This window comes from Colius striatus, chromosome 10 (assembly GCF_028858725.1).
Source record: "Colius striatus isolate bColStr4 chromosome 10, bColStr4.1.hap1, whole genome shotgun sequence".
Lineage (NCBI taxonomy): Eukaryota > Metazoa > Chordata > Aves > Coliiformes > Coliidae > Colius > Colius striatus.
The window spans coordinates 31,877,428-32,158,430 of record NC_084768.1 but is presented as its reverse complement, the minus strand read 5'-3'; the positions used below and the strand labels follow the sequence as shown (position 1 = coordinate 32,158,430).

The 281,003-nt window shown below is 39.9% G+C and overlaps 1 protein-coding gene across 2 annotated transcripts; it reads right to left on the bottom strand.

Annotated features, from left to right (window-relative positions):
• Positions 1–150,386: 150,386 nt before the first annotated feature.
• Positions 150,387–270,243, bottom strand: COL11A1 (collagen type XI alpha 1 chain). 2 transcript variants are annotated; one of them, XM_062003161.1, is made up of 67 exons: positions 270,129–270,243; positions 256,835–257,002; positions 254,509–254,722; positions 251,920–252,082; positions 241,690–241,818; positions 231,283–231,399; positions 230,579–230,674; positions 228,031–228,276; positions 225,523–225,585; positions 223,933–223,974; positions 223,503–223,565; positions 221,571–221,645; positions 219,652–219,735; positions 219,343–219,399; positions 217,504–217,557; positions 216,061–216,114; positions 215,893–215,946; positions 215,277–215,330; positions 210,838–210,891; positions 210,684–210,728; positions 209,325–209,378; positions 209,192–209,236; positions 208,695–208,748; positions 208,183–208,227; positions 206,820–206,873; positions 204,221–204,265; positions 202,906–202,959; positions 202,780–202,824; positions 201,206–201,259; positions 200,227–200,334; positions 199,482–199,535; positions 196,590–196,643; positions 194,437–194,481; positions 194,253–194,306; positions 194,113–194,157; positions 190,812–190,865; positions 189,946–189,999; positions 186,951–187,004; positions 186,071–186,178; positions 185,781–185,870; positions 185,461–185,514; positions 181,412–181,519; positions 180,853–180,960; positions 179,772–179,825; positions 175,710–175,763; positions 175,279–175,386; positions 174,206–174,259; positions 173,228–173,281; positions 173,090–173,143; positions 169,383–169,436; positions 168,820–168,927; positions 168,578–168,631; positions 168,335–168,388; positions 167,119–167,172; positions 163,087–163,140; positions 162,581–162,688; positions 162,440–162,493; positions 158,827–158,880; positions 157,796–157,903; positions 157,208–157,261; positions 157,083–157,118; positions 156,920–156,973; positions 155,882–156,131; positions 153,953–154,065; positions 153,089–153,157; positions 152,192–152,425; positions 150,387–150,533 (listed from the first exon to the last, which is right to left on the bottom strand). In XM_062003161.1, the coding sequence occupies exons 1-67, from the start codon at positions 270,241–270,243 to the stop codon at positions 150,387–150,389; spliced, it is 5,424 nt and encodes a 1,807-aa protein (XP_061859145.1). The 2 variants fall into 2 exon arrangements, with proteins under 2 accessions (XP_061859145.1, XP_061859146.1); XM_062003162.1 differs by lacking the exons at positions 228,031–228,276; positions 230,579–230,674 and having other exon boundaries at positions 270,129–270,237.
• Between the last annotated feature and the right edge of the window lie 10,760 nt (positions 270,244–281,003).

Sequence of the window (281,003 nt, the reverse complement as noted above, 5' to 3'; positions counted from 1 at the left end):
TCTCCTTCCTGTCTTTAGTTTGTTGTAGATAAGAGGGACAGGGAACTGCTGGAGAGAGGCCAGCACAGGGTCACCAAGATGATCAGGGGACTGGAGCATCTTTCATGTGAGGAAAGGCTGCGGGAACTGGGGCTGTTTAGTCTGGAGAAGAGGAGACTGAGGGGAGATCTTATTAACATTTACAAATATCTAAAGGGTGGGTCTCAGGAGGTTGGGACATCCCTCTTTTCTATAGTAGCCAGCAACAGGACAAGGGGTAATGGGATGAAGCTGGAACACAAAAAATTCCACCTAAATATAAGAAACAACTCTTTCCCTGTTGAGGTGAGGGAGCCCTGGCACAGGCTGCCCAGAGGGGTTGTGGAGGCTCCTTCCTTGGAGGGCTTCAAGACCCACCTGGACATGTTCCTATGTGACCTGATCTAGGTGACCCTGCTTCTGCAGGGGCGTTGGACTGGATGATCTCTAAAGGTCTCTTCCAATCCTACTATTGTAGGATTCTGTGATTCCCCTCACATGACTTATAACTACAAATGGCCAAATCTATCCAAACAGAAGCAAATTTCATAAATTACAGTCTTCTTGGATTTTGTCCCATTGCAATATCTCTGTATTTGATTTTACATCTACACACTCTTTACTGCCTACCTTCAGTGAATCACTACTGCACTGATTTTTCTCTTCCCCTGACTTAACAACACTTTAAGCATTCGATTCTTTCACATTTCTTACAAACATAATCAAATATATAGCACCTATCATAAAAGTTTAGCTTCTATATCACTGATAGCTTAATTTGGTTTTTATATCTTCTTCTCTTTAGTCTCACTGAAATATCACAATCTCTACTGTAATGAAAGACACGTTTATGCTTTCCAAGGACATTTCAGCTCTGTTAAAGTCAACAAGGGTCAATATTCAAATCCTCTTTCCAATTTCCTGATAATATACATGGAGAAAGCCTACAATTCCAAATCTAGACCACCTCCCTAACTCAGCAGAAAACTGAGCATCCATAAAACATTCAGTGTAAGTATAAAACTGATTTCATGAAGAAATTTCTTGTTTAGAAAAAATACTTGATAGCACTCCAATGAAAAACAGCTTCAGATGTGACCTACTATAAATAACTCGAAGATTATCTTTTTTACAGATGCATATGTATGTTGTCTTTTATCATAAGTCCCATCAGTACTTCTGAGCTGTCAAATTCAGACTGCAGAACTTGGAACTTCTTTATATATAATTCAGTACCTACATCCAATTTATCAACTTCAGTTTCCAGTGTACCCAAGTGAACAAGTATCTGCCTTATTCCAACTGCTAGCAATACATCTGGCAATATGGTTTGAAAAAGAAGTTGTTACAACTTTAGCCACACACTGAGAATATCCTTCACTATCTAGACAAGCTGGATTTAGTGTGCCTCCATTTTGCTCATACTCTGTCGCTAGCACCAGGAGGAAAGCTTTTCATGTCTCTCTTCTTCTCTCTCACCATAGAGTATTTTACACTGACTGCAGCCACCTCCATGCAAAGAATTCAAGAAGAAATGTAATTCTCACACAATTTCACAGGTTTTAAAGATAACTAAAACCTCTGTTAAAGATCTTCAAAATCACATATTCCCTCCCCACTTCAAGGCATACAGGAGAAATCAAAACTTCTCATATGGACCCGAATTTTGTTTAATTTTTCAGGTACATTTTAACAAAGCCAATTATTTCAAGTACTAATTGTCGTTGGTTCTCTACACTCTGCAGGCAGAAATGACAGAAAATGACTTGTCAGGTTACTAGAGAGTAGAGGGATAAGTCTATTACACAGTTTCCTTTTCATCCTAATGGACTGTTAAAATCAAACAGAACAGAATCAGGTCACTTTATGCCAGCCTTTTAGAAACACATTTTGGTACCTTTTCATATATCAAACAAATTATCAGTTTGTAACATAAAAGTACCTGAAGAGCTCAGGAGATCTGAAGTCTCACTTTTTTCAGGGGTCTGGGGAATCATTTGTTTTATTTTTAACTTTTACTGTTTGGCATTTTACCAGTTTCAAAGACAGACACTCCAAGCAGCATCGGGAAGTCGTCAAATGGATCACATCACTGAAGCTCCTCCAAAAGTTTGCATTAACAGTTCATACATTTTGGCAATTTTATCATAGAATCATAGAATGGTAGGGGTTGGAAGGGACCTTTAGAGATCATCTAGTCCAACCCCCCTGCAAAAGCAGGGTCACCTAGATCAGGTCACATAGGAACATGTCCAGGTGGGTCTTGAAGCCCTCCAAGGAAGGAGCCTCCACAACCCCTCTGGGCAGCCTGTGCCAGGGCTCCCTCACCTCAACAGGGAAAGAGTTGTTTCTTATATTTAGGTGGAATTTTGGTGTTCCAGCTTCATCCCATCACCCCTTGTCCTGTTGCTGGCTACTATAGAAAAAAGGGATGTCCCAACCTCCTGACACCCATCATGTAGATATTTATAAATGTTAATAAGATCTCCCCTCAGTCTCCTCTTCTCCAGACTAAACAGCCCCAGGTCCCGCAGCCTTTCCTTGTATGAAAGATGTTCCATTCCCCTGATCATCTTGGTGGCCCTGTGCTGGCCTCTCTCCAGCACTTCCCTGTCCCTCTTGATTTTCATCTTGTTTGAGATCATCTTGTTTTTTGGAATCTGTCAGTACTACAACCACAGTTCCCAGTCCACATTGCTGTATTAGTTAAAATACTGATATAAAGTTTTAGAAGGCTGTTTTATCAGTGGAACTTTCCTAGTAGTGATTAGTTTACTAAATAGAATTCTACAATTAGGGTGACACTGAGTATTTTTTGGAATCCTGCTGCTATCTGAAAAGCGTATTTGTTTTACCTTGTACTCTAAATTGAAAGATCATTAAATAAGAAAACGTAGCAGTGAATGATTTGCCTACCTCTTGCTCCCTTCAAGTGAGTCTTTTATAAGAATTTTTGTTACTTAGAGGGTTTTGGTACTTAAAAGGTTGTTACTTAGAGGAGTTTTTCTTTTCTGTGAAAATGACCTTCCTTGCTATGTATCTCTGCATGAGTGCACTGAAAATAGTTACAATTCTAGTCAAAGTGTACAAAGCAGCACATAAGAGATGCACAAAGTATTTAGGTACTGGATGAAGTGGACAGGTTTAATAGAGACCCCAAGAGTTACAAACCTCTTTCAGGTCTCCAACTCTCTTTCTGAAACTGATCCGTATTCAGAATTTACTTTTGTTGAAGTTTGACCTTAATTTTAACTGGGGAAGAAATTGATGAAGTACTTCCAGGTATTGAGTGTCCTATGAAATACAACAAAGACAACTGTGTGGAAATGCAAATTCTCTTGTGAGAAGCATTTGTGAAGAATGCTTATCTTTTCCTAGAAATGGACCTCCATTTACAGGCTTAGTGATATTTTCCTCTGCCAATATGGACAAGTACAATAGGATATATCCCACCAGAGTAGCCTTTAAGTGTATTTTTGTTTATGTGTGACTTTTATAATTGTAAATACTAGAAGATTTAAGGATTAAGATTCTCTTTGAAAGTATTACAAGGACAGCAGATGCATTCTTGATGAACTGTCTGATGTTAAAACTGTGTGATCCCACAGAACGTGAACCTTGGAGAACTAAGTTTGAAATATATGTTATTTCAGAATTCTAGTGCAGACAGTAAAATGTACCCAGTTGTTGAAAAGGAATTCAATTTGGCTGACAGATTTTGAAAATAAAGAAGACAATTACTCAATATGAATAGGAATAATATAATTTTTAAACAGTAAAACACTCAGTTGGCATAATTTAAAATGGAATATTACCTCTTAAAATAGATAATTTGCAGCCTGTCAAGTCACAGGTAAAGTTGAGCTAATTGCTTGGTGATCAGAAAATTAATTCCCCAGCCAAGTCTTTAGGAATCTGTAAAATGTTTTAATATTAAATATTGCTTCAAAGTTAGAGCATGATGTGCTTTGCAAATTCACACTGCAGAACTGCCAAAGACAGAGCAGTATGCTGTGTGGTATATTGGTGAGTTTGTTTGGATAGTAAATCTCGTTTTCTGAATGTGTATGTGCAAGCAAAACTAGTTTGTGTCTCACAGCATATATATGGATATTTATTGACCAACGTGTCATAGTAAAGAGGCTGCTTGCAACATCTCCTCTGTGACAACGTGATGTTTGTGGGGATGGAAAGGACCCAAGTAGTGATCACTGGGGAGTTTTGGGGCTCAGAATCCCACAGGAGTGTGTCTCAAAAGAATACAAATAACAACAAGGAATTAATACTAAAAGTTCAATGGGAGTAACAGTCTTTGTCACAATCACTTAAAGGCACAAGTACTTGGAAGAAATGTTAGGTCATGATTATAAGTTAGTCATGATTATAAATCATGGTGCAAACATTCTGATGCATTTTACATTCTGTTCTCTTTCAAGATTGAGAGCATTACCTTCATACCTGATATTTCCTCAAATGAAGAACCAGCAGAGCTGGTATCTCCTGTCTGTCTTCTGTGCACAAATTTCTACTGGAATAAAGGAAGAAAAGTTTGCCAAAGAACTTGCCGGAACGACAAATGAGCTTAAGAGGTGGGTGTTTTCTGTAATACAGTAGTTCATTGCTTTGATGTTTAATCAGTTTCAGATTTTAAAAGAACCTATGAGTATGGTGCTATTTGTGGTACTGTTGCAACATTCATAGTTCTGTCCCATATAGCCAAGAAGGATGCTTGTTATAGCTGACAGCATCAACTCAGGCACTGTAATGATATTTTTCTCTTAGTTGACACGTATCTGATGTTTTAATTCTAAATGGGTGCCAGAATCTAACTCATCTGAACAAAAGTAATTGTTTAAGGTGATGCTTACTGGCATTTCCGTGGTGCTTCTGTAGGATTAGGTTTTGAACACTAATGCAAGATTATGGCTGTGAGAGGTACGTGTCAGTATTGTCTCTGGTAGCAATTTAAGTAGGGAGACTAAAGGCAAATGCTAGGAAGAGAAATATTTTGAAAAGGCATTTTGGTTTACTCTATAAACCAGTCATTAGGTTCTAAAGTATTTCTAACAAGTAAGTTGAAGCGCTTCTTGACACTCATTGAATGGTGTCTGCTGCTCTTCATCTGTAAGGAGGTTATCCAGGTTATGCCCTGTCATGAGACTTCCAAACTAGCTCCATCCAAGTCTCAAAGCAGTGGAGGTGATCACTGGGTAGACCTAACAGCTCAGCACATTTTGAATTCCACAATGGAGTGTTTTCTATTTCGTACTGTTTCCTATTTTCTTGTTACAATATCAAATTTAGGAGACTGTAACTTGTGTGTGGGACATAGTATCCTTTTTTATTATATTCCATTTTCCCAATGTTTTCCCAAATTCTCAAGAGTTGGCTCTAGTTTTGTTTTGGTTTTACTCCTGCACAGCAGCAACAGAGGGACAGATGAAATGATTCCTTTCATTCTAGTCCCAGTCATTCATAGCTTCAACCATGATATTCGGTCACAGTAAACATGGTATTTCTTCTTTAGAGAGGAAAATTCATACAGAGTTTCTTTAGTTTTCTGTAGTATCTCAGCCTCTTTGTAAATTGGAGAGCAATGAAAAAAACATAGATTTGAGCAGCACTTTGGACTGGAGACCCCCTGAGGTCTCTTCCAGCCTCAATTATCCTCTCATCCTGTATCAGTGTGAAGAGTAGTGATCTACATGACTGGCTTGCTGCTTCTGCTGTGTGTGGGACCTGGAGCTGCCTGTCATATCCCTCAGCAGGTCTGAGGGAAAATGGGTGCTGTAGTTCATAGAATCATTTAAGTTGCAAAAAACCCCTTTAAGATCATCAAGTTTTGGACCAATGTGATAAGTATTGTATAATTTTGTGTGTGTATAAATCTGTATATATTTTTATGTATATGTATAGTTTTAGACCAGTTTGATGTAGGTTTTTATTTACAGGGATAGAACTGTACAAATTACTCAGTTTTCTAATTTGATGCAGTTTTGTTGAGAATGACAAAGAAAAAAATGTCTTTTCTTATTTCAGAAGACAAGTGTAGTCTTTGTAGGAACAGTATCAAGCTTTCTCATAATTAATTTGTTTTTAAAAGTCACTCCTCTGTGCCAGCCCCTGACTATTGTTTTGCAGGAACTTCAGTTTATACTTTCTTGGCTACTTTTTTTATTAATCTCAAGCCTGAGCAGAGCTCTTTAAATCAGGGTAACACTGAGTTTTGGCAGTGAGGGAGATCAACTCTGAACTCCGATGCTCACATCTGCCCTGCATGAGTGTTCACATCAATCTCCTGATCTTTTTGCCTATACTGTGGCTCCAGCTGTTCAGCAGTGGGCTGAACCCAAAGCTTTAATGAATTCACTGAGATCAAAGAAATGTAAGATACTACCAATTCTCTTACAGAACCTGAGCAGTCTTTGTTGGACTGGTGAAATAGGCTGTGAACGGGGGGTTTAGTAACACATTACTTTCAGAGTAGTACCAATCCCTTGCTGTCACGTTCAGCAGATGGCAGCACCCATGTTAACTGGCTGGCTGTCTACTCCAGCCTTTAAGCTACCATACCATATTGACTAGCAAAGTAATTAATTAGTCAGTGTCTTCAAGGTCAATCAGAGGAAGCTTTCAGTGCGTTAATGTAAAAAATCATCTTTACCCTGAGGGGGCATGGTCACAGCAGGTAGGAATTAATTGTGGAATTATATCACTTTCTTCCTAGAGTATTGCTTAAAAGATGGAAAACAGATAAAACCAGTAGAGTGCACTTCAGGACCCTGCTGTTTAAAACATTAAAGCACAGGTTTAACATTTCAACACATGCATGTCTGAGTGGTACTAGGATTAGGGTTTGGGGATAAGGTCATGACCAAGCAACTGTTTGTGTGACTTTTCAGTAGCAATACTCACGTCCTTGGGATGTGGCCATTTCTTTCTGAGTAATCCCAGAACAAGTGTGGTACAGCTACCATATTTTGATTGGTTATTTCAGTCAAGTTGTGACATATTTTACTTAAAAATTCTGTTAAGTCACATTTTTAACCCCAACAAAACAACATCAAAAAAGTACCCTCCAAACATATTTCAACAGTTGAAATTACTGAAGAAAAAAGAAAAACCCAAATGATTCATCTGAAGATGCATTTTAAAATGCACATGATTATTCCTAAACACACTGAGTTTAGTTTACACTTTAGTTTACTATTTGTAAAGTGGGATAACACTGTAGTACCTTACAGCACTTAGAGTCATTGCAGAGCCCTAAGCACTGCAGTTCAGATAATGATACAATATTGGGATTTCTTAGTATTACAAAAAAGATGTAGGGTCTGGATTTTGATTTGAGTCAGGACAATGATTTCTGTCATCAGCTGCCAGCATCTTTGTGTTGCAGATTCTTTATGTTAAGTATGTGTGCATAAGATGCTTGTGACTATAATCAGCAACGATGCCTTGTCAGTGTATCTCACTACAGTTAAGGCATGTTGCATGGGACCCTTTTGCAAGGTGGTTAAGCTCTGTCCTGAAAGCAACTGGAGGATTTATAAAGGTAGATGTCTTAGAGCTTCATAGCTCATCAGTGAAGCACATCTTTGATGTAACCTGAGCAGACAGGTGAAGCATTCAAGGCAAATGACCAAGAGGGTGCACGTGGAGGTGGGAAGTGCTTTTCACAGCAGGAGTACTGTAAGTCACAGTGGCTGGGTAGGTCAGCTGCAATGGTGTAATAAACAAGCACTTAAGCTAGTGGCCTGAACATTTTACGAGGGCTGACTCTGCTTCTGCTGTTACTTCATTTTGCAGCTCTCAAATGTAGTTTCTGATGACTTCATATTCCCCACATTGTAAAGGAAGCATTGCTAATTGTTTATTGAATATTTTGGAAATGGAAATAGAAATACTGAATTTCAGATAGTTTCAGTAGTTCAAGTACTCTTTTCCATAGTCCCAAGAGGAGAAAAAACAAACCCAACCCACACATCAGGAATAGGAGCATTCTACGATTCCCTCTGTTAACCTGGGTGATGGACACATTCAAAAGCTCAGTGGCAAGGCTTCTGGCATCCTGTTTTTTAATACCTTGCTGGATTAAAGCCTTCAGCTTGAACCCAAAGAAAGCCTGATGTTACTGTCATCCTCCAGTAAAACCAACAGTCTTAAAGGAATCATACTGTGTTTCTATTCTGTGTTCCTATGTTTTGTGTTCTAGAGGCTTCTGCACATATCCTTTGAGAACTTAACTCCTTTAATGTAGGATATGAAGTGTTTTTTTCACAGCAAATTGAATGCTGCCATTAATTTGGAGTGTGGGTTCAGGTGGATCTTCTGGAAAAGTCAAGAACAAACTATTATGATGTATTTGACAGGATTTAGGTAATAAAATACACAAATTGGTGTTCCTGTCTTTCTCAAGTGTATTAGTTTCTTAACTGATTAAAGAAGACTGGAGAGAAAAGAAGCCTATAAACATAATAAATTCTTTTATTTGTATTTAAAGGCAAACATTTGCTTTCTCATGTTTGAGTTTGTTACAAAATAAATGCCAATGTGAAACCACAGCTCAGAATATTAATGTAACGTAAGGAGAATAATTTGAAGAAGGAAAACCTAGTACCTGTAGACTAGGAAGTTTTAAAGTCTTTTCACAGACAGAATTTAAACATTTGTTTTGGCTAATTCATGCAGCCAGGCAAACCAACAATTTGGACCACTGTAAGCTTTCAATTTGATTCCATTATAGCTGTCACTCAGCTGTGCTGAGATGCTTACAATTAAATTATAGGTTATTGGCACTGTTCAGGGCCGTAGTACTGAATATTTTTGTGTATAAATCCATTGCAGTAGAAATTATTCACTTTATAGAAATAGTAAAAACTGTTCAAATGATTGTAGCCAGTTTTTGTGCACAGACATTTCATACTTTAGTGCAGTTGGGCACAGTATGAAAAAGAAGGGAAATTTCTGGTTGGGCAGAAGTGTAAGATTAACCAGGGGGAAATGAGAAAAGCTTTTGAATCTGTAACAGCTTACAAATTCTGTATGTGAATTTATTATTTGGCAAGTTACTGGAGTCCTTACTGTGTTAATGAAATATTTACTGTGGGCATGTATTGTTTTAATTTAATAACTGGATACCAGAAATCACAGAGAGGGCATAGAGTGGCTCCAGACAAGTTTTGACAGAGGTTAGAATAAACCCCAACTCATTAATTGAGAAGATGTTTCCGTCTGCTGAGGAACACACGTAGAACTTCTGTTGCTAAGGTGTAAGGCTGAAGTTCAACAAAACATTAAATACTTGAAAATAACTGTCCAGGAGAAACCCCCACATCAGGCTTTTTGGAGAACTGTTTCGACAGACAGATAGGAGATGAACTGTGTTGGAAAGTCTTTGGGTTGCCTGGCATGTTTGTTTTGATCCCATTTCTTACAAGAGGAAAAAGACATTGGTTTTTTGCTCCCTCCAATTAGTTGAAATGAGATGTTGGCTAATTTAATCTAAATTTAGGAGAGGGATAAACGTGTCAGAGAAATTAATTTCATACTTGCTTTGGGGAAGAAACTGTTAATGTGGTGCAGAGGACAGATCTACATTAGCACTGCCCTCAGACAAAAGGACTTCTATTTTACTGCTCTGTTTAACTTTCTAGCAAGATGATCAGCATATCGTTACTTCTCTACCAGTCTTGGGCCAAAGGAAGCTCTTACATATCTAATGATGAAAAGTCCTTGGACAAGGTGATCATACCTTGGAAGAGAAGGGTTCTTAATCTTTTATTATGCTGTCTCCAGCTAGAAAAATCTTCATTTGGAGTTGATGACATCAGTTTGATGGTTCCTTGTTAAGTAATCCAGTTGCCTTGTACAAGTGTTTGGAAAAGAGTATTGATCAGTTTTCAAGTAAATAAATACCCCTATGTATACCATGTAGGTCTGTGACAAAGTATATTAGAATACAGTACTAAATGATATTTCCCTGGAGACCTGTGGGTATCATTTTTGTTCAAACACTTTTGAGTTATGCTTCAGATAAACGAGTAACATCACCGAGTAACATCACCTTTGAAACAGCAGCCTGACTGAGCTGGCATATGGACATCATTCCCTTACTCTGTTAGATTCTATAGGAATGTGGGTGGCTACATTCAAAATGTAATTTCAAATTAATTGTCTTCCCCTAAATGAAATTAGCAGGCATTCATTGTATTTTGATTGTTTGAGAACACTCATCTAGAAGGTTTGGATTTCATTAGTCAACCTTCTGAAGTGACAAATTGTTTTTCCTAAATAAACTTAGAAAATGAATTATTTAAAATCATTTGACTTTAAAAATGAAGACCTACCTCTTTCAATCAAAGCTCCACAGAAATATTGCTAAAAGTTTTTTAACAGTCTTGCTTTTCCTCGAGTATTAAATGATAGCTTTTAAAAACATGGTGAGGATTTTAACATGACTTGGGTCTCTCATTCTGGGAGACTGACTGAAATGAGAAGATCAAAGCAGGATCAAAGCCACTCATATAAGACAAAAATCAGATATAAGCAGTAGGTGCATTCTAAAGAAGCTTTGCATAAGACAAAAATGATTTGTAAAGAGTGCACAGCTATCTAAGCAAGTAGAGGGAGGTATTAGAAGTAAAATTTTGCTGTTTGTATTTCAGAGCTTCAAACTGTAGTCTTCACAATAATACCCAGTGAGGCTGGTAGAAAAGTTCCATATAAAACTGTTTGTTAGTTTATTTTTGTATGTATGTGAACTTCTGTACACTCAGAGAAGACCAAATGGAATGGTTTTCGTGGTTTCGGTCAGCAGTTTTCAATCTGGGTGAGGAGAAATGCAGTTTGTGTGGTAATTAGGAGAACATCAGTCAGAAGGAAATCTTTCCTGTTGGTCCTGATATTTTCTGACCTGCTCAGTTATAGATTTTGGGTTTTGAAGTTTGGAATGGTAACTTAGAAAATGTTTCCACTGCACTTATTTATTATAGATGTAGCAGTAGAAGGGGAATGAAGGTAAGGGAGGGGAAAGGACTGAACAAAGGTATTAAAAGAGGGAAAGTGACTGAAACAAAAGTGCTGAGTGCCAAACAAAAATCCAAAAGAACTACTTACATTTTTCTTAACTTCTTATTACCTGCTTAGGCTGAAAAAAACCCCAACCTTAAGCACATCCTAAAAACACATGCCTTGCTAAATTTATATGTTTTGAATGATGTTGTGCATTTTGAGTTTCTACTAAACCTGAAATGCAAAAATGTTCCTATAGCATTGGATTTATAATATTTCCAGTCAGCTCTTGATTAGCAAGGACTTGCTGTATTGTGATAGAAACCTGTTGCAGAGATGTAGTTCTGTTCCACAGATAAGGTGTTTAATAATTACAGATGGAGAGCTGACTTGAAATTTAGGAACCTTTTAACAGTTACCTGTCATTAATTTGTAGTACTCTGCTCCCCAGACTCTCATTTTCATAAAATGCTTGCAGGCATACACCTATTGCTGACATTTAAGTCACTATAATTCAGTGTAAATGACATAAATGGCTAAGGGAGCTCTATCTACTGTTTAAGTAACACAGAGCCTTGGAAATATTTAATGTTACTTAACTTTGAGGCATAAGAAAACAATCCCTTAGGATATGTTGTTGCTTTTTTGGGGTTTTTTTTGCCTTGCATAATCTGCGTGATCTTAAAAGCTAGTTTAATTGCTCACATGATGATTAAGTATCCCTTCTGCTGGAAAACATTCCAGTGTCGATGTTTTTATTGTCCCTGTTATGTCTCAGTGTCTGATTCATAGTCAGAATTGAACAAAGACTGTCTCTTTGTGTATAAATGCTGTTTGAGATGATGTCTTGGGGACGCTTTGGTCCTCAAGAAAAAAAGCAAACGTGAAAGCTGTCATAAACTAGTGCCAGAAAATATGCATGAGCTAAAGTGCATGGAACCTCAGTTAGGTGGCAAAAAGTAAGTACAACCAGATGGAATTTATGCCCACTTGGAGAAGGCAAAGTTTACTCAATACTTACTTTTCACCCATGGTGCCAAGCTGATGATTGTACCTCTCTGTTTTCAATTATATGTAGTGCAGTTTTGTCTTCTGGCTTCTTGCTTGGGCTCAGACTAACAGCTGTCAAGCTAATACTGTGGGAACATTGAAATTGAGTCTAACTGTTCATAAGAACTTGGGGATAGTTTTGCTGGTTAAAATCAGTGAGGTGCACAGATCCTGGGTATCATTTTGTTTCTTCTATTCATTAATTTCCTGTGATGCCTTAAGTAAGCCACCCATATCGTATCCAGTCATAGTTTGTACGTGGGTGAGGTCAGGCACAATGTAGTTGATGTATTAGGTGTTGTGTTTCTGATTTTAGATGTTGCTGTTGGTGTGGTACCCCAGATTGCAGCGGTCCAGGTCACTGCAAATTAAATAAGAGATTAAATGAAAGCTCCTTATTTGTAAGAGTTCTGTGCTCTAAGTGTGGCATATGGTCTTGTGCAGACTAGGAGTAGTTTCTGTGTCAGATTAAATACCCTAAATACAGACAGCATATGCAAGCTAAGCAAAAAGAAGCATCACAAGCAGAATGGAGAGTTACAGGGTGTCCATAATCTTAAGCACATAGCATTAGTCTTTTCCTTAACAGACGTGTGAAGTTTCATATAGTTTTTCACTCTCTTGTATATGTTTCATGGATCTAGGGTAGCCTAGAGGGATTCCTGTGGGATTCCTCGTCAGCTTCAAGTGTGTTAGGGAATGGGAAACTTCTTCTCACATCCAGTTTAGTGGGGGTTGGCAGCTTCACACCAAACAAAACACCTTGGCTGGTGAGAAGATAGTTCAGAATTCCACAGTTCATTAGGTAACAAATGGTTGACAGTTTGGTCAGAAGGAATCTGGAGCCTTAATAAGGCAGCAGAGCACAGTGGCATTAAAGAAGATGCTAAGCAGCATCAGTACACTGAGTTAGGTATTGAGTGAAAAGTTGTAAGGGGACTGATGACAATTCTTTAGCCAGGAGAAATAAGTAATAAGCCATGATCTATGTCACATGAGGCAGTGCTGAGTAGTTCTCTGATGAATTAGTAATGTTTCTGCTGAGCTAAACCATATCCCTTGCATGTTGTCCTTTTTTCCTCATGCGTGGTTAACAATTTAACCCCAACTACTCTTTCTTTAAACCAGAGCTCACTGAAGATTAAAGTAGCACAGCTATGGAAATAGCTATGAAATTAATTCTGATGTTATTTGAAGTTGGGAAGAGTACTTCAGAAGCTCCATCAGACATTTGAGACATAAAAGTACCACAGCCAAGACATGTACCACAATGTGACAGAAATTGTGTCTTTATAGTTTAACCAGAACACAATTTTATCTTTGTTGTTATTTATATCTGTGCTTGAATGTGTATGAAAGCAGGAGTACAGGCATTTATTTCTCCTAAACTTAAATGTTGCAAGCAATTATTTAGTACTCCAAGTGGACATGGTGGAGTAGGAAGTCAATACAGAGACCTTTGGTCAGAAGACATGTGCTGACACACAGTTGAGTTCACCAGCAGAACATGTTGGATAAAGTAGGACTTTATAAACATATATATATTTCATACTGAACTGAGAGACCCAAGTTTTACTATTAAGTATGGCAGGACCTGATGAACCATCTGATCCTGCACTATGCATGTTAGCTTTTTAAGGCTAAGCAGAAAATGACCATTTAATTTGTCTTGACCCTTAATGGACCAAATGTTTTCACCATTTCTTGTTTGTGGAATACACTCAATCTCTGTCTTGCTGCTAAGAAAAACAGACAACAGTGATGAAAAGACTGTGCACATATTTCACTGACAGCATTTACATGTGTAAATCTGGTGAGGAATGTTTTATTACAATGAAAAAAAATCTGTGGTCATGGAATCATAGAATGGTAGAGTTGGAAGGGATCTTTAGAGATCATCCAGTCCAACCCCCCTGCAGAAGCAGGGTCACCTAGATCAGGTCACAGGGAACATGTCCAGGTGGGTCTTGAAGCCCTCCAAGGAAGGAGCCTCCACAACCCCTCTGGGCAGCCTGTGCCAGGGCTCCCTCACCTGAACAGGGAAAGAGTAGTTTCTTATATTTAAGTGGAACTTTTTGTGTTGCAGCTTCATCCCATCACCCCTTGTCCTGTTGCTGGCTACTATAGAAAAAAGGGATGTCCCAACCTCCTTTAGATATTTGTCAATGTTAATAAGATCTCCCCTCAGTCTCCTCTTCTCCAGACTAAACAGCCCCAGTTCCCGCAGCCTTTCCTCATATGAAAGATGCTCCAGTGCCCTGATCATCTTGGTGGCCCTGTGCTGGACTCTCTTCAGCACTTCCCTGTCCCTCTTGAGCTGAGGAGGCCAGAACTGGACACAGGACTCCAGATGAGGCCTCAGCAGGGCAGAGTAGAGAGGGAGAAGAACCTCCCTTGACCTGCTGCCCACACTCTTCTTGATGCATCCCAGGCTGCCATTGGCTTCTTGGCCACGAGGGCACATTGCTGGCTCATGGTCAGTTTATTATCAGGACTCCCAGGTCTAGTTAGTTAAAGCCAGAAAACCATTGAAATGGGATGTAAAAGTATTTCTGGTCTAAACCCAGTAAAACCAGTGCCTACTGAGAAAAGTCTGCAATTTTGATCAATAGTTTCATTATTGATGTTCTTTAGTTTCATTCACATTTATACAATGTTATTGAAAATCATACAAATGAACTCCAAGCTCATTGTTTGGATGAACATGAAGGATGGTACCTAATATTCAGTTTGGTAGTAACCCTCCAGAAGTACGAGCAGACTAGGAATCCTGGCCAATGTCTAATTATTGTACATTCCAGATGATGATGGGGATTTGGAGAGAGTCAGAAAGAAAACTACACAATAGCCTAAAAATAAGCTTGGTTTTGTATTTATTGACTGCTCATCTTAACAGCTTCATAACCACAAAGGAAATAGCTTTCATTTAAGCCACCATAGAGAGAGTACAATCCTTATCCTTCAGGTGTCTTTTTAATGAAATATGCATAAAAGTCATTTTAGATATGTGACCTACATAATCATACCCATCCTGAGAGGCTAGGGTAGAAAATTATTCTATTCAGAATCATTAAACTCCCCCTTTGTATTACTTCTCATTAATTCAATATTCTTCTAAAAAGCAAAGCTCCCACAACAGTTTCAGTAATCAGCCTTTCAGAGCTATTTTTGTGCTAGTATTGTTCTACAAGACAAGGCTCCTTGATCATTTGCCAGGTCACTGTTTCAGTCTTTTCCCAACACTCTCTTAATCCAGCACATTAACTTCTTTTTAATTTAGTAACTTCATTATTCAAAATAATCCCCTTTGTCAGACTTCCATAAACACCAACAGTGTTTTATACAAACAATTATTTAGGTATAATCGTGTTACTCCCTTCATCCCCATCTCCCTAAAAAAAAGTTCCCAGGCAAAGAAGGAGCATACTGGAAAAATTAAAGCAGCTTATCATCATTAAAATTATTCCCCAAAGTGCAAAAGACTAATTTTAATTGGAGGTCCAGATAGAAGAGAGCTCTAAGATCAATTCTTGAGAAGCTTAAAAGTGATTTCAATATAGTTTTATGAAAAAAGATTCACAGTTGTTCTGCTTTTCTGCAAGGAAGTGTTTCATCTGAAGCATATCATAAGCACACATACAATGGGAATACAGAAAGAATAAACAGAAGTGATTTAGTAACACTCTTAGGTTGAAATAGGGAAGGGATTATAGTGACAATTTGCTTCAAAGCACTATGTTTTATGTTACCCAAAATTATGTAATCATTGAAATGAATTCTTAGTTACCTGGTTACTGTGGACCAGCTGCCTCCTTTTCAACTAAAAGAATGGCTTTTGAGTTCAGGTGCTCTTCTCTCAACACTTAATTATTCCAGCAGCAATCACAACAATGCCTCTCCTAACAAAAAGAACCCCAAGCAATTGAATAGTATCTCTGAAAGGCTCAAGAGGCCCTGAGTGAGGCAGGTGGTGTGATTACCATGCTAGCTGCCTTTCCACAGGATAGCTTCTCATAATGGCTCTGACCTGCTTGACACTTATGACAGAGAAAGGAAACCACAGAGAAGAAGTCTTTCATTGCCCTCTGGAATGACAACTGTGAGTTTCTGAGTCATTGTAAGAATCCTTCAACAACAACAATATTATTTTTTGCCAAGGATGAGAAGGAGGTGTTCACCTCATCAGGCAGATATGTATTCAAAGTGTGTTCCCTTGGTTAAAACTTGGAGATCAGGAGCTTGCAGCACTGTGTAATGTGACTTATGCAGACATACCCCAGAAATTACATCAAAAGAAGACTAAAACTGCAACTATTTAGTATTCAGAAGTTGGGAAATGTGAGTATTGCTACCTGATAAACTTAACAAAAGTGATATAACCTGTACTATATATATAGAGAGATATATATATAGAGATATATATATACACACACACACACACTCCCACACCCCCCTAAAGATACCTGCCCATTATGCTCCTTTATCCAGCTGTTCAACCTTCCATTGAAGGTGCAAGATGGACAGCACTCACTAAGCATCTATAATGTTTCCTCTAATATTTCTAGCATCTCTTTTTCCCTGAAATACATACATGAAACTACTTAAACACGGCATTTTTCATTAGTAATTTATTTATGAACTTATAAATGACGTTCATAACTAAAAGATGAGTGCTTTAAAAAATACATCCATTTCCACAGTGTGCTTGCAGAGGGGGGTAGCACTGTTAACCTCATTTCTGTAGAAACACAAAGACAGAATACAGAAATGTGAAAGCAAAAAAATTTGCAGTCGCTGTAGGTGCCTAATTTGAATGTCTGGAGTCTTGTTTTTCACAGCTCTTATGTGACAGCTTAGTATGCTTAAAGCATAATTCCCATTAATTTCAGTTACAGCTGTGGGTATTTGGCATTTCTGCAGATCTCAAGACAAGGCATTTAGATCCCCAGAATATACAAATATGCAATTAGCCATGTGACAGTGTTGTAAGTGGCTTGCATGTTCTCACATTTGTGCCCTATCCACACGTGTAATCCACTGTAACATAGGGTAGAACCATAGAAGATAGATAGGATAAAATCACCCATCACTGTTTTTTGCTTGTATTTAGTCATTTCTTTGTACTTCATAGGAACACGTTCTTGAGGGACCATCAATTCCAGTGCTCCACATTGTAGACATAGGCATGCTTTGAGAGCCAGTTTAAAAAGACTTGAAGGATGCTCATAGCAACTTCAGTATGTCAGAAGACAGTAAATTAATTAAAACATTGCTAGTTGTTCTCGGTCTTCACCATATATAGGATGATGAGGAAAAGTTGCTAATCTGATGTGGAGAGAATCCCAAAACCTTTGACTCTGAAGTTAGCAACTAGCATGCAAATGGAGCTCCTGGAAGGTGTTAATGAAAGCAGGAACAGGGCACACTGGGTTGCTTCCCTAGAAGAACTAGTTTTGCCTCCCTGGAGAACTAGTGCCAACGTTCCGTGGCTCCTTGTTGTCGTTTTGTAGCTTTCCTGCTTTTCTAGGAAACTGGAGAGTTGAGGTAAAGACATTGATCCAGAGCTGTCAAGTTTGGTATTTTGCTAAAGAAGACTTGGAATTTATAGAAAGTAAAGTTTATGAAGGAGACAAAAGACTCAATTTGGTGGATTTGACCTTGTGTTTGAAAATCCAGGAGAGATTGCCATTAGCTAGTCGTTAAAGCTTTGGAATCTTTGTGCTTGATGAGACAATTTTATTCCTTCCCTTGTGTGCCTTTCTGAAGAACATACAGTAGGGTTTTACAATACAGCAAGACCATACTTTGCTTTACAGTATTGATTGATTGTTAATTGTGTTAGAGCCAACTCTGAATACAGATCTTTCTACATACTCTCCTGTTACCAACTATTAAATGAAAGATGATGTGAAAGTGCACTTTTGAACTGTCCTTTTTCAGAGGCAGAAGCCATGTGATAAATTCTCATCCCCTCACCTCTTTTCTCTCAAATACATTTCTCTTGATGTACATACATGCTCCTGCTGCATGTGGTGGAGGAATAAGACTTGCCTATTCTTGCATAAGTCTCCTTTTTTTGCAGATATTAGAGTGTGTTTGTCCATTTGGCACAGAGCATGATTATACAGCTAATTATTCATCCTGGATCATGAAAATTCTTTTCAAAATCACTGCTTTCCAGAATAAGTCGTTCCTCTAATTACCTGGCATTTATTCAGTGATTTCTAGATGTAGGACCTTTTGTTTGTGATGCAGATATTTCGTATTGATTAACCCCTGTCTTTGTTGTTTACAGTTTTTCTAATGATTGTGTCATCATCCAGCTTTCCCAGTGATGATTTCTTGCAATCTATTTTGGATCTGAGATATATCCTAAAGTGTGCTGCTCCAATTAGGGCACAGCACCCCAGTTCAGACCTTGGGTTATCACATGCTTGGCACATTTCTTCATTTTGACAGCTCATTTGACTATGGTATCCTGACAGTTTTTGTACTGATTTTGTTCTGTATTGCCACTGTTTCCTGGCCTTAAATCATATCATTTGAACCACTCAGTATTTGAAGTGTCCGTGGTATTTTGAAGATGTACTTTCTTCCACTCTTATCCTTCAGCTTTGTTGAGCAATGGAGTTGAATGACCTCAGAGTGAATAGTATGGCGTTTAAAGCTGTGCTGAAATAGATACACTGAGCTGCTCTTCCTTTCTCATGTGGTTCCAAAGAAAGTTATTTCTAGAAGCTAATATTACTTGGTCTTGGAATGGTTATCAATTGGAATGCTCGAGAAGAACCAGAGAGATTTCATTTATGTTAGAGGTTTCTCATTGTTTATAGAAGAGTCTCCTACAAATGATGTCCTGTAATTGTGTGAGCAGTTGAGAGCTATCTAGCATAGTCCATCTTATTCCCTTTCCATTACCTACCATTTTTACCTCTGGTTCAGCTCCAGTGAAACTGCTGAACAAGCACAGCAGCTGTGGTGAATTTGAGAGAAGGGAATACCTGGTAAAGATAAGGTCATTTTCTCTAAAATCCATTTGGAAGAAATAGTCTTCAGTCTGATAAGAAGTAAAACTGCTTTATTAGAGTTGTTTAATCTTCCACAGCCTTGTTGGAGTCTAATGAGGGGCCTGTTGAAATTTACTTTTCTTGTAGTGTCATCAGTAGGAATGGCCAACAGGAAAAGCTTCCTACAAACCTTACAATAACAGAAACTATGGCTCACAAACCAAATACTTCAGGATCCATGAAAAGAGAAAAGAAACAGCTTGGTTACAGATTCCAAGACCAGCAATTTAAGAACTGTTGTTTTTTTTTTTTTCTAGGGCTTTTTAAGTAAGATTTTCTAATATGTTTGTCCTTATAAAGACATTGATTCATCTCTCTTTGAGCATTGTTTTTGACATCTATTTCACCTCAGCATTCTGCCATATCGTTTGGAAGCTGATCAGCAGGCTCCAAGTAATGTGTCTGCCTGTATTTGAATTCAACAGCTATCAACTCAATTTATTATGTCTAATAGATTATTTATTAAAAGATATTCTTTTCTCCTCTCCCCTGCCTCTTGTCTCCTGCCTTCTTTCCTCTTTCATTAACAAAGACTGCAAAGGTAGTTTAACATTTCTTCCATTTCCATTCTAAATACATTCCATTTGCTTATGAAACTCCAGATAAAAAAGGAAAAAAAGAGAAAAAGTCCCTTCCAATTATATTTACAGGTTTATGGTAGTGTGGGAGTGCTTTTCTTCATCAATCACAGAAGCTTTAAAAAGCTTTAGTATTGTAATTCCTTGTGTATTTATGGATGTAATAACATGAATTATTAATAATGTCATGATTACATTATGTAATAATGTCTCTTCCATTTGCAAAACATAGTTCCTCACTGTAAGCATTTGTTCCTTTTCCTTCTCTCCACATGACTTTAAAAGCTTATAATGTGTCACTTATAGATGAAGTTCACGCTCTTGCATTGCAGCTGTATATCTCCTAAGTAAGCAGGCCTAAATGTATCAGGACATGAATGGTTTCAACACTAAGGGGGCTAAAGCTATGCTAATAGAGGACAGGAGCTGATAACTGGCTGTTATAGTATTTTGGGGTTTTAGGCTAGGACTCATGTCTAGTATATTTTCTGTAATCACTGTGGTTTAGTTTGCTCCTTGAGTTTCCTCTTTGTTTCCTGCATCTAGAATGATATGACTATTTGATGACAAGCTCAGTGAGGAAATCTCCAAACCACAGTTTTCTGCTGTTGACAGAGGAATGAAGGCTGAGGAAACCATTAGGCTCAGAGTATGACAATGGCCAGATTATGCCCACTAGACTCCCCTGTTTGCATGCCTCTGAAGACATGGACTTCTGGCTTCCTGAAGCTCTTCACTTTCTTGGTAGTCTTACAGTAATGCAATTGTTGTGCTGGGTATGAAGTCATTTGCTATTTTACTAAACCAGCTAAAGATGCTCCAGAATCCAAAACGCTATGCCTTAGAAGACTGTAATTTACTGAGGGATCCTTAAGCCATATATATGTCTTTGAACTACTTTGTGCTACCTCCATCTTCTAGCATTAGCTATATGGAGTATTGAAAACAGCTACTTGGTAACAATTCTGATGAAAGCCTTATGGAAGCTCACATTTTGCATAACAAAAGATCATAGCAGCTGAGAAGAGAAAGCTGGGCTATGATCATAAAATACTCCATGATGAATATTTAACAAATTTCTTCAATCTAAATTTAAGTACATGTTGTTGTTTAATTCATTTCTTCTTTCTTTGCCTGATTTTTACCTGGATGGTTCTATTTTAAACAGACACTATAAAGACATTAGCAGTGACTGAATGTTACCTTGCCTCAGCTTAAAAACAGTGCCAAAAGGTAATCAAACGTTAATGTAGGTCAACATCATTCCACTAGTCAGCACTGACACAAAGCACTTCTTTTTTTAATGTGATCAAGGTCAGCATCCAGTCCTCCTATTAATATTGTTCACAGTACTCAGTGAGGTATTGGCTTTGCTCCTTGTGTTTGTAGCAAGATTTTTTGTTTTTATTCCAGAAGCAGACCAAAAGCCTTCTAAGCTGAAGTATCATTTCAGTTAAATATGTGTTTAACCACTTGCAACCTCAATAAAACCACTTTATAATATAGCTCCTCCTCAAACATAGATTTTTCCCCCCCTAAAGCATCTTGATGATTATTACTTTCTCAGAGAATGGTTGTGAAATAGAAGGCAGCAAAGCAGTTCAGGAGTGCATGCATTTAAGTGTTCCACATAAAATCTGTCTTCTTCTAAGTGATGGTTCCCAAAGAGTTGTTTTAACACTCCACTATACAAAAGAATTATCTAATATTACATTTTAAGGTACACCTTGAAAACCTTTAAGTTTGTAATTAGTAAAACAAAAAAACACCTGTCTGTTAAATGAATGGAACAGCTTGCATTCCTACTCCAGATCTTTGCATTAAACCCCAAGCACTGAAAACATTTGTAACATCAAACATAAATGATCACCCTGAATTGCTTCTGAAGAGTCAGTTTCCTGTGATTTCTATGTGAGGAAAAAACCTGCCAGTTGGTATCTTTAGGTTTGTGGGATTGAGGATTCCGATTGATCATAAATATACCATTAAATAGCATATGGGAAAGTAATCAAATCCCAGAGTGCTAGGAGAGATGTTCAAAAGTGGTTAAAACATCATCACCCTGTTGGAATTTATCGTTGAAATATGGAATGCAGAGCACATGCACATATAACCACTTGAAAAGACAGCTTGTCATCCTCTGGATGTATCTGAGAAAATAACACGTTTCAATGAAATGCCATGGAAGATTAACCAATTAATTATGTATAAGCTGACCTCCTACATCCTTGGGCTCTCGGTGCTATCTCACTTTCTGTCAACGCCACTCTGATACAATTTTAATTGGAACCACACTTAATGCCTGTTTGAGTTCTGTTTTATTGCTGCTGCCTTGCATGGGGAGCACTGCCTCTGAAGGCAGGGAGCCTGCATTCTCTTTAACAGTTTTCCTTCTGCTTCAAATAGAAAACCTAATTCTAAAGGAATATGGAATGCAGAAACTGCTGAACTCTGTATTGGCGTTGGGATTAAACAGAATTTCATTGCAGGTTGATCAAAAACAACAACGAAGAAAAGCTTTCTGTAGACAGAATTGAGTACATTAAATGCAAGAGACGTTTTAGTGGAGAGCAGGTGCAAGAAATAAATATCATCTGTTCAGCTAGTCCACTGTAATGCTTTTCTGCATGTTTTTCTTCAGTGGTTTGGGGGACCTTTAAAAATGCATCAAGTGATGCAGCAACTCCCCATAACTGCAAGAGAAAAGCCTCAGTAAGCAAAGATCTGTTTTTTTGTCTCCACTGAAATTCTCACTTGCCTGTGTTTTGTCATTATTTTATTCATTTATCCTTTCTGCTCGTAGTGACTCTCACTATTCATAACATCATTCAAATATCACTTGGGAAAAAGAGAAAACTCAGGCCTTGGGAACCCCTGGCTGCTTCTAACTGGAATTCTGCATCTTCTTGTTCGTTAGCTTGCAGAAAAGAATGGCCATTGTGTCTTCCTGGCTATTTCTTACATTTCATGATCTCATTCAAGTATAAACTTTTACTTTCTATGGACTTGTGCTACTTAGTGCCTTACAGTGCTGAAGTTTTGGAGTCTATGGGGCCTTTGACTTGCTGGTGTATGGCTGGCTGGGCACCTGAGGCACTATGATTTCACCATAGGCGAGAACTAGTAGCTGCTTTACACCCTGTTCTAGGATATGATTCACAGCTAGGAAAAGCCTTGCCTGGATGGCTTCCCGTGGTACATACGTAGGGGATATGGAAACAAAATCCAGAGCCAGGTGGTTGTTTGACCTCTCTGTATATTCCTCACACAGATATATCAAAACATCATCTCTAACAGAATACTTGAATTCTCGGAGTTGTTATTGTGTGGTTTCTCTTACTGCTTGTTTCATTGGATTTCCCATGTAGTGCTCTTATTAAATGAATGCCAATTACTAGCCTTAGGCTCATCACTCATTTTACTTAATTGTGTTGTACACTGGCAAGATTGTAACAGTTGGGACTCTGGTTTGTTTTAATTATCATCTTTCCTGAAGCCCATTTTAAAGATATGTACATAGAAAGGTGTGGTAAAGACATGAGGAAGGGGCTGTTCCACAAAGGAAGAGCAATATTCCCTACTTAGGCATCTTCATCTGTATCCAACTGAAGGCTCCTTTAAGCCACAGAGTGTCCTGGACTGTGTCACATTTTGAAATGAGATCATTTTCTATTCCTTTTGCTTGATGATTGCTAAATGAGATTGAGAGCAAACAGCTTCGATATCACCTTCAGACACAAATTTTGTGTCAAAGCACAGCAAAGGTATTTTTAGCTCTCCACCTCAGTACTTCCTGTGACTAATCCCTGTAGCATGACTTTTCCCTCCCAGGTTTCATTTTCCTCCCTTGTCCCCATACTGACTGGTCATTTTGTGTCTCTCAACTGGGCTCTCGTGCTGGGGTTTATGTTGGTGCCCTTTGAATAGCAACTTTCTGAAGTGTTTTGTTTCTCTTTTTTTGTTGTTTAAAATAATGCTTATTTTAGCCTAAAAAAATAACAAATACCTCAGTCTTACCAACCAAAAGCTAACAACAACAAAACTCTAAAGAGGCAACAAGGTCCCTATTGCCAGGTTAAAGTCTGTGTCTGTGGATGTTTGTAGCCTTCTGGTTGTCCAATTAGTGTGACCTCGAATATTCCTGCTGGAAGACAGTGAGGGAGCACATGTCCATGTGAGCTCATTGCTTACCTGACAGTGAGCTTTCCTGCAGGCAAATCTGACAATCAGGCTGAATAGTATTCTTTCTTTCCCAGGGGTAATATGTCAAAGCACGGAACCAACTCATTTAGTTGCAAACACAAACAGATATTGTTGTTATGTTCTGATTGTGAGTTTCCATACTTTACAGTCTGACTGTAAATCTCTCCAAATTTCTGTTGTCTCCAAGAATAAGAGCATTTTAGCAAGAAGTGAAATATGTCAAAATATGAAAGGTGTTTCATATTTTTTCAATATCTACCTTATTTTTCCCATTTTGTGAGGGCTGACATTACTGAAGTCGGTAATCTGCTCACTTGAAACACCTTTGACAGTCACAGCTTTATTCCTTTTAGAGGAGTGATGGTGTCAATAAGGAATATGAGTTGTTAAATGCCTTGAAATAGCAAGTAATTTGGGGTGGTAACTAACAGAGCATCAGGGCCAAGAGTGTCAGCTTATGATACAATATTTCTGACAAGTGTATTTCCCACTGTGTTATGTTGTATTGTGTGTGTGTGTTGTTTTTTGTTTGTTTTAGAGTACTGAGACACTGTTAGTGGAGTCAGTGATGCATTTTGAAATCGTTTTTGTAAATGAGCCCCTTTAATTGCAAATAGTGAAATCATATGAATCAAGGAGGGCCAGTTGTAGTACATCATGCTGAAATTTGTTATGTTTTATGAAGTGGTTTATTGCATGTAAGTGAAGTATTTATTTAGACTTCCAACTGGTCTGAAGTTGGAATCCCAGAAAAGCAAAGCTGATTTTGTTGTTATAACTAGAAATTTGCTTTAGAATCAAATAGAAATTCTAGGGAACACAGGGTATTAGTTTGGAGTCAGATGAATGTGTGGCATAATACTGATATCTAGTTTATTATGATTAGTGCTGTCCTCAGAAATTGATGCTAGAATTCCTGGACATGTTCCTATGCAACCTGATCTAGGTAAACCTGCTTCTGCAGAGTGGTTGGGTATTTCTGGAGGTCCCTTCCAACCCTACCATTCTATGATTCTATGAATGCAAAGGTGATGTCTTCACCATCTCCTGGGTGATTCTGGTGCATGAGAGCCAGTGAGCTTGTAATAAAACTAGAATGATATCGTGTATCCAAGAAGGCTTTAAAAATCATTATGGTAGGGGGAAAAAAAATCAAAGCTGCCAGTAAAATCTTCCCACATTTAAGTGTGTTTCTCTAAACCTAGCATATGTCTTTACAGATTATTTGGTGATTTAATGCCTGAAGAGTAAAATCAGTGCAAAGTTAATTATGAGGTATGTAAAAAACCACTAGAAAGCAACCTAATGGAAAATTTAGTGGTGGGAGTACACTTGTAATCAAAGTTTTATGTTGTTTTAAAACTTAAAATATGCAACTAGCATATTTCCCAGGAAAAAGTTCAGAATTGCTAATATCAGGTAGCAGAAAACACTTAATGCTACAAAGTCTAAAGTGTCTCATTAATCTTGTGCTCTTCCTACGAAGCGGAAAGCTTTCCTATACCATCTCTAAATCAGTCCTGGAGGAATTAATCTAGTACTATGTTCTGTAAAATTACATTTAACAGAAGTTCAGCCTGAAGAAAAAGACATGAGGTAGCTTGAGTGGAGAACATGGTTTATTTTCCTTGCTCCTTTCTGTTGTTGTGCTGTCTCGTTAGTTTGCTGAGAGGCAGCTCGTGTGACAATCCCAGAAACCTCTCAGTAAAAGTCCCTTCTGCTATAGTCTCCAGAATGCTTTGTAATTCTTTTGTCGTGCTTCAGCCTTCCATTGAAACCTCCAATTACCTGAAATGGCATCAGAGTCTGTGCTAAATGTGCTGGTTAAACCATGTAAAGGTCTCTGTCCTCCTTTATGCTTTGTAATTTCTTAAAGAAGTACTGAAAAGATACTTTAACAAAATGCATTCATATTAGAAGTGAGGGAATTGGAACATTTCCTGTTCCATCTGTCTTATGTAATTGATCATCAAAATAGCTGTTGAAAGCAGCTTTCTCTTGTTATTTCTCATCACAGTGAAACTATGCTAGAAAATGATGGTAATTGGTTCCTTTGGTAGCAGAATCCTCACTCTTGGAACTGCCAGTGAGATCAGGTTATCCTTTCACCCCGAAGGATTTTCCCTTTAACTTAAAGTTTTGATGTGTTGTCAGGTAAAGAAAATTGTATTCCTGGTAGCTGTGGCAGAAAGTGAGACTTGCAAAAAACAGGGAGAGGCAGATCAGATGCTCCTGCTTAGGTGAACCCAGAGAAACATATGCATAAATCTAAACTGAGAGAATAAGGAAAGAGTGCTTGAGGTTAGAATCAGCCCTACAATAGCAAAAGACATTGAAGAAGGAAATCTGATACAAGTGGATTAAAGTATAAATAAACATATATAAGCATGTTGTGAGGTTACAGTGAATAGATCTTGATTTATAACTGATAGTTCTTGTTCTTAACTGCCTGGGGCTGGTAGAAAATACAAGCAGTAACCCCTATCAGTCAGATCAACCCACTAAATCCCCCTGTCACTCATGGATTGTTATTGAGTACCTATTCAAACTAAACACAGAACTAGGCTTCAAAAGTAACTTGAGGCTTTGAGATTGATGCAGAGAACAGCTCATGGTTTTGTATTTTCTCATCCCCTAAATATATGTCATCTTTTTCCATTACTGCACGGTAGGGCACGGGCTGACCTTGCTGAATGACTGCAGCAAGATGTGAATAATGTATGAAATATAAAGCTCCTGCCCAGTGCACAAAGAATGTAGATAGTGTTGGGCAATCAGCGCTGTTCTGAACTGTGTTCTCACGCTCGCAGTGTTCAGTACTGTCCTAAAAGCTGTCTCTGTGTCAGACCAAGGGCAAAATACACAGAAAGTCACATTATTTTGAAATGGAAGTAATTGTATTTTATTTCCATTTTTCAAAAGCACAGTGAGAATAATGTGACAATGCCCAGGGAAAAATGGTTCAATGACCATCCCTGGAGGGGTTAAAAAGATGTGTAGACGTGGTGCTTAGGGTCACAGTTTAGTGGTGGATGTGGCAGTGCTGGCTCAAGGGTTGAATTCCATGATCTTAAAGTTTTTTTCCAACCTAAACAATTCTGTGATTCAGTGATTTACTTAATTTTCTAACAGATGGTCCTCTATAAGCTCATAAAATCGAGGGATTGCTTTTGAGATGCACGGAGCGTTCATAACTTCTATTGATTTCGGATGCAAGTGCTCAGCACTTCTGAAAGGAGAGGATGCCATGTGAAAATCCATGATAAAATGGGAATTTTCATGATAAAACTAATGGTAAAATGAGATGAATCTTGTTAATTAACACTAATTTGTTTTAAAATATCTAGATGTGTAATAGAGAAGAGCTTCAGAACAGCACAGGTACAACACTGGCACTCAGATCGAATCAGATTTACCTCATACTTAGAGCTTTAATGTGTAACATTCTCAGAGTATCAAAATGGAATGGAAGCTTATAAATTAACATCTTCCTGACAAGTTTCAGCACACAAGAAGAATGTTATAGCAACCAGTATTCAAACTATATGTGCTGTAGTCTCAAAGGAATGTTTACACTTCTCATTATTATATTGTGTAATAAGATACTTAATGTGACTTTCAAGTGAGAAAAAGATTGTGAAGTTACTAAGGCTTAGCAAAGTCCTCATTTTTAGAGAGAAACTATGTAGAGCAGGCTTTCAGCTCCACAGAGAACAGCATTTTGGAAGGAAGAGCAGCTCAGTGGTAGCTTTCTCATCTTAATTTATGGACTTGAAGATAAAGTAGCCAGAGTAAACTATACTTAGAATAAAATGAAAGATACTGCAACAAGAAGTTTAAACCGAGATTTCCAGCTAATAAGAGAAGCAATAGCATTATGGCAGGAATTAATAACTGAGTGTATTTCTGAAGAGAAAGGGTGGGTTTAAATCTTGCTTCCATAGAGAGGCATTATTTTGTATCTGTTTTACATTCTGTTCATTGGGAAGTTGACAGGCATTTTGTTGTACAGGCAGTCTAATGACAGACTGTGTCTGTAGCTTCAGTGGGGCTGCTTTTGCATTTACTGGGACAACAAGCTGTCAGAAGTCTGTAGCAACACGTGTTCCAGCAGTGTAACTGAGCTGAAGCAGCCCTCTGCAGATGGGATATATTTTTTGGAGTATCATATTTTAACCAGAATTCCAATTAAGTCCCAAGGATCCACTTTGCACATATTCTTTTGATTGCTAATAATCTAGATATTTACAGGTGAATATAACCAGTCTCATTGTGTTTCTGTACTCCTGTGCCATCAATCCAGTTGTCCTTTCTATCCTGTCTTTATTTCTGTCACAGCAGCAGGAATGGCTCTCTGCAGAAATTTGTGTTCAGTGGAAGATCAGCCTTTGTGCTCTCTAGAGCAAGGCTAGAAATTACTCTTGCATTGAATAGGACTAGTAAAAGAAGGATAAATGTTGACTTCAGAAAGAGGTAAAACCCTGTAATCACGTGATGCACGTATTCCAGAGTATGAGAACAAAAGCAGAGATTGCTACAGTGCTTTACTGGCTGGGAGGAAAGCAGCACCTGAAAACTTCGTGGCAGTGCCCAGCCTTTTCCTGCAAAGTCCTGCTTTCCTTTCCTTCATCTCCTAATTTGGTCAGAGCTTTGAGAGTTCCTCAGAGTTAGATCTGGTCAGATCCTTGCAATCCTTACCTGAGCACAGAAAATGAGGAATCTTGTAATGATTTTGAATTACAAAAAATGCATCAGATATGTTATACATATTGTGAGTCTGTATTGTGCCCTCAGCAGAAATAGTCAAAGGGAAGGTGAAAACAGTGACATTTGAATGGCTTTTACTTATGGCCATATGTTTCTAATATATGTTAGGCTATTGTAAATTTAATGTTCTCAGAATTCAAAAGTCTGTGGCACATGTTTAGGTTCCTGCAGTAGAAATAAACTGTTCCCTAGAGAACCCTCAGTGACAACCCAGAAATCATCTGTGCTCATTCAAACAATGTGTTATGAAGCAAAGATTGTGGGAGATGATGTGAATCACAGTTCATAACCCCACCATAAAAAATGCAATTATATTGGCAAAATATTGAGTCAGGTACATCTTGTGAGAGGTGTTCTGTTCTCACGCTCTGCAGCAAATCACTGACCGCTTTAAAGATCCACTAACTTATAATTAATCTCAATGTCCTAAAAGTGAGCTGACAATTTGTCCTGAGAGAAGTTTTGCCCTCCAAGGTAGCCTGGTAACAACACTGACACGGGAAATTACTGAGTCAGACTGACAGTCATGCCTGGAAGGGTCGCTCGGGTTCCTAACGACTAAATGCTTTATTCATAGGAAAATGTTTATCTTCTTTCATGCATTAGTAGGTCAAAGTCCTTGTTTCTGGTGTAACTCCATGGGCATGGAATTGACACTGAGGATGAGTTTGTTTCCCATAAACTTACTTGAATAGTAAATGTTTTATCTAAATGAATCTTGCTTGGTAGGTGTTTAATAATCATTGCAGGAGCAGTTTAATAATCATTGCAGGAGCATCTCACAAGGGGTTCCAATTTATTTACTGGTTCTCAGAAAAAATTGTCTAACACTTAATCTTCCTCAGAAGGCAATGTCACATTTTCTATACATATGGTACTAAGCAAGAGGCTGTTTCAACTGGAATACTGCAGTCAAAATGTTCCTAAGACAAATACAGGAACTGAAAAAGAGAATGGATTTATGGCAGTAATGTTGGTTAGTGGCACCACTTTGCAGGAAAGGAGCACATCTGAGGCTGAAAGAATTCCAAATCTAGATAATGGTCTGTGCAACAGAATGCAAGTCCCAGAGGTGGAATGATGCTGCTTTTTAGTTCAAGTAGTGACTATGGTATTAACAAAGACACCATAAATAAGGGGCTTAAGGAAGTGTTAGGTAACTGAGGGTTAGCTTGCCATAACGTTCTGGGTTATCATTAAAGTACTTTTTAATGTACTGAAATGAGCTTTTAGGCACAAAATATCAAAATCAATGTCTTTTCACTTACCTTATTGGATCTTTTCTGTTAAGGTGTCAGTTTATGAATAACATGGTGCTCGGTGTTTGTGTTGCATTTCTCCTTAGTAGATCTGAAGGGAGGTAAGTATTGCCATTTTCCCTTGGTGTGTGAGAAAAACGATGGTTTTCTTTATGTGACTCATCAGCAGAATGGAGACAAGAACCAGTCTGTTAAGTTGCCTCCAGTAGACAATCCAATAGACCACTTGTTCAACTAAGTTCCTTAGGTTATTAACATGATTCAATTCAATTATGAAGTTTTCTTTAATATTCATGAGGAAAGCTGCAGGCTGTCCATCAGAAGCATTTATGCAACAGCTGTTAGAACACATAAACACTTTTTATATTGCTTGATGTAAAAGCTCAGCACTCTTCATGATCTCCTCTCATATACTGTGCTGTGGGACATTGAGTATGCTGCACTCTGATTTGCAGATGATTCATTTAACTACCTCAATACTTCTTGAAGTGTTTCTCTCTTGCTTCATACTGTCTTGATTTATTTTGTATTGGTGGCTGCAAAATGAGTGCCACTGAAGGAGCCATCCATGCAAATATAAATGGTCAAAGTGTAATGGGATCTGCTTTAAACCAGGCAAAAATGAAATCAAACAAACGGAACGATCTGCTCATAATTTGATTAATTAATTTTTAGGTTAAAATCATTGATGCAGTTTCTCATCTCGGTTATGCTTATTTTAGCTCATGAGAAAGTGTCCAAATGAGGAAGGAGTTTATAGCTCTCCATTATTTACATGCAGTTTTTATTGACTGTGGCAGTAACTTTGTTTCTCTCTTACTTTTCCATCCATCTGCTTGCTTATCCCATTGTGGGAGTTTTCTTTCTTTCTCTGTGATACTTTCTTGTTGTGAGTTCTGGGTTTTGTACTTTACACAAGATTTTGCTCAACACTTGAGTGGCATTTTTGCATTTCTTAGAGCATACTAGAGGCTCAGCAGGGAAAAGTTTGAACTGAGATGCTAGTTACAGGAATCTAGAAGTCTCCAGAGAGGATACTTTAAACTTAGTTTAAACAAGTAGACAAACTCCTAACAGCAATATTTCACACTGTTGTCTTAAGCCAATAGAACTGTTCTTTGGTGGAGAGAGCACAAAGAATCGGTACCTCTTCCCAACTTAACCTCTAGAGAAGAATAACTTTCCATCTTTGGTTTCTCAGATTTGATTAACAGAGAAAATAAGAGGTTCTTTGATGTAAATGATGATACTCATCATATGATTATGAAAGAACAGATTTCTCCATGTGAACAATAGAGAATAGATACAGACTTGAGCACATTAACCGTGAAATTGTCTTGGTGTCATGTGTCTTTGGCAGTTGAATAGATATTCTTTCCAGAGCTGCCAAATCACTTTATGTATGCAAGAATGATGTGTTTTAGTGTTAGCTTTTTGGCTGTCATCACATCTCTCAGCAGCTATCTTTTATTACCACTGTTACCACTGAGTTTTCCAAGGATAAATAGATCTAGATTGCATAGAAGAGCAAATGCTAATGCTAAGTAGATACTTTTAATTTTCTCTTCCCAGAAATGCTCAGTCTTGTCAGAGCTCCAGAACAGATGGCTGCAATGATACTGCATTTCCAAGATATGTCGTGTCTTCAAATATTGTTTTCCTAACCATGTGTGATAAGCTGTGTTTGAGACCTAAACTGTGTGCACTTGGTGAAACAGGTACCTTTGTAACCAGTGAGTAGTTTCATGTTTCTCCAAATGCATTTGTCTCTGCCCAAGAATGAAAGGGGGTTGGAAGGGGAAATGGAAAAAGCAGGTAGGGAAGATGACCACACAGTCTTCTACCTGGCTGTATATATTTAAAGTAAAAGTCAGAATCTAGCCCAAACTGGTACTGAAATCAAATACACATCTGATGTTACATTCTCAGACTCCAAACTTACCAAAGCCACTCACTTTTCAAACATAAGTTGTAAAAAAAATCAGATAGAATATTGTGGGGTGTTTGTGTTTGAAATGTGTGAGGGTAAACTTTTCCCCCTAGATGCAGGAATTAAGTCCATCTGCCATCAGATTTAACACTGGACTGTTACGTGAAAACTGATGTTCACTGTCTTAGGGAAATTAATGAAGGATTTGATGGTAGTCTTGATTATTAGTTGCATTTAACTTTATCATTGCTGGCCATGCAGTGGAGTTAACATGCTAACCTGGAGTCAGTTATGCATGATTGCATTCCTTCCTTTCTGAGGTCAGATCACAGTGCAGTGTGGTAAGAAGTGAAGTCAGGAGCTATCAGCTGTATCTACGCCACAAAAGTTTATCTTGCTCAGTTTATCCCAGTGCAATTCTGAGCTAATAAAACAAACCAGCTTTTGAGTTCTTAATATTTTGCTCAGGTCACTGGAAACTGGGTGCTGGGTTGACTAGAAGTTAATAGGCTGCAGTTGCACTTGGAATAAAGCAGCACCAAGTTCTAGGAAAACGTGCTTTTTGATACCTTGCTCTTAGATTACTTTGATTAAGGGAATCTCTTCACCATCAGTACTAAATTATCTTTGATCTGAGGGTCTAAGGGGATTAATGATTGCTTGCAGAGGCCAGCTGATGGCTGCTGACCTTTCGGTTCTTTCAGTTGCGACTAGCAAGTAGACAGGTCCCCTTTTGCTCTCTGTAGTAGCATGGATTGATTGCTCACACATGATTCAGTCATCAGATGGAGTTTTAGAAGGACTTTTTAGTTAATATTTGTATAGCAGGGTAAGTGTGTTATATCTGTAGCATGTATTCCACGAGTAGCATCTCACTGCTGATATCTGCTTTTTAGCTGGGTCAGTCACTGCAGCACATGGACAAAAATGGCCTGTAGTGTTGAATTATTCCGGGTATTTTTCATTGAGACAGCAGCTGTGGTGCATGTAGCAAGTGTCATACTCAGCCTTAGTGCTTGGCTGTGGTAAGAGATGAATAGGTGCACTGCAGCTATAAACAGAGGAAGGACAGTCTCGTCAACTAGAAATGCTTATAAAATATCTATGCTCCTGGTATTAGTGTCAGGTATTTACAAGGCACTAAAGCATCCTCTGGCCATTTCCAGCTTCATGCACAGAAATCTCTCCAGGAACTTGAAAGTGGCAGGCTCTCTAAATTAAGTTTAAAATGAGTGTGAACTTTCTTTTGTTTTCCATGAAACCAGTGATCTGCTTCATGGTTTGTACTGAAGCAGGTTTTAGGTGCTTTGCCCTCTGAGACCCTGTGTGCATGAAGCAGGATTTCAAATTGGAGGAACTGCTTGTGCAAGAACATTAGGCATCTCTCCTCTTGAGTGTATGGTGAGAAGTATTCAAATGGTTGGAATAAATTAGGAATATTTGATTCTCCATCAGCCCTGGATAACTGTGATGAAAGTTGTTGTTATGATTGTCTGAACCAGTATAGGAGTTACTATTGGCATCCAAGAGTGTATAATTGAGAGGTACTCTGTTAGGTTCAGTGGATAAAGCAGAAATCCTTGTCAGTTTTTTGTTTAAAATTTATATGTTTAACATTTGGACAAACTTGGAAGTAAGTGGCACAATTTCCATTTGGTTAGCATCCTCCTCCCCACAGTCACTGAAATATTGAGACTACATTCCAGCAAGCACATGTGGACAAAGTTCTGTCATAGGATGATTTGGTTGCACAGTATTCAGCTTAAGGACAGGAAAGCATGCAGAATGGTACTTGTGGCATCTAATGGGATAGAAGCTAGCCAGCTTTGCTGCAGTTGGGCTCCAGTGCTGCCTCTGAATATCAGGTCTGTACAGTTGCTTTTGCCAGGAAGAAATTGTTGCATAGCCTGTTAGCAGAGGTTGGAGCTTATGTGTCTGGTCTCTCCCTGTGCTGCCACACACAAAGCTTGAGGGTCTCTGTTGCCACGCTGCATTAGGCTGAGTCAGTGGAAACTAGGGGCAGAAGAGTATAGAAATTTTTTAGGAAGGGAGAAAGATATGTGCCTGTAATAACATGTATGTTATCTAGGTCATGTTAAGTTACAGTTATACACATATGTTACCTGCTATTTTGGGGTGACAGTAGAACAACTCTGACAGACCAGCCAAGAGCTCCATATGCAGAATATAGCTCCTAGATAACTAGATACAACCATAATCCAGATGCTTAAGTACCACACAGAGCTGACAATCTTTATTGGTCACATTTAGGTGAAGTACCTTTTGTATGCTATTTATTTGTGCAGTCACTGAGTGGAATATCTTAAATTCCAGGTGATATGAGCCGGTTTCTAAGCAATTTGGTTTCTATATCAGGCTGATTAGGATGACAAAGGTGTTGTCAAAGTAACCCTGGGTTTAGAATCTGTGTTTCTTCTTTTTTAAAAGAAATAAGGGAAAACAAGAGAATTCTGTGTGTTGCTCCTTAACTGGGAATGTTCTCATGGGATATAAAAGATGCTTTTCTAGCTAACCAATAAACCCCCACATGGAAGCAGGGTGGTGGCGTGGATGAGAAAAAACACACATTAAAAAGATTCCCAAGCATTTCCTGAACGTAGGCACTGCTTTTCAGTGCATTAACCTTTTCATCTTGGAAGACTCGAGCTCTGAAGGTCCTGTTTTATCTGAAGAAGCAGCACATTACTTGGTGTAACTGATATACTCTTGAAGAAAGATGCAGGCATGGAAAGCAGCTTATGTGCAGACTGAGGTGATGTGCATTTGAGGATTTGATGAGAAGTTTGTACTGCTTTCATGCTGTATGCTGTAGGCAAATGCAATCAGTTTGTCTCCCTAGCCTATGTTCACTTTTTGTAAAGTTGAACAATTCATTATGTAATTTAGCAAATCTATATGATTGCAAATATTGCATTTACATATCTGCTGTATTTTCACCTAAGACTTTAGTTCTCCATCAACAGATTATTTCATGGACCTCATCAGTGTAGTTCTGTCTGCATTTTGTATTGAGAACCATTAAGCATTTTGAAAGGAAACCAGAATTGTAGTCCAATATCATTGAAACACTGAAAATACTGGACAATCTCTACTTTATTGCCATTATATGTAACACACTATGAATTCAGCATGAAATACATAGAATGGTATTAACTCAGGTTAATTTCTTGCAGAGGCACTTGTCAAGATTTTGGATTCCAGCATTAAAGTTTGATAAGGGATAAGTGGAACAAGTTAGTAGAAAAATAGTAGATCTGTGAATAATTTACAGTCTTATTTATTTTAGCAAATCCATCTGGGACAAACAGATTGATGCTAGAATATTTAGAAAGCAAGCCCTGTGAAATGTAGCACTTTCCAAACACAACCAGTACGACTGAAAATCCCATGCAGAAAACAGCACATTAGTGACAGAATGACTGCTGAAACAGTAAATTGTGTGAGACGTTGTGTGTTAATCTTCTCACTTTTTGACATGTATTTTTAATCTTATGCCAACTATTAGCTCACCTGACTTTTCTACCAGTTGAGCTGGAGTGGATATTGTCCTTGCTTCCAGGTTGGTGGGACATACCAGCTATGGTGATGGCAGATTCAGCTACCAGAAGTTTTGCTTTGGGATGGTTAAGTGGTGTACTGATTAGTTACAAAATATGTTGATCAAAGCTGACACAATCATAGAATCATAGAATGGTAGAGGTTGGAAGGGACCTTTAGAGATCATCTCATCCAACTCCCCTGCAGAACCAGGTTCACCTAGGTCAGGTCACATAGGAAAATGTCCAGGCAGGTCTTGAAGACCAGTGCAAATGTTATTCATCTATAGACAATCAGTTATTGAATCATGAAGCAGTAAAGACAGGGATAAATATTGATTGCTTATATTCAGAGATACAAAGTGACATTTTTCTAATGTAAGGGTTTTTTTATAGTACAATTGCAAACTTTATTTAGGGAAGACTATAAGTACACTATATGTGTTAACTTTTACAGTGTTCGTTTTTCATAGGCATGGGAAAAGTCAAGTGTTGATGAATGGTAAATCCAAGCAAAGCATTTGATGCAGAAAATGGCACAGGCTGCCCAGAGGGGTTGTGGAGGCTCCTTGCTTGGAGGGCTTCAAGACCCACCTGGACATGTTCCAATGCAACCTGATCTAGGTGACCCTGCTTCTGCAGGGGCGTTGGACTGGATGATCTCTAAAGGTCCCTTCCAACCCCTACCATTCTATGATCCTATGACTGGGAAGAAGAGGCAGAACACTTGATTTAGAAAAAGTGGCCAAATTTGGACTACTAAAGCAGGGAAGGGTCAAAAATGAGGAAGGAGTTGAAGATTATAGGTGTGAAATTGTAGCCAGGTAAACATCTGTTTGTGCAGGCTGATTCAGAGAGAGCAGAACATCCTGTTTGTGCTCAGAACTGCAGAGTACCATATTTCTGCCTACCTGTGGGGATGGGAGCACACAAAGCAAACTCTCTCTTCCTATGGATATGATGACCCTTTGGGATTCAGCAGTACATAACAGCAGCCAATCTGGTTTAGGATTTTTGCTCTAGTGGCACCTAGACTTTGGCTACATGGCTGTTACATTTTTCTCAAAACCTTTCCAGGCAATTAAAACATTTTCAGTAACATTTTGTTCCAAAGGAATGTTTTTAGGAGTGGAATGTATGGCATTTTTCGTTTTCTGCTGCAAGGCCAAGTTCTTGCAAAAACATTGATTGCAGTAGGACTAATTATCAGCTTAAATTGATGTGTGTGACCTACTGTGGTGCTGCAGCACTGCCAAATTGATGTAAAGAGCATTTTCAGGTGAAGGAAGTTGGTTTTCATTTACATGAGATCAATTGGCTATAGAATATGAAAGTTGCTTCCTTTCTGTTGTATGGTATCCATCCCACTGAGGAACACTCCAGTGAATATCAGTAGTCCTGACATTGTCTTTATTTGGAGTGATGGCCCAGTGGACAGTCACTAACTCCTTTTCCTTTGTTAGTGTAAGTTAGAATAAAAGTGTGGTATGTGGCTTGATTGCTTTTTAAAGAAAAGAAGGAGCTATTACAACTTGATATTTTCCCATGTAAATAGCAACTTGAAACCAAATTGTATACCTTTAATTCATTGAAACATGTTTTTGAATTAAATCATGGACAGCTTATTCTAATCAATTCACATTGTGCTAATTTGTATCTGCTAGGTACTCATTATTTCCCATGGATATGTTAAATATGGGATATTTAGATTTTGAACACTGAATTTCAGTGTTTAAATGATTCTACTATGGGAATTAAAGGCTAGACTTAACAACTGTGGTCTTGATCCTGTAAGATATACAGAAGTAATATGTGGTAGTGCTCTTGTGTCCCTAATGACTCCCAGAGTATCCTTATTCGGTTAAACAATGAAACATATGGAGAGTAGTTTTGATGATGGAATATGAGTCATTCTGAATTTAAGAAGGAAATGATTCTCTGCTTTCTGAATGTCTTTACTTTGTGGAACTGGTGTTGGGGGGATTTTTCTTCCCCCACTGCTCATCTCCTTAGGTGTCAGTGTTATAATGAAAGTTCCAACACTGACTCACACTTGCTTCAACAACTCTGGTACGAAAAATTCTCACCTCAGTGTTTCTCTGAGGTAATATCAAAGTGGAAAAAGAGACACTGTATTATTCAGTTAAAAGTCTGAAAAGTGTTTGTTCCTTAAGGCTACCTTTTAAGAGTAAGGCTACCTTTTAAGACGAGACATTAATCCTAGTCAAACAGTTGTTTTATGTCAAATAAACAATGATGAATACATATTTTTCCTGGGAAGCGCCTGCTGTGAGGTGTATCCAGAGAAACCCCACAGTAAGACTGGGAGAAACAATTATGGGACTGTATTTATTCAAAGTTCAATAAATGCCTGAACCTAAAGAATTGCTTTGGTTCAGCTGTGTCATGATCACAAGCAAATTGATCATTTCTACTTGAGGTTTGTTAGACCCCAGTATAACTGCACAGAGAGTGGGTTGCAGTTGATTGTGGATGGGAAGGCTGCAGTGACAAAGAAGCATTCATGCATGTATTGTGTCAAGATTGCAGTGTAAAATCTGCCAGAAAAAGAAAGAAAGTGCAGTTGATGGTGCATTGTTTCATGGTCACATTGCTTCCTACAGACACACCTATCTTACGTAGTGTTCTGGAGATTTTTTGATTAGTGTAGCTTTCAGAACTCAGGGAAAATAGTCAGATTCATTGTTGTCATCTCCCCTCGTGCCATGGCAAAGCAATGTGAAAGTAGTCTTTCCTTCTGGTTTGCAGCTGTGACTATAAACTCTTCTAGACTCTTTGGAAATAGTCCATGGGTCACTCAGGAGTGGCCTGCTGGTCATTAAAGGTTTTATAGGATTTTAAATTGATTCTCTGAGTTTGCATGTAGTAAAAGTTGGGATTAGTTATCCATGTTTACCAGACCTTTAATTATAAATATGCTTAGCTACTAACCCAAGCCCTCTCACATTTTGATTGTGCATCAAGAAGTGTACTTCTGGTGTTGTGGGGTCCTTCTCAGGCACTATGAAACTGCACTGTAATAGCTTTCTGAAGTCTATGGAGCTGTGCTTCTTTATGCCATGTGAAGATCTGGCCATAAATCACTATGGCTAAAATACTTTAAAAAAAATCACTTAAAAGCTTAACTCCCCCTCCCCTTCAGTTAATGATGGGCTTGCCCACATCACAGTCACTTGGAAAGAAGTGACTTGAATATCTCAGATCATTTAGAAGACTCTTAAAAATCCAGTTTTCCTGCTTTAATACACTGGACAATAATAGAAAATAGTGAGTAGTGCTTTGTGTTGCTGTTTGAGGGTACATAAATTCCTGTGTTTGTGCTGCCAGGTACTGTATGGATTGAATCACTGCAGGATGGGCCTTCAAATGACATGTCAGAAAGTTATATGATACTCAGGATCTTGATGAGGGGAAATGTCAGAAGGTGAAAAACAATACACCATCTTTTCTCAATTTATTTCTCATTTTGACTGCCACAGTCTAGAACTCAATAAAATAGCACTGAATGATTTCATGGGCACCAGGCACAATGGTAATTTTACTTTCTGAGATGCAGTGAATGTACTTAGTGCAGCACACAGTAATGGGAAATTTTGCATGAGGATAATTATAATGTTCAGGTAGCAAGCAGAATACAGGCTGTTATCTGAGCTGCTCACACTGTATAAATCAGGAGCAGCCTCAGAGAAAAGGCACCAGTTTGTGAGAGGTGGCTGTGAAATGGTTCATTGGATGGGTGAGGGAAGTACACGGAACCTTCCCATGGTGAAAGCTCAGTTCAAGATGTGGATACAGTTTGGCAGGGAAGAGGTGAGACAGGGACAGGACACAGGGAGCGTTCAGTCACTGTGGTCTGGCACAGATACAGAATTACTGGCACACGGAGGATGGGCGTTTTATCATCTTTACCTCATTGTTTACCCAACCTCTTTCCTACTTCTGAAAGGCAGAGGAATAGCAACAGACATGATGTCCTGTGCATGAGTTAGAGGTGGCAGATGTGTGGCATATTGGGAACCACTGTCTAGACTGTCTAGTAAGTCAAGGAAAGTAATTTCATTTTTGTCCTACTAAGCCCACTCTTTGCCTTTTTCATATTGGCCACTGGGTACTTCAGAAAGTAACAGGAGTATCAGATGAATCAAGCTGCATTGCCCAGATGGACTATTCAATTTTGGAAGCAAAGAATCGGCCTCTTTTCTGCTCCATTAGCTTCACTGGTAGCACAAAGACAAGGTAATTATTTACACAGCTCAGTGGAAAAGATTAGCTGTACTCAGTTTTACACTGTCTCTGTTTCATATGTGCAAGGAACAAGAATTTATCATTATCATATACAGGAGACTGCCCAAAGACTAACAATCTAGTAATTTATCCTGGAGTCAGATTGTTTATCCTTTCCAGATTGAGACTGGCTCCTTGGTAAGTGTATGCTCCTGTAGATAACAGCATTGCATTGCAGTGAAATGGTATGTAAACCTTAATTCCTACTGTATTGCTAAGTTAGTGCAATAATATGTAGAGCTTCAAGTACCTAGTGGTGTCTAATCTTCAAGTTTAATCATGGAAAAGAAGGTGAAATTTGTTTCCCAACCCCTTTTCCCCCTCAACCATACAGCACCCTCGTCTGCTCAATTAATAAAAGAACACTGGATTTTCATAGTAGGCTTCAGATGATGTTTGCATGGCATGGAAGATGCTGTAAAATGTTTGCACATGATATAAAGAGTTTGATGGGAGAGAGGAAGTTGGTCTCTTTTCATTTTTTTTAAGAAGATGACTGCTTTGAAACTTTATGCTTGTTTATAATCCGTGTGTTCAGCAGCCCAGTGGAACTTTACAACTCTGATGACATCTGTCTGTTATGAGAGAAACGTTACTAAATGGTGCTCTGCTGTCCCTGCCAGGTCCTATATGGCCTCATGTGTCTTTTTGCTGAAGGTGTAATGCTTTCTCTGATGGGCTCTGAGAGAAGCAGACCTATTGTGATTCCAAAATAGGAATCCATAATGTTGATTTAATTTAAGAAGCTGTTTTTTAAACTGTACATTTGTCTGCTTAAGGACTTTTCACTGAGCATTTTCAGAATGAGAACAGTACTCGTCCTGTAGAATTCTCAAGTATTTAATTCACTGGTCACTCATATCCCCACAGACCCTCCTGATGAGGCCATTCACACCCCTGTCTTTTGAGTATTGTTTTCTGTTAAACTGGAATGTGTCAGCACTGTGATTTTGTCCACTTGTTTCTTTCATATTCATTTCATTCTGCATTTCCTACTGTTTGCAGAGTGGGAAGATGTAGTCCAGCCACCTTAGCTTTCTTAATAGAATTTGCATATTTTGTAGTGAATGCCTCTCCCATGTAAAGAAGTTTTGCTGCAGCTGCATAGGAAACAAAGAACTGGAATATGATGTTTCTGTTCTAAGATAATGGAAAGGATGATACTTGGAAAACTAAAATGGAGAGAGCATGGAAGTGTAAGAACATATTGCAATGTCTGTTAAAATCTGGAACCTGTACTGAACACTGGAAGAGAAAAGAGAAAACATTAAATTTTTACGATAAAAACTTTGGTAGTAGGATCCCAAATAGAGTCATAGAATCATAGAATGGTAGGGATTGGAAGGGACCTTTAGAGATCATCCAGTCCAACCCCCTGCAGAAGCAGGTTCACCTAGATCAGGTCACAGGGAACATGTCCAGGTGGGTCTTGAAGAGCTCCAAGGAAGGAGCCTCCACAGCCCCTCTGGGCAGCCTGTGCCAGGGCTCCCTCACCTCAACAGGGAAAGAGTTTCTTCTTATGTTTAAGTGGAACTTTTTGTGTTGCAGCTTCATCCCATCACCCCTTGTCCTGTTGCTGGCTACTATAGAAAAAAGTGATGTCCCAACCTCCTGACACCCACCCTTTAGATATTTATAAATGTTAATAAGATCTCCCCTCAGTCTCCTCCAGACTAAACAGCCCCAGGTCCTGCAGCCTTTCCTCATAGGGAAGATGTTCCAGTCCCCTGATCATCTTGATGGCCCTGTGCTGGACTCTCTCCAGCAGTTCCCTGTCCCTCTTGAGCTGAGGAGCCCAGAACTGGACACAGGACTCCAGATGAGGCCTCAGCAGGGCAGAGTAGAGGGGGAGAAGAACCTCCCTTGACCTGCTGCCCACACTCTTCTTGATGCACCCCAGGCTGCCATTGGCTTCTTGCCCACGAGGGCACATTGCTGGCTCATTAACATCTCTACACAATAGCACTGTGTAGAGATGTTAACAGCATGGACATAACAGAATTGACTTCAAACCTTTCTCAAAGAGTTTCTATAAACTATACTATGTTTGAAAGAAGCAGAAACTCTGTTTGCTTTGAGAGAAGGAAAGAAAGAGTATGGATCAGCCTTCTCACGTTAAAGGAGGATGAGAATTCTGGCAGTGAAAGGGCAGTGAGTAGCAGTAGAGCTGGGGGAAAATCAGGAACACAAGATGACTTTATGCAAGGCAGATTGTGCTTCACAAGGAATGTCTGCACTTTAAAGTGCCTGAATGGTTAACTCTGGAAACTACTGACTCCCAGGACTAGATCCTTAGTATGCAAAACCAGCTTCTTTTTACCTCTGCCTTATACATTTGGTACCTCCCTAAGTATCCAGCTGTCTGTTTCACATGATTTTAAGCTGTAAGCTCCTGATATTCAGCTTTTCCTACTTTCCTTGGGCAACAATTTAAGGTTTGGAATTTCTTTCCTCTGTAGGCCATCAGCCAGGAAAGAATAAACCTATCCAGCAGCCCGAGTGGTGCCAGACCACCAGCTCCCACTTGGTAAATAGCTCAGGCCAGTGTTATTTTAACTACTTTGAAGCTGTCTACTATAAATATCTTATTTCTTTCGTGGTGCTCTTTGCTATTGATTTTCACCTTAGCAGCCTTGCTTGATTTAACTCCTGTCAGTCAGATGAACTGCTATTGAACTGATAACCTGAGCAGCATATGCCATTTATAAAAGCCATGCATAGCTACCTAACTCTTCACAGAAGACTTCTGTGATATTCTTATGTAAGAGAAATTTAGAAAGCTGTGATGGAGACCTGTTGTTTATGTATGAAATGTGTTCAGTAGTATGAACCAATCCCAGTCCTGCAACTGTACAGGGTTTGCATTAATGTGTTCTTATGACATGCTGTTGTTAAACTAAACACAGTCTTGACAGTGTATTTTAATACTGTAGCCTAATGAATAGTTCTAGAAGGTGCTTTTTATAAGGTAGAAGTATTTAAATGCAAATGCATTTCTTCAGACAAGCATCCTTTCTAGGGTTTGGACAAGGAAACAAAGCAGTGCTTATTAGTGATTCACTGCAAGGGTGTCATTTTGCACAGTGCAGCCTGCCTGACATAAATCTGAAGAACAAAAACAAATAAGTGATTTGGTCATTATGGAAGGGTACTAAGCTTAGCAGTATATTCCACAGTGGCTGTAACACATAATGGGCTATAGCTCTGTCATGTGCAGTACTGAATGCACGAGGAAAATAAGCACAAGAAGCCATTTTATAATGACACACATCAGTCTGATTTGAATACATTGACCCATTTTCACTTCTGTTGCTGTTCACTGGAAATCTTTCCTTAACTGATCCTTATTCTGTTACTGCATCTTACCATATAATCCTGCAGAGTCTGAACTGCTGGAATACAGGCTTGATTAAAAAGATAAATTCCTGTATATTTCAGTAAACTGTAATGCAAATGTTGTGAATGTTTAATTTCTCTTATATTGCTTCTCTTCTGCTTTTAGAGTCACTCTGATAATTTAGGTTTCATGCTCAGTCCTCCATTAAATATAAACTATTAATGGAATCTTTTATTGTTTATAAAATGTATCTGGAGTTTAATCACACATTGCATTGGGAGCATTTCCTCGAGTAAGATCTGGAACTTGAGCCATTCATAGCACTTCCAATCTTCACTGCTTTTAGCAGTCCTTGTTCTTCATTTGCTCTCTACTCAAAATTCTATTCAGAGTAAAATGGAAGTGTCAGTGCTATCCACCAAACAGATCTTGCAGCTTTATTTTCCTATCCCTGGTAAATGGTAGTTGTAGAACTCTTAAAAAGTACAGATATATGTGTGTGGAACTCTAGAGAGGCTTATCTGAACCCCAGAGAGTGAAGAAAGAAAAGCATAGAACACAGAGCTTGGATTTTTTTGTGACAACTAGTAGTTAAGACCAAATTCAAAGCCTGTTGGAAGCAACAAGAGTTGCAAGGTTTCGGTGACCACTGTTCTGGGGTCTCCAGTGCCAAGCGAATAGACCACTGAAAGATGTTGGGCAGAACATAACTCTGAAGGAAAATTAACAGAGGACTTTGGTTTGTTTTCTTTCCTGGTGCAGATTTTTCTGGCATGAGACTTGGGGGTCTTGACAGACAGGAGGCTGAACGTGAACCAGCAGTATGCCCTGGCAGCAAAGAAGGCTGACAGCATCCTGGGCTGTATTAACAGGACTGTAGCCAGTACACCTAGGGAAGTGTTTATCTCCCTCTGCTCAGCATTTGTTACTAGACCAAATCTAGAAAACTACATCCAGTCTTGGGCCTCTCAATACAGAAGGATGTCAATAGGACCGAGTTTAGCAGAGACCTAGGAGGACAGTTGGAAGCTGCAGCAATTGCCTGTGAGGAGAAGCTGAAGGAGCAGAAGGCTGTGGAAAGCTTCAGGGGAACGTAATAGCTGCATTCCAATGTGTGTGTTGAAGTGATCAAGAAGATGGAGCCAGGCTTTTCACAAGGATGTATGATGGGATGGCAAGAGCTAATGGGGGTAAGCTGAAGCAACACAGATTTAGAATGGATTTAGGAAAGTCTTTTTTACCACCAGGACAGTCAAACAGCAGAGCAGGTTCCCCAGAGAAGCTGTACAGCCATCAGCCCTGGATATTTTCAAGACCAGATGAGATAAAGCCCTGAGCAGCCTGATTTGATCTAACAGCTGGACATGTTCTGGTACTGTATGTGGTTTCTAGCATTAATTCGTGAAAATTAACTAAGCATTAATTGATTAACATTCTCTAAATTACTGGTTGATCACAACATTATACAATTCTGAAGACCTTAACTGGACAAAGCCTGGCTCATTAGGTATCCCAGATGTGCTCTGTTGATATCCATTGACTGTTATAGCACAAAGGTTCTTATGACCGTGATGACACCCTGAAGAAACTTGTCATCTGACTGCACAGAAATGAACAGCAAGTGAGGAATCAACACAAAGTGATCACAACATGCCATTGCTATTTCCTCATATGATAGCGGTGATCCCACAGTAAGGTACCTCCTGCCCAGCGATGGTAATTTGACCACAGACTGTAGCAACGATTCACGTGTCTAGACAGGAGAGCAAATGCTTCAGTTGAACAACAAGCATACGAGAACAAATTCTAAGCATGGGTATCTGTGAGGTATGATCATGGATCATTTGCCTGAGAAGCACAACATCTGCTTATCTCAAGGTACCCAAGATCAAGCCACATCCTATTGCGTGCTACATCTAGTCTTGCACAGGCAGTGGGCCTCCTCTCTGCCACTGTGTGTTCCAGCTGCTGTGACATCTCACCATCTAGATCTCTGTAATTATTTTCATTTGCCAAAGGCCAGAAGGACTTTCCCCCTCAGCAATCTTTTTCCCTGTCAACATCAATCATTAATTGCTATTCCAGAAGGAAAACCAGAAAAATAAGCATATGATGACTAAGGCCTGCTGTTTTAAAAAAGGGCAGAGTGGGACATATTTATACCCAAATCCCCAGAATTTCTGTTTTGTGCAAAACTGTGATTCCAAGTTCTATGGAAACAGGTAACAAAGATTAGAGAGCACCAGCCACTGTCATTCAGTGCCTTTGACTTGGCTCTTTTTCTCTCCCAGGGGGTTCATGTCAGACTGCATTGAGAAGAGTTCTTTCTTTCAGGAAGCTGATGCCCCTTCTCATGTCAAGCACTGTCTTTGATACGAAAAATCCTTTCTTTGTACTTTTCCTTCCTCCTTGTAACAATGCTTTTCTACTGACACATAGTTTAAAGCATGTTTCTCATGCATATTTTCAATCAACTCTCTTTTTCCCTTGGTGTGTCTACTTGTGCAGAAAACTTGTTCCTTATGAAAATGGCCTTAAGTCAAATTCAACTAGAGTATTCTAGTAATGTCTAATAATCTACATCTATCTGATATGTATCTGCTTTTATCAACTGGACTTCTGTACAATTGGGAAAGGAAAGCTGTTTCTAAGGTATTCTATTTATTGTTCTTTTTACCATTTCCTGTCTTTTACATTTCATCTTGCTGAGGAAATGTAACGTTACAATCTTAAGCGTTCCGTGTTCTGCGTTTGCTTTGTCCTTGTTAATCATAAGCTCTTCAGTTTCAATAGCACAAGTATGATCAGTCTGAGAGGGGAAAACTACATTGATTTAAATTTGATTGAATGATGAAAAATAATAGGGTTGTACATGGTTTCACTTCTCTAAAGACTAACCAAGGAAATCTTATCTCCCAGGGGTCAGATTGCCAGAAAATTCAATGGCTTATAGGAACAGATTGCTTATTTCTTCATTCTTTCTCTAGTTCGATTGAGGTCAGAATTTGCACATACAATTTGAATGTGATTACAGATCAGACTAACTGCATCTGTACTGAAATAATAACCTGTAACAGACACGGTGTTGAGAATCCTTTCTTTGTATCCTTTTGCAGCCAGAGTTGGTTTTTTGCCAACACAGTGTGCATGCTTGAATTTTAGGAGTATGCATGTATTTAGGAGTTTCCATGCATACTGAAGATAAGCCTTTTGGGAAACTTTGAATCTTTGGAAAGCTTTCTCTTAGCATACACATGAGAGCTGGGACTCTGGTCTCTCTGGAGAAAAGGTCTTAGCCATCAGTGCCACTTTAATACTTCTCTGAAATGACCATCTTCTGTTCAGAGAGGTTCTTGCAGTAAATATCAGGTGTATTTGTCCAGATCTGTATGGTTTTAAGCACGTGACTGATGACTCATTTTCCTGCCCTTTAACAAACACTTAGACCAGCAAGTCTACCTGCATGAATAAAAAACTTATGGCAGTCACTGAGCTGAAATAACTTTCACCTTGAAAAACTCTTTCAGAATGACAAAAATGAAGCCTTTGAATTCTGTGACAGGATGTAGGGGCCCATAGTCTGCTTCTCTGGGATGTCTAAGATAGATTAATGGCAGTATGGTAGCTTTTCAAGTCCAGTTTGACCTATTTTCTGTACTAAGTCACTCAAAATCTAGGACTTGCCCTTGTGTGATAATTAGGATGGGGCAGATTGAACTAATTTCTCGGTTGCCATGACAGTTCATTTTTTATCCCCTTTCCCTGCTTTTTGCTCCTCCTTTCTTTTAAAATCATCACTTTATTCTTCAGAAGGAGCTTTTGACTAGTTAAGCTGGATTGGAGCAAAAGTTTGTAAGGACTTTTTTCTGTCATCTGTCATGAAATAGTGGCAAGGACTTATATATATATATATATAGTTTCTAAATCCAGCAAGCTGAAACTTTTAAATGTTACATGGGTTGATTTCAAAGGCTTCTAGTGAAAGAAAAAGGAGGCTAATGCTTCTGACTAAATCTGCTTGACTTTTATCAATGACCAGACTGCAACACATTTTCATCAGTTCCATCAAAACCATTTCTAAAAACCGTTTTCTATTATTCTCTAGAGTCAGAGGGAATAATACTGATTCAGAAAGCTGCAATGCCAAAATAGACCTGCTTTGGATGCACACAACCATGTAGTTCCTTATAAAATAGACCTGCTTTGCATGCACACAACCATGTAGTTCCTTATAAAACATATATACCAAATGAATCCTGGGTTAGATAAACCCCTTTGGAGATCTTTATGAATGGAAAACCCCTGTCTATGTGCATGTATATGACTTTCAGATGTGTTTACTCAATTTTTTGAACAAGAGCTTGCCAGAGAACCAGAGAGCACTGAACAAATGTTGTTGTGTACCTTATCATTGATAGATATCTGGATCCATAAATCTGTATTTTTGCTGTTCTATTCCAGCACCTAAATTCATGTTCACTTTATGCTGGGATTTTGTTTAGGGGAAAAAAGTGTTGAAACATTTCCTGAAACAGAAATCCTCATGAGAACCTGCAGGGTTGGAGAACCTCACGTTCCTAATTGTGAGACAAATATCCATAGGATTTATGTTTTGCCCTCACCAGCCCAAGTTACTTTATTCAGATCCACCACCTGTTTTCCAAATGCTTTGAAAACCAGTTGTTGGAGATTCTCGGGGGAAAGACAGGCTCTTTATTTAATTTGTCAACTCTGGCATAAATCATAACCCCGTTGCAGTTGATGTTGTGTGAACAGAGTTAATAAATGATCCTTGCCCCAGGTGCTTAGGAATTAAGTCCAAGATGTAAGACGGTGGATAGATATGACAAATAGAAGAGTAAAGAAACCCAATAAATAATGCCAGTTAGAAAGACAGATTGCTTCCTGGTACATCAGCACAAGGGTTTTGTAGACTTCCCAGAAAGGCAGGGTTTTTATAAAGGATTTAAAAGGAGACAGAAAGTACCTTTACAGTATTTTTGATTTATGTTACTATTGTTAGATCAGGTTAGTTATCAGGGCCAAAATTCTGTCAGGGAGTTTTGAGAATGTTGCCTTCTGGTGTCCTTGAAAAATACCTGTTGATTTCAATTAATGCTGCCTGCTGTGAATTCTGTAATTACTTTTGAGTCACTGGCAGCTCTCTCCTGTAGCATATAGCTGATGCTGAAAGGTTCCTAATGATTTCCTGACTTCCCCTTCCAATATTGTACATGAGAGTGAACATTTCCTTTTTTAATAGTACACAATGCTCATAACAATAAGTGTAATTTTGAGTAGAATCAACATCTTTCATATTTAAGGTCTGACTCATCAAAAGAGTGGATGAGAATGAAGAGCCCGATTCAGGTTACTGCATGTGAAACTTCTTGTTGGTAAGTCAGCTAGCTCATTAGTAGGAGGACATGGCTGCATGACTCACCATTTCCTCTTCTAAGAGTTTCCTCCTCTAAAAGTTCTAAGCAGTTACTATTTATATGGGGTATTGTGTGGATGGATGGGGGACTCATTTCACAATAACATTCTTATTTCTCATTTCTACTACCAAATAGTCCTAAGAATAATTTATAGCTAAGTAACCTATAGTAATGTAACCTCCTTCCTCCCTCTTGCTGTTCCCTCTCCTGTACACAACAAAAGCTGCACTGGCTTTTTAAGCTTTAATTAATTTGGAGATGTTCTGTAGTTAAAGCTTGTTATCCTGGGGGCCTTTTTTGACCGATGCTCCGTGTTAGAATCATGTAGGCAGGAGGTATGGCACTTGAACCTCACTTTCTTGTTTCTGAGTTTCTTACATTTCACAGTCTCGAGAGTTATTTTGGTTTTATCATTATGATTTTTTTGGTAGTGTTTGTACTACTGTAACTCGACTCACCTGAAGTTTTAAAGGGCAAAAGATCTCAAAAACCAAATACTGATTACCTGCTGTGTATTAAATGATTGAAGTAATAATTAAACTGTAATCAACAGAAATAGTTGGTAACATTTAGCATTGTATAATGGTGACCTCACAGTCTGCCAACGATTTTCACAAGCCATTGCTTCCACAGTAACAGTAGCAATTAGAAGTATCAAATGACACCAATGAAAAGCAACCATTTATAATGCATTTGAATATATATTTTATGTTTAGGCATTCCCAGGGAATATTCAGTAATGTCAGATGAACATGAGAAAAAAATCTTAATTAAAGTTGCAAACATCAATATTTACCTACAGTGAAGTGCAGCAACTACATGTCTATCCATACACATCTCACTGCTCTGCAGAGGCTGCATGTGAGACTGCATGTGTATATCTGAACAGATATTGCTGCTTTCTGTTACTTACACTAATCTGGTGTAACTGTTGTTTTCAGTGACAGAATAAATGCCATTCTAAATAGACATTGGTGAATTAGAAACCATAGTTTGTCCATCTTGAAGAAGAGGGTGATTTTCTTGTGACAGTTGAGGAGGGGCTTCCTTGAGAGCCCTGAGTGGATGGTTTTACTTTCTTTTTCTTTCTATTGAAATGACTTGAACAGGCTGAAGTAATTATGCTCTCAGTATTGTGGTTCTGTGATGGAACACACAGTGTAATAATCGCATCCTTTTTTGGGTATAATTACAAGTGACAGACGTCTGAGGCTCACAGTCATTTTAGCTTGACATTTACAATTATTGCAGCAATATTGATGGAAGAGGATTAAGGAGCTCTCAGATGCCAAACCCCATTATTTCAACCTTATATAGAACTGTCAAGTCCTAATAATTCCAAAGGGATTTGGCCATCGCAGTGTAAAACGGCATGCAAAAGGTCTTCGTAGCAATCTTAAAACTATTATGGACTGTCAGAATGTAAATGATGCTAATTTAATGAATAGCTGATTTTATAATTTCCACTTAGCAATTTTAAAATGATGCCCTATTCTTTCAGTGGCACAGTGGTCAACAGTCATATCATAGAATCATGGAATGGTAGGGTTGGAAGGGACCTTTAGAGATCATCCAGTCCAACCCCCTGCAGAAGCAGGGTCACCTAGATCAGGTCACATAGGAACATGTCCAGGTGGGGGCTTGAAGCCCTCCAAGGAAGGAGACTCCACTTAAAAATGTCTAATTAGTTACACAGACAACAAAGAATTGTGACTCAGGAGAGTGCACAGCCTAGACCAATGGAAATATATCCAACAGGCAATAAAATAGATTGGATAATTTTTCTTTTCATCTGACATCTTCATGTCAACAGCTTACAGGCTGGTCTTTCAAGTCTTTTCAAAGGGAGATAATTCATAAAGAGCTTCCCTACTTTATTGTTAAGACACTTTCATGAGAAAGGAGACATACTCTGTCCATTGCTGACCTCTTTTATGTTACTGTAGGATATCTGAAAATAAAATTATTCCACGAATAATTGATTTGAGTCTTTACGCCCTTCTTTAGGACATTTGGAATAGCCACCTGTTACATTTTCTTCCTTTAATCTGAGCGTGTTCAGGAATCTAACTCCAAGGTTTAAAACCTCAGATGAAAGAAGCACATCCTTTGTACCTGAGCCTAGCAGTTCTTCTTTAGTGGCCCTTTTTTAATGTGACCTCTGTTACGTGACTTCTGCAAAACCAGATAGTGGTTTGTGCATTGAAGATAACCCTTCCTGTCGCTTGGCAGAGCAATTCATCCCAAGACTTTTCCCTAATGAAGATTTCATTTCTTTAGTTGCTTAAAGTTCCACAAGAAGTCTACATAAAATTTACCACTTTGATGAGCCCAGTTATTTCATCTTTATGGATAAAAGAAGCAGATGTTTTGAAGGATAATGAACAGGAGCTGAAAATTTGTCCAGAGATGGAGTAGCTTCTTATGGAACACTGATGTGATCCATTCAGTCATATTTGTTTGTTAAAGATTGGATTGACTGTGTTGTGGCTTTGATTCACAGATGTTGCTCTCGTTCACCATTAGTAACAAGGAGTTACAACAGTCTAACAAAGAAAGTGAAAAATATGGCACTTGCAGAGAGAGAGAGAGTGCAATATTTCTATTTGACTAAAACAAACTAAAACACTACCATGATAATGTGTTTGCCCAACAAGAGCAACAGTGCCAGCAGGATTTCCAGTCTGCTTAGAATTCTGAAGAGAAAATGCATGTAAAATGTAAGGAGACCTTTGTTCAGTTTCTGGAGGTGTTTTTGCTTTTCAGCCACAGCTGGTAACAATCTCATAGTCCGATGAAGATGCTGAAATAAAGTTTCCAGTTTGTCCACTGATTTGCTGAGACCTATTCATACCCTTGACAGCATCTCATGATACCTTTGTCTGTGTCAAGACAGAAGATCTTGAACCTCAACCTCATTCAAAGCATAGATCTTTCTTCTTCACAATGCCATGGGATTGTGAGAGTAGGGCCTTATATCAGTAAACCCAAAAGAATCCTTTGTGAGATGCAAGACTCAAAAAGAGAAAGAAGAATAGGAGAAATAAGCAAAAAAGGGTTTATAAGTAAGGCAAAATGGATAGAAAACTCTGTGGTGAAATCCTGAGCCCAGCTCATTCCGTTATTCTCATGTAGATGTTGTGTAATTCCACTGAGCAGGGATCTACAATTTAAATAACAAAGCACCACATCTATTGAGGTGCAGACAGCAAATGGTAAGAGGACAGTTTTGTGCAAATTAAAATGAAGAGCAAATCTCTCTACTTACCAGTGATTGCACTCTAAGAAATTATGTGACTAGGGAAACCGTGGAAAAACTTTCCTGAGTCCGTTTTGGTGAGCAGTGGAGTTAGGTGCCTGCTAAAGTCAGGGAAGTGCAGCAGGCATGCTTGAGGGGAGGAGGCACATAGCATCACTGACATGGAAGTGCTGCTGTAGAAAACTGTGTTCTAGCTGTGTCAAGCTTTTCCTTAGCGAGGATTTTATTCCGATCCCTGACTGCAGTGCTTGCCTATTGCATGTACTTTGGTCTGATTTTTAATAAGCATAATTCTTTCCTCTGTTGGTCACTGAGACATGGTAGCATTTTGGTATATTTCTTCTTGACAGTTCAAAGGCCATCAAGAATCAAGCTGTTTGACTTCTGGATTGCTGTGAGTGATTGCTACATGTCTTAGGCTCACTCTTTTACTTTCCCACTTCAATTTGTAGTTGGCTACTTTGCCTGGATCTCAGTAATTTGTTGCTATGTCTGTTGGATGCTGTCCCTTGCTTTGTGTCTTCTAATGAGCTCAATAGTTCGTCTTGAGCTTCTGCATCTGGTAAAGATAATAAGCATGACATCTCTGTTAGTCACAGCCGTGCCTGCAGTGAAGGGCACACTGGGTTTTGAGTTTAAAATAGATTTTTCTTCTATAGTCTGTGTGCTCAAGCCCACAATAATTACTGAACAAAATGTTCTTAGACATTTGCCTGAATAGCATCAATCAATGGTGCTGCTTATGAAGGAGAAAGCTATTTTTGAGACATAAAGAGGCTATGCATATAATCTGGCTTTTACTTCCCTTCAGTACCAAACTCTAGACCTGATATTTTTGTTTTCATTTTCATGTAATCAATAGCTACACTTTCATCACACTGCTAAAGTCTGTGTGATGAAGAACAAAGGAACAGAACGGAAGGACCACTCCTTTTTGTCTTGAAATTGTATACCCTCAGTTCAAGGAGAGTTATGCAGTCTCACACCAGCAGCCATGGCTTTAAGGAAAACTCATTATCTGTGTGCAGTACATGCACTGAAGAGGTATGGTTTATCCAGGGAATAGGGATTGTCTCTTCACTTCTTAAAATGGAATTAATCTCTCATTTTGTAGGAATTATCTGAGATTCATTTAGCCTGTTCTGTAAGTTATTCTACTCAGTAGTCCTCCTCAACAGGTAGAGCCTTAGATCAAGCAGCTTCTATGGAGATTCAGATGTTAGCCTCTTCCAGAAAAGCATCTTCTGGGACCAGCTGATGCCTCTTTTGCATTTTTAGTAGCCACAGGATGAACTGGCAGAATATTTCTTTTGAGATACATGAATTTGTTTTAAATGCTGTAGAAGATCTTGTATCTGGGACCTGGCTGTGCTCCATAGATTAACAAATCATGAAGTCATGTGGTCATCTGAACAGAAAAGATCAGTAATTAGAGCACAGTCACAGAAACAATTTGCTTTGGAGTGACAGGTTAGGACCGTCTGCTGATCCGAAGGAAGTGCCACGAGGCACACTCTTAGTTGCAGATGCAATTAGCATTAGCTGAGTACTGGGAGTTGTCCAGGCGTGTGAGCCATTGCTTAACACAATATTGTTTCTGATTCATGAGAAAGACAAGGGAGCAGCTGTAACTTTGACCACAGGGTACAATTAGCTTTTTGGAAAATGGCAGTTTGGAGGAAACTGCAGTGCTATCCCTGAAACAAGGTGTCCTGGTGTTCAAACAAGGTGTCCTGGTGTTCAAACAAGGTGTCCTGGTGTTCAAACAAGGTGTACTGGTGTTCAAACAAAGTGTACCAGTGCAAGTGTTTGTTTCACAAGAATCCCAGTTCTCTGATAAAACACAAGCAGGAGAGTATAAAAAGTATTTAAAAGATGGACAAGAATGAAAAAATGCAGCAAGTGAATGTAGCATTTCCAGTCCTTTCCTCCCGACACGATGAGCACCTGGGTCCATGGAGGTTTGGAGACAGTGGCAGAGTTTCATGATTTCTTCCATCAGGTGAAAGAAGTGGACAAAGCATCATGGCAGTTCTGTTCAGTAAGTTACTGCCTGTGACTTCCAAAGGGATCAAAGTTAATGAACTGCAGACTGGTTACACCAGCTCTTAGACATTTGATTTTTTTTTCCACTCAAAAATGAGAAGCAAAGTAAGCATACAAAGAGAGCAACAAGAGCAGAGAGTATGAGAGTACTGATTTAGAATCTGGATCTACAAAGGCTAAAGCTTTCCCTTTAAATAACATGAAAGGTGGAATGTTTTTTATACCAGCACTGTCTGAAGAACCTTACACAACAGACACGAATTGTTAAAAGTGATGCAAATAGGAATCCCAAGAAATCCAGTAATGATATTTAAAATCAAATATGTAGCTTTAAAGTACTTAGAAGATGTTGCTGCCATTTCAAAAATGTTAGTTCATGTTTGTTCTTGTTTTGCTACTGCTGAGGTAAGACAAATAGCCAGTAAGCAGTTTATGGTTATAGAGAACCAAATCAGTGTCATCCTGACAGGTGAGATACAGTTTGATTGCCTCATTCTAAGGAGTGTAGTCTTGTCTAGTAACTTTAAAAGTCAGTTAATTGAAAATGAGTTTTTAATGTGAAGAAACACCTCCATCATTCAGTATCTTTCTGAATTAGGATCTAAGCATGGGAAAATGTTTTCTCAGAAGATCAAAGTGTATTTCATTGTCAGCTACTGTAGACTTATAAATGTAAAACTGCCTATATTCCACTGACATCACTATTAATAGACCTAGCAGGTGTGTACAGGAGCTGGGCCTTGCATGTTCACTAGGTTAAGTGCTTTGATTTATGGATCATATACAGAGAAAATTGAGTCCAATTTAGAGCCTGAGGAAGTTCTCTCCCATTACCACCATCTCCACACAAACCCAACACACCATGTTGCCTGCCTCTGTTCCCTTGGGAATCTTCAGGGAAAGAACCTTGACTTTAAATCAAATATCTGATATGGAAACAAAAGCTTACTACCATTAAATGTTGCTACCCATATTAAAGCTCTACAGAAATGGCAAATACCTCAAGTCTTGCTTCTAACTCCAAATAGTAAATGTAAAGTTAAACATGACATTTAAGTTCTTGCTTCTGTTTGGCAAGTTTTGCCACTTCAGGTGTTGAACTGGGAATACACAGAACTGTGTGATTTAATACCATCAATGTATCTCCAACTCAAGTGAGACAGGCTTCATGCCAGGCATTTTGCTGGGTTATGGACTTCTGAATGAGATTGTATTGTCCAAGAATTTTGAAGGTGTATGAGCAGACTTCAGGAGCACCCTCCTTTCTCTAGTGTTCTCTTAACTCTTGCACAAACAGAGTTTCCAGAGCTTAGCAACTTGTACACGTTGTTCTTTCCTAAACCAAAGTTTTATAAGGGTAGGAAGGGAAGTGAAGTTCGATGAGCACTGAAGTAAATCTGCAGTGGGAGAAGACCTCTGCACACACTATATTTACTTAATTCTGAAGAATGATGATACCATAGATATTTCTCCATGTTTCCTTATTTATTTGTGCTGGAAGACGCAGGGAATATATAACCAGTATGTTTTTCTTGTCCCATAAATTCTCCTTAGAGCAGTTTCTTAAAAAACCTGGAGGTAAATCTCTAAGAATGTCAGTGCTCTTAAAGACACTTCTTTACAGATTAATATATTGCATTAAACAATATAATTAATGTTTCAAGTTAGGAAGGTCTTATAATTCTAAAAAAGTATTACTGTTTGAAAGTAAAACTTGGTAAATTCTCTAGTGTTCCCATAGAAGCCATTCTGTAGTTTGGCAGCACAGGAAGAAGCAATTGTGTTATTTTAAGTGCTTCCAAGATACATATAAAGTCGTTGCGTACTTCAATCAAAACTCTGTCGTGAAGTCCTTCTATCAGCTATGACTGAATTCTCAGAAGTTCTAAAGCTCACATGTCAGCATAGCTGGAAAGACAACACATGGATTTAATATCATTTGCCAGTGGGAGTTCCTGGAGCTCAAAGTAATAATGTCTTCTACATTAATGTGCAGTGAAGTGAGTGTAGCATTAATCTTCATAGAAAGTTCAGTTCTCCTGAGAATTTGGAAGGATAATATAAAACACATTAATAGAGGGAAGGAGCCAGGTAGCATTGGGTTACTTTTATATAATTTAAATCTGATTAAATAAAGTCTTAATGTTTTTCCTCTCTGCAATTTGTCAGAATCAAGCATTCAGGTGGAGAGGTAACAAGTGTCTCAGTGCTGTGAGCATGTGTATATACACTCAGACATCTTGGTTTAGTTGGAAATTTTAATACCCAATTCATAGAAAAAAACCACATAGAAATCACTGTCCCATCCCCATTTCTGCTGTTGTACCTGAGAACCTGTCCATTATAAATGCTCTGTCTCCTGGAGGCCACCTTTCTGCTACTGAGAATGTGTCTTCAGATGAATCCTGATTCACACCGTTGCCACCTGAGAATCGGTTCTTTTACAGCACTACACAAGTTGGTTTGATCGTGTATGGGGAAAGGGATGGAGAGTCAGGTGACTTCAGACTGGGGCTTATTTGGCAGTACAAAAGTGTGCAAATGGAAATTTACTGCTGGGCTTTGTTTTTTCCTTTGTAGACAGAAAATCTTTGTGGTTTTGAAAGTAGTTCATTGCTCTTCCTTTAATTAAAAGGAATTTAACAGTGACTTTAACTTTCTCCTTTCTTTGCTATTGGTGATTAGAATGCCATCAACTTGATTTTAAGCATGACTTCACTTCAGGATCAGAGGGATGGGGAGTAAGAAGAAACAGACACCCTTGACAGCCTTTGAACTTGATCTTGCAGTGGAAGATGCGTGCGTGAGAGAAAGTGTGCTGAACTACAAGCAGGGGATTTGATAAAGAGGCCAAAAGAAGCAGGAGGCACAGTCTGGTGATCTGGTAGGAGAGCTGTGCCCTGCATTCATGATGACATTTTGTGCAGGAGCAGCAAGAGCTTTGTTTCAGATCTGTCAGAAGAGGGTTTCTGTCTCCATGACTAATCCATGTGACAGCCTCAGCTCACACTTTTTGTTAAGGTCAGCTCTTCCAAATACTCCAGGGAGGCAGAAGGGCTAAAATGATGATGGGACTCTAAACTTCGTGTGTGTTCACTGGATTGTACCTAAACCAGTATGACCTTGCCTTGCCTCGTCTTTTCCCTGCAGCATAACTCCTGTCTCAGTGTGGATCAGGCACAGGAGTTTACTTGCACTACTGAATGCTAGGCACAATTTTCCACATCCAAGTTTTCTTACAAGTCCTTTATCATTTAGCAACCACTTGCTGAATCAGTTCCATTCATTTTTGTAGCTGAGGAGCTACAAGTCACATTGTGCTTCTTTGCAAACAGAAACCTCAATGGCATCAGAGGAATAGGGCTATTTAATGTCTCCAGAAACCTCAATGGCATCAGAGCAATAGGGCTATTTAATGTCCCCAGAAACCTCAATGGCATCAGAGGAATAGGGCTATTTCATATCCCCAGAGAACTCAATGGCATCAGAGGAATAGGGCTATTTAATGTCCCCAGAAACCTCAATGGCTTCAGAGGAATAGGGCTATTTAATATCCCAGCATACAAATGGGAAAATGTTGGGATTCTGACTATAGTGGCCTGGCAACATCTAATTTATGGATGTTTATGCAGCACTGTGAAATTCCTGGACGTATGTATCACTCTGCAAGAAATACAGTCCTTGCTAAGGTATTTTATTGCACGCAGGAGCAACCCAGTCTCTTGCCAGCTGTCCATGAAGACAGTAAAGCTAGTCAGATGAAGGCAGTTTTGGTGGGTGAGTAGCTTAATTATCCTGGATGACAATAAATGATTACCAAACCACATTGCCACTCAAATTCTACCCAATTTTTCTGTAGGAAAATAAAAGTTTGAGTTAAAACCTTTATATCCTGAAAAATGCAAAGATGATTATCACTTTGGTATCAAACTGGCTGAAAAGTTTGGCCAAAATCTTGAGTGACAGGGGAAAATTAAGAAAAAAAACCTGAAAAATTTGGGTTTTTCTCCTGAAAGTCACTTTCTGAACAAAGTCATTTATTTTGAATAAGATAGAGCCTGAAATTTTTTCTTTTTTCCTGCTCTTTTTCCTCATGATTTGTAAGGAAATCTGATGCTTTTTTTGCATCAGTATCGTCTTTCCTCAGAGAAAGAAATTATCTCAGAAGTGGCACTGTAACTATATGTGGAAAAGAACTGCTATGGATTTACATATACATATAGATGCAGAAATGTTCTTGGACATGTTACCACCGTGGTGATTTCCCCAGGTCATTATTCTGCAGTAATTCCTGGATATTTGGTTTAAAGCGGTTATCTGGGAAGTATCGTTGCTTTGTTTCAGTGATGAGTAGATCTCTAGGTACAAGTTGTTGATACATTGGCTAGATATTAAATTCTTTTGTCAACTTTGTTAGGGTTTTTTTCCAAGCATGTAAGCTTTTCTGAGTACTTTCTTTTACTATCAGCCTAATAAGTGGTATCTGGATTTCCTTGTTTTCCCAAGCACACAAATGGCTTTTATACCTAAGATACTTTGAAGAGTTAATATGACTGTTAATGCCCAAGAGACTGTTAATGCCCAAGAACTATCAAGACAAAAGGTGCTTTATGTCACGTTTTAAGTTTGTACTCCAAAGCCCCTCAGAAACCAAGGACAAGGAAAATGCAGTGTCATGGTGGGAAAAAATTACACCAACAGTGCTGTTCAGTAACTTTTGTTCACTTGATTCATTCAGACAATAAGGGAAGCTTTAGTTAGCTTTACAAAGAGGTTTTTTTTCACCTACCTAGTTAACGGAAACAAACATCACAAATCTTAGGCTGCTGCAGTTTTCATCTATCAGCACCGAAGTGGAATGGTCAGCACACATTCATCGAGTTCTCCAGACTGCTCTTGGCACGTTCTGTCAGCTGAACCTTACACACATGTGACAGAACCCACTGCTGAATTTCTCTCAGGTCTTTCCTAATGTTTCCTCCTTGCTCCTAGGGAGCAAGAGTACAACTTTGGTGTGCTTAGTGAGGAGGGTGTGGAGATTTCTCCTTTATGTAGGGATACAGGTGTTCTGAGATGCAAAGGCAAAACACCAGCTCTGTTGGGACTCAGAACAGTGTCAAGCAGGAATGTTGTGGTGCAAAGAGTTCCACCGGCAGTGCCAGCAATGGTAGGCACACTCAGGCAAAACCAGACCAGACATTTCAATACATTCCTCAGTTACCTCATGGAGATTGAAGCATCTTTTGTAAACTGTTATTTGAGACTGCTTTTTAAGGTTGAATCAAGGAGTTGTGGGGCTTCCTCTGGCATCTCGAATGTCATTATTAGTTTGTTTTTCTACCCAAGACTGGAAGCTCAGCAAATGGACCATGATAGTGTTTCTTTGTAACCTGTATTCAAGTAGCATTTTGGTCCTTTGCTGCAGTACTTTTATGATTAAGTCTTTCATCATCTTAAGTTAGGTGAACAAGGATTACATTTAGTACAGGTACTACATCTCTTCCTTACCTAGTACCACTGATAGAAAAGATCACTTCAAGATGTGTCCTGTGATAGATACCTGCTCAATGTAGAGGAGGGGAAGGGCAAGGGAAAAGAACCTTCTTTGAAAGAAGGAGATTTAAGCTATTGTAGCCTCAGGCAGCAGTGATTTGTATTCAGCAGTTTCTGAATGCTTTCCTGACTTCTTCATTATTCAGTAGGAAAAAAAAATCCATACTTAGTTTTGCAAGTGCTCCATTGACATGTTGTGCAGGTATTTCTAGGGCATGTCAATACAGTGTTTCACATTCAATTCATGCCCTTTTTAATACATATTACTACCAAAAAAGTTCCGGATGAGGCTCCTTCAGTGGTGTAGATACAGTATGTATCTCTTCAATCTGTTTCTCTAATCAAGCTTTGAACTCAAAGGGTATATGTCAAGGTTAGTGGAAGAACAAGCTGGTAGGGCACTAGTACTATAATACTTTGCAATATAAAGGACATTAAAGTAATTTCTTTCAAGTCATTCTGCTAAAGTAAAATAAGAGAGGATAGAACTGCTGTTTTCTCAGTCCAGGAAGGACTAGCTCCCACATTCAGATCTGGTTCAGACTGTTGGCTTAAGTTTATAGACATATTGTATGATCATTCACATAAAAGTCTTGAGTGCCAATCTCCCTACCCGTGATGGAAGGTCCCAGCAATGAACTTGTCCACTGGCCTTTCTCCTTAATCTGGTATTTTGTATGTTATCAGTCACAAAAGCAATGTCCTTTTGATGCTTTGTAAGTGGACTTTCAGCAGTTGCTCACGGGAAACACAATTATTTCCTGGTTTCACCTTGTAAATTACTTCAGATTCCTGTTCTTAGACCTCTTGCTGTTTAAAGGGGCATATCACTAATCTATAGGAGTTTAGTTAAAACCATGGATTAATGCATTTTAAGTGCTGCAAGTTTGTCTAAAGTCTCACTGTAGGTTTTATTTGCCAGTAAGATGAACCAAATGAACATCTACTGTGACCCCACAGTCTTTCCTTTATAAAAAAGGGCACATTAGTAATTTGGCCCATGGTGTAACTTTGCAATATTTTTGGTCTGATTTGGCAGAATGATTCAAGTTTCTGCTTTGCAGTGAAGCTGCCTTTAGAATAGAGATTTAATATCTTTGGTCTGGTTTCAATGGAATTGAATCACAGTTTTGGAGCTAAGCCTCCTTTGAATTTTTTTGCTGAGCAGTGAAAGATGGACACAGTTCCAGTAAGTCTCATCGTAGAATCATTGTCAGAGAAAGATGTTTTGAGTGCACCTCCTGTTTGTTGTTATCTGATGCCTTTCTAAAGGCTGTTCTTTAGAAGTACAATTATGGAACAACAGTAACAGTCTGATGGAGTTTGTGGGATTGTGTTTAACTTCAAATGAAACAAAGCTTGATACCAGATGTTTGAAACTCAGTTGCATTTCTCTTGGGCTGCTACTGGTCAGTGACAGTATCTATGCCAGGAGCAGTGCTTGCTGTTTAGAAACTACATCTCTGAATGAAGTGTTTCCTGCTGCTTATGTCAAGTATGCCTGCAGGGGCCCTGATGATGCTTCCATCAATAAAATTTGAGTACTGTAACATTTATTAAAAGCTAGTCACAGTTCAGAATAGCACAGTTAGTATGTTCTTGCTACTTGTACCTCTTCTGCTACGTGTCCAAGATAGCTCCTGTCACCTGCACCTTGATGGGTCTATTTGAATCCAGAGGCAGAAAGCTCCTATTTGGTATCATCATTCTTTGTTCTGTAACTCTTTCGTGGAGGTGAAACCACATAAAATACTTCTCTCCTCTTAGACTGTCTGTGACTGTTAAGTAAATTTAATCTTTAAATACGTTTTTCCTTTCCCTGTATGTTTACTTTGCCAAGGATCTGATCTTTCCCCTCTTCCTTCCCTGGGAGCTTTCCCAATGGCTTCACAGAGGAGTCTGGTCTGTGTATTGCCTTAGGATTGGTGTAGAGCAAAAAGCAAACAAAATTGTTGAATTGAGATTATTTAATGTGATTTCAGATAAATAATAATTGTATTTCACCTTCCATGAGCTTATTATTATTTGAATAAGGATCAGGGTTATTGATTTTAAAATCCAGTTTATTTTAAAGGTAACAATTGAAATTCAGTGTTTCAATTATCTGGGTTAATGATAAAATATCCTCTATGGCCACTAACATAGTTCACTCTTGTTCACTTACAGTAGCTAGAATCAAACTAAGAAATTCCAAAAATAAAAACCCTTCATGGTTTTGCTCCTGTTCCCCACTATTTGAGCATGTTAGTGTTTTATAGAGTGGAGTTTGTATAGAATTTGAGTAGTGACATGGGCTTCTTTGAAATTGCTATTCCTCGACCACTGTAGGAGAAAAACTTGATGGCCTAATTATTTGTGTAAGGCAAATAAAAAAAGGATGGAGGAAAATGATTACTGAAGATTTCATGTGGATACATTGCATGTAATTTGATCATACTATTCTTGACTGCTTTTTTTTTTGAGAACTAGGAAGAGGGAAAAAGCAGGTCCTAGGAATAACTGCTATAGCAGGAATTGCAACACACGAGGAATATGATGTTCTGAGAAATCTTTCAGCATTTCAGAATACACAGCCACTGCTTTGCTAAGCAGTACAAAACAGCAGCATCCTAGAAAATGCAAGTCACTGGAATGTACTCAGAACAAAATGAACCAAATGAGAAACCATGCTGCTTTAGTAATAGATATATGTATATTACATAAAGATGTAAACATATAAACAGTTCTTAACTAAGAGCTACAGTAACTAGAGGAGAATACTAACAACTGAAATGATACCTCCCTCCTTTTCTCTGTCTCTGCTCTTGGCAAATCATTGTTACACAGAAGGACTGCTAGGATTGTGTTTTAAATACCCAGAGAGCCTTCCAGGGCCAATGTGGTTAGATGAGATTGAATTAATTATGGCTAATTGTTTCACCAGATAACAAAAAGTTGTGGTTCATTTTCATATGCTGTGGAGTTGGGAGTGTTTTAAGTGAGCTTGGGAAACAGGTAGGTTGACCTACAAGTTAGTTACAGCATTAATCCAGCTAGAAACCTCCTGTAAAGATTTAGGGCATCAGGATTATGTAAGGACAAGTTTTCCATTAAAGTCTGACCCTTTTATAGCTTTTGTCTTCAGTTTCCCAGATGTCTTTAATGCACAATATTCATTAATAAAAAATTGCCTTTTAAATTATTATTTCAAATCATTTCCCATTAAAATAAATTCTGAGGCTACAAGTGTTTTACAAGGGAACCCATGAGAAATTCAAAAGAGCTTCTCTTGTATTACCTCTGATGGGCTTTTCATTGTTTAATAATTTATAGCTGATACAATAGTGATAAATTTACTTTGATCTTTCCATGATTTCTATGTGAAAAAGTACAGAAACAGAGTTAACAGGAAAGTATAAGGAAATATGAAAGGAGTTAACATGCAGCATTCAGACCTGCATCTTCTTATGGGACCAGTGATTAAATGGTTATCTTGCAGAGTAAGAGTGTTCTCTTACAGTATGAGTGTGCTTTCTGGGTTTCTATCTGATCTACGTAGTAATGGCAATATGACTTTCTATAAAGCAGTATGGGTTTCTTTTCACTGACACTATTTTTTGTTAGAGGTGAAGTGCTAAGGAACCCATTGTTATACTGCTTCTCTTCACAGTTTTATTCTGTGTGAAAACCTTTCATTTAATTTTTAGATTGATCCTTGCCCCGGTTTTTCTTGATCTACCTCTGTCTGATAGAATTATTTATATTCCCTTTATATTCCTTTTGTAGGTATTTAAGAACAGGGCATGATGAAGTAATTCTTGACCTTTCCTAAGATAAAAGGATGGAACCCCAGTTATCTTCAGGGGTGAAAAGTGATGGATATATTAATACCCTGTAACTATTAGGAAAGCTTTCAAAGAACATGGTGTGAATTTGCCTTAAGCATGGGTGTTTTCTGAGTTTACATGGGATGTCTTCACATTTCATGTGGTGTTTTAATACAAAATACTAGCAAAATTAAGTATGTAAATCCCAACATGTGTAACAAAAATGTCAGATATTAGCACTCACATCTAATAAAGATGAAAGGAAGTTTTAGTTTGGGAATTCTGGGGCAATTCAATATATAATCATGTTAGTTCTCATAATGATGTTTAAAATCTGAATACACATATTAAAAGAAAAACTATTGTTTGTAGATGTATTTATCAAAGGTGCTCTGTCTTCTTGTTTCAAATGTGTGTGAGTCTGTTTGAAGGCATGGGATTGTTGCCTTTTATTTAGCTGAGGTTTCCTTGCAGGTCAGAGGAATTTTCAAGCTCTGTCTATGTGGCCATAAACCTGGGAGACTGAGAAGTCATTCTTTTCCCCTGAAGGCTGTAGGATATTGTAGATTTCCTAAGTATTAACATCAGGAATATATGAGACTTCTTTCCCTCTGTTCTTACCAGTTTACACATACATGCACTTGAGCTGACTTTGTATCCTATGTGTGTTTTTCTGACCTTTTGTTGTCATAGATTGTTGGTGTTTCTGGGTATTATTTTAGGTGGTCTTGTAAGTCATCAGAATAAGTAATTTGAACATCAGGAAGTTTACAGCACATTTGCATAGTCAGTGTTTGTTTGCACAGTAGAATAAAAGAGCATATAAACTATCTGTGGTTCTGTCTACTGGGATTTGTTTTGTGGGGAAATAACAAATTAAAGTTAGTGAATTGATTGCTTCTGTCATTAAATGTAGTTCCTCGATTCAATAGACTTGGAGCTCTCAGGAGAGATTGAAAGAAAAGGATTTGTTATCTTAACAGAGAGATTTAGATTAATATGGACTTTAGCAAAGCCAGTTATGTACTTATCTGCATCTAAAAGGGAAAGGAAAGGTAAAAAGGGTGTTAAACTTTCTGTAAAATCACATTTTGACCCCCAGCATAAAGTCCTAAACAGAACAGAAAAGACTTAATTCTCATTACCCAAATATCAGTGTGAAAGATAAAAATTCCAGTGGAGTCATTGGAATTACAACTGTAAACCTGTATAATTGCTTGTTTAAATCCCAGCTTATCATCAGTGGCAAGAGAATGAGTGTGCCTACTTTATCCTAATGCTCTTCCTTCACAATGGAGAACCAGAACATAGTGGTAAGTGATATTGACAGTCAGTGCAGGAATGCAGTAGCAATGAGATGAGGGAAGTTGGATGGATCTTTGAGCAGGTGAGTCTACCTTGCACAAATAGTCATGGAAATTGCAGATTAATGAGCACAATTATTTGTAGAGGCTGGAACTGAAATTGAAATTTGTATGTATTAGTGATAGATGTATTTGCACATGAAATCCTTCATGCAACTGCAGTTTCTCTGACTGCTTCAGACTAAGCAATGCACCATAGGTTTAAAAAAATCCTTCTGAAAAGTTCAGAATTACAACAAATACATCTTCTTCTAAAGATTTTGAAGAGCAATCATATTTGAGAACACTAAAGTGAGTGATCAGTCACTGGAGTTTTTTACAGGCTGAAAACTAGATAATTTTCTTGTAGATAATTTATTTTGCAGTATTTTAGCTCATTCCTAATGCTTTCCCTTATGATTTCTCTTAGATTATTTGCTTTTGCAATGACTCATTTCTTTACTGTTTGGTGCTCTGTTAGGGAAAGCTTTGCATAATTCTTTAAGGATCAGAAATCAAAATGGGGCTTTTGCAGAGTTTTCTGGTGCTATTGACTACTATATAATCTTTCCTGTGTTAGGTACTGTCTTGCAATTTACTATTTTTAAATTATTAGTTTGGAGTTTTGGGAGGAAAGAACAAACCTGGGAGAAGACACTTAATGGAACCTTGTGGAACGTTTTTTTTAGAGATATCTTTGCTGATCTGACATACATTTTGTGTCTCTTGGTGTGTTTTGCTTAAAAAACAACCTAGAAAATCATGGGGGATTTGAAATATTTTGTTTTCAAAGCTGGAAGCCATTTCTGTAGAGCAGGCACACACTGCAGCAGAGATTTCATCGGGTTTATATATAACTGACTGTGAGACACCGATAAGGAAAGGTGAATCAATTTTGCCAGTCTGTTGCAGATTACATATTCATGAATTCAGAAAAATGCAAAGTTATCCTACTGAAATTATCTTAGAGTAGGCCCAGTGAGACTTACTGAGTAATTAATTTTTCCTGCTAGAAGCTTTTATTGTAGCTTTATCTTGTGCAGCTGGTTCTTCGATGCGTTACTGCTTTGATTCCATTTTCTTTCCTGAATTTTCAAATTCTGTGTCCTAGATCTCATGATAAGTCCTTAAAAATGCCTGAATATGTGGGCAGCAGGCAGCATCAGTGAAGCACTTGGTCAGCCTCCTGCCCTTAGGCAGATTTGACGGGAAACTTGTAACCAGTGGTCACTAATAAACATTTCATAGAATCATAGAATGGTAGGGTTGGAAGGGACCTTTAAAGATCATCCAGTTCAACCCCCCTGCAGAAGCAGGGTCACCTAGATCAGGTCACACAGGAACATGTCCAGGTGGGTCTTGAAGCCCTCCAAGAAAGGAGCCTCCACAACCCCTCTGGGCAGCCTGTGCCAGGGCTCCCTCACCTCAACAGGGAAAGAGTTTCTTCTTATATTGAAGTGGAACTTTTTGTGTTGCAACTTCATCCCATCACCCCTTGTCCTGTTGCTGGCTACTATAGAAAAAAGGGATGTCCCAACCTCCTGACACCCACTCTTTGGATATTTATAAATGTTAACAAGATCTCCCCTCAATCTCTTCTCCAGACTAAACAGCCCAAACATTTGGGGTACTTTGGTTGTCTTTAAGAGAATATTAGCTTGGAAGATGCCACAGGGATGCCAAAACCCAGAATTTTCCTGAGTGACGAGGGAAGTAAGATCTCTAAAGAAAAATGACCACTTAGAGGAATGAATTGGAGAATAAGAGTTTTATGTAATATGAAACTATTTATACAGCTGCTTTCTTGATGGTGATCTGTCAAAGTTTGAAGTTTTCTGCTTAGAGTTTTATCTTTTAACATTTTTGTTCAGTTAGAAGGTTTTATGAAGGCTGTCTGGGAATTTTTGATGTGTCTTGGGTTTTTGGTTGTTTTGTTTAGGTTGTTTCTTTAATGAAGAAATCTGTACCAGAAAGCTTTGCAAAACCACCACGATGTTCTGTAAAAAGTGGTGCAGGGATTACTGTACCACAAAACTTTAGGCAGCAGTCTTTATGTCCCAAACGCAATCAAGCCAATCCATGAGGTGCTTGTCATAAGAACTGATTGAGACAAATAGAATTCTCCAGGGTACAAGTCAGAACGTTTTAAATGAGACTCCTGCTTATGGTCTTTTGGGGGAGACAGTTTTTTCCTTTGAGTTAGAGCCAAGGAAGGTCATTCTTTTACCTTGAGAACCTAAACTCACTTTCCTGGATAGTGTGTTATAAATTCTGTTGCAGACAAAACAGCCCCAGGAAATTAAAGCAGTCACCAGTTCCCTTTGTGAGTGACAAAACTGTGAAGATGTACAGGTCCAGGCTTTTCTGTGACATCAGAAGACAACTATGTCCTGAAGACAAGGAAACCTGTAGGAATACCCATTGTACATGCAGTATCATACATCAGAGTGGTACTTAAAGCTTCAGCTTTGATTGCAAGAAACTTAAGTCTTGGAAGAAATAAAGCTTCCCATTGATATACACTTTTCTTCACATTCAAGCTGAAACATTTAATAGAGAGCAATTTTCCTCTCTTTTATCTTTTCTGAGTGAAATAGATTGAGGATTATTTAAAGCTCACTCACTCGCTACAGAATGGAAAGTGAATGTGACGCTGCAGCAACACTTGTGATAGTTTTGTATCCCCATGCTTGGCATCTTATCAAGTTATATTTGTTAAAAAGGTTTCCATCTGCACTGGAGTAGCAATACACATTGTACAGGACTAAAAACCAAATCCTTGCATCTTTCTATTTAGTACTGAAATTAAATTGTGTCTTTAATGAATCAAATATAAGAGATTACTAGAAGCAAATGGTAATACAGATGTATTAATTGTTTGAACTGATAGCATTTTTTTTCACAAAGCCATGATTTGAGGCTGCAGTAATGGAAAGGCATTCAGTGTTCTGGAACACTCAAGGAAATTTTATATGTCAACTTGACAATTCTCTTGCCTAAAGGTTGTAATGCACAGACATTATAAAGAGGGTTATTCTTTTTGTTTTTAAAAGGGCACGAAAGAGGAAAATATTACCTGACTAACTGCAAGCTAGAGCCTGGAGTCATATAGTTATGTTGCTTTCCATCAAGTCAAACTGCAAGCAAGGTAACAGAAAGGCTGGAAATCATTTAGGGATGGAGAGAAAGCTTATATATTTTATAGACAACTTCTTCTTATATGTCTTTCTGTAGCTATCATTAGGGGAAACCCATATTGCAGAGGCTTCTTCGCTGCAAACTGATGAATGACAAATGCTTTTTGTCTTTTTCTGAATTTAGTTTTAAGCATAACAAGCTGCTGGAGGAAGAGAAGAATGTCATAACCATAAAGCACACGAGTGAGAGTTTGCAAATGGAGAGGTTCTTTTCAAACAAAAAAGGGGAAATGGACGGAAATGATGTTGATTACTGTTTTCCTTCCTTGTAACTAGGTCTCACAGCACCTTCATACTGTGCTTAATTAACATCATTCATCCATTAACAATGCTGTTTATTATTGGTTAGAAAACTTTCTACTTCACTGGGGGCACGTTAATGCAAAATTATAACATTGCAGAATCTGCAGATGCAGACTCTTGGCTTTTTAGTGTAAAACTAGGGACAGTATCTCATGCTAAATCTTTTTTTTCAAGGCAATGACAACTCTTTGTTTCAAAGTTTTACTATAAAATGCACAGTCCTGTGGAGGACCTCAGAGTTTCTGAGCTCTCTCTAAGCAGGTTCTAAAATATTGGTTCAGAAAACTTGGTTAATTTGCCATTAAAAGAGGAATGATCCTCTGATTTTTATTTTAGTCTCACAGGAATCAGGTAGGAGATTGTTGTGGGAAGTTTCATTACCTGTGCAATGAAGGTGACTCAACATGCCTTTACAGCTGGAGTGGGATGTTACGTGGGTAAAATCAGGAGTGGGTCTATCGATAAGGATGGAGGCTGTGTGATGAGAAAGTGGCTGTGTGCCCGTGCAGCCCTGAAGCTAGATAACACCTGGCTCCTCTTCTCCAAGTATGTGCTGCTTTCTTAACTACTTGAATTTTCTTCAGTTCCACCTAAGTCCAGCGTATGATGTGTGGAGACGTTCAAATCCGTTTGGTTCCATCGCTGTGGTTGCCCTGCAGGCTCCCAATTAGATGAGTCTTCATCTTGTAATTATTTCTTTGTCCCAATGTGTGAGTAATAACAACAAATCTTGATCTCTTTAATGGTAGCAGATTTTTGTTTATGGAAAGTTATTCGCTACTTACTGTTTCTATATTCGGTCTAATTGAGATGAAAGACTTTGTAACTGTAATTACCATTCCCCTGAGATTATTCAGGCTAATGGTTTATAGGTAATTTAAGCATTAGATTTGTAGCTTAAACAAGAAATTATTTCATGTGATCTGCACAGTGTGGCAGTCTTTGTTGGAGCTTTGATGCAAGCTGTTTTTACAAATGCATGCTGATGATCGACACCTGCAAATGTCTTTCAAGGCTGCACCGTCCAATTAATTTGCTGTTATTTCAGCCTCTATCTCAGTGAGTTTGAGTTGCTTTAGAAAATGGGACCTATTGCAATGATTATTGATGAAAAATAGTTGCAGACTATAATCTACCAGTCAGTAAGGCCACAGCAGGCTGATTTCATAGAGCTGTTGCAAAAGGCCACTGCAGAAGTGCTTTGCATTTTGCTTTACTCAGGAAGCTGTGCTTTTCAAACAGTTTAATGTGTGATGACTAGGTTTTTTCTGCTAGACACTGTCTAAAGTGTCATTAAAATCATACTTGTGATGTAATTCTCTCCAAACTGTGTCTAGTTTGTTCCTGTAGAGGCAATAACATCTTACTGAACACCTCTCTTAGCTTCAGACATCCCTCAGTACTTAAGTCACTCTTAAATTGTCTCTGTCTGGGCTGTGGGGCTCTTTCAAGATGAAATAGATTGTGTCTGATATCACAAGTGACATTTTATGTGTCTGGAATATTGTCAAAGACCCATCTATATAAAAATAATGAATCTGTAATGTTGGCATGACAAGACTGGAACAAAGCTTGTTTCAACAGCATAGTTGCCTGACAGTTGTTGAAACAAGTGCAACAGTGCACGATGACAGCTTCTGATTAAAAATATTGATTAATCTCATTTCTCCCTTCCTGCTGTGGACAGTCACAGGAATTTACTGACACCCCTTACTTTGCTTATTTCTGGTTTTTCTAGAGGGGAACTGTGCCATGAAATACAGTTGGTTAATGTAACTGCATTTACAAAAATGACTGAAATTCCTTGGAACTGGATTAACCAAAGATAAAACTAAATCATTTTTATGTCACTTTTGCACATCTACATGACTGTTCAGCAGAAAAACCCCTCTATGCTGTTAACTCCATTTTTTTTTCCCTAACCTGAGAACACTATCTTCCATGTTAGGAATAATAACACAGAAATGAAAGAAATTACTTAACATTTACCTAAGGTGTTGTGTTTATGACATACAAGATCCTCTTTTCTATTAATTGCACTTTTTTCTATCCTCTCCCTCTTACTCCCCCAAAGGGGGATTAATGCATCTCCCTATGTCTACATATGAATCAGATGGGCTCTGCTTTACAGTGAAATCTGTCCTGCAGAGTGGTGTTCACATCAGTCTAAATGATTTAATGAACTGTTTTAACAATTCCTAGTGTAGTAATGCATTTTTCACACAGCAACACACTCATACTAAATATTGTTTTATAGTTTCTTTCACTGCAGTATTGTCTGAGCAAGGGGATTTGCTTCTTGATGTCCCTCGCCTCTACATTGCCTGTATTTTTAGTGCTTTCCTTTTTGCTAATGGATGTGTAAACAGTCCTAGTTTAAGTCTATGAATTCATTCTGAGGCCAAAAAGTAGCTGAGGGAAATTGAGTGACAGGGAGGGATAGGAATTAGAATCATAGAGTCATAGAATGGCAGGGTTGGAAGGGACCTTTAGAGATCATGTACTCAACCCCACTGCAGAAGCAGGGTCACCTAGATCAAGTCACATAGGAACATGTCCAGGTGGGTCTTGAAGACCTCCAAGGAAGGAGCCTCCACAACCCCTCTGGGCAGCCTGTGCCAGGGCTCCCTCACCTCAACAGGGAAAGAGATTTTTATATTTAAGTGGAACTTTTTGTATTACAGTTTCATCCCATCACCCCTTGTCCTGTTGATAGCTATTGTAGAAAAAAGGGATGTCCCAACCTCCTGACACCCACCATTGAGATATTCATAAATGTTAACAAGATCTCCCCTCAGTCTCCTCCAGACTAAACAGCCCCAGGTCCTGCAGCCTTTCCTCGTGTGAAAGATGTTCCATTCCCCTGATCATCTTGGTGTCCCTGCACTGGGCTCTCTCCAGCACTTCCCTGTCCCTCTGGAGCTGAGGAGGCCAGAACTGGACACAGGACTCCAGATGAGGCCTCAGCAGGGCAGAGTAGAGGTGAAGAAGAACCTCCCTTGACCTGCTGCCCACACTCTTCTTGATGCTCCCAGGCTGCCATTGGCTTCTTGGCCACGAGGGCACATTGCTGGCTCATGGGTAGTTTATCATCAACCAAGATTCCCAGATCTCTCTGTGCAGAGCTGCTCTTCAGCAGTTCGACCCCCAGGCTTTGAATTGAAGGCTCCTGGGCTCTACCCACAACCTAGCATGCTTTCCTTTTAATTTCCTAAAATGTTTCAGATGAGATATGGGGGAAAAGAATCATTTTAAACACTCAGATCTTATAGTACATTTAATATCTTTTCTGTGATAGCTTTATTTCTTAAGATTGCCCTCTCTATTTCTTTATCTCCTAGCCTAGGGTATGTGTACAGTGATTCTTGCCTTCAGATAAAAGGTTGGTAAAAAGTGCTTTATGCTTGCTGGATGTAGAGAGGAGGAGAGACATTATGGCTCGATGAGGAAGACTTTTATGTATTGGAAAGAGCGTAGTGCAGCCAGAGCTGTCTGGGGAGAGCATACAGGGTCCTCAGGCACCATCCAGTAACTCTACTACTCCTGTAAAAAACTCAAGCAGCACTGTTGCTCTGGCTTTTAATGAGTCATTCAGATAGCCTGCCTCTGGGAATTTTATCTCTGCAGAGCAGGTTTCTGGTCTCTGTATGGCAGTAAGTAGCGTATTTCACACTTAGATACCTATCTAGGTGCTTTCATGTACTTAGAGGTTTAAACTGGTGGTGGCCATTGTTGCTTGAAAAATTATGCATTATTATTTCTATTAGGTTTAGTGAAGTACTTGATAAAAGGTTTCCTCAAGAGACTATGTGCATGGCTGCAATTTTCTTTTAAGCTAAAGAAGCTGTGCCACTGGGAAAAAAAGAACCTTTTTTAAGAAGGTACAAAAGCTGATGATGACTGTTTTACCAGCTGTTGTTGATCAGGTTATGGTTAGTATTAACAGTAAATTGGTTCTTCATAAAGCCTTGTTGACAAATAAGTGACTACTGAGGACAAGGAATGAAAATGGTTATATGAGCTGAACAACGAAATGAATCCGTTTCATTCCTTTTGTCATCTTGGTTGAGCATGTGCAAGCTCCCTGTGAAACTTCTGCAATCTTGTGTTTTGTTCTTATTTAGTATTAATTAATGTAGGATTATTGACTTTGCTACTGTCTTGACAAGGTTTAAAGAAGAAAATCAGAACGTGAGCTGACTAAAACAAGGGAGAATTTGCACTTGTATAAATGATCATAGAATCATAGAATGGTAGGGTTGGAAGGGACCTCTAGAGATCATCCAGTCCAACCCCCTGCAGAAGCAGGATCACCTAGATCAGGTCACATAGGAACATGTCCAGGCGGGTCTTGAAGCCCTCCAAGGAAGGAGCCTCCACAACCCCTCTGGGCAGCCTGTGCCAGGGCTCCCTCACCTCAACAGGGAAAGAGTTGTTTCTTATGTTTAAGTGGAACTTTTTGTGTTCCAGCTTCATCCCATCACCCCTTGTCCTGTTGCTGGCTACTATAGAAAAAAGGGATGTTCCAACCTGATGATATTAAAAGTGATACTGTAAAAAGAATAAAAAACCTTCCACTTTTCTTCAAAAAGCTTTTTCTCTCTATTAGTAAAGTGATCCTTAAGAATATAACACTAGAAATGGTTAAAGGAATAAAAAAACACAACTACTCACCCTTAAGCAAAAACAAGCAGAGATATGACCTGCACAGCTTTCCCTGTTTTAAGTCCCTCTCCTTAGAGCCTGCATCTTGCAAAGAACACGTGTCTGTTGCCCTCACTGCTGAGGAGCAATGATTTTGTGGTTAAGATTTGGATTCGAGCTCACAATGCTATACAATGGAGACCTTACTTTTCCTGCTGTATTTCCCGTGGTCCTCCAGCTTTTCAGTTACATTCATTGTGGGGTTGTGCTGAGACAGAAAAGTTTTGGTTGTTTTTATTTTTCTTCTTTTCCTCTGCATGGCTCTATTTTACTTTTTGTTCATGATAATACATTTGCTAGTGTTACAAGTAGGTTGGGAAAAGGCAGGCACACTAATGACAGGGTCATTGGCCTTTTTATTTGGTAGAACTCAGAGCTAAAATCAGACCTGTCACTGATCTCAGCACTTTAAGTAAAGCCTTCCTCGCTTCTTCACCACTGTCTTCATCCTCAGAATTGTAAATCAATACCCTTTGATCTAAACATAAAAGCTTGGGAGGCTTATGTGGTGGATATCTTCCCCTGTGCCTTCCTTCATTCAGTCCTATTGCTACATCTGGTCTATGGAAATTAAATGCGGTGCTGAACTGACAATTAATAGCTCTGCTCAAGGCCAGAAAGTTATTTCTAAGAGAGTCTGAAACAAACTTTGCATTGTAGTGGCCTCCAGAATTTGGTATCTTAAGCCATTTTCAATGTGAAGGGTGCTGAATGTCTTTAAATGGGTGGCAGGGAGCAATTACCTGGAGTAATGTGGACCTGGGGTTATCTGGAACGGTTTTTTTTCTCCTTTAAAGGGATAAAATCAACTTGAGTAAAGTCAGCCTTAAATGGTTTTGTCGATGCTAAAATCATGAGTATTTCCCAGGATACAAAAGGCAAGGGAAAAAAAGGAGTTTGTGAAATCTTTTCATGGCTGTAGGTATCTTGAAGTAACAAATAACACAGAAAGACTGTAACTTTTATGCTGCAACAAGAGGCATGTTTGTTCGGGGCAATAGGTCATACAAATGTTGCAGCTTTCCAAAGAGGAGGCAAGAATGGCTTTGCAAAAAACTGTAAAAGAAAACCTGACTGCTTGGGATATGTTTTGGAGAAGTAAAGAGAGAGGCTGATGGTTAGATGTGTTTGGAGGCTTGAGAAATAACCTTCACCCATCTCGGATTAATGTGTTACGTGGAAGACGATGCTGTAGTGGGTGAGAGAATCATTTTGACCCTTCTGTTGTTGTTGATAATTTGTCATTTTTCCTTTTTTTCTCGTTTTTGAAGTCTGAATTTTATTAAAAGCAAGAGAAAATTCAAACTGCTATGTATTTTTTTTCCCTGAGGAGTTAAAAATGTGGGTTTGGAACATTTTTGGCTTGCGTAACACTGCAGTATCTAACCAGCACTGTATAGCTGCAGGATGAAAATCTTGCACATGGTAGCTTCTCAAACTGCAGGATGACAGCATATGTATACCTGCACACAAGCACACATGTATGTATTTCTACAAGTTCAGCTGAAAAAGGGTAATTTTAAGCTATTCAGAAATACAGTGACAGGACAGAATTTTGACTGTGTCAGCAGAGCCACCCTGGCTGAAACTGCAAAATCCACCAAGCTCACAGATTTTTTGAAGGAAACACCTCCTATCTTTCTTTCCCTCCCACCTGCTTCCCTAGAAAAGCACAGTATTCTCTCCAGGATAAGCAGGAGTAGCTGACTCTGCATCTTCCCAAAGATGTTGGCACCCCTGACTGCTCCATGGCCTCAGAAACCCAGGCTTCCAAAACCCAGTTTTGTCTTCTCTTGAACAGTGCCCTGAAGTCTTTGCTCAGATGCAGTCTTCTGACATGTAATGACCTTTTCATTTTCCCACGAGTGAAATGAAACTATTAAGATGATTCTTCCTATTGCCAGGGAGATTTTAATATTATTTGTATTATTTATGCTCTTGTCTGAACCAGCTCTACATTGTTTGGAGAAATTGCTCTTTATCAGGTATTTGATGTTTATACTTTTGGATTCATTCCAAGAAAGAATGACACTAAGCTATATAAGTTTAAAAAGGAGCTGCAGTCCTGCTTATGGCACAGAAATCTAGTGCTGTCAGTGAAATTCTGACAGAGGGTCTGTGAGTGGGAATTAGTGGAGCTGAAATGTTCAATGAAGCAAATAGCACAGTGCAAATCTCAAGGGCCTCTGAAATACAGATTATGTAATCAAGACTTTGAAAATGTGCCTGGCACTTCTTCCTGACACACCATCCACCAGACCTCTTCTTCCTCTCTTCCACTTCTAAAAATCAAAGCCCACCTCTGGTTTGAACGTAGCGTGGCTCCCAGAAGTGCAGAACTCATCCGTGATACAGGGAAAATCTCTCTGTGGAAAAGGCCCTCGTGGGAAAGCTGATGGAGGCAAATATTCCCTGAGGAAAGCTGCCACTTTAGACTGTTGCTACAGGAGGGAAAGTGAACTGCAATATTCCATGTATAAAATGTATGTGTGCATGTGAATGGTGACATGACACAATGCTTTGTGACAGCTCATTTTATTCTGGGTCCTTCACATGACAGAAAAAATTATTTCTCTAGTTATTCTTAGGTATAAGACCCAAAGTCAGTTCTCTTAATGCATGTACTTGGACTGTTTGGCATAAAATACATTTAGGTATCTCATTTAAACACCCCTCTGGAAAAGAAACTCTGGAAATCAGAAGTGATTGAGTGGATGAGCTGCAAGTGTATTGCTTCTAGGCTCAGGAAAAAGGCAAGTATAACTGGCTGATTTTCATTTCAAATGTTTCATTTGCAGGGAAATTTCATCCCAAGGCTTACACAACCAGACTTGCTTTTCTTGTATCTAAATTATCTCTTGTTTACCTTCTAAGTTAAATTGAGATTACTGCCATTTTATGCTAAGGAATAGGAGGAAATTTAAATGTATGCTTGCTTTAAAACAGAAATGTACTGTAACCATACCAGTGATAAAATACTACTTGTTGTTACAAGTCTGTGTCACTGCTTGTGATTAGAAAGAGATGAATGATACAATTAGACTTTCTACTGAGGAAATTGTTGCATATATATCTATGCATTGTTTAAAAAGAATTGTTAGGGGTATAATTTGGTGGGAATGTAGAGTATTTAAAATAACCATTGAGTTAGCAAATTAAGTAAGACAAAGCATATGGAGTCTTGTAAAGCTTGGAGATTCTTTGTGGTGTCTGTATTTGCTGTGTAGCAATAATGCAGCTTTTATTATCCATTTAGAGAAAATTCTGTCCAACTTTGGTGCAATCTTGTTTCTCTTTCTGAACATTCAGTGTGACTTTTGTGCATTTTTAGGTTTCCAGCTGAGCTGGTTTGGTTTCATTCCGTGATTGAAGTGATGTGTTCCAGGATTACTGAATGGTTGCACCTACCTCAGTGATAAATAGGGTCTACAGAGAAACTCATTTGCAAGTTGTCCTTAAGAGAGAGGGAATATGTCAAAATAAAATTCACTAAGTCATCTACCAGAGGTGCCAGTGCAGCCAGTGGCTTTATTTCTCAGGAAAACAGAGAGAGATGGAAGTGCATGAGGAGAGAGATTTTTGTTTTTATTGCTTTCTGGGAAAGTTATTTGATGAGTTACTTTTGCAAAGAATGTAATTTGCCTGAGAGTGCAGCAGGAATAGTGTGAATAGCACTGAGAGAAATGTGTTCCTGGTTTAGTTTGGTATAAGATGATGCAGTTCTATCAGAATTAGCACTCAATCAGGAGCTCCACAAGTATCACTAGAGAGGGATGTGGCTTGGTGTGTTTGCTAATATTACAGGTAATTCTTGAATGTTTTACTGGAAGGAAAAGCTGGAAATTAGGAGGCAGAAAGTTTTTTCCTACTCAATGAACTGCTCACGTGATAACAAAGAGGTTGTCACTTTTGCACTGGCCTGTCTCTGCTCAGACATATCTTGTACCAGCTTGACAGAATGATGGGCAGCATCAGACATAGTCCTCATGCTTGAGACTAAAAGAATCAAGAAGCTTAGACTCAGCACAGGTGTTGCACAAATCTGGATCCTTCAAAAGAACTAGATATATTTCCTTATCATTGTCATCGAGGGGAACTCCTGAGAGCCTTAAGAGATGCCAAGCTTTTGTAGTTCTATCTGCCTGGTTTATGCTATGTGACACTCCTGAGCCCTGTGTTTGTCCATCTGAACACTTGTGCATACACTGGCTTTGAAAAATTCAAACAAGCTGAAAGCTTACAAAGGTAAGGCAGAGGTCAGGGCAAATCCAGGTGAGACTGAACACTCAGGGAGAGTTCTAGAGGTATCAATAGTATAGTTAATCAAGAGAATACTTCTGCTTAGTATACTAATAGTCTACTTAGTATACTATTGCACATCTTATGATTTCCTTAAGCTGTACCACAGTGTTGCCTAATCTAAGATCTGATGCCAAAAGCAGTATCTTCCTTAAACTTGAAACTAGGAGCTGGTCAACTTTATTAGGTTTTCCACATCAAATTATCTGGATATGGGTCTCAACTCCTTCTATCTGTGATTCAGGTACAGGCTCATCTCTTGCAAGTTAAAGCAGCTTCATCTGTTTATACATTGTTCTGTTTTTTGCTATGGAGTTGTCTAATCATTCCCAATGTTCACTGTTATAAAAAATCTGATCCAGTGAGTTGATAACTGAAGTTGATATAAAAGTTTTGTGGAGAATTTGTTTATGTTCAAGGAAGTAAAAACAATTTACTGTTCCTGCATGTGACAGGTGAAAGGCCTAAAATCAGCTGAAGTGAGATGTCGCTCTCAGTTACCATCAGTGCTCGATGCCACGCTGCACAAGAGCACAGCTTTCTGAATTGGAGTCTTGCTGAACAGCCACACACTGACATTTCACACTGCGTTAATGTACAGTATTTGCAAACCAGTGCTTCAGCAAAGTGATGGGACTCCTCTTCTGAATTCAATGTTGATGCACTGTGTGCTTTCTTAAATTAATTGCAGCCTGTAGATATATTTTTGTGCTCAAACTTCATGAATATATTTACAAAAGGTCAATCGTTTAAGAAGAGAACCGTATCATTTGGAGTTCACAAAGACAGCAATCAACAAGCCAGTACAATAATAGATTAAAAATCCTTCTGTGGTGAGTAAATTGAGGCTTTCACACGTTGAGCTTATGTGAAGATTCTGGGGCACATTCCTTCATGTAAGTGGAAGTTACAAAGTTGCAGGAATTGAATGAAAACTTGAAGAATTCATCTTAAAAACATAGTATGAAAACTGAAATATTTATTAGTGTCACTCCTTTAGCTAACCTATTCCATTCTAGTACAGATCTGGGTGTTTTTTTCTGATTTGATCAACATTCTTACATTTTTACTGTCACTTTGACATCTCATCCTGTAGTTGTATCATCAAATAATACCGTGAAGCACTTTGGCTGGCTAAGAAATCTCTTTTCCTTGGCAAGTTTGTATCTGAATATTTCACTGCTGCTGTATTTGCAATTATATACTGTTGAGTGGCACTTTAGGCATTGACTGTGTAGGGACCTGACTGTCTTCCTCTATTCCAGTCACATTCTGCAAAGGGGTAAAGGCCATTCTTGCTGAAATGAGACTGTAATATGGCTGGCAGTGAGGATGCCCCTTGATGCAGCCCAAGGAGCTGAGAATTGCTGCAGATGGAACAGAGTTCTTCCCCCAGGGCTCAGTCTCTCAGTGACAGCTGGTAATGCAAGGTGCTTCCTAAACTGACTGTAGGGATTCTAACCACTGCTCCTTTGCTCTCTGAGATGCATACTCACTAGGACTTTTCTACAAAAGCCAAACCTGAGCATCCATAAGTGAGTGTGAAAATACCAATCCTTATTCCTATGAACTTAGTGGTTTTTTTAGGCAAACTGTGCAGAGGAAGAATAATACTGAGGAACTTTTTGGCTGTCATAGACTGCTTTCCTGAGGCCCTGTGCCTGTCTCCATTCAGCACAATGAGATAACCTGAAGTTCTAAGAGAGAAACTGATGGTAGGGCTTTCAGTTCTTGCAGGAATAAATATAACTTTTCTGCTAACATGCTTTACAGTGAGAGCTCTAAAATTAAGCAGTGTGCCCTGATTGCAGGAGGGCATGTATCCTGAAGTAGGAGTACATTGCTTTGGGTTATCTGCTGGGTGCACTGCCAGGAAGAAGTAGTGGGGGCAAGTGTGGGTGTGGGGGATGGAGCAGCAGTAAGCAGATTCTAGTGAGACAGTAAGGAGCTGCATAGCTGCCATTCAGTCCTTCACCATCATTCCCTTCCCTGACAGCCAGGCAGGTGTTTCCTGCCACCCTGGGGACTGTCTCCCATTGAGTGTACTCTGGTCATTCACTTGACCATTGTCACCTCCAACATCAATCCTGAATCAGGTTTCTGTGCAGGCTAAAGTTCAGGAGGTAACTAGGCTGAGTTTGCTCAGTGAAATGAAGGGAAGTGCATTCATCTGAACATTACTTGGCATGCCTCATAATAGGGTTTAGAGCTGATAAAATATTTTAAGGCTCTCTTGATACTTGCATAGAATGAACACAAAATCCAGGGGGATCTCCTTGCTTAATTCTGAAGTAATGTAGCAAGAAAAAGAAAACAATATTGTGTTCTATGTGCCACTTTCAGACTAGTCCAGCATGTGCCAGTTAAGTCTCTAGAGATTTTATTGGAACATGGGTTGAGGAGAAGTAAGGATTAAGACAATTTTACTTATAGTAGTCACAAGGAACAATTTATCACATCAGAGGAAAGTTAAAAAGAACAAGAGGAAAAACATCAAAACAGCACCACAAATGTCCTTACTGACTGGAAGGATTTTGTGTTCTGTTTAATGCCAATACACACTATTTATTTGGCCATAGTATTCCCTTTTTTTTCATTGGATTCAAATCTGATAAAACAGTCCACTCTCCCTGCATGGCTTAATTTTAGGACTTCAGTGAGAACCCTGGGCACCTTAGAAGAACTTTATCTGTGTCCACATTGTGCATAAAATTGCCCCAAAATAATACATCTGAAGCACAAATGAGGATGCTCTGTCACTAAAGAGTGCAAAAGAGGAGAGATATCTAGGGCAAGCTATAAATACCATGTAGGATAATCCCCTTAAGAGGAATCCCCATTTTCTGGTGAGCATTTTCAAGCTGTGGGTAATAATGGCTCGAGAAATTGTTGCCCAGGTGAAGATCTATTCCTAATTCTCCTTGAAGAAAGGCTCAAGGTTGGAGCTGCAATGATTTTCTAGAACACACAGAACTTGTCTGAATGGATTTTGCTCTTATGAAGAGCCATACTGGTGTGTGTGGCTTTTTAACTGTGCTTTTTTAACTTTTAACTGTGCAGGAAAATGTGTTTTGGGCATTGAGCAGCTACCTTCCCCTCCTGGCAAGTAAAAAACAAGAGGGAACTGTATAGCAGAGTAGGTTTTGCTCCTTAGTAATTGTAGTGGACCTCGGAGGGCTTGTCAATAACAAGTTTGCATATTTGGTATGCATCTTGTTGTTGAATGTGTGTATAATATATATCTGTGCTATGTCCATACATAGTGCATGCATGTGTATATTGTATGTAGTTCAGAGGTATGTATCTGCACGTGTGAGAGAGGAGTTGGATGTTTTCTAAACTCTGTGGAGAAATCCAAGGCAGTCCTGTTATTTCCAGTGTGTATCCCTTGGGAAGTATTGTGAAACGTTGTTGTGGAGTAGTAATGACCCTTTTCTATGTTTGCTCACTTCTTCATGCAAACACGTTGACACTTGTCAGTTATCGAGTCCTTTCCTTTGTTCTCTGTTTCCTCCACGATGTGGTGTTCCATCCAGACAGCTTTTAACTGGTACTTTCTGAAAGCAGTCACATTGTCAGTTCAAAGTGGTTTTAGTTCTCTGTCAATGATGCCAAATGAAAGGAATGAAGCACCTTGTGATTGCACATGCTGCCAACATAACAGATGGATGTGATTGTTGGCAACCAAGGAGCCTTATGAAACATTGGTGTCCAATGGTTAGAGACAGCATTTTTAATGCAAAAAAAATATATGTTGGATGCTCTGGGTTTAGGCACATGATGCAGCACAATCTAATCAGGTTGAATGACTTATTTAAAATGTTAAAGTCTAATTCTTGAGTACGTCGTTTGTTACTTGCATAACCCTGAGCTGTTTTATTTCTGTCTTCAAGATTTAGATTTAGTTTTCCCTGAAAAAAAATGCATCTTAGGGAATAAGGTCAAAGGACTAACACCTGTCCTGGCTTCTTAGACCACTGTGTATGGTATGGTATCAATATCATGTCATATCCCCTGATCCTTTTCATGCTTGTGGGCGGTTGTGGGATTCACTGCAGGGATTTATTTACTCTGGTACTTTAATGACATATATATTGTTGTATTCTTTATTGTTACAGCTGATTTAACATGACATTTTTGAGATACAACAGTCTTACTATTCTTTTCTCCTCTTTTTCTACCCCTCATAGACAGAAAATATTTACACGTAGAAAACGGTATTTAGAAGATCTCACTGGATGCTTACCTGTCTCTCTTAGCTCATAATTACCTTTGAAAACAAGACACTGAATAACTCTGTTAAACAATACTGATGTTCATTAGGGCTTTGTGATCCCAAATCAGATGAATGCTTGAAAATATTCACCCTCAGAAATGAACAGTAAACTTCCTTTTCTGAAAATGATTGGTTGCCCATCTCATTGAATACAACATGACAAAACAGGTGAGATCCTCTGGTTCATTATACCCGATCAGCATCATCCCACAAAACCAACGTCCTGCCTTTTTTATTAACATCTTGTGCTCCTTTTGTTAGTTTAGAACTAAAAGAGCTTGTTGTATCAGGAGGTGGGGAATGTGACGCTGTGTGGAAACTTGTGGTGTGTCATTTACCTTCACGTAACATTCACCTCCAGATAAGGGAAAGAAGAAATGTGTTCTTTGACAAATAGAAGCAGGGTGTTCTGGAATAAAAAAATAACAGCTTATAAAGTCACTGTGATGTGTGAAATTAGCACATTACCTACCATCCTATTAATCATTTTAAACTAAAACCAAATAGTTCTACTCCATATTCAAAATCAGTGTTTAAGAATCATCCTTTTAATCCTGAGACAGTTTCATTTCAGAGTATATTATCCTCTGAGATATGATGTACTATTAATAGAGACAGGCAAGTCAGTAGATGGCAAGTAGAAGCATTGTACAAAGCAGCAGTTCTGCATTCTCATCATAAATGCACTGAAATGACAATAGAGAATGTGCATGAGGAATTTAATCACATTTCCTAGTGAATTCTTACTGACCTTGGACTTCAGGTTCAAGAAGGCTTTGGAGTTTGCCTATATTCTAGTTCTCCAGCATACTTAAGGCTGCCTAGAGATGCAAATTCACAAGTCCTTAAGGCTGCATGAATATAAAGTAAAAACAGAAATAGGATCATCTCTAATGCAGTGTCAGTGTTACTGATTTTAAAACACTATCGTGTCAAAGTCAGGGTTTTTTCCATTGTATTAACACAACAGACATTACTCCATGAGAGAGTTTTACTTAATTCAGGTTTCATAAGGTGCCTTCACACCAGATGCAATAATGAAATGATATTCTGGATGACAACGTGTAGCCAGCATTTAAAACACTGTAATACATACATTTTATAGCCATCCAAAATGGTAGGTTCTAAGATGGAAGAGTGGCAAAACTTCCCCAATGTCCATGTAGCCATGCAGATTCTTACCTGTTCTGTAAAGTCCAAATCTGGAATATTTTTTATATGAGACTTGAATCATAAGGAAACCACTTAATTATTGATAATGTTTTGATTACTAGAGCCCGAGTCCATCTCTCTTCTTCAAATATGCAGAGAATTAGAATATGGTCTGGAGACAGAGGGGTCAGCCTCAAATTGAGGGATTAATGACAGTACATGTCATTGTACACATCTATACCCTAAGGACTCTGGAAGGGAGAGAGGGGAATTACTAGGAAGAAAATTCAACCTCTGCATTTCCAGGGCTGACTGCAGGTAATAACTGTAGGCACTTGGCCTCAGAACTGGGATTAGGTAGTGGGTAGTTCCAAAAGCCAGGAGAACCTGTGAGAGCAGGATGCCTGCTGTTGTATTTGCAGGCACCTTTCAGGAATCAGAGGAAAGGCTTTCAGACTTGTTCCTTGGCAAATGCCTTCTGAATGAGTTTTTGCAGCAAAAGCCCTCTACTGCATTTCAGCTGTAATTCTCCTCAGTGCTGGCCAGTACACACTCTATTTTCAGAGGTACTGTGACATCAGATATGCCCTCTCTTACTGAAACACTTTTATTTGCTTTCAAGCAAAGCAGCAAAGCAGGTCAGGCTGAAATAGCGTTCCTGTGTGGAAGTGGCAGAGCAGTATGTCAGTGTTTTGTACAATTCTCTATTAATCACACATGTTCACTGCTTTCCATCTCCTCTTCTCCTATACCTGCAGGCTGGTTTCCAGAGAAAAGAAACCTGTATATCAAGGTCATGTGGAAGTCATGGCACCCTCACACCAGCAGCAGCCCCTTGGCGTGCATCTGCAGGTCAGTTTTTAATTGTTCAAGGTTTTGTTGGTAAGGGTTAAATCTCATCCTCTTGGGACTGATAGATAACATGAACTTTGTCCCAAGGAAACCAAGCAAGGGCTTTCCTTTCTTGAGCTGCTCACTCTGATACTATGGTAATTATAAGTTATTCATTTTCATTAGAGTGATTTTCAGCAGAAGATTAAAAAAACCCATTTTTAATCTGGGAAATTAACACTTCTAGAAATGCTTCTAGGCACATGTAACCCTTTCCTAGCCCTTGGAACAGCATGATGAACATGAATTGAAAGTAGGAACAGCTCGTGAGAATTAATTGAAGTTAGGCATGTGTGTGAAAAGCTGCTGAGCAATGGTACTGAAACTGAGTTACATTTAGATAGTCAAATCTTTGGAGACCTGCGCAGTGAAAAAGTGATGTGGGGTTTTTTTTAGCATGAGTTTTTTTTAGCATGAGTACCTTCAGTGTTAACCAAAGCCTCAGCAGAGATTTCAGGACAATTTGGATGCTGGGCTCCCAGTTTTCACCTAAGTATTTCTTCAGATGCCTTTCTTGAGCCTTGCCTAAGAAACTTGTCCCACCAGCTTGGTTTTGAAACTGGTTATTATTGAATGACTGATAAAAATTTCCCTCCCTCCCTTTTTTAATGTTTAAGATTTAGCCTTAAATTTTGAGTTTCTTGTGAAGATTTGCTGCTGTGCTGAGAAAGTGAAATTCTTACCTTGTCCTAAAAGCTTCTCTTTTCTATCAGTATGGGAAAGAGTTCTTAAAGGAATGTCTGTGTGGTCCTGTCTATTTTATTGCTTTTTAATTATGTAGGAAATACTCCTATTGAAAGATGAAACTCTCTTGCTACTTTTTAAGAGGGCTTGTCTCTTAAAGTAGATTGAATGTAGCATATTCTTCTCACAGTAACAGAACAGTTAAAAGTGTGCAGGTGAACCTGCTTCTGCAGGGGGGTTGGACTAGATCTCTAAGGGTCTCTTCCAACCCTACCATTCTATGATTCTGTGAATCTTATTATCTGGACTATCTGTGTTTGAAAACCTGTCAAGAATTTGTGGCTCAGAAAGTATGTACTTGAAACCTTTCAATCTTCAGCATGAATCGTAATATGCAATACATGTCTTAGGTTGGTAGTGTGGTAATATTTCTCTGACTGCTGTTTAGATGCTTCCATTAAATGATGTCTAATTTTAACTCTCGATTTACTGCTGCAAGATGTGGAGAACAAGCTGATTTGTGCAAGGAGAGCCCTGTAGGATTAAGTATGTCTTAAACAGAGCATAGACCTTGTGCTGGACCACAGCATATGAGTGAATGTCATATTGCATAACATTATAATCACAAAAGAGGAACCTTTTTCATCTGTAGTCAAATCACTGACTTATTTCATTCTGACTTCATCTATAGAAACAATTCCTAAGGTTCTGGATGTTGGGGATTTTATGGATTGAAAAATCTTTTAGTTCAGAGAGCTGCAATAATTAGAGCAGGCATTTGGTGCTGCACAGCTCAGGAAAGGCAGCCTTTCAGATGCATGTGTCACATCTGTGTGATCACTTGGGACAGAACAGGAGGTGATCAGACAATGGTTTGCTGAATGTGAGAGGTAGCAGCAAGCTCTAGGTATGGCAGCTGGAACACGTGCTAGATATACACTGTTCTTTACCAGCTCCTTTTTTGGGCCCTCTTACCTTCTGGAGTGCTTGTGCTTTCAACACATACTTCTGTTGATGTGTTTGCCTCTTGCTATGTTGATCCAAGGCAGTTAGTTGTTTACTGCTGGTTAGAATGAATCATCATGGTACTAACTGGCAGTCGGGTAAGTGCTGGAAGCCTGAAATGTGAAGAGGACATTTCCTTAAGTTGATATGCATAGCAAACTACATGCAAATGAGATAAGTCTTGCCATAGGGGTATTACTTGTGACCTTATTAGACCCATCCTATCTCTGACCGTGGCTAGTGACCTGTCAGTGCATGGCTGGGGGAGGCACAGTCAGCGTTCCTCGCTAATAGCCCTTCAGTGCACCAGAAGCCTGTAGGGAATGAGGTTGAGAGTCACAGCTTAATTTCTCACTAGTTTAATGAGGTTAGTGATAGACTTTGATAGAGACCACTTGATTGATTTCTTGGCAAGCAGACCTTGCAGAATTCCTCATTAGGATGTCTCTTTCAGTCTCTCCCAAGTTATGGTGATCAAACAGCCAAAGCCTGTCCGAGACTGAAAAGAAATCAACATTTAGACTTGTTTAGGACAGAATAAAATTAGCAGTTTAGGAAAAAGCTGGAATACATGCTTCATTTAAATCTAGGCAGTAGCAGTTCTTGTTCACCTGTTGTTGATGTCCATGATTGTGTTGCTGCATGTACAATGCTGAAATCTTGACCATTTCTTTTACCTATTTATTTACTTATTTAAAAGCCAAAAAGTGAGGGGAGGAATTTGCTGAAATGACACAGGATGGGGTAAAATAAGACCAGGCAAAATCTTTGCTGGTATTAGGTCTTTTCCTCGCCGTTTGACATTAAAATAATTTGATGTTATAATGAAATACACATGGGCAATTTGTTATTTGCATGTTCCTGAATACTTCTTGTCTCACCATAGCACCAAAACCTAAGAGATGAAAATGCTATCCGTGCTGTAAGAAATGCCCCACTGGCCAGTGAAGTGCATCTGTCTGTGAGAGTCGGGACATCTGAGCTGTCTGATATGACTCCAGCTCTCACTGCTTGTGAGCAATATGGTGATGTTGCATGTGGTTGGTTGTCTAGTTAGTTCAAATGGAATGTTTCTCTGTGGGGATGTAAAACTGCTAGGGACCAGATTGGTAACAGGAATACTGTGAGCACTTCTTTTTCCACTGCATTTACCCACCGCTTGGGAGGAGAATGGGAATCCTGAGGGAAAGTCCTTCTAAAAAACTTTGGCAAATGATTTTTAACAGTAATTTAAACTGTATTGATTAATTGATTAGTTTATTGATGAGCTATTCTTGTCCAGAGGCTGAGTGGCTACCAAAATATAGAAAGGTCATACAAGAAGGATTCAATCATCAGTGTTTCCTTGTCTTAACTTGCCTGTTACTAAAAACAAAATGCTAGGCTGAATGGAACTGAAGTTCTTATTGCTGTTGCCTTCTAAAACTAAATGGCAAATACCTGTTGGCTTCATTGCAACTGCAGTTCCACACACTTCATGAATATTCATTAAAAGTGCAGGAAAATTAATGGAAGGTAAACATAGGAAAGAGATGGACTTAACATAAAAATGAGACCACAGGGATGTTATTTCAATGCCATCACCAATTAAATTACCAGGGAAACTATGCTGGTCTAATTTTAAAGTACTTTTCTCTAAACAACTATTTTCATCATTGTTTCCTTTTTCAGTTAAAGTTCTGTTTGCTAAAATCAGAGTTTTTAGGAGATAAAGAACATTAGGCTGGAAGACCATTTGAAGCTGAGAGATAAGAATTGAAGATTGTGTATAGTGACCTTTTAGACTATTTTTTCACTACAAACAATTCCCAGGGAAGACATTTAAACAGGGTGATTCTTTCACTTTGTTCCCTTGGTGGTTCTTTCTCAACAGCTGACATTTAACTGATGTTTGATTTCATATACCAAAGCCAGAATGTGATCATGTGTATCTCTTAAAAGGACGTAACAGATAAAAAGGCTGAGCTCCCCTGTATTAAAAGAAATAGATTGCATGGTGTTTTTATGGTGTATAGTTCTAAACATGTTACATCTCAAGCTATTGATTCACCCAAAGGACAGCAGAATTTCCCAGTTGCTCTATAACCCCTCACAAGCAAGCAGATGTCTGGGTCAGAGATAATTGTTTTCTGACTTATGATTCATGGCTTACAACAACCAGCTCTTCAAATGCCACTGTTTAAATACCCAGTAGGGGAACAGGACTCACTGCATTAGGTAAACATCCTTTATGGAAAGATGCATTTTTTAATGGATTTTTTTTGAGCTTTTTGTTGTTCTGTTCCTTGTATTCTTTGCTGTTCTTTTCTGCCTGTCTGTAATCATGACAAAATAGGGCAGTTACTGTCAGTATGCAATGCTCAGGCTAGTGGTGCTTTTGCAAGCATATAATATCCTGTGTTTGAAATTAATCTTGTTAAAAATGTACACTAAAGCATTACTTAAACATTTTCTGCCTTTTTTCCCCTCTTTAACAACCAGGCCTCGCTCTTCTTCAAGGAGACCAACCCTGCTGAACTACTGCAAAGTCACTGCTGTCACACAGCTTTTTGGCTCTTTGAAGGTTCTTCTGGAAGCCCAGGTATGTTATCTCTCTTTTTTCTTTAATAGAAAAATTAGGATCATTTACCTGTGTATCCAGTATGTGCTACAACCTGGCTTAGCTTTCAGCATCGTAGCAGAATGATTTCTCATGCAAGCAAGGGTTAGGACTGTGAAGCAGGGACAGTTTTGGCTGGTTTTTTTCTCCAGTTGGGGACAATGTGATGCATTGAAATCCTTTAGCAACGTTGTAGGGGCTTTATATGTGTTTGTGAAGATATTCTGTGAATTTTGAAGCTAATACATTATCTGAAGCCCTGCATAGCATATCCATTCACATAAGTTACAGGGAAGCAAGCATTATGTGATTAAAATGTAGGTTCAGATGACAAAGGAATCGTGGTTGGCTCCAGGAACATCCAGCTGTGCTCCTTACAACTGAGGTGTTCAGTATGATTTTAAAGAATAACCATCCCCACCATTTATGACACTGTACAAAACCACAATGTGACAGGTTTTTAACTCAGGTTTGCAGTGATAAAGTGGTAATTGTGGTGCCAGGTGTAACAATGAGACCAACGACACCTTTACACTCAGTATTATACCTCTTTAATTCCTGAAAGGCTTTCAGCGTGCCTTGTGCAAATCAACTCTCTGTCCTAGATAGGTTTGAGTTGATTTGCACAAGTCTCACTGTCATGGACAGTACAAAATGAAGGTTAATGGGCAGCACGTTTTTCAACGTGAGCACTCCTCTTGTATCAGTGTCTGAATTCAGCAATACATTTCAGTTTCTTCTGTAACAAAACCGAATGTCTTCACACCACTCAGAGTTTGTGAGTACAAGTGAAACTGTCAGACTACCCATCTAATTAGATATTTATTGTCAACCTGCTGGTCGTGAAAGCAACTCACTGATATACTGTAGAGAACCAAAGCTACTATCTTGCTCTTCCATTTAACCATAGAGCAGTGGAGTATTGAAGAGCTTTTTAATTGCAGGATTCTAGACAGCTCGCTCTCATTTTCACAGTATCTATCACACAAAGTCCCAGAAACCCCAAAAGCTTAAAATTAAATCATTCAACAGAGCTTTATTTGCTTTTCCATGGGAATTATTTTCAAACTGAGAAAAAAACATTCATCAGAACACTGGAATCTGAGCCATATGCTCTGTCTGTTAAACGGTGCAAAGGAAAACTGAACAGCTCTCACTGCATGCGTGAGGATTGTTGCTTGGAAAAACCCAGCTACTCTCCTTATTATTTGATTGCCTCTTCAACATGCAGGTTCTCTGCATGAGCTATCCTCTCAGCAAAACAGTAATTTCTCAGGAATATGACACAATTCACAGCATAGTCATTTAATAAGTGTACTTGAGCATATAAATGGCATATATATTGGACTGGTAGGTTTTGGTAATGGCAGGAAGAATGGAGATCTAGGGTTCAGTCACTGGAAGGAACTAACTGCAGAGACTGACCTTTACAAGGATTCCCACATATTGCCAACACTTCAATTTTAAAGTAACAATCCAGTCCTCTCCAGGAGTATAACTTGAGATTCCTCTTTTTTAGAAGGAAGAGGAATAATTTCAAGGCCACTTTTCTCAGAGAATTCAGGTAGTACAGAAGAGCTGTTTTCCACTTGCTCCTTTTCCCCTCCCTTCTGTTGCTGCTTTCATTGCCCCGAAGATCCGATTTAGCTAAACATTACACAGATGTGAGGACACCAGAAGTATCTTACTCAAACCCTTCAAATTATTAATTATGTCATGATAACAGGAAAAGTGGAGTTTGTGTCATATCTCCTCCGAGTAGTTTCAATTAACCAATTCAGTTTTGGTTTTGTCAGTCTCTTGAATAACCTCAACCATTTGTTCTACTATTTTGAAGTATTTATTCTTCTCTGTGAAGTTCAAGAGCGAAAGATAGGTCTTTCCATGCAGCACTGTGTAGCTTTGAAGTTTATCTTCATGAGTTTCATGGACAATTTCTATATTTTATGGATCCATCCTTCCTTTCCATCTCGAAGAATACATGGAAGTGGAATACTTTGTCCTCTACAACAGGAAGATGAATTTTATAAGTTATTTTTCCAGGTCTTTTACAGAAGTGGATTTTAAGTATGTGAGTTTATTTGCTATATTTTTAGTGAAAGTGAAACAGGTGGATGCTACACTATTGCTTTAATTCAGTAGAGAAACAACCTGCCGCTAGAGAGTGGTTAAATAGTGGCTTTCTGACTATGATGCAAGAAGAACTGAGATAACCAGCTCATCTTGCAATGGTGTTCATGAATGTTTTGATTCTGCTTTAAAAGATCTAAATACTGGTGTTGTTAGAACTTGCTTACATAGTCAAAAGGATTAGTCATCCTCCTGTCTGTAACTGGGCATTCACTGCATGTCCTGGCTGTGAACGACTGCGCCAAAATCTAATTAGAAGAACACTGACTGAGCAGCAGAACTGCTGGAATTTCTCTTTCAAGTGGGGAAGAGGGCTTGCTTTTAAGCTCTTTTCTGTTTTCTTTAAGACAACAGAAACAGGCTTTGGAATAGATTCCCTTTCTTTAGGCATTTTGCTGCAAGACACAGCAGTTTATTAATTTGCTACTGTGTCACCACTGTTTTGTTGTATAAAAAGACTTTATGAACATTTTTTAAGTAGAAAACAGATGAATTTTGCACTCAATACTTTCGTACCAGTGTATTTTGTATTCACCTCTGCACATTCCTGCTTTAGTTTTTGTTTGGTTTTGTGGGAGTTCAGATTATTTGTAAGACATCTTGCTGAAGAAGGACGAATTTTTTTCTCACATCCACTTATTTCCAAGGGGCTTTATTGAAGCATCTGCAATGAAAACCAGTTAAGCAGCAGGAACGTTATACCATGCTACAGGTTTTTGTAAGGAAGATAATAGCTTTCTCTTTTCTTAACACATATTTGTTGCAGACATACCCTAATTTTCTTATTAAGATAATTTTCTTTTGCATAACAATTCTTGTGCAAGTTGTGCCTCAGGTTGTTTTTACTATATAGAACGTATTTACTAATGCTTTGAATGAGAACACACAAATTAAATGCTCGTTTGTTTCTTAGGCTACTTTTAACTGAACATCACTGCACATTATAAAGAGTCACATAGCTGTCTGTATTATGGAAACCCCTTGTTTTCAACAGCAAGGTGTCCCATCTCCTATTTATGTCATTGGTATAGTAAAAGTAGCCAGGATTTTTTATTATCCTCAGTTAATATACATCAATCATTCCTGCTAATGAGCATCATTTCTTTCACACAAGAGATGCATGAAAACTTAAAAATTAATTGTCCATGACCCAGAATGATACAGTGTCTCAGCTGGCATGATAAACACTATGGTTTCAAAACCATATATGTTCTTTTTTAACCTATGTCACATCAACTGTTGTTGATTAAAACAGAACAGTGGTGCCAGCTATCATCTAGTGGAGTGCAACAGCAGAGAATGCTCAGGAACAGCATTAGTCCCTCCTAATCAAACACACAAGAGTATAAATTTGCACCACTGTCTCTTAAAACACAGTTAATTTGCTCATGTTTTTCTAAGAGCAATTAACAGCAGGCAGGAGTTTTAATGAAATAAGCCGGTGTTTCCCACAGGGACGATTTGTAATGAACATCACTGAGTAGCAACATCTTCAAAGTGTTTACATTAAGACATGATTAATAACAAAGCTGTTAAGCTCCACATCAGGTAAAAAATACAGACCCAAATTAAGAGATATTCCTAATGAAATAATTGTATTGATTGGTATAATCCCCAACTAAGTACATTTTGGGGGAGGGGATTGTTTTTTCTCCATGGGATGGTGGGACTTGAAATATTCTCCTGCAGAACCAACAGAATTCGAGTCATTTCTTGCATAAATGTAATTTTCAACAGTGTCATGCTCCAGTGAGGTGGGATTGTATTGAAACATTTAGAAATTTCAGTTAGAGTGTCTATTTCTGACGGTTGCTTGGAGCTGTACAAATGAGGTCTTAAGGGAATTAATTAGTTTTCTGTTAAGGTTAAACAGGACTGTTAAACGTGCCACTGGAAATTAAGTTTTGGGAGCTAGTTATAAAATCTGCCAGAATTTTCATAATCAGATTCTTAATTCCTGCAAAACTGAGTATTGAATCAAACATGCTAATTAAGAAAATAGATTTCACTTTTCAATAGATTATAGTTTTACCAAATACAGAATGTCTGATTGTAGTTGTGCTGCATATACAGAATGTCTGATTGTGCTGCATGTAATGACTTATTCCAGATTTCTTTAAGTAAAACCCTTGAGATGAGAGCCTTGGATTTCACACTCTCCAGATATTTAGTATGTTTAGATTTCAGAGTAATGTATGTAATGTAAACCATGTTATTTTGCACAAGCAAAACAACCTCACTGGTGGCTGTTACAAAAGGGAGGTTAAAAAAACCTTTAGGAGCAATAATTATCCAAACCATGAGAAGCATATTTAAGAAAGTGAGATTTGTAGAAGCACTTAATGACTTGGAAGCAAAAACACCACTTGAAATCAGTTAACAGTCATGCTTCTAAGGAATGTAAGTACCTGAGAAAATCCATGTCATGATGAAATAAATGCCTGGCTTTGTAAAAATGCACTATCGTTTCCCACCAAACTCTTAGGTGGCCTATAAATTGTACTGTGATGTGATTTCATAATTACTGGCATCACTGAACTCAAACTAGGATTTGACTTGTCTTGCTTTACAAAACTGATGCCATTTAAATTTCTGTTACTTCTGTTTCAGTAACCTCAGCCGTGAATGTCAGCTTTTTGATTGAGGGGGCCGTGATGGTTTAGCAGATTATTTGCTGTTCACAGCACTGTGTCTTTAATCTGATTCACTTACTCCCTGTGGCAAGTTTTGAAATCAGAAGCAGTTGTGCTTATATCTCCTGACTGAGTAAACTAAAGCTGCTGTTTTGATTGCATTGTCTTACTGCAGTCCTTTAAAAGTGTGACACTTTAGGCGAGAAATGTGCTGCTTTCATTATGAAACTCCCCCAAATCAACACAGTAATCAACATTTACATAAGGTGACTTTCTGAATCACAACTCATTCTCTTATTTTGGTTTCCCAGTTTTTTTTTTCTTTATGGAATGATTAAGCATCACAAGTAGGTGAAGAAAATCAGTTTAATGATGCCCGGGCTTCCTTCCATCAAATGCATTGCATATTCACTTGTCTTTAGGACAGGGGTTCTAATAACAGGGACCATTACTCAGTGCTGAGTCTGAGCAAGGAGAAGTCTGACTGAAGCAGCATTTGTGCTCTGTGCTGGAGTTTTAAAGGTCGAGTAACTGTGCCAGAATGCAATAACACATTGTAGTACTGCGTGTGCACTAATGTATGTACTGACATGGAAGGAGTGTCCTAATTGCCCCTGATTGCTAGTGAAATTAAGTAGAGCTATGCACATCCATGTGTTTACCACACTGAGGCTTTTCCCACTGAATTTACTGGTTGCTGGGTTTTCTATGCTTCATCAGACAATTTTAAGTCCCCTTAAGTTTTTGTTAAGATAAATATACACATTTCTCTGAAAGGCTCTTTTAAAAACATGACTCCTGTTGAAGCTATCACCTTCTTTCTAATGTTCTCTGTTGTCTAATAACTGTTTTGCTAAAACAATTCTAAGGGAGATTTTGCTCCTTAACTCACCTCGAGTTAAGCATTCATTCCACAGCTGTTACAACAGTGGCTATAAAAGCAATGTTACGGGCTTTTATCATATGACCCATGTTTTATGATGTAAACATTTGTACCCAATAGACAAGATTATAAGTTGGGAAAATACATAATGATTGTGTGCATAGAATATAACACCAGCTTGAACATGAAGGAAAACAGATCTTATAAATACAATGAATCTGAAAATGAATTCTCTTTCAGTTCATGCCCTGGTGAATATAGCACCAAAGCAATTTACCCTCTTACATCTGTTAAGGAAATCCTGACATATTGGCTTCCTGTATAAAAAGCAGACAAGTCCTTTTAGTAGAAAACAAAGTGTCATAAGATAAACACGTGCCTGATGTGACAAAATTCAAGGGATCCTTTGAGTTAGCTGACGGCCACAGAGCTCAAGTCAGTCATGCAAGGCTCAGGCTACATTTCCAAAGCAGCATCTTGCATGGAGAGTGTGATGCCAGTTACTGATTCACTAAGCACAACTCTCTATAAGCATAAAGACTATTCCAGCTGCAGAAATGCAATGATTTTAGATATTTGACCACCATAAAATTAAAACAAACAAAAATCCTTAAAACTCTTCCATATAGCTTGTTATATACTGGAAACAGAGTTCTAGAGAGACTGGGTTAAGATGTGGACATTAACATTTCTAAGCCCAGCAAATAATTCAAAACAGCCATTATAACAAACCAATGCCAAGGTAATTAAGTATAAAGACTCTGCAAATCATACATTAATTCACTTTAATTTTCAGCATCACTTCAGGAAAAAAAACCACCTAAACCTCAGCACATCTGTTGATACATTTTAAACTTGCTATTTATAAAATTTTGGAAAACTCCTTGCCTCTGATTGCCCCATTTCCATTATATACATATTCAGATGTGTAATTATAGCAGTTCAAAAAGAGTCTGTATAGTGCAGTATTAAATTCAAGACAGGTTCTAATTAGCCATAGAGGTACAGGTATTGTGGGTTTGTAAGATATGGTTTTTGTGTTACTACTTGCAGTCATAAGAAAGCCTGACTTTTAAAAGTTATTTCATTTACACAGAAAACAGTGATTCTGGGAGAAATATCATAGAATCACAGAATGGTAGGGGTTGGAAGGGACCTTTAGAGATCATCTAGGCCAAACCCCTGCAGAAGCAGGTTCACATAGATCAGGTCGCATAGGAACATGTCCAGGTGGGTCTTGAAGCCCTCCAAGGAAGGAGCCTCCACAACCCCTCTGGGCAGCCTGTGCCAGGGCTCCCTCACCTCAACAGGGAAAGAGGTTTTCCTTATGTTTAAGTGGAACTTTTTGTGTTCCAGCTTCATCCCATCACCCCTTGTCCTGTTGCTGGCTACTATAGAAAAAAGGGATGTCCCAACCTCCTGACACCCACCCTTTAGATATTTATAAATGTTAATAAGATCTCCCCTCAGTCTCCTCTTCTCCAGACTAAACAGCCCCAGTTCCCACAGCCTTTCCTCGTATGAAAGATGCTCCAGTCCCCTGATCATCTTGGTGTCCTTGCACTGGCCTCTCTCCAGCAGTTCCCTGTCCCTCTTGAGCTGAGGAGCCCAGAACTGGACACAGGACCCCAGATGAGGCCTCAGCAGGGCAGAGTAGAGGGGGAGCAGAACCTCCCTTGACTTGCCCACACTCTTGTTGATGCCCCCAGGCTGCCATTGGCATTTTCCTTTCCATCATTCTGATTTTTTTTCTCAGAATTTATTTTAACAGTTCAAGGTAAGGAAAAATATGTTTCTAAAGTGAAATTTCTTTGTGTTTTGTAGCATTTTAAACAGAGTAGTTGCTAATTCTTCCAAACACTATAGATAAATAAATACAGACTTAGGTCTTAAGCTCAAATTAAATCCCATTGGAAACTGGAAGTATTATTGCTTTTTTCTTTCTAAATCAGGTTTGAAATGTGCATGTGCAGCTGCATGAAATTTTTGAATACCTTTTACTTCAGAGGCATTTTTCAAGGTAAGATTTACTAAAAATCAACCAATCAAATGTGGCTCAGACCAGGTGGAGCAAGGTATGGTCAGTTAACCTCCTGCATGAGGAAAGAACGCTGCAAATATGAACAGAACACTCTTTGCCATGGGGCTGGGGTTCATCTCCCTTACCTTTACTTGCCTAAAAAGCTGGTGTCTAGTCTAAGCCAATTAGGCAGCATGGTGTTTCTGTGCAATGAGAAGTTGTTCATACAAGGCAAACATAGGGTATCACCACCTTGGACAGAGGTAGCCAAGCTAAATAGCCTTTAACAGATATCTAAATTCTGGGTGGTTCTTGAATCCCTCTCCAAATACATTTGAAACAGGTATATTTTGAACAGAATTTTGTATTTCTTTTGGACAGAACTGCCCCAGTGAAACCCACCTTCCTGCCTTGAGGTGATACACATTCAGATAAATAGTTTTAAGACCTTTTGATGTTTTAGAGACACAAAATCAGTTTATAAAATATTAGTGCCTATGTTTTCCATGTAATTCACATTTACTTAGCATATTATTACAAAATAAGTAGTTTATGAATTGTTTCTAGATGCTCACACAGCAGGAGAAAGTGAAATTTAACTCTACTGCTTTAAATTCTTTTTGTTGTAATAATTCCTGTCCCTCCTTCATCTGTTTCCATATAGCTGTTTTGAAATTGTCTGCCAAAACATTCAGGCTTCTTTTCCAGACATCTCAGCTGTTCCCAGTCTTTCTTGAAGCCAAGTTCTCTTCAGTTCCTGGCCATCCATTGAAGGACTTGGCCAGAACTTCTCCACAATTAGCCAATACAGATTTTTTTAGGGTGTTGAATTGTTAAGCTAATCACTGACCTTAACTGCCAGTCTGAGCCTGACAAGGACTATTGTCAGCATCATTCATATTGTTTATCTAATATATCATCCTCAGAGCTCTTATGAGGAATTAGAATTTTACATCCTCAAGATACCACATTCAGAATATTAAACCAATAAGTGAAAATATTTCAACATGTGCATCAATCATATTAGGCTTTGACTGGAAATTATTGAAGTTATTGACAAGTACTACTTTCCAATTCCTGCGCATTGTAGATGGGTCAATATCCAGGTGGTTACTGCCAATCTAGGCCAATAGAGATAGAATAGATTTTCTAAAGTACACTTCTGTTTTTATTGCTGTCTCTCTATTGTCTTTAGATATTTCTATTTCTAGAGATCTTTTTTCTCAAGTGTTATTGTATATCCAATATCAATTTTGTCAGTTTTATATGTACCCCAGTCTTTCTCCTGTCTTACCAGAGGGACTCTAATGTTTCCTCTTCCCATCTTAGTCTTTTTTTACCATATCCACGTGTGTCTCTTTTAAATTTCATTTGTTCAGCCTTTTGCTCTGTCTATTCATAAAGCTTTATCATTTTTTTTTCCAGAAATCTTCTAATCTTCTAGAATATTTATTAGCCTAAGGACCAATCTTCTTTCTCTGTAAGCTGGTATTAAGGTGACTTTGATCTAGTTATTGATACTGACCTGTAATGTTCCATAATGTATTAAGCAGAAATGATTAAGCCTCTTCCTAATTGTTCACAAATACATTAACCCTTACATATCTCAACAGATCACAGTTAAATAACCATTTTTATGTATCTTGTTTAAATATATATATATATCTCTTTAAATATATATATATATCCACCTCTATCTTTATTCAGTGACCTGTATTTCATTCACATGGAACTGAAGGACTCTACTTGTGCTGTGTACACTCAGAAAATTTATAGCAAAACAAAAATCTCCTAATGCAACATACCTGCTGCTGAAATTTCAGGTTCTAATGTGACAAAGGGGCCACATATTCCCTAAATAAACATCCTGTGCAGAGAGCTTTTTCCCTTTGAACTTGTGTGAGTTGACTAAAGCTTTGTTACAAATCTCTCAGGAGAGGACTGGCACTCAGGTTGCTGACAGAAGAACCCTGCAGATAGCTCGAGGGGATTTGTGCATCACTTCAGCTGCAGCTATGATCAGATTTTTAAAGTTCTCCTTGAAGATGAGCTGTAACAGTTTGAAAGGCAAACAGTTCTGGAAACTTCTGTGAAAGAGAGGCAGGGTGGAAGGAACCCAAACAAGCTCCCTGCAAAGAAAGTCCCAACAGCTAATGACTTGTCTGGAGGACAAAAGGTGAAGTGTTGCAATGGAGCTCCAAGTGCACATTGAAAAAAAATGTCTTGAAGGTCTGGCTAAAAGTCCTCTAAGGTGAGACTTTATGTTGTTAATCGCATGTATGGTCTGGGACAGCACTGTCACTGCATGCTTTCTGGGGAGAAATTTGGGCAGTGAAAACAGAGAAGAGATGGGATTTGGAAAAGTGTTGATAAAGATTAGTCAGCACTGTGTACAAATGACAGGTCCTGAGTTGTTAAGTGGAACTCCTTCATGCACAAAAGGTGCTTCAGTGGTCATCGGCAGAGAGGAAAGCACATGTGTTAGTAATGGGTACAGAGGTGATGAACTGGGTGCCTAAGGAAGGCTCAGACCATGCAGGAACACAAAACCAGAGATCAGGAGCAGAAGAGCAATGATACAAAGCAGTTTTTTATAAGGGAATAAGATGGAGCCTATGCCCACAATAAAATCTAATTTTCCTGAGCCCAAGGTAGAAGCAAAGACTCCATGTCTGAGTTTGTTAGTAAATTAGGAAGCCCAGTGATCATCCCATGGAATGCTTCTTCATCTGTGTTTGTTAAAGTATGAGATATTATTCCATAGTCAGAAAAAAACCCCAAACCTGCAGTAGAAAACTGTGAGGAACTCGAGGATTTCAGCACTTAGGTCAGTGACCTAGATCAGGCTGCACAATGGAACTTCCACTTTGCTCTTTGGTTTGGGGTTTTTTCTCCCTACAAGTTTGAAGGCAATTTTGCTTGTAAATATGTGGATGTCCTGGTGTCATCCCAATCATTTTATAATCCTATAAAGACTTCAGTCCTCAAGAAAGTACTCTTCTACTTTAAAACAATGTGTCAGTTTCTCATAAAACGCCTGAACTTGTTATTCTGTGCAGTATGTTTTTTGTCACAGTGTAACCAAGTTTCCCTTTTGAGGGGAGGGAATCAGAATAAAACTTCTTCAGGGAGATGGGAACCATCTGCCTGTGTTCCAAAGAACACCAAGGGGATTTGACCACTTTTCTGTTTTTTAACCAATGACAGATTGTGCTAAGTCAGGCACCCAGTAATTTAAGAAATGCCAGTGTTTCTGATTCATAAAGCTTTCTGAAAATTGACTATCTGCTGGCTCTTATCATTTCTGAAAACAAGGTCAGTGGATCTTTCCAAAGCAAACCATATGGCTGTTTTAGCTGAGCAGATATGAATAAAAAATAAACATTTGGGTAGCACATTTTAAAGGCAATATGCACAAATTAATATGGAGATAATTGTTGCTAATTAGCAGAGATGGTCAAGAATAGTTTTATGTTTTGGAAGGAAATCTCTATTTTCTGCTGTATTCCAAAGCTGAATGTCTGTCCTTCCCATGTGTGGCTATAATGAGAAAAAATAACTTTAACCTTTCCTATTAGAAAGATAATTGTTTCAGCAATATCCACAAGAATGTGCTGTGAAAAGATGTACTGGAATTACCATAGCAAAGTATTTCCTTCTAGGTTTCTAGACTCCTAAGTCATAGAGAGGTCAAGCCATTATACATTTAAATGGTTTTCTGGAGTTCTGTCATGAAGCATTCATGTGACCTGATCTAGGTGACCCTGCTTCTGCAGGGAGGGTGGACTAGATGATCTCTAAAGATCCCTTCCAACCCTACCATTCTATGATTCTATGATTCCTTTTGAATGAGTAGACATTTCCATCAGTATATTTAAGTACAAATTCAGTTGCATTTAATCTCTGTAAACAGTATAGATATTTAAAAAGCTGTAGGCCACATAAAGTAAAAAAAAATAGTCTGCCTCTTGGACTTGCAAACCTCTGCCACTCATTGTTCACTATTTCATAAAGGCTTCTGATTTGTTAATGAAGGAGAAGCATTAAGCTAATGGGGGTTTTTGTGTATCTAAGGCAATCCTCTACTTCCATTGACATGGCATGATAGACTCACAGAATGGTAGGGTTGGAAGGGACCTTTAGAGATCATCCAGTCCAACCCCCCTGCAGAAGCAGGGTCACCTAGATCAGGTCACACAGGAGCATGTCCAGGCGGGTCTTGAAGACCTCCAAGGAAGGAGCCTCCACAACCCCTCTGGGCAGCCTGTGCCAGGGCTCCCTCACCTCAACAGGGAAAGAGTTTCTTCTTATGTTTAAGTGGAACATTTTGTGTTCCAGCTTCATCCCATCACCCCTTGTCCTGTTGCTGGCTACTATAGAAAAAAGGGATGTCCCAACCTCCTGACACCCACCCTGTAGATATCTGTCAATGTTAATAAGATCTCCCCTCAGTCTCCTCTTCTCCAGACTAAACAGCCCCAGTTCCCACAGCCTTTCCTCATAGGGAAGATGTTCCATTCTCCTGATCATCTTGTTGTCCCTGCACTGGCCTCTCTCCAGCAGTTCCCTGTCCCTCTTGAGCTGAGGAGCCCAGAACTGGACACAGGACTCCAGATGAGGCCTCAGCAGGGCAGAGAAGAGGGGGAGAAGAACCTCCCTTGACCGCTGCCCATATTCTTCTTGGTGCATTCCAGGATCATATAATTTCATCTAATCATGTAATAATGTTCATATAATATTATATATAACAGTATATGAAATATAATAATAAAATACTGTTTATAATATAATTCTATATAATATATAATTCTGTTATAAATACTGAAGACAATATAATCTTTTGGGAATGCACTTCTAGATCTTCTGTGTTACACCACCTTCCAGTTTTCCAGACTACACTTATTCCAGTTCGTAAACATTTGTTACTATTCCCACATAGTTTTTAGCTTACATAGCTCTCTTCTTCCTACATATTAAGCCTTCTGCAGGCACACGGTGTTATTTTGTTCTCTCTTCAAGCAAGCTCTCTGTCCTCTTCACCTATAATATACATTGTATTTCTGATAACATCACTTCCACTCGCTTCTTTCGGTATGAGTTCAGATTGAAGACGGTTGTTAAGTACACTTAATCTTTGCACTTATTCAAGATGTTGCAGGTATATCTGCTTTCCCTGACAATTACAGTTGTTTTGTACAGTTCTAGATAGAAAACATGTTTTCAGTCTTCACTAGTTTTCATACTAGTCAGGGAACTTCTTACTGGAATGTTTGTCTGCAGAAGTGTAAAGCAATTGGAATTTCTTAGGACTGGTTTGGGATAGTTGCCTAGAAGTGTCTTTGAAAACAAGTGAAAGGCATGGCTGCATCTGAAACACATGCTGAAGTCTGGTTCCAGTATTGACATTCATTGTTTCAGTGGAAGATTCCTAAACATTCCACTACCAGAGTTCAGTTACCAAACAAGCATTCAGATTCTAAGTGAGAGCTCAGATGGAAGTGGAAAGCGAAACACTTTCCTTTTCACGCATCATCACCATCTGTAAAGACTCTGTAAGCTCACTTCGACCCCAAGCTCCACCTGTGGAAAATTGTTCTGCACTGAGGTGGTATAACTCTAATTAAGGACAGGAATGACTCTGCAAATTTGTAATCCAGTTCAGATCCTCAGTGGGTATAAATAATTGGACATTACCAACTTCAGTGGCGCTGTTCTTTATTCTTAGCACCTGCCACACAGTTCATAAGTCTGCCAATACTTGTTGAGAGAAAACCTGGCTCACTTTCTCTGGGGCTCTTAAGGCTAATGCAATTAAAAAAGGTATTGTTTTGCCATTCAAGGAAAGAGGTGAGACTTTGAATGCAAAGCAGAGTGAAACAGCTGAGCAGGAAGGTGACATTTGAACAAGACCATTTGTTCTGGTGATTCTGTATTTGTAGATTATGATATATTATCATCTAAGGTAGATGAGTGAAGTTACGATTGGAGGATGCCACTGTCAAGAGTATTTATGTGCTAGCGAGATGCTCTAACATATCATCAGCCACTGTCACAGCTGCTGTTTCTTTTCTTCATTTTTTGTGTAGTTTGTGTAACCACTAATTCTGTTGCCTCTCAGCTTACCTGAATTTTTGGTTTACTGGTTTAGCATAGCTGCATTTCCAAGAGTACAGGCAACCTTGCACTTTATGTACAGGAAAGAGTAAAAGCTGCAAAGAGACTACATTGGGAAGCCCTATATAAAAATGTCAATGGCAGCAAGAAGCGGGAGCACAAGCAAAGCTGGAGTAGCTGCTCAATCCATTGCAATGCTGCATGTTTAATGTAATTGCTTGACTTGGAAGAGCAGAATTGTAACTGAGAAACAAAGCATGATCTAACGATGGAGAGAGCCTATCTGAAATATAGGATGAGAAGTGTTTCAGGAGAGTACTGGGGGGAAAAAAAGGCAGAAAAATAAAAGACAAATACAATAGGTGTGCTGCCTGCAGGCTTTGCACCCAGCAGCATGGAATGGATGATTAATGGCTTGAAGCTGGGTAGATAGCAAGGACAGGCAGCAGGAACATGAGGAGGAGGACCTCTGCACTGGAAAAATAATGAAAGAGAGCTCTTGAGAGGAATCTTTCAGGTATTCTCCTAGAGAGGAAACCTGCCCTCTCAAGATCCATTATGAAGAAAGTGGGAGTTTACCCTATAAAGGTATAAAATGCTGACAATTAAGTCAGTAATTAAGTAATTAATTGAGTATAAGACTTGAACCTTCCTGTGAATTTATGTATTTATTTTTAGAATCTCATTTCTGGAATTCAAACTTATTTTAATTGCAAAAAATAAGTAAAAAACCTTGAAGCAAAACTGAGAGTCTGATGAAAAATGCAAAATGAAAACTGTATGGAAATAAAAGAGACTGGAGAAAATGTGAAAACAATGCAAAGAGATCTGCAGCAGTAAACCCAAACATTTGCACATTGCTTTTGCATTTTGGATTAAATAATGGTATCTTTAGGATTATGGGTGTCATGGTGAGTGTCCGGAGGTTGGGACATCCCTTTTTTCTATAGTAGCCAGCAACAGGACAAGGGGTGATGGGATGAAGCTGGAACACAAAAAGTTCCACTTAAATATAGGAAACAACTCTTTCCCTGTTGAGGTGAGGGAGCCCTGGCACAGGCTGCCCAGAGGGGTTGTGGAGGCTCCTTCCTTGGAGGGCTTCAAGACCCGCCTGGACATGTTCCTATGTGACCTGATCTAGATGGGATCTCCTTCTGCAGGGGGGTTGGACTGGATGGTCTCTAAAGGTCCCTTCCAACCCATCCATTCTATGATTCTATGATTACAGGTGTTGAAATTGATAAATACAAAGCAGCTTTCTCTAGGTCAAAGAGCATCCAAAATCCCATGTTCTTAGCATGGAATCTTCCTAACACTGCACTGCATGAAAATACTTCTTTAAAAAATACAATAAGCTTCATGCACTCCCTTGAAATATGTTCCAGCAATGAAAAATTATACATATTTTTTATTCTCTAGGCATCTTAATTTAGCAAATGAGCCTTAGAAATATCAGGAGAAAATAAGAAAGACAAAGTTAGCCTCATAATATTTTTTTCAGTTCTCAGATAACACTAGTATGTGCTTTTCCCACAGTTCTTTTATGTTTATTCCATTTAATCCTGTGATGAATATCATCAGTTTTCAAACTTTTAAGCTGAAGTGGAAGATAACATGAAGGTTTTGATTGAAAGGCATATTCCCAAATTATTACCCAATATCTCAAGGTGCAGATAAATGGTCACTCTAATAAACCTCAACAGTTCAGCTGTGGAAGCTCTCCATGTACATGCTCTTAGCCCTCAGAAAACAGGGAAGGAAACACACTGGAACTTAAACTGATGGTGTTACCAGAAAAAAATGGAAGAAGAAGAAGGTGTAGACTAGTAAATGTTAAGGGAATGATTAGTCACAAAAATAGCTGTGGTAAAGGCAAATAGGACATAAGGATGGAGAGAGTTATGGCATTTCCAGGAATGTGAGTTCTTTTTGTAAAAGCTTAGAATGAAACATGAAGAGCTTGAGGATGACACTGGCACAAGAACAAATGGCTATTACCTGGCCAGAAATAACTTTCAGCCTGCAAATTAAAAGATCTGCAGGGACTTCTGGCAGAAGAACATCCTTGGACCTCACTGGAAAAGTAATCAAAAGCTTGATGTTTCCAGGGGTTTTGACTTTTATTCTTTCCATGACAGCTCTTAAAACCTAGACAGCAGAAGCACTGGTTTCTTTGTGAAGTTTCAATTACTGGAATAGCCTGTTTGCATAGTTTGCTACACTGCCTGGTCTCCAATAATACAACTTAATCACACCAAAATAAGGCAAAGTTAATGCCAAGGTCATCATACAAAAAAATCTACTGTATAATTCTTTTTCAAAATGCCTGTGTGCCCTGAAATTCCCCCATGGTCAGAAAGGAAAGAGCAGTGCCTACTTCTGAGCCTGAGGCAGCAGGTTAAAGCATTAGCCTTCATTTCTTATACTAATACAAGTGCCAAACTGTGCAAAGACCAAGCCAGCTGGCAGCAGACACTTGTTGACCTGCAGCCCTGAGCTGGGAACTAGAGCAGCCAGTTCCAGAAAAAGACAAAATACTTGATTTTAAATGAACTGTATTGAAAAAGAATCAGAAACCAAATAGTGAACTATAAATATTTCACGAAAGACACAAATAAGTGGTATCATTTTGTGTTCCATTAGGAAAGAAATGATACATTCTGCTGAAATCCTAATCAGTCTTCTAATGGGAAGAAATACTAAACTGTGGCAGAGTGGTGCCTGCAGGTATCCTACAAGCACAGTATTACAGTGATGACATGGGACTTGTTTGCTAGCACTCAGGTCATATTATTGTATAATCATCATCATCATACAAAAGATCCTATTATAAAAATTAAGGAATCTGAGACTTAGGTAGATAGGAAAGGCCATGTGTTCATCTTGTGCACCACCACACCATCATGCGCTTGCTCCCTCTTAGGCACCTGTCTGCATTCTTTTTTATCTGTACAGTTATGCAGCAGTCACCTGAGTTTCCCATATTGCTTAGGAGCAAACCATTCTATTCTAAGAAGAGTAACAAGTATTCTGCTTTCTGTCACAGTCTCTCTTCTGATAAGACACTTATATTGATCTCATTGTCATAGCAAGTGCTTTCTCATGTTCCTCTGAACGATATTTTTCTCTTTGGTTGATGAATCATCAGTGTGTGTATTGTAACAGCCTGTAAGATCTTAGTGCTGAATGGAGCACATGGAGTTATGAGGCTTGGGATGAATTTAAAAAGCACTGTTCAAAGTTTATTGGAATGTTCAGCCACTGTTTTTATTGCACAGGAGAGACAGCAAGGCAGAGGGGTGTCTGCATTGCTCTTGTTTAATGCTGTAGATGATTATATAACATAGACTCATTTAAAATTACCTTTACCCATTTGTAAAGCTATGTGGCTGGTCACGAAGGTTTTAATAGGTATGTACTTACCACTATTAATATAATACCAGTGATATCATCTGGCCATGAATACATTTCTTAATTGAAACTTTAATCTCAATCCCCCCATAGTCACCAGTAGCTGTAGGATTCTCCACACACTCATTTCTGTGACAAATACAATGTATGACAAACGTAGGAACATAGGTCTAAGATTGCTGTCTTTGCAAACTGTAGCTTCAATTTCTAAGGTGTAAAATCTCTGTTAAAATGATCTAGAGTCACAGAAGGGTAGGGGTTGGAAGGGACCTTTAGAGATCATCTAGTCCAACCCCCCTGCAGAAGCAGATCCACCTAAATCAAGTCACATAGGAACATGTCCAGGTGGGTCTTGAAGCCCTCCAAGGTGTGCTTAGTCAAAGATCTGGGTGAATTGTTGCCTCAAAATGCATTCAGACCTGAAGTCCATCCTTCATCAAATGTGTTTAAAGCAGAAAATAACTTGAATGTAACACATTGGAAAGGAGGGAAGACTTTCAAACTGCACAGGCTTTATTGTGAACCTGTAGAACAATTACTGGAATAGAGTTCTTATTTGAAAAGACAATTATAAAATTGGTTCCCAATAAAGCAGGATCATATATTTTTACTGCTGCTGACTTTACTACGTGGGTTTTAATCTCTTTCAGTAAGATTCAGTTTTCTAAGCGGTATATTCTGAAGTACTCGCTTTACATATGGAAAGAGACAGTTTTATGATAAGAAAGTTCTCTTTTCATAGTGTGAAATAAAGTAGCATTGGGGTTTATGGCGTATTACAATAATCTCCCTCTTGCATTTCAATATTTTGAAGCATTTGGATGAATGAGAGTACAATCAAGAAAAGAATGTTTAATCCAAAAGTAAAGTGTAAGATGCAAAGAAAGGTCAACTGAAATGCTTTACCAGTTACTTGTGTAATGCAGCAGAATACCTGAGATTTAAGAGGAAGTCTGTAAAGATCTACAGTCTTCTGCACTTTCCCAAGGAAAAAGAGGAAAGATGTGCAAAATAGTGTTTTATTATTATAGGACTTGAATCTTTGTGCTGGCAGAAGAGCCATTGCTCTACTTGTCATGCAAGGCATTGCAACACAAAGGTTGCAGTCTATGGAGTAAAGGGAGGAGGGAGGACTGCACATAAAATGCTTTGCCTGGGCGCACTTAATTAGGTAGTCACACATGCAGAGGGTTATCCCCCAGCTTAAATGTGAGTTAATGTGTAGAAATTGAGACAGGAGGACAGTATCTTTCCTATTCTTACTACACTGAACTCCTTCAGAGTGGAAGCATAGCCTGTAAATGCAGCTGTGTGTGGGGCACACTGCAGTGGATGGAAGATGACTGTCACACTAAGGTCTGCAGTGTACTTTAATACTGAGGATACCATCACTGAAACTGTTGTGTGTCATATTTTGTATATCCATGTGGAGGTAATTGTGATGAAGCTCCATAAACTAACTACTAAGCAAAACAAAGCAGCACAGCTAGGAACATGGTATCAATAAAAGCGTTTGGTATTTGGGATAGGGTTCAACTCACCATATTAAAAGCATTAACCTTTCCTACATTTTGGTTTCTATACTGCAGAAGTTTTGGTCTGATTTACAGGTCTAGGTTTCTGTAACAGTCAGTAAAAATTGCAATTCACTCAGCAGAGTTAAAACAGTTTCCAAGCCAAGCAAACGTAGAAGTGTATTTTTAGGTGATGATAAATCACCGCCTAACCTCCACTGATGGAAGCCCACGCTCTGCTGTTGCCAAAATGCAGTTAGGTGAGCTGAGTCTTATCCTTGGAGTCCATACTATGAGCACTATCACAAATCTTGCTACCTTTTTCCCATTCATGTAGATCCTTGAATAAAATGCCTGAGCTGCACATCATGAAGGAAGGATAGAGCAGTAAACTGCAGCTTTTCATATCTATTATAGTCTTTCATGAGAGTCAGTGGAGAATCTAAATTACAGTGACTATCCCCTTTTTAAAAGAAACCCAACAAACTACTGAAGTCTAGACCTGAGGTCTTTTGGGGAAGAACTCCTAGAACTCTTGAGGGGTTGTGGAGGCTCCTTCCTTGGAGGTCATAAAAACCCACCTGGACATGTTCCTATGTGACCTGATCCAGGTGAACCTGCTTCTGCAGGGGGGTTGGACTAGATGATCTCTAAAGGTCCCTTCTATGATCCTACATAAGCATTTGCTTAACTAGGCACTGCACTCTTCCATGAGAAGATATCTGAGACTACTCAGCCAACAAGAATATTTAGTTGCTATGATGGAAAAAGGACTACAGAAAAGTATAAAATAACAAAAGCACTGAATCCTTTCTCTTTGATATTTTTACAGATTTAAACATGTAAGTTACTGGATGAAAGTGTTTAGATGTGGATCTCTATATGGGTTAATATTGAATATTCAAGATCCTGCAGAATCCTTTAGACACCAGCTCCACGGGGTTATAAAAAGAAGAAGAAGAGCTGATGAACCTTTACGTTACAGAAATGTTGTTCTTGGAAGTTTTCCCAAGGATTTCTTTCAAGGAACTGAACACAATATTAGAGAAAATGAATTTCCACTGAGTCATGATGCCACAATTATGATTTTGCTCCTGAAAAACTGCAGGAGCTGAATGATATCAGGAGTGTGCACAAGGCAAATGCAAGAAGCCATTTGACTTGGGGGATCAAGCAAAGCTTACAAAAGCTGTAATTTGCTGAGCACTTTTCTTTGCCTTATTACATTTTCACTTCTGAGTTTTTGTTTTGATGTAAGGGCTTCTGCAGCACTAAATGTTTACTGTTTAGGTAGTGATTTGATTATGTCAGATCAGGAGAAATGACTATTACATTAATAATGCTCATCAGAATGTGTGTTGAAGGGGAAACAAACTGAAATACACTTAATAGCAATGTTTGAGCAACTGAGACAATTACATCACTAGGGATAATGTTGGGATAATTAATAAACTGGCTTTTTTTCTTGGTTGTTTTTAAATATGAATGAATCTTGAAAAATTATTGTCTAGGACCTGACTAGTTTAGATGCACAATCTGACAGGCAGAGACAATTCCTCCACAGTGGAGAAAGAACAAATGCACTACAAGCAATATCTGTAACTCACTCATCCTTCAATAAAACTAAACACTTGCCAAGGTTTATCAAAGAAGCAAAGAAGGTTTTCAGTAACTATTTGAGATCTCAAGCTACAATGTTACAACTTTAAAACACTTTAAAAGCAAAGTCTGAGTGGCCAATATTTGGCTGTGTGACTTAGTGGATGCTAAATCTCAGGGTCCTGCTGTCTGGTTTCCTAGATGGCAGAAATGTTCACGGGGTGCAGCAGATTTCAGTTTGTCTGTGTAGCCAGTCTGATTCTTCTGATTATCACTGTCACCAGTAAATATTTACAGCCTTAAATCTCTTTTGAACCAAACCCTACACCTGTAGCACATAATACTATGTGGGTTTTTGGTAATGAATAAACATTTCACACACACACACACACACACATACATCAGAATGTCTACCTCTACACACACACACTTCACAGGCTTACAAAGGATAGGTCTGCATCATGACACACACCTTATGACACTAACTTTATCAAAGTGTCCAAGCCCAGAATTCTGGAAACCATTTATTGTGGAGCCAGAAAGACCATCCCACAGGATCCCTGCTCTGGAGGTTGAAAAGGGGACAGTATAGGTCTAGATATTCTATTTCTAATTCTTTTCTCATGCATATAGTCCCAACTATTGTATGTGCCTTAGACTGAAAGCCTAATTAATTTTAGTTATTGAAAGGAGATCAGTATCTGTCAGTTTATCCTTCTATTATAGGATTACTCAACTTCTGTGCAAGTCGTTTGGAGGCAGCACTAGGAGAGGTCTGAGCTAAACTGATTCACATAACAACAGTCCTTAACTAAATTATACTGGAACAGTAGGAAGAATAAGTAAAAAAGAGAAGGTGACAGAGATGAAATTATTGTCTTTACTGCAATGGGATGAGCAGCATAACATAAATAAAAGATTTGATTTTGAAAAGCAATAACAACAACAGGGTGTTTGGAAGAAGTCCCTGTGGAGTTTGCAGCCTGTATATTTAGTTAGTTTTTTCCCCTCTCTTTTTCCTTTAGAAAAGATGTCTGGATGAAAATGCCCACCCTGCTCCCTGCCTTTAGTATTATTTTATGAATTACTTCCCTAAAATCCAATTAACTTCTTTATACTACAATAATAAGAAAAAGGAGAGGAAAAATAGGAGGAAGATACAAGTTTACAACTGTTTCAGACTGACATCTGTGTCTTCCAAATGGTTGCTAGATTTTGCTTTCTTAGAAAAAGCACTTTTGTCCTTGTAACCAAACTACTTCTGTGAATGCAATGAAACACACTGAAACTGGGTAAGAAACAACTTCCTTAATGGAATCACGTCACAAACATATTGAATGAGTACAAGAAAATCTGGCATGTGTGTCTGTATATCTGTATTAGGCAACTGCTGTAAGTGAACAACTCTGTAGGAGGGAAAGAATAAGCACTTTTTCCCAGACAACCTAGTTAATCCATGTATACCATCTACTCTAGAAAGTAGAGTTTTCTGTTGCCTATAAAATCCTTATTTCATGATGTAATATGCATCAACATTGACACCCAGTGGCCAGAGAGAATTAACTCATGTTACTCACTACTTGACTCACTTTCTGTGTCTAGGTTTAACATATTAAGATCCTGAACTTAATAGCTTTATAATTATCCTTACATGCAACAGGAATAGGCAGAGAGAAAGACATTTTCCAGAAAGAGATTTTCCTGGATGAGGGGACAGAGTGACCCTCAGCAAGTTCCCTGCTGGCACCAAACTGGGAGCACTGGCTGATTCCCCAGAGGCTGAGCTGCCATTCAGCGGGATCTCGACCGGCTGGAGAGTTGGGCACAGAGGAACCTCCTGAGGTTCAACAAGGACAAGGGCAGAGTCCTGCAGCTGGGAAGGAACAATCCCCTGCACCAGGACAGGCTGGGGGTGATCTGCTGGAGAGCAGCTCTGCAGAGAGAGACCTGGGAGTGCTGGTTGATAATAAGCTAACCATGAGCCAGCAATGTGCCCTCGTGGCCAAGAAGCCAATGGCAGCCTGGGGTGCATCAAGCAGAGTGTGGGCAGCAGGTCAAGGGAGATTCTTCTCCCCCTCTTCTCTGCCCTACTGAGGCCTCATCTGGAGTCAAGTGTCCAGTTCTGGGCTCCTCAGCTCAAGAGGGACAGGGAACTGCTGGAGAGAGCCCAGTGCAGGGACACCAAGATGATCAAGGGTATAGAACATCTTTCATACGAGGAAAGGCTGTGGGACCTGGGGCTGTTTAGTCTGGAGAAGAGGAGACTGAGGGGAGATCTTATTAACATTTATAAATATCTAAAGGGTGGGTGTCAGGAGGTTGGGACATCCCTCTTTTCTATAGTAGCCAGCAGCAGGACAAGGGGTGATGGGATGAAGCTGGAACACAAAAAGTTCCACTTAAACATAAGAAACAACTCTTTCCCTGTTGAGGTGAGGGAGCCCTGGCACAGGCTGCCCAGAGGGGTTGTGGAGGCTCCTTCCTTGGAGGCCTTCAAGACCCACCTGGACATGTTCCTGTGTGACCTGATCTAGGTGACCCTGCTTCTGCAGGGGGATTGGACTGGATGATCTCTAAAGGTCCCTTCCAACCCCTGCCATTCTGTGATTCTATGTTGCATAGATGAGACAGAAGTCACCAAGTAGGAAAGAGAACCTGGATTATGAACAAGAGTTGTGGCTGTTTCAATGACAAGACAATAGGCTGGTAATTTTTTTGAAACCAACCCCCATCCCCAACACCACAAAAAACCAAATCCCACAAGTTTTGTGTTTCCCTAAGATTGTACACTGCTCTCATGCTACTTACTTCAAAGGACATGTTTTACTAGATGATGACCAGTGTACTCAACACTACAATGTTCAGAACATAAAGCAGGGCAAGCCTGTAAGAACAGTATTTGGTTCACAAGCCAGAGGCTAAGTACTGTAGATTTCAGGGCAATTCAGTACGAAGTAACTGGACTGTATGAAGGAATTTGAGACCCAGAAAGAGAAGAGAAACTAAGAAAAAGATCATTTTTCTATTATGATGTAGGACTCTGAATAGTAACTAGTTCAACTAGTTTAACTGTGGTGCAATTTGCCTCATAATGTAGAGCAAAGCCTTTTCTCCTGAAGATTCAGTCCATAATTCCTTTACATTTCAGAGTATCAACCTAACTTTCTGGAAATAACAGAAGGGTTTTTTTAAATGGAAAAAAATAATTACAATATTGAGGATTCAAAGTAAACTTCATGCAGAATGCAGATCTTTATGGATCCAGTAACGTTGAGACAGAGGAGGACAAAATGGGGTAAGAAAACATGGAGACTGTCAACAACAGAAATGCAGAGGCAATGCCTTTGTTAATAAAGAATAAAATAAGGTAAATGAGAACTCTTTTTAATAAATAAGAGAGTGACAAGCCTACTGGTCAAGGTGTTGTTTCATTAGTGATTGTGTTCTAGCTGCATTAATTTTGAACAATAAAAAATGTCTGCTGAATATTTTATCCTAACTGGCTTCAGGAACATTATAGAAGTTGCACAACCATTCTAATTAATTCTTCATTGTTGTAGATTCATCTTTAAATTAGGCTGTTCTAGAATAGGCCAACAATAAATCTTGTAACCTTGCTGATCTTACTAGTACCAGGTCAGCCATTGGCAGGCAAATGCATGTAAATTAGATCCCTGATATAGTGAGGATGGCAGATACTTCAAGTGACATGTTCATGGATTACCTTCTTAACATCAACACAATAACTCATACATTTTTCAGTGTAATCTTTATTCTTCAAAATCTAATGAGCCCTTTGGAAAAAGACATTGCAGCAGACAGCATAAGCTGACTAAAGAATGCTTGGAGTGAGTGTTAGTTACTACCTTTTCAGCCAAATTAAGTATAACTACTCATTAACATGTTCCTTTAATAAGAGAAATGAGCTTGCCTGTATTGAGAACTTACCATTGTATAAAAAGTGAAGTGAAAAAATGAGCTTATGTTAAGGAAACATAAATGAATGTAGAGAAGGACTGGCATTTGAGACCCCATCCCTTATTCCTCTGCATACCAAAGTCACAATATAGTTAAAAGAGAGAAATGAAAACAAACATTCAAATACAAATGGAGTTGTAAGTGTTCTCCATAACACTATCAGCAGGTACAGCTAGCAGGTATATTCATTACTGAGTTAAGCAAAGCAGGTAAAATGATCCAGTGAGTGATGACAGGCAGGAACCACACAAAGAACGATCAAGAAAGGAAGTGAGAATGCATATGACAGAGTAGAAGAACGTTGGTTTTGTCTTTCCTATTCATGGATCACAGTTTGAAGTGGTAATCATCATAGAATCGTCATAGAATGGTTGGGTTGGAAGTGGCCTTTAGACATCATGTAGTCCAACCCCCCTGCAGAAACAGGGTCACCTAGATCAGGTCACATAGGAACATGTCCAGGCGGGTCTTGAAGCCCTCCAAGGAAGGAGCCTCCACAACCCCTCTGGGCAGCCTGTGCCAGGGCTCCCTCACCTGAACAGGGAAAGAGTTGTTTCTTATGTTTAAGTGGAACTTTTTGTGTTCCAGCTTCATCCCATCACCCCTTGTCCTGTTGCTGGCTACTATCGAAAAAAAGGGATGCCCCGACCTCTCCCCTCTGCATTGACTGCCACTTGTACTTGCATGCACACAGCACAGAAAGCCCTTCACCCAGGAGAACAGTTAGTTAGAGTTTAAAAAAAAACAGGACATGAGGTACATCATTACAGGACATGTACTGGTGAGGTACTGGGCATGGAGAGACAAGTGTATTGACCTGTAACTTGTTCACAGCCAGCTGGTCTCCTCTAACATCTTATCCCTCTCCCCTCACACCCTATACCTGTTCATTCCTAGGCCACCTTTACACCTCAACTCCTCTCTGTATTTGGCCCTTCCTCTACTCATCCCAAAATGAGTCTTGTGCAATCCCAAAATGTTCTGTCCCTGCATCCCATAATGAGACTCATACTCCTGTAGACAGCCACCACCACCACTCAGTCTCCCCTAACTCAGGGATGGCTGTCATGGACAGTCCTGGCAGAAGCTACTTTCTCTGGGTTCATTATTGTTAACTAACACTCATACACTGCTTATGTTTTTATCACTTCAATGTGATTGTAAGTGTAGCAGATGTTGCTGCCATATCAAAAAATGTCTTAATTGTTTTGTTGGTTGACTCACTATCAACTGAAGGGAAAGAGAATCGAGTTTCATTTTCCTAACTCTAAACCTATGTGTTTCTTTAAAATGCTTTGACTTCGAAGATGATCTTGGTGTTTCAGCCTGCTTGCTCTCTGAGAGAAAATAACAGGATACCAGCCAAATGCAACCAGGCAATTTTCCTGAGTTTCCTATGGTGGTAGAGTTTTATAGTGTCTGAATTCTATCCTCTGAGGGAAAGGCAGACACAATTTAAGTGTAGTAAAATTCCCAAGGATATTCCTGTATCTGCACTTTAATGTCAATCTCAACACCTTTATTTCATATCCAGAACATCAGTGTTGCCCTTGAGCCATGACAGCCAGGGAACTGAGGAGTCACCTTTCATTATTCTCCTCCAGTGCTCCAAAAACAGTGTTCAAAATATACAGAAATATTCACCAATAGTCATGGGTTTTTTTCTGTAAAACGTGAAAGAGGAGGATGACTTGGTAATGGTGAACATTTTTATCACTTTCAACACTTGTCTTGGGAATTCTCCCTGTGGCTTTTCTTCCTTTGCCACGTCCCAGGCACTGTTGCAGTGTGTGTAATGTGTGTGCTACTCCTTTCACGTGTGTGCCATGCTTTGTGTTGTACTCCTTGCCACCACACAATATTCCAAAAGCCTGATACAGAATTCTTAGATCAAAATCATAACATTTCCACTAATGCAGATACACCAGTACCAATGTGTAAGCTGACACCAGGCCACCCATTAACATCACATAAAAATATAGTGAAAATACTAGTGCAAGGTAATACTAGGCAAGGTATTGCTCCTCGCCTGAAGGAGCAGTAAAATCTGCTAGATAGTGCAGATACACAATACAATAGACCAAAGGGACTATTTTGGTTGGAAGAGACCTGCAATGTTCATCTAGTCCAACTGCCTGACCAAGTTAAATCACGTTATTAAGGACATTGTCCAAAGGCCTCTTGGACACTGACAGGCTTGGAGCACTGGCCACCTCTCTGGGAACCCTTTTCCAGTCTTTGACCACCCTCTCAGTTCAGAAATGTGTTCAAATCTAGTGCAGCTTTGAACCATTCCCACCTATCCTATCACTGTATTCCAAGGGAGAAGAGATTAGCATCATTTCTCCTCAGGAGGCTGTAGGGAGCAAAGAAGTCACCTCTCAGCCTCCAAACTGGACAAGCCCAAAGTCCTTAGCTGCTCCTCACAGGATGATCCTTCCAGCCTTTTCAGCAGCATTTTTTGTGCTCTCCTGGACACATTCAAGGACCTTGAGTTCCTTTTGTAATTGTGAGGCCCCAGCCCTGCACACAGTGCTCAAGGTGGGGCTGCACCAGTGCTGCACACAGGGGGATAATCTGCATTGGACCATCTGGATATTCCATGTTTGATGAGCCTCAGGATGCAGTTTGCCCTCTTGGCTGCCAAGGAACTGGGGACTCTGCCTCCCCTTTAACTTAAGGAGCTAAGGAAGAAAAAATGATCTCTTCAAAGCTACTGCTTCTATTTGTAGTTGTTGCACTGTATGTTACTGCCAGATTCTGAAACTTTTTCAATGTATTTTGAAAAACTCTCCTGCCATTGTCTCAGTGAACACAAATACTATGGTGCACCATGCTTCTAGTCATAATGCCTGTTAGTCTTTTATTCACTGCTACCTTGAAATGGGGGTTTTTTGTCTCTTTCAAGTTTAAGTCAAATCTCTCTTTTGGTGGCAATAAACAAACCTCAAAACTCAAAAACTGACATTGACACCAAGTGATAATTTTGTTGTCTAAGTATTGCAGTGACACTGGAAGTAAAAGCAGCTTCTTTAATATAGAGAGAACAAAACCACAGCATGCTGTTGCTGAGCTCCCTTGTGAAGGTCAGAGATTTAAATATCCTCTTTCAAGGCAAAAATGCACACTACATTTTCCATATGAGCAGCCTATTTTCAAGTGTGGCCAAGCTACCTCCCCTTGGAATTAGAAGGCTGCATTACTTTCATTATTATTAAATTCGTTCTCCTTTAATTGTACCTGCTCTGTAATATAATTAGGACCATATCTAATAGCAGCAAGATGAGTCTGCAAACCCTGTGTGCCAGATATGCAGAACTGAGCACTGCGTGGGAACTGTAATTGCTGAGCACTCCATAGAGCATTCTCTGCTTGACTCCAAACTGGGAGGAGCTGCAAGCAAATTAGAAGACAAGAGTAGAATTGGAAATTATCTGGACAAGTAGGGAAAAAGAAAAGCCCTAAAATAAAGATGAAGGCAAAGTATCAGGCTTTTTATGACAGGAATAAGCAATTGTCAAGTCGAAGATGGGGTATCCCTGGTAGCTTTGATGACTCTGTCATTGTGTTGTAAAGAGGAAGAAGAAAAATACCAAACTGAAATGGGTATAGTATAGTTTATAACCTTTTTAATAGAAGCCTAACAGAACTTTCTGTGTTATCTTCAGGTATGGACACCAGACTGCAACATAAAGAGGAAACTTTTAGTGTGGAGAGGGAATGATTACCAACCCTAGGTTGTTTTGCTGAGACAACTTATAGTGGCTCTACTGAAACCAGCAGAACTGCTTCCCGTGAGCTGACTCATGAAAGCCAAGACTTATCCTGCCTCACTTGGAAAAGCTTCTGCTTTTGGCTTAAACTAGTTTCATCTACTTGCCTGCTACAGCCATGAAGGAAAAGAACAGGGAGAGTTGATGGGAGGCATAACACATGACCTGGACGCTTGAGAAAAGACAGAGTCACAGTTCTCGTGTTATACTGCAAAGAGAAAGAGAACACATTGCTCTCCATCTTCATTGTGTATAAGAGAAAAGGAAAGGGTGTCAACTGCAGCATGAAACATGTAATTCAGACGTTGTAGTTTAGACAATTCCTTTCCCAGCTGTAAGGACTGCTGAGCACTGCGGTGGAGCTCCTAGGAAGGCTAAACAACCCCCATCAGCGGGGATGGTTAAGAGTACACTAGGGAAGTGTCTGTTGAGACTTGTTTAGGTGTAGTTGATGTTACCATGAGGATTTTTTTTGAGGGGAACATCTCTGTTAACTGTGGTTTTATTTGCAAGGAGCTGTGGGATCAGATCTGCCAGAGCAAGTCTGCACTAGAAAGAGCTACATGTTTCTGGTCTGTCTGTTCCCACAGATACAACCCTCTCCCCTCACTTTTAATTCTTTCAGATCAATGAAAATGAAAACCTAAACAATAAAGTCTCTACACTAAAACTTCATATATCTCTTCTAAGCCAGAAAATGGCTACTGGCATCTGATCCCATGGGAATTCTTTTAAATTAAATCCACTGACAATAAAGGCAAGAGAGTTACATACCTAGTGGTACAAGCTATCCCAACTTTTAAAGCTTAAAGAAAAGCTTTATGAAAAGCTTCAAGAACTTTCTAAAGCAACAGGATTGTTCTGTTTTGCTCATAAAAGCTTACTCTCTGATGCATACAGAGCAATGCAAAAGAGCCCCCTGCAAAACTAGCCAGAGATTACTGATATCTTGTGTTTATATGTTTTAAAATGCCTTTGGGGAAAAAAATATTTCGTTTCCCTCATATTTATTTTACCAGAGTAGCTTTAAAAAACCACATTTAGTCAATCAATCACTGGTGCATTCTGGCAAAGAGACAGCTGGATAAAATGATATCAGATAAATAGAAACTCAGATTTATCATAGTGACTGATATTTCGAAACATTCAACTCCACCAAACTCAAGTACTATCAATCTTTGCCTGGTATATTAATCTTCCTAGGAACATACCCTAAGAAAGTAGTTTCAAATGGAAGCTACTAATTTCTCTTTCCTACTACCTGAATGCTTTTATTGCCATGACAACTAACAAGTTCTAGCTCCGGTCAAGGTTGAATGGGAAAAGACAATGTTTTGTAACCAGCTGATGTGCTTCCAAAATGACATGAATGGGAGTTTTTTCATCTTGTTAATGCTTCATATGCAGTACATAGTTTTTAGCAATGCTAGTTAATGAAAGAGTGAATAAAGAATGATTAAAGGTATGTCAAAATGAGTAATTATTCATGTAAATATCTAGATTTATTATGAAATATTTATCACTGAAAAACCTGTGGCTTGGTAGGGAGCCTAAAGTGGAAACAAATGGCTCAATCTCGCTCAAGCAGCACATGCAGCTCAAAAAGTGTGAAGTTTGGGCTGGCTATAAGTCAAGGTGGACAATAGACAACTGATGTATTCATCAAAATGGTTAGCCCCAGATCTACCAACACCTAGATCATACAGTTACTGGTGTTTTAGTGCATTCAGGTGGAAACCCCAACACTTAACCTGTTCCTGAACCCAGGGATGCCTAGATTTCTTCTCTGAAAAATTAAGTTCCTACTGGTCTGAGCTGAAGACCCCATTCCTATGATTTAACACTAGGGCTCACCTGATGGTCAGGCTGTTAATCCCTTAATTACACTTCAGTGTCTTTTTTTTACAGCAGAGGCCTGTGCAAATGTAGCAGCTGCAAGCTATGGCATCCCTGCCCTTACCCCAGTATTTAACATGGAGCTGCAAGAGAAGGTGTGTGTCTGTTTAAGGAATGCTGCTCCTTCCTCAGAAAATGATGCTGAAAGCTTAACACCTATCCTGTGTATCAGATGTGGATTCCTAGACAACTGAATTTACAAGCATTACTGACTGCAGGGTCTCAAATCTTGATCTTCTGCCACTAGCACTAGTGGGAATTTAGTGGTTCAACTACATAGAGAGACTTTGGCTTCCTCTGTAAAATAAGCAGTAAAGGACAGCAATTAAAATGATACCTGAAGACCTATCAAGACACAAGGATTCAGGAAAAAAAAAATCATTCTTACTTATTCTTTTGAAATCCTGACCCTTTGTCTCAATGAGAGAGGGGGCAGTAGCATCAGGAGACGAAGAGAAAATCCAGTAAAATGTTAGATGGATTGGATGGAAGTAGTTGTAGTTTCCTAAGACACCTTTGGTATGGTAGGTCCCATTTCTCTGTCCAAAACCCCCTCTCTGTCAAGCAGAATGGTTAGGAATAACTTTCATTTTTTTTTTTTACAGCTAAAAAGCTAAAGGATTGGGGAGGATGGGATGGCAGATGAATTGTCTGTCTCATTAAGTTAGCAGAGCTTGCAGAGTCCAGAGGAGAAATGCAGTGAAATAGCAATTGTAACAAGCCCAAAATCACATGTGAACTACTATTGAACCAGAACAAAAAGACTGCAGACAAGATGTATAGAATCTGAAATATGCACTATCTGAATTTGTCACCCAAATTAACTACCTGTGTGTCTCTGGTCTGGCAGCAAAAGTAAATTATTATAGCTGCTAGAACTAAATCACAGCTGCTTAAAATACAGCGACCTTGCAATGAAAGGAAGGTAGTATTTTTAACCTAACCAACAGACTTGCTTAGAAATGCAAGTCATAAGTGACTTGCATCTTGCAAAGGTGCACAGAGCCCTCAGGGTGGTCTGACAGTCCTGGAGAGGGTTTGTGTACATAGTGTGAGCCTGATCAGTGCCAGGCCACCTCCTGCGGCTCTCTGCTGAGTTCTCTCCACAGCTTCGCCGTGACCATTTATAGGGGGGTGGGGAGATGCTGGTGATGCAGGGGAGGGAAGAATAGAACAGATGAAAAACAGAAGATCATGTCTAGTCTAGGAGGGAATTAAATGACAAGGGGAAGAAACAGGAGGATTCTGCTATGACAGAAACAGACTTGCTTCAATTACATGCTTAAGTCTCAGCGGATAGAAGGAAGAACTAGACTGCTTAACCCAGGTGAGAAAAGGTACAAAAGTACTAAAAAGAAAAACAAGAGGAAGGAAATATGTCCTAGGAGATTGTTTGTTTCTGAGAAGATTCACATTTACTCTCTCATGGACCATGTATTAAATCCCCTGGGTCTGTGAACTTGAGTGGCTTGTAAAGACTGAAAAATATGACTTGAAGGTAAACTTTTCCCTGTGTTCAGGAAAGAGGATGACATTTCTATGAGCTTAGTTTAACCCACTTACAGACTAAGGTAACCAAAGACATACCTCTGCTTTAACTATACTTGTTCCTCTCAGATTACAGGTGTATCTCTTGTCTTTGGAAGTTGCCAGAATAGGAGTTAACTACCTCTTTGTGATGAGAAGCAATAGCCACAGCTGTCTGCTCTTGGGGCACAGATTTGCAGGCTGGTAGTGTTAGGCAAGCTGTGGGGATTAATTGTTTTCCCCACTTCAGCCAAAGAGTAAAGCATTAGAGAGCATCTATCTATCTGCAAGAGTAGTTTGTGTTTATATAGAGTGGCATCTCATTTTGCAGTTAGAATGCTGCAAGGCATGCCTCTACAAGTAAGGCAACAAAATGATACAGACAATTTAGGTGGGTGTACAAGAAGCTTATCTGTGGGGCTACGTGCATCATTTCATGTGCTGCTTCTCTTTGAGGTCTTCATAGTTTTAATGTATTGCATTATTTCTTCTGAAGTGCTATTTTTTTCTCTCCATACTTTCAGTTAATTTTAAAGGCCTATTTTTAACTTGTATAAAGAAAAATGGATGAGGGAATAGACTATAAAGAAAAATGGACAAGGTAACAAGGATGGAAGTTCTTTTTTCTCTTTTCTCAGCTGTGAAATCCCACTAACCAAACATACAAAGCAATAAAGCCTAGTGATAGCTACAGAGAGTGGATGAATGAGAAAAATGAGAGTGAAAGACTCTTCAGGTGAGAGGGAAAAGTAGCTCTGAACAGATGATTGACGATAAACCTTAAAAATGACCATTTCTGACAGAAGAAATAGGATATTTAATCTAGTAATGCAGGAAAAATTGGTGAGAGCTATTGTCACACATTCCTAATAAATGGAGAGAAGAAGTAAGAGCAGATCTTCTCAGGATTAGAATGCAAAACTGTCACATTTGCTTACTGCAGCTGAACAACAGGCTAGCAGATTCCAAGCAATAATTAAAGTTGCCAAAGGAAGAGATAATAATGCAGAAGTATGACAAACTGGAAAATCAATGACAAATGTCTTTGAAGAGTGAAAGAATAAAGAATGCATTCTAACTATAAATGAGAAATGCAAAGATCCATTTATGTCTAAGGATTATAATTTCTAGCTGTGTAGATAAACAGCACATTTCTTGCAGCTATTGAACAGTTTCCTAAGGAGAATCAGAGATGGGTGAAGGGTGAGGGGTTCAGCTCAGCCTGCCTGCCTTTTCAGAGTGTCTTCAGGAAGGTTTACACAGCCAGCTTATTCCAGAAACTCAGAATGAGACTAACATGAAAACAAAGAAGTCAAACTCATTATGCTTAGCATGTAGTCTGAGTGTTAGTAACAGTTACAAAAAGTAGTTCTACATCCAGAAGGAAAACCATCGTTTTCGAACATGAATAAACAGAAATCTTGTTCAAATGAAGACATAGGAGTTGAATACATGCTATGGCAGGAGATGGATTGAGCACTGCTCTGGAAGTGGCAGGATGCAGTACATGAAGCAAAAGAGCACTGTCTTCAATGAAAGAAGCTGAGGGCTGATTCAGAAGCGTCTTTTTGCCAAGGAAGCCAATTTCCAGTCTTTCTGTGTTTGAGTACTACTCTATTATTGATTTGCAAGGAGAGAAGAGGAAACTGAATAATGAATTTTATATGACAGTATTTCTTTGAGGAGCGTTAAAGTACAATCAAAGTGGTTTTGCTCTAGTCTCTACTTCAGGTTTTAGTTACACACAGCAACTGCAGCAACTGAAGGAATGAAAGACAAGATTCCCAGGAAAATGTGTGTTTTAAACACACTGATAATATATGGGAAGCTGTATTTGTACTGTTTTGAACTTACAAAGCACAGACTTGTGCAGGTATTAGAAAACTTTTCGTTTCAATGTATGATTATTCTTTTTGGCTGATAAGAACCAGTTACATTAATTGGAACACAAACTCATTTCTTGGGGAGGGATGGGGGACAGGACATTTATCAGACTGTGGTCTTGGTAGCAAAAATATATCAGCTGACAGAGTTCCATAGCGACCAGATAACATATAATACTAAATGAAATCCTCACATTATTAATTGTATAATAGTTCCTGTAGTCTTACCCTGGTATATTAATGATTTGTACACTGAAGGAATTACAATACTTAGAGGTAAAGCAAAGGAATAATTTGTAACAATAGCAGTAGTTGCAATTTGTCTGCATAAACCTTAATAAAATCAATCCTGGTAGCTGAGCATGTTCTTAATTAACTTTATCCCAGTTTCCCAAACTGAAAAAGAAGAAAAGGGAAAAATGCAGACCTAAAGGCAAGAAAAAATACTGAGAAACAGTGACTCTGGCACAATACATTCCATAAACCAATATCTTGGATTAGTAGGTGTCTGGTGCTGTATTTCAGGCCTTTTCAATTTCCATGGAGGACATGGGAACTCAAAGTATAGCTGTTTTTTTTAAAAGCCCTGTGAAACTTGAAAAAATAAGGAGGGGAAACAAACATCCTTGAAGAACAATGCTAAATTAGACTTCACCTTTCTGCTAAGCGTGGCCAGTTGGCTGGTGAAAGGTGCAAAAGATCCTCTCTTTGCACAGTGCAAGTCCTTGCTTTTGCCTTCCTGGATGCAGAAAGTGTTTAGGCTGCTTAAGACCAGGAAAGCAAATGTTGAGTTTTTTTCAGGAGTGATCCAGGAGTGGATACTTGCAGAACCAAATTTGCAAGCAGGTTGAAATAAGCTACAGAACATGAACATTTCTTCAAAATATTGGTTATGCCTGTGCAAAAACATTCACTTCCACACTACTCCTGGAAGGTCTTTAGGAAGATGAGGTGGTTGGGAAGATGGCAATATATATGCTCTGTGTAACCTCTCTTCTATTGACTCCTCTGAAGAATTTGCCAAGCTGCTAAGAGTCTTTAAGCCTCTTATTTTCCTCTTGTGACTTCTCCCTCTTCAGGCCAAGCCAGACAATGATCCAGCTCATCTGCTTTTTCCTTTAGGGAAATCTTGATGCCAAGTCCATAATTAACAAGAAATTATGCAATAATGAGTACTGTTGTCCAGAATGCCTAACAGTCTCTCTCCTCGATTCCTTGACTACTGCATTTGTATCAGACACTTCAAATCTGAACAAGTATTGGGGAACAGAAAACAACATGTCATACAGAAATCTAATCTGATGGCAACCTGTTTGTTCCTTGGATTAATTATTTAATGTTTTCTGCTATTAACTGTAACGTGCTCTAGTAACAAAAAAATCACTATTGCTTATCCCAATGGCAATGGCTTGATGAAAAATGTGATCATGATATCTCTCTGTATGAAAGACAAAACATGAGTGTTTAGTCAGTGTACAAGAGAGAGCAAGAAATATGAGGGAATTAGTAAAAAAAGACCTGGAAGGAGCAAGAAATGAAAAGCTAAAACATGCAGAAGGAGGCTGGTTTAATGAGCTTTTGTGTTCATCTTTTTTCTGCCTTCTGAGGCTTGTTCACTGTCTAGTCCTGAATATTCACCTGCTAGAATCAGCTGTCATTTGGTCAAGCTAAGGAGTAAACCCATCAGTTTGAGTTTTCTTTAAAATAGATAGTTTACCATGTGATTGAAACATAAAAATACAAGAAGAAAGTGGAAGCCATAAAAGGATAGAAATCTGAATAAAAGCTTGATCTGAAGTATATTGGCTGTGCCTACTGAGTTCAGAAAATTAGGTGCAAGCTCCAGATACCAGAATAAGCTCTAAATGCACTGACTTGAGCAACAGAGCTCGGATGTGAAAGAAGTGACCCTGTCAACATGATATATATCAGGCTGTAGAGCCTATGCATCTGGGTGAAATTCAATGCTGTTCTTCAAAGAGCTGCAGCTCATAACTCACACCCATGGAGTGGTCCACGGCATAATTTTGAAAGCCCCAAGGAGCTGTCTAAATTAGTGCAATCTGTCTCTGCTACTGGCCAGCAGCACTGCCCAGTTCTCTGCAGCTCTACCTGGTACAGCCCTATTATTCAAAAAGCTGTCCCATTTTCAGGTTTCTCTCAGGCATCTCCCCTTTAGAGCCCCACTTCTGACTTATCAGTATATTATGCCAAAACGGTCATTTTACTTTCCTAAAAGTGCCGAGCAAAAACACCAGCCCAGGAGAACAATATTGATGGCTTCAGATACACAGAACTGTGTCATTGGAGGGTGCTGATCTGTTATTACTGCAAAGAACTGAACCTGAATAATCCCTGCCATAAGGTATAAACTCTTTAAGTTGCAACTGTGTGAAGATGAGGATGGCAGAATGGTTCATATTGCACAACCAGAAACGATGTCTCTCTGTTCAAACTGTTGAAGAGTCTCTATATGAGTGACCTGGTGAGATCATATATGTGAGTACCAATTATAACAGACTTAGATCTCAGGTATGCACAGTAAAATATTTAAAACTTGTTTTCTATGCTATTTATTCTACAGCTGTTACTTCTGGCTAATCTTTTACTATTCACTTGAGTTCTTACAGGAAAACATCTTTCTGACTTCTAAAGGGGAACTTCTGGCCATTAAGACCTGGCTGACAATTGTTCCAGAGTATTCATTCTCAATCTAGAATCATAGAATGATAGGGGGTGGAAGGGACCTTTAGAGATCATCTAGTCCAATCCCCCTGCTAAAGCAGATCCACCTGGATCAGGTCACACAGGAACGTGTCCAGGCAGGTTTGGAAACCTCCAAGGAAGGAGCCTCCACACCCTCCCTGGGCAGCCTGTGCCAGGGTTCCCTCACCTCAACAGGGAGAGTTTTTCCTTATGTTTCAATAGAACTTTTTGTGTTCCAGTTTCTTCCCATTTCTCCTTGTCCTATCACTGCATACAACAGGAAAAAAAAGTGCTGCCCCAACCTCCTGACACCCACCATTTAGATAGTTGTAAATATTAATGAGATCTCCCCTCAGTCTCCTCCAGACTAAACAGCCCCAGTTCCCACAGCCTTTCCTCATAAGGAAGATGCTAGATTCCATATTGTATGAAGCTCTACATGGTCCAGTGAAATTCATCATTTACATCAGTACAGCTGCTTGACAGATTTTTGTCAATCACTGTATTCACAGTAACAGCAAGCATTTAACACAGAAGTCTTCTATCACAAATAAATAGCTCACAGAGCCTTAGATGTGCATCATTGGAAGTGACCTCCAGAGGTCATCTGCTTCAGGTCTTTGCACTGAGTCTTCAAGAACTCCTGTTCTTAGAACCTATGAGCAAAGGGGTTCCATAGCTTATTCTGACAGGGGTTTTAGTGCTTGTTTTTTGCCAAACTGCAAGGTTTGTTTCTACTATCTAACATATTTTTTTCAGCTGAAACTAGATTGATGTTTTTTTCTTTTTCCAATGGAAAAACACCCAACCCTGATCATCCTCTTGCTAACATTCTCCATCCACTAATCTTTTGAGGGTGGTGTCTAGAATTCCCTCCTTCCTTGCCATTCAGGGTTTGGAGTCTTGGCTCTGCGGAGTCTCTACAACAGCCCTATCAAACACTTACCTTGCCTGTGTTGGACTTCATGCCACAAGCTACGTGACTATCATCAGTATAGCAGAGAAACTGTGGCCTTTTTCATGCTCCTGTTGCACTGCTAGTTGCTGTGACTCTCCTTGCTGTGCTCTGAGAGCCTCTTGCTACTCTTGTTCATGGCTTTCTTAGTAAGGATACTATGTGCTAGCTGAGACCTTACCACAATAGTAAGTGCACAGGGATAATTACATTACAGACTGTAAGATAGCTAACTTCTCTCTTTCCACACACCTTTAAATATTGATTCTCCTACAGCTTTTTTAGGAGGTTGCCATTGTTGACTTACTTTCAGCTTGTGATGCACTGTCTCCCATATTTTCTGTAGCACTGTTACCCTGAGCAGCTGCTCTCTCTTGTGCCTTGTTCACATGGTTTCTCCTCCTCCTATTCCTTTGAAACTACAAATCTGGCCTCATAAAATGCTTTCCATCCCACCCTTTTTGCTATCAGTCAAATACAGGCCCTTCAACTTTTCTGTCTATAATTTAAATGCCCTAACTTAACAGTTTCACAGAAAACATCATCACAAAAGCAAACCCCAGGGTGAAGTCCCTGTGTCTCAAAAACCCTGAATTCATAGTTGATGCAATGTTCCTGCAGAAAACAAAGACATGTTTTGCTTGCAGTGGGTCACACGTTAAAGCAAACCATGAAATCTTTGTTATTTTTGCTGATTACATGTATTTTCTGGAAGCTTCCACTGTGTGCATTCTTGTATGAATGCCATTCAAAAGAATAACAGAAGGTAAGACAAAACCTAAGGACTTAGGAAATCAGTGCACAGCTAATAGGTTAGGGAGAGCTTGGCAAGGAAAGGAAGCCAGGCTTCCAAAACTCTAAGGGTCAGCACCAGTTTGTAATATAAATCTGCTTATTCATGTTCATTTTAGCACTCAGTGGAACTGAACTAACTGATTGGCACATACTGTTTTCTAGATGGCTTTAGATGAAGCAGCAATGTCTCCAGAGACAGGCGTTCTCTCTTCCATTGAAGGTAAGCTCTTATCTCAACTGCTTTCCCTGAGAAGTTAAAACAGTTTTATGCTTACTTGGCAATGTAAAAATAGCACTGCTGAATCTGCTCTTAACTCCTTCAGTCTGCTTCGAACCAGGGGGTTTTAATCCACAACATTAATACCACTGTGGAGTGCTGTTCTCAAAATTCACTGCAGCTCTTGGAATAGAGAGTCATCACTGTGAGAGACTTTAGTCTTAATGACCTGTGAGCTGTAGAATCCATTGGGGACTTATTAAGCATCTCTTTCCCAGGCTATCAAGATAGATATCAGTATCTTCAGGAAAGAAAGCTTGCTGTGGTGTGGTAAAGGCAGCCAGGGCTTAGCAATTCAGCCTACAGGCAACATGGTTACAAATACCCACTATTTAACTGTAACATTTAAAAATAGCTCTTAATTTAAAGTAATTTTTTTTAAAGATGGGTTTTTTGGACAGCAGACAGGTTATTCCATCAATGGAATGTCAGTTCACAAATCCAGTACTTTCTGCTAACAGCTGTGAGGTGCTATGAGAGAAGAACCACTATTTAAAAGAAAATATGACTCAGGACTAGGAAGGAATATCTTCTTGTATATGTATGTATTTTTCCTACCTGACAAAAAGGTTTATTCACCAGTAAGAGGGTAGTTCTGCAACACTCATAGCATTAATCACAAGTAGTCCTATGGGCTATAGGAAGGTGAGGAATGAACGGGGAAAGTAGCTCTTCCAGACTTATTCTGGGGGCTCAAACATTCAGACTGCTGTTCCTATGAACAATGACTAAATATTGCATGAGCATATCTTGAGGTAATATAGTGTTGTAGTAGTGGAACAGGCTGCCCAGAGGGGTTGTGGAGGCTCCTTCCTTGGAGGGCTTCAAGACCCACCTGGACATGTTCCTATGTGACCTGATCTAGGTGACCCTGCTTCTGCAGGGGGGTTGGACTAGATGATCTCTAAAGGTCCCTTCCAACCCTACCATTCTGTGATTCTGTCCTCTCATAGTTAGAAGCAAATAGTCAGATCAAAGATTACTTCAATTAGTTCTAAGACATAAGCCCTAAGTATGATAATCAAGAGACAAGTACTGAACATCTGGTATCTTGTGATAATGATATCATTGGATATGAAAATTCCATGAGGGTATTATAAAATATATAGCAGCAAAAATATTGACATTTTAAGGAAACCTTTGAAGGAATAAATAATGGATGGAAAAAGATAGAACAGAACCACCTGCTGTTCACTGGGATGTTAGACGTGGTTATGATACAGGGAGAGAAAAAATAAACCCCACACACACTTATTGCAATAAAAATAAGGACAAAATGAAATCTGATGTGGCTAGAAAGAAGTATAAGAACTCTTAAAAATGATGAACTAAAGCATCTAAAAGCTGCAAAGTAAACAGTATATAGCAGGGTAGGGCAGAACAGTAAACAGCTGCAAGTATGGAAAAAGAGTCTATGAACAGCCAGAACTGGTTTTTATCAACAGGGCATAGCTTTGTGCATAAATGTTGTCCTCTTAAACAAAAAATCTAGCAAGATTTTTTTCCTCCCAAAGGAATGAAGCTTTTAAATGTGAGGAAGAAAACACTAAAGATTAGTAAGTACCCTGTAAGCACTGTAGTGACTGTTGTGGTCTTGCAAGATGGGGGGGAGATCATTCAAAAATTGGCCTGTCTTTGAGCCACAGCTCATCACAGTGAGCAAAAAAAGGTGAACTTTAAACAGGTCACACTTTTAATTGTCAGATTACACTGGCTTTGCCAGGCACCTTTTCTTTACTAATGGCATTTCTTAGTTTACACATGTGAAGATTGAATTCCAACTTAAATCATACTCTTCAGAACACTGCTGATTTCAGAGCAGTCCTGATTTAAGGGGGTAAAAAAAGAAAACCTCAGTGGGTCACTGATGCCAAGGCCAGTGCTGATTTCTGTTTAGAGAAGTGCTGTCACCTGTACAGTGCTAGCATGCTTCTAGACAGACTTGTGCACCATCATCTGTCTAGCTGTCACTGGGAGACACTGGGATCTGGGGATGTATTTTAATGTTTATATTTTTTTTTTCCCTGACTGATTACAATGTGGGAAATTCTGCTTCACACCTGCATGCTATTAGAACTGTCTCCATAGGCCCAGCAAGGGAGGTCAGGTCAGTCCATGGGCTAAGAGACCAACTGCAATACCATTCAAAAATAGATCTGTGTGAATTATAGGAGCGTTAAAGTCCTGGCAATGGTCTGAACTCTGTGTCCTTAGCACTTGGCAATTTCTGGCCTATTATGTTCCTAGAGTCACGTATTTCTGCCTCACTACATGAAAACTGTCAGCTTTTACTGAGCACTCCAAGCAGAATGGCAGCACTTGGGACTCCTACATTGCCCAGCTGGGTATATGATGCTTTTTTCTGCTCCTCTATGTTTGCTTGAATGAATTCACCTTGCTGGATTTCCCTGCCAGAACTTAGGTATCATGACAAAGATTCTAGTCCCTGGCATTATGGTTTCTAAGAAAAAATTAAAATGTAAAGCTGTGTGACTTGTCTGGTCATGGAAATACAAGAGAGGTGATCCACATATTGAATCATGCTAAACAGAGGCATGAACTGAAAGTTTAGTGATTCCATTTCTACACGGTGTTATATAACTCCCCAAAACCAAGGAGCACAATGGGGACATCATTGTGTCACTTGCAGAGTGGTAATGACAATTCCAGGTATTTCAGCACTTTTATATAAAAAGCTACAATGATTTGCTAGTTACTAGTATGGAAAGTGTCTGAAGGGCATCAGCATCAGAGAGTTTAATCTCTTTATGTACACAGTGAAAGATATGTCCCTAGCCCAAGAGAGCAGTCCATTCAGGACAGAAATGGAGCAAAGAGAAACTCAAAGCTTTGTTAAAGACAACAACAAAAATATGTGGCAAGATTACAAAATGAATTAGTTATTTTGCATAAAATATTTTAGACTGTATCTGTCTCTTGCCCTTCTTAGGTAAGGAGTGCCCCTTGTCAAACACTTAGGTAAGGAGTGCCCCTTGTCAAACACTTAGGTAAGGAGTGCCCCTTGTCAAACACAACACTCTGCTGTGTCAAGATACACTGCCAAAGTCCTGTGTGTACTCCTACTGGGATCATAGAATGGGAGGGGTTGGAAGGGACCTCTAGAGATCACCCAGTCCAACCCCCCTGCAGAAGCAGGGTCACCTAGATCAGGTCACACAGGAACATGTCCAGGTGGGTCTTGAAGCCCTCCAAGGAAGGAGCCTCCACAACCCCTCTGGGCAGCCTGTGCCAGGGCTCCCTCACCTCAACAGGGAAAGAGTTGTTTCTTATGTTTAAGTGGAACTTTTTGTGTTCCAGCTTCATCCCATCACCCCTTGTCCTGTTGCTGGCTACTATAGAAAAAAGGGATGTCCCAACCTCCTGACACCCACCCTTTAGATATTTATAAATGTTAATAAGATCTCCCCTCAGTCTCCTCTTCTCCAGACTAAACAGCCCCAGTTCCTGCAGCCTTTCCTCGTATGAAAGGTGCTCCAGTGCCCTGACCATCTTGGTGTCCCTGTGCTGGGCTCTCTCCAGCAGTTCCCTGTCCCTCTGGAGCTGAAGAGCCCACAGTAGAGCATCTTTACTCATGGAGGTCCTGCATGTGTGAATCAAGTCCTGTATCTTACAGGAATCTATTTCCTAGCACGCTGTTAAGTAGAAATGCAGTTTGTTATGACAACTCCAAATCCCTGTTGTCTGCAGTCACTGAAGAGCACTGAATATAATAAATCAAAAACCAAAGCCACACATTCTAAGTGTACAAAATCTTCAGCTGGATTCTCTTATAATACCTTTCTTGTAGATATACTGGAGATCACAAGAACTGAAGTGAAAATGAAGGACCTGTCTTGTAGTGAAAGACTGAGAGGTTATTTCCTAGGAAGTGTTGAGGTAATTTGTTATCTGGTTTTATGAGTGTGCTGTTAAACAGTTGATATCTTTCCAATGAGAGGTGGCTGCAGTGGTGAAGTGAAATCAATTGCTTTGGTGAAATGATCCCCAGAGCTTGGTAATTAATTGCATTTTCCTTTAGGTTTGCACAATCTTTTAATTTTCTTTGGGACCAAAGGCAATCCAGAGCAAGAAGGTTGTTTTTATTTATTAATGAGGATTTTTTAGCACTGAAACTATCCTAATCAGAACTGAAATGAAAACAAATGAAGACACTCTCTTCTCTCTCTCCACCCCTCCCTTTCTCTTTTTCCTTTGGCAATAACTATTCATTCTCTTTGTCCAAGACACTGGAAAAGGAAAGGGGACAACAAGTGCAGGCTGAAGTAATTAACTAGATGAAGATAAACCAAACCAGTCATCTCTATCACTGCTTCCTTTTTAGGTGATATTTGGGTTAAATCTGAGTCCACCTTCAGAGCTCACATCTGAGACTGGAGGAGTTTAAACATTAACTAACAGAGCTAATATGTAAGGACAACAAATAGAAATCTCTAGAGACAATACTGTAGTGAAACCAATTGTTTTCATTGATCTTTTGATTTTTGTTACCTGTAGAAGAGCTCACATGAGTGTTTTTAACCAGATGGTTTGGCATTCTTCAAAGCACTAGGACACAGCAAACTGCCCATTGCTGATGTTCCTTCCTTTGTTTTGCTTAAAGACTCACAACAGACAACAGCATAAAAACGATGTCTTAATGGTTAACTTGGGCTGCCTAATCAGGAAATCTCTCTCAGAAGACTGCTGCTCATACTTTGTATTATATTTTAGAGCCTAGAAATTATCAGTTTAGATTATAAAGCTGTCCAAATTCTGCAGCCTATCCAAAGGGCAGCTGAGGTAAAGCTCATAGAATCATGCTCATCACCAGGGCAATGCTGCACAGGCACACAAAGCCCTTGCATTTAATTCACTGCCTAGTATTTCAGCTCAATGTATTTTAATGCAGAGAGTCAATTTTCAGGGAAATAAAACTTGATTTTCAAAACAGTTCCTGGCTGTTTGACATGTCAATACACTATTAGTTTTAATTCTTACTCAAACAGTCGCATTTAGAGTGTCTATTAATTAACATTGCATCTGTATTCACCACTGCTTGATTTTTCTCCAGGGTTTGCTCAGCTTGAAGAGGCAATTGTTACAAAAAAAAATGCCAACAAAGTATTATAACAAAACCATCTGCAAGAATTCCTAAGCTGCTGGTATGAGAACAATTAAAAAGCTCAGATGAACAGCTCTGCTTTGTTTCTTGGCTTATACACATGAAGAACTTAAGGCATTTATACAAAACCCAGCATCATGATTGAACAGCTGTGAGATAATCACTAGAGGCTCAAACTTCATCAAGAAAGATCCTCTAAGATCGGACACATTCTTAGATTTTGTTCTCAAGAGGACAACACTCATTCTGTGCACTTTGCTTACTGGGCATCTACTGCCTTTCCTCCTTTTTTTTTGGAGGGAGGGGAAAGAAAGAGAAACTATTAAAGACTTGTATATATATCACATTTCCTACTTCTGACTATAAGTTTCCAGATTAGATGAAAGCTTCAAGATCAGAATGGAAGGATTAGAATGATAATGCCAGATTTAGCACCTAGCTTTACTATAACTGTTGAAATGATGATCCACTACAGAGTGACCTAATTTAAGATCACATGCTTTAAGTAAATCTGGATGAAACTTTTCTCATTGGTGAAGATGTTTGTAATTACCTTTAAGACATGTAAAGAACTGTGCCAGCTACAAGACGGTACATAATTGGTCCCCAGATATGAGGTCTGTGCCATCAGCCAGCAGAGCTACCATATGTTGACAAAATGAGCAGCAAAGCAGTAATTTGGATGACATAAATTAAAAATATGTTAATAGTGAATAGTATCTGAAGAGAAGGAAAGGGGAGGAAGTAGAGAGGCACAGAAAGAAGACACTAGTATTGCTTATGGACAAGCAGAACAGATGGTCATTTATTTCATGTAGGGAATTGATACAGTCACTGCATTCTGAGTCTGGTTAATACAGCTCCCATTTTCCTGTTTCATAGTGAAATCACCAGGATTCAAACATCATTCACTTTGAGCTTCCAGCTCAAAAACATGGGCAAATCCCTCTGCAAGAACAAGTCTATTGCTCTATATGTGATGCCTTCTATGGCAGTACACAAGATGACAGATTTAAAACTATGAGCAGTGGCAGCCTGAGCCAGTTCTTCCTCCTACACTGAAACTGAACTCCCTTGGAATTGCTGGAGCTGAACCTGTAGTGGGCTCATCATCTATTTATCCATTAAAGTAGAAAAACATGCTTATAAGCTGGCTGCACATATGCTTATGAGGGAGGAAAGCTGGGTTTCACGCTGGGTTCCCTCTTTAGCTTGTGTACATTAAGGTGTGCTCTCAGGCTAACAAGCATCAGCTTTTTGGCGTGTTGGGATTATGTTGACTTGAGTATTACAGAAGAAATTCATGTTTTCAATTTCTGCCTGCAGAGCAAGCAGCCTATCCAACCCATTAAAAAAAACCTGTCAGCTTAAAGAGTTGAGTTGAATGCCTTAATACAAAGGGGGCTGCAATGGGGGAAATCAGGATTTGAGGGAAGGAAAATCTCAAAGAAAAGTATGTTGAAGTGGTAATAATTTATAGCAATACTGTGACAATACTATAAAAATCCTATTATATAACATTACATGATTATGTTCAAAATGCAGGTGAGAGTGTGGATACCTTCTATTAAATACTTCATCTCTGCACAGACTTTTACTGTGATAAAGTAAATACATCTGATTTCTGTTAAGATGACATTAAGACCACAAACATTTTCAGCGTGTAAATAAGCAAAAAAAGGATTTTCAGACTGCTTTCTAAATGAAGGACAAATGATTTTTCTCTCCTTACATACAGGAACAGCCATAGCAAACACTTATATTTTGTGTTTTCAAGTAATATATGCAATAACTAGTTGCCAAAAAACCCTTTCAAATTGGTCTGAATATCTATTTGTCGCCTTCTCTATGGACTAAGATAGTTGAAACCAGTAACACATCCCAGTGTAGCAGATAATCTAGTACCAATTAGCTCTTTGAAATCTTTTTACATCTTCAAAGTGCAGTACATTAGCTAATCCTTGCTGCATCTCATGGGTGCAGTATTCTTATAGGAAGTAATTACTGGTGGCTTAAGGATGCCTCCCCACAGCACGTGTTCCTTCCCAAAACTTACTCATGTGCCTCAACAAAGGAATGTATCTGGCTGACAGATTTCATGGCAATGAATGCAATGCCCACAAATGTCTTCAGAAAGCCACTCCTTACTGGTTTTCACAAGGTAATCTCGGTGACATTTATGGCTTTGGAAGATACTCTGGGTTTGAAATAATTTTGTTAGAGTCTTGACCATGTGAATGTCTAATTTAAGGGATGTTGGTGTTTTTTTACAGTTTCTCATTCATTCTGTGACCATAAAGACAAATTAAGAGAAACTTCCAGTCAAGACATTTTTAACACATCGTGAGAACCACAACGGGTTTCACCGAGTGGTGACAAACCAAGTGGTGACAAACCAAGTGGTGACAAACCACTTGGATGCTTGTTTTGCAGTTCAGTCATCAATTCTGTGTCCAGAAGATGTCTCTGGTTCACATTTTTGCTGAAGCTGAGATCCACTACAATCTGAGACTCCTGTGGCCTGAGATCTCCTATCATCTCCCCAGGTAGAGAACACAATGGTCATTAATATGTAACTAATGTCAACTCTGTGTCCTCAAAGAAACACTGTAAGCAGTTGATTTCACCATGTGAAGGCTGTAAAATGCTAATAACTTACATAACTGAATGACATAATAAAACAATTCAGCTCCCCACCTAATAAAATGCTGCTTTGTTTTACTTTAGTATGAATAGTTTTCCTTTGAGAAATGAAGATGTTGTTCATACAAGCAGATTGGAGACTTGCAGTTCTTTAAAAGAACAAGGAGAGTTTTAAGAACAAGATTCCCAGCTCTTGCTGGTTGGGCACTAGTTTTGATGATGGATTGAGGCATTTTGAGTTTGGGTAGCATCACTGTGGTTACTCTGAGCCCTGTATCTGCCATCATCTCCATGTACAGATATGTGACTGCTAAGCCAGTGATGAGTAGTTGCTTCCAGCCTGCCCATTGCTCATGCATGTCCTTATTGGGCTCACTTTGAGCATCTTATTAACTCACCTGTGGCTAATGTGGATAAAGAGTAAGGCATACAGAAAGGAAAGGAGTGCACACAGGCATCCATCCCTAGCAAAGATGTTTCTTATCCTGCAGACATTTTAACTCTTAAATAAATATCAGAGAAAATGAAAATTACAAACGTTTCTAAAGCACATCTGAGTCCCATCTGATCTCAGCAGGTACTTGGGTTCCTGAAGCCCATGGGCTGCTGCACAGTGGCAAACCACTTTGCTTCTGAAGGAGCAATAACTTTATTTTCTATGCACAGACCCCCTGAATTCATTGTAAATGAGAGCTGAGGAGCAAGCTGATGCTGATGCATGTTGACTCTTTAGTAGAGGATTATTCAGTGAAATTAACAGATTCCCTCCAGTGTGCATTTTTAAACTCAGTAAGCTCAGTGCTGTAAAATGCCAAACTATCCTCTCCCATTCATGCTCTTAGGTCTCTGTAGCTACACTTCTGAAACCAAAGGTTGGAAGCCAAGGACTGGTAGTAAATGAAATCTATAATGTAAAAAGCAGCCCTGGAAATGTTAGAAGGTGAGAAGTACTGGAGACAAATTCAACATGTGGACTTTGTAATGCTGTATAGGATTAATCTAGTCTAGGGTCCTGGCTCCTCAATGATGGTCAAAAGCTGATACAAAAGATGAAGCACACAGCTGGTAATGATAGGAAACAATACATTCAAGAAAAGTTTTCCTTTTAAAGCATAGTAGCTAGAGACTGTAGAAGTGCTTCAAAAGGCCTTGTGTTTTAAGGCTCTCTTGCATCTATCCAAGAACCAAATATCGTGAACATCTGGTAGATATTCAGAAGTGATCTCTAAAGAGGCAAAGGAGCAAAGTTTTGTAAATATGATCAGCTTCTACAATAATAACTGAAAATAAATGCCAGCATTAACAAGAAAAACAGAAGGTGTTAAAATGAGCTAGAAAGCTTTTAGGCATATTAGTCTCCCTGCCAAACGAACAGCTTTAACACACAAGCTTTTAGGATGCTCATGCAGTTAACCCAGTATGTTTTCTAATGCTTGTCTTGACAGTGAAAGATGGGGATTTCATTATAATAAGACCACTTTGAGTGAAGATATCTGCTATTTCCTGATTGCTGAAGAATTTTAATTTCTTTGCATTTTCAGTCCCAGAACAAGACTTAAAAGTGCAGGAGGATTCCTGTGCAGTTGCTTCAGATGTTGTTTGTCTGCAGTGGCACATTTGTTTTCCATCTGAGCATTTGCTTAAATTGCATTTCATCCCTCATTTCTATTTCTCATCTACATGATAACATGGTGCATGCTGATGTGGTTTCTCTTGCTATCATCTACATGACTCTGATTTCATTTGACACTGTATTAAGGTAGACCACATTCTTGTTAACAGTAATAAGCACCAAGGTGGTTGAGTGCTGCTTTGAATCAAGACAAATGAGTGGAGGGAAATGTAATGACTATACACACTGTGAAGCCGAAAGGCTCTCTTAATGGATTGAAAACAGCTTATAAGGATAAAATGACTTCACTAAAACACAGTCAAGATGGACTTGAGTGATTCGGCCAACACCTTGCTTAAGGTACCATATTATTACCATATCACAAAGATCTCCATAGTAAAGGGTTCCCTGACTCTGATAACTCTGTAGCACTCAAGCTTGTTAAACAAAATTTTACTCCTGGGCAGGTCCTTAGTGTAATTTATTTCACTAACATATCCTTATTGCAAAGAATATATCTGGGTATGACATTTCTTCCTTTCCTTCCTATGCGACCTGATCTAGGTGAACCTGCTTCTGCAGGGAGGTTGGACTACATGATCTCTAAAGGTCCCTTCCAACCCCCTACCATTCTTTGATTCTAAGTACTTTTACATATAAAAAACCCAAAACTATCAGAACATCCTACAAGAACAGACATCACCAAGAGAGTGCCCAGCTCAGAGGACTGTTTTCAGTGAAACTGGTGTGAGATCACAGTAAGATTTTCTTTAATCTTCACGCATTGTGTAACTAAAACAGCTCTCCCATTTGCAACAAGCATTCATTCAAACACTTATGCACAAAGGAAAAACATCATGACAATGATTTTCTCATGGTTAATGGAGCAGTAGAGTGCAACATGGTGCTTGCACAAAAGGTTTTGTTTTTTTAAATGAAGACATTTAATTTGGAAGGAATGCTACTAGGAGATAAACTTTCATACTTGAGGGATGCTTTAAATCCAAGGCAGCATCAAAAAGTTGGGAGTTCTCTGTGCTTAACATATCTATCCCATCACCAGCTTTGTATTTCCAAAGATATTTTTCTTATTATGTCACTATATATCACTCATATCACATCCTCAGCAAGTGACATGACTGGGAGGAGATCCATACATGTATATGGACTTTTTTTTTCTCCTATACTCAAATGTGCTGGTGAGGTGGAGAACAAATGGAGCAAAGATGTTTGTTCTGTATGTCAGATACTTAAGGAAAAATGAATTAAACACGCAGCACAGGTAGTCTCACCATCCATGCATCAGCAAGGTAGAAAAGAACTGGAGCTTACAGTGAGTCACAGACTGAAGATGGGGTTTCTGTTGCAAGGAGGCAACTGTGATATCTAAAGCCTTGGAAGCAGTTTTTCCTCTGTTCAGCAGAGGTGAGGTCTCAGATGGATAATTCTGGCACTACATAACTTGAAAAAAATAAAAGGGATATAGACTAATTAAAGAGAATTCAGAAGAGAACAATCAGACCTGAAACGATTAGGGACATTTCCTATGAGGAAATGCTGAAGTGATTGGACGTCTTCAAGACCCACCTGGACATGTTCCTATGCCACCTGATCTAGGTGACCCTGCTTCTGCAGGGGGATTGGACTGGATGATCTCTAAAGGTCCCTTCCAACCCCTACCATTCTATGATTCTATCTAGATATTGTGTAAGAACACCAAGTTGAAGGCAGACTTGCTGTGGTGGATAGCATTCGCTGAGACTGAAAGAAATATCCTCTTTGACATTAGTGGACCTTGAAACCTCCCAGGGAAGAGAGTATCTCTAGCTAACAGACACAAGTAGTTTTGAACATGGGGAACTTGCTGCAATAATAACAATGGCAATATATAACCAGCATTATGGAGAAAACCTGCACATGCATGTACAACACACACACAGATTAAGAATTCCAGCCCTGAGAGCGCTTTCTCCCTGTCAAAGATTAGACAGAAGCATTCTGCATCTAGAGAGAACAAATACACCCCAAGAAAAGCTGCAAAAGAATGCTTACTTGATAAATTAAAATGTCCTGTTAGCTTCCATTGCAGAGAGAGAAAAACATATATGCAGTGCTAGTCCTAGTAGAAAGCATCTGGATCTGACATGTTGACAGAACAACAACCACAGATACAGCCTGTACTAACAAGTGAACATTCTGGTCAGACTCTGAATAAGAAATAAGTGTGACAAGCTCTAGGCCACCAAAGGTTTCACAGAGGTTGTCACTGTATGGCAGAACATGGACAACAAACTTCACAGAGGCAGGAGAAGAGCTCATGTCCCCATCCCCAGAAGGCTGCCCTGCTGCAGCACATGCAGCACTCCTGCTGGCAGTGTGTCAGCCCCTGCCTGAGGATGAGAGGGATATTCTGATTGAACACAGAGATGCAAGCAAGCAGGCAATTCCCCAGCCATCCTGTCAGCACAGGTCTGCACTACAATGACAAATTGCTGTGAAGAAGGTATTTAGAGAACCTCTGTCTTCCCTCTCTTATATAGTTATAACCACATTAACACCCGTGGCTCCCGCTACTGTGCATCCCCCCTCCTAGCAGGCAGGAGAAGAGACTAAACATCTGGACAGAAGGTGAAGAAAAAGGCCCAAAATAGACCTGCTAAAGGAGAAAAACTCCATAAACAACACTATACCCCACAGCAGCCTCTTCAGAGCTCAGACTTTGGACTTCATGCATCTTTGTTTCTGACCTTCTCTATAGTTAATGTCTGCAGATTCCTCTGCCCCATGTGTTTTAGGGTACTGCCTACTCCCCTTTCCAAGCCCTCCATAGAAGTGAGAAAAGTCACTCACATGGATGAAATTTCCACAGAAAGAGTAGTAAAGATGTGCATTTTCTTGGCTGTAAAATCAATTCCAATGCTAATCAGAGAAATCAGAATCTCCAGGGACCTTCACAAGTGTGATGCTCTGACACAGATGGTAACTTCTGCAATAAACTAATCTATTGTTGCAACAATTCTTTGAAACACACATTCTCCATTTCTGTAGAGCAGTGTTCCAGATGTTATTGATCCTTATTTATGCAAGTCTAGTAGAAAAATTTCAGCCACTAAGGAGGAAATCTGCAAATGGAATTCTTGCTGCTTTTACACAGAACAAACAGCTGTATTTCATACCTAACACCTTAAATAGTGCAAGCCATTGATAAACTGATGCAGAAACAAATCAATAGTAGCTAGGCAGGGACATAAAATCCAATGAAGGGTTTGAATACATGTCAATAGATGGAAGACAGGGATGTTCAGACATTTGTCTCGCTGATGTTGATTTGAGAGTGGGAAATCTCATTTGCACTATCAGTACTGCTTTGCATCAGTAAAAATAAAAGGAAGCTTTGAAGAAATTAAATCTCAAGTACATTTTGACTTTTGTTTGTTTGTTTACCACATGCTGCTAAAAATGCATTAAAAATGGCTCATGTGACACAACCAGAGTCTTACTGGCACAGTAGTTGCCACACTCCCTCAAACTTTGCTACATATTCCTCTGTTCTTACTGCTGAGCAAGCAATGGAAATAAGTAAATAAGTACTTGACTAGCCAGAAAGTGCAGCTCCTGGCCTGTTTGCTAGGGATGATTTTACATTTCCCAGCATGTGTTCACTTTGAAAGTTATTGAGGTGAGATTGGGACTTCCAGGCCACTGCAGAATGATCACTGAACAGTGATTTGCTGGAGACGATCACTATTATTATAGCCCTGACTCCACACTCTTTGAAGGCATTGAAGGATTGGTATTGATTTTTGAGTAGCATTTGTAAAGGGCCTGTGCACCTGGCAGCAGCTGGACCGTATCATTAGAGTATCTATGGGATTTTTCATCAAATGTATCTCTAAAGGGAACGCTGACAGAAGAACTCTTAACCTCTGGATCAGAAGATGAATGTGTAAGAAGGGGTAGTATTATAAAGCACTTCAAAAAAACAGTTGCTAAAGGCTGTGTGAGGTTATGGATCACAAGCTAATCCTTGATTTCTGAAGGCAGCCCAGTAACAGTTTTCTAATTAATTGATCTGATTGTTCCCAAGAGTGTTGGTGTTTTAATATTCACAGAAGTGGATGAATAGCAAAAACTTGTTTCTTAGCTCTAAAGCAAAGCAGAGCCTCAGAAAAACAAGGAATGTTAACAGCTGCTTGGCCACACTGACTGCACCTGATCACACAAGATGTCAAGTCCCACATACACACTGGCTCACTCCAACCTTTCCTCTGACATGGTCTTTCTGTTGTAACTACACTTTAAACGTTCCCAGCAAGGCTCTGAAGCTTCCCAGCTCTGGGAGCACTGGGAACTCAAGGCCCAGTGGGAGAGTGAGGTACCTGCTTGCCAAGCAACACTGCAGCTGGGTCTAGGTGTGTGAGCCTTTCCCATCACCTAGTGTGCAAAACAGTTTTGCATTAGAGTTTAGGTGAACACAGCTGAATGTGCTGCAGAACAATTCCTGGGGTTTTGCAACAGGGTTTTAGAATCAGGTCAGATTGAGCCAAGTGAGATTATGGTAAATTCCACCTCTAGCTAGCTAAGCACTGATAGCACCTCAGCCAGAGTTTGTCACTGCTTTCCTAGCAAGAAGGGATTTGCACCCCCAAGTCACAAATGCAATTTTAAAAGGTTAACTTGGAAGCAATGGTATCAATACCTGCCAAGCAAAGGCTACAATTCATTTACTGTAAGGAGATAGAATGTTAAGAGTAGAACTGACTTTTTCTAGATGTCTCTTTTTAAAAACAAGCCCACAATTTCAGCACATAGAAAAGCAAACGATGGAGCTTTCATCTCAGGCTCCCATGCAACAGAACTTACACTTGCAATAAAGAGAATCCAAACAAGAATGCTAGTCTGGGGGGTTTTTTGAAAGAAAATAAACATTCCTAGTGTTCTACACTCAGAATCAAGTGAAAACATAGGGAAATTAGTCTTCAGTTTCAGAGCTTTCTTATCACAGTCTGGTTGTTACCTTGAGCACCATCTTAGCTATTAAACCTACCCGAAAACCATCAGTTATTAATGCAATTCTTACTGAACAAACACTTATGAATAACTTCACAAAACTGTGACATTTACCAGCAAGTGAGAAACGTGAACTTGAGAAAGCCAACACATTTTTATCTCTATGAGTCTGGAAATGCCCTTCAGAAAGACACAGAGTTTACCCAGAAGTTGGGCTTTAAGAAGTCTAACACCTTTTTGAAAACATTTACTTAAGCCACAAAACTTTGCATGTGTTTTCCTTGTAAATAAAGGGTAATCTAGTGCAGAAGCAGCTTATTTAAACTGTGCAGACGAATATGCATGAACGTCAATTGGATTCAATTTATCCTGATTTAATTTGAATTAACTTGATGTGCCTTTTGACACAAGCTGCACTGGCTAATTGTTGCTTATTTGGGTGCCCTATATCAGTGAGCATGGCAATCAGAAGCTCAGCCAGATGTTCATATTTCCTTTGATTGCCCACAGCCTTAGATTTGAAGAAAAACCAATCAGCAAAATGATTCTTCCTAGCATCTGTCAAGGTGCTGATGGCATTGCTGTAATAGCTGTCAGAAAAGCAGAATGGCTCGCGTTCGCCTTTCACTCACCCTGGTACCGGCCTTCAGTAGCTCTCTGCAGTCTTCATCCCATCCTGAAACATGGAAATGATGTGCAATTAGACTAAAAGTCTTTATAACTAGCTGATATCACCACAGTGAAGAGTATCTTTATCTTCATATGAACTTACATTTGTGAGTCACTTCTATAAGGAATCTTTTGTCTGTTGCACAGACACAGGTTTGTGATGAGTTCCTGACTGATGTTGCTTTTTCCAAACATCATCTAAAAGGTTTTAAGAAGCTGAAATGCATTACACCTGTGTGCAGGAAACCTAAGCCTACAGAAACAGCTTTAAATTTTTGGGGACCTGCAAGATGCATCAAGCTGTGTATTTACTGCATCAGCAATTTCCTCACTTAAGGTGTTTGGGGTTTCATCGTCCTTTTTGTGTATTTTCTTTCAGATGTTCTGGAAGCACCTAACAGATAACTCATGTTTATTTTCAAGAGGGATACTGCTGAAGACTGTCTTATCCTTTCTGTCCTTTCCTCCCTAGGTGTCTGAAACATGTCCTTGCTTTTTCTCCATAACTGTAGCTTGTTAAGGGTGGCACTTTGTTGCCATCCCAATAGGACCAGTGGCACAAGGGAGAACGCATGGTTTGCAACTGGGGTAGTTTAAGAACTACCCTGATCTGGAGTTCTCCCCTTCCCAAGAATGTTTGAACCCACAATCCCCACCTGCCTGTCTGGAGGCAGGTGCCTGGCAGGGGGCAGTTGGGGGTCTTCCCCACTGACACAGACATCTGCACGTGTTTCAGCCCAGTTGTTGTGGGCTCTCAGACCTCCCCATCCTGGGGCACAGCCCCTTGCAGGCAGCAGAGGGGAAAGCTGCAGCTGGAGCCAAGCTCAGGCAATCAGCAGCTTGACCTAAAACCAGCCAGTTTCAGCTGGAACCTTTGCTCAGAAGAGTCATCCAAACAGTATTGTTACCACCTTTAATAGAGGGCTGTAGTGCAAGCCCTTCCTCAGGTATACTGGGTCATCTTACTTTGTAACCCTCCCATCATGTTCATAGCATTCACAAGCACTGGGCTTTAACCCCTTGTGCTTTTTGCCTTGCTCCCTGGGTGGGATTAAGCTCACATTTATTTACAGAGATTTGAAAACCTTTGATGCACCAAGCTCTGTGTTCCTTCACTGAGTTCAAACAGCAAAGGGCTGGATGCTCGCTGGCTATCACCACCTGTGTCTTGGAAATATTCCAGTGTTGCAAGAGAGCCCTAAAGTACTTTGGTGGTTTTGCTTCCTCCAAGTTGTGCAGCATACTAGCATTAAATGTACCATTTCATACCCCAGCACAGCTGAGCTCCACTCAGGTAACATGCATCCAAATGTGCTGTGTATCTGCATGAAGTACTTTATTGTTGTGCATATTAAGAGGGCATTAACTAACTGTGCTTGCATATGTTTCAGTCCTGAGGTGGCTTCCAAATTTGTGATTGTGCTTTCATCTTAATTTTACAGTAGATCATTCTGACCTACTCATTCAGTGTTTCTACAGGGTACACTTGTGCATACAGCCATCAGAAAGGTCATGCAAAACATGAGAAGTGAATGCACACATGCAGCATTGCATCAGGTCTTGAAATAGTCAAGATTCATTTACATTTTTCAGATACAATCAATGAATGTGTTCTGTCTTTTAGCTTTAATTGCTTACTCTAGGAAGACTGTCATGGAAAAGTGCCAAGTGTGTCTCCTCATGATACCGTGGCTCTGTTTTGAGGTTAATGTGTTTAGGAAACAAAATAGACCAGCTTTAAAGTGCAGAGGGAGGTTTCACACCATCAATGTGAACTGATTTCCCTACTGTTTTCATCTGACTTTTGTTGCAGAGACAGTCTTTAGGAGTACTACAGTGTTGCCTCACTCATATGGTCCTCCATGGTCAGACAAGGACACAGACATTCAGCAGCCCTTGTTATTCCTTGTTCCTAGTCTGGATGGCCCAGATCCAGACTTTATGTTCTGTGCCTGGCAGCATGTTAGTCTGGCAGTACACTGATTTCCCAGCCTGCTTACCCTCCCCCATCATCCCTTCTTCAAGGACCTTAAAAGTTAAGCCTCTTGTCCACCTCTCCTGATGTACTTTAGTGCCTCAGTAAAATGTGGCTGCTACATGAGAACAGAGTCCCTGCAGAGGAAGCCACCTGGGGAATGTCTAAGACAGAGGAACTCTTGGGAGGGGAGGGAGAGCAAGGAACAGGCTTGTGGCTGCAGCCAGTGCTGCAGGTATTGGTGGCACCACGTTTCCCACAGAGGCCCACAGTCTTTGCTACTCATTTTGGGGTCAGTTTTTATAAACTAGTTGTGCTGCTGCCTCCTAAGTAGGAGGCAGATGCACCCTCACACCTCCACTTCATAAGAATCAAACCTGGACTGCTGCTGTATACCAGCAATCACATGGGATGTTCCTAATCTGGGCCATACAGATTTCTTGCCCTAGGCTGAGGAGGAGAAGCAGCCAAATTCTGTTCCCATTGTCCCTTCCTCCACTGCTTCCTTCTTGAAGGAAAACACCTTCTAATTTCAAATTGGAACATCACTATTGCAGAAAGGAAAAGGAGGGATGAGCAGGTGAAAGCTACTTGATTCTGTGCAGAAATGGAGGTGCTGGGGAAACTTCCTACAAATTAAAAGTCCCTTTTTTGGCCCCTTTCTGACAGCTTTGATCTTAATATCTGTGCACTGAGCCAGTCTGCAGGCTTAGAGCAAAGGGAGTAGTTCTAAAGTCCTTCTGAGGAATAACAAAGGGATAACTGATCCCTATATATCCAAATCAGGAAGCTACTGAATACTGAATGTTAGAAGATTAGATATATTTATGTATTCTCCAGAGCCTGAGCCTTCACATCATGCTGTGTTATCTTGTGAGCCAGTTTGGGCCACACCACCATGCAGCAGAGCTACTCTCTCACCTGAGCTGCCATTGAGATGATATTCTAATAAGAATAAAAAAGTCTCTCAAGAGACTGTGTGAATAGAATATAAAACCTCTTCCTCTTTTTTTGGCTAATATTTGACAGAAGGAAGCTTTTATGTCAATAAAAATAACTTGATTCTAAATCTCTCGACCTCTCATTCACTCAACATACTTTACAAGCTGTAATGAAGAGTGACTGCTCTAGAACTCATTCAGGTGGGTGATAACACTTTAGCTGACCTCACTGGGCTTTCTGTGCAAGATTCAGAGTGAGCTAACAAACTAGTATCTTCATTTCAGAAACACATTTTGTGTTGGAATGTTGTTGTAGAGCCACAGAATCATTTTGGTTGTACAAGACCTTGAGTTGAACCCCTCCCTTCACCCTGCCCAGCCCCCCACTAACCCACAGCCCTCAGCTCCAGGACTTTGGGATCCCCCCAGGGCTGGGCACTGCCCCAGCTCCCTGTGCAGCCTGGCACAGGGGCTGACATCCCTCTCAGGGAAACAATTCTGCCTCAGCTCCAAATAAATCTACTCTGGGACAACTTCAGGCCGTTTCCTCTTGTCCTATCACTCATTACTTGGGAGAAGAGGCTGACCATCTCCTCACTACAGCCTCCCATCAGGGAGTTGCAGAGAGCAATAAGATCTCCTCTCAAGCCTCCTCTTCTCCACACTAAACAGCCTTAATTCCCACAGCCACTGCTCAGAATCCAGACCCTTCCCCAGTGCTGGTGCCTGTCTGTGGACAAGCTCCAGCACCTCGGTGTCTCCCCTGTAGTGAGGGACCCACCACTGAGCACAGCACTCGAGGTGCAGCCTCACCAGTGCCCAGAATAGGGCCATAATCACTTTGCTAGTCCTGCTGGCCTCACTATTTCTAACACAAGCCAGGTTAACAGAGAGCAAAACCAGAGCAGAATGATGAGAAAAATACAATCAGCATTTTAAGATATCCTTCCCCTACCCCCTCCTCTCTTCCCAGGCTCAGCTGCTGCTCCTGGTATCTCTACCTCCCCCTCCCCAGCAGCACAGGGAGGCAGGGAATGGGGGATGTGGTCAGTCCATCACAGAAGGTCTCTGCCACTTTTTTATCAGAGGAGGAGGACTCCTCACATTTTTCCCTTGCTCCAACACAAGGTCCCTCACACACTATACAATCCCTAACAAACCTCTCCATTGCCAGTTCCTCCCTGAGGCTGCAGCTCCTCACAAACTCGTCCCTGTGGGTCTCCTCCACAGTAGCACAGCTCCAGACACACTCTGCTCCATCACCTTCTCCCCTACAGAGTCACAGCCCCTCTGGGCAGAGCCACACCATGCCTGGGGTCCTCTACAAGCTGCTGACAGATCTCAGCTCCACCATTACCCTACACAGGTTGCAGGGGAAGGTGTGTGTCTCTGTTCCAGTACACCTCCTTCTCTCTTGCCTCACTGACCTTAGGGTCTGCACGATCATCTCTCTCTTCCACCACATCCCAGAAGGATGAAGTCTCCTCTTCTGCCTTCTTTCTTCTTAAAAAAGTGAGCATGGAGGTGCCCAATCAGCTCAGCAGCTGGGGAGTGTTAAGCAACTTCTTGCAGGAGCCACCTTTTCAGCCCCTTCCTCATTACCAGAAATGGGAAGCACATGGGAAACAGATGCTGCAGCACATGGTGTGCTGTGGCCATAGGCAAGATCTCTTGCTATGTTTCAGGTGAGATGGGAGCTGAGCAGGAGGCATCTGTGTTCATTCACAGTCGTTAGGATGACCTTAGGACTCTGGGCAGCCTCATTGTCCCAGTCCTGTGGACTTGGGAAACTCTTTTAATTACCAATTACAGCCTTATTATAGTGAAAACGCAGCAAAAGATCCAGTGTAGAGAACTTCTAGGGCTAGAAAAGAATTCATTTGGTTTTCTTGCAGATAATTTTAATGACCACTACTTAAGGCATAAAGTGAAGGCCAGAGCACAAAGCTAGATGGCTTTGCAGGCTATTGAAGGACTCTGACAGGTACTTTACATCCAATCTTCCTTAATGTGCACAGGAGTAGAAATCACAAGGAGCGTTCCATTAGCTATCCTGCCTACTGTGTCACTTGGAAAGTGATTCATTTCCCCTTTTCTGTTGTCTGTTGAGGTCTTATTGACACTGTGGCAGATTTTTTGCTTTTCAAATCAGGATGGACATTGAGTGATCGTCCTTGCTGGGCCTCATGCTGCTCTGAAAATCCCAGCTGAGTGTGAGAAAACAGTGTTAGCCAGGTGTAGGATGGAAATGGAAGCTACTGCTATTAGATTGTACTAGCTCATGAACTTTATGCTGGGCATTGAAAGGTAATCAGTCAGCATCATCTACCAAAATGCAAATGCTCAAACGATGTTGAAGGGAAAGCAGGCTCAAAAGTAAAAGAAGGTAAACTCTGGACTCCAACAGAGCAACTGGCACCACTGGGAAAGGGAAGGGAAAACAGACGCACTAGTTTCTTATTTGTGGATTTTCCCATGGCCCACTGACTGGGTCCTTGGTCACCCTGTTTCTGTGCAGTACTGGACAATGGAATGGCAGCTATTGGGAGGAATGAATTCTCATTTACATTTTCATTTGCATCTTAATCCCTGTGCAAGCTGGAGCTCTTTTGTGGTTCAGCAAGATGTAGCCACGGTGCCTTTTTGATGTTAAAAAACACTTAGATTATACCAGGCAGCAGAGAAGATAGATCTGAGACCCACTGCTGAATTCTAACAGCTCCTGTCTGTGTTACTGAAGTTAGATGCATTTTGACAGAGATCACTTCTTCACCTCTGAGAAACTGGGAGGAAAGTCAAGGTCTGGCAAAGCTCCTGGGAGAACCTAGACAAAACATGTTCATGGCAGCATCGTAGGCTTTTGGCTCCACCCTCTCTCATTAGAACAGAGTCTTCATTCGCAGAGATGGGGAAAAAAAACAAGTCCAATTTTGGCTAGGGCAGCATGTGTGAATATCTGTATGCCTGCAGCCATCCTCACTGTAATCATCTTTGATGTCCTTATTGAAAACAAAATGGATAAATAGCTTTAGAGCAGTTGCTTCCTTGGCAATATTGGCTTTGCTTTGTTAACAGATCAACGGTGAGCCTCTCTGCTAAATCCTGTGCCTACAAAAGGAACACAAAGAAGACATCTTTCCAGGTAAATATAACAGATATGACACTTAATACCCTGTCTGTTGTTTTCAAGTTATTTTTGGTGCAAGTACAAAAGGTGTTCATTCTCAGAAAAAAATGAATGTGCTTGTAATAGAAAATCAATTGCTCTTGAGGCATCTCCTATCAGCCACTGGCAGATGAGCTGTGGCCAGGGGAGTTCCACAGGGAGCGGTTCAGGGGCCAGTTTTGTTCAACATCTTCATCAATGACCTGGATGAGGGGACAGAGTGTTCCCTCAGCAAGTTCTCTGATGGCATCAAACTGGGAGGACTGGTCCAGTTCTGGGCTCCTCAGCTCAAGAGGGACAGGGAACTGCTGGAGAGAGGCCAGCACAGGGACACCAAGATGATCAGGGGACTGGAACATCTTTCATACGAGGAAAGGCTGCGGGAACTGGGGCTGTTTAGTCTGGAGAAGAGGAGACTGAGGGGAGATCTTATTGACATTGACAAATATCTAAAGGGTGGGTGTCAGGAGGTTGGGACATCCCTTTTTTCTATAGTAGCCAGCAACAGGACAAGGGGTGATGGGATGAAGCTGGAACACAAAAAGTTCCACTTAAATATAAGGAAAACTTCTTTCCCTGTTGAGGTGAGGGAGCCCTGGCACAGGCTGCCCAGAGGGGTTGTGGAGGCTCCTTCCTTGGAGGGCTTCAAGACCCACCTGGACACGTTCCTATGTGACCTGATCTAGGTGAACCTGCTTCTGCAGGGGGGTTGGACTGGATGATCTCTAAAGGTCCCTTCTCACCCCTACCATTCTATGAAGCTTCATTTTAAAATTAACAAAGCTGTTCCCAAAGGCAAAAGCACTAAGCAAGTAACTGTGCTTTGTTTGTGAAACTTTTTGTGTCAGAAGGTGACAGCTGACGTCAGGTATAATGAGTGCCCACCTAGAAAACAGTATCTGCAGAAGTTTCCCAAGAGATGGTAAGCATGATGAGCTGATATTGCCCTATCCTGGATTAGAAAGAGGAAAAACTGCCCAGTCTGCTGTGAGGTAGGGTGAAACCCCAAGATTGCAGACCATCCGAGTTCTGTTTGGTCAGTTTCTAGAGGTGAAATGCAGCTGCCACAAAGCAATTTCAATCTTTTTGTGATCATACAAGTTTTTAATTTGTGGTGTGAAAAATATTGGCCCTTGTTCTGTTCTGGGCTAAGGAATTGAGTAAGGACTTTAGCTTGCATAGTTTTGGAGTGCGAAGAGCGTAGGACGAATCTTGAGGTTTTATGTTCTCATGGCTGGTAAGATCTGAGTACAGAAGCTGAAGTTTATTTCCTAGAAAGACTAATGTGTGAAATTTCTTTCTCTTCTGAAGAGCACACTTTAGGTGGTTGGGGTTTTTTAAGCACTGTTAGCATGAGACTTCTGTCGAGGGAAAAAGAAACAGCATCATTTTGTGTTTACAGGCAACAATGTACAATGGCAATTTGGCCCCTTTAATCAGAAACTTGGATAGAACAAGAGCAGCATATGGACAGAATGGACAAAGAGGAGTTAGAATAACTAGAGGTGGTGAGATGCTTTCATCACCAGTTCTGGTTTCACTGTCTAAAACAAGGTACTGGAAAAATGGCGTTCCAGTTTTGATCTAATCCTTGTCTTCCATTTCCCATCAATAAATAGGGTCATTTGCCTGCCTTATGGGGTCCTACAAAGATAAGCACAAGATTGTGTAGCACTCATTGCAGGTTGGCTGAGAAAAGAATATCAGGTGTTTGATAGTATCATGTGGACTGCTGCAGCTACACAGCCATAAAACTCAACGTGAAAGGATCAGCATCTTTTCTATTAACACTTCTCAGCGCTGTTGCTCGGGGCTAGCGAGCACATGTAGCAACGTTTGGGGTTTTTTTTTGGTTCTGGAGGGTATGGAAGCAGAGGGAAATTACAGTCCTGACAGTGGGTGAGGCACTGAACAAAGAGAAAGAGCCAGGCAGGTAGACAAGACTTGATTTTATTAATAAAATTTGTATTTTCCTCTTTGAGGTGACAGTTACAAACTTTGGTTCAAAAATAAAAGGAAATATGAACAGCAAGAAGTTGACTTTTGAAATCCCACTTTTACATGTAGAAACGTGCATAAGAAAAGAACCAGTTGGAAAAATGAGCCAGCAGAAACTAGTACTATTTAATTTAACAATTTATAAGAAATAGAAACAAACATTTCTTTTCAAGTCTTACATATATTATGACAAATAATTACAAAAGGATTTGTGTGGTAAAGCTAAAATGTAATTTCTACTTCCAACTACCTGAATAAAATGTTCAGAGGGAAGGATGAGCCAATCTTTCTTTTTTTTGTGTGAGATTTGGCTAGCAAATTGGAAGAGTTAGGGTCCAAGCCAGCTTTGGAGGAAGCAGTCCCCTCCTATGTTGCTTAGCAACTATGTAGAATCACATGACCTAGACGTATTGCATCCCTGGCCTTCGGGTGAAAGAAGAGGAATCAAAAGAATTCATATTTATGGGATGGGTAAAAAGGACTATTCTGTGGAACTTTTAGTATCCAGTTCAGGAAGCAAACATCCATCATTGCTCACATAAAAAAAAAAGAAAACCTAAGTAAACACTGCAAAAATCCATAAATAACTGCTTAGAATCCAGTTGGAATATTTATGCAGACCAAATAAGCACAAGGGAAACGACCTCAGGTGAGATTATGAACAGCTATAGGACTAATTTATTTCACACAGATTTTTAACAGATCTCTTACACAGAAGTTCTTTTTTCCTACATATTGTCCCCACCCAAAAACATAAACTTGTTTCTTTTAGGTATATACAGGTATCTTATGAAACTATGGAATGAGAAGATAAAGTCTGAGGTATAGCACCATGGAACACAGCACCCGTGAAGGTGCTTTTGTCATTGAAATTCCTCATCACAGAGTGATAGGTATCAGCAGAAAAAGAGTTGTTTGAGTGTGCTGCTCAAGATCTTCCAGTTTAGCCACCTGAAGTTTTGTTGGCGACTTCAAATAACAAAGCTCTTCAACAACAATATATACAAAGGGGTTTTATTATTAATCAGCAATGGAACTGGCTTCAACTGGCAATTACAGCTTTATTTTGTCAGAATACATACACAGTATTGACAGTGTAGTTTTGGAGTGATAAAATAAGAGCCAGATGAAGTTCAGAGACACATGCAAGTTTTGGAAATGGACAGAGGAATAACAGTATAGTACTGTACAGAGAATAATTACAGTTTAAACACTTTCTTAACACCTCTTTGTTGTAATGGAAGGAGCACCATGTCGTTCGGTTTTTACAGCACCAAAGGAATCCAAAGGGGGCTGTTCCTAAAGTGAGCCCTGTGTTGTCTCTCTGTGCCACAGCATCTTTGCAAAATAAGTTTAAGTCATGTGATTCTGGCCCTACAAGGGCAACAATTTCTAGATAAGTCATACACAGCAAGACATATTTTCTATGCCATCCTTATTCAAAACTTGCATGTGGCATGAAGTGGGTTGGTAGCACCAAAGTGCAACATTTTTGTTGATCTGATTTTGTCTTAAGCTTAACCAAGGAAGCAGACAGGACCGACCTCAAATCCAAACTTCTGGTTCTGGTCACCAAAGTCATTGATCATCACATCAACTATAGGCACTTGGTCTATTTTGGGTGTGTTGATTTCGATCACTGTCTTTGCATAGCCCCTTCTGGACTGTTAAAAAAGAAGCAAAAACAAAAAGCAAACATGGTTATCTATCAGAGCAGTAAGCACGTGCTGTAGACCCTCCCAGGTTCTCTTTGAAGTGTGGAACTGATAAACCATGGCCCCTGATGCACCAGGTGTCACAAACTCCAAAGTTTATGTTTTCTTAAGATTTTAAAGCATGGCAGGGCATGGTTTGGATTTTGGTTGGCTACAAAGGAAAAAATAGCTGAGACATTTCATGGTTTTTAGAGAATTCTGAGTTCACCTCTATCCCATTTAATAAATAATAACAATCTCCTTACAGCAGTGAGCACATCTTCCTTGGGAAAAAAAAGTCACTAATTACTTCAGAAAGACAGAAGATCCACTCCTAAGAGGAAATACAGCTGTCTCACAAATAGCTATCACAGCAGCTGTCTGGACACGAAAGTAAGTCACAGTCTGACAGGACTGCCAACTGATGCACCAGGTTTGGAGACACACCTTTACTTCCCAACAAAGGCACTCTATCTCCCCTAAATGTCATGCAGCCAAGTCCTCATGTTAGTTATCAGGACTGCACTTCATTCAGGTGATCTCTTTTATCTTGCTGACACCCCTTTCATCTATGCCAGGGTCTTGGAGTGTAGATGAGCATCTAAGCTGGTACATCTGAGCGTTCTCAGTTTAGTGAGAATCACTAAACACACCCTAAGTCACTTCCAGTTCTTTCTTGGAGCTTTACACTCACCCACTGTGGATAACAAAAGTGAAATAAATATACAGGACATAGAAGAAGTCTGACATGGAGCAGTTATACGTTAGAATCTCATTACTGATGGGAGAAGATTCTGCACCTATCTGAGCTGCATCTCTGTCTCAGAGCCAGGTATGTATCCTGGCACGTTCAGGTCTCTGACTTCTCAGGAACTGCCTTCAGAATGCACCCAGACCCCAAAAATAAATGTTGAGGCTTCTGCTGTCACCTGCTCCTTTGATGTCTTTGTTTCAAAGTGTTCAGTACGAGCCATTCTGTTTCTGAAAGGAGCTAACAGTTGCTATGCCTACAAAGACCCTGATGGAGACGCAATCAGAGAGCTGAGGTGTGCTTGGACAGCTCAAGGGATTTCAGCTGAGCTGAGAGGATTCTGAGAGGCACAATGCACAAACTCTGAAGGCTTTGACTAACAAAACATGAGGAAAGGAAATACAAACTCACACATCAAACTCTGCAGTTAATTCACTGTGTTTGGGTACAGACATATGGCTCAGTTCACACGTGTTCTCACTGTATTCCCTCAACACTCTGCCTGAGTCTGCCTTTGCTTTTTTGAGTATAAATATATTCTGCAGATGGTTTGCCTACCCTCATCATGATGTTTTGCTTCTGGTCTTCTCTTGTACTGTGCTCATACTAGCACAGAGTCTAGTTTCCAGCCTGTATGCATGCCGAGCTTGTTCCATTTCTGTGGCTTGCCTTATGGCTTTGGGTTTTATTGGTACATATATAAGCATTAAATAAGGGACTATTTTACAGTACTTAATCTATTAAAAGTCAGACTGTTAAAAAATAACATCTTTAGAAAGCTTTTCTAAGAAGAAAGCTGTGAAAAATCAGAATTTGTTTGCTTTCTGCTTCAATTGACAGGTTGGTTTTGTAACGACTCTTGTGAACTGCTACTTACTGCACAGCCGTCGTGAAGAGCTTTGATGTAGGGATTGTTGTCATAGGACATTTCTTCATCGTTTGATCCTAAGAACCTCAGTGCTTTGTCATAGCTGTCAGAGGATGCATCATGCCAAGCCACAGACTGATGACAGTTGTAAGTGAAGTTTTGTCTGGCAGAGGCACTCAGTAGTTTAAGGAATGTCATTTGGACCATGTTAATGGAATTGCCTTCCACGTCCAAATAGGAAAGCTGGAAAATAGAAGTTACATGAATATTTGTCTATTCCCTTTGTTAAAATGCAAACCAGAATTACTGTTGGCAAAAGAGTCATGTAACTGTCTTTAATAAAAAAATCAACCAACAGACAACAGTTTATGGGGTTTTAATGTTCAAGAAAGCTGTGACTCAGTAAATAGATTTTGACATTGCAGCAATATATTTAGGATGAAGAACTACATATTTCAGCTTCATTTTAATGGGGAAGACAGAGAATGACTCCTGCCATTTAGTGTAAACCAGCAGAATCTCTTTAGGAATCTGTTTTGAGTTAAAGTTATGTGAGGCTGCAGTCTCAGCTTTGCATACTCAGTATATTTCCAGTTACTTAGAATGGGGCAGGGGAGCTGTGCTCCAGCTGCTTTACCAAGGTTCAGGGGTGATGTATGGTCTGCCAGAAGCAATCCTCACCATGAGCTGTGCAAGTGACCATTGGGATCATCGTGAGACAGTACAGAGCAGGCTTCTGCTGCCCAATGGCAAGAGGCTGTATAACTGCTCTAATATTTAGAGCAAAAAGGTTGGGGCTGAAAAGCCTTTTAATGTCCAAATATTTATAACATTCCTTGGGATCTGTTATCCCTGATAACATGCACTTGATTAGTGAATAACTGTTGTGCTGCAGTGACAACTTACAAGTTTGCCTCGCTTGAATTCACTAAACCAAGATCCTGGATTCTCCTTTGGCCACGATGAAATTCTAACCTGTGTGGTGAATCAGTAGAAGGACTTAAAACAACATGTGTTAACAGATCTGAAGGTTTTACATTACCTGGGACAAATTTCACATCAGATGGTAAAGAGTGGGTCTTCTTTCTGAGATCACAGCCTCTTTAAACCTTTAGAATAGGATGCTTTTCTTGTATAGATTGACTTTATAACCTGTCACCTTGGGTTCCATTTAAAGACAGTTAGTTATATTTAAGGGAGACTGTTGTCCTTGGTTAAGATCCAAGTAAACTACTGGTATAAATTGTTCCTGAGAACAGTGTCTAAATTAGAGTTTTCACTTGTTGTTGATGCTGATAAATCTCTCTCATTTAGGTGAGCTTTTAGCAAGCCCTCCTCTACATTGATATGCCCCATCAGAGGTAATTGTAACGATGAATGAGGACACTGTTACTACATAGTGTTTTACATTTACTTTGCATAGGTATAAATGAATAGATAAAAATGAACCCACAAGAGAAGCACAGTAAGAGTTCAGCTTTTAGGTGTTGAATGCTAATTATGCTCTTTAAGTGGCTGCACAGCTATGTTGTATTCTGAAACGCACTAAAAGGCTAGCAAGCAAGATCCCTCACCTAAGCGAGAGTGACAATGCTGTTTGTTAACCCTATGCACCATTTTACCACTTCATTCAGACTTCTGCAAATTTTAATGTAATCAGAAAGACAAATAGATGAAAACATGACCAACTCGTTTTCCTGTTTAGTTCAAGACTGCAACAGCATGGTAGCATCTGTCAACAGGCAACTGAAAACACAGATTGGTACTTACTCCTTCAGATTTCTTATCTGGGTAGATGCAAGTTTCCCCACCTGCTGTGAAATTGCAGTATACTTTGAAGGAATCTCCAGAACAGCCCTGGTTAGGATCAATCCAATATTCCCCTAAAAGGAATAAGAAAAGGTTTGCCTTATACAGCAGAAATGGCACCTGGAAGAGTTGGGTTTTACTGCTACCTAACGGTCCTCCAAAGTTTGTAGCAAAGTTACTTTATCTGAATGATGAGAAAGCAATCCTTTCTTTTCTGCCTTGTGTTTTGCTGCTGCTGTTCTTAATGAAAGGTAACATCAGGTTCAAACTCTATTTTTGTTTGTGTCCTTTTGTTTTTGCCTAATTTTACTCCAAAGCACGACTGCATTTTGCAGGATACTGCTGAGGTTTTGGAAGAGCCATGCAGACCTCAGTCTAGAGGAGGAAGGACATGTGTGAAACATACATTGCAGTTCTCCACAATTTGGCCATTTCTATATTTCAGCTAGAAGGATAAGTTGTACCTGTGGTGACAGCACTCCCAAAAACAGAGGAGTTCTGTCTTCTAAACACAAGGCACAGAGGAAGCATTTATGGTAATTTAAAATGGTATTGGTTCAGGGTGTATTTATTGCAAACACTCTTTCCTACCTCTAAGTCTTGTCCCTGGAGAATTTTGTTACTTTAATGAATACATTTACTTTTATTTTAACCAAAATCAGATTACTTTTATAAGAAGAAAGCTCCAAATAAGAAGCAAATACTGGTAAATGAAGAAGGTGAACGTGTTCGATAAAAAACCATTTGTTATTTTGGAGGGTACTGAAATGTAAAATATGTACTTTTCATAGAGCACACACAGTGCTTAACTACTCCTCAAGGCAACCATCTGTTTTTATCAATCTCGAGTGAAAGCAGTAAAATATTATTAAACTGTCAAAATCTATTTTCCCTCCCATTTAAAAACAGAAAAAATATTGCTTTGAACTGGCAAAAATATCCCTTGCAATGAAACAAAATAAATGAAAGGACGAAAACTCTGTGAAGTTTGGCTTTGATTTAAACCTTTCCAGAGGGGTAAACTCAGTTAGAATAAGAAAAGGAAAACAACAAAGAATAATTAAGTCAAGACAGTTCTTCAGAACACAGTGTCTTGTTCATACTATTCTGCATTTTATTAAGCTAGTCCTCTCTGGCATTAAACAGTATCAGAGAAACCTACGTGTCTGTCTGCTGAATTATACAGAACAAACAATGGTCATGCAGTGGCAAAATAATTGCTTGTAAAAAGAACAGAAAATGTTTTTAGAGTTGTAATCAACACTAATTTTCTTACAATACCAATGCTATTTTATATTATTATGCTAAGCTGAAGTATACAGCTCCTAAAATGATTCTTGTTTCTTTTAAAGGAAACCATTAGCAGGCTGACATCTGTGATTTTACTGAACATTGATCTAAAGAACATCAATCCTTCACCCCTCCCCTGTTTGGATAGTTCTGGAAATGCAAGGCCTACCTTTCAAAACAATAACTGGTTTTTAATTGAAACTTTAGAAAGTTTGAAATCTAGGACCAAACCAGGGTCTGTATTTAAAGAACTCTGGTTACAGACTTACAGTCTGTAAACTTCTGTACCTGCAAAAATGGATTTCATAGAATCATAGAATGGTAGGGGTTGGAAGGGACCTTAGAGATCATCTAGTCCAACCCCCCTGAACAAGCAGGTTCAACTAAATCAGGTCGCATAGGAACATTTCCAGCTGGGTCTTGAAGCCCTCCAAGGAAGGAGCCTCCACAGCCCATCTGGGCAGCCTGCTCCTGATTTAATGAGACTCTATTATTGAGCAACTATATTAGCCATCTACCCAGAGTTAATTATTCTGCCAAAGTGTCTCAGCAGGTCATAAATTCAGCCTTGTTTGTCTTTGCCATGTGATAGTAACATACCATCTGGGAAGTCTGGGTGGCAGAGCTGCAAGTCTTTGCAAGTTCGGGCTGGGTTATTCTGAGTGCCCATTGGATACTTCATATGTTCAATGTCTTGCTTCAGGGAATTCAGGGAACCAAAGATCTCTTCCATGCCATCGGTGTAATCCAGAATATTATCCCCAGCATCAGATAACATGTAGTCAGGAGATCTCCTTGTCTTTTTGGGTGACTGGATTGGCAGTGGCTGGATTACCTCACCCGGGGGACCCTGAGTGGAAACAACATTTCTGGTTACCCTCTCTGTCAGCTCTTCATCTGCACAGGGGCACAGAGGCAGAGCAGGGCTGGGAGATGCTTTGAATACACTTTGTTTTCACTTATTTCCTTTAGATCTGTGCCTATGTGCTTTGATTTCCATGCAGAAAACAGATGACTGTAGGAGGCCAAACCATCGCTGTGCTCTTAACTCTTCTCACTACGTTGCTGTTTGGGGAGGAGCGTGCTGCCCTCACATAAGGGATGTGTGCAGAGCTGACTTCCAGTTGCCTCTTTATCCCTGGCAATACTCTCAGGCACAGGTACAGCCTATGACAAATGCAAACTATGGCTGTTTCCTAGGATAAAACTTTAAAATCCCACTCGGAGTCTGTCAAGCAATACTTCATTTCAGGAAACTGAAACACTTCATTCACATTTGGACTGTTGCTGTTTTAGATTGTTATGATATGAAAAATAAGTAGTAGCGACAGAAGAGTTTCACCAGGGAGAAACCAGTATCATTGTATTATCTGTGCTTCAATATAATTCATTGAATAATTATTGTGAGGGCTTTTTTTGAGTTGTTTTTGTTGTGTTTTGGTTTTCTTTAGTTTTCCAGTGCAGACAATGTATTTCTGTGTCTGCTGGATATGTGCTTCCTGGAAAAAATGAACTTTTAAGCAGTCGTTAATATTTTTGTTATCTGCAAGTTCACAAAAGCTGTTTTCTGCCCTTGTCCAAACAGGGTCAGCACGTCAGGATAATGTGCATGCATGTCACAGAGGAGTTCTTACTTACTGGAGGACCAGGTGGACCAGGTAACCCACTGTCACCCTTTTGGCCAGCAGGACCCTGTACAGCAATGAAAGAAATGCAGTGTTGACCATGCTATACAGGGTTAAAAACCAACAGACATGGAAGTTAAGTAAAAGGACAAAAACCAGGGAAGATAATTACTTACACTGGATCCTTTGGAACCTTTTGGACCTTGGGGACCCTACAGGCAAGAACATATAACTATAATTGGAGTGTGTTCCACACAACACGGGAGTGTTTTGAGCAGGAGGAGTGGATGAAGTTACTTACAGGTAACCCAGGAGGCCCAGGGGGTCCAAGGGGACCAGCAGGACCAGAGATTCCCTAAGAATGAGAAAATAAATACAGAACTATTCTGCATGCTGGACTGAATAGAAAAATGCACGTGTATGAAGAAGGTCCTGCTCTGATGAGTTTGTAAGTTTAAAGCACTATCTGAGAGTTTGAGTTGATTGCAGTTGTTCCTACAGTGCAGTATTCACAGTCAGGACTCTGTTTCCCTTCAGATTGGCTCAGAAACCTTCCTTTTTCTATAGTGCCTTAAAACATGGATTAATAACTAGGAGAAGGAAGCTGCTTTGGGGTAGCATGGTTAATGTGCATGATGAGATTTGTGCTGCTAGTTTTATCTCATCCCTAACATAGGTGTGTATGTTTCCTTCATCTTCTGAAACGCTGGATGCTCTCTTAAGCTGTTTAACTTCACAGTGCTTGTACAATGCCTAGGAAAGTTTTAATTCCTAGCAGGAGGCTCTGAGTTTTAAATGATTACAGCAACTTTGTTCTCTCAAAAGAAAGACTGGGTTCATGTACTCTTTGCTTGCATGGAACTTGACTGAAAACACGTGTTTTACTCACTGCGTCACCCTTGGCTCCAGGAGATCCCTGTGGGCCGGGAAGACCCCTGTCACCCTTTTCACCCTGTTCTCCTGGAGGTCCAATCAGGCCAATCAAACCAGGATGGCCCTAAACAAAGTAGAAGAAAATATAATTAAAGCTCAATATGTATAAAGTACCTGTGCTTTGCAAACACACAAAGGAAAGCTTTCCAATGCCATCACTGTCGCTAGTTACCAATTAACCTGGAAGCAAATTATTCTGAAAGCATGTTCATTGTTGTTAGTTGGCCTTTTAGGCTTGAAGGGGATTTGCAAGTTGTGACTGCTTATTCAGAGAAAGAGTTTGAAGTGCAATATAGTCCTTGCAGACATTGGCACAGGAAGGACAGTCAACATAGTCCTTGCAGACACTGACACAAGGACAGTACCTGCAGGTACAAATTTCCCACCGACTTTCACATACTAGAACCATACCATAGAGTTGCACATTTGTCTCCACACATCATATAGCTATGGAAGCAGATGATCCAAGCACATAAACAAACCCTGAACTTCACATGATAGAATCATATCCCTTTCTCTAAACCTTTTCTCTGTGAAACACAAACAATCAATGCACTCTTGGGACTCGGTTAGAAAATGCTGTCCCAGGTATCTTGACCCTTAAATTATAGAAATTATAGAGCTCAAAATATTTACATGTTGTTGGTTTATAATAAAAACACCAGATCCTTTTACTTCTACTTGTTTTTTATAAACCCAACAGTTCTCTTTACATTGATGTCTTTGGGATTTTGACTGCAAGGAAGGATCACGTGGTCAATGGATTACCAGACAGGCATTAATCTTTTCCATTCCACCTATCTCCAGGATATCAGATGAGGCTTCAAACTTCTTGATTACTATTAAGGCTACAGGAAGCTGATTGATAGACATGGCAACTTCTCTTGTTTTCTGATATGAAAGCCCTAGTGTTTGCTTTTGCTAATTTTACACAGATTTTCAGACTGGGTCAAAATTCCAACGGCACAAACAATGACTAAAGTATACCTTCTCTCCCTTGGAACCTGGATCTCCTTTCAGGCCAGGCAAGCCAGGTGGACCCTAAAGAAATCAAGACAAGTAATGTGAAAATCAGTGTTAGCCTACTGCACAGATCATGTTTTCCTGAAGTATCGTTGCTTGATAGTTGTGATTGATGGCATGTGACTGGGCCCAAGAAAGTCGAGATGTATGTTTAAAACAGCATAATGATGCTACTGTAGCATTTTAATTCCTGTATCATTAGGAATGTCTAAAGGGTTGTATGATCAGAAATCTATGAAGCAGAGGGTCAACTCAATTCTTCAAAAGCACTGAACACATCCAGGGAAGAAAGTGACGTTTAAAAAACGCCTCCAAGAATGTTTTGTTGATCAGTCTTATTTTGGTTGTGATTATATTACGTGCTTTCAAGTATTCTGCCCTAATTGTTGCTACCTTGGACCTTTCATAAGACAGTGAAAAGCATCCTCTTAATCTGTTTTCTCCCTACAGCTAAGAGTTTTGCAGAATATAAATCCATTTGCTCATAATAGCTGCTCCTAGGTATTGGTTGGATGGAGAACTGCCTCACATTTTGTTTCAGTACTTGAGGTGTTCTCTTGGGACAACAATTTCCTTGACTTGCCACCTGAAATTCCTGTATCATCATGAATAATGCATTTATCTCTGTATTTTCTAAATGCTCAAGTCTCTCCTACTCAGCATTGCAAGCTTACTTAGTGTGATCTAGGGGTGCTAATGCCACTGACATGCACAGGCCACAGACCTTTGGCATTTTTGTAAGTGTGATCAGTTACACAAATTACTCAGGTTTTACAATACTAGTTTGGGTAATCCTAAATGCTTTTAGGAACTGCCTTGGCCTCTGTGGGCCTCCACTTCTCATTTGCTGGACAGGAATAATGCTCTCTACCTTACAGAGGTGTCAAACTGATGCCTTTTTAGGTACTTGATGGTTCACATCGTATAAGCAGCTTAACATTTTAACTTTGTATTTAGAAGCCATCTTTTCTGCAGAACACTAAAAACACGATCCTCTAAGTTTTCTCTGCAGTTGTCACTAAACATTGCTCCATGCAGCTAGATTTCTGTAAATAGAAACATGCAGGGACAGGAGACAGAGCTGTGAACAACAAACTCAGCATCAACAGAACCATTCTACAAGCCCTTCCATGTTTCCTGGGCATGGAGAGGGCACAACCAAAATCACAGATTTTTTTCAAGTGCTCCCACTGTAAGCTGATGCTTAGAGAGTCTATTGGAAAATTCCATTGCAGTCTTGCTACGTGGGAACCCACCTCAGAGGCTAACCACATCCCCATGGATAGCTCTTACTTTCTGCACATCCCTTGCATAGAACACTGAATAAGCTCGTTGTGTGATGCATGAGGGCTTTCTTCCCATCCCTCTGCACAGGGTAATAAATGCCCTGCACTCCCCCACTATCCCAGCCTCTCTTGCTGGATTTAGAGCTAGACTTGGGGTGACAACAGTTGCAAAGTTTCAAGTTGTGCCTGAGCTAGTGCAGAGCATGCCATATTGGGAAGCACATCATAGAATCATAGAATGGTAGGGGTTGGAAGGGACCTTTAGAGATCATCTAGTCCAACCCCCTTCTTACACCTTGACACAACTCCTTGTCCCTGACAGCGCTTTTTTAATCTTTACTGGGGTCAGAAAAGCAATCCATTAAAGATACTATTTCACCAATAGCCAAAACAGAGCTGCATAGATGATACAGAAGATTATATTAAGAGTTCCTTGGTTTGTTCTTTTTCCACCAGCTTTTTCTTTGAATTATTATTTTAATCCTTATTTATAATTTTAGAAGAACTTTGAGACATCTTCTGAGGTGCATAAGAATGGCAATGCTGCTTTTGTGTAACTTGTACAGAGCAAGGTGGAAAATTCAGGCCAGGCAGTGCATCTGCAAGCACAGAGAAGGCTCAGAGGCTGTTAATCTCACACTGCACCTGTATGCATTAGGCAGAGAGCTGCTGGGCTAAGTCAGTATCTTATCACTACTAGTCTCCTGCTGGCAGTGGACATCTGTGAAGTTATGATATGGATAGCAGTAATAAGTGACCTTTTCAACCTGGCACAGATTCAGAAGTGCCATAACACTTCAGGTACAAAATATTATTCCGTGCATATCCTCTCCATCTCCACTTCAGGATCTCTATAGATGCAAAAGCCTCGGCAAATACATAATTCATGAAGGAAAAGTGAAAATTTTAAGCTTTTGGAATACAGAATCAGACATTTTCACCTGCAGTGTGTTGTGTTCTACTGCAAATCTGCTTTCATATTCTTCTCCTGACAGCAATCCACTGTGGAGGGAGGGAGTGGAAGGAGGGAGACCTAACCTCAGCAACTTCACCTGTAAACTTTACTTTCCTAAAATCCAAATAAAGTTTAAGTTGCAGCAATGCATCTAAAACCAAAAAGTTCTTGTTGAGCTGACAGGAAGCCTATGCATTTGGGAACATAACAGTTCATTAATACTCTGAGCTACAGATTCAAGTTGAATATTTAAGCTGTCAAATGTTGGAAGAGAGATCTTTTGCTGACGTGTTTGGTGACTGATGTGTGGGAAAGGGATGCTTATTATTGCTGAATAATTGTTCATTGTTTAGATTTCAGCACAGAGCATGTAAGTGAGGAGATCAGGAGTTTTCAGATCCCTCAACCATCCCTCATGCATTTTATTTGCAAGTTGGGCACATCATTTAAAAACTCTGGTGGTGCTCCTATCATAAACTCTGGAGAGAAGAGGGGTTTATTATGGGCTTAGCACAGGGGAGGCCACTTCCTTGCAGCTTCTCATTCATTTTTCCCAACCTCTGACTTATAAGCAATGTGTTATCCACGAGACTTTAGACAAAATGAGAATGTTAAGATGAAAGGCAGCACATTATTTGCCTATTACTGATTTCTAAGGGACAGAGAAAAATGAAATGATACACAGATGCCATTGCAGTCCTGTCTGTGATTCCATACACAGAAGGAATCAATAGATAGATCTATGCACTGGGTTGTTCCTCATTGCAAAACAATGTGTGAGGCATAAAAAGATATGCTTTACAAAAACAGCATGTTTTCTTCTTTGATAGAAGTCCTTTTTTGGCTCCATTTCTGATTTATTTTTGTCTTTAAGGAAGTAATACAATTTAAACTTTTACCCCACGAATAAAGTTTTCCTAAACTAGCAGCCCTTCAAATCAATGGATGGACAAAATTTGCCACTGATGAGGAAACAAAGTGATTTAAGGTATTAAACTTCACTGATGTGGGGAGAGAAGTATATTTTTTGATGGTAAGCTTCATTCATTGTATTTTTATGTTTAATCCTATTCATGGCATTTCAAGCACTTGGTTTCACACAGCCTCATTCCCCTTTTTGCCTGGGATAACTCAGCAGTGTCCAGCACAGCTGCCTGCTAAAGTGGAGCAGTGAAATTACAAGGCAGTTGTGTATCAGGTTTTACCAGCACAGAACTGTGACTTTGTGCTAATAACTGACCTGTACATTGATATTTCTATATATGCACAGAGACATTAAATGGCATATTTTGAAGGTTGCTTTTTCTGTTTTGGCACTGAAAGGAAAGGTACTCACCAGGGGCCCAGGAGGGCCATCCTGACCTGGTGCTCCAGGTAAACCTTGTTCTCCCTAGAGAAAACACATAAAGTTTGCTTTACCAGAGGCTATAAAAGAAATGCAACATTTAAAATAGGATTATATGCTCTGCTTACTTACCACAGGGCCAGGAATGCCCCGCAGACCCTCTGGGCCAGGTTTTCCTGCAGGTCCCTGGGGACCAACGGGACCTGTTTTGCCAGGAGCCCCTTCTGCACCAGGTTCACCCTGAAAAGAACAAGTCAGAGAGAAAAAGCTGATCAAGCTTGGCACTGTAGGGATATACAAGCTGTGAAGTGAGAACAAAGTTTTCTCATTCCATTTTTTAAAAGCTATTCTGAAACAGTGTTCTGTTGTTTGACCAAAATGTTGACAGCTTCACACTAAGATGTGGTGTCAGCAAAGTTTGCTCACGTTGCCTTTCTGCAGGAGCAGGCAATGTTGGGCCCACACTGCTGAAAGTGTCACGTATTCCATTATATTGCTCATAATTCTGGGCCTTAATTTGGATTTTATAGTTTACCTTCAATAAATTTCACACTCAGCACATCTTCAGTGATTTACTTCTTAATTCATCTATAGTTTACATACCCGTGCTTCTAAAATAATAATCCTGAATGCATTACCTTTGCACCTTTTTCACCTTGTCTGCCTTCAGCACCAGTTGCTCCAGGGGGTCCCTGTAAAACATGGAGGCTGAGCTCATAATCTCACTCTTCTAAAAATATTAACAGTGGGAAAAAAAATCTGAGAATGCAATTTCCACTGTATTAAGAAGTTGTAAATGCTAACAAAAGAACATTACATTTATTTCTTGACATTTTATTCACAGGATAAAAATCTCCAGCTGTCATAGCAGCACTTTTCCCCTTTATAAAAGCTTATGGGTTTTTTAGAATACCTAAAAGAATGCCCATCACCTCACACCTCTAATATGATGAGGTTAAAAACAAAGAAATAGCTTAGGAAGAAAACAGAAGAGGATATAACAAGAAAAGAACGATATTGATTTACATATATAGTAGCAGTTTTAGACTTGCTTTGCATTTGGCTTCAGTCTATTCACTGCAGTTTATGCACTGTTTCCCACAGAGCCTGTCTTTCTCCAGTGAGCAGAGTGGCATATACTTCTTTATTCTCTAAGTCAGAGATGGCACAGGAAGCCTTTTGATTACATTTGGAGAGCCTTAATACTACCTAGTAAATATGAAAGGGAAAATAATCATAAATCACATGACTGGGAAGTTGGAAGGAAAGAAACAAAGACACTGCCCACAAATAACAGTTGGCATAGACTTGCTATTGCTCTACAGAAGCTGTTTGACTGAGAACTTGTTACTGCAAGAGGATGTTACAGATGGGATAAGGTTCAGGTAAAGACCACAAAACAGGAGTCTGGCAGCACTAGGACTACCTAATGTCCCATCTTTCATTATGTGAAGGTTTCAGTGAAGAATCAGATGACCTTTTTTTTTCCCTCCAAAATATCACAAGCTGATTTTCAGGACAGAGAATTAATATTCATAGCTTCAGTTAGGAAGAGAAGCAATATGTAGAACTTAATGTCCTCTTCTGAAAATGGTTCTCTTATAGTCAGTTTACAAAAGATGCACTCGAGATAATGAAACAACTGTTTTTCCTACAAGGTTAATTTTTAGCCTGGGAAATGTCTTTATTACGAGTAGCTATTTCTTGCCAACCAATGAACAGCTGAAAGCAAAAGGAAAGAAAAGTGACCATCACCAAGTACAAGGTGATTTTCTGAATCACTAAATCTCTTTCCTCAGATTCATCTGTTCCTTTGTGGAAGCAGCAGTCTGCAATGCAGAGATTAAAAAGCAGCAGCAACAAGGAAAAGTTCAATGACTTCCATTTATTTAGTGCTTTTTGCTTCATAACAACAGCATTCAACATTCTGAATTTTAGGGATAAAAGCTGTTCTTCCAGCCAAGCACCTATTGCTTTGTGAGCTTTAGATCAGAATTTGACCCAACAGCATTTTTTTTACACTAGAGCTGAATTCAGCCCAAGCTTTTCATAGCCTGACATATTTCACCATCCACTGCTATTGGCACAGACCTTGAGCAACTCCACCAGTTTTAATTTAACTCCTGGAAATTTATATTCATTTTATAACTATTTACATAGAATTATATTAAGATCATTCATTTGCTTCTGAAATTAAGCTTTCTCTAGGGTAGAACTGAGCATCTGCAGCACTGCATGAACCTTTTGGCCAAGAGATAGTTCAGGCTTTCCATCCAAGGTAATGCAAAATGAACTGAATTACCCACAGTGGACTGTGGTCATTTGTTGTGGGTATCAATAGGTTGTTCTCTTTGGGATTTTTAAGAGCTGTAAGTGGTAATATACTTTATGTCTTCAAAATACAGAGAAACTAAGAAGCCCTGGCAGTGTGCTCCAACTGCTCCCTCTTTAAAACAGGAAGAGTAATTTCAATCCCTGTTGCAACAGCAATCTCTGCTGCACACACTCCTTTGTGTAGGTTGGGATTGGTAGGTCTTTTGCAGTGGTAACAAAAAAATGATCAGCAGGTATATAAACAAACTGGGGAACATTTTAGAAACAGGGCTTTTTGTTTTCTTACATGAATTCATTTATGTGCCCATTGAATAGCCCTTGTGCTCAAATTCTGCTATAGATTATAAACCATCCTACCCAAGAAGCTGAAAGAGGTTGAGTGTGGCAGCTGAGTGTATGTGAGAAACATGATCTCTGCATAATCTAGAAACACACCTGCAAAATGAATTAGCAGGGCTAAAAACACTGTGATCACTAAATCACAAATACAATGAAACATGATTGCTAAACAAAGGGGCTGCATTCATTATCAAACGGTGGCAATGCTGCACCAAGAGCAAAGCAGCTGAATGAGCTGCTCTTTCCAACAGGCTGGGATCGCTGGCGTGGCACAGATGGTGCTTCTACACAGAAAGACTGCTCAGTATTATTTATCTTACCTTCCTGCACTTGAGTTGTTGGAGCATCTGGTAAATTTTAACTGACAGAAAAGACTTCAATGACAGCCATTTCAAACTGATGCAGGGCTCCCCACCCTCACCATCCCAGCTGCCACGGGGATCTGTGTGATCATCACACCTAACTTTGGACATATCGCCTGGTGCATTTTATGCAGAACTGAGAATACAAATGGACTCAACAGAAACAAACTCGTCCTCAGTTTTTGTTACATGAACCTATTGGACATGTCTATCTGCTCTTCTATATTTCAGAATGCCGTTAAAATAATGTAAGCTGTTGCTTATAGCTCTCTCTGTGACTAAACCCATCATTTCCAACATGGAAAGCCATTATCACACGTTATCAGTCTGTTCTGTGCATTTGTAATTGAGAAGAACCAGCTTAATTTTTAAGTGGTGTGTGCACCCTGCTGAGGCAGCAGGATGCTCCAGCCAAAATGAAGAAAAACACCCCTTCATAGAAGCACCATATCCATCCAAGACAGACTCTCTACAAGCTGGAAACATTCAGGTACCAACATAATGTAGAATCTTGACTCTACAAAAGTTTGCTTCAAAATCCAGGAGTAGGACTGCTTGGTAATATTTAGTGAAACATTTTCCCTAAACTGGATGTGTCTCAAACCACAGGTGATGCCATTTGTACTTCCACATTGTTTTTTGTTTAAGTGCAATCAGATGCACTATATCCCATCTGTTAGGAATGACCTACAGCCTTCCTGTGTAAGAAAGGAGGAAGTTCTATTCTGATGTTGAACAAACACAGTAATTGCTAATATTCCATCAAGCCATATTTCAGCTCTAGTGATAAGGTTGCTAATGCTCCCATAATCATTTACAGTATTATAAGTGTTTTGCAAGTTGGTGGAGCAAATAGATTATTGTGTAAAATAGATAAAACTAATTAGGCATGTCAGTTCACTCAAGCCTATTAAACAGGGCAATTTAACACATTTTGTTAAATAGCTCTCAGCTTACATTCAGTGATGCCTCCTCCCCTGTTTTTTAAAGTGTCAAAACTGCATCTAATTGCTCTCTGAAGCAGACATAAAGGTTGATGCATCTTCTGCAGTTCTGTAAATGCAACATTATTTACTGTCTTTGATTAGCTGTATTTGTAAAGCCTGTGAGGTTCAAAGACTTTAGAAATAATGGAAGGGCTTCATAACTTACAGAAATGTGTGCTTGTTAATCTTGTGTGCAGAGGAGATGTACAAAAGCTGTACGGAAATCATTTTATTTCAGAGGCTAAAGACACCAAAGCACACACATTCTTCCTGCTCCCTGCCAGCAGCCATGTGCCTAAGGGTGATGTCTTGTATCACTCTTGTGATCACTCACTCCTATTAGCACACTAATTCAGCAGACACTGAATTCTTACCCCTGCAGACAGTGAATTGCCTTGGTTGGAAAGAAGTGCATTTTAGACGAGGAATTCATTCTTTCCTATGCATTTTTCTTCCTATGTTCCATATAACCCATGTTACAGGGTTTTCTCTGCTGTTTCCAGGTTTTAATTTCTCCCATTGCATTACTTAAAAGAGACTTCAAACATCACACATGACTGCCAGAAGACAGAAAACAAGTAGCTGAAATTCTCTAGAGCGTAGTGTCTCAGAAAGAGATGTGTACAAGAGAAAACTGAAAGTTACTTACTCTTTTTCCAGGTGGACCAGGTGGGCCAGCTTCACCTGAAGGACCTGGTGGACCCTGCAAGGGAGAATAAGCTCAGTGGTAACAAAGGATAAAATTACTACCTTTATTTATGCAACACATCTGCAATGTGTTGTCCCCTTTCAATGGGCAGAAAGCCCCATCAATACACACAGAGAAGCACATCTGCTCATCCAACAAGTTCTTTCTTAAGGTGCTTTTGACATTTTTAACAGCTTTTTCTACTGTACAAAACATGTCACTGTACAGGCTAGAACGTGGCAGCACAGAAGTATCATAGTCTTTGCCTCCTGCCTGACTCCATTAAGATGTTTCTTGCTTTCTCAGGTGTTGAGGTCGTTACTTTTGCTGACATTTATCCCCAACATCTGTGAGTTAGCTGTCCCACGGGTGGCTTTCTCTCCTAAAATCTTTTGTACACTGATAGCTTCACATTTGGCTACTCCATCCTGCTAAGCTGTGGCACTCCTAAGTATTTCAGGGTTGATGAACAGCTTGATCAGCTTTTCTTAAGGAATACAACACTCTAAAAGTTAAGCAAGTGTTAAGAAAGCCAAGCAGATACTTATCTCCTGAAGTTTGCAGGTAAACTGATTTCTAACTGTTCTAATCATACATTCAAAAGGTATTCCCATGATTTCTTGTCAAACTGTACTCTATAGGATAATTCCCCGATAATCAGAACTTTCAGAGCTAGAAAGAGACCTTCCAAAACGGAAACCCTATCTTTTTGTAATTAAAAAACCCACATTCATGATGTTTTAATAGAAGAATCTACAGAAAACCTTTGGTGGTTCACAGGGGTATTGCTTAGATACTTCTTAACTTTTTAAAAGCAGAAACATCAAGATTTGGCTTCATTTCATCAGGTCACCTAGTGAAGATTATTTGACTGCAGCTTCCCTTTCTTATGTTCAGATTTGCTCTATTTTTAGTGCCCCTGAACAACTCCAGCACAATTTCTTAACAGATCATTTGTTTCTATTTCTAAAAGAAACCAAGCTCTGGCTTCTGATTGCTACTGTAAGAAGTTCTACCTCTGCAAGGAAATACATATTTTTCATGATAATAGAAGAAGCATCCACTTAGACGGTATTTTTAAGGGTATAAATGTATAGAAACCACTGTTTCAGCAAGAGATACTTTCTTAGCATAGGAGAGTCCATGCAGCTGAAATACAATGACAGAAACAACTCACAGGTTGGCCAGGATCACCATCTTCACCTTTCTCTCCACCAACTCCATCTTGACCCTACAGAATTCACAGGAAAATAAACAAAATACAAAATTCAGATACATTTAATAACTTAAGAAATACATGAGCAGAAAAGCATCAGATCTTATAGGCAAGACCTCCTTCACAGATAAGGAAGAGGCAGGGTAAACGACAACTTAGTGCAAACCAAGATTGGGATCTAAAACTGTTTTGATGTACACTTACAGCTGGGCCAGGTTCCCCAGGAGGACCAGGATCTCCAGGAAATCCAACTGGGCCCTAGATAAATCAGGAAATAAACACAGAAGGTGTCATCCATTGACAAGCAGGTAGCAATCACATTACATATTTTATGAGCCACACGATGAACTGAATTTGAAGGCAGAAAATGATATCTAGTTCTCTACGTGTCACGACTTCAGCAGTGCTTCACAGTGCTTTGTGTTAAGATTATTAAGCTCACTTACTGGGTTACCCTTAGGCCCATCATCACCTGGAGGTCCTTTAGCACCTGGTGGTCCAGCTGCTCCGGGTGGACCAGCCTCACCTTTTTCACCCCTTTCACCTTTTGGACCCTGTAGAAAACATATGAAGACAAAAAAATGTCATCTGGAAAATATACTGCAAAGAACCCAAAGGTTACAACACAACAGCCAAACTGCTTTTCAGGACTGGGCAATGCTATTCCTCAATCAATGCTGTTCAAATTAGGATCTCAGCCTCAGATTGCAAAACCTGTGAATCTCAGGTTGAGTGCCAACATCTGCACTCAGTTTGCATCACTGAACTGTCTTCAGAGAGACAAAACATGCATACTTTTGTAAGGAAAATAGGTACTCTGCCTGTCAGTACGAGGTGTGGCTACAGCTATATGGAAACAAATGGCATTTTAAAGCTCTAACTTCTTCACTGGAGATTTAAAGGAAATGTACACAACTCATCTGATTAAATGCATTCCAGAGTAAGCACTAAAAGATACCTTAACTCACCATCATAAAGGTTACCAATAAGACAACACCCAAATACTCACGGATGTCCCAGACTCTCCAGGAGGTCCTGGGTTCCCAGCTTCTCCAGGCTCACCCTGTAGATGTGTGAGGATAAATGATGACCCATTAGCCAGAATATTCCTATGAATTTACTTCTGTTATTATATGTTCTTCTCATGTTTATTCACGTGAACAGCTTATGAGAATTGTCTTTTAATGGGTCTACTCAAAGTGGGTTGAGTTAAAGATGGGTGTTTGCTGAAATCTGTGATTTTAGAGAGAATATATCAAACTAAGCTTTTTGTGAGCAAGGGAGATTGATCTTCATCTTGGCCTTTGGAAGATCTTCCTCTTTCTTATACCATATAATGCAAATTTCCTACGTGTCATCTTTCTTTCTAGTCACTGAAAAGCCAAAGTGTATTGACTGTGTATAATTCTTTTTCCTCTAGAAGATACATTTTACCTGGAAGCAAGGTTCTACAAATAAGAGAATACTAATTGGAAATGGATGTCAATGGAGTGAAGATATTACTGCTATAGCTACTGTTAGAATAAAGCAAATACATAAAGAAAACCATAAGGATAAAATAATAACATAATAGCTGGTAAAACTTTCCCCACAGGCCACAAAGGCGTAAGCTTTGTATTTACTGGCCATGGAAGTCATTTAGGACAGCAGATGGCTTTGAGGATGACACTATATGAAAGAGATGTGTGCAAGTCAAAGACTACACGCTATTAAGTAAATATTTAAGTTAATTAGGTCTGTTTTTGAGCTAATACACAGTATTAGCTCAAAGGCTGCTTTTGCAATCGTTCATTTTAAGATTTAGTTATGACCGACTATTTTCTAGCTCAGTGGTCTGATAAATAAACCTTCCTAGAGAACTACTCTGTTAGTAGAATATTTAGCTATTGGCATCACAGGCACACAAATCTGTGCAAAGATAACAGAATCTGCTCGGTGATTGTCATGGAGTGCTGAGATAAGAACAGTATATTTTTATTCCAAAGCGTTTCTGAGTGTAACTGCTAACGGGGAGAGCTTTAACCAAACCAGAAGAACCTTGCCAATCAGTATGCCTATAAACAAGAGTTCTTCAGTACAGAAATGCATTTCACTCAATCCCCTCTCCTGCACCCAAACCCAGGTTTGGAATACATTTCTGTGTGCTTCATGCCCTGTATGACCTGCAGGTCCCTCTTCATTCCACGACAACTCAATTAATGCAGCGTGTCTGTCTGTCACTTCCACGTGGACAGCAGAAAAGTAGAAACCATAAAAGATGAATTTAAAACAAATCTTACAGTGTCAATATTGAACTTTTTATCCAAAGAAGTTCGCAGCAGCACAACCACCTCAACGGGACCAGAATTTGGCCCAATATAAATATGACATTCGATGAATGGAAGAAGATCTGAGTCACCCAAACAAATCCCAGAACAGGATAATTAACAGATAAGCACAGTTTTAGGAGCAATATGAAAATGTCCTTTAGAAAGGGCACTGTTAAAGGGTGCATTTCCCATTAGAAACTGTAGCATGTTTTATTAGACATACTTAAATTTGCAGTAATCTTAAAAATTAATGACTCCTTTTAGAACGTAATATTCCCTGGCTTCTGTGATACACCACTCTTTCTGGTTTTTTAAATCTAGTGGATACTCCAGGTCAATAAGCATCAAATATGTTTCACATCACCTCCATTTCCTCATCCTCTGAATCTGCAGCATCATTAGTATTGTTTTTTGCTCATGCCCACTATCAATCAAATTGCATTTTCATAGCAACAGAGAACGAGGTCTGGAATTAGCAAACAAACTGGAGTCATTCAAGTTAGTAGATGTTATATCTAACAGAGTCCACAGTATAGAACCCTCTCAACAGGTGTCTCCATGGCAGGACTGAGTGATATAAGAGCACTAGTTATGCCAATTCTTGCCTGTGCCAGCATAATCCCCTTCTAAGCTTCTGAAAGAGCAACTCTTTTCCTATCTTTCTGCCAAATGATATTGTAATTGATGATGCTTCACATTTGATTTGTAATCCACTCTTTACCCTTTCCACTGACAAACATATCTTCATTTTGTGGTATCATGCAACAAGAGAAAAGATGGGCTTTCCCTGACATCTTGATCTATGCTTGGGAACAACAGGGGAAGGCTGCACTCCTGGGATCTCAGGGGTCCCTGCTATAGCATGTTGAAATTGGCAGGTGCAGGCTGCCTGTATGAGCTCTGTGCATAGTAACTCCCCAATAAGCAGCAGTGTGGAACACAGTAAAATTGGAAGGGCTAGAAAATGTCAAGATGCTCCCTTTAAAGGGCATCTGTGAAAGACGAGACCAGTTAAAGTTTCACCTCACATTAATACTTCTAAATCATTGCTCTATCAAAAAACGTGACTCCTTCCCTACATTCAACCCTTGTTTTTTCTGACATTGAGTTTTATGTTCCAAATATTAGGTACCATGAAAGGTTGTATTTGTTTTAGACAGCTGTTAAGGGAGTTAAACTATGTCTTGCTAGAGAAGATTGCAGCTGATACATATATTTACAGACTGCATATTTACAGCTGCTAAAAACTGTGCAATCTGTAGGTTATTGTTTGCCCTTGTCTGTCTTTGTACTTTTGATAAGGATGACATTAATTCCGAGTCCTGTGCACCTTCTCCATGGGAAATAGCTCACGTTCTTTTGGGAAATAGATTTTATGATCTAATAATAGATTTATTCCACCTCTGGAATTTTTTTGCTCTTTTCTTATCAGGTCAGACCTTTTAAAAGTTAGTGTGGCCTGTCTCAGGCAAGGCTCTCCTCTGACAGAATTTCAACAAGCAAAGATAGACATTTTAACCCACAGAGAGTCAAGACATTTCACAGACATGTTTAATTCTGAAAACCTCCCTGGATTATTCAAGAAGCATGACTTCCATCAGGATAAGAACAGCATTTTAAAAGGCCTTTGTTTTGCATGACATGCAATTTTGGATAAGAAAGACTGAAGACACAAGAAGGCCACTGCTCCCAAGAGGTGAGGTGTCATCTTAAGACATGACAGATCTACCATGAAATAACTACGGTATAAAGTTAATATTTTCATCTGCTTGGGCTCAGGATCATTCCATCTCAAAAGAGAAAGAAGAGAGACAAAGTAGGATCAAGCCATATATTGTATTATTCCAGCCCTCTGCTCATGACATTCCAAACACTGGTGAGTGATTTGTTTGATGGACATGTAGAAAAAAACTCATGAAACATCTGAAGATTTTATTAAAAGAATAGTTCAGTCATACTGATAAGAAGCTGCTGATTCCCTCTGACATGGCCCTAATATAAGTAAGGAGTTATTTAAAGGAAAGACATTTCAGTGACAATAACAGACGTGTAACCAGAATGTTATGGTAGATGTTAACAACACTGAAAAGCATCATTAGAAAGATCTTTTGTTTTCACAGAGGAACATATAGCTTGTGAGACACTGTAGGATGAAACTGCCTTTCCTAAAAGCAATTTCTTCTGATTGTTAGATATTTTCATAATGGAAAACATGAAACAAAGAGAGCAAGCATGGTAAGTCCGTCACTAGGAGTAGAGTTAGATCACTATTAACAATTACTACTAGGTCAATGAGGGATACTGGGAACTGTAATATATCTATATAGCACCCAAGAAGAATCAAAATGCACATTCATGTTCCTATTCCAATGTTTTCTCTTTCTACGAGGTTATTGTCAACACTCACCTTCTCACCAACACCTCCAACGGAGCCGATTGAGCCTGGGGGGCCTTGAGGACCCTGCAATGACAGAAGGTGTTAGTTATCCCAAACACAGTGCTTACTCCTGAATTACTGAGGTGAAAAGAATAGGCTAATTCTTACATCAGCTCCGTTAGGACCCTGGGGACCTCTTGGACCTGGAGGGCCAGGTGGACCCTGTATCAAGACAAAATTTGATATAGTTACAATCAGAAAGACTAAGTCCAGTGTGGCTATTTCAGCAAATGAAGAAAAATAGAGCACCTTTAAACTCCCCAGTGCTACAGAAACAGCAGGGCCAGATTGCTGCTCATTGCACGAGCTCACAAGGTGACAGGGGTTCTAGGATATGTCATACACTACCTGAGCTGGAACTGATCTGATGCTTAGGGCTCCTGAGGATTGGTTTCCTGCATTGTATTTTCCCTGCAGGTTACCTGCATACCCATTCTACTGTGCAAAGACCCTGGAGTAGCTTATATGTCTAGTAACAGCCAGGTGATGGTACTGCACCATGGTGCTTACAGATGGGCAATTATAAAGCATCCAGGCTCAGCACAGGCTCTTGCAGGCAAATGTCTACTGTAGATAGCTTGCATTTCAGTCAGGAGCAGCCCAGAAGGCATTCTGTCAACAGTATAAACAGTTGGGAAAATGTAGTCTCAAGACTACCCAGAGAAGCAGAGCACACATAGCCAAAGAGTGTTTACCACCTTCTACCCTGCAACTATCTGAAGCCAAGGTAACAAGGCCTTGAATTTCAGAAGAGCAGCTCCAGACTCTCTGGTGCAGTGGTCACTCCTGTTTCTGTTTCTTTCCTGAACCTGCTTGCCACTGTGCTGTCTCAGGCACACAGAGCATCTCCTATGCTACCTACTCTTCAGAGTATTTACTTAACTTACACAGATCTTGATATAAAAGATGAAGAAGACAGATGTGGGAAAGCAAAGTAAATCCCAAGGAGAGTTTATGTTACACAAACTGTTTCATAGTCAGACAGCAAATTCAGCAGTAGCTTATCAAATTTTGAGCTGTGGAGAGATGTTAATGCACTGATAGCATCAATGGCTTCCAGAGTGGCCAGTGGGGAAGAAGTCTTACCATTGGGCCCACATCTCCATTTTCACCCTTTTCACCTGGTGGGCCAGGCAGACCCTAAAGCATGTGGAAGAGAAAAGGAAACTGTCAGTAAAGAACCTGGAATGATGAGGTGATGAATCAATATGAAACAGTACGAATCAGATCTACATATGAAACGTGGAAACTGGGTGGGGATGGAACAAGAAAATAAAACCTATTGGGATTAAAATGATTAAAAGAAAAAAAACAAAAAGGAGTTTTATCTGCTCTAGCAAATGTATAATTAGTCCTACAATGGTTAAACCAGGTGAGGCAGAAAATTCTGGGGGGGAAAAAAAAGGACACAGAAATGTTGACTTTAGAAGCAATGCCATCATTATCCACACCACGAGTGGGCCTCTGGGTGATTGATTTCTGTTATGATACATAGATACGCAAAGAAAACATGATCAGTGCAGCACAATGAAGTGGTGTGCAAAGATGTCTAAGCTACCTGAGTACTGGAAGCCGTGTATCTGCTTTAATAAGGTGTCCAGGGAAGGTAATAAATCCTGCTGAGAGGCATTGCATTGGGTTATACAAACATACCTTCAGAAGCAAAGTGCCCAAGTTTGACTAGCAACAAACACAGAGAGAAGGAAACTAGCTGGTGCTTATGCTGTTATCTAGCATAATGTTGCCATAGCTAGAAGCACTGTCACCACTAAGCTGGGCATTCCTAAACATGGGATCAAAACTTGGCTCCTGTAAAGCGCAGATCCCCTGGATCTGGAGTTAACAGCATTATATTGATTTAAGATCTCCATTAAAAACAAGTGCCTTTGCTAAGACAGAAATTCTTGGTCTCTGTAAATGAATGAATTCTTGAATGAAATTTTAAAGCTTATGGTAGCCAGCAGTTCAGTTCCAGAGCATCCTATTGATCTCCTTCAGCGTTACATTTGCTACTTACGCAGGAACTCGGTGAATATGGGATTGTTCAGTTCTTATTAACTGATGCTAGCATTTATTTCATAGAAGATAATACTCCTTTAGTTTCTGATGCAGAAATCAGGGTTCTTACAGGTGAAGGGTAAAATAATGAAGGGATTTACCTGTAAGCCAATAGGGCCTGGGGGGCCAGGGAAGCCTCGAGGCCCTTCATCGCCTTTTTGCCCAAACATCCCTTGCTGACCTCTTGGGCCTGGCTCCCCATCACCTCCCTGTTTGGAAACATCAAAAAGCCAAAATATCACAGGTGTGATGATAAAAGAGAAAGCTCCATGGAAATGACTGAAAAATAACCCCAAGAAAGCTCAGAATCATTCCTACTGTCAAATGCATGTATAGCCTCTTGACTGAGTCAATAGAATTATAACACCCATACAGGCTTGTTTACAATAAAAAACCTGCATGTAAACTGACAATAGAACTGTTAATAGTGATTTGAAATATATTCCTGAGTAAGGAGCATGTAGTTCAAAGAACTTCTAAGTATCAGATGAGCTATGGCAAGATTGGGGTTTGCCCTGAATAAGCTACTTACGGCTATACCAGGGGCACCAACAGGACCCTGGAGACCTGGTGGACCTGGAGGACCCTGCAACAAACAAGCATCCAAAACGAAAAGTTAGTGATTATGGCATCTGGAATGAGATGAAAGGCAAATCTAGACACAACCCTTCTTGCACAAGCAAAGTCTATTAATCATTTCTACATTTCTCCATGGAATGTAGCAATATTCACAAGTCTTTCCCATTCAGTACAAACAATCACTGTTGGTTTATCTCTCAAAACCATAGATTTGCAAATCTATATTTAATATCTGCATCTATTGACACATCTGTAGTGTTTCCAAATATTTGAAATAGATTCCTATGCCAACATCAATCAAAAGGAAAAATATCTTTTCCACTATTAAAAATATGAGAACTTTCAATGAGATTTCCTAGAATCACAGAATGGTAGGGTTGGAAGGGACCTTTAGAGATCATCCAGTCCAACCCCCCTGCAGAAGCAGGGTCACCTAGATCAGGTCACATAGGAACATGTCCAGGTGGGTCTTGAAGCCCTCCAAGGAAGGAGCCTCCACAACCTCTCTGGGCAGCCTGTGCCAGGGCTCCCTCACCTGAACAGGGAAAGAGTTGTTTCTTATATTGAAGTGGAACTTTTTGTGTTCCAGCTTCATCCCATCACCCCTTGTCCTGTTGCTGGCTACTATAGAAAAAAGGGATGTCACAACCTCCTGACACCCACCCTTTAGATATTTGTCAATGTTAATAAGATCTCCCCTCAGTCTCCTCTTCTCCAGACTAAACAGCCCCAGTTCCTGCAGCCTTTCCTCGTGTGAAAGATGTTCCAGTGCCCTGATCATCTTGGTGGCCCTGCACTGGCCTCTCTCCAGCAGTTCCCTGTCCCTCTTGAGCTGAGGAGCCCAGAATTGGACACAGGACTCCAGATGAGGCCTCACCAGGGCAGAGTAGAGGTGAAGAAGAACCTCCCTTGACCTGCTGCCCACACTCTTCTTGATGCATCCCAGGCTGCCATTGGCTTCTTGGCCACGAGGGCACATTGCTGGCTCATGGTTAGCTTATTATCAACCAGCACTCCCAGGTCTCTCTCTGCAGAGCTGCTCTCCAGCAGTTTGACCCCCAGGACCCCCCAGATTTGTGTAGAAAAGCTCAACTTTGAGAGCAAGCATCATCTAACAATCTATCTTTAAATAGAATGCTTAATATTTGATTAGTTTTTAAGAAATTACAAATGTTCTTTTGCAACAGCACAAAGCTTATTCTGACTTCCAGGGACATGAACAATTCTTGTTGAGCACTGGAAACACTTTGATATTAAGTCTGTTTTCAACAGAACTATGTCTCTGAGAAGAACTCTTTAATTTTTTCAGTCTGTTTACAAATAATAACTTTTAAAGTTCTATTCCACTTAATTTAGAATCAATTCTGTGGATGTGATGCAATGAAGATATCTACCAGCCTATGGGAATGTGAGCTTCTCAGGAATGCTCCTGTCACCTGGGAAGGTTAAATCCCACTGGAACAAATTGCTTCTGCACTCTGCAGGATGTTTCCACCCACTCCTTCATTTTACAGAATAAGATCTACACATTTTTAATCTCATTTAAATATTTGTTTTAACATAAAGTATTGTTGGAAGACCCTTTGCAATGGATTCATGAGAATTTATTTGGACACATGGCCAGACTCTTTTTTTCCATTGTTCTGGAAGGCAAACGGAGAGAGATTGCTCAGAATCATGAGGAGAGAATCTTCATTTAACAAAGGCAGCTGTGGTAGCTGTGGAGGTTTGGAAGCTCATCATTAACAGTCGTGTGGTCCCCAGCTAGGATGCAGCAATGCAGGATTTTTTGTTAGTCACAGTACAGCTAACCCCCAGACTGAAATCCTGGTTAGTTTCAATGGGGAATTCAAGACTTTCCAGCCCTTCTTAAATAGGAAAGGGGGATCAGTTCTTCTTTGCTCAGGGTCCTCGCTGTGATTAGGCTGTAAATGCCCACCAAGGCTTTGTCAATATCTCTTCTTTATGTCCTGTGATTTCTGAACTGGTACTTACTTCCTCCAAGCCCCAACATACATCTGTCAGCATGTTGAAAGGAAAGCAGATTTGAAGTAAACACACTCTGGAATTGTCAGAGTTTGGATGACTGCAAGTGAGGGCAAACAGGATTGAATACATGTGACCTCAAAGGGGTACCACTCACTGCAACTAAGCAGGCCTGATTCCAAGGAAAACACACCATATTCCCAAATACCTTAAACCCTGGGACTGGGAATGTTCTCAAATCACTCTGCTGCAGACACTTTATTTGTGAAGCAGGTCTGCTGGAACATGCTGAAATACATTAGTACTCACTATGGGAACTGTGGTCACAGTCTAATGCTCAGCAGAAGTAGCTATCCTAAAATGGCCTCAGATAGGAAAGTAGGATGTGTTTGCCTTTCTGAATTTCTCTGATGCAGAAGCATCTCTAACAAAGAGGCATGTCAAAGGAGAAAACAGAAGGGTATGCATGTGATCACACGCGAAGCCACAAGTGGAACTGCACCATGACCTGCTTCCTATGCTTCCTCTGCCCTTTCCTTTAAAACACCACATTCTTCTGTCTACACAAGCCTGTACAGTTGTGAACCTCTTTAGGTGGGCAAAGAGGAGCTGCAGATACCTCTGTGTATCCCACAGATGGTTTAGACAAATAGACTAAGGTGATTTTCAGCTAACTGGGAACACGTCCATAGCTTTAAAAGTGACTTTCAAAAAATGCTTTAATTTGATACATTCATTTTAGCAAATTAACCAAAGCATTCAGCTCAGATTATCCAGGAGCATCTTTAGCCTGAAGCAGAATTTGTTTACAATTTGGTTACATGTATGCTTCTTGAAAAACTGGGGTTTAGAACAGAAATGTTCTCTCATCCACATATATAATATTACTTTCCTTGTGCTAAAAAGACACTGCAGATAAATGTATTGCAGCGTTTGTGATTTGATCTAACACAAAAAGGTTGTGAAAATTATGTGTTTTCTGCACTGGAAACTGCAGAAGACTCACATAAATCATTGAAAAGGACAAGCTTATCGTTAAACACTTAAAAGAACTTCCTTGTCATTTTTTTGGCACTTTTTTTGGCCACATATTTTTTTTCCTATAAAGTTACCATAAAGCTGTGATTGACTTGGATTTGTGTGTATCCTATAACACATCACCTGAGATGTGTCAGCCATAAATTTGGTGCAATTTTTAGAAGCAATCTGCCTTTAATAAGCTCTGTAAGTTGTTAATCAGAAGCACAGAGTGTTTTTAAGTCAGCAAATACCCTTAGTTGTGAATCCCCCTAGGCTGAGTTCTGGGCTTTGTTAGCTGTGAAAACTGATGAAATACAATAAGAATTAAAAAGTCCTTCTGCAATCAAGGGAAATTATTAAAATAAAATGCCACTTTTTCTTGAACTTTAGAAATACTGTTGCAGACAAACCCATTTGAAATTCAATCAGTAGAAGCCTGATCAGTCCTAAATTCACCAACAGGCCTAATGGCTCGTATGAGTCATTCTTTCTGAGGTCCCCAGTGCTCTGAAATGCTGCTCCCAGTGAAGTGTGCTCCCCAAGAGCCAGGTATTCTTTACAGATATTACAACTATATTAGCAGATTTCTGTACTGAGTCTTCACCATCTTCATCATCATGTCTAAGAAGCTAAAGCTGGTTATGTTCAGTCAGTGAAGTGAAACACAGTAAGATAATGTGTATATACATTATACAGTATATATTCTTGGTCTCTCCCAGTTCAAATGTAGAATGGATGACTCAGTGATAGAGGAGGAAAGGTGCTTAGGAATGTAGTTTACCCATCTATTTCTTAACGATTCTGTAAGCTCAAGGAACAGGAGAAAAACTCAGTATATGCCTGGCTCTGTAAGTCCAAACCCCCAGTGTGGCGGTAAAACTCAACATTACTTTGAAGCAACATTTTCCAAGCGTGTCTTTGTTTCTGTTGACTGATGGAGCAAGGCTGCCTGCACACTTCATGCATGAACATTTTGTATTTATGAAGAACAAAGGATTTTGCTACTCACGTTTTCTCCCTTGTCGCCTTTACTACCTTTCTGACCCGGTTCACCAATTTCACCCTGTAATTGAAAGTTAAAAGTTAAACTTCTTGTTTAAAAGTGGTCTCCTTCACACTCAGCTGAAGTCAATATCACAGTATCTTTAAATGTTCCCTTTGATATGATTATTATGTGTTTTATGCTGCTGCTTCAAGTGTGAAGGCCTGAAGGGGGCAATTCTGCATTGATCAAGAGTATGTCACATTAATCCAGATATTGATTGCTATACTGCAAAAACCTGCCTTTGAAGTATAGTGCAACTGAACTCTAAATAAAGGAAATCGTGTTCCTTGTGTCACCTTCAACATGAACCTATAATGAAAGCCTCAGATTCACAGACTCATCTACCTGGATATGACTCATCAACTCCTTCTCACTGCAGTGGACAATATTTCAAGACTTAAAATTATTCAAATCACCAGGAAACCATGTCAGCAAAAAGCCTTTTCATATACAATGAGAAAAGACAATTAAAATAAATCACAGAAAACACTCTCTGTGGGATAAACAACATCCATGCATCATAAAACCAAAGCCCAAAGTCTTTACCCTCTGCTAACTAACAGAACAGTCCTGGATCAAGCAAACACGAAAGATCTTCCTGAAAGGTGTCGTGTCCTAAATTCTGCCAGAAGTCAACAGAGTAGCTCTGCTGTGAACACATTATTAGTGGTTCCAGATCACTGTACATTACTGACAACATTTTATCTTTCTCACTCAGCAAACCAAGTATCTAAAGTAGGCAAAAATCCAATTCGACACCATCTGCTTTGATTTACGTTGCCACACTTTCATCCTTGTTTCTCTGCCAGGATAAATGTTAGTCTACTAGTTCTTGAACATAAATCCCAATGTCCCACGGCATCTGTCCCTCAGACATCTGATTACAGAAAGGGTTTTTGGGTTTTTTTTGTAGTGGGTGGAGGATTTGGGGGCAGGCAGAGGTAAGAGGAGCCTTGTTGCTGTATTTGTTGTGACGAAAGCTACAACCAGGGAACTTTGCTGACAGCTCTTCTCACTTATATTGATTTTAATTATAATGATTCACCTTATCACCATCTTCTCCAGGAGAACCACTAGGACCAGCAGGACCTGGAAGTCCTACAGGACCCTGTACTCCATCACGTCCAGCTGGACCTTGAGGACCTTTTTCACCCTGGTTTTGGAGAAAAGGAAGTGATACACATAATCACAGGAGACTGATGAAGGGTTCAGTACAGGGAGTCATACTATTGATTTTAAATTAAGTAAAAACACAAGCCACAAGAAAAAGGAAACTATAAAGGAAGGACACTGCATCAGAAAATGCTATCAAGTAATAATGGAAACTGATAACAAATATCCTTCTGCTGTAAGGCAGAGTGGCTGGGTACAGAGCTCTAATGACAAGCTACATTATGATATTCTCTCCCTGCTGTGATCATAATAGGTTTAACCCTCCTTGTGTATTTATTAGAGACTATGACAATAAATGTTAACAGGAGCGGGTCAAGTGTCCTGAGGATATGTTTAATAGACAAACACTAGAGTGGGAAAAAGTAATATTCTGGAATGAAAAGTCTGTGGTCTGTGCTGTGAGAGTTTGATGTGACCCTGTGAGTACTTACAGGAGCACCCTTCTCCCCTGCAGGGCCAGGAGGGCCCTGAGGTCCAGGACGACCCGGTAGACCAATTGGGCCAGCAGTGCCTGCTGCTCCACGTTCCCCTGGTGAACCCTGGAAAGAGAGAAAAAAGTATCAGAGAGTTCTGATACAGCCCTGGTAAGTATTGGTGGTTTCCATGACCCAGGTCAACAGGGAATAAGCCTGTTATTCAGGGAGATTCCAGCTGGTAGGAGGTACACAAGCAGCACGAGGGCAAGTAAACAAAAAGGCTGAAAGAATTAACTTGAAGTTCATAATGATTACTACTGAATACCATTTTTTTTTCACAGATACCCCATCCTGGAGTGAGCTTCAGCCTGTTTTCAAGAACTTCCTTCTGCTTTGTGCTTCCAGAATACATTGACATACTACTTTGATGAAAGAATATTCACCCCATCGAAATACACAACTAACCCACGCCATAACCCCTGTCTTTAGACAAATTCTGTGCCATACATTGCTGTGATGATCAGTGGGGTCTCTGCATTTCAGTTCACCTGGGTAAAAATCTAATCTAATCTTGCAAATTAAAGGGAAAAAGACAGGTGCTGTATGTGGAAAAAACAGTGGCATTGTGTGTTCTAGAATATCTTTTTACAGGGTGTAATAGCAGAGAGGAATAATTGTTACTCTGACATCAGTGACTCACTTTTAAATGAGTCATATCATTGTTGTCATTGTATTCCTTTAATTGCCTAAATAAATGTAGGGGGTTTTTTTTCCTATCTGGAGCTAACAAAACATCCACAATTTAGTTTCTATCTTCCCTGACAGTTCTTTCTTTTGAAGCAATGCAGGGCTTATGTGTGTACCATAAAAAAACAGCTTTTCTCTTAGATATGTCAATCTGCCACAGAGCCAAGCTCCATAACCTCTCATAACTTGAACTGTTTCTTTATGACTTCCATGGGATTGGGCTAACTAAACAAAATGGAGAGAATTATTAGGTATGTAAAAATCTGCAGTGCTCTAGAAACAAAGGAGTACCTAAGGTGGACTCGCTTTTTTTCCCCTTTCTTACTGCACTTCCGAAGAACACAGATGGCATCTACTACTAAGTAGTGCTGAAAGGGAAAAAGGAAAGGAAACAAGGTGTTCTGGTACTACAAATGCTTCCTAAAAGGATCCATGGGAATAGAGACAACATGGGTAAGAACTCGAATAAATGGAGTCTCAGAATCCAAATGTTACATTTTGGTCAATCCATATTTGGTTATCATTTAGTCACAAGCTGCAATGTGAGGTACTGCTTTTACACCCTTGCTGCAAGTGGTAGTGGCAGAAGAGAATGCTGAATGGTTGGTCCCAGGGTTTTTGCAAATGATCTCAGTAAGATGTAGGTGGTGTCTTTTCCTTTAAGTCTGGGTGGGGATGCCTAAGTTGGAATCTTATTTCTGTCATTTTAGTTCCTAAGACTTCAGTAAACTTCAACAAGAAGGATTCACTACTCTTTAGCCAAACTACCACGGTCTCTCATCTTGTCAGCTCTCATAAGCTAAACAATTTAGCTCATCTCCTCATTGGGATGCAAGAGGAAAAAAGGCCAAATAAAGAATTTTCCTATATCAGACAGCAGGCCACTAAGAGTAGCCAGAATTTCTGGTTGATGTTTTTACTCAGACAACGTGTCACACTTGTCTTTACATAACTTTTGTTTGCTGCACTTCAGTTTCACAGCAGTTATGAAGTACATCTGTTTTCAAGGATCCTCTAATTTCTCGGTGAGAATGGCCTCTAATCAAGGCAGAACATATTAAATTATAGTCACAACTCACAAAAGCTCTTTCCTCAGCTTCTTAAGTCTGCTCTCTCTTTATTATTTTTTGTCACTGTCTCATTATGAAACAAAATCCCCTCATATTACTAAACCTTGTTAACCTGTGCTCTTGCAGCTCTACTCACATCCTGCAATCCTTTCATTAATGCTGGGGCTATAAAAAAAACTTGTCTAGAAAATGGAAGTGTCATGCTTTGTCTTTTCCTTCCCTTATACAGACCATAAACTCATTAGTAACCTTGTTTTAATCTCACTTTCCCTGAAGAAACATGTAATTACAGCTGTCCTATTTACTACACAGTGGTGGCAGCACTTTGTACTGATGAATAACAAAATGCTCAACAAGTGAAGATCCCCATGACTGAAAAATGTTATCAGATAAAGGAAGATAGCACTAGATAGCTCAGCATTGATAACTGAGTAGCCTACAGCTGGCTTACTCTGAGCCCAATTTGAGCATCCTATTCCTAAATGAGCTAATGAAAAATGACTGCTTGACATTCCAAAGAGCTTTCTCATCAGTATTCCACACAGTAGTAAGAGAAGGGAAGAAAACAAACAGAACACAAAGACAACAGATAAAGGAGAACTGTTAAAAACAAAAATAAAACCCTCACAACAACAACAAAAAACACCCAGAAAAACCCCCCAAACAACCCTTGCTCTGGTGTGCATTCATGCTTCTCTGTTTTTTAGGCCAAATCCCTCTAAGCACAGTAATTGGCATGCACAGTATTTGGAGCAGTCAGTTGTTTGGTATGCTTGCAGATGTATGCACTAGCCAAATAAAGCTTATAATTGACTATATATGCAAGTTAGAAGCAATTGGTATTGGCAGGGAACTAGAAGAAAATCATCCAGTGGCATGAATTCTCTTCCTATTATAAATGGCAAATTAAGACTCTATTAAAATTGTACTTCTCTGTCTAACCTCTCTTGGCTAAAAATAGATGGGAAAATATTTTATGACTCTGATGCTTGTGGTCTGCTATGAGCTCCTGAGAAAAAAACCAAACTATTGTGGTTCAGTTGTGGTCCTCACAGATGCACAGGAACCCAGAAGTAAGGGCACCTCTGCATCCCCACTGGAAAAAAAGATACAACTTGCAAGATAACAAGTTAGTAATTAAAGATGAATTAGAAAAAAACAATCCCACTGAGGACTTCTGGAAGAGTCTCAGGGCAGCTTGGTGCTCTTTGTGCCTCAAGTGGCCTGAGTCAACTCAAAGTATATTTAAAACCAAAACCAATGTTTACCCTGTAGTGTCTTTCCACTCTGCTCACAATTCCTCATGAACTACAGCTGTTTCCCAAAGATCAGAAAAACTATATAGAAGACATTCTGAGCTCCCTAAGTGATTCTTTCTATGAGTGTGTTTACCTTGGGAGGAAGTGTGGCCCCTACAGGACTGGATTCACAAAGTGAAGCAGCAGGTGGTACTGTGCTCTTCACGTCCATACCCTGTGTCTTTTTGGGCTATACTTCAAAATTATTCTAATCTGGTACTGAATTCACGTTGGCTGGAGGGTATTAGAAGTGCTTCTGGAATTTCTCTTCCAATTTAGATTCACATGAAAGGAATGCTGCTCGTGAGCTGTAAGAGGGCTTCACCGTTTTAACAAAAGGATGTAAACGGGGCAGATTGAGACTTTCACCTCAGAAAGGCTCTGATGTTTTGAACTAAAACACTAACATCTATGCACTCCATAAGAATTGGAAAAACATGGATCATCTGAATTCAAATTCAAACATGTCAGAATACAGACAGCCATCACTAAACAAGAGACGTGCTCTTGCCTCACAGCCTTACGGGATGCATATTTGTGACAAACTGTGATAGCAGTGACCCAGCTGACGTGCAGGAATCCTGTCTGGGAAAGTGGGGTGTATTAAATGTCAGGTGTGCTTCTACTGTTTGGCTTGTGCATGCTCAGAAGACTTCTGGTTCATTGCATCTGAAATATCTGCTTAAGAGGTTAGTCCAGCCTTAGGGCCTCCTTTAAAAAAAGATCAAGGCATGACCTTTAGATTGAACAGACTGTTCTGGTCTATGCCTTCTTGATCTTGATTCATCTTTTCTTCTAACACTTCGGGTCCTCTAGGTGAGGTATCCCTTCGGTTCTCCCTACTAGATTCCATCCCATCCCATCCCCAGCTGCCTTGTTTTAGTGCCTTTTGGGAATGTATACATACTGCATCGTGTTAACAAGTATTATAACAGTGATGTTTACTTACAAGTGGGCCAGGCGGGCCCTGGGGGCCTTCTCCTCCTTTCAGACCAGCTGGGCCCTAAAAAATGGAAAAGAAATAAATCTTATCTCTTTCACTGGGAAGTTCAAGAGTTATTCTTGCAACACATGTAATAGACAAAAATTGAACAGACTCATTTCTGCTTATATAGCCAATGATATTGAACAATGTTGCATCCTTGATATCTGTTCTCCTATTGCATCCACTTCTAAGTGCAGTAGAAGGTTCCATGAGATAAAAGAGTTAATCTATTGTTTCTTGTATTTAGAAACATCATGTCAAATGCTCTAGTGCTTATATCATACCTGAGCACCTGGAAGGCCTCTCTCTCCAGGGAAACCACGGAGACCTGCTGGTCCATCTTTCCCAGGAATGCCTTGAGGGCCTGGGTCACCCTTGGAAACATTACATTTGATTAGGAAAAGCACATTTGAAATGCATATGCTAGACATCAAATGAGCAATGAAAAGCAGATACCAGATCCTGGTTATAGTAATGACATAGATTATGCCCCATCTATTTATCCACTAATTCTTGCAAGATTTTCAGTACAATATCTGTCCCTTCCCATTTGTTCCCCAGAGCCACGTCATACCTTAGCACCTTCTTTTCCTGCAGCACCTGGGAGGCCTTGTTCACCTGGGGGGCCAGGAGGACCTGGATGACCTCTTTCACCAATTGGGCCAGTCTCACCAGTAGGACCCTAAGTATAAAAGGAAAACCTCAGTCACCTCAAGGTATTCAATGTCTTGGGGGTGTGGGAGTGGGTTTTAATACCCATCTGGTATCGGTGTCTGTTACAAACCAATATTACCATTGGTTAGCACACATTCCTCACCTTCCCTCCAGGCAAAGCTGACTTACAAACTAGCTGTCCTATAAAATAAATCTTGCATTGCATTCTGCCTGCAGACATGTCTGTACAGCTTCCCAAGAGTGAAATCCTGACCTTGCTCCTTAAGCAATGAAGCTGTAAAACACGGTGCATATCCACCTACGGGAGGAGGTTACCAAAAGGCCAAGGGAGGGAAATCCATGTACCTTGCTTGTCTTGAAACACTGCCTCTACTCTTCTTGTCTGAGTAATATGAATTGGAAAGTAGGAGAGTTGAAAGATACCTCTTCAGATTCGTTAGCAGAAAATTTTCACTGAGGGAATAAGCTAAAAAGGCTGTGCAACCCAAACCCTTGGGGTTGGTGCAAATAAGTGAGATTAGATCAAATTATTATGAATCTCTCCCCAATCTAAAAGTGTCTGAACTTTGTCACATGTTGCATTGTTCTCTCTAAACTATTTCATGGTAGACAACTCTGCCTTCTTGACTTCTGTAAACCACCAACTTTGTAGTTACATGATGAAAACACACACACAAGAAAGTGGAAACACAACCCCAATGGTCCTTTTAATACAATAAAAGCAATTGCCTTTGCCATAAAAGAGCCATTAAAGTTAACTATGAAATCAAACAACATACCTGAGGGCCAACAACACCACCAGGACCAGGAGGACCAGTTTTTCCTTGAAAGCCCTGTCAAATAATTATAGAATGCTATGTTACCCAGGACAAGATATAAAAGGGCACAAGTCCTATCTGTGCTGAAGAGGAGAAAGAGAAATTCCAGGTCACACATCCCTTCAGAAAATAAAAATGATAAATTCTTTCTTTCCTGTGTGTGCTTAGAAGTGAAACACTGATTCATCTTTATCTCAGTCAGTTCCAGTCTCTCTGAGGTGGTACAGCAGTAAAAATTCCAGTCCATTTTACAGGTGTCTCTACATGAGCTTGATTAGGTGAGTCTGAATGCATAAATGATGCAGCTAAAAGAGCTGAAAATACACTTTTACATATACACATTATGAGTCATAAAGCCAGGCATACAAATGCTGTAAGAAAGGCACAGACAGTGGATTAAGTTGTAGGGGCATTAAAGATAAAAGGGAGGTTAGACAGAAAGAAAAGGAAAAGAAATACAAATCCAGGGGAAGGGAAGGCTATACAGAGATGGTGCAAAAGGCAGCATGAGCACCACAAAGAGAATGAAGTCAGTGAGGAATTATTATTACAACAAAAACTGGGAAGCAGGGAATAGAAGGGTAATGGTTTTGGGAAGCAGAGGATGGAAGGCTGAGGGTTTTGGGAAGCAGAGGATAGAAGGGTGAGGGTTTTGGGAAGCAGAGGATAGAAGGGTGAGGGTTTTGGGAAGCAGAGGATAGAAGGATAATGTTTGGGGACAGTTTTTCAGAACGCTGGCAAATTTTACAGAGTTTTCATTTTCTAATCAGTAGCCCTTGACTTCCACCTAAAATTAGCCAATAAGTTGAATGACAACCTGACTTTATAGTTGTGCTGTTTAATGTATCTTTGAATTGTGCTAAACTGTTTATTTCAAATATTGGAAGTGTGCTGCTGCATGAAGTTAGGAGAGTGCATTCACTGCTGCATTGCATCTGGGGTTCCACACAGCATCCCCTGCCTGACAGTCTACATCTGCTTCCTACTCTGCTCCCCTGTGTGAAAATCAATGTGTCCCTTGGCCCATGTTTCTTACAAGCGTTGGGCTCTGCTCAGCATTCCTCTGGCCACAGTCTCACTGACAGTTTCCTCACTCAATCAGACCTGGTTTCAGCATTTTTTTTACCTTCCTCAATGTGATTCTCTTCTTGCTGACAGCCAAACGTTATCATGGTTCAGCTTGGCCCATAAGTGTTTAGGCACTCTCCCTCAGGCCTCTGAAATGATCCAGATTAAAAACAAAAGCCATAGTATTGATTGGAACCAGAGGGAGATGGTCCAAATGTCATGCAGTAGCAGAGTCCATAGTTTCATTGTATTGCTGCAATCCGCCTGGGTTGTGTGTTCCAGTGGTCAGTCAACCTCCCAGCGAAAAAGGGTTTCCTGATGTTCACATGGAACCTCCTGTGTTCCACTTTTTGCCCATTACCTCTTGCTCTGTCACTGGGCAATCACTGAAAAGAGCCTGGCTCCATCTTCTTTACATCCTTCCTTCAGGTGTTTATATACTCTAATATGATTCAACCTGGGCCTCCTCTTCTCTAGGCTAAACAGTCTAAGCTCTACCAGTCTGCTCAGAGGGGAGGTGCTCCAATCCCTTAATCATTTTAGTAGCCCTTTGCTGGCCTCTCCAGTAGCTCTCTCCCTCTTGTACTGAAGTGCTCAGAATGGGACACGAAGCCTCACCAGTCCTGAACAGAAGAGGAGGATCATCCTACTTCAGCCCAGGATACTATCAGCATTCCCTGCTGTAATGGCACATGGATCACCCTACTGCAGCCCAGGATATTATCAGCATTCCTTGCTGTAATGGCACACGGATCACCCTACTGCAGCCCAGGACACTATCAGCATTCCTTGCTGTAATGGCACATGGATCACCCTGCTGCAGCCCAGGACACTATCAGCATTCCCTGCTGTAATGGCACATGGATCAGATAAATAAGAAAGGGAAAACAGTGTTTTTTCTTAAAGAACAGTTATGAGCTTCCTGTATTCTAGACATTGATTCAAATTCATTCTTATGGTACACAAGACTAGTTTTTGCATCACATTGCAAAGAAAAAGATCAAAGAGGTAAATAATGTTTCTTTCCCACACAAAACCATGACTGTGATTGCGAAGCATTACAGAGCCACGGGACAAACAGAAGGAGCTTTTCAGAATGCTGTGTTACTCCAAGCTCTGTGCTCCCTGTTCCAGCACTGGAAGTGACTCAGCAGTCACAAATTCCCAGTGAAGCTGCAACCCAAAACACATTCTACATGCTGAGAAAACTGCTCTCTCAAATCATTTAAGGCTTTTGCTAGCTAGCTCTGAAAAGTCTCAGTAAGAGCTTTCTTTTATTTCAGTGTGGAATGAGGAGGGTTTTGGTACTACAGAAACACAGAGGATCTTAAAAATCATTACATTAAACCTGGTACATGTTAAGTTTTTCCTTTTGCTGACAGAATTTGCTCAGTGTGATTCTTAGGGGGATTCCACAGGATATAGTTTCAAAATTTAGGGGTTTTTTCCATAGGCTTAACAATTTCTGATTCTACTTTCCAAAAGTGCTGCTTTTGAGTTTCCCATCTCTTACCATTAATAAGAATTTTCTTGTGTTACTGTTTGTGTTACATGGCATTCAGTGAGAAAAGCATCAATTAGTAATTGCCTGACAAATCTTTACTAACATTGAGATCTGAGTATTAATTTCTTTTACTCCTATTGACTATTTAAGCCCTTTGTGACATGACCAAACAGGCACAGCAAAAAATAACCCTGTTCTTGTAGCATGGGAACAAACAAAAGCTTTCTCACACCTAACCTACCAACAGTAAGAAAATCACAGTTATATAACCTCAGTCCCAGCTTCTTCCCCTTTCTTCTGTTGTCTTTGCTTCTGCAGTTTCGATCACACAATCACGACCTGTGGAGATTTCCAACACTAATAGAGTGGAGTTGGTTTACTTACAGTCTCACCCCTCTGCCCTGGGTGCCCAGGCAATCCATCTTTTCCAGGTGGCCCCTGAAATCATAAAATACATCAATCCAAACCATTCCTTAGCCATTCTGAATTCTGAAAGAGAGTGCAATTAGCTGGATGAATCTCTGATGTCTTTTCTTTTCTGGACTAGTCTTTGTACAGCTTAACTGCTCCTCTGCCAGCTAACTAGGATTTTGATCATACATTTTTCTTTGTGGCCAAGTTTTTGGCACTGGAAATAAAAACAGCAAATGCATGGGTGACAAAAGGGGTTTTGTACTTTGTGCTTACTGCACATGAGCAGAAACACACTGGAAAAGCAGGATAACTGGTTCAGGCTGCAGCAGGCTGCCCAGAGGAGTTGTGGAGGCTCCTTCCTTGGAGGGCTTCAAGACCCACCTGGACATGTTCCTATGTGACCTGATCTAGGTGACCCTGCTTCTGCAGGGGGGTTGGACTGGATGATCTATAAAGCTCCCTTCCAACCCTACCATTCTGTGATTCTATTACTTGTGTAAATTTCTGTTACTAATTAATGTCTCCTTCCTCTTAATTTTTACCTCAGTGAATCCATTGTTAAAAGAAAACATACACCAGCAAAGTAATATTTTGCCTAAATTGGGTCTGCCACAAGGCCACTGGCATGAACACACAAGAAGAGTTGCACTTTACCATGTTATACTGATGTCACATCATCTGCACCAATGAGCGTTTTCAACATGTGAGTTCTTAGCCTTAAAACTCCACAAGCATATTTGTAATCTATACAAAACCCATCCCTTAAATAAATCTTCAGAAACACTGTATGAAAACACCAGTGCTGGTGTTGCATACTTAATGCAAAAGGTACTTACTGGAGGTCCCTTTGGTCCGGGGAATCCAACGGGCCCCTGAGGCCCTTGTGGTCCCTAGTATAAAAGGCAAACAAGTACAGTTTGACTCTAGCTGCCATGATGCTGGATTGAAGAGATTTCTTAAACTATAACTTATTTGAACTTCAATTATGAAACATATAAACTGTAGGTAATGTCTGGCTATATGGATAAGGCCTAAGCTGCAATGCCATAAATATTGGTGGCAACATTTCCCATGCACAGACATTGGAGGGGATTTCCACACAGCAATCCTGCCTGTGCAGGAATGCAGGAAGAAAAGATGTCTTATATAAAGTATGTCTGTGCCTGACCCTTGAAACTGTAGGGAACTGTGAGTCAGAAATATTGCTTTCTGTGTTGCATAAAACATATTAATTAATTGACAGTCTGGTAGTCTTCTTAACTTTCAGCCCAACTTTAACCCTTAGCAGTTCTTACACTCTGACAATACTTAAAGCCAGTCCAACAGTACAAGCTCCCCGATGGAAAAAGCTTTCCAGTTAACAGGGACTAAATGCAACATTCTTGCTACTGAGGAAAACTGAGAGAGCTGAAAAAAACCCCAAAATGCATGAACATATTGTTAATAGTTTTGTATATGCACATACATATGGAGAGAGAAAATGTCCATGCAGCATGGCTTTACAGATTTAGTTAAAGAGGATTGTGTTAGTGCATTGTATATGTGTATGTGCAAGCAAATACATGTGCACACACAAGTCTGTACACGTACATCTATACACAAAAGATATTTACAGGTATTATATCTGTACACAGAGATCTTTACACAAAGAACTACCTCCCATGACTGTTTCTAAAGCCACCAAACAAAACAGGAGGCCAGCTTTTAAAAGTTATTGCTGATATGCTGGAAGGGACTATATCAGCTTATGAAAAGGATGTTTCCTGTTTAGTTTTGAGTGAGCTAAGCTGAAGAGCAGCAACATGAAAAAGGGAGAGAGAGGATCCATTGTACTAACCTTGGGAGAATTTGCCCCTAAATTAATCTTATTCCAGGGTAGCCTGGATTGTTCTGTAATACTAAATCAAGGTCAGCTGAGCAGAGCTAGGCTAAGGAGGAAACACTTGTGATCCTACTCACTACCTGTCAGGTTTATTTTTCCTTCCAAACCAGGTGTAAGGTTGTATCTGAAACCTCCATAACACACAGATATGTTCCATGTGAGGGAGTGGGGGTTTTTTTTGCATTCTGCTGCCTGTGTGAGCAAATGACCTTCCCTCATTTGCTTCTGAGTATCTAACATGAAGCATAAAGTTTCCAAAGGATGGAGGAGTTTAAAAGAGGAAAACTATTACAATTGACTCAGCTACTGTACAAAATACATGAAAGAAATCGGTCCCTCTCAGGAGCTGGGTTATAAGAGCACAACTCGAAGTTTTACTGTTAGTTGCACCTTCTTTCTCATCAATTCCCACTGTACTTTGATCCTCTCTTCTTTTTAACAAAGCAGATTTGCATTTTTTGTTACTCACAACATGAGCTGTGGGTTTCAAGCCACTGGACTGATGGATTATGTGAGAAAAAGCACTGGAATACTAACAGCATGTTATCAAAATCACATTTTCTTGTTAGGCATTACATTTCATTTTAACAGTAGCTACACAGGACAGATTAATGTTTACATGTCTGGTACCATTTCAGGTCTCAGTGGAGCAGAAATGACAGTCTGATTTTTTGGCTGACGCTTGCCCCTACTGAGAAGCAAATAGATAGCTCACACTTACACTACACAAGTGATATGAGATGTGGTACTCCTTGATTCTTCATCTCTTTGCCATAATCAATTTCTCTCCAGGGATGCTTTCATCTTGGATTGATCTGTTCTTTGTTTTCAGTCCCCCCACAGCTTCTCTTCCTCATAACCTCTTGGAGTTGTCAGCAAACTCCTCCTTCACAAGGCTCTGTTACTGACTTTCTGGTAGTCTGCCTCTGGTGTTGCTCCTCAGTGTAAAACAACCTCCAGTGCCTTTCTTGGACTAGGCCTAGTTCTTTACATCTAACATCCTACTTAACTCACTCCCCTCCTGCATCCCAGCTTCCTTCCTCTGTCTCTCAATTACCAATCATTCCCATTTCAACCAAACCTACCAGTTACTCCTTCTGTCCACATTCCACTTGGTACCTTGTCTTCTGCTTGATATAGAGGCACTTCCAGCTTCTGCAGTCTCCCTTGGAGAACTGCCTTCCATATGTACTGAAAATCCTCCAGTCCTCAACTTCTGTTCTATCCTACTTCTCTTCCTTATTGGAAGAAGCACTGTCCTGCTCCACTAACCAGTCACTCAAGTGATATTCTGCTTCAGGAACAAAGGAGCTAAAATGATGAGTACAAAAGGTTTTTAGTAAACTAAATGTTTTGTTTCCAGTGTATTTGGTATGAATATATCTATTTTTAGGTGATGCTTTAATAGCTTTCAGTCAAAAGGAAAGGAATCCTTTTGCCAGGCAGAGAAATGTGATGTCAGATACTCATTCTGGAGATCATGTGGACTTTGGGGTAGGTACTGGGGAAGGATTTATAGATTCTCTACCTGAAAAATATTAGCACTTTACTGAAATATGACTAAGAGAGAGAAGTTTCTTAAGCTTTGAAAAATGCTTTGGCAGAGAGTATGCCCACTTCAACCATTCAAGCTGTTTTTCGTGTGCTGCTATTACAAATCTGATTTATTAATAGTGTTTTTCTCCATACTGCTGTGTAATGGGCTGACTGTCTATTGGATTTGTGTATTGATTGGTAAGATAATAGCAAGTAGAAAATTTTATTTGAGCAAGCACAGCAAGATTTCTCACGCATGCAGAGAATAGGTGGAAGGGAATTCTTAGCTGATCAAAAACTAAGAAAAAACATCAGCTGCTTCAACAAAGATGCTCTGGAGGTGGCTTGAGTGCTTCATAAATCCAATAACCAAGCAGCAAGCAGTAGGAAATGGGGCATTCTTAAGAGCATAAGCTGGTAAGTACAACTGTAATTTGCATGGATTATTAGAAAGTGCATGGATATAATACAGAGTGTGTCTGCATTCTGTGTCCTGTAGGTACAAAAATGAGCTAGACATAGGAGAAGGTTTCAGCAAACTTCAGCTGCCCTGTTTGTAACTTTGTTAAAAGAATCAGTGGAATTCAAGGGGTTCTGATTATTCTGGTGGGAGAAGAGCAAAGACATGAGAGGGAGAGCTAAGAATAAAACACTCCTATCCTCAAATCACCTCCTACATAGTGGGAGAAACACCATTTACTTAAACAGCTTTCACATACCCTTTCACCTGGAGGGCCAGGAGGACCATCGTTGCCTGCAGTACCCTAGAGAGGAAAGAGAGTATGTTCAAGAATTAGATCTCTATTGTATTTCAAAGAAACAGCCTGTAGCCAATCTAAACAGTGTGCTTGACAATTACCTTGGGACCTGGTTTGCCAGTGGGACCTCTGGGACCCCTTGAACCTCTTGGACCCTGTCAATTTAACACAGATGTACTTGATGATAATTATCAGATACTGTAATCAAATCAAGATAATTCTCCACAGTATAGTGGAGGCAATTAATACAGGAAAGCCTCTAAATTGCAAAGCAAAAGTACATACTGTTGGTCCTCGCTGTCCTCTGGGGCCTGGTTTGCCATGTAATCCCTGGAGAGAAAAGTTCACAGAAATCATCTTAGCAGACACTGCATTTGTGAGAGAAAGCCTTTGTACTAAAGTGGAGGCAGAGTGCAACTCCCTTAGGTTTAAACGGGTTTTTACCTTTAAGCATCTCCTTTGCATTTCAGTTTAGAGAATCATGGTCCTTGATAAACCTGATTATCTTTCCGAGTTCACTGGGACTTGCAGCTAAATGCACTAAATTTGCCTCAGTCAGATCCTGTCACAAGCATTAGAACATTTTCAAGCACGTTAAAAGAGTCATGAAGATGGCACAGAATGAGCAGAGTCCCGCTGCAAGTGGCCTGAAGGACTTGGCATCGTTGCCAGTGGAATGAAAGCCTTGAAGACAAAGTTCCCAGGTTTGCATGGACAGCTCCACAGGCTCACAGAGAAAAGAAAGGGACAGCCTGTCATTTTTTATAACAGAAAACAGGCACTGTAATACCTACCAGGACTCTGCACACTTGCACAGAGATACAGAACCTGACAGAATACTAGCCCTTAATTTTTTGATTCAATGTATTTCCTAATCTTGCTCAACAGATTTCTTTCCTCGGGCTCTGCATTAGTACTGCTGTGCATTCTCATGCAAAGAAGCTTAAAATTCAAGAGAGTATTCTTCAGGTAGAAAAAGGAACCAGATGACTGGTGCTTTCTAATCTCAGCAAGGGAAAATCAGCAGAGATGTTTTAGCATAACGCTTGCTTTTACTGGAAACCAGTTAAATGCACACACCCATCTGCTTGAGGCCTTCCTTGGGTTTTGTTTTAATATTGACTTTATTTCACTTGATCAAATAAAGATGATGTGTTGTTCTTAAAATGCTACACGTGGTGTGAACCTCTCAGGGACAGTGACTGCCATCCCTACTACCAATATGTGTGGTGGCATAAAACACAACAGAATCCTTTCAGGCAGGATTAATAACAGCACCTGATTCCCAGCACAAACCCTGCAGTTACTGTCTCACTGCTGATCAGCGTGATGCTGCAGTACACACGCAGCCTGATGGTATCAATTATATGGTTAGTACTCTAGCTGAATTGAAAGCTTTATGAGGGCCTGGTGAGGGATCAATATAATTACATTCTCATCATTTTAAGTCTACTCTTTGCTTGCTTTTAATCTGACAATTAGCAGTCATGTCTCACTTTTCCCCGAGAAGAATGAACTGAACATTGTTTTACTGCTTGTTTCTGTCCACAGCAGCGTATCTTTATGTTAGCTAAAATAACACAAGGACAATTTATTTCAGTACACACACAAGCAGTGCAAATGCAACTGCATCTCGTATAGTTAATCTTAAAATTATGAATCTCTGCCTGTTTGGTTCTGCCAATTAAAGTGGACCCTTAATAACAGTGACGTGCATTACTCTGGTTTGACTGCAAGTTGCCATCATCTATGAATTCTGACTCATGCCTAATTTCCTCATCTAACCACATGTTCTGCTATGTTCAACTGAGCTTTAGGGACAGCAGCACAGTGACCTTCTTTCTAACCTACATTTTATTTTTACAGTTTGAAGAACATGTACAACAGATTTTCCCTCACCTGCTTCAAGTAAACCAAGCAGCAAAAGCTGTCACTTGACATCTATTTTCTAATATATGTCATAGGATATGTTCTTCTTCTCGTCTGGTATATTTTGCATTTTAGAAGCACAGCCTATAAAAAAGCTTGTGGCAAAACAATATCCTTATGAAACACAAGTTGAATTTCCTTGACAGAAGGTAGCATGGTAGCAGGATAATTCATGGGATACAGGAAAATAGTCCTTGCCACTCAGCTACTCTGTCAAAACAAGATGCTTCAGCAAAGGTGATTTCTTTCCTCTTTTTCAAATGCATAATTCTAGTAGCACTCATAGTGTCTGAGTTCCTGTGTCTTTAGATTAATACCTAAAAGTATGTGAACTAGTGTCTCAGAAGGTCCTGTTTACATAACTGTAGAGGTTTATCTGAAGTATGAAGAGCTTGTTTCCATAGTTCTTTAGATAATACTTTGTACTATGTACCTTAGGTTTCAGTGACTTCCCACAGAACTGAGTTTCAAAAGGTAAATAAGTGTCATGCAAGTGTGACTTATCATACCCTTGCACCTTTCTCTCCATTGGCACCTGGAAATCCTGGGAAACCAGTTGATCCCTATGTAAGAAATCAATGCAAATATCAGAGGATATCAATAGCAAAACAGCAGCACAGCAAACATTTAATTTATATGTAAAGCACACCTCCAAAGTCATGGGCATTTTACACATCAAACTTACAAATGTGACAGCTCTGATGAGTAGCTGGAAATCAACTTACCATGGAGCCTTGAGTCCAGAATGCATTAAAAAAAAATCAATGTATAGAGTGGACATTATTTGTCACCTTAATAAGCAATAAAGTATTCATTTAATCTGCACCATTGTTAAAAGCTGGGAACAGTTATCAGTGTTAGCCTATGAGAAATAATTGTATCACAACAAAGGGGAACAAACAAGGCAGTGTTGCCTCACAATAGGTCCTCTGTTCACCTTACTGAGCTGTAAATCCCTTCAGGTGCCTTATTCACTGTAAGCTGACCACTGGCCAGTTTCATTTCATGGACACATGCAAATTGTACCTGTGCTTATACACTCATCTCACAAGCAGAAATTAGGGGGAGATTGTCTGACTTTGAAACCACTTCCAGGTATGGGTCCTGCTTCTCCTTCCCTCTTCCCTTTCCTCCTGCAAACTGCCCAGTCTAATCTGAACAGAACAATTTGTTTGTTATACAGGTCCACAGGGACAGCAGACTTGTTACCTGCCAACGTGTTAATTTGTCACAAGGGACTTGGGGTCAAAGGGGTGATAAACTTTATACAATATACTTTTAAGCTACTGGAGATGAAAATCAAAGGAATGTTTGGTTTGGTCAGACACTAAAACTACTGGCCAGATGCCCTGCTGTGATAATGCATCTCTATCTGTGCGGCTTACTATTAGTGTTTTAGTAGCAAACAAAATCTATATCATAAACACTTAAAACCAGAGTTTCCTGGTGTTCTTCTCTGAAATGCCAATAAGTACTTTTTGTTCCTTTTTTTTCTCTTCTTATGTTTCCCCTTTAATGAATCTTGTTTCACACAATCTTTCCAATTCCCACATAGTGACTTAGGACAACTTCAGTGACTATAACAAAACCCTGACTGATAGTCACTGGGAGGAGAAAAGCAAGAGATATTCTTCTTCTTTATTTATTTCTTCCTTCCTTTTTCCCTTTTTTTATCTTCTTCACCAGTTATAACTTAAAATGGGAATAAAACTCTGAAAGTTCTACTCTGTGAAGCCCAAGCACCTTGTTTTCAGTTGAAACGCCAGAGAAAAAGCCAAACTCTAATGATGGGGCATTAACAGAAATGACTTGGTTGTAAATATATTTCTGGTACTTTCTGCAATTGTGTTAATAAAGAGGGCCTAGGCAGGAGAAATAAACAAAGGGAGGATTATCAGGTAATGGCAGTACTCTAAGAACAATTCTCAAAAGAAAAACAATGAAAAACAAATAAGTAATGAGAAGAAGAGCAGTGTGAACCCTCTTGACAACACTGAGACAAGAGTCCTCATTTGCTTTGTACAGCTCACGTGTTTTTCTGCAGCCTCTTTTGTATTTCTGTCTCTCCCTTACATTAATTTGAACTGGACTGTGAATAAGTTTCAAAACAAGTCTCCATGAGCCGATGTACTGTAGCTGTCATTATTCTTTCTTGGAAGCTTAAGTAACACATTAGAAGACCAAACAGGGAACACAGCTTGAAAACTGTTTTCCATTTCACTGTGATAAAAGTTTCATGTAATGAAATTTTTTATCAAGTCTTGGCTGAAAAAAGAATCAATCAACTTTTATTTGAAGTGTTACATCGTTTTCCTTCTTAGAACTGAATAATGCAAAACCTCTTTGATCTCAGACTTCTCAAAAGACATTTCTAAAGGAGACTAAAAAAAGAGACACTGACATCTCAGACATTTGAGTTAAGAAACAGAAGCACAAAACCTTGTCTCTCCAGGTGAATGGTTTTCATGAATACTTTCCGTGGATGGGTTTGATATTTTTCACTAATACAGTGTGCAATGAATAAGCATTCTTCAGATAGCTCATTCACTTGACTGAGAGGAGACAAATTACAGGCCAGAGTCAGAAAAGCACTTTGTTTAGCCATCCAGGAAGTTGTATTTCTTCCAAAACAATCATAATTTCAAATTTGAAAAGAAAAAGCTATGCCAATGCAGAGCAAAGTTGAGGGGTTTATGGCACTTGTGCAGAAGGGGTAAGGGATTCCTTCACTTGCCGTATGGTTTTGTTCAATTTTTTCTTGCTTGCTAATCCCAGGGAAGAGAGGTTGCAATTAATTTAGCATGTCTGCTTCCTGAAGCTGTTAGGATGACCCTTTTCAAAAGCATGTTTCATAAAAGTCTTTTGAAAACAGAAGCCTTCACTTAACCCAGAAGCCACCTGTACGGTTTTCTAATGCAATCTAAAAGTAACTGAAGGATAGATGTGGGGACATAGGCAACTATGGGTTGGGTTTTGTCACATTTGTCTTAACAGAAGCAAAAGGAAAACAGGATGAAAATTGAATCCTTATACAACATAGGAAATTCCCATCACCATCAGCATCCATTTAGTGCTTAATATGGTGATTATTCTCTTCGCAGCATATCAGCAAGTCCTTCATTTTCAAGTTGTTCAACGCACTTCAGTCTGATGCTCTCATACAAACACAACTCATGAGGGGATGGCAAACATCAGAAGACAGTAAAGAGGAAAGACAGTACTCCTTAAAGAGCCCACCATAGGGATTCCAATGCCTTTAAAGCTTTTACTTCACAACGTGATTGTCAAGAAGGAAAACGTAAAAACTGGCTCTTGCTTGGATGCCAACACCCTGCTGCCCCAAATACACAAACAAAATAACCTTCAAGAGATCCAAGACATACAGCTCATTTCCAGCTCACCTTTGGACCTTGTCTTCCTGGATATCCTGGCAATCCTGGCACACCCAGCTTACCCTGCAATAGGAAGGCTGTGTTAAATCTGATTTTATCCTCCTTGGTGGTTCAGCAAACTTCTATAGAAAATAGTTCTACCACAACTTAGAGTGAGGATACTTCATGGAATATAATACAGTTTCAATTAGACCTTTTTCTGATTGTCACTCTTAGTCACCAGTGGGCTTAGTTCCCCAAACTGAAATAAAACTCTGGCTGCAATCAAGGAGCTCAGGAAAGCCAATACTTCAGCTGCTTTCAGCCCTCCCTTTCAACAGTCCCTTTCACTTCTGCAAACACTGATTTGGATGTTTACTGCAGATATGTTTTGGTTTTAAAACCAATCTTCATGTCACCATTTGGCATGATATGACAGTGAATATTAATTCATGCTCCAGCAGCACCTTTGTCCTCTGTTGTGCCCAACTGCTTTCCTTAGCTGGAATGTAGTGCATCTAATTTGAGATAAAGTACTATAATGCCTTCTTGCATACTTATAATACAATGATTGCCAATACTTGTTCAAACATGAACTCCAGTGGTCTGCTGTAGTAGTGGCTCATAACAACCCCTGTTAGGTACCCAAGGATTTGGCAGATTTGGAGGCCTTGTTTTTTTAGTGATGAAGTCTCTTTAGTGATGAAGTGATGAAGATGGTCTCCATCTTTGTTACAGGGTGATGACATGTTTATGTTGATATCTGGCTACTGACCTTTTCCCCAGCTGGACCAGCAGCACCTTGGTCCCCAGATGGACCTGCTCGACCTTTTGGACCTTCTGGACCATCTTCTCCTCGTGGACCTGGCTGACCAATTTCTCCCTAAAAGACACCACCTTATAAATATGGAACAGTTGCCTTTGTGCATATATTAGAGAGTCTACTTACAATTACTTGAAAACAAGTTTACATTAACAGAGATTAGAATCATAGAATCACAGAATGGTTTGTGTTGGAAGTGACCTTTAAAGTGATATCTTCAGCTAGATCAGTTTGCTCAAAGCCCTGTGCAATTTCCAATTAGGAAAATACCACTGGTTATGTTCATTATATAGATGCAAATACATATAAATTAGGTACAGAATATTACTTTCACAAGTATAAGAACCCAGTCACCTCACCAGCAGAGCTGCATTTGGAAAGTGCATATTCTTATTTTGCCTCCCCTAAATTCTTGTTAAGGCACTCTGACAGCCCAGAGAAAGAAAAATGTCTGTGTCCAAACACTGAGGTGGATACCACCTTCACAGTTATGTATCCAGACAACAGATCCAGGACAGGAGCCTCTCGTGAGAAGTTTTGTTAGAATCTCCACAACACTTCCTAAGAGAGGAAGTAAATGTCCATTGGGCAACCTTTTGGCAGAGAGTTGCAAGATGCTAGGCTAGAATTGAAACATCTTTATCCTGACAGATTCATTTTCCTCAGGCAAATAGTGGAGATCTTGAAATGTGGAAAAGGAGATTCCCTAGGAAGAAGCCTGGGGGAAAAGATATCCAAGACTGACGTTCTCTTCCTTTATAACTGTGCTGGTGTTGATTCCCAAGAACCACATTTCTGGCTCATACCTGTGCATGCACAGGGAAGAACATAATTGAAGCTACTAGCTTTTATGTTATTTTTGGTTCAAATGTATTTGTTCACTTCAGTGATCCTTTTGCTGACACGTTTTAGGAGCACTGGCAATGCTTACCCGGTCACCTTTCAGGCCCATGTCACCTTTAAATCCTGGAAAACCATCTTCACCCTATGAAAAGCACAAATGCATGTAATGACTTAGTGAAAGCATCCTTTTTTTTTTTTGCAACCAGAATAAGAAAACAGTTTCATTACAGATCACAATCATTTCAGACACCAGAAAACCTAACGTGGCTATTGCTGGTTCAGTGTATCAGTGCTGAAATGCTACTTTTTAGTTTGAAAGTTCCCAATAACAGCTGTTTAAAATCACTTTAAAGATAGAGACAATATGTTTCTTTCTGTCTTTCAAAGTCCTCTCTTAACACCTAAGCATTTTTGGTAATAACTCTTTTTAATAAGGTCATACATTCAATTAGCTAAAAAAATGGTGTCAGATTATTCCATGTTATTCCTTTCAATAGCAGAACCTCTCATTCAATTAATTTTTCTTTTAAACTAGTGTCTCAATAGTACCATGAAAGGAATAAAAGGCTGGTTGTGACAGCTCAAAAAAGACTTATGAAGTTCACAACCTGAAAGAAGAAGTAGTCATCTCTACAAAACCCACTGGACATTAACACTGGAATCATACACAGGGGCAAAACAGGTACACATTATTGTTATTCCCAGTGAGAATTGCCTAGTAAATTCTGGCAGAGGATTCACTGCAAGCATTTAAACAGGCCTCTGTGCTCTAAAATGAGTATGCAGCCTAGACAAACTGTGGTTTGGGAAAGTCTGAAAACGTACAGCAGCTCTCAGCATCTGAGCCTGAAAGACAGATCTCCAGTGCTGAAAGCAAGGCTTTTTGGCAAGACTGAGTCTTCTGCTTTAGAAATACCTATAAATATATACACAGCAGCCACCAGAGCCACAAGGAGAAATTTACCTGTGTGGTCAGGAGACTGATGGGGTCTGTTATCTGCCTCTCATTCTGAGTGCTGGGGAAGGTGTGAATTTAAAGCAATGCTGGCTGTAGCTTCAGATACTGCAGACCACCAGAAGTCAGTAGAGACTGCAATATTTAGTATTTGCTCTGGGAAGAGCTCTACACACAGACCTAGTGGTATCAGGGAGATGTAAAAGCTTTTTTCATGTGCATATATCATCACTTTTGCAAAGCCAAAGATCTGGGACAAAAATACCTGGAACCTAGAAAGCCATTGGAAGCTGCACATTAAAAAATACAAAACCTAGCCTGTTTTTTCTCTCTCATAAGAGACAAAATAGCATTATTGGCATCACAAGTCTCTGATGCACAAGCTTCTCAGTATCCATTATAGTATTTATTAATAAGGGAAGGGATGTCTAATTCTCTATTGGAGAGCACCTTAGAGAGAAGTTACTTAAACTGGTACAGAGAGGATCCAAAACCCTTCTGATAATAGAAGGCTTTATATTCATTTTATATCTGTAAATAACCATGGAAGTCACTTATGTATGAATTGGGCTTGGTATGTCCTTAGAGTAAGGCAAAAATAAACCCACTGCTGCAAGAGAAAACACTGCAGTGAAGGAGACAGAAGACATTGCAGTGAAAAAAGGACCACAGAAAAAGAGAAAGGAATAAAATGCAGTCAGCCTTACCTTTTCCCCTTTGGATCCCTTGAGACCACGGACACCATCAGCTCCCTAATGAAAGCACATAAAGAATTACCCACATGTATATATTCTAAAAGGGGTGGGGGGAGGAATCCAATCATTGAATCTTACCTTTACACCACGAGGACCTGGATAGCCAATTGGACCCTGAGGACCTGGAGGCCCCTAAAATATTGGAGTAAAGAACCTTTGTTTGTACAGTACTTGGTTAGCCAACAGTTCCAAGTGCAATCCTTGTTCTTTCACTCTTGTGAGACAGATCATAACAATGCTGGGCTGCCCGTCACTAAGTCATGGCATCACACAGCACCCTTCAATGCCACTGTAGAACTGTTAATAGAATTAGGAACTTGGTTCTACTTGTATATTTGGGAAACATCTATCCACAATGTAAATTATCAGAAACAAGGGTAAGTGGAAAATGTAAAAAACAAACCAAAAACCAAACCAAAACCCACTAATGAGAGATCAATGGTGCTCGATCTTCCCCCAGTGAAGTCACTGATAATGCCTTTTTCTCCCTTCCAATTGTGTCTTTTCACAAAACTTTTACTGTTGACACCTCTGAGAAGTAACATTTTCTGGCCAATTTGACTGAAATTGATCAGTAAATTCAAAAGACATAAGGAACAAAGGGCAGATGGTCACACACCTTTTCTTTCAAAACACAAATGCTCTGTGTAAACTTCATTCTCTTAAGAAATCAGAATAACTTCTACAAGCTTCTAGCAGTGAACAACATTCTGGAGAAATAGTAATATATTGGTGTCAGTGAAATTGCACTTTCTGAAATGCCTTATTCATTCATCCACCCTTTTTATCCAGAGCAGAACCTTTCAGTATTGCCTCTGCAATCAGTAGTGCAAATGAAACCAATTTCAGGCACCATAAAGGGGGCTACCCTGAATAAAAAAGGATCGATATTGTGCAAGTCAAATGCTTTAAGGAGCCTTCCCAAAGAGAAAAAGAATTTACTTTTCACTGCCACTGACTTAAAGGTGACCTAAAACTGTAAATCTGAAGAACCCTTGGTGGGCACTCTGTCCAATGGAACTGTAAACTCTAAAGCACCTGCAAGTTATTTACATGAAATGTATGCAACGTTTATTGGTTGCCATTCTGTCAACTCCACAACCAGTTTTACTCTGCAAGAGTCATCCCTATTCTTGTAGAATCTCTATTAATAGCTAAAATGTACTAAATATGTTTATCTCTACACAGATGCTTCGAATCTGTCGTGGCTTTTTGATAATCTTCTTCAACAGTTCTTGGAGCACCAAATGAAGCTGAAAAACTGACAAATGTTTTCTCAAGAGTTATCATAGAATGGTAGAATGGTAGGGGTTGGAAGGGACCTTTAGAGATCATCCAGTCCAACCCCCCAGCAAATAAACGTGCAAATAAATGGAAAAGTTTTAAAACTCACCAATGCACCTTTATCTCCAGACTGACCCTCTTTGCCAGGATGACCCTGATTGAAGAGAAATGTATCTGATTTCACTTAGGAATCCTTTTTCTATGTCTGTTGAACAGCCTTATTACAGGAGCACAGCAAATCTCCAGGTTTGCCAAGCATGTGGTTCCCAGCTAGCACACAGTCAGTTACAAAAGCCATTTATGCTTTGGTGTCATTGACATCCCAAGATGTTTTGAGTGTGCCAAATATGACATGACTTTGATATAACTGTTAATCTTACATGCCAAACCCCTGCTGTTTATACAATATACATTATACATTCTGGCCTTTGGAAATAGCTTAAAATATGTTTGTTATGAAAAGAATAATTAAATGAAAAAGCATTTGATACTTGCTTACCAGTGACTGTTTTTTTCAGTTCAAGAGTTTGTCTTACTAACACCTGAGTATTTGTTGTTTGGTTTTTCAAGTGCAGGTATGTCAGTTGTTTAACCCTAATTACCCAGAACACGCTTTCTTGTGCACAACATTTCAAATCTCCATCCAGTGTCCAAGGTCTCTATGACATGAAATAGCTTCTAACATGCTGCTATTAAAGAAAGTATTTGTATCCCTTTAGATTTCCATTAATTTCAGTATAATGTACTGCTTTTAACAATGTCTCACCTTCCAAACAGGAGGACACTTTCTCACACAGCAATGAAATGAAATAGCTAGCAAGAATTTTCCTCATCTCCTGAAAAAAGAGCCTGGAGCTTCCACCTGATCTTAGCACAGACATCATAGGAGCAGTTACAAAGCTGATTGCAATCAGGGAGGTACTGCTCATTGTCTTCAATCACTGGTGTAATTCTATGGCTTTAAACAGGTCACCTCAATTACAATGGACTTAAGTTTAACCCTAATTGTGCATGAGGGAGATGGGTTTGGGTAGGTGCACTGGGTCTGCCTGGAATGGAGTTAACTTTCTTCATAGCAGCCCCTACAGTGCTGTGTGATTTGTGACTAAACCTGTGTTGATAACACACCAGTGTTTTAGCTGCTGCTGAGCATTGCTTGTAGAGTGGGGTTCAGGGAGTGGACTTCAGGTGGGCAAGAAGCTGGAAGGGGACACAGCTGGGACAGCTGGCCCAAATTGATCAGAGAGATATTCCATGCCTTACAATGTCATACTCAGCAATAAAAGCTGAGGGAAAAGAGAAGGAAGGAAGGGAATATTCATGGCTCTGGTGTTTTTATTCCCCAGTAACCCTTAGGTGTGCTGAAGCTCAACTTCCCAGCATGTAGCCAGCAGTCTGGCTGCAGGTTGGTAGGGCTGAATGAATTCCTTGTTTTGCTTTGCTTGCATGTGTAGCTTTGCTTCATTTATTAAGCTGTTGCTACCCCAAGCATGAGTTTTCTTCCTGTTGATCTTCTGATTCTCTCCCCCATCCTGCTGTGGGAGAAGGGAGCAAGTGACTGGGTGCTTAGCTGCTTGACTGGGGTCAAGTCACCCCAGCAAGGATGTTGTCAGGTACAGACCTGTGCTAACAGCTGATTATCTCTCACAGCATTCCCCCTGCTTTTAAGGCTTAAGAGATACAGATTAAAATAAATGTTTCTGTTAGGAAGTGATATTGTTCCCAGCATGCAGAAAATGGGGAAAAAAACAAATGTTTAGACAATGATTCAAGATCCAGACTTCCAGCTGGACTACCATTGCATATTTAATGTTCTCCATGAAAATGATACTTTAGCAGGTAAAAGAGATGGTGAGAGCCCTGGGTAGAGTCTTGTATTTGCAATATAAGCATCTATATGGTGAAACCCCTGTGGTCAACTCTGTTGTTCTTATCCTAGCAAAATCCTGCTGAAAGACAGGTTTAAGCACAGATTTGACATAAAAGAAAAATTAGATGGGAAAATGGCACAGGGAGGAGAGACATGGTCTGAGAAGTCACACTGACTGTTTAATGCCTCTTGGTGGTATAAAAAGATGATGATTTTGATGCAAAACCCCTGGTGTATACACATGCCATTATGAACAATGATCCTGTTTAAGGCCTGAACTGTAAGCCATGCTACCCAGGCAGTTACACTCTCTGCTGTTGATGTGAATGCATCCTCAGAGCTAAGCTGAACTCCTTAGTGATCACAAGATTCTGAAGTTTGGCTTAGGTCTGTCCCAGTGTAAACAAGACAGTCAAACATGTAATATTCACCTTAAGTCAGAAACCAGGGGAAGATCTAGTCTATTCTATGTTTCCTCAGAGAACAAGTGGTGAGAATTTTTACAGATTGCTTTACCCTGCTGATGTAGCAGGACCAGAGCAAAACAGTATCTGGTGCTCTGTATGTCAGTTAGGTTATTTACACATCCCTGCAGATGTTTCAGATACATTTCATCATCTGGGATTAAGTTTTAAAACCTCAAAGCCATTTTTAACAGCTGCTTAATAAAATGTAGTCCTAGTTTTAACAGCCCAAATGATCCAAGGTCTTTAGATGGCTTTTATAATGATGTTGCCCTCTACCAGGGCTCTTACTCTCCATTACTTTTTTTTTGCAACAGATTATTACATGGTAAATGTATTGAAACATTCAAGGGATGAAATATTTGCTTACTTACAGGAGGCCCATCAGAACCAGGAAGGCCGGGAAGTCCAGGCTTGCCTTGAGGTCCCTAAACACAGTAACAGAGGCACATGTTAAGAACAGCAGCAAACATTTGTGAGGATGATGGAGGGTCATCCTGGCTGAGAACTGGTATGCCTTAAGCCAGAAAGTTACTTAAAATCCTTTTAGCACTTTAAAATAACTGGTGATCCCACCCAGGGGGAAGGTAGCTAAAGGAGGAATAGTAACAAAAAGGAAAGAAAAAGGGGGAAAAAAATCCCCATCAGCATCCAATACATCGACCTCCAAGAGCTAGGGATAGAAAATGTACTTAGACTTAAATCCTTTGATATGGATATCAGGGATAAACCAAAAATGTAACAAAACCAAACCCAGAAAGATACTACCATACAATATCTAAATACAAGGCCAGCTCTCACAATCTTTAGCCCATGCAAAGCACCCCTGCTTTTCAATGAGATGCTTGCCTGAGAACAGGCTTCAGGAATTACCCCAGGAATTCCAGGAACAGAAGGATTCATCGTATGAAAGATACCAACAAGACCAAGACACGAAGAGTAAAGGTTGCAGAACTTCAGCAGTCATAGCTGAAAGGCATGGTACATCTTTGGGAAAGCCTCTGGAACGTGCATATGGTGCACCTCATCCTTTTTGCTAGAATAATACTTCTTGGGCACATAGGTAGGTAAAAAGCAAGTATTTGCTTCCTAAAATCTCCTTCAATTTATCTTACAGTATATACTAAATAGGGAAGAGAAGCAAAATCAAAGGATATGCAGTAGAGTGGGAATGCAGCAAGAAGGGGAGGAAAGTAAAATTAGAGTAAAATTCAAAGGTGACATTCTGGAAATGAAGAGAAGATGTGTTTCAAAGCACAGGAACATGTACAAACTGATGAGGAAAAAACCCAGCAAGTGGCACTACAGTATGGCAATTACACTGCAGAGCTATGGCAAAATATGATCCTTGGGGGGGAGGGAAAAAGAAGAACAGAATCAGACCTGAGTAGGTAAAACTTTGTTACAAAAAAAGAGATTAATAAAAATAGATTTCCCAGCTTGCTGTGAAATTAACTGACATGCAAGTAGAGAGTGGTTAATACTGTAAATGGCACTCTGAGGCTAACAACAGAAAATGAAGCCAAAATAAAGAGAGGAAATTACGCTTGTGAAAAAGTGTATGAGAGGAAAGCCAGGTCTCCATTCCTGATTCATTTACTTGATGATTTCAGGAAGATCTGCTGACTTTTAGATCTAAGGTTACTCTTCTGTAAAACACAGTAAAGCCCTTAAGCACATAAGCAAGGTTGTTGCACTGAACTGACTGTGAAATACCAGAATAATGCTGTAACTTACTTTTTCACCAGGAGGTCCAATAGGACCTTGTGGACCAGGAAGCCCCTATTAAAAAGAAACCAGTGTGAGAAACCAGGGAGAACAATATCCATACATTCACCCTACTAAAGGTCCCTCATTAATCTGTTTAAACACACTGGCAAATAGAAGTGGCTTTTTCTCCCCCCTCTTACGAGTCGGATCAGGAGCTGTGTGGGAGCCTTTTGCACAAGCCACTATTCTGGCAGTAGGGCTGTAACAAGATCCTATTCAGAACCCTCCTCCAGGTGTGGCCGTTCCTGCTGCATTCCAGGAACACTGAATGAGTCATTTTTCTCCTGAATGAAAAATCCCTCTGAAAACTCACTTGAAAACTCTGCTCCCACTGCCCTCAGCACATTTGCAGCATTATTTATAAAATCCTTGAAGCTTTATCAGTTTGGCACATGAAAAGCTAACCTTTAAGTGATTTCCATTTATGACACAGTTGCTACCCATCACATGGTATTTCTGGAGAGTTATTTTACACTTACTTGTGGGCCTGGAATTCCTTGCTGACCAGGAGGTCCTGGTTCCCCTTGAGGACCCTACCATTGAAAAAAAAAAAACACCAACCAAGGCATTAAGTTTGCATTTCTGCACTACAGATCTTCATTGTCAGGACTAAAAGGAACACAAGCTCATCTTTGTTCCTCCCTCTTCAAAGTCTACCACCAGCTTTCTATCCAGCATGATATTTTTTCATGCTAATGAATATCATGGCCTTTACTTTAAGAAAGAATAACAGCCCACCTAACCACTGGAGTCCGTGGTGCTGAAGGAGCTTGAGAGGAGAAGGCATGGTTAGGTCTTTTGGCTCAAGACTAAGTAATAGAAAGCTTATCTTTTCTATGTAAAGTCATCACAAATCTGAGTATTTTGGTCCCAAAATTGAATTAAACAAAAGAAATGGCATAGCAGCAGGGATGAGAGAACGTAGAAAGGAATCTCAGAATCCACTCCCTTTGTTAATCCTAGCTGGCTTACTCACCATGTTTCCTTTTGGGCCTGAAGGTCCATCAATACCTGCAATGCCCTGAAACAAACAACAGAGACATGAGCAGCTTTGAGCAGAATTGCATTTTGCTGCTGGGAATTGCACATACAAACCCACTGATACGTACAGGCTGTCCTGGGGGACCGGGTGTACCTCTGGGGCCCAGCAATCCCCGTGGCCCCTGTAAGAGAATAAACACTCAGTGATACCTGAGCAGAGGGGTCCGGGAGCAGGACTGGGTAGGGAGCATCCTAAGGAGTAGGAAGGACAGAGGGAAGGCAGCATGGGGGTTGAAGGAGAAAGAAAGGAAGGAAGAATGGCAAAAGTTCACTGAAAACATCTCTCCTGAAGGCCAGCATATGTGTGAAGAGGACAGCAGTGGAAGGGAAGTGGAAGCTTTCATTTAGTCACTCTATGGTATTTATATTTCCTGATGCAGAATGTTGGCACAGCATCTCCCACTGAAGTTTCAGCTGTGCCATCGCCTGAGGGTCTGACCTGAATAGTAGCATTCGTGTTTGTGTTCCTTTCTTTAGAAAATAGGTTGGTCTCTCATGCTCTGTATTTGAAGTGTGAAACAGTGCTTTTATCTGTGGTAAAGCTCCAACGACTAATTAAAAGCTACTAATGATTTTACTATCATAAATGCAAGGTGTTCTGGCAACCCAAATCAGATTTGTTCCTCTTACCCCTAAGAACTTCAACAAATGACCAAGGGCTATTCTCTCAAATAAGTGAGCAAGATTTGGTCTAGAATATAACCTTTTGGCTTTATACTATGTTAAATGAATACTAGTGTTCATAATCTGTGTCATCATTCAGGCCAAACTGCTAAAGTAGGCTGCACTGAGTCTCCAGTCTGCTCATGTATGAAACAGTCACAAATCACTAACGCTGACTCTGTAGAGACTTCTTCCTATGTTGGAAGTAGGCAGCAGCATATCACACATTTAGGGTAAAATTCCCCTTCCTGAGGCTTGATTTCTTGCCTGCAATGCAGAACTCTGCTCTGCAGTGACAGCACCTGCAGAATTCCACTGGAAACTCTGCATATGAAACAAGTGTAAAGATACACAATGAAGCACAGTATTTGGGTAAGAAGAGGTGAAGCCAGGACTTATTTTCTAACAAATAGGTTTCTGGAAAACATTTTCAAAGCAACAAGGGCTTGGGTATATTCCTGTGTATCAAGAGCTGCAGTGACTGATTTTATGCAACAGGCTAAGAAATAGCCCTTGTCATTCTGGAAGTTGTGTGTAGCTGGCTGGATATATCCCTGACTTAATTCTAATCCTGTAAGTAGTGTTTCACTCCTGACAAAGGTGTTCATTTGTTTGCTTTTCAGACCTCATCAGTATTTTCTATATAAACACACATCAAGTAATTTCAGTATCTGGAATTCAAGAACAGTTCAATAGAAAGAGAAAAAACCTGAGAGTGGCTTTTGCTTGCCATAGAAACAGAAGAATAAGAAAACATTGCTTACAGCTTCACCTGGGAGACCTCTTGGTCCAACTTCTCCATCTTCTCCCTGGTTTTGTGTAAAAGAGAATAGAAATTTGGGGAGAACAGAATGTGTATCATGATCATATTCCCATCTAGGATTCACTTGATATTTTGCTGTGTAAGCAGTAACTTACTCTTGATCCATCTTCACCAGGTAAGCCAGGAGGTCCCTGTGGGCCACGATCTCCCTGTGGAATAAGGAAAGCCATTGAAACAATACATCTGTTGCTGGAAACAACAATGGATGGGAAGGGAAATGAAAACAAATGTGTTAACTGAAGTCTGATGTGTCAAAACATGTCTTGACACGATGATACAAATCCATAGGTTACGGTGAAGCCTCGTATTACATCAGTATCACACCAAATGAACGTTATGGAAACAATGCACTGTTTGTGTTTGTAAAATTTCACTCTGTAACTATTCCTGGCCCCAGAACATTTACAAACTACTGCTACAAAAGATAATGTTATCCACATTTTCCTTTGTCTCATCAGCACCTTCCCCCTCACCCCATGCAATGTATAACTGCCAGTGAAGTAGGTCAATAAAGCAATCGCTGAGCCCTGCCTGGGATACGCACAGTGAAGTTCACCAAAGCACCTTTCAGAACCACGCACCCTGGCACCAGTCACTGAGAGCCTTGGGACTGATTTGGCTGAGGCTTTGGAAGGCAGCCAGACTTCCACACTTCCCCTCAGAAGTTGGGGCTTTTCAAGTCTATGTGTGTAGAGCCTCAGTAGAGTCTGGACCATACTTTTAGGATTTATTTTTCTTTCCCCATTTCTAAAGAGAGCTAGTGTGCTCCATAGCTCACACACCACTGACTGACCTCTTTCTGGGCAGTGGGGTTTTAGACTGTGACTTCCTTCTGGCCTTGGACAACAACCAAGTATTCATGCTGTCTTCCTTAATTTTATCAGTGTCTCCAAGGAGCCTGATGGCTGCCTTGGATGCTAGCAGAGATATATGGAGTCATTCTCTAGTGGCTCCATTCTTTCCTCTTTCAAGCTTTCCTAGGGGAGTTTCAGCTAAATTGCTCTTTACCACAGAGCTATCTAATCTTAGAGATGTCAGGACTTTATCCCACTGCCCTTCTGTCCTCTGTAAGTTAGAGCTAGCATGGGAGAGAAAATTAAATTCTACGAACTGCACTTTCAAACCTGTAAGATGAACTAATACAGCACTTTCTGTATTCTGCTACATTTTGGAACAACTCAATGGGATCTACTGGTAGAGCACGTGTTGTTCTCCATGTCAAATGATGCTCCTGAAAGGCGACACATGAGATGCATGATATGTGCTTTGGCTTCCAACTAACACCCTGGTGAAAACTGACTTAAGCTTTCAAATATTGAAATAGTTCATCCCCTCAAGGGCCACCTTTCTTGTCTCACAATCACACGGCACTTGGCATTAGATTAGGAGCTTGCATTCAGTGTCCTGGTATTGTTATGCAGTAAGGACAAAACTTCCCACCATCAGAATCCTTGGTGGATATTACACTACGTGGCCTGATCTCTCCTACATTGCAAGTCAGAGGATCTCATCCAGTAACTCCTGTCCAACAACTTGTTCTTGACAGAGGCACAAACTCACAGACACATGCAATTTGCAACTCATAGTTCAAATATGACTAGTTCAAAAAGCAGCCCTAAATCTTCTAAAGTTATGGGTTTTCAAAGCCAATCCATAGAATCACAGAATCCTGTTGGTTGGAAAACACTTTTAAGATCCTTGAGTCCAACCACTCACCCTGCCAAACTCATCACTGACCCGTGTCCCTCAGCACCTCAACTACACGACTCTTAAATTGCTCCAGGGATGGGGACTCCCCCACCTTCCTGGGCAGCCTGGGACAGTGACTAACAACCATCTCAGTGAAAAGGGTCTCCCTCATTTCCAACCCAAATCTGCTCTGGAACAACTTGGGCCCATTTCCTCTGGTCCTACTGCTGGTTACTTGGGAGAAGAGCCTGACCCCCACCTCACTCCAGCCTCCTGTGAGGGAGTTGCAGAGAGTGCTCATGTCTCCCCTCAGCCTCCTCTTCTCCAGAATAAACACCTCCAGTTCCCTCAGCTGCTCCCCATCAGACTTGTGCTCCAGATTCTTTACCAGCTTCACTACCCCTCTCTGGACACGCTCTTACAGCTGAAACACAACTACAACAAAGTGTTTCGTTCTGTGCTCTTTAATGCGAGTCACAGAGAACTGGGTATTTGTGTGATATGCTGTCAGTACAAACGACCCTGAAGAGCTACAGCTATCCAAGCTGCTTGCAGAAAGACCCTAGTTTGGACTTTTGTTGAAGATTTCCACAAGTACACAAGAAAGCAGTGACTTTTAAATGCAAGGGGGAGGGAGATGATGAAATCGTTACTTTCGCTACTATTTTGCAAATTTCAAGGAGAACTTATTTCTCTAATGTATTTCTTCTCTATGTGCTTAGGAGGTACGAAAGAACCGCCGCATTTTGCAGCGGCGACAGCGGTTGCGGTGTGCGGGGCACAGCCGCCGCTCCAGGGCAGAGCTGCCGCTCCGGGCACAGCCGCTCCGGACCGAGGCGCTCCGGGCACAGCCGCCGCTGCGGGCACAGCCGCTCCGGGCTACAGCCGCTCCGGGCACAGCCGCTCCGGACCGAGCCGCTCCGGGCACAGCCGCTCCGGGGCACAGCCGCCGCTCCGGGCACAGCCGCCTCTCCGGGGCACAGCCGCTCCGGACCGAGCGCCACTCCGGGGCACAGCCGCTCGGGGGCACAGCCGCCGCTCCGGGCACAGCCGCCTCTCCGGGGCACAGCCGCTCGGGGGCACAGCCGCCGCTCCGGGCACAGCCGCCTCTCCGGGGCACAGCCGCTCGGGGGCACAGCCGCCGCTCCGGGCACAGCCGCCTCTCCGGGGCACAGCCGCCGCTCCGGGCACAGCCGCCGGTGACCGCCCCCGCTCGCCGCTGCCCGGAGTCTGTCGCCGCCTGGCGGCCGCGCGGTGCCGGGCGCAGGGGAAAGGGCCGCGCCGGTGCTGGGTGTGACCCGAGAAGTGCTTTGTCCGTCGCAAGCAGATGTCAACACAACACCTTTAGACGCTGTGACAAAGAACTACGTTATGGGGCGGAAGCCAGCTCGAGATCTGGGAAGTGGAGCAACTGTATAAACCCGTTTAGCACACACGGGAATGGTTCTGGCGACATTCACAGGATCCTGAAATGGTAAAGGATGTCTAGAGCTCTTCCAGCCCAAGCCTCTGTTACAGCAGGTTCCCCTCTATAGGGGGCACAAGAATGTGTCCAGGCGGGTTTGGAAACTCCCAAGGAGTCTCCACACCCTCCCTGGGCAGCCTGGGCCATGGTTCCCTCACCTCCACACCAGGCAAGTTTCTCCTCCTGTTCCAGTGGAACTTCCTGGGTTCCAGCTTGTGCCCATCACCCTTTGTCCTGTCATTGGACACTACAGCAAAAAACAGACTGGCCCCATCCTCTTGACACCCACCCTTTAGGTATTTATAAGTGCTGATGAGGTCTCTCCTCAGCCTTTTCTTCTCCAGGCTGAACAGCCCCAGGTCCTGCAGCCCTTCCTCCTCAGAGAGCTGCTCCAGTACCCTCAGCAACTTGGCAGCCCTGCACTGAACTCTGTCACTCTTGAACTGTGAAGCCCAAAACTGGACACAGTAAATTTCCCACTCCTTGATTCTTTTGTGCTGCACTGCACTTACCAGGACAACATAGAGGAGATCATGTTACTAACATCTGCATTAGGGGTATAATTTAGAGCAGAAATCCCCCGCTGGGAATATTTTTGCATGTTGCAGGGAAAGGCAGAGTCTCCTTCTATAGATTGGTATGACATAAGGAGCAAGTACATTAGTTTTAAATATTACTTCAAGCTCTCCTAACTTGTCTGAGCCACATCTGATCTTTCTGTGAGCTGCAGCTGTTGCAACAAGCCACGCTACAAAAATCATTTTGCAATTCAGATATTCAAATGCAATTTTTGAAGATGATTCTGGTCAAGTTAACATTTGTCACAGTGCCCCTACAGACACTTAGAATCACACAATCATAGAATGGTAGGGGTTGGAAGGGACATTTAGAGATCATCTAGTCCAACCCTGCTGCAGAAGCAGGTCCCATCTAGATCAGGTTGCACAGGAACGTGTCGATGAGGATTTTGTGGACCTCCAGAGAAGGAGCCTCCACACTCTCCCTGGGCAGTGTGAGCCAGGCTTATCCTTCATGTTACTTTCATGCTAATTTCCTTTTCATGCTAATTTCCTTTAACAACCACTTTATATCCAGTAGGTAAATTCCTTAAATAAGGACAAAGCCCTAGCTGAAGCTGTGATCTGGATTCTGGAAACATGTAAGAGTCACTACTGCACATGCATACATAGGGACTGCTGTTGATTGATAGTCTGAAAGTGTTTCATGAGGCCTGACAATACAGACAGTATTCTGCAGTATGAAAAGCTGACAATCTGGTTTTGCTTTCCCCATAGTCCTTAATGCTGTTCTTAGTGAACAGTGCATTATTTCTGGTACAGTATCAATCTGCTGTTGTATAAATATATATGTTTGTCTTACCCTGTTACCTTTGTCACCAGGGAGGCCGGGAAGACCATCAAATCCTCTGTCACCCTAGGAAAGAAGAACACAGCTTCAGTCACACCTACATTCTGTAGGACTCTGGATAAACTGTGTCTTCCCTCTAAAAGTTAATTTCTACCCTTGGTTGCACGTACACTTTAGTAATTGAATGAAACCCATGGAGGGGAGCACAGAGATGACTCACAGGAATTGCTTCTATGCATTAAAGCAAGAGCAGATGCCACACCAACTTTTTCACTGTGCTGTGACTATGCTCTTTATAAGAAGTCTACATGGAAACGAAAAGCTTGACTCTAGCTGCACTTTGCAGTTGCAAAACTGACTTTAATGATACTGTGCAAGTAGAAACTGACTCAGAGGAGTAGGAAACATACCCTAAGAATCAAGTTACTTCAAGGTCACACTACTAACCATTACCATTAATTACCATATTTTAAATGGATGATTCATTCTGACCCAGCTATCTGAAACCTCACTATTTTCACTTCAGAGAAGAATTTTGGGTTGGCTGGGAGAAGCTGTGGTACCTACACAGAATCCGTCTAACCCTTTCCAAGACTGAAATAAACCCTTGAGTGTCATTATTGCTTACCTTTGCACCAGGTTCTCCTGGCATTCCTCTGGCACCATCAGCTCCAGGACGTCCCTGCAAAAACCCAAATGGGCAAACATTTGAAAATGCAGTGGAATCACTTAATATTGAAATATATGTAAGTAAAGACTATTTAGCCAGAGCAGGATTGATCCATTGGCTACATACCCTTTTGCCAGCTTTTCCACTTGGACCAGGGGCACCTTGAACACCACGAGGACCCTGAATTTAAAGAGTATAATTGTTAGAATCACATTCCTCTCAGCAAAAAAAGCTCATCAAACATCTCACCTCAAAAATAAGACAAGATTTTTTTTTATATACACAAAGCTGCATATTTTTTTTTTCCAGGAGGTGGATTCTGGTTTCCAAATTCCTACTAGTTGTAATAGAACAGGGGCATCTGAAGTAGCCTTACCACTACCAATTTTAATGCTAGTTTTCATGAGATAGCACTATGTATAGCATAACTGTTCCTTTAACATAAAACCTTCTTACATTCTTTTAATGGCTTTGAAGATCTCAGTCCTGTGGTTTAAAAACCCTCCTTCCTCTCATGCCAAAATTATTTTAGTCACAGAACAATTATTTGTCAAAAAACCTAACCACTGCTTATTTCAGATCCTTAACTCATACATAAACATGAGTTGTGCTGGTAAACAGCTCACATGCTGCCTTAGCTTTACACAGCACAGTTTTAACTAGAGGGAGATCAAATTAGCCCAGGCTGAAAAAACCTAATTCCACATTTCAAACATATGTAACTTTCACCAATGACTGTGTGGGCATATGTTTCTGTGGAAGCTCTCTCATTGCCCATCCAAATGCACTGTCTTCAGGTGAAAAGAGCAACTGGCCATTCAAAAATAGCAAGTAGGAAGAGGAAAGTTACTAAGTAAGGTATGCAAGCAAGCTGAAAGCCCAGCTGCTCAGAGTGCTTTCCTGTTTGGCTGCTTTATTTTCCTTCTGCAAATACACATGAGGAGTTATACGACAGACACTTAGGAATGGAGCAAATCCATGATGCCACTTGAGATCTGGCAAAATCATTGTTCCAGGGATTCCTAGCATGATTTCTTTAAACCTGCCCTCCTCTCCCCCCTTACTTTTAGGTTTAAGCTGAAAGATTTCAAAGTGTTTCAGTGCTGTTTAACAGGAGCTGATGTAATAGTACACTGAGAAGAAAAGCATGCACTGATTCCTGACACTTATTCTTGCTGTGTCATGTCTTTCTTGAAAATATCCTGTTTAATTACCAACTAAATTCCACCTCTCTCACCTTATGAGGTAAGATCTAAGCCCAAGTTCATACAATTGAGACTGACAGATGATTATTTATTAGAGAAAAAAGCCTGAAGTGTCAATATTAAAAGAGTTTTTCAAATGATGACGCTCTACATGTGTTAATTACTCTTTGTTCTATTTGGATTGTAACTTTCCTGCTTCAGAATGAACAACCAAGCTGCTGCATTTTGTTAGGACAGCAGTGTAAGAGCTCATTTTCCTCAACTGCACGTGGAAAGAGTATCATTGCTTGATTTCCTCTAAGTGATATGAACACATTTTCTCAAAGATAAACACGTTCAAACATAACATGCAACATTATTGTACCTGGGGACCTGGTTCACCGTTTTCCCCCTTGGCACCTGCTGCTCCAGGTCCACCCTTGAGGGAAGAAAACAGAACATTGTTTCAACATCCAAAAAACTCTGCAAATGGATAAGTTATTTTCTACTTCTATACATTAACTAAGGGGTGAAAAAACAAACCATCCTCTTTTCATTAGGACTTGAATCTGTAGATGTGCCCTGATATACCATTGCCATGACTTTGGGTTTAACAGGGCCATAAATCTCTCTGTTACCAGAGAAATCTCCCATTGATTTGAATGGGATCAGATGTAACGACACTAATATTTCAGAGCTAAGTATGAGCACAGTAAGAACATAAGCAATGCAAACAGAAGTGCAGACCTTGGAAAACTGATAATCCTCCTATATTCACCATAGTGACCATGCAAAGAGGGAAGTGGTCTCATGGCTTGGCCTGGTGCTGAGTCCCAGAATACCAAGATCCCCATTGACTTTGCAGGTATTCAGTCAGCTCCTAAGCAAACTGAAAATCAGGTCCTGAGCTGACACTGGCAGTGGAGAGAACGGTGCCTTTGGTAGGTGGTGACAGTGTTTTTGGGTTTCCCTGATGCAAACTCTGCTTTTAATTACTTTTCATTTATTTTGTATGCTATGTTAATTAAGCACGTGAACTCCAGATCCAGTCAGTTTGTCTGAGGCTTTGGCACTGCTATATTGAAGACTTTTTTAATAACTGGTGTATTTCTAAATCCATCTTCTTGTCTACTGAACTAATTTAACAAAATACAATTCACATTAAGAATATAAACTCCAGCTACTCAATCCTTAAAATAAGCTGGGCACACAAACAACTGACAGAATCTGTAGTCACTTCTTGGAACTGTAGGCCAAAAATGTTGCCAGATCAAAGAGTTGGATTTCTAGAGCCTCCTGGTGGCTTAGAAGCAAAACAACTGTTAATATTATTCATTTGTTGAACTTTACATACAGAAATTCATGAAGGCTTTTATGAAAGCATGAATCCGAAGTCGGGTTATACCTCAGCTAAAGGTGTACAACCCACTGTCAATATTACCCCAGTCTCTACAACTGAGTTCTTTGTTTGCAGCAGCTCTACAGTTATTTTGTCTGTATAGACTGAATGTTATCCTGCAGGTCTCTTGATTTAAACACACTGCTGGGAATAGTGTATTACTGCGTGACACTGACCCAATGTGCCTGAAAATTTGTGACTATTGCATACCTAATCATGATCAATCCAGAGCCTGGGAAGCAAATTCTCTGCTTGGTAGCAGCTATTTACTATTTATTGTCTATTACACTAGGCAAAAAGAACAGTTTCTACATTTCAAATTCGGATGCTGTACTAAGCATAGATGAGAATTTCACTCTACATCAGAAGACACAGAGAAACACCTGAAAGGAAGATAGAAAAGACCAGTCTTCCACAAAGCTTATGATCCTAGCTGCAGTATTTCAGATTCACCTTAAATAGTAAGCCAAGGTCATTCTGCACACTCTTTAGTATCTCCTTCTGCAGAGTTTCATATTTACCCCAAGAAATGTTGTAACTATTACTACAGAGACGACTAACTGTAGAGGCACATGGAATTCTTTATGTCAAACTACTCACTAGTGTTGTAGATCTACCAGCGTGCTCTGTCAAAATCATCCACCCCAAAATCCACAATTGAAACTGATCTAGTATTCAGGTTGCATTGCAGACATTGAATAAGAATACAAGCTATGGCTTTAACATTATCAGTTTCTTCTCATAGAAGTACAAACACAAGTCTGTGAGATCCATGGACTTGTGTTACCATGTTCTTAAACCCGTGCCCCTGGTTTGTTCACATACCACAGGACCTGGTCTTCCAGTGAGTCCCATGGGACCAGGTGGACCTCTCATAGCAATCTGAGAAAACAAATGGAACAAAACAACAGCTATCAAGAACAAGCTGCCAGCCAGCACACAAATTCTACATTGCTACAGTTTCATCGTGCATGAGGAAATAGGTCCTGTCGTTGCCTCAGCTGTCAATAAGGATAACTACTGGGTTGAGATGCTTATAGAGCTCTTTACTTCACATCCTGCATGGTATAAAAGGGAAATCCTTTTGGAGCTGTACCCTTGTGGTAGTTTTGTTTGCAGGCTCCTTGTGCTCACCCTAGCTTGCTGAAGAATAGCTTGTGCTTGAGCTTCCTGAGCTGAGATTGTTGGGCCCTTCTCCCCGTCTCCACCAAAGCGGAACTGCAAGTATCAAAACAAGAAAAGGATTCAGAATTTATCAGAAAAAAACATACTTGTCATTTGCCGCAACTGTGTAAACCACTTCAAACACACAGACTCTCTGTCTCTAGCCCATTCCCCTGACTTCAGAATACTGCTGCATTGAGGCCATTGTATCCAGCAAGGACATTGAGTCATCACTAACAGTTTAGAACTGAAATGCAAGTTTAATCCCTTAAGAGCAAACTTTTTCGTGATTTCATTGGTTTTAATTCTGGTTGCTTGCTGGTTTTATTTGTTTCAAAAAGTCAAAATGGACTGCAACTGTCTGCAAAACCTCATTAAAAAATATGTATCAAAATGAGTTAATTCTTTGCACTTTGGTAGCTAACCACAGGAAAATGCTTTGTAGTGTTGCAGACACGAAGCTGCAACAAGAAGCAAAGCTTTCCAAGGTATGGCCCAGGCACATTGACTAGCAGGGCTACAAATTTCTCACTGCCCACAGTTTTTCCAGTTTGCCTACACCTAGAGTTGGCACAGTAACTGAACCTGCTTACTCCTTCATACCAGGGTGGCTCTCAAGCTCCTGTGTGGGTCATCTGTTATAAAAGGATAGTGGCTTCTCAGTGGGGTTTATACACATAGTTTAACCGCCATCCAGACTCCTTTGCCACTAGGTTGGAATTTGGGAGACCTGAAGCAAATGTCTTCTTTCCTGAGAAGCTCCTGGTTTGACTTGGTAAATCACTTTGGTGAGACTCATTAACATCTGCAAATAAAGCTAGTGAGATTTTCCAAAGTGACTGGAAGGTTAAGTATAATCCACATTTACTGCCTTTGCTGGAGCAAACTGCTAAAACTGGCGCAGCAATTACAGACAGATTTGGGAATAATTCCCCTGAGCTGTGGCATTTTTCCATCAACTAATTATCAGTAAACAAAAACTCTCTTCTGTGGCCAGCTGTGACCACAGAACTTGGTGCAAGCATGAGGGCAAAAACATCAGCTTATTCTAATAAACTTCCATTGATTGTTTCATAAGTAGAAAACCAACTTTGCCAAACTATCCTTTCCTCATTGATACTGATGGAGTCCTGCCTCCTGTGTCAGAATTGCAGCAACTACAGCTCTGAGAACTTTTACTTACTTTGCTTTACTTAACAAAAATACTGCCCTTCATTTACAGTTGGTTTATCAGTTCTTTGAGGTGGCAGTTCTCATCACATCTTCCACTTACACACATGCACTTAGGAAGAACGAATTCCATGTGCATACTACTTTTCATGCCACAAAGCTGCCAGATACTTTAACAGCTTTGGGCTTGTTCCTCCACCTGCTAAAACAGATGGTGTTTTGCTTTGACTCCAGTGGGAGCAGGGCTGGCTGTGTGCATATATTTCTATTCAAAGGATGCACTGACTCTTCAAAGAGGACACGGAAGTCCAATTCTAAGCATGGAATGCTTAAAATTCTCCATGTCAAAGAGACTTGAAAGCACACATGCCTGCTGGGAGTACATGCCCTTTGTGCAACAGCAGACTCCTTGTTTAGAACAAATAGTGGCAAATAATAGTTACTGTTGAAAATATAAGGAGGATTTCAGTGTGTGTACTACATTCATGTAGGTTCCAATCTGGCAGCTATGCAGGACCTAAAGCATATGTTTCATTTGAGGGGGAAAAAAAGGTACCATACGACCCTCAAATGCTTGCACCACACAAGAAACTCTGGATTATCTCTCAAACAGAAAATTAGAGGGGGAAAAAAAAAAGCCAAGAAAACACCTATAAGTTTCTTGAAACACATTTCCACTTTTTGTAGGGTGGTTACTCTGTAATCACAATGCAACTCACCGGCAACATTAACATGGTACCTGGGGGACCTGCTAAACCATCAGCACCAGGGAGACCGGGGCGACCAGGGGGACCCTAGGAGAGCACAGGGATGAGGACACAAAGACAGTTACATGAGTTAGATTTATAATTGCACCTTTCCTCCCAGCAATTTGCACGCTGCATTTTTCCTAGCTGAAGCTGTCAAGGGCAGGAAGGACCTGCATCAGGGGTGCTCCCTTGCCTGCCAAACAAAGTACTCATTCACCAGACCCACACTCCGCAGGGCTGCAATGACAGACCAACAAACATCAAATTGTCTTAACTGGTTCCTTCTGCTGCTCAGGAGTTGAAAAAAACCAACGGGAAAGATGATGCAAAGAATGCTGGTGGGTTTTGCTCTCTTCATGAGTTAAGATCACTAGTGGGTTACTAAGTCTGTTTAAGCTCTTTTCCAAAATTGCCTAAAACATCAACAAATAAATCCCTACTAATAGCACACTGCACAGAAGCCTTACATTGAGAATAATTACTGATTCAGATGTAGAATATTGAATAAAATGTTGTAATTGTTAAAAAGAACCATTATATATCAAAGCAATTTTGAGTTAAAAATTGGAAAAATAATTAAATGCAAAGCACCCAAAGAACCTTCACTCTGACCTGCAGTGACTTTATGCCTTATGACTCTTTGTGAAGACTAGAGCTGAAAGACAGATCAGAACATTCACATTAAATTATTCAAGATGCAACTGAAGATTAGGTTAGTTTCTCAGTTGCTTCTTTCATTGCACCATTGCACGGGAGTGAAATTCATCACTACAGTAAATAAAAATGGGATCACTTATGGTCCTTCATTTCTCAACTGTGTTAATTTAAAGACAGACATGATATTTTATTAGGATGGAATCCGACAGTAGAATCTGGTTGCAGAAATCTGTATTGTCATCATGAGTTGGGTAACTCATTTCTACAATGTGTAATGTGTCCTTTTTTTATACAAAGCATGAAGTCTGTTCCACCACAGGCACGTAATGTGTTTGGTTAATTTCATTATGATGAATTCAGTAAATAGTTAAGAAAATGGGTACTATCAGTAGTTATTCCATTACAATGTGTTAGAATTGCCATTTTAGAAGTTTAAACTTCAAAATACATTGTTTAGTTAATCTACAGGAAATATATATGAAAGAAGTGTGGATGCTGACTGACTATTAAGGTGAAGCACTGTTGGGATTTTAACATCATCTCATTCAGTGAAGTACTGGCATCATCTCAACATCTTGCATCCACAAATACAGCATGAACATGCTAGACTTACCAGTAAACTATCCCTGACAAAGCTCAGGAAAGCTTTCTGGTAGCATGCTTTCCTCGAGCAAATACATTTAAGCTGTTTGAAAGTTGTTTTAGTTGTGGCAGTAAGAAAAGGCTTGTGAGAACATGTAAGACTAAAATAACAGCTTAAACACCAATTATATTCATGACTGGATGGATTCTCATGCAGTGTGCTATGTAATACAGCAAATAAATTCTCTCTAGATCATCTAAACAGTATCCATCACTTCCAATATTTCCATGTGCATTTTCATTCTGCAGAGCTTGTTTTCTCTGTATCTCTACATGCTATAGCTGAGGCCACACTGATTTTATTTAAAACCTCATTCAAATCCATATGAAATGTTTGTGCTTATTGCTTTGTTATATTTCAATAGAACTCCCATCAGAACAGAGAAATATAGACAAACAGGAACAGGATCCGCAGTACATATTTCTAGCACTAAGGAAACATTGGTCCTGATTCTCCATTGACTTGCTGAGTAAATCTCCTTCAGTCCTGCTGAAGTTTCCTCACCTATATGTACATATTTCAGATCAGCATCTTTTGCACTGACTCTTTCAGTGATTAGTGCAAGACATACCACGAATACACAGGATAATCTGTTGACTTACCCTTTCACCAGGGTCACCTGGAGGACCGACAGGACCTTGTAGACCTGGGGGACCTGTAAGACCCTATGGAAAATGGATGATGTTATTGTGCTGGATGCTTACAGCATTTTTAAACAACTATTGTTTTTCTCTAGAAGGTTATGTAAGGCATACTTTTTTCCTTACAAAGATTTACAGTCAACATTCAAGAGTTTCATTTCCACGTGCACTCAGCTTGTAGCACGCTGTCACTGAAAATGCTGGACATGACACTTTTTTACTCCCTTCTGAAAATGCTAAATCCAACATGCCATTTGGGAATGATGATAAGAACAATACTGATTGTGTTAACTCATGAATGCCAAAACACAGTGGATAAATCAAATGCAGTAAAAGGAAATTGTGATCTGCAGGTTTTAGCTGCAGGTACTTATGTACTTAATGTACTTACAGCAGGTCCTCTTGGGCCGGGAGGTCCTTCAATGAGCATACCCTAGGGGCAGAATGAAACAAGATACAGAATTAGCTGTGTCTTGGAGAAAAATAGAAAACACCCTTTTAGTTGAACTACTAAAATTAACATTTCTTAGTATTTTGATAAACTTTTTTGGGGATCTTCTCTCCACAGATATTAGAATTGGAATCTGAATTGTTCTGTGGCTTTAGACGTGAGAAAGACTTCTAAGCTGGAGGGATCTCAGAGCACTTGATTCAAAATACCCTTTTTTAATGCTGTAAAGAATTAGATGTGAGTAAGTCTGGCTAGGTCTGTGTTGAGGGTCTTACAGCACCTCTTAGTTCCCTTTTTTTGAGTGCAGATGCCAGTTCAAATTCCAGATCCTGGGAAGACCTACAAATACATGAACTTCACTTGTACTTAGCTTGCCATAAGAAGGAAGACTGGACAAACAAGCTTGAGGCTAGATCTAGTGAACACTAACAATTTTGGACATTGGCAGTGGATACCTCTTCAATATTATAGATGCAAACTAAATGTATCTTGCAATGGTTTAAAAAAAACACACATTTTCTGACCTAACACACTCTTAGCAACTTCACAGTTTATGACTAAGAGCTCACAATCTTGATTTGTAACTTGTTCATTATTGTAATTCCTTAACTTTGTTGATCAGTAACTTAACCAAAAGCTAACCCTGCAATAGGAACGTAGAATTCAGAGGGAGATTTTGAATCACAAAATCCAGACCTTTGATATTTAGGTAACAATGACACATCATGATATTTCATCAGGCTTCCACTTCAGCTAATTTTTTCCCTTGATATTTCTGGACCTAATTTTCTATGAAATAAAACCAGATTAAACTCCAATTTCTGTTTGGGTCAAATACATGTTTGAAAGCAGTCCTTGAAAATTCCTGAAGAGCAAACCACACTGGCATTCAACGTCTGCTAGATATTACCAAACTCTTATTTTTGCCTAATCTAAGTCTTTTTAAAAAGTTCAGTTACATTTTACTTTCTAACTATCAAACATGAAGCTACAGTATAACTTTGTCCTAGTGTAAAAGCCACTTAGTTAATAACAATTACTATGAGAGAAATTCTACAAGCTACTGATCCACCACTGTGCTTATACCAAGTTGCAATCTCTGAAGAAAGTATTTCATTACACTTTCATCTGTTTGACTGTTAGCACAGGTTAAACCTACAGCATTTCTTCAACCTCTCAGAGAAACCTCCTTGTCCTTGCTGAAACCTGCAGTTACAGTGTTGCTTGCCTAAGCTGGGAGCTCTCTGTGGGTCTGTCCAAGCTGTTACTAAACGGCCTGAAAAACAGATCTGTGCTGTCTTCCTCTGCACAAGAATATTCTCCTTGTTTTAAGAAACATGTAGTAAGTCTTTTGGGTAACAGGAAAAGAAGGCTGAACAAGCTACTGCCTACTACCACTTTTGTACTGTCCACCCTGCAGGTCATTATTTCAGAGATCATACCACGAACAACATGGTTTGATAATCATGTGTCAACAGTGTATATATGTTATATAGTGCTAAAGCAAAACTCACCCACATCTGTACTTACAGGTTCAATCACAGCTGGTTCTCCCTTTTGTCCTTTTTCTCCATAAGCCCCATGTCCAGTCACCTGGCCAGTAAAAATAGCCCCCAAAATGAAATTAAGTAGAAGACCTAAGGATCTGGTACAACAAAGAACTGCAATAACTGAAAGCTAAAGCTGGAACTGATGTGTGCTATGAAAAGTGCATCACAGGCACAAACTATCCATCAAAAATATTTAACATATGAGAAATGGGAAATGCAAGAAGTGCATGGCTACTTTTCAAGTTGTTGGATGTAGCCAAGCTGTAGCTTTCCCATGAGGTGCAATGGTTTGCATCCCACGGTTTGCATTAAGACTTTGGATTAAAACTTCTGCGTGTAAGTCACAAAGCTGTTTCTTTTCTTAATTGAATGGGCATATTCTTGGCAATCAACAGCTACTCTTCATGGCTTCCTGAGCTAAGCAAACCTAAAGTAAGCTGGGAAAAAAAATCCCTTGGGCCCATGTGGACAGTACCCTTCAAGCTCCTAATTTCATTCACTAGACGTTCACAATATGGAAATTAGTCTGATTCTGTGACTTCATGGCATAAACAGGAAAGGAGTTAAGTGGCACTGTGGACATTAAGTAATATGTCATGGGCAGTCAGGAATTATTGTCAAATGCAACATTCTTTTAGGATCAGCTCAAGAGGAAGCTTTGGGTTCAGGATTATGATACGAGAAGTACCTACAGCACGTGCTGAAGGCATTTAAGAGATTGAGGTTTCAAAGAAAGAAACTTGGGGTTTTTTTCTTCAGTAGTACCTCTCTTTATTGCCAATACAGCCACTAGAAATTAAATTCAGCTCTCATCAGATGACAATTTGAAATGCCTCTTTTATTGTTATTTCAGTAGAGTGATTCTACATTTACACTAAAAAAGGTGGGGATTTGAAAATGTTAGCCATGGTGTTACAATATTTCAATATGAAATCTTTTGGAAAGGGAAAAAAGAGCTACAGATTCATGGCTTGCCTAGTTTGGATTGATTTATAAAGGCACAGGTCTCACTAGTAACAATGTAATAGTTCATAAAACTCAAGTAGCAAGAGGTCTCAATAATTATGTTCTATTATATTAATGAAAATTGGCTACAAAAAATTACATCAAGTCTCCATCTTTGGCACACTGCTCCATTTCTGAAAGTTTCCAGGTACTGAGTACTTTTAATCTTGCCTTTTTTAGCAAAGGTAGAACTTCACTTGTTCTAAGTACATCCATATGTCAAAGGAAAATGGTATGATAACTCTGGTTCAGCAGATGAAGCTGGCACAGGTCAGAGTCTGGGTTCTAATTCAAGCTTCCCGACTCCTTCACTCTTGTGACAAGGCATTTTAAGTTGAAATTTACACCAGGGGACAGAGTCTACACAGCCATTTGCTTAAAGCAAGCACAAATGGTGCCTTGGGCTCTTTGCTTTGCAAATAAGATGACCTTTCTGTGTCACTCTGCCACAGTGTCCCCATCTGGGCCAGAAGGAAAAAAGTAAGCTTGGATCACGTTGCATAGATAAGGATCATTAAAAAATACAATGACCCTAACAGGGTTTAGAAAGGAGTGATAAATGAAACACTGAAGGATGGGTTTCAAGGTTGGCAGAGAAAAGCCATCTCACAGCATTTGCTGCTATTTCTTGGACTCTTTGTAAACTGAAGTTTTGAGTGTGCGAGGAGAAGGTGAAGGTAAGTCTGAGCGAATGCTGCAAGCAAAATTCCCCTTTCCTACTATATTCAGGGCCTTCCCAATTAAAAATCCAAATAGAAATAAATTTTGCTTCCAGTCTTTGCCATATTGGTTTGCTTTGCAGCTTCCACAGTCCAGTAACTGGTAAACGAGGATCTTGGCACAACTAAAGGAAAATTGAAGCCTTGCTGTCAAGTCAGAGAGAAACAGAGAGCTATAAAACATACAAAAAAGAGCATGATTCACAGAGTCCAGTGTCATCCTATCTTCCCTTATATATGCTGAGCTGTTAAATCACTCCTGCAAGGTCATAAACCTGTCACCATTGACTAAGCTTGTTTTCATGGAAGGGTTCAGACCTTCACCTTCTCACTCACGAATTTTCTCGTTGGAAAGTAGCTGAAGCCACAGGATTCTAGACACTTACATGCATTTCAACCCCTATATTTACAGTCCTTGCACCTGCATTGGAATTTACATTCTTTCCAGCTTTAGCTCTAGTTTAGAAAGAACTTTAAAACCATTGATTTTATCATTTCATTTTGATATTCCACCTCTTCCTTCCCTTCCCTCCCATCTTCAACCCTCCCTTACTCCCTGCCCCAAAACCTTGCATTTCATAAAACCAAAGTGTTCGGGATTTCTAAAACAAGAAGATGAGCTTGATCCAAAGCCTATCAACAGCAAGGATATAGCTCCCATGCACAAGGTGCTCTGGATCGGGGCCCGTACAGTTCTGAGACTGTATGACCAGAACACAGTCCCTACGTTCAGTTCACCTGCAGTGTGCCTCCAACCAACTTACGCTCGTTTCTGTGATATCGGTCTCTGCAGGAACACCTGGGCCAAACTCCTCATTAGCAGAATCAGTTGGCTTCTCTTCATATTCTTTATATTCATAAAAATCGTATTCGCCTAAATCTCCATCTACCAGCAGATCAGATTCACTGAGGTCTACTCCTCTGCTTCCATAGTCAGTTGCCTCAGTTTTTTTATCATAATCCTCTCCAGTTACGTATTCTTCAGCAAATACTTCTTCAACAGGATTTTGCTATTCATACCAGTGGCAAAGATTTGGGAATAGGAGGAACATGTGGGTTATTGTTAGTTAAGCAATAAGCATATGCTGATCCACCATGATGACTCGTCCAAAGAACAGTAGAACCACAGCATATTCTCTTTTAATTAGAGTCTGAAGGAATGGAAGTCCAGACTTTCAGAGTAATTAAAAGATCTTAATATAGGTAGTATAAAGAAATAATGCTTTCATATGCTTTTTTTGTACAAGAAGAACTCAGTATATCCAGCATGTTATATGTATTGCTTGCTTCATGTTACTTTAGTGCCAAATAGAGCTAAATTTCCCTGCTTGGTTTCACACTTACAAGCTTTCACGAATCAACATAATACACCACAATCAGTGGTGAATAAATTCAGACCTCTGTGCAATACCAATGCACAAGAAGTGCGAGTAGCACTTTAGTTAAGCCCAGCCTTCTCCATTATTTTCTGTCTATACATACCAACGCTGAGCTAAATGTTGCAACTTCTTTTTGCTTGTTGATGATTGTACAGTTTATTTATCACTAATCACAGGTCATGTCTGTCATGGTAATTTCTGTATTTTTTTTGTCTGAGTCAAATTTAACTTGCAAAACTCAGATGAAGAAGTTTTTTTCCCTGAGAGAGTTGTCAGCCCCTGTCCCAGGCTGCCCAGGGAGATGTTGGAGTCCCCATCCCTGGAGATACTTAAAAGCCAGGTAGCTGAGGGACACAGGTTAGTGATGGGCTTGGTGAGTGGTTAAACTCAGTGATCTTAAAGCTCTTTTCCAACCAAAAGGATTTTATGACTTATGAAATTCAAGCTTTCAAGTATGTAAACTGTCAAACCAAGCAACTAACTTACAAAGCACAAAGCAGTTTAAAAGAATGCTATACTTGAGATGTACAAAACCATTTGTAAAAAAAGAGGATTGCTTTGTTCTGTTACAGACGCCTCCTGAAAGGATAATTTTGAAAGAAATCAAAGTTCAGATATTGCTAACATGAGATGGACATTCTGGGTGATCAGACAAGATGAACTGGTATGATCTTAAATAGATGTATTCAATAATAACATTAATTCAATATATTTAATCAACATATAGAATAATTAAAAATATCTTGATCTACTCATGATAGTGAAACATGTTGCAATTAAAATGGATTGCCAGCTTCTGATGTAAGAGTTGCCTTCTTCCATTGGCTACAGGACTGTGACTTTTACCTTACAGGTAGAGTCAATGCACATTTCAACCAGTTCTAAGACAAATTTTTCCTTTATGCAGAAGTGCTTTCAGTAAAGAGAGCATTTAGCCCTTTGCATCTACCTCCACACAGCTATACTATTGTACAGTTGGTCTAGAAGTGTCCAAGAAACAGAAGAATTTCAATATATTTCTACCAATCAGAATATGCCATAATTCACCTTCATCTCCCACCACATACAGGAGGAAAACTAAAGAACTATTGGGAACTCTCCTTTCAGATTATGTTGGGGGTGGAGGAGCAAAGTTTTGTACATCTTTTCAGCAACATACCTTGATTTTGAAAGGAAAATGTAAAAGAAAAAAATGAAAACAGTATTTCTTACAACCAGCCATCATTTTTCTAGATGAGCATTAATTAATATGCAGACATATTAATCAACACTAGTTTAGGTGTAGCAATCTTAACAAAATAACGTTTCTAACAAAAAAAAAAAAGTGGTTTCTGACAGAAGTCAAATAATAATTTTATCTGTTTTGACAGTTAAAAGCTGTTTCATTGGAAGAGAACCTCGGTGAAAAGCAAGTAACTTGGTTTTGTTAGCTGAAGAATTATTAAGAGGAAATTTTGGCCTCTGACTCAGCTTCAAGATGCTGCTACAGTAACAGCCATTCTTTGTCTCCTGTCAGGCTTGTGTGACAATGCATCTTAAGAAGTGCAGGAAAAGTTAGAGGCTTCATATTAGACCAGGAGGACTATGTCGAGTATTTAATCTGGTTTATACTAGACATAGCTCCATTCACATCCCCACTGAATGCAGTCACCCTGCATTCCACAGCATACATCACTGAATGATTTCCAGAATCGTTAACTCTGCAGGCTAAAGATACAGCACACCTCTACAGAATTAATGGGACTCCTGCCCAAGAAAATAGTTGGTTTTGGTATTGGCTGAGAATGCCCAGAATCCCACTGAGGGCTGTTATAGATATGTCTGTTCACACAGACAGACATTCAGCCTGTTACAATGTGTTTGTGCTTTTTTCACCATTGACACCTGGTGGACAAGTATTTTTGCCCATCATTTTCTCAAGAGTCCTTGTTACCTCATTTGCTTCAGTAGTTCTGGAGGGAGCTTCAGTCTGGGGCCCATAGTCATTTTCAGCTATGCTATACTCCTGAAATCCATCAACAACGTTTGCCTGGGATTAAAGAAGAAGTACATTATTAAAACACAATCCAGTGGAAAAAATTCAAGAGGTATGATTTATATTGAGGTTATGGTATTAGCCAGATGTTTTCATCTAGTGGGGTTAGGTATATTTTTGTCTTATTATCAGAGATCTTCCAGTCTTGGCCTGGGAAAGATCTTGATCGTTTCTTGGCTACCTTTACCCCTAGTTTGCCTGTTGTTGCTGCTTGATAAGTTTTCTTCTTCTTGGATGCATATGTTTCAATTTTTTTTGTTGTGGCCTTTTGGGCTTTGTCCTTTGAGCTAGCAGCCACTGTCCTCTTCTTCTTTTTGACCGTGGCTTTCTTTTTCTGCAAACGTTATGAAAGATGGAATGGGAAAACATAAATAAAATGAAAAGAAAACTGAGAAAGCATGAATGACAGAAAGGTAACCAAATGGGAGATGAATGCTGGCAGCCTTGAGACCTTCCATCTCTAACCGAAAGCAAGTGGCACAGCTACAGAGTAAAGAAACGAGTGAAAGGAAACATTAAACTTACATACAGAAGATATGAATTGACAAACCATGTGGTAGGGGACAGCTGGACACCACACAACAAACAGATCAGACTGTTACCTCTGTTTGTGCTACTGTCTCTTCGAACAGTGGGAGTCCCTCTGTTACAGAATCAGTTTCTTTATAATCTGCATCCCCATACTCATAGTCATACTCGATAAGATCTTCTGGTGTGTACTACATCGCAAACGGAAAGATATCAGGCATTCCCATGTTAGTGAGAGCAAACCAGATTAGCAATACTGGAAAGTATCTTAACCTTTACTTAGGAGTAAAGCTTAAGAAAATTAAGGTAGCATGAACAATTCAATATAGTCACTTGTTTTGGAGAACAAAAAGTACCATTTCTTACTTCTTTCAAGGCCCAATAGCAAAGCAATAAAACCTCAAGCACCAGTGCTGAGAAAATGCCTCTTTTATCAGACTGCACAAAAGAATCGACTATCAGTTTGGTTACTGGGAGCACCACTTTGTGAAATGATAGCTTCATTTAATCTTTAAATTGCAAACAATGCCTCTTTTTACCTCTACTCTTTTACCTGTATTTTTTTCAGGTGACCAGAAGAGTGGAGAGATGCCAACACCTGACATAAACAAGGTCAATAATTTCAGCTGAAGGAAAAAGGCCACAACTCACAAATAACCATGGCTATCCTCCTCTTATTTGCAGGAGAGTTCTCAAAGCCAAGGCAACTCCATGGTACACGTTGTCTGAGCAGATGCTTCACTTGTATAACTTCATTTAAAGGTCAGATTCTCAGCTGCTGTAAATTGCTCCACAGCTCAATAGCTATAACTGGTATCAAATGAAGATTTGGCCCACAGAACTTTTACAAAAGAAAATGGGCTTAGAATTTGCTGGTGTAATGTTATGAACACAATCCACGGAGCCAGGAACTCCTGAGCTGTCATCTTGGCTGTGCCATGAAGATACTGGTCTAGATATTGCGTGCATCAAGCACTGCTCATCACAGCTGAGAAGAAAGGGCAGCTTTAAACTGTTTTACCACTCCTGTCATACTTGAAGCTACAGGAACTGATTGGTCCTGTAAATGAAAGCAGTCTCATGGCTGCTACCAATTCTCTTTACATCTCCAGAAACCAAAAAAAAAGTGGAATTGTGGCCAGAATCTGGCCAAGTGTCTGCATTTGCTTGCTTAGGAAGAAATATCCTCGTGTGCCTTATGTGAGCTAGGCTGTTCCTCCTCTCCAATTACAAGTGAGCATCATTGTCTGTAAAATGAGGACAGTATGTGGTTGTTTCATTAGATTGCTGAAAAGGTTAGTACTCTGCATTTCCAAATGACTCTGAGGATCCACAGAAGTAATAAATCTCATCAGCATCGGGAAAAGAGACATTTCAGAAGAAATATTAAATGAGATTCAAACAGATCTCCATATTCCAAAATATACTCTACCATGTGACCAAATTACTGTTTAGCTGTTTTGACTGGCAAAGCCTTTGGATATAATTCTTGTTCTTCTGATTTTAACAGGGACAAAATATGGAGAAGCTGATTTCCCCTGGAAGTGGGAGACTAACACTGAAAGGCCTTCAGGATTGAAAATTCCCTTCAGGTGGGTTTGTTACTTCACTCCTCAGTGACTCCTCACAGTCCTACTATAACCAACAGCTTTTCTTCAAAAGCAGACAAAGATACCTTTTTTGGGGAGTTGGATGCTTTATGTTTGATTGTCCTTTTCATTATTGCTACACCCATGCACATGTAACTCGGTTAGTAGTGAGACTTGATAAATGTAGAGAAAGAATGTAAGGTGCTTTTGGTAACTGTCTAAAACTATATTGCACATCACTAGCAGAACTTCAAACTACACTTAAATAACAAAACAGTCACCATTTTAATTGGAGAACATGCTCTCTGTGAAGTAAATTGGTGCTTTATATGTGGCTGTTACACAGTGTAGGCAATGCTTTGATTTTGTCAGTGGTATCATTGGCACAGAAATAAGTTGATTTGGTTTATACTTTTCAAACCCAGCAGCATTTTAGACTTAAATCTGTGATTATTCTCTCCTTGATCAGTAAAGTAAGATTCAGTTCTAATCCCAGTGAAGTCAATGAAACATCTTTGACTTGTAAGTGGTGTTGTCCAAGGGCAGCAATGATACGCATTTATAGGTGTGTAAACGTATGAAAACGTGTTTTCTAGCTTGTGCAGTTGTGGAAATGCAACTCGATACAACTTGTTTCTGATGAAGTGTTTCACTGACATCCAAAAAACAAAACACAGTGACAAGTTTCTAGAAGACCATAAGCAGCCACATCAAGGAAGCAAAGAAAAGAAATAACCACATGGATAAAAATACCCCTCTTGAAACAGCTGTATTGCTTTGGAAATTATAGAAATGTGTACAAATGCCTGAAATCTGTTTCACTTCTGTCAGGAAGCCTATGCAAACTAGATCTTGATCTACAAGGAAATAAAAGCTTTAGTGGAATATACCACTTCAAATTCAGTCAGTCTGCCCTACCAGTGACAATCCATCACATACTCAAATTCTTCCTCAGCTGAACAACATGAATCACACACTCTGCTGTGTATTTTTTATTGGTACCAAACCAACAGACACTACCCATGTTAAATACTATCCAATATCTTAACAGATAAGTGGAGAAACACTTTGGAGAGAATTACTGTTTCATTTAAATGTTAAAATGCTGTTTAGAGTGTGTTTAAATAACTTCCAGATACATAGATCCCTCTTTAGTAAACATTCTGGACCTATTCTGAAACTGTAAGCATTCATCCCAGCATCCACTCCAATCAGCTCTGTATTGCTCAGTATTAAAGCTGCTTTTCAGCTCTCAGTAGTATGGCTTCCCTCAAGGTAAGCTGAATGGCTGTGCTGAATTGGGCCAGCTATGCAACAAATAAAGTTACAGGAGTGGGTTACAAAAAGTTCTTCAGAGGCCATAAACTAAACAGCAATGATGACTGGAAAAAAATAGAAAGGAAAAAATGTCTGTGCCAAGTATGTTAGTATTAAAAAAGAAAGTGGTGAATAAATTGATATTTATGCTGAGATCTGCCAGAGGCACAGTTTGGAAAGCCAGACAGTTATGAATGAGAACTAGAGAACACACACAAAAGCACGAGTATGTGGAGAGATCTATTGCATCATGCATAATCACACAGAAGATACCTTTATAGAAAGGAGGGAAGCATAAATCCTAAAGTAAAGTTAGTGCAACTTTCTTGACATACACAAAATATTATCACCAGTTCAGTGGTGCGTTTGGGTTGCAATGATGTGCAGGCACACAGACAAAAAGGAGAGGAATGGCTGAGAAGTGGGGAATGCCAGTTTCCGTGATGGAATCAGATTACTGCCAAGCAAGCCAAGATCTTCTCCATTAACTTTTTTCCTTCCTTTTAAGATCACAGTATCAGAGGGGTATTATGGAAACGATTTAACCTACAAGCTGGGACATGTGGCCAACGTGCTGAAACCATACTCACGTAGTTTCTAATTGGCAGTACTTTGCAGTCCACCTGGTACAAGGGAGACAAGAGGGAATATACAATGGCCCTAAACTTTCTACAGAGAAAGACTTTATTCTTAGCAGTCCCTCCTTTCCAGGTGCTTCTTCTTGAAAGACCAGCAACCCTAGTCTTCCACACCAGCCAACGAAGAGAGAATATGTTTTGTAGTGTACTACACAGACGTGAACCAGTGAAATACAGATGCAAGATCTCCCAGGTGTATTTCCTGAGGTACAATCTGTCCAGACGGAGGGATGCACCTCTGCAGCCCTAACTGCTGTAAGCTAGTTACTCTGTGCCACGATTTTATCAACTCTACTTGGTAAAGGCTATTCCCCCTTTTTAAGATGAGACAACAAGACTGCTGTAGGACTGGCCAATTCAATAAGGACTAAATTTACAAAGAGATTTAATGGAGTTAATAATGGGGCTTTAGTCACCCCCAGTGACCCTACACAGCAGGGTATGTGGTATGTACCCCTTCTTCCAGCAGAGCTACGCAACAGGGACACCATTATGGGGTGACCAGAGACAGTGGCAAGGACCACTCAGGCTGAGACCTCAACAAACTGTGAGAAAATTGCCTTCACATTTTGGATTCTAACCTTTGAGTGCAAACCCCATGTTGTCTCGGGCCTTGCATTTAGTTCACAGAAGTTGGGGTGTCCACAGAAAGCTGTCATGGTTGCACCACTAATCAAAGCAAAGAGAACTAATCAGACTCCTGCAAACATAAGAGAAAGGATCTACAATTTCAAACTTTATTAATGCAAATGGAAAGGTATCTTCTGCCACTTTCTAAGTTTAGTCAAGACTACTAACTCTAGTAAGAAATCAAAGCAGGGAATTATAACAAGTATGACAGAGATGAAGAGTGTAGTTGAAGAGAGCATCATTTGTTTTGTTACCCAAATACTTAACAAAGATATTACTGTCCAGGAATGTAGCCAGAGAATCAAGGAGCTAGAATGAGATTTAAAGGGGCATTCAGCTTCTGGATCATTCTGGTGGTCCTTCTGTAGGCACAGACTAAGACAAGTGCAAAATACAACTACCACAGCTGCGCAGCATCACTTCAGTACTGCTCAAGAGATCTGTCTATGAAAGCCTACCTAAACTCTAAATACTGCACGATAATGAGATGGTCACAGACTTGAGATTCACCAAGTGGTCATAATAGTAGCAAAATACATACAGTTGTATTAATGGTCCTGGTGATTTCCCATGAGTATCAAAAAGATTGACTCAAAACTATTTCTTCAACTTGGACAATAGCTGCCACTTGGAGAGAGATTTCAGCTGAGACATCAGGTAACACATACTTCAAGTGTGATGTAATTTTCTGTTGTTTTTCTTTCTTCCCTTGTAAGACCACCACTAGTTACCAATAGTAACAGAACAGCCATCCTTGTAATGAATATTGCATATGGCTGTTTTCTTACAAATGAAAGGAAGAATAAAACCTGCTGTTTCTTGATGGGACAAAATCTTTCCACTATGACCTCATGCTTTCTTTACCAGAGTGATTATATTACACTACCAGATCATCATGCAATTCCAATTAAAGAGATGAACTGTTTTCTTCATCAGATGAATTTTAGAAGCAGAACATCAGCAGCACACAAAGCTGATTTCAACTTTGGAATGACTTAAATATTCTAAAGACAGCCTTACTTTAAAAAACCAGATTCTTCTGCTGTCTTTACTCAAAATCCTATCCCTTCATTCCAAGATGTAGATTTTGGCATTGTTTTTTGCTTTATCTTTCCAATTTACAAAGCACCACCAATCTAAATCCCACACCAAAGAACTGGTGTAAGTTTAGTTTTTCCATTGCCTAAAGATTATGTTAAATCACCTCTCTAGCTAAAGAGAAAATGTGATGTTAAAACATTGTAGGACTATTAACACTTTACAAAATGCAATAAAGGATGCCCAGCAAAATTAGGGGTTAAAAATTCAGGTGCAGAAATGTAAATAAATGAATGGTAACAGACAACAATCTTGGGGCAGCAGGAATGTTATAAGATTCAAAAGATGACCTCTTCTACCACATAGTCCTTATACTGTTCATCAAAATGATAAAAGCAAGGAAATAAAGAAGGTAAGAACAAAATCTTCAACTTCCAAAGACAGCCTCTGTCAAAAGGAGAACAGAGACTTCTTTATTATGTTCATTGCCTAAAGAGAAAGACTAATGTCTGTACAAAGAAAAAGAGAGCTAGGAAGATCATTGTTTTTAACACCTGCAAAGCTAGCAAACTGCAGTTCTAAACATGACATTAAACATGAAATTACACATGAAAATGACTGGCTTTCTGTATTCTTCAGAGAACTAGTCTTTCTGATCAAACTCCTGAAAGGATATCAAATTAGCACGGTCTGAAAGGACGCCCGAAGCTCCAGGTCTACATATTTGGGGGCCATTTGCACCTTTACTTTACCAAGCTCATTTCATTAAAGGCAAACATTTCATTTCTTCAAGTAATCCATTAGTTTGGGATAGGTCCAAAGTAAATGAAGCAAAATTCCTTTGGGGAGCAATTTCTCCAGCAGAAGTCAGACAGTGTGATTTATTGGGTTGCAGAAGACTCTTCCAAGAGAAGATTTTAAAGCCTGATAGCTGGGTCAATTGAAAACTAGACCTGAAGACACTCCAGAAAATATACTGCCCAACATGAAGGAAGAAGATGATGGATAGGTCTTCCCTGCTCTAATTTCTGTTAGCTGTCCAAGCATATGTGATTGAAATGGAAAGGAATTTAATATATTTCCATTTATAGTAGAAAGGGGTTTGAAAACAAGATAGAGGCCAGACTGTTCACATGGTACTTATATGAAAAGCATAGGTGTGAGTCTTCTTTAGAAAAGTAACCTTTATCATTAGAAAACATAATTTTACCCCCATATTTGATCCTTAAAACCTAATTATCCATTCAGCATGAAGCAAACTTAATGAGCAGTGAACTAACCTTAAAGCTCAGCATAAAAGAAACAAACAAACAATTTAAAAATGGCAGAACAGAGCAAAAAAGTAAAATAAAATCAACACAAGAGCTTTTTCTCCCAAAGACACCATTCAGGAAAAGGGTCAGTTTGCCACTATGTGCATGAACTCTGCAACATATGTGAATGGCTAACACCAGTGTCTCCAGAGTATATCACCCTGTCATTTCATTCTAACACACAGTGAGTTCTAAACATGACATTGGATCCATTTGGGAAGTGCTCCCTCTCCCTTGCTGTGTTCAAATTTAAACATATTCTATAACCAGATAACGTTTCCTTTGTTCTCCAGAAGCAACTACATATTCAATAGTTTTTAAAGCAACCTCTAGGCAACACCTTTTTGGTGTAGTGCCAACTGCTGAGGTCATCATTCCATACTTGCCAAGTTACAGAGATTCATCCCTCGCTGTACACGTGGATGAACAAGGACAGCTGATGCATTCTTCAATTAAAGCATGTTTGAAGGTGGAAATAAATGATCATAAGCAGTGGAGTAAAGTGTGTGGATATCACTGTTCATCTATTGCCTTCCCATCTTCAGATTTCAGACTGAGTGACACTGAGGTCTGATGAGCATCTCTATTGTAATGGCTTAGCTTGATCTGCCCACAGAAAGCCCCAGAGGTCTGGCAAATAGTCAAGTTCCACAGATTTTGAGAGCCTGTGCACAAAACATAGTTAAAGTTCACCTAGTTAATAAACTTTGTTTACTTCTATATGAGCAGTGAATTAACCTTTCCTTACATCCAGAAAGGGACTGACACCGTAAATCCAGCATTCAGTCACTGCTACCTAATCCCCTATGGGAAGGGAGAGGTGATGGAAGAGGATGCAAGATGTTAACCCAGGTTGGGTAGGAGAATGGCACAGGGATCAGGATGGCACAGCTGAATATGCCTGTAGAGAAGGGTAGAATTTAAGATATGTCCTCCCTTTCCAGGCTGACTAGGTCTATGTTTTATTCACAGCTTGCCAGTGTTGTGAATCCCATTGTGAGATGCTTGGTTCTTCCTGAGTTTTATTTAGGGTAATCTCAGCATTTAATTCAGGGATGAAGGGACCCTGTAGGTAAAAAAGAAGCATTGAAATCTTCTCTGTTGCATCATCCAAATCATAATTTGCATCTAATGCTAAGGTAAAGAACAAAGTGCTCCAAGCAGAAGCAAATCTCGATGTAGCACTTAAGGTACTATCAGTAAAACCACTTTGATTATAAATCAGTGTCCAGTAAGCCCATGTATGAGAGCAATGTCAAAGCTTTATGGTCTTGAGACAAACTTATGTATTTAAAAGAGCAAATAGTGCACTCCTGATGCTGCAGTGATGGGACACGCATCCTCAGGCTCCTTCAATGGAACATTGATACAATATATTCCATCATTTTTCCTATGTTATGGTTGGTAAATCATTTTTAGTCTAGGTGAAGTCTCAGATCTTGCCCTAAAATGCATGAACAATTCTACCAGCTTAATTGCAAAGATGACATAGGGTGGAAATGACTTTCATATGCTATTTTTCTATTGAAAGAAATGCCCCAAACACTACAACGTTGGGTATTTGATTCCTTGATCCTTTGCAGAAAGAAACACTGTCTAAAGCAATAAGGATCACATTCAGTTCAACAAGTACTTTTGCCCTTAACCCTACATCATTTTAGCCAAATCCTTCTCTCTAGATGCTCCTTTAGTGGTCTAAAAATCATCCAGCTTTTCAGAGTATCTCTATTCCCAGGCTGTGAACTTGCCAGCAGACTACAAAGATGTGTGATATCAGGAGAAATCCTATTCAGTTTCCTAGGCACAACTCCACAAGCATAATTCACTATTTCACTGACAAAAGTCAACCATTTCCTTTGAGTTTTGTAGCCAGGGCTGGAAATACACATTAATAGGCTCTGCAGTCACATAATTTGTCTCTTTCATCAGTGTCAAGTATCAGTTTCTTATTCTGGTCTGCAATAATTCAAAGGCTCAGAAATGTAAAGCCAGAAGGGACTATTATATCACCTTGACTAACTCCTGCATACTTTCAGACTTCGCAACTTCTTACAGTCACCCTGTAACTGAGCCAACAAAAGTACAAATGACATTTCTCAAACTTTCAGAAAGGTATCTATTCTTGGTTTTAAGATATCTAGAGATACACCATACTGGCAGCTTGTTCCTTCCTTCCTAAATACCTCATTAGATCTTTCCCTAACTGAAATGATGTAATGCCCTCCCTGCCCCACATCCATCTGCACCATTTTTGCTCTTTGTGACGGTTCTTTGCATGTGCTAACTGAGCAACACTTCAAGCTTTTGTCATTATCGTGGACAAGTCAAATACATTATGTTCTCCAGTTCTCAAAGTCAGAGTTAAGTAGCTTTGACCTGAATCATTTCCATTTTTGCAATATATGTTTTAAGGACCGAATTGCAAGACTGGATGTGACATTCCAGGCTATATTTCAACCCACAGCATACACAGAAGTAGTGTTGTATCTGAATTCTTATTCCTTTATTTAAAAACCAAGCCATGCACTGGGTTGGGGTGGGGTTTTTTGCCTGTTTTGCTTTGAGTGCTCATGCATTAACTGTTTCCCTCCTTAGAGTTCAGGGCAATTCAGCCATTTATTCATTCTGTTGCATTTTCACCACATTGGTGGCGTTGCTGATTTCAGACTACTAGTACATCAAATGTTCAAGAGATCCATTGACTTCACTGAGAATATTCATACAGAGTTACACATACAATAGCAACAATAAAAGTGTGTCTTAGCTCAGAAAGCAAAATGATTCAGTCACCACCCAGGGCAATAAATGGAAGCAAACAGAAATGGCACTTCCCCACTTCTTTCATCTTTTGAAACTGTTACAAATTCATATAAAAGTGTAACATTACAAATTATGATCTTTGATTCTACTCCCACAGATATCCCACAAACTAAGTCACATAGCAGCAAATCTCAATACAGTTCCCAAGCAGTTTCAAATTGCTATGAAATATAACAATGAGGAAAAAAAGTGATTTACTTTTGCAGCATTTCTTCCCACAAAATACCAACAATTCAGCCTGTTCTGTTTTGGAATATGATGCACAAAGATCCAGGCACCCAGACAGAAGGTCCTAGAAGGTCCTCAAGAAGAGACCAGACTCTGTACACCACCCTATGGACCTCAGTCCCCTGATGACATAGTTTTCACTCAGACAGAACAAACAATAACGACAAATAAAATTATCACATATTTAGGAAAAGTTCTGTCTCAAAATTGGCTGAAAGCAGGCATCTGAGAACAATTCAGCAAGTTTTTAATGGCGATCTCTTGAGCAATCAGTAACAATAACCAGTCAGAACACACACAGCCGAGTGCATACTAACTGTCCTTGCCCTCAGTGGATGTCTGTTTATGGCTCTGAGAGCTGGCTGCAGTGACACACGCTTTCTATAAACATTTCTTTGTCTTTCTAGGAAACATTCCAACTCTATTTTTTCCCTTTTGATATTTACCTGTGGAGCTGGCTGAAATGATTTTGTGTGTCCATGCATTTGTACACTGGACACAGCTCATTAGAACGTCTGGCATTCCTAGCAGAAGTTTACAACTGCAGAATATTCACAGCTCCCACGCCTTCCAAACATGGTGTTTGATAGCACTCAGCATCAGTGAAAGTAGAAACATACACAGGAAGAACAAATGTGTACAACTGCAACTCGTATTGCTATCATTCTTTGAAGGAATTGCACTTTAACTTCATTGAGCATGCCAGTTATTCAAATACTGGTGTGATAGGTTCCTTCAAATGCTTAACATAAACGAGTGGATAGCAAAAACAAACACACTGTGGCAACCTCCCTCCCTTCTATCTACAACAATGCATGCCATTCAGCTGTAAATGCTCCTTGGGTAACTTTTATCCAGCACAACCACTAATGTGCAGTAAATCTAGTAATACATGACTGATTACTCACCTCATCAACTTGAGGATCTTGAGCCTGAGCAGCATTGGGCACTGGGGAATCACAATCTGGGCTATAATGTTCACAATAGTCATATGCAGCTCTGGGGTCAGCTATAATCAACAGCTGCTGGATCTCACCCTGCAGGAAAGCATATGCAGATGAAATCACAAAATCAGATGGGCTAAAGTTCATCAGATGTACACAGTTTTCATACAGGAAACAAAACTTGGCAGGTAATAATATCTATATTAGATATCATACTACTACAGCTACTTAATTTCTACTTAATTTAATAACACACCTACTTATCTCTGCTGTTATTCTGGAAAACATCTTAACTATTGTTCACATGGCAAAACAATGCAAATTAATACTGAGTAGGCTATGTGCAAAATGCTGGCTTAAAATGCTGTCTGGTTTGGAAAGGAGACGGTGGGAAGGTGTAACTCCTGCTCTGTCATTTTTGTGCTGTTTACTTCTTCACTGGGAACTAGTCTAAATTCCTAAGGTTTAATTCAGGGCACTTCCTATTACCAGCGTGCAGCTCAGCATGCAAGTGATCAACAGCATAATCCTGAGAGTTTGTATCACATCTGTACTCTCAAAGAAGAGGGAAAAGAAAATGAAATTAAAAAGGCTGTACGAGAGGCACAGCTATTGGAACAAGAACTAGTCCAGTGAGCACTGTGTAAATACACATTCTAGAATGTCTTGAAATAAAAATTTCAATAGCTAACAAATGTTATTTTCATCTCTATTCCCATATATCATGCATAAAAACCAACATCACAGTACAGGGATCCACTATTCTGGATAATAAAACTGGGTCTGCTGAGATCCCCTGCAGAGCCCTTGCACGTTTATCATTTTCCACTGAAAGCTGTCTGGTATCCAGTGTATTTCTGAACATAGTGGTACCATTTAAACAGCGTTGGGGAAATTCCTGCCAACGTTTCCACTATAAATTTCCTCATTCAGGAGCTTCTTATGCTGTCATAAAAGCAAGGTTGTTGAAAATTGGCACATACTCTCGGTCAAAACCCATTAACTTCAGTCTCTCACTATTTCCCCAGAAGGGGGGATTTTGAAGCTTTTATATATTCCTGATGTCATTTTTTGTTTTTACCAGAAATGTGGGCAAAAGAATAGCTTGAGTATAACTGAGAAAACATCAGAAGTGATGGAAATGCACAGCTGTGTATTTTCACACATATCTCAGTATTTTGCTAATTGCTTTGCAGCTCTCCAAACAGCAGACTTGAACAAACTCACAGTATTGGAGAATACTTAAAATAGAAAAGAATACTTTGTAACACTCCTTCCTTTCAAAAAAGAAACATCACAGGAAGAAGCAAAAAAACCCACCCTTACACTAAAAACCAAAACCAGGCAAACTTCTGCAATGCTCTCAGCTCCTTTTACTTTGCAGACTCACCTGTAGCTCAAATTAAACCAGAGCTGTGCTATGTTTTTCTTAAGCTTCCAGAAACACTACAAATGCAGCAGTGTGTTCCCCTGACAGTGGTTCTATACTGTCTCTTATTTTCCCTAACTCACTAATGATTTCTGATTTGGAAATCTTCCTGCAAAACCTGCTACCCATACACAGAAATTCCCCCTTTGCTTCCCCTCAGATGATTCCCTCAGGAGTGTCAGTGTTTTAAGAGGTTTTGCACAGTCATTATCAGCCTGGGCTATGCATCCCCCCATCTCCAGCAAGGTGCTGCTGAAGTGCTCTGCCCTTCTTATTTCATCATCTAAATTAAGACCAAGTAAAGCAGAGGAATAAGTTGGAACTAGCAAGCGAAAGGCAAAAGAGGTAAACTCTTTTGGAGCAGCCATTAGAGATGGCTGTGTGGAATCCCCATCCTTACCCTGCTGAGCTCAGATCATTCTCTTGCTCTTCACCCCAGAGCATACAGGGCTTTCTGAGGTGCCCACAGAGATCACCATGTACACTGTGTGCCAGCTAGTGTAATGCCAAAACTGCTCCTGAAACTGCTGCTGTTTAGTACGAGATGCTAAGAGCACCCGGGTCGGGGAATGCAGCCAGTTTTCTGGAGCTTGCTTTGTGCTGGTCTGGAGAGCCATGGAATGTTGGAACTGGGTTTTGTCAGATTGTGTGTTTGCAAGAAGCACTCAGCATGCTATTACCACTTGGCTTAGATGTCCCTAAATTGGTTAAAGCTGTTGCTGATCCATTGACTGTGCTTCCCAGCCCCGCCTGTCTGCCTCTCACGGGTCCACACAGAGGGAGGCCCTCAGAGCTCTTGCACAGGAGACAGAAATTGCTGCTGGCTGCTTGTGTTCAACAAGTTTACTGAGAAACTGATTGATTTTACATTTGGCATCTCAAATGTTAATTTTCCTCTTTTTCCTTTAGTATGTGCTATAAATCACTTCCAGTAAATTATCTGTTTTCTTTTCCTATCTTTTCTTTTTCTGTCTTTGCTAATTAATGGCTTCTTCAAGTATCTGTGTATGATATATTGGCAGTGCTGTTTCACTAGTCAGCAGAGAGCTTTCATTTCAGATCAGATCCATTCTATCAGCACATGAAATTTCACATCCATTACTGTGGATTTCATTACTGTGCTTTAGTTACCATCCCAAGGTATTCTTTGGACAGATCTGCATTCAGAATTTTTCACAGAATGACTTCAGTCTTCACAAACACATCCTTTGATCTTAACTGCTTGGTTTTGTGAGACAAATAGAATTTCATAAAGTTCTTTACAAGTAAACTTCAAATGCTTAACCTGTCCACACTTCATGACTTGAGGTAATAAGTTAGGCTCCCAATGATCTACCTGCACAAGAACCACAAACTTCAAATGACTGTATGGATAAATGGAGCTGTGTGGTATCATCAGTTATAACAGTTGGTCTCTAAAACAACACTGAGATACTTAAACATATATTTATATTTGTATAGTCCTATTCTTACATGAAAATTGCAGGAAAAAAGTAGGTCTCACAGGATACACTGATGAAAGCAAGAGAGGGAAAGCAAAGGTGAGAAAGGAGACAGGAGAACAGAGTAAAATTTACAAACACACCTGAGCATCCCTGAAGTAGTCTGAAAAGTGCACAGAGGTAAAAAAAAAAAGTACAAAAAGCAGCTGTGTGTACAGATTTGTTTTCTTCTCCATGAAATTATCATGAGCAACTGCATTGGGAAAGACTGCTCAGGCAATATGACAAAGTTGATAGATGACACATAGTGTGCTATACAAGTGAAAGCTGCCCAGAGGTGAAAGTGAACATCTAGCAAGATATTCAGGGATACCTAATAATAAACATAAATGTACCACTTTTAACTAAAATTGATCAATTTGGAGTCTTAACATTCAGTTTGGATCATAACTACTTTACTGAAATAGACACTAAGTTGCTGTCAAAACCACCACATAAGTCACAAAGTCAATGCATACTTGAGTACAACATTGCAATATAGGACAACAATAGTTACAGTCTATGAACACTGGAATTCCTGTCTATTTTGGGAATGTGCTTGTAATTAAAATCAGAGGCTTTTGAGTCAGTCTCATGGTTACATGAAAAAAGCTGTCTGGCAATCGTAAAATATCTTGTCCACCAGCTATGCCTAGCACGAAAACATGGTACAGAAGGATTCCTTCTGTAACATTGTCCTAAAAGGTACTCTGCCAAAGAAACCTCCAAGACTATTCAAAGGAGTCAGTTAGATATGAGGAAACATTTGGGGTTTTTTGTGGTGTGTCACAGCAAATGTGGAGAAGCAGGCTACAGAGCTCCAAGGACAATACACTTAAAGCAGTTGAATGTCTGCCTATTGAAAGAGCTGCACAGACATCCACTCAAATTAACTGTTCTACAGGGAGGAGCAGCCCAGTTAAGGATGAGAAGTGTGGGGTGAATTCAGTCATTGAGAATTCCTCTGTGAATCTCAGACATTCCACAGTAACATTCTAGAATAGGAAAGTTTATGTTGTTGAAACCACACGAGGTGGTTTCAACACAAGGTGCCAGAATGCGTTAACAAGCACACCTCGTAGAGTTGTAACACACAAGGTAGGGCACTTGCACTGAAAATGTAGTCTTTTGATATGGAAACAGCTTGCAACCCTTAAAAAAAAGGGAAATGGAGCCCCAATTTGAAGGACAAACAGTTCAGTTGTAGAGACAGATTTTTGGGATATCTCTTTCACAAGAATCTCACTAAAACCATAACCCTGCCAAGTGAAATCGACACTTTGTCCAGGGAATAGCAGGCAAGCATTACTTGAGAAGCTTTGCAGGACTCTCTCCACAGAGAGGCAAACCTCACAAATTGGATCAACCATTTAAAAAACAAAGTAAGTTCTAAGAACAGTGATCTGGTAGTTGCACAACTAGAATGCCACACAACACTCTTGTGATTTAAGCACAAAGCAGCTCAGTCCTCCCCACCACGCTGAGGTCGGGAAGAGAAGCAGAAGAAAAAGGTAAAACCTCATGGGCTGAGATAAGGACATTTTAACAGAATGCCAAAGGAGCAAAGAATCAGTCAGGACAGCAGTAAAGGAATACCCAAACCTCAAAACCAATAAAAAACAAAACAAATCCAAGCCTCTTAATTAGATGTCTAATCTCTGTATTAGAGGTTCTGAAAGGCTTTCCACAACTAGTGTGGGAGGGTTAGCATTAGCAAAACACCATCTTTGTGATTCCTCTTCTGGATAAAATGAGCACTTCTTATGTGCTTATAAGGGTAATTAGATTTTAAAGATGGTGATAAAAGCATACTAAAACCAGTGCTAGGCATTATATCAAGTCAGGAGACAACATCAATATCTAAAGCCTAAGAATTGGACTCTTCAATAAATCAGCAGAAAGTTTAACCTGGGTATTTGTCCCAACTTTCTCTAATTAGTTATGTGACAGGTACAACCATGGACTCCAAAGAACAAAAGTCTAGACAGCCTGGATATTACTACTATAGAATATAGAAAAACCTGCTGCAGAATTAATTTGACCTTCCTGCAAAGATTTGTGGGATTCAAGAATTCCAGGGGCCTTTAATACATTATTCCATAACTGAGGCCCATTGCATAATGTAGCCAGAGAAAGATATTTAGAGCCTGCCAGACTGAAGCACTGTAAAAGCAATAAATTGTGAAAGCAGAATTCTGTACAGGTCAAAGTTTCCATAGAAATCAATGTCTTCTTGATCCTTTGAAACTCCATGATTACAGGAGTATATATTCAGCTTGGTTATGAAACAGGTTGATATAGCAATTATCATTTCTAACCTTCAGATCATAGCTGTTCACAGACCAACACTTACTGCAATTCTTGTCTGAGAGACTGGATTTCATCACAAACAGCACATGGGGGTAACACACAGGAGCACACCAGCTGGCCAATTCTCTGCTTGCTAGAATGTTGCTTGTAAATATTTTTCCCTGGAACCTGCTGCAGTTTTTTGTTTCTGTCTCATCTATATTAGACAGCACTTTTCAGTCTGACTGACATTAAATATTTAGCAGGTCACTAGCAATTACTAAAGGCCACATATAATGGGAATCACTTTGTCTACATTAGCTGGCAGTGCAGCTCAACAGGACGGTGTAAAACACCTGATACTGATGACACTACGTTCACACCACATGCCTTTGGAGCAGTTTAACTTTGAGCTAGCTTCCCTCTTCTACTTTAACCGTCCAGCAATTTTGGTCAGTCGGTAAATGCTCTACCCATTCTGCTACTGGTACCTTCTTCAGGGAGTATGCACACAGATGAATGGCCTTTCTCCACCTGCACACACACATTGTGTTTACAGATTCGTTAGGGATGGGTTTTCATCTGAAAGGATCTGTAGGATAAATCATATTGCTCTCAAGGTACTATCACTCTGCAACTGCTCACTCAGGCTATCTAAAGGAATCCCTTCTTGCACTTTAGTGTGTGAATGCTTTTTTTCTCATGAAGATTGGTTAGTGCCTCGTATTGAAATCTGATTCCCTTATTGACAAGGTTTAATGCAAGCAGTTAAATGTCTTAAACTGTGTGCAGTTAAAGCTTTCATAAGCTTTAAATGACAGTCTTATATACATCACATTGTCTTGTTACATTAATTTACAATGCAGGGCCAAAAGAACACATTGCATTGGTCTGACATGGTAAGTTTTGAAGGAAGAAAGTCTCTATAGGGAAATAAATAGCTGCATAAAGACTCTGGTAGCTGTCACCTTATTATAAAAATCTGTTGTATTGTTCCCACCAATGGTACTAAATGAGGAGTGACAAATCCTTAAAGCTGGCAAAGAATAAAAAGATCCCTGCTATTTATCCAACATTTAAGCTACAAACGTATTTCAATGAACACAGTTCAAAACTCTTTCCCTAGGTGCCATACACCAGCATCTGATTTATTTCCTCTTTCTTTAAACAAAACAACCCACCCTGTGCTGTTGTAGGAATTCTCTTGTTTGCACCAAGTACTTACAAAGTAGCAATTCCTGCACTGTGGATGTGAAAACACAGGTTCATTTCCAGTAACACACATCAGGTGTGATGTACACTGTGTGAGTCTTTCATAAACAAGCATTTACAAATTAGTCCCACTGATATCAACAGACACACTTCAGTGAGCAGGTGCTTAGCAGTGTAAATGAAGTTCCCATAATTTGGCAGCTACTAATAACACAGTTTCTAGACAGCATGCTTTTATTATTTTAAGGCACAGTCACAGTTTATAGCTTGCTTCTCAAGCATTTGCATATACCTGATGCTTAATGGTTGCTTGTATTCAAGATCTCGTTTGCAACATGTTGTTTATTTCCATGTTAACGGAGGACCATGTCACAAAATCTCAGATTATCACTTACATTCAGGAATAGGCAACTGGCACTTCCAAAACAATTTTCTCCTATAAACCCTTCTCCCTCCACAAGCTTTGGAAAATACTTCAAATAATTTTTTTCTTGCTTTTAAAGCTACACCAGAAGATGTTTCTGAGAGAACTACTAAAAAATTACTCCTACCTTCAATATCAGTAGGTAAACTTACCAAGGGATATGATGACAGTTGAATATTCAGCTTAGCAAATTAGGAAGTCATTTATCACGCTTTTAGAATCACAGAATGGTGGGGGTTGAGAGGGACCTTTAGAGATCATCCAGTCCAACCTCCCTGCTAAAGCATGTGTGCATTTAAAACTTCCCAATGTATCACAACATAATGCTATGTTAGCAATAGTCAGACTGACACAATCAGAACAAAGCCACAACTGCCTAGAAAAGAGAAGTCAATATTTCTCTTACAACCTCCTTGTTTCCACATTTTGATTCTCTATTCCGTTTGAAGAGACTGTGATTAAATCAGTGGCTTACTGTGTCTAAAATCATCATTATTAGGCAAGATAAAACAGCCTTTGTGGTGCATGGACACAATATTAATTCTTATGACACTCTGTGCTGTGAATTCCAACAGCTGACTGTACATTTTGGTATTTGTTTTTAGATGCTTCCTACATGCAAGCTAACAAAAGGAAAGGTCTGTCTTAAATGCTTAAATGTAATATCCTGGATAAATAAGTTCATTTCCAGAAGTTTTTGCACCTAGAATAAGGCACAGTGTGTCATGTGTTTCTTCAGTGCCTGTTGTGGTCTCAATATACAGCAGGGCACACAAGACAGAATAGACTACCGAGGAGAGCCACGTAACTACCAAACATCACGCCGTGCTACCACCAATGAGACCAACAGATCATTTAAAACACAAACAGGAGGCTGTCAAGGAGGAGACTAATTTCAGGGAACAGCCTCAAACTTTAGAAACTGTAGGAGCAGTAGCTAAAGTCTTGTTAATGAAACAGAGAGATTGCTGTTTAAGAGAGTAGAAAAACACGAGTCAAATCAAAAAGAACTCAATTATGTTTCACATGGCCAAACTTTGAAGCACACATACCACTCAAGATGTACGTGGCTCAGTACTGTGACATTCTAGTTGCCTATTTTTGACTTGCACATTTCTAGCTGAAGACCCAAATACATGAAAATAGGTATAAATATCTATAAATAGGTATCAATCCATCCTGTACAGAAAAAGAAATCAGAAACCTATCCTTAAAGACCGTAAGCTTCTAATTTAAGCAACGGATTTCAGGGTAAATCTAAGCCTTCAGACATTACAAGAACAGCCTTACAAGAATGTAACTGATTTCTCTGAATAAAGTACGACAAAAGGAGTACAACGAGCTAAGTAAGAAAATCTAATCACTGAGGGAATATAGAAACATCCAGTGATATCATAAATGGCAGAAATGTTGCTGTTCTCAGTGCTGAATGTTAACATTCAGCCTGTAAACTGACTTTAAAGACAACTGTAGGGAAAGGGTAGTGTTATTTTTGGGGCTTTTTCAATTGCTCTGCTAATTCTGATTTTCAAATACCAATTACAATTTGCCAAGTGTGTTTCCATCCAACCTTACTGACTCCTCCAATAGTTGGTAATGAAAAAATAATTGAATTCTGCCACATCCTTCCCCATCTTTTGTTCCTCTATAGGGCTTGAAGAGCAGAGAGAATTGTACATACGACTGCCAAAGGTCACTGAGGAGGAACTGCTGGAGTAGGAATTATTGTGCCTTAAAATAGTTACTCTTTGTCATGATTTAATGATCTAATGTCGTGTTTTATCTTTCTTTCTGAGTGGCTAATAACCTTTGTGAGAGATGAATGCAACAGCAGGAAATTTTCAGAACCACCACTTAATATTTCCCTTAGATAACCTCTGCTCCTTCTTTATTCCTCTGGGAACGATCTCAATCTCTCTTTAACAATCTCTTTTTGTGAGGATTTAATATTTAAAACTGATTAAAGTATAGAGGGCAGATATAATATGGCAATAGTCAACAACTTCAGAGATTAAATGCCCTGGCAGTTTTCTCTTTAATTCAAGATGTTACTTAATGCAAATGATTAAAACAAACACCACCCTTTATGAACATATCATCAACTGCTGTACTTATTTTCAACCAGCTATACAAAGTCATTTCAGCACCTCTGCAGCTTCAGCCAGACCTTTCTATTTAGCAATTGCACTGAGCAAAAGCAAACACAATGTTTAGTTTAGGGGCTTGGTATATGACCTAAGAAAGAAACACAAATGGAAACTGAAAGCAATTATCCCATGTGGAAACCAAAAATCCTTGTCCCATCCAGATAAAGAATCTGTGGAATTCATCTTCAAATGGAAAACACTCTCCCTCAGATGTGCAAACTGTATTGGAGACTACAGGGAAATTGGGCTGTGAATACCAAACATATCATACAGGTTGACCCACTAAATCATCCCAGAAATTTCCCCATTCAGAAGGTTCATGTTTTATCAGGTCCATGGAAACAAAAGATAACAATGGCACAGTAGCACACTCCAAATTCCTATTTCCTTTCTTGATACCTCTGCAGCTCCTCAAGCACATGCTCTGCCTACAGCTAGGATTACAGCTCTGTACATCTATGGAGCACAGATGTTCTGTACACAACATAAGTTAACTACTGATGTGTATTTTCTTATTTTTCAGATACTTTTCAATCTGACAGTCTTGACTGTTGGATAACAACATTATAAAAGAAACTCAATAGATTTAGAGAAGCTTCATTATTAGTCTGTAAAAATAATCATTGACATAAGGATTCTACCTAGAAAGGCCTCATGATTGGCAGTCACATACTTCCTTAGAGGCATTTTACCCTTCCTATATGTACTTCTTGGCCAGTAAATGATGGAAACATATATGTCCCTATTGCCAAAGTATGTTCCAGTTACTGGAACGAGTAGTAAGTGGGATAAACAATAAAATGGATTCATATTACACAGAAAACTTTCCAGGTCCTTCTCCCTCTCTCTCAGTACTGTTAGCATGCATAAATATCTGTAGCTGTTTAATAGAGACAGAAATGAAATGATTCAGTACCATGCTACTCAACTTTCTCAGATTAACTCTTCTAAATATCTCAATATTAGACAGAAAGACAAAAAAAGCAAGCTCCTTCCAAACACAACACAATCTAAAGGACAGAAAATTTGCCATATCTTCCAACAACAGACACTTCCCTGCTTTACCTCTTTTATTTCAGCCTATCCTAACAGATTCTATAAATCCAAATTTCTACATTATAGCAACATTTGCCTTAATAAATTTACCCTGACTTGCCATTAAGCACTTAACACAACATCACTCCGTTTTATTTGTTCAGTATCGAGTTTTACCTCAAAAACTTCTTCATCCAGAATCCTGGTTCCAAAGACAGTGATGCCATTGGTGTCCACAATCGTTTTGTCACTTCTGTCAAGTGCTTTTGTCATTTTTTTGTTACAGTCAACGATCATTGTCACACTTTTTTTCTCCACACTAATAGCTACTCGATGCCACCTATTAAAAAAACAAACAGAATTCCACTGTAATTTACACTTCTAATATTAGGTGTTCTTAGCAAGGCAGTTTATTGCATTGTGCACCAATCAAGGCAGAGAGAAAACTGTAAATGTCTCCATTTATTTCCTTCTTTACCACATACAGGAACGTACATAGTTTTGCCTATTGACTCTACAACTTCTGCCCCTTAGTACAAAGGAATGTGATCCATAGCTCATAGCAAAGATCCTATGTCCAGATGAAGTTTCAGCTCATCTCTGAAGCTTTACCCAGAGAACACTGGTAAACTCAGATGAAAAGTGAGTGCACTGTTTACATTGCATTAGGCTGAACGATCTGACAGCAGATTTCATTTTTATGAATGTGTTTGATTTTCCAAATCACTTCAGGGATTACTTGTGCAAAAATCCAGCACCTTATTATTTGTTATGTGCATTTTGCTGTTTGTTCTCTGCGATCAAACATCAAAATTTTACCCTGTTCTTTTGCTTATTTGAATGTATACCATAGCTACAGAGATTTTTCAGTGTTCAACAGCACAGAGATGTTTTCCCAGATGCCTATACTTACAAATGCTTGGCAATATCCCTGCAATAGCTTTGTCCACAGAAATATTCACCAAAAAGTGAACAAACTGATTCAGAATACTGACAAATTATTTTCTTTTCAAGGCCTTTGAGCATGAAGTTCTGTACAATTTGCCCAACTTTGTTCTTTATAAGACTTCATTATCATGCCAGACTGCATTAATTTAGTGAGCCTTTTCTGCTATGACAACTTAAATATCTAAAAGCAAGAGGAGGCCACTCTAATCTATCACATGGAGCAAAACATTGAAGAATCCTTGACAGATGAAGGCAAAAAGTGTCAAAGTATGTCATATTAGTGACTGGTAAGAGAAAGCTGGAATAAAACTGTTTTAGTTGGCATTTGTGGCACTAAGATTGTCTAAAGCAGAGAGACAGCTTAGATCAGTATTACAAAGAGCTTCTGTGTATCAAAAGGGACACCTCGGAGCTAATGGAATCTGACTGCTAAACAGTATCACTGAGCCAGAACTCTAATTCTGTGTTTTCTCTGGAACACGGTTAAACATTATCATTATAAAAGCAAACTGTCCATTCATCCCCGGGCACAGCACACTGCTTTCACTCTTTAAAAATATAGCTCGTTTTGAGATGAAGATTGTTGTCCTAGGTCCTTCATAAAAGAGCTGAGTCAGAAGAAAATTGTTGGTCTGTCTTTTGAAAGCACGTAAGAGTTGAAAGCTTTAAAACATGCCTCACTGTGAGTAGGATTCGCTCCAGCCGCTTTGGAAGCTGCATAGGGTCCTGCAGGAAATTGTACCAAAGCAAGGGCATTCTGATTTCCTCATTTTTATCATTCACCCAAACATTTTGGGTGCAATTCTGAAATTCATGTCAAAGCTTTGCTATTTAGAGGAAGCCAATGGAAAAGGAAAAAACAAGTTTGTCGCTTTTTTTATCACTCCTGCTAGGAAAATGCATCAGGTTTAGGTTTCAGGGTACAATTCCATTCTCTGGTAATACAGGGGCTAGAGAGTAATTGCTTTATTCTTAAAGTTTTGATCCCTTATTGCTTTATAAACATGAGAGTTGAAATTCTGCCCTTCCTTCTCTACAGGTTTGTTTTCTTTTGCTTTAATAAAATTTCATCCTGTGTATCTCTGAAGACTGTGGCTGCTCTTCCCAGACTGCAGCACAAGGAATAAAAACCTTGTGGAAGGACGAATGGCCATTTACAAGCACCAGGGTAACATTCCCAGAGAATGATTGTTTGTCTACAAAGGGAAGTTAGGTACAAAAAATGAACAACAGTATCAATAACAGTAAATGTTTGGGGTTTACTGCCTTCACTGAGAGTGAAGTTTAAGTCCTTGTAGCACATCAGGCTAATTGTCCAGCTTATTCTCCCCCAGTTTCCTTATATACAGACATCTCAAACCACCTTACTTATCTCCTGGTTTGGCTCAGGATAGGAGAAATTCTATGCTGTCTTGTCAACTTGTCTTCACTCTATTGATCACCTTCAAACAGACAAGACAGCCCTTCCAGTGAGACAACTTCCCAAGTCCTTTGTGAAAACAGAGTTTCTTTCTATATCAAATAGGAAGAATCTTTGCAGGTTTAATTTTGGGCTCTTTTCTTCTATCACAGTTTCTTCACTCTTGATTTATAGAAACAGCAAACAGAAATGTGGTTTGGTTTATTTGTAGCTGTGTACACCATGTGAAGCTGGAACTCTGCTGCAAAGGTTCTCTGATTTTGTACCACAGTGGTCCAACTAGCTGGAAATCGTGTTACTGATTTACTTAACTACTGAAGGTAACTGCTTGTAAAGACCATAATCACCTAGGTGGTGGCTCTGTGGTATTATATAGCATTTTAAAATGTTACACTTACTTGCCATCAGCAATGTTGACTGTTCTGAAAAGAGGATAGTCTTCTGGGGCAGGTTTTCCATTCTGGTCTTCAAACAGGAAGACAGGGGATCTCCCAACTTCCACACCTATTTGCTGTATTCCTTGCTCGTTGTAGACAGACAGAAGGAAGGACTGGATGCCCTTTTTAGGTTTGACTGTCATTAATATTGAAAAATCTTCTGGAAAGTCTCCACCTGAAAACAAAGTGAAATACACAGTTACAAACCCAGAAAAGATGAAACCATTCTTTAAAAGTTTACTTTATTCTACCAGCAGAGAGGATCTTGCATCCAAAGTGTCAGGGACTTTTAATTCTCAAAAATGAACACATGAACTATTATGCCAAGAAAACTTTTTATCACTTTTTTTTTCTTCTCAGTCTTGCTTTAATTCCTGAAAGGTGTATACCTTAACAGCTCTTAAAATCATGCCTTGGAAATCTATTCTGGGTTTATGTAATAATATAATCCATGCAAGACTAGATGATCTCTAAAGGTCCCTTCCAATCCCTACCATTCTATTATTCTATGATTATTTTTCCATTCATCTTGCCCTCGTGGCCAAGAAGCCAATGGCAGCCTGGGATGCATCAAGAAGAGTGTGGCCAGCAGGTCAAGGGAGGTTCTGCTCCCTCTCTACTCTGCCCTGCTGAGGCCTCATCTGGAGTCCTGTGTCCAGTTCTGGGCTCCTCAGCTCAAGAGGGACAGGGAACTGCTGGAGAGAGGCCAGTGCAGGGCCACCAAGATGATCAGGGGACTGGAGCATCTTTCATATGAGGAAAGGCTGTGGGAACTGGGGCTGTTTAGTCTGGAGAAGAGGAGACTGTGGGGGGATCTTATTAACATTTACAAATATCTACATGGTGGGTGTCAGGAGATTGGGACATCCCTTTTTTCTATAGTAGCCAGCAACAGGACAAGGGGTGATAGGATGAAGCTGGAACACAAAAAGTTCCACTTAAACATAAGAAACAACTCTTTCCCTGTTCAGGTGAGGGAGCCCTGGCACAGGCTGCCCAGAGGGGTTGTGGAGGCTCCTTCCTTGGAGGGCTTCAAGACCCACCTGGACATGTTCCTGTGTGACCTGATCTGCGTGACCCTGCTTCTGCAGGGGGGTTGGACTGGGTGATCTCTAAAGGTCCCTTCCAACCCCTACCATTCTATGAACCTATGATTTTTTCAGCAATCTTCTATTTTGAAAGCATGCATTACAATTTGATTGAACAAAGTACATATCTCTATTACAGCAAATATGTTCCCAGGCACTTCACCTCTATTGCTAACAACTTGGCTTAGTTTCTCTCTCACAATATATATTTAAATCCTTCTAGAATAATATTGTACATAACATCGACAAAATACCTAATTAGTTTTGTTCAACAGGAGCTTTAGGGAAAATCAAAGGACATGTCTTTTTCACTTTAATTTCCTCTTTGAATTACAGATTATATATCAACCGTTGTTTCAACCATCACAACTAAAAAGAAACAAAATTAAAAGTGGATCTAGCTTGTTTACACAGGAAGGACTGAGGTTTATACTCAGTACTGCTCCTTTTGAACCTGGTGGTAAATCTGCATTTCACTTGATGTGAAAGTCTATTAGGCTTAATAAAAATGAAGTAGAACACTGAGATTCTAAACCTCAGTATGTATATTGGCTTTGGCTGTGATTTGACATGCAAGAATTAGCCTTTTCCTCAATAGTTTGGGTCAGGTGACAAGCGACAGCACAATAATGGAACAAAAGTCTCTCCTTGACATTCAAAAAATCTTTCCCAAAATGCAATTACTTAGAGAAATTGGAGAGAAGATGGGATTCCATTACCTGCTGTCCACAACCAGACATGTTTAGTCCCCCAAATACTCAGATATTGTTATGTAATTCTTAACAGATGGTACTTCTGGGAACAAGTTTGCAACAGTCAACCACAATTCATTTCTAGTGCTGCAACACTCCTCCAGGAAGCACTGCTTTAAGTGGACTACTGAAACTGGAGGAAACTTGCCAAAGCCAACAAATAAGCTTTCCATCAGATAGCACCATGAAAGGATTGGTAATATGACCTACAGGCCAATTCTGCTAATGACACAGAATTTGATGAAGAACTTTATAACTGAAGCCAATAAAACTCTGATTCATTCAGTGGATAAAAAGCACGTCCCGTCATTCACACGCAGGCTCAACTTTAGGGATAACAGAAATGTGTTCTGGTACTGATGATGGACTACATGTTGGGCTTTAGACACCACAAAAACATAGGCTGTAAGATAATTTACCACAGCAGTAGCTTTCTGCCACTCTTACCTGGGTACAGCTGCTTCGTTGGGGCACTCAGCTGGGCGGTTTTTGAGACTCTGTAGGCGACATCCGATCCTTTTGAATCCCTTCTGTTTGTGCAAAACCCTGCTGTTCTTGATACTCCTTCTGGTGAATTGTGAAATTCTAATGCTTTTAGCACATCAACGGGCTCAGCTGACAAAGGGAAAAAAAACCAACAAAAAGGAATTTCTCATCTTGCATCTCTACAGTCTGCAGCCTCTAAAAAGGATATTCATTTCATTGCAAAAGCATATGTGTGACCATAGCAGTGCCTGTGTCCTAGTTGGATTTACTGCAGATTATTCCTACAGCAGGATATTATTTTAACCTTATTATTCATATTTAAATATATAAGAGTTCATCCTGTTCAGTGTCACTGTTATGATCAGATTTGCAGACCATTTGAGCACACACTGAAAATCACAGTTTTCCCTAACTGGCGACTGAAGCTTACAACACATTCTTTTAATGAGTGATTTCAAACAAGTGGAACTGCACAAAAGTTGCAGAAGAATTGGGCTACTAAGAATATGTCATCAGAAACTCACCTATTGGTGACATTAAAATATATTCTGAATACATGTGACTGCCTTCTCACACACAAAGTGATGAGGAAAAGCTAATCTCATTTCTCATCCAGTAACAAATGACAAATGCCCCTGCTTTGCCTGGAAGGAAGGAATGGACTGAACTGCAGTCTTTCATTAGCAGGTCAAGGGGGGTTCTGCTCCCCCCCTACTCTGCCCTGATGAAGCCTCATCTGGAGTCCTGTGTCCAGTTCTGGGCTCCTCAGCTCAAGAGGGACAGGGAACTGCTGGACAGAGGCCAGTGCAGGGCCACCAAGATGATCAGGGGACTGGAACATCTTTCATATGAGGAAAGGCTGCGGGAACTGGGGCTGTTTAGTCTGGAGAAGAGGAGACTGAGGGGAGATCTTATTAACATTTATAAATATCTAAAGGGTGGGTGTCAGGAGGTTGGGACATCCCTTTTTTCTGCAGTAGCCAGCAACAGGACAAGGGGTAATGGGATGAAGCTGGAACACAAAAAGTTCCACTTAAACATAAGAAACAACTCTTTCCCTGTTCAGGTGAGGGAGCCCTGGCACAGGCTGCCCAGAGGGGTTGTGGAGGCTCCTTCCTTGGAGGGCTTCAAGACCCGCCTGGACATGTTCCTATGTGACCTGATCTAGGTGACCCTGCTTCTGCAGGGGTTTGGACTGGATGATCTCTAGAGGTCCCTTCCAACCCCTACCATTCTATGATTCTATGATTATTTCAAAGTTAAAATTCAAATAGAATTCTTTGGCACTTTTGAGCCCAAGTACAATCAGCTTACATTTATGGTCACTATCTAAGGATTAAAAGATGAAATCAAGAGCTGCTTCTGCACTGATATTGATACAAAATCCTTTTTAAAAAGCCATCTATATTTGTGCACACGTATCTGGGCACCACGTACCCAGAGCCTTGACGGATAAAATTCACCGTGGCAAAAGGGCCAAGGGACAAATGCAAGAGGCAGTAAGACACCAGTTTCCTTGCTGCATATCTTAGAAAAAAGGTGTTGATCCTCATATTTCCTACAGATCATGCCTTCACTGATTGATGCTTGTGAAACAGAATTTCAACAGACGATTTTTTGCCTGGGACTATTCTGCATTTTTTACGCTGGCAAACTCATAAGCACCCCATCTGGAAAGACAAAGTTTCACATGACTTTCACTGTTAAAACTGAGAAATGTGTTTGGTAAATCTTAACCTTCGTCATGCCTTTGGACTGCACTGTGGCATTAACTATAGCTAATTTATTCTCTGCTATTAGTCATGTGTCAACAAGCATCAACTTAAGGCCCCAAGTTCACCGTGTGTGAACAATCAACTATTTGAACAACTATTTACAAACAAGACTGTAAAAACATAGACAATCATACTCCAATTATGGCAGTTTTTGCAGTACCTACAAAAAAAATGGAACCAGCCATTTAGAACCAGTCACTGGAAAGATTAGTAAAAATTCCAACCCCCTGTATAAGTCAACCACTGTTGCATTCCTTTTCCTTTTGCTCTTTTCTATAATTTGTACCAGATTCATCATTATTTTTTAGAATAATGGCTGTTCTTTGCCTGTCTGACTGGGAGAGTATTCACTCATAAACAAGATTATTCATTAATCCCTGCTTGTCTGCTAAAAAAACTTCCAGGCAAGAAAACTAATAATAATAGAAGGGGAAAATCTACAAACCACAAGTTTCAAATAATGAGAGCAAACATTTTAATACTCCATAGATGATACTTATTTCTGCAAATTGTGGTTCACAAAATGTAAACAGCAAAACCAGTGTGTCAGTGCTTGGTCAGTTTACAAGGATTTCTAGAAATGCTACTTGCCATAGAAATTAAAAGTTCAATGAGGTAAATTTTACACAAATTAGTCTATCTCCAAAGGTAACGTGGTTGACTTACTAAGCACTTACAGATCACAAGTAACAGAAACTGCTTCTCTAATTCATGTTAATGGTTTCAGATAAGCACTTCAACCCATAGCACTTCATAGTTTAAAAGTAAAGTTCTTTAGAAGCCTGTAGATAAAACAGGCAGGAATGCATATGATTTAAAACACAATCCTACGTTCAGTCTGTGAAATAAACAGACCAAGTCTGTGCCTCTTCCACATAACATGTTTTTGCAACATCCTTGTGGGTGTCATTGTTCAACCTGGGCTCTCATGAGATGCCCAGATGAGGATGCAATCCCATCTGAGAAGCAGCTGGCCTGGAACTCTCCTCACAGCTGTTATTGCCACCTCTCAGCTGACAGCAGGGCTCCCTGGGCAAAGCATTTCTCCCCTGCTCTCCTGTGTCATGCATAGGGCTACTCTAGATTGGGATTTCTGCAGCAACACTCTCTTTTTCTCTCGGTGAACTATAGCAACCCAGTTGGAGCAAGTGTTCAGCAGCCTTGACCAGGCTGCCATGACGTTAGCTTCCAAATTCTGGAGCCTGTTCAGATGATGTGCTCAGTGCCTCTACAGAAAGCACTAGATACAGCTGCTGTCCCTACACCACAGAGCACACACACGTAGGAATCCAGTCAAAAATAAAGAGCTCTTTCAACAGCAGCATTTAGCTCCCAGTTTAGCTTCTAACCTAGCTAGTCAGAGGTAACTTGCTTGAAGTATAAAGGATGAAGAGAAGTTCTCACACAGCCAACACTGGGTTTCTTAGAACACCAAGGTAGAGAGGTTGGAAGACAACTCACAGAGTCAGGGAAAGGCATAGTCTGGAGCTACCAGCTGAAACTGGGGCTTGCCTCTGCCAGTTTTGAGAGGTTCTGCAATGTTCAGTGTCACTGTATGCTGGGAGCTCCAGCTCTTCCTGAAAACTGCCTCTTCTCTAGCATTCTGCTCCCACACCATCTCTGGGAATGGTAAGAAACACCCAGGAACAGCACCAGTGCTAAAGCCCCACAGTTTGCCTGTTTGCACGATCCACAAATTAAGATTACAGCTTCTATTTATATGGGGCACTGTTAATGTAACCCATAGATTGCCAGACTTGAGTCTCTTACAAGAACTTCCTTACAGTGCATAAAGCAGCTTGTCTAACTGATTTCACCTTCTAGCCTAATTTCCTTGGATAGTTTTCTCATAAGAGAAGAAAACTGCAAATTAATGATGTAAATACGCAAAATATGGCATAACATTTATGGCTACACTACACTGGTGCCTGAAGGCCACCTCCTGGAGCCAAAGCCAGACAAAGCCTCAAAATAACCCTCTGAAAAGGAGCCTGTGTTCATCAGGGCAAACCTGCATCTCAGACTGAGCTCTCCTGACTTTCATACTGCAATCAAAAAGCAAGCTTCCACCGTGCCACTTTTCCATCGATAAACAATTGCAGGGGATCATTCTTCCCACTCAGTATTAAGCTGTATTAAGAAGCAGTTTATGGGGTAATTCCACGAGTGGCTTCAATTTCCCACTACTGTGGATCTAGATTGATCCTACCACAGATGTATGCAGGAGGTACTTGTCCTCAGTGGACTTGCAATACTGGCAGACTGGAAAGATATATTCATTGAGAGCTCTTTTGAGTAAATTTGATTCTTCTTAAAGGGACAACCAAGGAAGTCAGAATGGACAACTGTCCTTATCTTGTAGGTCCTACACCTTGAGTTTTCTCCTGTTTTGCACAGAAGATGCTGTGAGCCACTTAGAAGATGCAGTAAGAAAATAATACAGCCCTGAATCTGTTTAGATAGGCTATACCAAACCTGACATCTCTTCTCTTTCTATCAACTATACAGCAAAGAAATTTTAGCTGCAGTTAAAGGCAACTAAGGACCACACAGTTCAAGACAGACTTATTGAAGATCGAGTGTGCAGAGAAAACAATCCTCTGCATTTTCAGAGAGAAGGACTTTGCTGTCTGGCCTCTAACTGAAACTCTCCAGGATTGACAGGAAAGTGGCTGTGGTGGCAGCTTCTGGCTACAAAATTCATTCCCACAAGAAATTGTTCAGAGGATGACTCATTTTTCCTTCATTTCAAATGCCTAATAAATCATAGAAGTTGAAATCCCATTTTATTTAGGTTTTGGTCTGGTAACTGCTCGGTCTTAGGCTCTTAATTTTATGAGGGAGCTCAGGCACAATGATCCTTCCCTATTTAAGGGCTGTGTTCACCTATATAATTTAAAAGATGCTCCCAAATTGCATGCTGTGGGGCACCTTTTAAATGTGAATAATAACAAAACTCAAGGGAAAGAGTCAGTATTCTTTACTGTAGAGATATACCTTAGAGAACTGAGGGTGACAACTGCCATCCTGTTAGTAACTTTGGTAACTGTGGCTTTGCCTTTTCAGACATAATAAACAGTATTATATATGTTTCAGATGTAATAAACAGATAAATTATCATAATTCTTCAGCAATGCCTTTCCTTTGATTAGTGTCACAGTGAAAATTATCAGTGATGACTCCACAAATATCCTGTAAGTTACCACCAGTAAGATGTAATTGGTGAGACAAAACCGTGAGGCAGAGACGAGCTTCATTTGGTCCAGTAAGAAGAATTATCTGAAAACTTTAGGAAGACTAATGTTTCTAAATTACTATTATTGTACTTCATATTTTTCCATGGAAATAGGTTTCATTTTGCCAGTAACCTGTTCCAATGGAACAACCACAAAACTAAACAGTGTTGAAACATTAATCTTCAATTGTAAATTGAGGCCGTTTTTTAACTTGAGTCCAGTTTTAATTCACTGTGACAGACCGTTTGAAGAGTAGAGAGCTATTATAGGTTGGCAGGCTAAAATATGTGCATTTGGTGGGTACTGATGAAGGGACTCCTTATATTTGTGGATCAGACTTTCAAAATATGCTACCTATGGTTAGATTTCCAGGTATATATTTAGGAACTTAATGGGAGGTACTGGCTGCTCCACAGGGTTGGGTTTTTTTGAAACTAAGCTATCTATTGAAGGCATAATAGCCTACAGTGATTTAGTTTATTTACTTCTCTTAGAATTTTGAATCTTTATAAATCTAAGTGCTCATTCTAAGGAGTCTATGTATGCATTCTATGTGTGGGTAAAGAGAAAATCTACTACCATGAATGTCTCTAACTGACACTCATTACGGTCCAAGGCTCAATGAATGTTAAGAGTTGAAAAGACTTTCATGAACAAGAACTCATGCAAAGGGGTAACTAATCTTCAGTTTCTGCTGTTGACCTCTCCAAACAGTGCTCAGGCCAGAAAAAGGGAGAAAAGCTTTTCTTTTAAAACAATCTTAAACAGAGATTATGTCTAAGTTCTTCTACATAGGTGTATTTTAGCTCCCTTTCATCAAGTTGTTCCAGCAGTTCTCCTATTGTGAAGCCTGGTAACTTTTCTCCTCCTTGCATTCCTTCTCACAGATTATTAGTCCTGTTTCTGATTCTATCAACCACTAGCAAGTCCTGTCATTTATCCAGCATGACCTAAGGTTTGACAGAGCAGAAAGAGTAAGAAATGCTGCCACTTTGCCAAATGATCAACACCAGCAGTGTTAGAATGCGGATTTGTTAAACTGTTAGTCTGTTGACCTTTAGGATACAATACAAGACCTTACAAGACTATCCCTAATGTGGTAAGAATACTTTTGTTCTTATTTTTACCTTTGTGCACTTGTACTTATTGTGGGCAGGTATGATGGGAATCTTTTAGATACAAAAATAACTATGCTTATCTGTTCTTACTAACTTCCAGCATTCTTCACCTGTTAAGCATTAATACAGGAGCAAGCACTCAAGAGCAAGAGTTCAAAACTATGTTATGCTCAAAATGCTTCACTGAGCTTCCCAGTTCTTAGAGAGGACTCTGTGGGCTGTAGGCTCTGTATCCCAAAAGCAAGGATTCCCTGCAATTCTGCCACGAGTGGCTAAGCACCAGAAAAGGCTCAGACACTCTTCTGTCCCTGGCATTTCCTTCTGGCTAGCTCTGGGCAGATCTGCACTTCCTCACAGCCTCTTGGGATTGGCAGTCTGGGAATCTCCTGCCTCCCAACTCTCCACTGAGAGCCCAGACATGTAATAGAAGACTGTTCTGGGAGAGAGCATCAGAAGCATGGGTTCTGCAGTGTCCTTTGTGAAGGTTCCAGTAATTTTCATAGATGTTAACCAAAGGACTTTACAGAACTGGATAGTATGAACTCTGTGTTTTGTGGGCTTCAAAAGTTACACAGCATCTTCCAGGCACAAAAATGAAACCAGTTAAGCTGCCTAAAGTAATTACATAGTGGTCCTGAAAATAAATCTGGGTTTTTTCTAGGTAGCTAACTATAAATTTTTGAGATTAACTGAATACATATTGCCCATATATATATATATATAATGTACATAACATTTTCCTACATGTTAGCTTTTAGATGAATTATGTAATAGGGACCTTGGTTGGTGATATTTTTAGAAGAAGGTGTTATTGCAGTACTTTCATATTTAATGATTACAAAACCTAGAGATTATCCAGATGAATACATGGATGCTTTAAATAGCCCAGGACTGACTATTTCACCAACAGAGGGCTTGTGTGAAACTGCTCAGAACTGGCTGCTTCTGCTGCCACACTGGAAATTTTTCACTTACTACCTATTCTGCAATATCTACTAAATGCATCATAGTATTTGAATGACAGTAAACACAATAAAGTCTATCCATGTATGGGATGCATTTTTAGATAATTACCAGCTATTAACTGTATCTCCTTATAAAGACCAATCTCTAACACTCACATAGTAAAAAAAAAAAAAACAAACACCAAAACCCCACTTAAATCCCACATTGAAGCCAGAAAGAAATTTGCCTGTATACAAGTACACACTCTGATCTTCAACAAAGTTAGTTTGTTTATTGACTGGAAAGATTCCTCAAAACAGAAGATTAGTTTTCTCTGGGTTTTGCTGTGCTGCACAGCTCCGGAGCGTAACTTTGATTTTGAGACTGACATTTCATATTTGCTTTACACATTTCACCACAAAATGTGACTTTTTTGGTACTTAAAACCTTCTTTGAGGCTACATAGCTTGCACCTTTATCACTTGTTGAGCAAGCACTGAAGACCTGATCCTCATCCCAGACAATGTTTCAGTTGTTCCCCACAAAAGACGCGTTTGTTCAGCATCTGGTGCAGACCTGGATTGATCCCTCAGTTTACAAATTTTTTAACACAGTTTTGAACCTGTCTCAATGCTTCTGCAGAGCTGTTCCTGTTTTACACCACAGCAGATTACATCAGAACTGCAGTCCAAGTGTCTATGTTGAAGTCTCTGCTAAAGATTCAAAACGTTCTTTTTGTGCTGACAGCAGAGACGGTACTTCCAACTGTGAAAATCAGCAAAGCAAGTATTCAGTTCTTGGTGTATCCTGTTTCTGTCACCATACCAAAAAAAAAGACACAGTCTAAAAATGGTCACTGCTACAGGAAGAGACAAGGTGTTCCCTCAGCAATTAAACACCAAAGAAATTGAGCCCACTTAAAAGAAATAACCCCAATGGACTTCAAGATTCTATTCTAATAAATGGAGTTTTCAAATTTGGAACATAGGTACATTTGTCAGCTACAGGCACAGGAAAAAAAAAAACCCAAAACACTTTATTTAATTTGATAAACAACTAAACAGTTCATTTTAAATCATGCAACTAAAAACTTTCACCACACTTTAAGGTATTATCTCTCGTTTGAAGGCAATGCAAGGAAATGAGACTCAATCCTGTGTCCTGCTGATATTAGCAGGAATTACACTTAAGCAACAGTAAGGTTATAAAACCTTGAATTTTGTTGTTTTAATAAAGTATGGATGTTTGAAAACCTACTGGATTACTATGGTACTCTGAGCAGACAGACAGGTAAGGGATACAAGGGGTAAAACTCAGACTGCAGTAACAATTTAACAACGTGACCATGGTTTGACTCATACTGAATTAATTCTTACTATAGATCAAGTTGAGCTGCCAGTGACATTATCCACAGCAGGATCAGGATCTTTGGGGGTTTTAGTTCTGTTTTTAATAACCTGTCAATTTGCTTTGCAGCAAACACTTTGCTCACGTAGTCTTAGCTCTGTCAAATCACTTCTGTTTCACACAGTGTGCATTAACACTTCAGCACACAGTGAAGTTCCAGGCCTAGAATTTACAAAGGCTTTTACAATCAATTTGTGATAATGTGCTAAAGTTTGGCCAGATTCCACTGCTATTGTAGTAACAGGGTCAACAATTAATCCTTACATTTACAGTCTGTAAACTTGGTACTCAATACTGAGTAGTACAGTTATAAGCCCTTGCAACAGCCATGTATGTGTGTTCACCTAATTCCTTTCAAGCCACTGCTCTCTATTGTGTCCATCCAGAGGGCAAATCTTTATCACTGCATGAGACTTGACATTCTTACAACATTAGAGATTTCTCCCAAGCTCTGCTTAATTTATTCCCCCCATTATCAACAAATACTCAGAACAATGATAAACTAACCAGTGCTGGGAGGATTTCTTCTGAAAAGAAGCAGAGCTCTAAAGAGAAAAGAAAAGCAACTTCTAAATCTTGCTGGCAGATGGAAACCCTACTGTTCACCACTGTACAAAACAGATCTGGGACAGACATAATTGTTCCACTGTGTTTTAGGTATAACTTCACTTCTGTAGCAATGTCATGGCTCTGTTATTGTGCTGCACTAGAATTAAGGGCCCTATTTGGAGGAGATCAAATAACTTTAGGTGAGATAATTGTAAAAGTGAGTATGACAACTCCTTTCCTACGTTTTACAACTGCTGTAGGTGTTGCTTGTTCCTTTTTTTTGGTAATCAGAAAACAGCACAGCAGAAGGAAGGACTTTGTGTGAAGTATTCTTTTTTCCTAGTGAAATTCCAATAACAGGTGCTAGGCACAGAGACTACTCCAAGCCAAAGGCACTGAATATGTGTGGATATTCTAGAAGTACTTGCAGACCATGACATTTGTTAAGATACACACAAACTGAAGATGAGAAACTTTTCTGCAAAGCTGGTAAAAAGACATAGGTTCCTGCAGCCTGAACAATTAGCAAGGCTCTTTCTAAATGAAATGCAAAGATTCACACTCTCAAAAACCTATACCACCTCCTAGCCATTTTTCTGGGTCAGATGTCTGCTGCTCAAGATGAAATAATCACCTTAGAAATAGTTTTTTACAATCTGAATGATACAGCAAAACAGACTTATATGTGCAGGTCTCCCTTGCACTATGCAGAGAAGCCTGGACCATTTCACCTGCTGATCCCTGGGACTCAGAAAAAAATCAACTGGGACCACTAGTTGAGTCTAGGGAAATTGTGCTTTGATCTAATCCCTTTTGCTCACTTCATCTGAGCAATCCTTGTCCATCCACTATTTCTGAAGATGAATGGCATTTTGTTAAACTAATAAACACATATGACTATTTATCTGTCAAATAAAGAAACAATGAAAATATTTAGTTTATTTTTCAACCTTAAAAATGAATCAACCAGTTAAAATCAAGAGTGCTTTGCAGCACTAGCAGTTCTGAGAAGAGATTCATGCTTTTCTAGTTTAAAATACCATTTTTGTAGAGGTTTAGACTAGCCAGATAAACAAAGTTTTCATTCAAGAAGCATCCATATCTTTCCAGTGTAACTTACTAAGCAACTACAAACAAGTAACAGTGCAGAGTGTTCATCCACAAAGAAAACTTTCCTTTTGCCATCACCACTGGGCCCAGTTCTGCATTCCTCCTGCACCTAGAACTCCCACTAGTTTCCAAGCCTGTGTGTGGGAAGCACAAGGAACCTTTGTATTTCCTAAGATGACTGTAAAAAGTACCTATTCTGTATTACAAACAAATCTGCTTGTCACTTACACAGAAGGCCCAAAGTGTATTTTCTATATATAGCTTCGTAGCCTCATTTTCGTCCAGGATTCTTAAATCTTTTTGCACTCAGATTAAGAGCTAGATTTCCACTTGCTCAAAAAAGCTTATAAATAATTAAAAAAGACTGATTTTTCATTTCTTGCTCATGAAATTTCAATCAGCATCACAATAGTGCATTGACGCCAAGGCCTTCCCGAAAAATTTATAGTGTTGAAGCCATGCCATTTTGACTAAATGAGTTTATTCATTCCAAACACATTACCAACAGATTCGGTATTAAAGGTGAGGAAGGGAAAAGGAAATCAAAGGATGTCTTTTAAAAGACTGGATTTTGTTTACTTTAGTCAAGCCATAAAGCAAAAATATTTTCTAAAATGAGCTGCCTGAGAGCTGGTGGGCACTGAGCTGCCCAAATGTGACTCACTACTTTTCCCATTCATTTGCTTCTCACTTCTGCAACTTTTTCTGTCTAAAGAAGAAATAACTCAAGAGCCCAATCAGATCTTCACACTCCTTTTCTTCGTCCTATGAAAGACACCTCATACTTCTCTCTCTCTTTTTTTTTTGGTGTTAAATAAAGAAACTTGAAAAAAAGTCAAGAATTTTAGGAATCTTTTGAGGTTTCTCTACATGGAATGGATTCTGTCTTAAAAAGAAGGCACTGCCATACGATTAAGACTTTACATGAATACACTATGTCATTTTCTTTACGTAGTGGTGGTTTGTGAAAGGGCAATTGAAGACTACAGGATTCAATTTAACAGTTGATTCATATTTTACCCAGCATTTTCCTTTAATCCTATTGCTTTCCTGCTGTAGTGTGCTATTTTATTTTATTCCTTGGTATTTTCCCTCTCCTGCTTTCAAATATGAATCATTATGTCCTATTTTCTCTTTTAGCTACCTCAAATAAGATCAGAATACATTAAAGATGATTCAGAACTATCTCCCTTGTTCTCCATTAGGGAAATTAGGTCAAATTCTACTCCCTCTGTAGTCAATGGAAAAACTCTTATTGACTTCAATAACAGATCAAGTCCTAAACACCCAGCTCCCTGTAGCTCCTAAGCAAATGGCAAACCGTATTTCAGAAACATTCCAGAACTAAGTTCTTTCCAGAATTCTTGTACAAACACGAGAAGGCTGCAGTTTTGTGCTTCTGGAATACCCTTTATACAGGAGACTAGAGGAAAGGATTTTTCACACAGCTTTTTCGATTGAGTTACCAGAAACAAATTAGTCTGCCTAACGTTGCCGAGTATATTTCAGGAAGTGCCAGCTAACTTCTGTTGATTTTTCCCTGGGATGCTTGGGTTTGGGTTTTCAATTGCATCCGACACACTACGTAAAGATGACCTACCTAAATCCTACTTCATTCAGTCCCACTGTGAACGCTCACACGCCAAGTGGCACAAGCAATTGATCGTGCCTTTGCGGACGGCACTGCGCTGGCCCTAAGCCGTGCGGAGCGCCCAGGTCCGCTCGCCGCGGTGTCACTGCGGTGCGGTGCGTGGGAGCGGCGCGGGGCCGGCAGGGGGCGGGAGCCCCGCGGGGCGCTGCGGCCGCAGCCGCTCACCTCAGCGCTCCGCACGGGCAAACGCCGCTGACAACACCCGAGACCTTTCTGTCCGGGGACCGAAGCCCTTTCATGGATGGCAGACACACAGGTTAAAAGGAAAACCTCAATCCCAGCCAGAACGGCCCCAGATGCGCCTGCGGGCTCCGGTGGGAGGGAAGGAGGGATGGAGGGAGGGAGGAAGAGGCAGCATTCCCACTCAGGGTAGGAGTGGGAAGCGCTGCCGCCGCCGGAGATCGTACTCTGCGGCTCCGCGGCCGTGCGGGCCCTTCTCAAAAAGCCGGAGTGGCTCGCCAGCGCCCAGACGGGACGGCACGGCGGGCGACCGAGGGCTGAGCTGTGCCGTCGAGCAGTGCCGGGGGCAGAAGCGCAGGGGTCGGGGCGGGGGGCAGCTATTCCTTTCCGCTAGAGCTGCCGCGCTGCCGCGCGGTTCTTGTTCGCACTGCAAGTTCCCGGCGGGCTGCGTCCTGCCCACCAGGTCCGCGGACACCTAAGGGACCACTCGATCCTACCGTGGAGGCTGAAAGGGGGGGAGGAGGCAGGGGACGGCTCCCCGGCGCTGACATCGCCTCCAGTCACCGTCAAATTGAGCCCCTCGAGTCCAACCCCCCCGTCCCGCCGGGGCATCTCCGGGCCTGGCGCTGCGCACACCACCTGCGGGGAGCCGCCGGCGCCGGGAGCTGCTCTCCTCAGCGGCTGGCACAGGGCCCCTGCAAGGATATTTTCCTCTCTCGCCTACTGGAAAACTTTTTGCCCCCTGAAGCCCTTTACAAAGGGAAAAACTTTAAAAAAAAAGAAAAAGAAAAAAGCGTAGAATGGAGAAAATCAGAGAGGAGAGCCTCCGCCCCTCAACTTTCCCTTTCTTCGCCCCTCCGAGAAGAAGGCAGATCCTTGTCGCTCCGTTTCAGCCACAGCTTGGTGAACTTGAGCAGAGTAACGACTCTGGAAGTTCGACAAAACTGAAAATTGTAGGCACACTCCACAAAACTGAGTTTAGTGCTGAAAGAGTAGAAGTCGCTGTGTTCCACAAGGGTTTCTTTCATGTTCCCACCCCGCCAGTGCATCCCCTTTACTGCATTAAAAGCACATCCAAAGTTAAACGCTGAGGCTGAAGGGGAGCCGTCCCCGGCGGTACCTGGGAGGGCCCCAGCCGCCTCCGTGCTCTCCCACCTCCCCACCACCGGCGGCAGCTCTGACAGCTCTCCTCTGAAACTCGGCCCCAGCCGTGCCCCGGGGTCCTCTTCCCCGAGCGAGGGTTGAGCGGTGACCGGACTCCCCCGCTCCCCTTTGCTTTCTTACCTCCCCTGACCCCTGCAGCCCGGAGAAGGATGGCGAAGGTGATGAGCACGGTTACAGCCGACTCCCAGGGCCACCTTCTCGTTTTCCATCTTGTGGACCATCTCTGCATCTCCATGCTGGGCACCCGCAAGTGTGAATTAAACCCGGGCGCCTTCAGTGTATACCGTCCTCTCCACTATATTCCCAGAGATGATTTCTCCTATAGAGCCATACGTGATACACCAAGAGGGGTTTTCTCTCTCCCCCCTCTCCCTCTCTGCCCGGCCTTGCGCAGGCCCCTCCGACCCGTCCTCCCCGGTGCCTTGCCTTCAGACTGAAGGCAGATGAGGGGCTTTAATCAAAATGCAAAGAGCGCCGCATCCCCCTAAAGGCTTCATCCCGTCAGAGGGCTGGGCGAGAGGCTGGCGGGGCCACCCCTGCAGCGCGACTGACACGCCGGCCGCCGCGCCGAGGCCAATCGCGCGGCTCCGCCGGCCGCCCGCGGCACCGCCCTCCGCCTCGGCGCCGGCACGCCGGAGCGCGGCCCTTCCGCAGGCGCCCGGGGAGCGGCGGCGTGGACGCGGGCAGGGGCTCGCCGCCGGAGGCTCCTGGCAGCCGGCCCCGCCGCCCCCCAGCCCGGCCGGCCGCGCGCATGCGGGGTGGGCGGCGCGAGAGGGGGATGCGGGGGGAAGGCGGGAGGGATGGGCGAGGAGCGACCCTGGGGGTGCGCGGGAGACGGATGGAGGCAGCGAGAGGGGAGAGATTTGTGAGAGAGGAGCCGCGGCGGTGCAGGGGGTGGGCCTTGGGGCACCCCGAAACTGCCCGCGGGCCGTTCCCCTGTGCCCGCTCCCAGGCGCTACTGGTTCTCACGCAGCCTTGAGGCGCCTCCGGGGACTTCGCTTTAAGGAGGCTGTAAGAAAGGAGGGCGCGGGGTGTCGAAGCAAAAGCCCGTCACCAAGCAGCCGCCCCCATGACCCACCTCGCCACATCCTGGAAAGCGGGGAAACCTCCCCTGACACTCCGTTTGCGCGACGGCCGGTAACGGGGACTGACCTGGAAGGACGTGGTGGAAGCCTCTGGCAGAACTGAGTCTTACAGCCCGTCCGGTCGAGATCCTCCAGAGGGATGAGGTTCAGCCCCGGCTCCTCTGGGAAATCGGAGAAAACTCTGGTCATGTTTTAGTAGAAGTGTATGGCAGATTTGGAATATTGAGATCTTTCTAGTGCAGGGGCTTACAGCGAGTGATAAACATCTGATTCATCCACAAAGTACATCCTGCTTTTATATGCCAAATGTCAGAAACATATTATCCTTCCTAAAGCATCTTTACTGCACTTTTTAAACATTTCTACCTCTTTCTGCCCTTGATTTTCTGCAGTAATTGGTATTATTGTCATTAAATTTCCACATAAGGGGCCTGAGGTGCATAGTACTGTTACATGTAAGCTCACGTGAGCGCTGTGCCATCCTCTGAAGAGGTCCTGAACACCGTCCTTCTGGCACTTCCAGCAGAGCCACAGTACAGCCATGGAGCACCCAAATGTCTGTCCCGCTTTTCTGCAGCAGAAACTGGCCTTACAACTGTCTTGGCTTCAACACTAACCACATATGAGTCCCCAGAAGTCAGGAGCTGGTTACTAGTACTGTTGTCACTACCAGCCTGTGGTGTTCCCTGTTGTTTACTAGATGCTTCCTAGGACAAATCAAGTTAATACCTTGGTGTTTCATCCTCTTTTGTTACAATGTCAGTAGATAGCCCCAGCTGAAATTCATTCCTTTTACTCAATACTTTGTCATTGGAAGATCTCATGTGCTATGAAGTTTCAAGTTTCCTCCTGACGACTATAAATTGCACATCTTTCTGCCACCAGCATTCTGGCTGCTTCCAGCCTCTTACCACACATTGCCACTCTGACTATTTCTTGATCCTTCCCCTTAGCCTAAATGAACACAGCTGAACTGTGTAAAAAAACAAATATGTCTGACCAAGAAAGGAAATGGAAGCATTTCAGATAGGTGGTAAAAAAGAACAGGTACTCTGGCAGTGTAGGGAACAGTAGTTTAACACAGTGCCTTTACAGTTATTTAGATTTTAGATGTGGTTCAGTTCCCAAAGTGTCAGTGGAAAGATACCCTCTGATTTTTGTGGTGCTACATCAATCCAAAGCAGAACAAATAGAACAAAATGCTGAGTATCTGGCAGAATTTTATATCCCCAGAAGGCATTAGAAGGATGGATCCAGGTCAGGTAGCATGCTGACATTAATATACAATTCTGTATCATTCTACATAAGTCCTAGTACCACAACCACACATTTTTTAGCTAGCTCAGTTCTTTTTGCATGCTGGCATATCAAGCCACACAGACATGTAATACATTGCCATCAGATCTGCAGTTACCAGAGAAAAGTTACATGCCATTGACATGAGCATCCCCATCTAACAGCCCATCACATTCAGTGGTTTAAGGATTTGGTCTTCATGAAACTGATTTTCTTGTTTATTGTTTGTGATCTTTGTCATTACCACAATGTTTTTCCAGAGTGAAGTCGTTGCAGTCTAGGTGCAGTGAAAACATGTCACAGAACAGAAAGTGATTTAAAGCACAGATAATACTGTTCTTAAAAGATTTTTGGTACCAAATTTCATCAGTTTCAGCAGGTAGAAAATGTAGATGTAATTTCAGAAGTATGTTCTTTCTTGAATCTGAAAGAGAGTTTGTTGCTCTGTGTATATTAAACTTGGAATTTGTATAGTTTCTGGTGACAAATTCCTTACATTTTTTAACTGAATTTGCACTAATTGGGATTGCTACTGGAAACACCAATGTGAGAGATTGAAACTTCTAGGCCAGTGTAAGGAATAAAGTCAGTGTCAAGGTTAGAGTTAGGGATTTAAAGGATTAAATGACAAGGGGGCTGTAGTTGGCAGGAGCTTATACCTCTCTTTTGCTGCAGGGGTTTATTCCCCTTTTTGTTAGTATGGTTAATGTTAAGAGTTTAAAATGTAAACCATCAAAATTGCATCCAGTTCTTCAGGATCATGAAGATAAGAACAAGTTTGGATAAAAGCCAAAGAATAGCTTGTGTTGACTTTTGCTTTAGGGATGATCCCTCATAAATAAATAAGTATAATCCTTCTGCCAGAACCTGCTTTACGTAAACAAGGGGTATTTTTTTATTTAAGGGAGCTTGATAGTAAAACAAAGGCTCGAGCCCTCACCCAGAAAAACTTTCTATGCTCAGAAAGTGAAGAGGGTACAAAGAAGACAAGCAGAATAATATGCAACACAATATTCCCAGCTATAGCCTTTTCACAGCGTTCTCCAGTGAGACCAATCCAAGGCCAGTTGATTTCTTCCTCCTTTTACAGTAACATGTAGTTTACAAAGTAGGATTATCAAATCTTTCTGGATAGCGAGGCCAGATTCAAGCCTCTACTGGTCTCAGTTGCAGCTGCTCCTTTTCTGGTAGCTGCTTGTATCTCTGCTCCCAGTAACTCTTCTTTCCTTTCTCATTGTCTGCTCATATGTCCTCCTCCTTTTCTGCTTCTGGCACCACTTTCTGCTTCCCTCTAGGGATCTCTGGGAGTGATCGTAAGTTGTCTGATGTTTGTCTTTAGCTTTAGGACTCATCTTTCAGCTTTCATAGAATTAAGGTTAGGATGGGATTACAAAAGGGTTTTGGAAGATGAAATGTAAAGATACTAGTTCATTGTAGGATGTTAAAATAGGAAAGAATTTGGAAATTAAATGATCAAGAACTTTAATGTGGATCTGACAGTCCTCACTGAAGCTTGAAGGGACCTGTGTCACTAAACCCCTTACTCCTTAGAGTTTTACACTGTAGTGATTAGCCCTTGCCTTCCCATAGCTTGTATATGAGAGGATATGTGTGGGATTTGGTCACAGTCTATGGAATTTTCTTTTGTTTTTTTGAATTTGGATCTTGCAGATTCTGCAGAGGTTGCTGTTGATAGAAACTGATACCCGATGAAGTCTCTCCCTGTAGGCATTCATGTCACTGTTCATAAGAAAAGGGAAAAGATCTGGCATACAGTTAGGGCTGAGGAATTTGAAGTCTTAAGAAACCATACTGTTCCTGGACCCTGCTGACCCTTGGAGATAGTAACTGTGTGGACAGAAACCTGTGCCTTTAGCTGGATCAGCCCTACAGGAACTAGCAGACTACCTGCTTAAGAGTGGATATGAAACTTAGGTTTAGGCTGAAGGTCTTAGCAAAGAGCTCAGGGTATGATACCTTTCAACAAATTCTCCCAAAGTTAAGTGTATTGGTTGAAATCATCGACTGATTATTTCTTTAGCTATGGGGGTTACTCCCTTATATGTCGATTAATTCAAGTTATAGTTAGTGTTTGTGTAACAGTGTTAGGCTGTGAGAATCATAACTGTCCTACACCCCAAGTAATGCTCAGCTATGCCAGTCTGCCAAAGATGAGGAGCAGGGAGGTATTCATAGGTATACTATGTAGTGATTCCTGTAGAAATTGTCAGCCTTCCTAAACATAAAGCTGCTACTAGAGATGAGTTTAAAGCTGATCTTTCAATGCAACAACTTTGGCAGTAAGCTTTGGGCTCATGTAGGTAGCAGCCAAAGCCTCGTTTTCTCTCTCAAGAGAAAATAGTATTTCCATACCAGGTGGAGCAATAAGCGAAGGGTCTATATCTTGGTTTACAATTGGAATTCATTCTCTAGGTCTGAAAAGGTTTTTGTTACAACTGAGGTTAAGGTTTTTAATGTAATGTGACTACGTCCCTGAGGAATGTTTTGTTCTACAGAGTCTCCTACAGGTAGGTGTAGAGACAGAACCAATGAAAACCAGAGACTGATATTGTCTTATATTACATCAGTAGGTTCCTGTGTGTAAATTACAAATTAGTGTTGGACTCTGCAGAGGCTACAGAGATAAGATGGGGCAGATACTGATAGAAGCCTTATATTGCCTTTTCCCCTGTCATTCTCTGGAGGAATACTTGACCTAGAAGGGTGTTGCGTTTAAAACAGGTTAAAAGTGGGGTTTTGGAAATAGATGACTATGTATAAAGAGCCTTCCTTCACATGTTCTACTCCCCAACCCTCCTTTTTATTGGTGTGCATCTATATTGTAATATGAGAGCAAAAGCAGCTGACTGCATTTCCATAAAGTCTTGCCACGATTAAGGAGCACAATTATTTCATTAGCTTTGTTCTTTCGTTGACAGATATAACCTGACAATAAGCCCAAAGCTAAGCACTGTTCTTATGCTGGTACAGGTGGTCCATTTGAAGGGCTGCAGCATATGATATGACTGGGACATTAGTTTCTCTGGGGATTGTAGACTTGTACCATCAAACATTTGTGAACAGAAGATTTTCAGACTGGAATTATTCTGCAAGTGTGCTGTGTTTGGCCTCAGGCTAAGACAATGTTGAAACTCTGTCAGCCTATGAAGTTCACTGAAGAAAAGCATCAATCACTACCTTTCCTGGTCTCATTGGCTTTGTCTTAATCACGGCTGTCTTGTAGAATAGTCTGGTTTTCTTGTACCTCCCTTGGTAGAGAGAAAAATACTGCTGGAATAACGTTTTACAGCATATAAACAACACAACATTTCCGTCCCATTCAGCAAGCAGCAGGAAGTATCGTGTAGCATGCAGCATTGCCAGCTCAGCTTGGTATTCCAGCTGAAGTTTTGGGGCTTATTTCAGCCAAACTCTTTCAAGGTTCACCTAGTGATACACAGCACAGTTGTATTGATACAGGAACCCAACATTTCCTTTTCATTTCCATGAATTTCTTTTCAGAATCATAACCTATTATAATTATAATTAATTCAAGATTTTTAATGAAGAGAACAATTAGTGTAATGTGCAATATGTCTCCTAAAGCAGGACATATTAAGGATGCCAGAATTTTCCACCTTTAAGATGTCTGGAAATGAGCCAAAAGTATTTGATGTAGGGATTAGCTTCTCCCTTTCTGTCTAGTTTTTAAATATTGCCATTACACACCAGAACTGTCAAAAATCTACATTTTGGTTGCTGTTTCTCAATGTATTCAACAGCCAAACAAAACATTCCTCTAATTATAAGTCTGTTGTGTTTTTGCAACATTGTATTTTCAAGTATTTGCCTTTAATTGATGGCGTCAAATTCCTTCCTTCCTTCCTTCCTTCCTTCCTTCCTTCCTTCCTTCCTTCCTTCCTTCCTTCCTTCCTTCCTTCTTACAATTTATCTGAGACTTTGTTTTGCTGCAGACCAGTTGAAACAGATATGTGGGCCTGGGGAACTAACAGGGGACAGTATGGACAGGCTTGGTTACTCTTATTGCCAACTGTCTATCTTATTATCAGGCAAAGTCTCCCTGATCAGTTCGTCTTTAATCAGTTTTCTTTTTGAAGCAATGGGCCAATATCTACATACTACAGTCCAGTTTTAATCACAGCTTCTGCCAAATTAAGAACAGAGATGTTTAAGCATAAAAGGCCTCTGGATTCCCTGTTGTGCATTGTGTTGTGGCATTGTTTTGGTTTTGGGGAGTACTGGTGGCCTATCTAATACACAAGGAGGCACTGCAGGCACAGACTAAAGGTCTGCACGTGTCACACACTTGTAGCATGTTTATTAGTTTCTGGCAACACTAATGCTACCACCCTCACAGTTCATTTTAACTGGAGGAGATTAAGACAGGGAGAAAACTAAAAGGTGGATAGCTAGCAGCAAATTAATTTATACCTGGTCATGACAGTCCTGTATGTTTATCTCGTACTATAAGAAAGAGCACTAAGAAAACATAGATAACATTTCAGGGACACCTTCTGCCTCAGGTAGCTCCCTGCCTCATGCCTGCCCTCTCATTTGCCCAAGTTTGAGAAGAGGAAGACCTATGTCCATATAAATAAATAAAAGTGAGAAAAAAACCCACAACATTTGCAGTTTATCATGCAATTAGTATTTAGGTCCCATTGTATTTAATTCATATTCCTCAAAAATAATACTTCCCATCAAACAACTCACAGGGGTTGTCAAATGAGAAGGACCTTGGAATATGAGAGTGCCATCAGATATGTTCAAATGTTTCTCATTATCCACCTCAGTTTATAAAATGATAGCCATTTTAACAGTGCTGTCTGATGACAACTGAATCACGTGCGTTATCATGCCATGTAATAATTTATTAGATGTAATTCCAACTTTATAATGGAAAAGAAAAGAAACCCCTTTGAGGAAAGTGGTTATGTGAAGTAGCTTTAAAGTAATTGCTTTAAAATTAAGACATGACAAAGCATTAAATTAGATTCTGTGCCTTTTAACTGTTTAACATTTGAAAACTCTGTTTAAGGTTGACCATGTCATTTCCAAATGTGAGGCAGCCTTCAGTGAACAAGCCCTATCAATGTCCTGGCGACTAGTCCCAGGACACCAGTCAGTGGACTGTGTGTCTTCAGAGCAGCTCCCAGAAAGCATTAAGTAGTTCACATAGCAGGGAATAATGAAACAAAGATTGCACAAAATCTGCCCAATTGCCTTGACCTTCCTGGCCACGGGCATGGATTTATGCAGGGTGCGTGATGCCTCTCTGAAAGTGTATTTACATGTGTCATGTGTATTTCTGTGGATGGTGAAAAGGCAACTCTATTGATAACTATTTGAATCATTGTTTAATGTAATAAAATATGAATGTTTGCATCTGATGTTGAGACAAACAGAGGATATGTCACCTCTGTGAGAATCACAAAAGAGTAAGTAAATGCAGGACCAGCAGAAGATCTTACATACATTTTGTCCTATGTGATGATATCTTGGAATTATGATTCACCTCTTTATATAGGAAGAGGGGATTGAGAAAGGCTTATTTGAAGTGCATTGCTTTGGGAGAGAAGAACCACTAAATGATAATGGACATGCAGTCTCTGCCATTCAGTGATGCCTGCACTGGTAATGTCCATGGAAAGAGATTGATGAAATACTCTATGATGAGTAGAATAATCTCAGTATCTCAGATAAGATTCAGTCTTGCAGTTTTAACTTTTGAAAGAGTCCTTTAAGTTCATACAAACCCATGTTAAATTGCACCTAATTGAATGGGACCAGATTTTCCTGCTTTTTAAGACATTGAGATGAATTTCTTCATGAATATGAGCAAGCACAACTATCAGCTTCAGTGAACTCCTGTCAGATTATTAGAGCTCTGGATTTAGCCTGTTTGCCTTTGGAGCCTGAAGTGAATGTTTTGTGAATGACAGTGTTGCAAGAAAGATGCCTTTTGACAGGAATGAGAGTAATGAACAGGCAGCTGGAAATACCTGGGCATGTTATGCTTCTTGGCAGACTTCACAAGCAGTAGAGCTGCTGACTTTGGAGTTGCCTGTGGGTCTCTCACTTTGCTCATCTCTGTCAGGGTTGATTTTTCAGAACTGCTTTGTCTCCAAGGCGTCATTTCCCCGGTGGCTTACCTTAGCCTGTAAGGAATTTACATGTTATTGTCTGCTTTGAATATGTCTTAAATTCTCAGGAAAACTCTGGAGCTGTGTCTTTATTATAAAATGTAATGGGAAATAGATGGTAGCTTGTCATCCAGTTATTTGTTTAGAAACAGAAGTTGTGATAACACATCTTTATGATCAGTTCCTCTAACCCTGGAATTACTGCTTTTGAGAAAAAAGACTTTAGAAAGACCCATGAAATCACCCCACAAAATTAAGCTGCTCATTTGTTTAATATTAGTTGCCCTTACACTGTTAGTCACCTGTGAAATTTAATCTAATTCTGCATTGAGAAAGAGGAACACAATGTTTTGAGAATTGTGGTGGCTGAGAAGCACTATCCCCCTGTCACAGCAGAAAACTTTAAACAATGAGAAATGGAATGAAAGGATACATGTTTGATTTCATGGTACAATCTACTGACTTTGAAACCTGACCACAAGTTTGCATTGCCCACTTTTTCTGTTGAATTTCTATCTGTGGGGGCTACAGGAATGGGCTGCAGGCATGGGAATGCTGCTGCTGTCCTTTCAACAGGGAGGTTGCCTGTTCATGACTTTCCCTCCCCAAAGGCAAAATGGTCTGGCTTGTAAAACAGTGATTCCTTTCTATGCAGAAGACAGCAGGAAGAAATGCAGGAATTCTTCTATTTCTAAAAAATTCCCCTTCCAAATAGATGTCCAGTGCTTTGCCTCCTCTCTCACGTGTTAGGTCTCTCACTTTAAAAACTGCATTCATCTTCATTCCTTAAAAATTTGATGCTTCTATTTAATCAGATTCAAACTGGGTAGTCCAAGAGTCGTAATTTGGTACTGAACATAATTTGGTTTTCAATAATTTGTTTGCAGAAAAGTTATTAAGTGTCAAAAGTTAATGGAAATTAAAGCCCACACTGATTTTCTGTAGGTCAAATCTGTGTTTGAGGAGCTGGAGAAAAAACCCAAAGCAGCAAACTGTCTTAATAGCAGTAAAGGACATTTCATGGGAAAAGATGACCTGTCTCAAAATGCAAACTCTGCCCTGTTGTTCCTTCTCCATTACACCATTGTTGCCTGCAACAGAAATATGATCTTATACCCATCCAGCAAATATTTGAGTGTCAAACTAATAACTCCCATTTTAAATGAAAAGAGCAGAGATCAGTGAGCTCTGCTTGAGGAAGCACATGTTGAAGAAAAGCCTTGTAGAGCTCCAGATGTGAGAACTTCTAAGCATTCTCCACTGTTGTGGTATTGACAGGAAGAGCAACCAGGGAGGGCTGAGTGGTACAGGACACCCTGCTGCACTGTGAAAGCCAGCAAGTTAAATTCAGCAGTCACATAATTTTAAAGTGAGCAGTTGGGCATTATCCTTCGTCCATAGTGTGATGAAAGGTATATTGTGTCCCTTGTTTGATCACAGCTTATTGGGTGCTACATTTTATAAAAAGCTGAAAATAGGCCTGATAAGGAATTTATTCAGTTCAGGTGAACTTGTCCAAGGGAAAGGGATGGTGGGCCTTCCCTGGAATTGGTTTCTCAGTGTTACTGGCCATGCTCAACTGGAAAAGCTTGTGCAGCTCAATGCAAGCAGCACGAGATTTTGCAGAGGATCTGGGAATCGTTTATGAGACAGGGAGCAGCCCTATAGCTACACGTGAAAGGACAAGGAAAGTCTCCTCAGGCTTCAAAAAGGAATGCTTGAGTCTGTAGCAATCTAAGAATTGAAAACTGCTTGCCCTGGGAGCAGGATTTGGATGTACAGGCACCAAGGGTAAGGAGGAGACTGTTGACAAAATATTGTATTTGAACTCAATACACTTCAACAGATTTGTATTTAGTCTGTTTGAAAAGCTATCTTGTTCCACTTTGGGTGCTACTGAAACCTAGCTCAAGAATTTAAAACCTTTAACTGCTTTTGAAGTACTAATTCTAAGGAAGGTTGCAGAAAGTTCTGCCTTAATGTCCAGGCTTGCTCAGTGCCCTGCCACACAGGGTTATAAAAGCCTCTCCTCTAAGAAGGAAAGCCTGTGATGCATTCCGTTAGAATGGGGTAGACCGACCATTCTGTGTATGATGGTAGATCTGTGTCCTGGTTTCAGCTGGGACAGTTCATTTTCTTCTTAGTAGCTGGTGCAGTGCTGTGTTTTGGATTTAGTGTGAGAACAGTGTCGATAACACTCTGATGTTTTAAGCTGTTGTTAAGTTCTACTTACACTAAGTCGAGGATTTTTTTAGCTTCTCATGCCCTGCCAAGCATGAGGCAAAGGCTCAAAAAGGCTGGAGGAGGCACAAGAGTTTGGGAGGAGACACAGCCAGGATAGCTGAACCAAAGTGGCCAAAGCAATATTCTATACCATATGTGACACGTTCAATTTATAAAGTGGGAGGAGTTGGGTGGGAAGTGTGGCTTGTTGCTCAGAGACTCACTGA

Bases quoted from the DNA above. Each gene is read 5' to 3' on its own strand.
- COL11A1 (XM_062003161.1), bottom strand. From the start codon at position 270,243: ATGGAGATGCAGAGATGGTCCACAAGATGGAAAACGAGAAGGTGGCCC. The intron at 194,482-196,589 runs GTATGATAAGTC...TTTTCTCTCCAG, and splicing joins ATGGAGAGAAAGGTGCAAGG to GGATTACATGGCAAACCAGG. The intron at 153,158-153,952 runs GTAAGTACCAAT...TTCACCACACAG, and splicing joins CAGATAAGAAATCTGAAGGA to GTTAGAATTTCATCGTGGCC.